The following is a 237,025-nucleotide window of genomic DNA, read 5'->3' on the forward strand; positions in this document are numbered from 1 at the left end:
TCAAGAGTTTTGGAATTATTGGATTATTTATTGGAAATTGGTTTTAAAACATGTTTGCGAATAAATTGAGTTTACATTTCCTGCACTTATCGTACTTAGCATATTTTGCTAATCCGTATTTTCTATTTGTTTTGGTTCGCCCTGTTTACCGTAATGGTAAGCAATGTTGACTATTTTCAGGTGGAGTCATGAATGAGCATATGGGAGTCTCGGGATCTGCTTCACCTAGTTTAGAAATGTTGGTCTTGTCTTTATTTAGAGTATTCATAACAATGTTACTATTTTTATAAGTATTAATAAAAGAAAGTTGAGTTTCCGCTGCAAAGTATTGGTTTATTTTAGTAAGTTTGAGTAGCCTTGCGTTATCACGCGGCGGTAATACGCCCAAGTCTATCTCTACGGTATAATTATACGTATTATACTGGTATTTCCGTAGAGGGAGAGTTGGGGGTGTTACAACAACCGCGGCCAATCATCGTCACCAAATTGCGGCCAATCGCAATAATCACCCTAAAACGGAGGGAAATCAGAGGAAAGAGAGGATCGTGAAGTCGTTTAGGGCGGTTTTAAGGGTGACAAATGTGGCCAATCGCAACCAACACCACCCAAAAAACGAAACCCTAAAACGCGTGAAGGGCGATTTTAAGGGTGGTGTTTAGGTGGGAGGGAGGGCCATGGAGTCGTCGTCAGCGCCGAGGGAACAGCCGACACAGAGCTAGGTGGGTGGGGGAGCGGTGGCTGACGGGCTACAGGCAACCGACGACGGAGGTGGGAGTGGTGGCTTAAGAGCTGTTTTGGTGGGATTTTAATTTTTTTAAAATAAATTAAAATATTATTTAATTAAATATTAGGACCCACTTAACGAATTCTGTTAAGTGGTAGCAATTTTTAACAAACTGTGATTTAGGTAGTAGCAAAGTTATAAAAAAAATAATAATAAAAATAAAAAATATAATAATAATAATAATAATAATAATAATAATAATAATAATAATAATAATAATAATAATAATAATAATAATAATAATAATAATTAAACATGTAGCAAATGTGAAGAGTGGTGTTTTTACTGGTAGGAAAGGTCAAAATTTTCTTTTGCTAAGTTAAATCCATTTTCACCAGAGTAATAGTACTATGAGAGAACGGTCTAGTACAAACAAGTTCATCACAAAAATTCGATATCCCACCTAGCAATATGGTGGGCCATATTACATGTTTGTCTAACATGAGAAAAAAAAAACACAAACCTTAAAGAAAAAAGAAGACATTATCACGCATGATATCCTCATAATATAAACTAGGTGAATCATGGTCAGACCACTATTCTTGCCATGGTGTTAGAATCCACTTCCTTTTGATGTATTAGATGCCTTTTAGATGCTTTTTTAGGGTTTACTTTATGTTTTTCAGGCTTTCGGTCCCATTATTGTGTTACTGTCAGTTTAGTGTTCACTAGGGATTTTTATGCATGTAAAGCTCGTTAGAGGGCGAATGATTAATGAAATCAAGATCGAAGCCTTCTACCAAGTGTTGCCTTGCTTATATGCTTGTTTGTTGATATGCCTTTATAGATATTGTGTCTTACTTGCATAATAGCTTCCCTCCACACCATCTTGATGCACTAAGAAATCGTGGTTCGGACCCGCTTGTGCCCGCCTTAAAGTATCGGTCGTCACAAGCCCCAACCACCCGCACTCCGTCACCCAACTAGACGTGAGTAATCCTGTGATTTAATTGCTCGTTTGTGTTGCTTCGTGCTCACAAGCTCCACTTCCGCATAAGGCTAGCGTTCTTGTATCCCGGATCATGACACACGAGCACCTTGTATCACGCTAGTAGCATCACTCTCTGCATGAATTATGCTGAAGCCGAACCTTCTTGCGAGCAGCAGCCCATACTGAGAAACTAGTCCTTCGACAATTGCAAGGCTCATATAAGGGATGCACTTAGTACCATCCACCAAGAGCTTCCACCATCCTACCCACATGCACATATGCATCCACATTAATCTTCACCACACACCCCCCCTCCCAATTAGACAAGCCTACACTAGTAGAATAAACGTAATGGCAAGCGGTTCAAACCCCCTAATGGCAAGCGGTTTTAAACCGCATGGGCTTAGGGGGCTTGCCATTTGCCATTACTAGAGAAAGGGCAGCAGTTTTGGCGCCAAACCGCTGCCCATTATGGGTATAAAAATTAAAATTTATTTTTTTTTGGATTTTTTCACATAAATTGATACATAAACCAAACATATGTAAAAACATTTATATTTTTTAATAATTATTTGTTGTGATATTACATTTACATAAAAAAAATACAAGTAATAAAAGTAATACAAATAATATATTAAAATTAAAAAAAAAAAAGCTCATGTTGCTTCGTACCACCATCCACGACCACCAACACCACCGACCCACCACGACCACCAACACCACCGACCCACCAATACCAGTACACCCACCAGCCACGACCCCCACCGATACTAGAACACCTGTCAACCACGACCCCCACCAATACACGACCACCCACCAGCCACGACCACCCACTACCACCCGTCCACCCACGACCCCCACCAACACTAGAACACCAGCCAACACCACCACCCACCACGACCCCCACCAACAACAAATCGACCTGAAAGAAACCAATTCAACCACTCATCACAATAAAATTAAAAAAAAAAACTGAAAAAACAAAATAAAAGATAATTAAAAAAAGGAAATACCTTGAATACCACCAAAAAATCGAAATTGGCTTTAAATTTGGGTTTTGTGGGTCAAATTCGACCATAAAAACTCTAGATCTAGAGTTTTTATTGTCGAATTCGACCATAAAAACCCACACGCACCACCACCGGACTACCACCATTTAAACCCACACGAATTGGCCTCGAATTCGCTCGAAAACCCACCGGAATTCGCTCGAAAACCCACAAGCACCAATGAGGTTCTTTGCGTGAGAAATGAAAGAAAGAGATGAGAGAGAAAGCTAAGAGAATGAGATGGAGAAAGGAGAGTTGAGAAGAAAGAGAAGATGCGTGACAATGGAGGGGAGAGAGGAGAGAGAAGTGAGGGAGTTAATGAGAGGAGAGAGAGAGAACTGGTAATAGGGGCGAAAGGGGAGAGAGGAGAGAGAGAGGCCGTGTGAATGTGAGATGGAGATTTATTGGGCTTAGGGTTTGTGATCCCACTTTTTTTTTTTTTTTTTATAATAAATGGCAAGCGGTTTGGGGTTGAACTGCTTGCCAATATATCTAGTGGCAAGCGGTTCAACCCCAAACCGCTTGTCATTATATCTATTGGCAAGCGGTTCGCGCCAAAACCGCTTGCCATTTAATATTACAGGTTTATTTTTAAAAAATTGGGTAAATGGCAAGCGGATTTTTAAAACCGCTTGCCATTTGGGGCTTCCCATTACTTATTTTCTACTAGTGCCATATAGAGAACTTCGATCCCAAACAACAAAAACGCCATGAAATTGAAATTCAGAGGAAAAAATTGATTGAATTTCATATGGATTTTTTTTTAATAAGAATTTCAGATGAAATTAATTTAATGGCGAACAATGAAATATCGATTGAGGATTTCACTTATTTCGACGATATCGACTAGTAGGACCCCAATTAACTATGGTTAACGCCCTACAACCTAACATCTTTATGTGCGAGTTACATGGTATCTGGAAATTACCTGAACACTCCTAGATAAACATCCCTATTTAATCGAGTTAAATGGAGGTCTGCTCCATTATCATTGACCCCATTTCCATATTTTAGTGTCAACCAAATAAGAAATCTAAAACTAAATTCTCAAGAATTTTAAATGCCCATAAAAAAATTTAGCCAATAAAATACAGTACTTCTTAATACCTAAAACTTTGACATTTTATTACTAGTATCAGAATTTCAATGTGTGGATTGTTAGAGAAAGTGGGATATAAAGGTTGGATTTTTAAGCAGAGAAGGTATTGTGTCAGTCCAGACTGACGAAATGTTTCATCAGTTCGAACTGACAAAATGCGGATTTTTGATATCCTCAATCGGCGGAATGATATCCTCTATTGGCTGGATGATATCCTCTACTAACTGGATGATATCATTTATTGGCTGGATGATATTTCTACTAGCTGGATGATATCCTCTATTGGTTGGATGATCCCCTCTACTAACTGGATGATATCATTTATTGGCTATATGATATCCTTCATTGGCCGAATGATATCCTTTATTGCCTATATGATATCATTTATTGGCTGAATGATATTTCTACTAGCTAGATGATATCCTCTATTGGCTGGATGATCACATATAGCCAATAGAGGATATCATCCAGCCATTATATCATATAACCAGTAGAGGATATCATCCATCCAATAAATGATATCATAGACACAATCATAAATGATATCATATAGCAAATAGAGATATCATCTAACCATGATATCATATAGCCAATAGAGGATATCATCCATCCAATAAAGGATATGTATAACTTGTATGGGGATATGTATAATTTGTTTGATAATATGTATAGCAATGGTGGAACCTCCATTGAAGATCTCATACTAAGGTCATGGGTATAGCATAACTTGCTCATTTCTCAACCAAAACACATGCATATGTTATCAAAATGCTCACTATTCAACATACAATCATATGGGACAATCAATTTCAACAATTATACATCATATAAGAAAGCCCTAATTCGATTTTTTGGGCATTTTTCTCTCTCTTCCACCATGAATGGCCCCGCTTCACTCCTTCACCATTGATGTCGTCATCGTCATCATCACTTGCAGGGGGAGAAGGAGATCCACCATTGTTGTCATCATCGATCATCGTTGTCTTTATCGTCATCGTCATCTCCTCCGCCGCACAAACTATTGGATCAGTCAAGCCTGATCAAATAGTTTGATCCAATATCTTGTGTTTTAAGTAATACTGCGTAGTAAATGGTGAAAAGTTCTCCAACGACCCAAATATTGAAATTCTGGTATTAGATGACCAAACAAATCCGACATGGCGCTTCACAATTGGGTGGTGATCCGTTAATACCACACATCACCGTCATTCCAACAAACAAACAATCACGCGGTTTTCAGTCTCACAATTTCAGCGTTGATTTCTTTCTTCAATCTTCATACATAGATCCGTCACAATTCCAACTCGGTGCGCGCCAAAATCCCCCTTTTCTTTTCTCTCTCCTCTTTATTCGTTAACTATGGCGGATTACATGCATTAACGAAGCTCTTCTGCAACAACAATGGCGTCAATGGCTTCTTCTTCGCTGTTAAACGGCGAGCGAGCCGTCGTTTTACTTGTCCTCACTCGTATCCTTTACTCCGCCCCTTTCTCTCTTTTCCTCCTTGAAGCTATTTCTCTCGCCTTCCTCGCTTTTGCCGCCTTCTTTGTCGAGATCTCCGTCGAAAATTCTACATGTAAACCTAAATTCAGCTCCAGGTCATTTTCTCAATTCAATTTTGATTTTTGGTGGATTTTTTTTAGGGTTTTGATTTTGATTAAAAATTCATGATTATTGAAATCTAACTTTGTTACTGTAATTGATTGAATAATGTAGGCCAGGTGCCTCGTCGGGGATTCTGCTGGGAGCTGTTACGTTGCCAGCTGTCGTGTTCTCGAAATTGATTCAGCTATCTAGAGGATTGCCATTGCAGGAAGTTACACTTGCAGGTAATTTTGTAATTCATGTAATCATGTTCGAGTTTTGGTAAATTTTGCATATGTAAATTTGGTTGCTTTATACAATACTAAATGTTTGTGACTTGTATGATTATTGAGTATGTATGATGACTGTATGGATACAAGTAGAATGATAGAAAACATATAATTATGAGCTGTGTTATGTTCATTTTTGCCCGGGCCGGGTAGAGTTCTAATTATACCTATAGCTTGGGTTGATTAGGATGGAAATTAAGTAGATGGATAATATTTAGTAACTCTTGCCAATTTCCTGAACAAACAATTACACCAATGTCAAATTTTATATTTCGGTCGATCCTTCATTGGTTTGAAGGGAGAAGACACAAAAGTGTAGTTCAATCTCTCCTTTGGATGTTAAAGGGGGATAATTAGCAAATGATTAAGTTTCCATGATGAATTGTGAGCCTATTCTTTTTGTGATTTAGTGATCTACTATAAGCAATTGTAGTTTTATTTGTGATTAATTTATTTATTTTTATTTTGATATACTTGTTTGTGCATCCGATTTTTTAGCTGTCAATCTTCTCATGCTGTGCAGAATTTCAGTACCAGAAGTTTCTATTTTGGACTACATATATTAGCTGCTTCAGTGTACTTCTCTTTCTTGGTGTGGTCATTCAGCATTCAAGCAGCAGCAGAGTTGCATTGAAGTGCACCTTCACATTTGTAATATTGGGTGCATTAGTGTACTTAATTCTCCCATTTGATGCATCTAATTATGGTATGTCTTAAATGTGACTAATAATTTGTTTTTCGTGCAAATGGAAGGTCATTAAATCGTTTGTGGTTAATAGGACAGTGTTTCCTTTCTTACATTGTATTTTTTTATATTTTATGGTTGTCTAGTTGTATTTCCTTATTGGCTTGTATATGATTGTATGACTTGATTTCCTTCTATTCCAGGGTTGCATTTCACACTTATACTTATGTGGATGTTGAGTCATGGAGTAGCCGCAGTGAAGTTGATTCAACACATTCTTTGTACTTTCCCCTCATGTGCCTCCATAGGTATGTGCTTGTCTGATCTTGTTCATGTCACTTCCCCACCTTTGCTTGGAACAAGGAAAGACACTTGTTTGGCCATTCAACTAGTGTATTTCTTATTAAGTTATTAAACTGTCTGTATTTTGGAATATCTATAATTGTTTTAGAAATATCGGTTGGGACTTTACATTTTGCTGTGGCACACTGGTGTCCGCCGGGAGTTTGATTGGTTCGGTTTAGCTACTACCATACTTCCTTTGTTCTCTATTCATCACAACATATGGGTTGGCCACATAAATTAAGGAAAGGGATAAATGGTGAGAAATGGGCCATGCGGCCAAGGGCCACTAGACCCATGTGATTATGTAAAAGGAAGTGAGAGAACAACCGTAACAAGTGGGTGTTAAGGGCAAGAAAGTCTGTTTGGGTGTCAAATATCCAAAATTAAAAATGTTGCTATCAATAGATACTTTTGAAAAAGATATATGTTGCAGTAGAAAAAGAACTGAGGAAGTATTGGAGAATTTTTCTCGGTCCATGGTACACAATTGTATCAAACTGTACAAGTTAGTAAGTTACAAATCTTACAAGCCCCTTTGAGCTGAATCCTCATGTCTCCTAATTGTACTTTTCAAGGTCTACTTAGCTTCAGATTGATCACCACATAACTTGCACTTTTGAAGAAGTGAGATAACAACTGTTGAGTCCCCCCCCCCCCTCCTCTTTCCGTAAGGATTCAGCTACTGCTTTTGTGCAGTATTAGTTGGAGAATTAATGCTTAATTCTGCAGAATTTGTAGGTTTGAAATCTTGCACAATCGGCCAATCGTATACATCCCGTATCTTTATGTTGAATAAATATACTCAATCTCAACCACTTGGCTAACTCTGGACCACAGGATTGTTGATCCTAGATTGGGTTGTGCTTTTAATTTTTCAAATACCAGTGCACTTCTCCTGTGACAATTTGGCGAAAAAAGGAAGTTAGCAGTGCACAAATCCAATCAGTAATCATACAGTTAGAGAAGAAACCAACAAGTTCTTCAAGCAATCCCATTTCTATGAGGACCTTTACAAGAAGTAATTGGTAACTTTGATGTATTAGCTTAACTGAGGGTTTCAAAGGAGATTCTCTAATGCTTGAGTAATATTGCTCCATTCATAGCCCAACTGAAAATCAGTTAAACATCTTCTCATGATTGATTCCGTATGACTCTTTGAGAGAGGGGGGGTGGTGGTGGTGGGGGGGGGGGGGGGTGTGTATTTGATTCAAGATGGTAGCTAAGAGGGTTCTTTGGTAAATAGAGAAGTTGTGGCCACGTTATATATCATGTTGAAAACTTAAGAAGCTCTGATAATTGAAGATGTGTATTTATTTGTTAGTGTCTTGGTGAATTTAATATGCCCATTTATGGTTTCAAACAGTGTTCATTCATCAAGAAAATCAGATCAAGGTAGCAATGTTGCTGCTAAAGTTGTGCTACACCTGCGAAACATGAGCAAAGAATCATGAGCAAAGCCTCATAGCAGGGATTTGAATTGTGGTTGAATGTTGAGGATATATTGCTAGAGGTGTCCACACCTTGGTTAATTTCAAGAGTAGGGATGGGGTTGGGAAGGACACTAGCAGTGGGTGATAGGCACTCTGAAGCTGTAGATGTATATTCCCTCATTCCATATTATTTGTCCCCTTAACTAGCTTTTCTTTCCATATTGCCTATAATTTAAATTCATTATTAGTTTCTCGAGAAAATACAAGTTTCTCAACATGAGAAACTTGTATATTTCTCAATGGGGTATTTTCGTCCTATTGTTCTAACGGAAGCTTAACACCGTTAACACACATAACATACCCATCTCTCCTCAGCCATGGAGTTTGAGAATCCTTCACCAATGGAGGTCGAGGACTTCTACAACAATGAAGAAAACGCTCACAAACAATGACTAAATACCTACCATTAAGGGTTAACCATGCCCTTAATTTACATATTTTTCTTAGGGTTTTTCGTTAAATTCGGCGGCAAAGCCGCCAAAATTGGTTTGGGGTCGGGGTTGTTGCGTGTTAGTGGTGTTGAGGATGATGTTCGCTGTGGTGTCGGGCAGATTACACCATAGCCACCATTGTTGCAGAAAAATGAAGAAGGAAGAAGAAGAAAGGATGAAGGACAGACTGCTATTAACGGAGTAACGGCAGGAGATGGGAAATAAAAAACTATATTCAATGCTAATTATCTGAGTCAGCAAAAAAAATAAAAAATTAATAACTTTGTAAATATTTACATCCTAGAGAAACAAAAGTTGTTTCTCAATTTGAGAAACCGGGGCAGCCTCTTAGTTTCTCATTTAATATTTTTAGCTTTGGATTTAAATAATTATCACTTTTTATTCCTTTGTGAGCAGAAGTTTAATGTAGATTTTTTCTTTCTTTTTTTTTTTTTTTTTTTTTTTTTTTTTTTTTTTTGTCTATTACTATAAGTGGATATACATGCTACCCTTCTTTTTTTATATGTTGACCATTGTTGTTCATTCAATGTTGTAGGAGAAGCACTTTTGGTGACTGTTGGTCTTACTACATATTTTGGAGACATGCTTAGGTCTACTCTTGTGAAGGTTTCTACACTTGCTCTATAAGTAATATGAACCGTTTTGCCAAATTATTTGTTGTAAAGGCCGTTCCCTCTTTTGATCAGATCGTACAACACTTGATGCCTTCAGAGGCTGATGAGCGATATAGCATTAAAAGAAGTGAGATTAGCACCATTATTCAGGTATATTATCTTGTTCAGTTTTTTTTTATTTTATTTTATTTTATTATTATTTTTTTTTTAATATATATATATTTTTTTTTAAAGCTGACTTGGTATGTGGTTTAGGACTTGAGGTTGATGAGAAGACACTACTACTACATTAAATTTTTGTTACTTTTCCTTTTGTTGCAGGGTTATCTGCTTGGCTTCCTTCTGTTTCCTTTACTTTTTAAATTTTCTGCTCAAATTGGCGATCGCCTCGTCAGTTTTAGCTCATATAATGCAAGGATCTGGAATGAGAATGGGCGATCAGTTTTATTCTTTACTTTGCTGGCTGTTAGTTCAGCTGCAATTATTCCACTATGGGTGCAGTTCGTTCAGGATTTTCAAGTGCATCCTCTATGGTGGTATTAATGCATTCTTTTTCTCTTGTGTATGTCTGGTGTACAATAATTACTTCTAATATTTTTTTTTTCATAATCTCATATAAATTCTAGAGAAATATATTAGCTGAGGTCTTCAGCACAGATTGTAGTAGCTTTATTACATGCCTATCAGCCTAGTTGAATGGGAAAGGAAATTCTGATTGGAATGAGAATAATGGAATATAGAGAAGTAGAGGGAGAAGAAGTTTGGGATAAGCTGTGTTGAGTGAACCTAGTAGAATCAAAGAAGGAAAGATTAAATGATTTGTGCAGCATTTTTATTTTTATTGGTGCTCAGGGGAGCAGTAATGGGAACTGGGAAAGGAGCAATTTGCACCACATGATAAACTTTATAAAATTTCTCATTGAATTGAAGGATTATGTAAAAGTAGTCAGTTCAAATTTTAAGACCCCCCCCCCCCCCCCTCCCAAAAGACGACACTGAGTTTTTTCCTTCAGAATTTTCCTAATTGGAATAATGATGGCTTGAGGGTCCTTTAAAATACCTTCTTCTTAAGTGTTTGCTGTGGGGTGTCCAACCTAAATTGTTGGTTGTATTTACTGTTTAAATCTTTTTAATTAATCCATATCTGACAGTAATAATATGGCTCCTAGTGCATTTTAAAAGTTTTCATTCTGGAAATTATTTGGATTGACATATTAATTGTGCAAAGATTTCAAAATCTTCAGCTGATTCTTGACTTCAAATTTGCCTTGAAACAGGGTGTTCGAATTTGTTTTCTCTGAGCCTCTTAAGAGGTTATCATTGTGCATCTACTGGGTGGCTGTAATTTGTATCTCAGTGCATCGATTTTATAATATTTCAAGGAGTAGTAAGGTGGAGAGGATTCTTCTGCGAAAGTATTATCATCTAATGGCTGTTTCTATGTTTGTTCCTGCGCTTATTCTTCAGGTTGGTTCTGCTATGTTATGGCTGATTGGTTAATTTCTGTTTTTTCTTACAATGTCTGATGCTTATTTTGTCTTTATTTTTTTTCAGCCAAATTTTCTTAATCTTGCTTTTGGTGTGGCTTTGGCAGCTTTCTTAGTCCTGGAAATAGTTCGGGTAAGTTCAATTTGCAAATTTCCATTGTCCCTTCTAAATCCATTTCATCTTTCTAAGGAGGATGCTGCATTATTCTTGAAATATAAATAAAAATGGTTTTGAAGGTAAATTGGGGGAAGTTATTTATTGATTCACGAAGAATGAGAATATGAGATACAATAATAACAATGCTTCTAGTCATTAGACTATTCCTTATAGAAACTGGCTTAAGTGATAAAGTAAAATGGAGCCACATAGCATCATGGTTAACTTGAGACAATGACCAAAATTTTAAACTAAAAAATATATGGAAAATATATCTGAGGCCAGAGAAAGGTAAGGCCATGAAGTCTTGCCTTCAAACCTTTTTTTTTTTTTCCCCCCTTTTTGAAAAGGGTGCATTTCATTAATTAATAAGTTCTTATGGAATCTCCTAATGCTTTAAACAATTGATCAATTACAATTTATCAGTCTTCTTTTAATTCACATCAGGGCTACAGTGGAGCACAAACCTTCAGCTCAGAATGAGATGTTTTTGCCTCAGCTATATGTGGTCCATGTGGAATCACTGCTAGCTCTCAACTGACTTGCCACTTTCGCAGCCAGTTCCCATCATATTTTTCCTTGTTAGCAATCTCATACCCACTACACCATCATCCCTAACAGCCGCTTCACAATGATTTCTAGTAAAGTAATAAGCCCTCCTTTCATTGTTTCTCAAACTACATCTAGATGCTCCTGTGCTACTAATCTATCAGGTTAAGCTTGCAAAATGGCTTCAGAGTAGCTGGAAGCTGCCCTATCTACATTTTAAGGTTGCCTTACTTTTGAAACAGTCATAATCCCCAACAAATCATGCAAACCTACCTTTTTAACTCTAAGTAAGAAAAGAGGCCGCAGCCATTTATGCCACTACCCTGTCCTCTCATCTAAACAAAGTTATCTGTTATATGAGGTGAAAAATTATCCCGTACCCTACTAGCTTAAGGAATATTTTAGGAAGCTTGAAGTGTGTCTTCCCACTTATAATCACTGCAAATTACTCTTAATAGATAAGCTGTAGATACTTTTCTCCACCCCCCCTACACAAATAGGTAAGCATCACGACTTGCATGGCACTAGAAAATGCTGACTTTAGGAGGGCAGGAGCCGCGGGTGGGATGTTTAGCGAATATACTTCCACCAAAAGGGATAGCTACCTGAAGAAAAAGTTGCCTCATACTGACCAACCCTTTCTGAACAGATGAAACAATATCCCAACTTTAACAAATAACACCATCTATTAAGTGTGAATCAAATTTGAGGGCACTCACTTCATGGGACACAAAGAATAAGCTCAGCTATAAAATCTAAGGTTGCATACACCAGCTTTCAACAAATTAAGACATGCTCCATATCACTACTTGGTGTGAGTTCTAAAAGATGGTGATTTAGGTAGAGACTTTCACTACATTTCACCTCAACCTCTTGACCCTCCAGTAAGCATTAAATATACTTCTGTTATAGATGGGGTTACATCCTGTCACAGCTTCCGCACTCTAGGAATTTGGAAGTAATGACTTTAAGCACACGTCCAATTATACTAGGTTCCATAAAACCATAATTAGCCTCCACACTTGCCTCGCCATAAGTAAATTAATAAACACTTGAACTGTTAGTCTAACGACTCTAACCCCTTTGCCTCCCAAAGCCTCGAATTTACATAAAATCCCACACTACCAGGTGAAATATCAATCTTGTCGGCCTTGTAAATGTGCCAGATATGAGCTACATTGACCGGAGATCACCAAAAATTGGCAAAAATTTAAAGATGCTAATTATATAGGATGCTTTGAACAGCTAGGCATTATATATATGTTAATTTGTTCACCATCGTTAAACTATGGATGAATTGACCTTTAATTTTTTCTGGCCCCTTGCTCAACAATTGTTCGATCAAATTTTCAGAGTTCTGCATGGTAAATGCATCCCATGGTAGACTGCTAGCTAATTATATCATGCAACCTTTTTTTCCCTCTGTGGGGTATTTGTAGTGTTTCTGGGTCTTTTAAATATGCTTTTTTTTTTTTTTTTTCATTGTATTGGCAGCTTATTGGTATCAAAGTTCTGCTGTATTGGCTGTCATTATTGTAAAAACTATGTTTTTGCACTAGAGATAGTTTCATTTAACATAATTGTTTAACTTTCAAGCACTTAATCACCTAATCTTAGCTGTCTTAATCATCAGTTTACTTGTCTAATTATAATCTTTATAGGCAGGTATGGAGAATTTGGCCTTTGGGGGAGATGATTCATCATTTCATGAATGCTTTTACAGACCATCGTGATTCTGAACTTCTTGTTGTGAGGTATGTGTCTATTTTGCGTATGATCACTTAATACTTGTGCCTTTGTTGAAATTCTGAAATTCTTGTTGTGAGGTGTGCCTGTAAACCAATTAGTAATTACTTGTGCCTTTTTTGTTCATTCTTTTAGCCACTTTTCTCTCTTATTGGGATGTGCGCTGCCTATATGGATATCTTCTGGATTTAATGATCGTCCACTTGCACCCTTTGCTGGCATTTTGAGCCTTGGAATTGGTGATACCATGGTAAGTTATATATTTATGAAGATATGTCAAAACTGCTAATCGTCTTCTTTATGTGCTATTGAACCTGAAAAGACAGTTTGAGGAAAAGAAAGCCTGCAAAATGAATTTTAAGTGAATTGGTTGGGTATGATTTAGCTTGAAATATCTGCATTTTGCCTACGTAGATGTCTGATGTTCTTTCTTTCGTATAGGCATCAATGGTTGGTTATAAATATGGTGTTCTGAGGTGGAGCAAGTCTGGCAGTAAGTTGTTATGCTCAGTTGCATTTGTCCATTGGTTGAACCTCAGTTTTCTTTTCTGAACGTTTGATTTTCTAATGGTCTTCGGATGTGTCTTTTCAGAGAAAACTATTGAAGGGACCGCTGCTGGTATAACATCAGTCATGGCAGCATGCTCTTTTCTCCTCCCACTTCTTGCATCTGCTGGATATATACAGGTTTGTATTGTTAACATGCTTACAAGATAAGCTGTTATTCAGTCATTCTCTGACAATGCATGGATTTACTAATAATCATATCAGATTGGCTAATCGGGCGATTAAAAATTGTGCAGAATTGGAGCTCACTTCTCTTGGCAGTGATAGCAAGCGGCTTGCTGGAGGCTTATACAGCACAACTCGACAATGCATTTATTCCATTAGTGTTCTACTCCCTTTTGTGTCTGTAATACAACACTAAGTGGACAAAACATACATTTAGGCATTTCCTTGGATCTTTAACAATACACTTAGGTACCCCCTTTCATGTACATAGAGTAAATTCCGAGCTTCACTAATTATTGACAATGAAGTTAACTGCAGTTGCCACACCATGTTCAGGGATCTATTTCTGAAAATAAATGAGTATACAGAAACTATACTTCGTTGTTGACCATAGAGCTCCACATAAGGTTTTTGTTAATATCGCCTAGCTCGAAAATGCAGAAGGCTGTTCTGCTTGTATTAGATGAGCCTTTTATGTATGTAGTGTATATTACTCATAATTAGTTGTAAAATTCTTTTTTTTCTTTGTACGGTTTTCAATGTGCAATGAAGTTTCCAGGTTCTACGTATTGGTTCTATTTTGCCATTTTGGATTCTTATTCATAAATTAAATTGTTCTTCATAGATGTTCGTTCATAAAAAATAATAGCTGAAAATGATATTGCTGATTTAGCATGAACAATGTAATGCTGTGAAAAATGTTGGGCAAAATTACATTCATTGACAAGCTCCGAGGTATTCCCTGAGCTTTAGGATGGGGCAAAGAATTTTCTAACAATGTCCAATCCTTGCTGATGGACAAATAGGGTTTGTTCAAATACGGAGTTGGCAAGCTTTATGATGCGTGTAGAATTCAATTTTTTTTTTTTTTTTTTTTTTTTATTCATCGACGTACCAAAATATTTCTACCATGGTAGGTTTAAGCCTGCTAGCTGAATTTCAAAGAAATTCATGAAATTATCAATCAAGAAGCTTAAGTAGTCATTTCTCATTAGTGTAGTCAGCTACTCAGCTTGTTTAGCTTAAGTGACAAGTGATCAATTCATGACTGCTAAATTAAACTTTATTTTTGAGCTATTCTTGATTCGAAAAAAAATTTGGGCACCAATTCATATAGCTAGCATAATACTATGAGCAACACGCTAGGGAAACCTTTACGAGCAACACTCTCATCTCATAGAGTCATAGGTTGCTATATCTTATTCATATAGCTAGTAAAATACTACATGATGCTGGGATTATACATCAGAGTGAATGAGTGATAAGACAAGCAAAATTTACAAGCTACTTGGAAACAAAACTATGAAAAAACCTGATACTATGCAAACTCTTTCATATTTAATTTTCTCTTTCACTGTAAGTCCAAAAATTTATATTGAAGAGCAAATGAGATTTTAAAGCTCACACGATGCAAAACACTAGGGAAAACTCTATGAGCAATACTCTCGTCTCATAGGGTGCTATCTTATTCATATAGCTAGCAATATATTACATGAATAACATGATATAATACTGGATAATACACACGATACACATACATTAGCAAAAAAAATACAAGCTACTGGGAAACAAAACTATACAACAACGGAGGAAGAAGCCTAGATAAACTGAAGTAATAATACATGGTTCATAGACTAGATATGAAGCCCCTGCATCTATAGCTTTTTCAATTTCTCCTAAGTCTTTGTGTTGATCTCTTCACTCTTGTTTTCGACCTCCCTTTCCTTCCAAAAGTCTCCATAAACCAATCATGATGTCGATCAGTCACGTATATCTTCCCAATGACATAGCCGATTACAAATCCACTTACACACCCTAAAGATCTGATGATCCAATCAATCAGCTTAGTATCCTCTTCAACCATCTCATCATTTGTTGATTTTTGTGGTGGTGAGGATGGCATGGAGTCTTTCTTGCACTTTGTAGACAATGGAGCTCCGCATAATGCCAAATTCCCAGCAAAAGAGCTATTGTCAAAAGTATTGAATTGTTCTCCTTCAGGTATTGGTCCAACAAGACGATTTTGTGAAACATTAAAGACCTCAAGAAAGGTTAGCCTTGTCAGTTCCTGAGGGATCAGTCCTGAAAGCATGTTTTCAGAAAGGTCTAAGGACTCGAGGTCAGTAATGTTGGCTAGAGAAGATGGGATACCACCAACAAGATTGTTGTTGGATAGATTAAGAGCCTGAAGACCCCTAAGATTTCCAATGTCCTTAGGGATCCTACCCGTGAACATATTGCTTGAAAGATCAATGACTCGCAATACAGTCAATATCTTTGGGTAAACTCTTTCACTCCCCTTATTTGTTATGGTGACAACATAATTGTATCTCTCATCGATAAACCACATTTGACTGTAATCATATAAAAAATACATTTGAAAAAAAGAACCGGATGAGTTTGATGAGTTTTCAGTTGAAAGCGTCATTGCAACCCAACTTTGAAAACACCCAGATGGCAAGTTACCAGTAAGATAATTATAAGACAGATCAATTATACGCAGCTCACGAAAATCACTACCAACTGAACCAGGAAATGGGGTTGGTATCTTCCCATAGATGTTGTTATGCCTCATAATAAGAACTTGCAACGTGGGAATACTTCCTAACCATGATGGAAAAGTGTCATTAATACGATTTCTTCCGACATCAAGTACCTCAAGCAAAGTACAATTGATTAATGACTTTGGGAGATTGCCCTCAAATTGATTTTGGCTTAAATTAATCATCTTCAATTTACATGATTTTGAGAAGGTTGAGGGAATGGCACCACCAAATGCATTGCCTTGTGCATTTAAAACTTGCAAAGAACCACTAAGTTGATGACCAATGCAGCTTGGAATCTCGCCTACAAGACTGTTTTCAGATAAGTCAAGGTAGACTAAAGAAGTTGCACGACATATATGATTGGGAAGAACTCCATAGAATTGATTATATGAGACTTGGTAAACTAGCATGGACCTCGGAGGCATTGGAAGTGGCCCTCGCAACATGTTATAACTGAGATCTAACGCTTTCAAATTATTCCATGGGAGAAAAATCAAAGGTTGTTCAAAACCTGTTAAAAGGTTATTAGAAAGGTATAAGAACAATAGATTTTCCCTAGTTGTGTTCACAAACCATTGTGGGATATTTCCTGTGATGTTGTTTCCTCGGAGAAATAGTCCTCTTAAGTCATCTTGATAACGTAAGAGTTTTGGGAACTCAGTCAAGTTGCACGATTCAAGACCCAAAGTGCGCAACTTCAAAATAGATGATGAATTGGTGCTTATATTTTGAGGGAATGTGAGGCTAACACCACTTAATTGTAAAACACGAAGATTTGGGAGCGTGAAAAATGGATCAAGCTTACCAACTGTGCCCCTGAAATTCAAAGTCAATAAGTGAAGACTAATAAGGTTAGAAATCCAAGGTGGGATTGGACCTTGCAACTGATTACCTGCTAGGTCTAAGGCTTCTAATTGCGTTAGATTCATGAACCAACTTGGAATTGGTCCTGTTAACAAGTTGTTTCGAAGACTCAAAAAATCGAGTCTAGTTAAGTTAGAAAGAGTAGGCAGAATGTCATTTCCTAAATGCATTTGGGGAAGGAATAGTGTAGTAAGTGAATTTAGCTTAGGCAGCCAAGATTTCAGTATTCCAACAGTCCTAACATCCATCATGTCTGAAAGAGATATATTAGTAAGTCGCGTTAGGTTCATGATGGAGTGAGGGAGTTCGCTAAAATAATTGTACGCAAGGCCTAGTACAGTGAGGTCTGTCAAGTTACCTATAGAGGATGGAATTTTTCCGGAGAATTCACAATCATATAGATTCAGAACACTCAAGGATGCAAGATTTCCAAGTGAATCTGGCAACTCTCCTGAAAATTTCATACCCTCTAGAACTAGAACACGAAGAGGACTATTAGAATGAAATTCAGGAAGATATCCTTTTAAATTGGGATTGTTAATTAATGAAATTTCTTCAAGTTCTGGTAGCCGGAAAACACTTGTTGGAAATTCACCCAGTAGATTACAAAAACCGAGAGAGATAGCTTTTAGGGAAGTTCGGTTGCTTAAGATAGGAGGTACCTCAGACGATATGTCAACAAAGTCAAGATAAAAATGGGTTAAGCAACTTAAATTATTTACTAACTTCTCTAGACTCAAATCATTAAGTTTCAGATTTAAATTCTCATTGAAACCTATAGAATCTCCATTGTATGAAAGATCAAGAAGAGATAGGCTAGACAGTTTTGAAATTTCTGATGGAATTTCGCCACTGAAAACTGAATCGGAGAGGATGAGATGTGTGAGCTTGTGTAGACGACCAATGTCAGAGGGAATTTGAGAATAATTAAAGTTGTTATAAGAAAGATCAAGCTCACGGAGATGACTAAGGCTGAAAAGGGTGCTGTTTTGAGGGAAGGTGCCGTAAAGGCAGCTGCTACTGAGGTCGAGACCAATCACATGACCTGTCTCCTCGTTGCACTTGACACCATCCCACCTACAGCAATCACCAGTTGTTACAGTGGCATTTTTCAAACGATGAATGTCTGACTCATCGTGCCATGATTTCACCAAGGTAGGATTTGATACAGAGCAATCAAGACGAAAGCTTTGCTTAAAATGAAGCAATGCAATCTTCTCTTGATCATGGCACAATGGTTTCGATTGCTGCAAGGAAGGGAGGTTAAGATTAGCAAGTACTAGAAAATTGATAAAAAGTAATTGAAAATATACGATAAATAGAAGCATGAATGTAAAGCATCCCAAACCCATTGTGATATAAGTGTATATCTGATTTTGTGAGTGAGGAATTTTTTTACTGGCACATAACAAAAGAGATGAGAGTGGCTTTTATAACCACAGACGACGGTCACTTGGTTGAATGTACATACTTGAAGCTAAGGATCACAATCGACAAGTCTACTAACGGGGAAGACGGGGCATAGCATTTGTCACAAAACATTGAAATGAAACCATCCAAAGAAAGAAAAGGAAAGAACAAAACAGAGACTTGATGACTTCTCTTTGAAGATGATAATAGTACAAGTTGGAGCAACACAAACCAGACGTTTATTTACAAAGAATCTAGAAATGTACATCCTTTAATCTTATTTATATTCCCACTAATATATGCAAAGAAAATATAGGCTTTATCATTAGCTACTTTTATAAAACATGCTTGTTCTTCCCTCATATTTAAAGATATGAATACCTTAATCTAATCACTTAAAAGTTATGGGGTCGAACCTCAATGAGCCTCGATGTAGATCATCCCCTGCTACTCTGCTAGCTACTTAGCTAGAGAGCAAAGATGATAGATACTGAGATATTGGTTATCTTTTGCTCTGAACTAGTCAACATTGTGTCCTTTTCGGAACCAACGATAATAGATTTCCTAAGGCCAAAAATTTCACAATCCAAATTAGCTAGTAATGAGTAATGACAGCTTCTGAATCATCAAAGGAGACAAACGTTTCGAATGGGGCAAAGAATTTTCTAGCAATGTATGAATCCTTCTTGATGTACTACTAGTGTCTGAGCAGATAGGCAAAGTTGTATGATGCGTGTGGAATTCATGCTTTCAATCATTTACGTACCAAATATTTCTAACAATGAAGGTTTAAGCATGTTAGCTGATTTTCAATGAACTAAATGATAAGCAAAATATTTAGCAAAATATTTATATTACTATGTACTCCCTCCGTCCCTTTATGTAGTGTTGTAATGGAAAGAGGAAGTACAAAAATAGATTAAGCAATCATTTGCAGAAGTTAGAGACAAAAAGGGAATTTTATTCACGAATTTTCAAAGGAAACCATATGAATAAATTGAGGGATATCTAACTCACAAGGCAAAAGATACAAACATACTTGGCTCATGCCATTGATAATTACAAGTTTATAACTAGTGACAATAACTCCGCATGGCTCTTGTTGACCATGCACTTTGAAAGAGAGCCTAGAAAAGTAGCAAGTTTTACAGTTCCTTACTACAATTTGTTAATTGAACCCACATTTAACTGCTTATAATTCTACAACTAATTTTAGGTCCAGATGATGTCCTGGGTTACCGCAATATTTCCATGATATAAATTATTATAAATATTTAAATTTTATTGAATGACATGTTGATAATAGCTTAGTGGGTAACACGTTAGAGATTAATCTTGAGGTCATAGGAACAAATCTTGTAGGAGCCATATTTTTAAACAAACCGAAATAACTTTGAAAAAGCAGGCCATGTAAGATACCCAAACTCAGGGCCTGTTCTCATTGATTGAACTGAAATGAATATTTTATAAGAGAAGAAAATTAAGAACTGAGCTGAATTGAACTGAATTTCAAACAGGCTAAGTACTTGTTTTGCTTGAGGAAGTATCAGCCATACGCACACTCATTAGCCAAAAAGGAACAATTGCATATCTCTAGTTATCTTCTTTCACTTGGTTTTTTGTATAAAAAATCAGTGATTGTCTGCTCTGTTTTAAATAATATTCTGCTGAGTGAAAAGAACATCGACTATTCGATTGTCAAACGTTTGATTGCTCAGTCATCTACATGGCACCATGTAGAACACTGTTCAGGAGCAAATACGTGAGAACTTTAATTAAAATCTACAAAGTATATAAGAATACGAAGAACTTTGTAAGACTGCCAATGATAAAACAAAATTGCCACAAAAAATAATTAGTATTAGACTGTTTGGGGTGTATTTGTTACCAAAGTGTAGCTGACTGGCTAACATCCCATTACCATTTCCAGGTACAACAGCCAGCAACTAATTAGTCGATGAACAAGAGGATACATAGAAAAATGTTCAGTAGTAATTTAGAATCTCAAACATGCAGGTTCACAAATAATCTCGTTTACAAGGCATAGTCTCGTTGGTCAACTACAGAGTTTGTTTTATAAAGGGTTTTTTAAAGGGGGTAAAGAAGCAAAAACAAAAAATTACCTCAACTCAGGCCACAGTAATGCTCAACTCGCCAAGCTTAGGACTATAGCCGAAACCTTCAAGGCTCAACTGCAATTTTCTATCCAAACATCGAGAAGGAGCTATGCTCATTGAGGCAAAACTGAAGGTCGAGGTGAGGTGCATAGTACTAATAAACGTTTGACAAAATTCCAACCAACTCACACCCATAATAATCATCAGCTTATTCGAATCCAGCTTTCTTCTTGAGATGATTCTTGAAGGCAATGATATCCCCTCCCCATCGAGTGACGGCTTGATTCTCACACACCCATATCTCATGGGCCACTTGGTTGATGAGCCTGAAATCGTGGCTAACAAGAACCATACCACCATCCCACTCGTTCAATGCCTCGGCCAATGAATCAATAGTCTCAATATCCAAGTGATTAGTAGGCTCATCCAGCAACAGCATGTGAGGCTGCCGATAAGCCAGCCAAGCAAAGATAACTCGACTACGCTGTCCATCAGACAAATTTTTCATAGGCATAGTCTGTGCTTTGCCAGATAGCCCAAACCTCCCTATTGCTGACCTCATTTTCTCTTCTTCGGTACCTGGATATTCTCGCAACATATATAGTAGGGCAGAAATTTCTAAGTCGAGCTTTTCTGCAAGATGTTGATGGTACTGGGCAATCCTCAAGTGATTGTGGCGCTTCACCGTGCCTTCAAGAGGAACCAAATCCCCTGTCATCAGCTTCAGAAGCGTACTCTTTCCAGCACCATTGGGACCCACCAGGGCAATCCTGGAGTCAAGGTCCACACCAAACTCAAGGTTTTTGTATAGAATATTCTCTGGTGTATAGCCAAATGACACTTCCACAAACTGCAACACTGGAGGGGGAAGCTTTCCAACATCTGTAAAACGGAAAACAAGAACTTTGTCTCTGGAAACTTTCTCTGTCAGTCCTCCCCTCTCCATCTTTGCAAGTGTTTTCTCCTTACTTTGTGCTTGACGGGCTAACTTAGCAGACCCGTGACCAAACCGAGCAATATACTCTTTCATGTTAGCAATTTGTTCCTGCTCCCATTTGTATTGTTTCATTTGATTCTCTTCAAGTTCAGAACGGGTCTGAACATACTGATCATAGTTTCCAGAGTAGATCGTCAACTTCTTGTTTTGCATGTGTATAATGTTAGTGCAGACACCATTCAGAAAATCTTGAGAGTGTGAAACCACAACCAGAATGCGATTGAAATTCTTCAGATTCTCCTCTAGCCAAACACAAGCTTCAAGATCTGCCATCAAAATGAATAAGCAAGGTAAATCAAACTTATTTCTCAAAAAAAGAAAAAAAAAACACAGACACAATACAAGTTCCCAAAGAGAAATATAATTCCATCAAGTTAAACATATCTTATCACACCACCACCATATTGTCTATATAGAGTAGGCTAAAGATGGCTGTAAGCCTGTGCCCTACAGGCAATTAACCACAACAATGTTGTAAGAGTGCCCCAGCACGATCCAAGTGCACTTACAACAGTGTTGTAATTAAGTGCTTAGGCCAAATTAAACTTATTTAAGCATGGTTGACTAACGTTGAGCCGTCCTAATACATTAAAACATGGCCTAGAGCCCAGCACAAAGTAACATTGTCATGTCACAATCTGAACAGGCCAGCCCAGCTCAGTGTTATCTTTATAGTTAATATCACAAGCTCAACGTAATATGTTGACCAAGTATGTTTACAGAGGATAAGATTATCTAAATTGTACCATCTGGCATATGAATCATCGTAAGATGTTCTCAAAGCATCATAACAAAAAAAAAAATGTTTGAGAAACATCTCTCCTTACTTTAAAGGGACGTGGATGTCCATGTCAGACAAGCTTGTGCATAAGAAAAATTAAGCACAAAAGAAGTATCATGAGATTAAGTGGTTCAACTTACCAAGGTGATTTGTAGGTTCATCCAGCAGTAAGATGGTTGGATTCATAAATAACGCCCGTGCCAATGCAATCCTCATTCTCCAACCACCAGAAAAATCTCTAGTCATTTTTTCCTGCATCATCTTGTCAAATCCAAGACCATGCAAGATTTCAGCAGCACGCTTTTCAGCAGTTGCTACATCAAGAGCTTCCAACCGCTCATAAATACGTTCAAGTGCTTCCCCACCTCCATCATCCTATAGACAAAAAAATTAATTCTGCAAGCCGATGATTATAATAATAAAAATATCAAGTAAACAATTAATATATGCAGAGTAAACACCTGTGCCACTAATCTTTCAACTTCTTGTTCTAACTTGATCCTTTCCTCATCACAGCTTATTACAGCCTTAAGGGCAGACATGTCAGATGCTTCTATCTCACTGCTTAGATGATAGATATCCATGTGCTCAGGAATTGGAAGCTCTCGGAGTCCTATTGCAGTAAGAAGGGTAGATTTTCCACAACCATTTAAACCCAGCAAACCATAACGTCTGCAGATGTAATTACCATGTATAACGCATTATGTTCAGAGTGAAACAAATTCAAATATAATGACAAAAACAAACTTAAGAATACAAGTACAGGATAGCAACAAACCTTCCATAGTTCAGCTCCAGCATCGAGTCAACTATCAGATCATGTCCATGAAAAGTAACTGACAAAGACTCTATCTGCAAGGTAGAGGAGTTCCATCATGACACATACCAGAGAACTACAGAGACTAGAAGCAGCCACATGCTCAAAATACAAAAGCATATTATACATAACTTTACCTCCTAAGTAAGAACGAATCACAAGGGATGACATTTCGGGAAAATTCACTAAATTATAAGTTCATTCAATTAATCCAGCATCATAGATGGCAGAACACCCAGCTGACAGACGATCTGCTCGCCTAGGCATTGGTCTAAGTGCGGCATAGCTAACAAGAATAAGCTAGAAGTGAGACCAGCTAACCACATGATTTGTGAACATGCATGAAAAAATATGTGAAAGAAAGGACTCCATTACCAACTTCATAAGAAACTCAAACGAATATAGACATGATTGCAAATACCATACATGATTGCAAATACCATAATATATGCAAAGACTAATATGCAAGAAATAAATCAATTCCATATTCTCTACACCGCATACTTCATGGCTAACATATTATTCAAACCTCACCATTCAATTTCAGATTAACAAACAGGAAATTCATTTATTTTTTTACATCAAAATTTCATGAATTATTCATTCTAATACAAACAATCCATAACATGACGATGACTTCCAGATAAATTTTTTAAAAAAAATAAAACCTTTAATTGATTAATTCAACCCCCTTATTCAGTTCAAGCAAATCCCAAAATAGACTTCAATTATCTAACATTAGTAAACTCAAAAACTACCTCTAAAGCTCCCTTTTTTATCCAACTTTTGTAATTATAATCAACAGGAACAACATAATTTCACATAATAAACAAAGGCATAAGAAATTCGGCACGAAACGGATCGAAAAAACTTACCCTAACATCTCTTGACAAAGGATGCGAGCAAAGAATACCGGTACAATTCCGATCAGAAATCACCATATCCCCAACTGCTTCAGTAACCTTATCAACACTTTGAGCTGCCGCCTTCGATGAGGCAGGCGCTTTACCTCCTCTTTTCGCCGCCGCAGCTGCCTTCTTCTGAGCAGCCTTCTTCTTGCTTGCGTCCGACACCATTTTCAAACTACAAAACCACACAAAATCAATCAAAACACCACAAAATCAATCAAAACTATAAAATCACATCAAAAAAAACAACAAATTCAACTAAATTAATGAGTAAAATACATGTACAAACATACCAATTAGGTTACGGAGAAGATAGAGAGATGAGATCGGCGACGAAAAATGGAGGAGAGAGAAGAAGAAAAAAAATTGGGATCTAGGGTTAGGGTTTCCGACGAAAGTGGAATTATATCGGACGATAGAGGGAGAAAATAGACTCCCAGGTGTGTGGATTATAAGGCTTGTTAAAAAAAGGGTTTACAAGTGAAGGTGCTCAATTTATAACTACCTAATCGGTGTCGTGACCGACTTTTGTTTTTAATTATTCTTCTAGCCTAGATTTTTACATCTTCTAGATATTTTATTTCCTAACCAAAGAATTGTGCTCTCTCGGGCGGGTCGGTTACTCGTCATACTTGGTTGGTTTAAATCCTAAGATGTTATTCGAGATCTGAGATTGGCGAGTGATTATGGAATTATGATTGAAAAACAAATATAAAGTGATTCATATATTAAAATTAAGTAGGTCGGATTCAAACAAACTCAAACTGATTCACTCGATTGATATATCTATATAATAAGTCAATGAGAACAGTATATGTATGTGTGTGTTTGTTCCTTCCTAATTTGCTAACCTTCTCAAATTCCAAAATTCTTGCTTTGTGAGTATCATAACTATTTGGCAATTCTCATCAAAAAAAAAAAAAAATTAAAAAAAAAAAAAACACTATTTGGCAGCTCTTTTACTTTAGCTTAAAAAAAATATAATCTCGATGTTTTACATTACTTGTTACATATTCCATTTATAGTATTCCTTTTTAGTTTGTTTTTTTTTTTTTTTTTTGAAGGGGCGAGATTAAAATTCATTAATAATAAGCTATACGGCACTTACATAAGAAATCGTAATCGAACAATACAAAGACAAAAAACCAATTACAAGTTTGAAATAAAGGAAACTACAATTGTACGCGCAAAATGACTTTCTGAAATACCCTTGGCTCATATAACGTTGTCCTATGCAGCCTCTTGCAAGGGGGTCTAGCAATATGTTGTAGTTTCTGACGTGAACCTTCATTGACTCAGAATCCCGTACTCCTCGACCCGAAATCAAACTTGGTGTCGTACACTTCACCATTGACAATACAATCTCTTATTCAAACATGGACCCTAGCTTGGAGGCATAACCCTTCAGCCCAAACCAACAGAAGATCAAACCAAAGCCCCATAGCCAAAAAACCCGGTTCAAATCCTGCACCAGAAGATCGGCACACCGATCTGTACACCCCATAGCACACAAACGCACCACACAAGAAGAAAAAATAACAAACCCTAAAGAAACACACACACAAAGACTAAAATAAGAAACAGACAGAAAAATAAAAACGAGAACTACAAACGAAACCCTAGCAAACGACCCCGCAACCAAACCGAGCACCACCATCCAAGCACCGAGGTTCACCAAACCAACCCACATACCACCGTACAGGAAAGCTCGACCTGCAGGGACCCACCCGAGAAGCCCAAACCCCACGCAACCCTGAACCGCGGCAACGACGGCTGGAAACACCAGACTGAGAGCAGCCCTACGCGAGGGACTCAGAGGGAGATAACTCTCCTTCCCCGTTCTCCTACAAAACACCGCGACGACGGCCAAGGCGGTAGAGCAGAGACACAGCGGGGAAGCGGAAAAAAGGAGCGGCGGCAAGCCGGCAACAAGGTCGGTGAGGAGTAGCGGCGGCCGGAAAAGGGGAGCGGCGCAAAAAGCTAGGTCGACCGGACAAGAAAACAGAGCGAAAAAAGAAAGGAACACCCTAAGGAGGTAGATCGGAGGCTCGCCGACGTTGTGGCATGGGCGGTGAGCCGCACACCCGCCGGCGAGCCTCATGGCCGGAGCTATTTGGGAGTGACGGTTGGGTTTTCTTTGGGGGAGAGAGAGAGAGAGCGTTAGGTTTCGTTTTTATCTCCCCTTTTTAGTTTTGTATTTGGAATCTTTCTACTTATATTATATATACGGGTAATATCTAGACATATTTGTCGTTATTTTAGCTTTGCTTCTTTTGATTCTATTATTGTTACACCAAGATCAATAAATGTGTCCTTTTTTTTATTCAATGTATGGATCATAAACTTGCTAACTTTGTAGATCAAAATCTCATTGTATATTACTCCGTAATGAATTTACATTACACTCTTCCTCATATCTCATTTAATTATTTTCATCCACTCAAACTCTCTTTCTCTCCATATGTTCTGATAATTCCTCTTAAAAACCCTAATACAATGATTCTTCACTCATCAAATTAACTTGATAATTTCTTTGGGTGATATACTCGGTTTTAGATTTTTGTTCATCAACTCTATTATAACTAGATTTCCAATATACTTTAATAACCCCAATTATTTTCATGTATGAATCAACATATTTTCTTCTCTAGGGTTTCTCATATGTATGATCTTTGCTTTTAACTTCAACAAATTTTGATTACATTTCAGATCCCAAATTTGTTCACTTGTCAAACCTACAAATTTCTTTGGTTTTTTTTAGGAAAATTTGTTAATTACTACCTTAAAAAAAGGGGTTTTTGTGAATTACTACCCCTTAAAAAAAAAAAAAAATTAATTTCTACCCCTAAAAGTGATTAATTCTAGCAACTACTACCTTTTTTACTAATCAGCCTACTTAAGCTCTTAATGATATCATAATTCATCTAAATTCTAATTGGTAGCTCTTAAACCTTAATTAATTAAATTTACCCTAGCACCACCTTCCCAGCACCATTGCACCACCTCCGACGACCCCCCTTTGACCCCTTACCACCTATGACAGCTCCTCCACCATAAAACCCACTCCCCGCGCTTAATCCCCCACAACGTAACCCACTCTCTTGTTCCCCCACCACAAAATCCACCCATTTCTTGTTCCCCACCATGATTTCCACCTCTATTCTGCTTCCCCGACACACAATTCCCACCCCCTCACCTTCCATCACCATAAGACCCATCCTCCTCCCATTCCCCACAACAAAACAAAGCCCTATCACGTGGCTGGACTATTTTCGGGGGCTAGAAGAAGGGAAGGGGTAGTAATAGATGTTGAGGAAAGGGGATGGGATGGGTTTTAAGGGTTGGGGCAAAGGGAGGGGCCGTATTTGCAGTGAGTTTCGCTGTGGGGGTGAGTTTCATGGTGGATGACTAAGAGGGGGTGGATTTCATGGTGGGGGAGCAGCCGTAGGAGGTAGGTAGGTGGTGCATATGGGTTTATCTGATTAATAAAGGTTTAAAAGCTATTAATTATAATTTAAAGGAATAATGATGTCATTAAGAGCTTAAGTAGGCTGATTAAGAAAAAAGATAGTAGTTACTAGAGTTAATTTGTTTTAGGGGTAGTAATTAACAACTTTTTTTAGGAATAGTAATTCACAAAGGCCCCCTTTTTGAGGTTGTAATTAACAAATTTCCCTTTTTTCATAAGGTTTTTTTTATCATTAACTATCTTTATTAACTAGATTCCCAATGTAAGTTAACAAACCAACTTTCCTTGCGAGAATTGACACATTTTCTCTCCTATGGTTTCTTCAATAAAATTTTGGTACAACGATCCTCTTACAAAGGGAGAAAAATGGGGAAGTTATTTGGAATTTGTTTATATAAAAATCTTTGCAATTCTGATTGGTTAAATAGGGTGTGTTGTACCACATGACATATACAACGAGTGTTATCTTTGCTTTTTACTTGAACAAAATCTTTGCAAACGTTGATTGCATTTGAGATCCCAAATTTGGGTTCATCCATTTCTTCCTTTTCATCTTGATCTCTATCGCAGGTTTTAAGCATGAGTTTAAACTCGTCAACTAAACTTTATACCTCCTTCATTTTTTGTAGCTATTCATGTTTAGACTACGTTCCCAAATTGTTAACAAGGAAGAATTATGATGGGTATCACAATTTTAGTGCCCAATATTCAAAGGCTCATTGCATTTGCTCTTTAGTTGCAACACCTAATTCAATCCTCAAAAAGAGGTGATTGTTAATGGTGAACCAAATGTGGAGGGAAATCCACAATATGAGATCAAGTTGGTAGTTAAATTACATACGTCTCATCAGGCGATGGTGATGATCAAAGTGATTACGATGATTAGTGGTGAATCCAAGATTGATTGATAGGTTTTCCCATCCTCGACCACATATAATATATCAAACAATAGTCAAAGCTTTAATAATGAACCAAAAAAAGTATACATAAAACAGGTTCATTTTATAAAGTAATACAAATTCATATTATAATCAAATAATACTTAGGTAATTGCTCTCGACGAGTTTTCATGTATTGATGATGATATCATTCATGCTAACATTATTTTTTGTAAAAAACTCTATCTCTAGATAAGTAATCAAGCAATCTTTGAACATTTGATGTCCCATGCTATTACACAGTTTATCTTTCACTTGCGTCATTCCAGAAAACAATCTTTCTACACTTGTCATTGCAACGAGAAAAATCAACACTAACTTTAGAAGTGAGTAGACTCGATCATACAAACTTTCCTATCTCAACAAGTTTCGTAAAAAGCTCACTTAGACTCTTCAAAATTCAAAATCTCTCATCATTTCGAACATCAACAATGAAATTTTCAAGCGAATGCTAAAAAAATACTAATTTCGAGCTAGAAAAATCATCGGTATAATTATATATAGTGCAAGTTAAACTAACTTCTTTTGTCAATAGAAGAAAACCAATTAAAGCAAGACATACATACACACAAGTAGATCCTTACTCACCTCAGTAATTCAATTTTCAAGTTCTTGTAATTGAAGTTCAATGACACTTAGAAAAACTTCAACTCGAAAATGATGAGGATATATGTCAGTTGTGGGCCTTTACCTCTAAACATTTTTCTCCTAGGAACAATATATTGCCCCTCCATTTTTAAAGCCTCAATATCATATTTAGCCATACAAGAATTGACTTTCTCCGTATGATAATCCCATGCATCCTCCATCTCTCATGCATCTTTTGCAATTTAGTCTTGGTAACATCAACCATGACCATTTGCATTTACAATTCCTTGATCATGTTTTAGCAATGTCACATTTAACTCATTTGTAATTCCAAATATAACAATCATCAAGTGTGCCACAAAACACAAAATCAAATGACATCAACAAGTGTGCCACAAAACACAAAATCAAATGACATCAACAAGTGTGTAATGGATTGTTCTTTATTTGAATCAAGTACGTGTATTAGATACTTCTACAATGGCAACAAGTGATCACAAAAAGTATTGTAGAATATAAATCAATTAAGCACATTCAAAATAGTTTTAAAATGAGATCCCGAGTATCATAAGGTTTACATAAGCCACGTTCTTGATTTAAACCACTTTCTAATTCAATTTCATCCATGGAATATGCTTCCGTAATCCATTGACGTTATTTTCTCGAATAAACTATTTCCTCTTAGGTGAACCTCTCACAAAATTCAAGAGAGATGCAAGTACATTAACAAAAAGCCAAAACAATCTAAGTTTTTTCTTAGCAAGAGCAACTTGTGTTAATTGAAGTTGATGAGCAAAGCAGTGAACAAATTATGCTTGAGGACATTCATTCAAAATTAAAGTTAAGGCCATTAATTGAACTTTGCATATTACTTGTCGCCCCCATCATAACCCTAACCTCAAATTTAAGAAAAAGTCAATAAAGAGTATTCCATGAGTAATGACTCAACAACAACTTTGAGAGTTAAAGAACTAGTATCAAGAACATGCACAATACCAAGAAAACGCTCACGCTCCCCCCCCCCCTTTTATTAACAAATCTCAAACAAAATGCCATTTGTTCCTTAGCGGAAACATCAACATATTTATCAGCAAGAATAGCAAAAAAAAAAAAAAAAAAAAAAAAAAAACACACACACACACACAAAAACCACCATCAAGTTATCCAGTATTGCTTTAGTTGTTTCTTTTGCATAAGTATTATTATATATTTTTTGGTCACTTGGAGAACTAAGTTGACTATTACAAGGCTTTGTATTACTGAAAATCATGGTTTAAATTGAAAGAAAAGTCAATGACTTAAGAAATTTACCTCTAATTAATGAACTTTCTTTTTCATTATGACCATGAAAAGGTAACTAACTCTTGGAACAATAACATCTAATGGTTTCAATTGAAGCTTCAATCTCTTATAATAGTCACTCATGATATTTGACGTTTGTTTTGATAAAGCAGTGGTGATGCTACTCTTTTGATTCATGAAAAAATTCATAGCAATCACAAAATTATTATTGGTCATCTACGGGGTCAAGCGACACAACCTCAGCTCATTGACTACCAACAAGGACTCCTAACTCTGACAAGCCACCTGCATTCGCCCCTAAGATCTTAATGCCCCTTTGCCACCTAAGGTGAAGAGTGTCTTAGTCGAAGCCTTTGACGAAACCAACAACCTAGTGGAGAAAATAAAAGCATGTTGAAATCTAATTTACCTTCACGACTTAGATGATGCTACACCTGGCAATCCTGACCCGACTCGAATGACCCAACCCGTGACCGAAAAGTTGACCTGAAAATGACCCGAACCCGAACTAACCCGACCCGAAATGGAGTTGACCTGAAATGACCCGACCCGAATGACCTAACTCGAAATTGACCCGAAATCCGAACTTGACCCGACCCGAAACGACCCAAAACCCGAAGTGACCCGACCCGATTTTAACCCAAATTGATTGACCCGAATCGACCTGACCCGAATTAACCCGAATCCTAAGTGAATATGGTAAAATAGTGAATTTTTTAGTTTAGGGCTTCTTTATTTTCAACGTAATAGGTACTCATGATTTTTTTTTTAACGATTTTACCTTATTTTCCAACCATTTTTTTAAAAGTGAATTTATTTTGGTGACCCGACACAAACTTGACCCGAATAGACCCAACCCGAATTGACTCGATCCGAATTTGACCTGACCCGAAAATTGATCTTAAAAATTGACCAGACCCGAATTGACACGACCCGAATTGACCCGACCTGAACTTGACCCGAAGTGCTGACCGGATGATGTTGACCCGAAACCCGAATAAACCCGACTCGACCCGAACCCGATTCGAACATTTGCTGACCCGAACTTGACCCGACCTAATTGACCCGACCTGAATGACCTGTTTGCCGGGTCTAGATGATGCTACGTGATGAAAATACTTCCCATCAACTCTGAAAGGTGCGGCAAAAGACTGTTTTTGCAACCTATCTGCCGAATGCATAATCCTAACACATAGCTTGTTGTTTGTAGGCAAATTTTCCAAGACAATCCTTGCCAAGAAGATTAGCATGCACCTAGACAATATCCATCAAGAGGAAGATAGATTTAGGTCCTATGTTCATAGATTTAACATGGAGAAAATTCAGATTCGTGGGCTATAAGATGAATTTGCTTTGTATGAATTCGTCTGAGGATTGAAGCAGGGCATATGCAAGTTTGAATTGGTTTGGAAGGGTATTCAGACACTTGTCGAAGCTCTTAAGGAGGCCAAATCTTTTATTCATGCCTAAGAAGTTTGTTCGGCAATCAAGGCCAAGTAAAAAGGGAAGAAATAAAAAGAAACAAGGTGCCCTGAACTTTAAGTAGTAGTTGACACACCATCAACTACTGATTAAGGTGCAACGTGTGCCATTAATGGGTATTTTGGGTACTCAAACTGAGATAGTTATGGTAATTAAAGGGCAATTAATGACACGTGTTACACCCTAATCAATAGTTGGCGATGTTCTAGCTACCAGGCAAAGTTCAAGGTGTTAAGATTATTAAGTGCACCCATGCTATATTCAAAATGTTAAGGCCAACTTTGCCTATAAATTTGATCGAGTATAATTTATCATATTACGTGTACTTTCTAGCTTGTAGTTGCGTTTGTAAATTGTTTATCCCTAGTACGGACTACGGAGTACCAATGCACCATACGTCCATGGTCCATCAATCTAGGCACTAGCCAACCTCGGGAAGTCCTGCGCTTTGCTCTCTCTTATCCTAGGAATTGAATTCCTAAGAAGATAAGCACCTGTCATTTGATTCCAAACAGAGAATATCTCTGTAAGGTGAAACCCACCAAACAGAGAAACAATGGCTGCCATGAACCACCATTCATCTCCATTGTTGCTGAAAAACCCTCCTTATTCTCAAATTCCTCTTTTCAATCCTTCCTTTCCCATTCAATTCCATAAATACCCACTTCGAATTTCTTCTGAATTAGCCCCTAAAGCTCGAATTATCGCCCGCCGCAAGGAGACTGTTCCTGTTCACCAGCTTCAACGCCCTCTTTGTAATTTTACTACATTTTCTTTCCTTTTAATGCTTGCATTATTAATTTCTATTCTTGGGTATTTCTTATTTTGGGTTGTTGATTGTTTGCCTGATTTTATTTATGTCTTAATTTGGAATTTGATAATCATGTTTGTTTATGGTATTTCATGATTTTATTGATTTATTTATATGATTGTTTGTGGTTGAGTAGTGGAGTATATGAGCTTGCCGGCAAGTCAATACTCAGTGTTGGATGCAGAAAGGATAGAGAGAGTAGATGATAGTACATTTAGGTGCTATGTCTACAGGTTTAAATTCTTTTCTTTCGAGGTTTGCCCGGTTTTGCTTGTTCGTGTCGAAGAAGAGCCTAATGGATGCTGTATTAAGCTCTTATCCTGCAAGGTCTGACTTCTTCTTTGCCCTTTTGTTCCATTGTTAGCAATGTCCATTTTTTTGTAAGCATTGGTTGTGTGATTTGAGGCTGTATATGATTCAATTGTCTTGATTGATAGTCTTTGTTAGTGTGAAGCTGACTAGATTGTCGACCTTAATATAGACATTTTCAAAGAATAGAGGGGTTGCCACTTACAACTTTGATAAATTGTCATTTAATTCTCAGTATGTTAATAAGCTTAAAGTGTATCCTATGCCTAACACATTAGTTGCAATCTTTCAGAATTTTGTAAAATTATTATGACATTTAGTCATTTGCTTGTTAATGAATTATGTGTTTGTTTAGAGCTCTTTTGTCTATATACAAAGCTCATGCCGTCTGTAGTTTGGCCTTTTGACACTGGTGGACATGGAGGTTTTCCTTATCGTGTGATATTCTTCATGACAGTTGGAGGGATCACCGATCGTGGTTGCGCAGAACGACAAATTTGAGGGTAAGGATGTTCTGTTATAAAATTTCTTATAGCATTAGTTTTCATTTACAGCTCTAAGCCATCTCCCTCTTGTATATGAATTGCTTTGAAATGCTTGAATTCTTGTTTCTGTGACCATTAAGTTTTGTTTGTTATGTATATACCTGATCTCTACTCCAAGTGTTCCCTGATCTTTTGCTAGTTATTAATTTCGTAAAATTGAATGCTACCATGTCAATGCCATCTTATATATTCATTGAGGACCCCAATTGAAACCCAATCGAACTCTGTACTAAACATACCTGATCTCTATTCCAAATGTTCCCTGTTATTAAGTGTTCCTTGTTAAAGCAAGTGTTCCCATTAAGCACTCCTAAAAGGCTATCCATGTGGTACTGAGAAACATTACCTTGACAATAAAAAGATAATTTAGGCAAAATTTTGAAATTTTAAAACCATATCTTAACAATAACAGGTTTACCCTTATTAATATGAGGTCCAACACTTTATCCCCCGCTTAACACTAATGAGAGAGTTAAAGGCACAACATTTGTGAGACCTTAAAATGGAAAATTGGATGCACTATTCGGGGAACAAAGGGAGAATAGTTCAGTCTACCTTATAATTTTACATGATGTCTTTTGTCTCAATTATACAAGTTGCACATGTTATTAGTATTGTTGTACATTTGTAAATTGTTATTTGTGAAATCATATTGGCCTTTTGTCTCTACAATTGCTAGAATCCTGATCTCAATGGATCCCTTTTCTTCCTTTATCTTGTTATGTTCATCTTATCTCTAGTCTCTACTTCCTTAGAGTATTATCCTCCCCACTTTCTCTCACCTCAATTGAAAAAGAATAATAATTAAAAAAACCAATACATAAATTTGTATTCACCTTTACTTGATAAAATTCCTATCAACATTATCCTAAAATTATGTGCCCCAAGATAAATGAGAGAAGTTTTGTCGGACTGAGGCAGTACTGTATAAAATGTTTGTGATAAAAAGATGCAGAAGAGACAACTTCTAACCCAAATTTGATAGTTTTTTAGTTCAGATCTTTTACTTTGTATTATCAACATCAACGGGTATAAAAGGTTAGTAAAAGAAGGTTGTTACTCCATCATTCGAAGTGTCAAAGGTTTAGACATATATAGTGAGTATCTTAATACCAATATGGTAATTAGGGGAGAATGGCTACACAATTATTCAACCTAGTAAAACACCACTATAGTGTTTTGTTTGGTTCTTTCAAGAATCTAGCATCTATATTTTGGATAGCTAAGCTCTTTTTGTGGTCTTTTATGAATTATAGTTTTCTCAAAAAAAAAAAAAAAAAAAAAAAAAAAAAAAGGATTATAGTTGAACTAGGATTGAAGTAATTTTGGATTAGTGGCTCACAGCATTTGTGTACATTTATATTCAGTGAATCTTGTTGGTTAATTATCAGTTTAGTAATTTTTTTTTTTTTTATTGGATAAGTTTTAAGTCTTACTTTTGGTTATTACATTTCTTAGGTGTGTTGTTAGCCTTTATTTCAATTGTAATTTTATAATTCTAGATCAAAATTGGTAAACATCTAATTTATCCTTCTTTGCACGTAGATAAATTTTTAGGTTAGTAAAGCCTTAAAAATAATTTGAGATCCCTCATGTTTGGGCGTCAAAATAAAAACGAGTATTTCTGTAACTTTTTCATCAGTAATAACTGTGCTACCTCTATTTTGTAACATTTGCATTTGCATGGTTGATAAAACTCATTCGTGAAGAAATTAGTAAAAGAACTGAAGGGTACGTATAATTTTGGAAGGTCTATCTAATAGTCTAATACTGTATTTATTGGCTCCAGAAATGTAAACATGAGATGTTGCCACTACTACTCTGCTTCGACAGGTGAACACATTATCTAGTTTCCACCTTAAATAAAAATTGACATGAAAATGCTTATTTCATAATATGAATGTAGGAAAGATGTTGTTAAGGTACTGGATAAATCCGGAGGAGTAAAAGAAATTTATGGAAGGGTTACAAATTTAACTTTCCTAGTTTCCCTTGGAATTTTCTTGTATATGAAAGTATTATTTGGGCTCTGTAAATTATTAGTTGAACACTTAAACTGGTTATGGAACTGCCTTGTATATAAAGGTGACAAAGCATTCCATGAAAAAGTGGAGAACAGTTTTTGAACTGTCTTTGGCATGTTATACTCATTATATGCTAGTTTTGAGTCCTTGTGTCATGCTATTTCAGGAATGCGTTGACATTGATTTGGTATGGGAATGCAGCTTCCATGGTGAATCGTATATCTTGTGATGTGGAGCAAAGCAACTCAGAAATGCAGCAGCTCACTTCTGATGCAGTTATTGAGGTAATGCGCTCTTCGAGAATATGTTACAATTCTTACCCCACGGTCTAGGATTTGCTCTCATTTTCTCCTGGATTTTAGGTGAGCATTGATGTTCCTTTTCCATTTCGAGCAATTCCAGTACAAATGATTGAATCAAATGGAGCACGAGTTCTTGAACAAATTCTTGTGATTATGCTTCCTCGATTTATGGCACAGGTTTGTAGAGTTAATGCTGAATGTGCTTCCATGGTATTCTAGCTAAAGAGTCATATTGAGTCTACTTGTTCCATCTCACCTTACCCATATATCTATATTAGTTAATTATTATCTATTTCCTTGTGTGGAATAGGTCTGCCCAATGTTAGATCTAAGATTTTATGGATGGTGGGTCATAACCATCCACCGATCAATCAAAAAAAATGCTTAAAAAAAAAAAGAGATTCTTTATACCGAGTAGAGAGTCAGTCTAGGAGTGAATAATATTACTCCATCCATTGCTTTTATATTTTCTTTATATTTGCACAATGATTATAGAGACCATGGTACGAGCTCTCCAAGGCATCCTACAACAAGGACTTGCATTAGACTCGTGAGCATATGAAGGGAGATGCAAAATGGAAATGTGAGTATAAACCACTGAAAAATCAAGTACTTCTACAGAAAGCAACAAGAAAGAAACAAACTTAAGAGAATAAGCTAGAAGCACCAAGAATGGGGATAATATCACAAAAAAGGAACTAAATTAAGGGGATAATGAGGTATAAAAGTGGTCTAAAAGACCACTTATCATACACCCCCCAACTTACTTCTCATCGGGAGCAAGCAAATAAAACATAGAACGAAACTAGATGCAAAAATATACACCAACTCACTTTCATAAGAATTGTGGTTGTTTTTAATCCAAACAAGCCTTGTAACTCCCTACATCTCTCTAGAGGGAAGTATACTCTCACGAGGGTTTCCAAAGAGTTTAACGCATAACTCTTGAGTCAAGACAACCAAAGACAAGAAGAGGTGAAGAAAAAGAGAAGCAAACAAACATAACACAAAACATTTTTGAACTTTTTTAAGAGTTAGGCATAGATGTATGCCAACTTTTCTAAGCAATAAGAGTAAGCACGTTATCGAATGCCTAAGGTTGATTAAAGGATAAACAATGCTAAGTGTAGAGAACTCAAACAACCTCCACCACCCTCACATTCCAAACAATCAAACCACATTTTCTAATCTAGATTTAGTTCCACCCTCCAATGTAACTTTTCTTGACTCCACAAAAGAGCCGGAACAAAGATAGGAAATTACGAGCAAGAAGAACCTGAAATCTTACCGAGTCATGCTTTCTCCATATGCTTGAAATCTAGTTCCTTCCACCAATTATTGACTCAACCAATCTAAGGTCTAAAGGACATTATTGCGTTGAAACGTTGGCTAAGGAGAAAAGATGTACTCCCTCCGTGTTTTTTTAAGTGATATATATTCCATTTCCGGCCGTGTTTTTTTAAGTGATACATTTCCTTTTTTGGCAAAACAATACATTAAAATATTATATCTCTCTCCTCTCATGGTCCCCACCCAAACTCACTACTACTTTTTTATTATATCTTTCCTCTCACATTCATTACTTTTCAATAAACTATTAACCCCACTATCTTTCTTTAACAATTTTTTAATACTCCACTACCCCACTTACCTCTTATTTTATTTAAGTCAATTAAATTGCCTAAAACTATGTGCCGGTCAATATGTATCACTTAAAAAAATACGGAGGGAGTAGAAAATTTTGGAAATTGGAGTTAGCCTAATTATGAAGCAAAAAGTTATCAATCATCAAAAACAACATCAAGCTTTCTACCAACTTTTAAATAAAAATAACAAAAACAACAAAATCTTGGAAAAATTTGAATTTCCTTAACCGTATATGTCGAAAGATACTTTTGCTTCTTTTCCTTGTTTTTTTTTTTTTTCTTTCTTCTTTTGTTTCCTTCTTTTACTCCTTTTTATTGAATTTTCCTCGTCTCTTTTAACTTTGGATGACTTTTTCTTTCTTGTGCACTTACTTTTATTGAATTCATCATCACAAACTGGATTTCCATTTAATTCCTCTTTTTCAACATTCCATCACAAATTAGCTACACAAACCTTTATGACTGAATAACTTCACAAAAAACTAAGGGTGAAAGTAAAACAAATTACTACCCCTAGGGATTGAACTATTAAAGCTCACTTTGGGATCAATTACTACCCCTAGGGCTTCAAATCCACTAATGAGAGCGACTCCATCTAACCATAGACCCGTAAATTTAGGATTGATGGGCTCTTACAAGTTTGGGATACAAATTACCTTTGCATAGACATGTAGAGTTGACAACGACATTCCAAGAGCGTTCAAACTCTTAATACTTAACAAGAAAGGCATTCAAACATATATATCCCTCCATGTTCAAGGCAAATATGAAACAAAACAATATCTACAAGGCTATTCTTGAAAGGGAACTTTAGCATTTTCTATTTTTTTCCCATTCATTTTATCTTTATATATTAAAGATGGATCATGCAAATGCAAGCAAACAACCTATCTCTAAAAGCAAAGAAAAACGGAAGCTATAGTACATGAATCATGCAACATCAATTAATCCTCAATCTAAAAATAAGATCAAGAGAACATCACCAGTGATCGACCAATAATCTCAAATAGAATCAAAGTTAAACCATTTAACTTCCCTCAACTATCCTAGAACTAACAACCACAAGAATTATTAAAGGATCTCACCAAATGTGCTTCGAAATAAATTCCATCAATGTTTTTGCTTCTTTGAATTTTGATTAGACTCCAATGGAATTTTCTCATTGCACAAAAGGCTAGAGAATAACAAAACTCTAAACAAACCTAGGAAAGACTACTATATAAAAGGGACTCAAAGAGCCTTACACTGCTCTATAGGAAAAATAAAGCTACAAAACCAACCAACAAAAAGCTAAGAAAAACAGTTTGGATTAATGGGTTTGGATTTTGAAAATTGGGAGAAAAGATAGAGATAACATTCATCAAAATGCAAGTCTTTGATTAAAAAAAAAAATTAAAATATCATTGATTGAAATGGGAGAGAGAGAGCAAAAACACCAATAAGCTTAGCAAGCATGCCACACATGGGAAAAGGCTTCCCAAAAAGGTCCCCGATCACCCCAACAAAACATGCCCTTAGATAAAAACATTACAAGAACACCCCATAGCTAGTATAAGATTTTCTTTTCCACAATTTTTTTCAGATTGGCTTTATCCTATATCTCATCACATTATCAGTAGTTTGTATTTTCTAGCTCTCATATGGTTTGTGTGACTCCAAGTTTGTTGGTGAGCTACAGGATTATATCTTGTGTTAGTCGTAAATATTTATGTTTTTGCTCTTGTTGATGGTGGTTGCCCTTTTTGTAAAGTAATGATTTATAGCTTAAAAATAATTTAACAGTAAGTGTTCTTAGAAATATTACCTAAGAAATATCCTTATTAGGGGAATTGGTTTGACACTTCGTTGCATCTGTATCCCACCATATAATTAGTTCTGATGTTTGGCTTTCTTGTATTAGGTGTACAAGTTAGACTGATCACTTACCTTTTATGGTTTGTACAGCTTGTTAAGGACTATCAAGCATGGGCTTCAGGGGATACCTCAAGGCAACCTCTTGGAACTGGTCAAATTTAACACTGGAAGTCATAGTACTCTCGTTCATTCATCTCCTACCCCCAGTCGAAGTGTTACCAGACCTTTTCTCTATTGTCAGATAACTTCTTCAAGACAATGGAGGAAGAACATAAACAAAGTCGGAAATCATGTGTAGTATAGTTTTAGTAAAAAATATTAATAACAAATTAAGAGTTAAATCTCGTACACGTGTATATTGTTGAAAGTGTCTTGGAACTCTAGAGTAAAAGCCCTGTTATGTTGTATTTGTAACAGTCATTTTGCTTTGGCATTCGAGAGACAATGTAGGTGAGCATGATACGTTGTTGATGTAGTGAGTTGAGATGAATTTCGCATTTTATTACCTGGAACTGGTTGGCCTACTGCAATGCGCCTTTAATCATGTGATAGTAACCTGCTCCATTGTCTGCATTATGGTGCATCTAGTGGGTTGGACTTCAATCGAGTCTGGCAAGGTTGCAAATTTCATCTATGCAGCACAAGCTCATTAATAATTAGCAGTGAATCCTTTTATATGAACTGAGTACTACTGTACTAGTAACTAGAAAGAATCCTTTTATATGGAACCTAATGCTCAATTTCCTTCTCGCTTGAAATCCACACTCTGTTATACTTCCTCCGTTCTATAAATATTACAACAATGGATTTTTTGCACTATTATCACTCTTGTTTGACCATATAATATGATTAAACGTAAAGCAAAATATAATCATATGGGATCTTGTTGGATTCGTCTCATAAAATACTTTTACAATATCAACTTTTTATAATTTTTACTCTTACATAATTCTAGATACTTAGCATATAAAATGTGCTATGGGATGCGTAATTTCCTCATTACAATATTAATAGAACAGAGGAAGTACTAAGTAAATCATAATTATAGATTATAGGATTGTTGTAGTCTAGGGTAGGGTTATTTTCAACACTATGGCTACGTTTGTTTTGACAGAAAACAATTTTTAGGAAATAATTTTCCCATTTTCTAATGTTTTGTTTGTCAAAGGGTGGAAAATAAAAACCCCTTCTTTTTCTCTCTCTTAACATCTTCACTCGCTCAGTCTAAGGGTGGAAAATAATTTTTACAAAGGTGGAAGACAAATTTTTTAAGTGTAGAAAACATTTTCCTTCAAAAAGAAAGGAATACCACATTTTCCTTCCTTTAACACCCCTTTCCTCTCCTCCCATCCATCTCCCCCTTTCACTCTTGATTTCCTGTTCCTCTATAATTTTTCTTAAAATAAAGGAAAACTATTACGTAATATGTTTTCAGTCATAACAAATGGAACCTACATGCGCCTGCAGCTGAAAATATGAATTCACAAGCACGAACCAAAAATGGAGAGCTGTCAAGTCTCAAGAGCAAACAACTCAGGCCACAAACAAATGGCTAACTATAATGGACAAAATCTCATTAAACCTTTAAATTCATGTGATCCGCCATCTGCAATAGAGGGGGAAAGAAACAAATGAAATCAAATAAATATTTCTTTTATTCATTCATTCATTTCTCATTGTTATAAGATTACAACGGCAAACTTTGCTCCTAATTAATCCTGTCCCTACACGAATACTAAGCAAAATGAACACCATGAAGCGATAACCAACCGCCATTAAAAAGAGCACCAACAAATTATTCCATTTAGCGTTGATGTTGGAGGAGATATTATACGCACTGCTAACCGCCTGATATCCTGATATGGCCCTGACTTCTCCTACTGCAAAATTTGTGCCTACGTATTCATTCTCCAGAAGTCCCTGGAATAAGAAGTATATAGCAGGGTCATTCCACTGTCTAATTAAACCAAGAATTCTATTTCCAAGGAACTACCATTTGAAGCAACAGAGTAAACACAGACACACTTTCAGGCAGAGCCATGTTGTGGCTCATAGGGTCGATTGCCCCCGCTAAAATATATAAAAAAAAAAAAAAAAAAAAAAAAAAATTAATATTCATCTCCGAAATTTTTGGAATTTAGAGCTTTCTTTCAAATGAATGTAGCCAATTGCCCCCAGTACAATTTTTTAATCTTGGTTTTTCCCAATAGTCATCCACATTGGATACACTGACATGTACAGATCAACAAAAAAAAGTAGTCCATATAAATATATAGATACTAAACCCAAGAAAGGTACTGGATAATCAATACATCATACCAACCACATATAGTCAGCAATCCAACTCTGTTAGCTTACATTGGAAAAACATAAAGGAGAGAAGAAACTTGTACTTACCTGAATGGAGTACGTGTGAAAGGCAATGAAGGACAAAGGGTAAGTCCATATCGATACAGGCAAATCACTACGGATCCTGAAGTAGCCAGCTGAGAGCATCATCATGATCTGAATGCAGAAAGTACTCATTAGGTAAGCATATGACGTGAGCTACTGATCAAACTAAAATAGAGCAATTGCTGGCTGCCTGGCTTATCACAAATTCATTTTAACCAAGTCTCATGCAGTAATATACATGTACTTCACGAAACTTATAATACACCCTCAGTTCCTCAATTTGAGAGGAAAAAAGTGGGTGTGGGCCCAAGGAGAAGTACTGCAGAGGAAAAGTGGGTAAAAGTAGAATGTTATTAAGCACGGACATCCATTATTTATATGTTAACCTTGAGCAGAGATGAAGGGATAGTAGCCGTAAAAATTCTATACATGTATGTTACAATCCAACATAATACAGATGATTCTAAAGATGAACAATGATTTTGATTAACAAAGCTTATGAACTGGAAATTTTAAGCTGACATCCAAAGGAAGAAGAAGATAATCTTTGCATTAAAATCTGAAAATAAAAAAAGTAGTAGAGAGGCTTGTTCTTTCCCTAACCAATATTCGAGAGGTTGGAGCTCTCCAAAGTGGCTCTACTACTAATTAATTTCCGGCATGACTTCACCCCATCTGATGACTATTAGCAGAATAATATTAGATTTCCCATCATGCCCCTCACTTAGGTCGGTCAGTTAAAGTATTATCATATGAAATGAATGGTAATATGTTTTCAGATCATACTAGAAATTCATCAGCAAAAAAATATAGACTGAACATCACTTGAACCACCATGCCAGCAGAATTTTTTAAAAGTTCGGTCATTCCATGTTTTGAATACTTCCACTGGTGACTGTCATAGGCATGTGTTCATGTTAAAATGTAAGATCTAATCACAAGGGGGTTAGTTAGTCTAGACTACCATGAAAAATTGATTTTCTTAAAAAAAAATCGCACACAACAGTAGTGAATAAACTATCCACCACAAGGGCTAACTGTCAAAGCACACCCTCCCCATAGTGACTCCTGGAAAACTTGAGATTAAGCATTAATAAATAGATGAGAAACCAACAGGAATACTGCAGTGGAGAAAAGTTCAGATGTTTACACAGGCAATCAATCAGAAAAGGGATCAGTGAACACTTACATGTACAAGCACTAGTGTCAAGATGCTCCAGAAAACATCTAGCTGGAAGGCCGCAACAGTTAGCAGTAATCCCTCATTGACCAGAAGGCACATAAATTGATTCAATACGAAGTACATCAACAAGCTGAATTCATCTCGTAATCCAATCAAGAAATAGAAGGCAAGACTTGATGAAATAGAAATCAGGAACAGGAAAGGTATGCTAGATAAGAGCTGTCCAATAAGGAAAACAAAAGCTCCGGAATGCTTATTTGATTCTTCACAGCTATACATCTGCACAGCAAACATACTTGGATTAGAATTAATAACCAAAAGGACGAGGATGGAACTACAAACCAGAATATTTTCACCCTGAAGACTTAGAAGAATATGGCATGACTGAAAAGAATAAAACGAACCATTGGATGGTCACTTAGAAAGCTGAAAGATTGATAAATTCTGAATCTTAATCCATAAAAAAAAAAGGTGGAAGTCCTAACCTTTATTTCTTTTGTGTGCGCTCGCATCCCAGCAATGCTTAGAAGAGATGTAAATGATACAAATACAAATATAGCGGCAACTCTAGCCTGTAGATCAAAACAAGGAAAGCAATGGTAAGAAAAGTAAAAAAAGAAACAGCAATGAAATCTTTCAAGAAAAATAACTTTAAGCCTAGGAATGAGAGCATGTGCACAAACTGCTCAGAAGGATCAAATTGATAAAAAAACAAGCTTGTGTTAATGAGCAATTAATAGCTTGAGATTTTTTATTTTTCAAATTTTAAGCAACTCCAAAACCCCATAACAAAGGTTAAAATCAAATGGATTTTGCAAAAGGTTCCCAACCAAAGAGCATTAACGCAGAAAAAAGGAATGAATATGGTTGCCAATAACGATACAACATAAAGTCAGAGAAGATCCAAGACCCCCATATCCACTCATTTGGTTGCATCATATATTCAAATGTCTCCATTGTATCTGCCTATATGGTGCTTCAAAGATAAATCAAATGAAAAACTTCAATTGACTTTAGTTTTAATGATCTTTTCTTAAACACCAAATATGCAATTGGACTAAAGTTGTTGACTTAAGTCATCGCTTTGTCACTGCATCATTTGTGGCTCAGTTGTTACAAATCTAACAATCAACAACTAGGATATTGAGGGTGGGGTGGGGACATAAATTCCTAGCATAATACACTTGTGTTGAATGTCATCTGTGATTTAAAATTCCAGGGTTATAAAGGTTATAAATACGAGAGAAACGAAATGGAACAGAAACCGCTACTAAAGTTATGGTAGGGGGTGGAAATTGGAAATTAGCTCATATTATCATCAAAAAGTGCACATTTACAACCAATATCAACAAGGAAAGAAGGAATTATGGCCACAAAATGTAAAGCACAGCAACATCAGAATATAGAAATTTGTAGCAACTTACCACAACAGAAGACAAAGAATGCCCCAAGCCTGAAAACACAGTACCAATACAGAGAGCCAAAAGCATATTGAGAACCAAGCGAAGCCAGTAATATTTCCATTCTCTGGACATGATTAATAATGATCTCCAGGTCAAAACAGCAATCCGGGTAGCCCAGCCTGCCCTTCCTTTGCTTTTGAGAAGAGGACCTTCCTGAAGAGAAAAGTTCACAAAAGGCAGAATAGTAATGTTAGCAGTTCAAATCAAGTTACCCTTCAGGTCTACATAGAGTACACAAGAACGCAACTATCCCCAACTGAAATTTAAACTGGATGGAAGAAAAAATTTTAAATCACTATACTTGCATTAAAAAAAGAGTTAATGTAAAATTTATTTTGTTTTCTACTTTGTATCTGTAGAGTCACAGTCCTTCAAGGGAACAGCTCATGACAAATTTTCATTTAGCGCTTATGAATAGTCACTCTAAACAAACATGAGAAATTCACGTGAAGTGTGATAGTAACAGATTGTGTTGGTTTAGGTACATAGTAAAAATTATCACTGTAAATTATGTATGCCACATGAGGCAACAGCTTACTTGACTGTGTCAGTGTATACATATGAAATTCCTAAAAAAGTGATGTAGCATTTAAAGTTTTCCCCCTTTTTTTGGTCTTGTTTACGGAGGTAGGTGAAGTTTTACTTCCTCGGTTCCTCCTACCCAAAAGTTGGACCTTTTATTGAATATTGAGACTAATTTTTAGGATGGAAAGTGAATGACATATGACAAACAAAAGTGCAATATATACATGCCAGTGAATCAGCTCACAAATTAATACTTTACAAGTATGTCGTATATCAAAAGTTAAAAACAAAGCGACCAAACAAGGAAAGGAAAGGAAAGAGAAAAGAGAGATCTAGATAGACTAAAATATAGCAGCAACAAACCTTTTCAGTGAGCTTTATTATCATTGCCTCAACAGCAGCCGCATCTGCAGATGACTTGTAAGTTGCTTCAAGGGTACGAATAGCTACAGCAGTGTCCATATTCACTGATGACAAGTCACCATGGTCATCCTGATCAAGTTTATTAATATCTTTATGACTTTAGTTCAAACATGAGTAAGATAGCTACAAATCTACAATAGCATAGATGGCAATGGAATTAATCATGATAACCCAAAGATAAGTAAACTACATGTAGTTCTATACCTGTAAGTTTTTACACATTGCAATAATCCGGTCAAAGTCTGTATTGATTGCTCGCAAGAAATGATCAGAAGGACTTTGCATGATAGGGCACGGAAATCCAGCATTGGAGAAGTGCTGCACCAACAAAGAAAAATTATTTAGTTACACAGGAATATGTTCATTTAAGAGTTAGTAGCTACTGAAATAAAAGATAGAAATTTCCTACGAAAAAAAAAGGTATAATTGATCCCAGAAATGTTGTTCATAGAAAGAAGAATTAGAGTGCATGTGTCCACTTTTCAACAGTAACAAACAATAAATTTGCTACTCTTAAGTTTGGGAGAATTGCAGATTAGACTGCTTGTACAATGCAAACCAAAGAGTACCCACAAGGGAAATGGTAACAGAAACAAATTATTTGACAAACATCAATCAAATTTGAGATGTTTGAAGGCTGTACAAGACTGATTTGGGAATTTCAGATAAAGAAATGAGCTTCATAAAGGAGAAGACACAAAAATAAGTCACAAATTCAAGTATTTAGCATCTTTTTGAAATTTACCTGCAAACAAGACAGAGTTTCTCCAAAAAATAGGGTATTTCCATTTGAGAGTAGGCAGATTCGATCAAAGAGGCCAAAGACTTCTGTGCTGCTCTGGTTTAATGTGAATATAAGGGTGCACCCAGTGGTTGCAAGCTTCTTCAATGTAACCATCATAAGAAGTGCAGAAACACTGAAAGACAAGAATTCATTAACTTCTGGCAATCAAGCAATACATTAAGTTAGTGTTAATCATAGCAATCTCCAACATAACACTTCCAGATGAGGCAGCAGAAAATTGTTTATGGGTCTAAATGGAAAGAAAAAGCATAGCAAGCCACAACAACCCACTAGGCAATAAACCTCGAGCATTGTGTTATGAGTTATAATTGATATCAGGAGACCCTTAAAAGTTTCCAAACTCAAGCACCATTTTGGTTGACAGCTTGTCAAAAAAAAATGCCATTTCAAGCCATATCCCCGACTTTAAATTAACATAGCTTGCCAAGGACACAATAGTTTTAAAATGCATCTATGACTCTATTAATCATCAACAATGGAGTACCAATAACCAAAAAGACTTATGAAAATTTTAGTCTCAATAACACGCATGTGCTTCTTCAGATGCATGAAAAAAAAAAAAAAAAGTTCCGACATTAAAATCCAAATGGTAATGTAAATCTCATCGTATCATCTGACACTATTGGTAAAAGCTCAGGAGTTATTGAGACAGTGATATATTCAAGTATAGTACAAAAACACTTCCCAACCTTATTGCATAAATATAATTTAAGGGCAAAGAATTCATTTAGCTGAATCAATATGTTGTTAACTGGATACCATATTAGAGTTAAATGAGTTAAACAACAGTCTCTTGAAATCGGCCATTTCTGCATCAACATATTTATAAAGCTCAGACACCTGCTTATCACCTATTCTAGAACAACAGATCTATAGATAGCAGCACTCTATGACCGGAAAGAAGAATCTTTCAGAAGATAACAAGTGTGGAAAAGTCCTAAACTTTAGCACTTAAGGGAACCATTTATCTGTATATGACAGTATTTTATTGGAAAAGATCATTACAGAGCATTTCAGTTGGTTTGATCCAGAAAAGGACACGGTATTAGAGAGTTAAAGAGTGGAAAAGAAAAAAGAAAATCTAATGTACATCAGCAGCACCTGTCTAGATGATAGAGGGGCTCGTCTATAAAAAGGAGATGTGGTCTCATCACAAGCTCCCTGGCAATGCTAATTCGCCTTCTCTCACCACTACGAAGACCTTTCATGTAACAATGCCCACCTATTAGTTTGTTTGCATAATCACCTAAAGACATGGAAATGATTGCATCTTCTACTACATTCTTTTTCTGACAAATGAACCCAGGAAGCTGAAGCAGTGCTGAATAATAAAGGAACTCTCTAACAGTTAAGGATCCAATCAGTGTAGTTTCCCTTTCTACATATCCCTGCATATGGAAATTAAAAAGCAGATCAATATTTTAATGCATTGCAGGACATCCCAATAAACAAAGCAACATAAGATCCAAGAACAGCAACCGAAAAGACCAAACCACCAACCTAATACTTTAAAAGGTTAAAAAGGGAATCCTCAGTCCACCAAATGAGAGGAAGGACTACTAAGAAGAATTTTCATCCCCTCTACTGAGAGAATTGTATTTCTTCCAGGAAGTCATTCTTATTTTACAGTTTATTCTTTCTCTTGGTCAATTCAGTTCTAGCACAAAGCCATAAAACTTACAAGGAGCTATGTGGGTCCTGTAAAAAATTTCCCTTAACGCATGGAAAACAGACTTTTGGCACCAAAGATTTCATGGAAGATGCTCATTACTCTTTGATATTTTCCTTCAGACAAGAAATCACTTCTTTTTTTTTTCTTCTTACAATCAGGAGCAGTATTATATTCTAAGTCTTGCAAAAAGCCACAAACAATCCATGGAAGGGGCTATATAAGCACCAACCATGTGGCAAATCAATTTGTGGCACCAACTACTTCTATTTAAGAAACTAACGACTCTATAAAGTGAAGACAGAAGGTCACACACCTTTAAATGTAGAATTGACATCAAAATCTAAAAAACATCAATACATCTGAAAGTCAAAATAAAATCTAATCAAGTAGAAGGCTAGAAGCAAACATTCACATAATTAAACTTCATCCTTCTCCAGATTTGTAGTGTATTAAAAGTCATAGAACAGGATGCCCCAAAACACATCCCAAGTCAAACGTTCCCCAGATCAAGAACGACATCATCTAATAACAAGACAAACAAAGAAACACGGAAAGGTTTAAGGTCACCTTGTTATATACCAGAAAGTTTCTTTCACAAACATCAATATGTGCCAAATAAAAACGAAGATATTATAAGTCTTCTATTTCAATCAAGAATCCCATGTGTTCTTTAAATTATCAGCAGATACATACTGGCCAAGAGAAGTGGTGAGGGAGCCATTGTACACTGGACATCCTTATATTAATAACGTCCCTTGCTTCTATGAGTGTGTTAATTCTGTATAGAGATAAATCTTTACATAATGATTTTCCATAAGATCACAGTTATATATAATTCATTGTGTTAGAATATGAGAGCAGCCTAGATTAGCGTAGGGAAAACAATTTAGGTAAGTAAAAATAGAAAAATGTAGAAACATTGTAACCATGGCACATAATTATAACCAACATGAGCACACAAATAAGGAATTTATGAAAGCAGCAACCAAATATTTTACACAATTAGTTTATAGTCTATCATGATTTGGAACTCACGTAGGACCCATAAGGTAAGTCACATTTCATTCCATTTACAAATATATCACCATACATTCTAGCTGAATGAGGCAGTCTCCCTGAAAGATAAAAAAAAACAAGAAACATTACATTAGCACTAAACTCAAAAACCTCACAGAGAACTATTACAACGTGCTCAAATTCTACTTACAAGAAACTAAATATTCAAACCTGAAAGAGCCCTCAGTAGGGTAGACTTCCCAGACTTGGCAGGACCCATGATAACTGTCATTGTTCCAGGTAATGCATAGCCAATAGAACTCTTTATGACTTTGTCAGAGTACTTTCTTTTACCCTTTATCATTACAGTTAAATCTTTCCAAACAACCGAAGCTCCTGCCACCTTTCTCGTAACAGATACACCTTCATGAGCATAAGGAGAAGGCAGTGACCCACTATTGAGTTTTGACAAAGTTGGCGAACCAGGAGTGGTGGCGGCATTAATTGAGTCAACTCCCTCATCCACCCTTACATCAATATCCGTATCATCCCCCCAGTCCGGAGAATCCTCAAAGGAGATAGGTTGCCTCAGCGAACCAGGTTTCCTTAAGTAGAAGAAATTACTCGAAGGCACCCTACTGGTAGCAGGACTACTAGCTGAGGAAGATGAAGACCTATAATTATCTGATTGGGACTGTATTTCTTCCATTTTCAACTTAAATCAATCACTACTCTCTAATCCTTTAAACCAACCACTGCACTCTTCTCAATCAAAATTCATCCAATATTCTACAATACAACTAACTGTAAAAATCAGGAGACAACCTGTAACAAAGGAGCAAGTATTATAGGAGGAAAGCAGAAACAGCATGCGAACCCCAAAAAAACTTGTAATTTTCACTATTGTCTAATATGAATTTGAGCACCCAATTAACCATATGAGCAAAATAAGAAACACCCAAAAGCTGAAATACACTATACACCCAAAACACATTATATTACACATAGTATATATGTATATTAGCAAAACAATACTATAAAGATAATTAATTTGAATTTGAGACACCCAATTATCCACAAGTACAAAACAATAAATACCCAGAAGCTGAAACACACATTAAATTACACAAACATACTATATTAGAAGAACTATATTAAAAAGATAATAAACTTGAATTTGAGACACCCAAATAACCCAGAAGCTGAAATACACCAAAAACCCAACAAATTACAAAATGGGTTTTTAAAACTGCCCAAATAACATGCAAAAATGAAATACCAATAAAGATTACAAACTATTAATTCAAAAAATAGATGCATTTAACATGAGAAATAGCTTTAAAAAAACTAACCTTGTTGAAGATGGATCTGATAAGTAAACTAAAAAGAGTGAAGAAGGTATGAAAGTGAGAAGTGCAAGGCTAAAAATGGAAAGGGGAGTGAGAGACAGAGAGTGACTGCAGAAGGACAAAAAAATTCTTGACTTGCTTTAATTTTACAGCTAATTGTTGTTTGTAATGAAAGAAGTATGCTTTTTTGGTCTTTTTTGCTTGGGATTTTTTTATGTGTATAATACGAAGTATAATTCTTCTTTCTTTGGTTAGTGGGTTTCTTTTTTTTGAGAAGAAAATGGAATATAATCGTTGTTTTTTCATCATTTCATTCAAAATTTTACTTGAAGGTTTCTTGTAAGAGAAAGACACGAGGCATTATTACGGGCAATATTTGCGGAAGCAAGGCGCCTAATGTCGGTACTTCATGCTAGCTTAAGGCTTAAACAATCTATAATAGCATAATCCTTTTTGGGATTCAAAGGGTCTTTAATTTGAAAAGCGATACTCGGATTATGTCAAGAACATAGTAAAGTCGAGGTTCTAATTGTAGGTTTTGGTTTGAAGGGTACAACTTGTCTCAAGTTTAAATAGTTTTTGTTTTGTCGATATTATTTAATGAAATGATGTGAGTTATATTGCAATGTGAGTGGTTTGTAGTAGAAATGATAAGCTTCACTAAATCACTAGGCTAACCACGAGCTTATATCAAAAAGAGAGTATGACTATAGATAAAGCTTAGCAAGGTTCCATCCTAAAATCAATTGGTGATAGGTGGAGTAGCCCACTAATCTTATAAACGAAAATGAATTATTTTTCCTCCCAAATCACTTGTAAGAGTTGTAACTATTGTAAGCTACGTTTCCATCATTCCCCTTCACTTGTGAACAATTTTAGATATTACAATATGGACATATAACAAGCTTGCTCATTAACTATATCTAGACTTCTAACATAATGTCAACTGGTATCTACTTATGTCAATCCACCATTTTATTTGTTTATGTGCTCCATACGACCATAAAAATCTTCAAATCCTTACCATCATGCATTTTGTAAAGCTTTGGGTCCTCCTTCATTTGATGTTAATAATGAGCCAATATAGTTGGCTTTAATATCTTGACAATTTTCTATGAGTCTACACAAGTCCACAAGAAGGAGGGTATGTATAATTGTATGGCTATGTGTAAAGCTTAACAGAATTCCATCATAAAATCAATTGGTGATATGATGAGGAGGCCACTAATTTTATAGGTAAATCTATTGGTGATATGAGAAGAGAGGTGTGAGAAAAAATTTATTACTCGTAGTGAGTAGTAGAAAACCCATTAACATAAGACAAAAGGTACAATTGCACATGAAAAAGTAAGGAAATTGAGTATGGGCCTGTTCTCTGCAGCTTATTTTCAGTTCAGTTCTTATTTTAATTTCCTTCTCTCATAAAATATTCAGTTCAGTTCAGTAAATCAGAACAGGGCCTATTCAAATTGTAAAGCAAAGATAATTTTGTCCAAAATTTATGACTAAAAAAAGAAAGATAATAAATGCAAAGAACAAAAAAGAACACCTTAAATAATAACGTAAAAAAACAAAAGGGGACAGAGGGAATACAACAATAATATTATGATTAACAATAATAATACTAATTGACTAATTATTTAACTAATTGAGAAATGTGGAGATTATCCCAACATGCTAACAACACGTTTTTGTGTGCGGCTGGCCACACCATGTGACCGCTTGTAAAGAAACAAAGTAACCCTTATAACACTGACCAAGTAACCCCTCTGACCGACCCCTATAACATTGACTTAGTAACCCCTGTAACACTGACAAAGTGACCCCTATAACACTAACGAAGTAACCCCACCAATGCCCACGTATAAAAGTTGGTGTTTAAACATAGATGTTTAAATTAATAAAATAAATAATAATTTAAATAAAACCTTTGGCCGGTTCGCTATGAATAATCTCACCTTTATATTATTATTTAATAATTTTATCTTTATAGGGGATTTTCTTCTATTGGCTCCTTATGATCTGTAACTTGTACAATATGGGTAAATAGTTTTATAATGGGGCTAGGGTAATGGTTAGGGTTTCACGGTGGTTGACGAGTGGCTGATGAGTGGTGGATTTTTTTTTTTCAACAAAATATAAAATGACACATGACATGTTAACCTATCAAAACCAATTACCTAGGTTAAGGACCAATAGAAGAAGATCCCCATTCGTGGGATTATTATCGGCGAAATGTGGGATTATTAAAATCAAAATTTTCAAAATAAAAAGAGATTTACAACATGCCAATTATGCCCTTGTAAGATATACTTGGTACAACTCCCAAATTACAGCGACGAGAAAAGGGGATAAGGATTAAGGAATAAGGATCATAGCTTTGAGCACAAAGATGGTGGTTGCCTTTCATAACCATTCAATTTCGCTCTTCCCTTCCATCAGAGGTTAGCTTCATCCTTCAATTTCCTCTCTTTTTCTGTGTTACTTCTGCTTAATTTTGCTTTGTGTTTTGTTTAATTGTAATTAGTCGTATTTATGGTTCCTTTCAAGTTTGTGTGGTACACCAACTCATTTTTCTATGTTACTAATTCATTTACAAGATTGCAATTGCTAGTTTAAATTACACTATAAACGTGACAATTAAATACGGACGACGAGGGAGTATATAATCTTAGCTTTATTAACATGCCTATAATTATAATTATAGCTGTAATAATATATAATATGGGTCTCATAGATTATAGTTGAAATTAATCTAGTAAAGTGATTATATTTTTTGGTATAGTTCGATACCCATTTTATACATTAATGGTAAAGTTCGAGTTTTTGACAATCTGAGGTGATGGTATAATTGGTAACATAAAAGAGTAATTCAATATTTTTATCATTTTATGTCCATGATCAAGATTTGTGACCTTAGAAATCCTACACAAAACTTTTAAACAGATGATTCAACAACTCAAAACATAATGTAATCATGTAGATGACAAGTTGCTTACCAGATTACTTGGTAATAAATAAATAAATAAAGAAGTTAATTAAATCTCGTCTGTATCATTGCCCTTAGTGGCTCCCTATATATCGAAAAACTACTCAAAACATAAACTTACACATAAGTCCCTACTACATTGACTGATTGACGTCGTCATGTACATTGGAGAGATTGTAAAATATTGCTATCTCTGATCTGATCTTCTAGGTGACGTTGGTTTCTGCTTATTTCATCTTTGAAAGCAATATATAAAAACCCATTTAGTATGAGGTGATAGGTGAAACAAATGGTTCTCCATAATATGTGTGTTTAATGTTGTTAGGAATCAGAATACTGCCCAAGCAAAGGCACTTAACAATGTCCATGGTATTAGAAATGCATTTCCATTTCCAAATCGTAGATTTCTATTACCACTCATTTTCGTCTTCTCCTTCCAATATCACACAAACCCGTTACTTGAGCTTTTCAATGAGGTAGCTTATCACCAATTTTTTCAGCTGTGTGGCATGTTTCCCTGTGTATCAAGACTGAAAAAGTTAAATGTAGTGTCAATTGAGAGTTGGAATAAATTGACTGCCAAGCCAAAGGAATTATATATGTGCTTGAGCTTTTCTATGAGGCTAAGAAACTGCCTTTTTATATCAATATTTTGCAGTTTTCTTATTGGTTTGGGTTCACTATTCCTCTCCTATCGCACATGGTATCAGTTTAGCATGGTTTTGTCTGTTCAATGTTTGAGTTGAGAACTCGAGTTATTAGACAATAATTGAGAATAGTAACGATCTTGAGGGGGTAATGAGGTAGCTAAGCAAGGTAGACTGGGAGTTATATGTCTCATTCTTTAAATTTTGCACCATTTATTTGAGTTACTTTGGGAAGAAAACTAATTATCATTAAAAATTGATTAATCTTTATACATTCGATGTCAAGTTCTAGCTTAGGCCTTAAAATGATGTACTACATGAAGTGATGAAAAAAATTTGGTTTTTCCCCATTCAAGAGGACTACACTGATTAAATAGTTATTTTAAAATATAGCATGTAAACAGGCATATTTTAAACTGTTTCACAGTGTAGTTGTGTAGTGAGGCTTGATGTCTTTGTAGTTATGCTGTTTTTCCTTTTAAAATAAAATTTCTTGCTTACTTACCCAAAAAAAAAAAAAATTAAATAAAATAAAATAAAATTGTTTTGCCCTGAACATGGTCATTTAGTAAGTTGTCTTGTGATTTTCATTATGTTAATGTAATGAAGTGGCTAGGATCCCAGGGCTTAAAGTTGCAAGATCACAGAAGGAAATTCTTCAGAATATCTTCTGCATTGCCAGAAACAGTTGTGTCTGTGACAATAGCAACTGCAGTTGTTGGTGCTGCGACCACAATCCTCATTAAAAGAACCCAACAATCTGAAAAAAGGTGTGTGCTAGTGTGCTACTTCTTTCTGTTTTAAAAGTAGATATTATTTTATCTGGTAATCAAGTTAATCAACCTGTAGTTGAGGATTTGTACTGATCTTCTGTGCTTCAGGAGAGGTCCTTTTCATATTTATTATTTTCCAGCTTCTGGCCAGGATCTTTAAATATTGAATATATATCATTAACTGTGTGTGTGTGGTAGTGACTGTTAGATTCCAAATGTTAACACGGCGTATTTACCTGTGACTCGGGTGCATTGGATTAGTGCCTAAAAGTAGTGTACCATTACTATATGTGATAGTTTACTGTCAACTTTGTCAATATTCTGATGGTTCCCCTGACTGAAGTCAGAAGAGACTAGTACTCTAAAAGAAGCAAGAGCTTCATTGCATCAAGTCTAGCCTATGCAAATTTATCTGCTTTGCTGCTGCCTAGATTTTGATATCAGCAACTTTGAAAATGAACTCAGCTTTCAATATCCACGAATTTTAGCAATGCATGCTAGAGGCCAGCATACAAAATTTGTTGGTTTTGATTTTGATGTTATAGAGTTATGAATGTTGACCATCCAATCTGTACCTAAATCAGCTCCAATAGATCAATACAATAATATGCTGTGGAACTGTTAATTGTCTGCAAATGTGTGAGATCTGTATGCTTATATGCTTGAATATTATGGATTAAACTTTAGATGTATATTTTTATTCCACCTCTTAATGCTGTGTGATTATTGACCTCTGTTTTCTGCTGAAATGGGATTTAATCGAATTATGTTTTTCTGTTGATGACTAAGAGTTAACTGAATTATGTTTTTGTTACTTAATGAAGTCAGACTCCAGTGAAAATCTGTGAAGATTGTAGTGGATCTGGTATATGCCCTGAGTGCAACGGAGAGGGTTTTGTGCTTCAGAAACTGTCAGAAGAAAGGGCTGCAAGGGCTAGGATGATATCTAAAGATGCAGCTACTCGCTATACATCCGGGTAATGATCTCCGTGTAAAAATTAAAAGTAGATCTTCTGATATGTATTATCTTCTTGGTACTCCCTTTTCTATCCTCACAGTGAAGTCACTGATCTGAAACAGGCTTCCTAGGAAATGGAGCTATTGCACAAAGTGTTCAGCTGCTCGATCTTGTAGAACCTGCGATGGCAGTGGAAAGCTGAGTTTGTAATTATCATATCGGTGACATCTCTAGACTCTTAGCTTAATTTTACCTGGATCTTGGCCATTCAGTTCTATCTATCTTCTTATTTTTCTTCCAGCCATATACTTGTACTCCCTCAGTCTGACATTAAAATTTCACAACCTATCCTGCTAAAGTTGTTTTTTCTGGTAAAAAAGAGCAATTTGATAGGAACAAATTTTGTGTCAGATGTACCAGTAATGAACAGGTAAAGTCTAAAGGATAAGAAAGCCTGCTTCATGCCTTCACGCATCACTTCTGTTATTTAATGTATGTGTAGCACTACCCGTAAATCTCAGCATGTTTCAAGGCAAACAATAATCAATAATGCCTACAATAGATCTTCTACAGCACTGTGGATTCTGTGTAAGTTGATGTTGCAGAAGCCAATTTCTAATTTGTAGTTATAATTATCGTGTTTAGAAGAATGTTTCCGTGGTATGATAATGTTTAAGTGGCTGCTCTTCCAAAACAGAAAGACCATCTGGTGCGTACAATTAAGATTTAAGAGATGTAATTGCGTCCCATCACAAGCCAGTGAGAAATTAGCTGGAAATTTTGTAAAAACTGTGATTACTTGAATCAAATGTTTGCTTTGAATCATAAGACTTAAGACATGATCATGGCTATAATAGCTGGAGCAAGACAGTAGTTCATATCTGAAGTTTATTACACATACTATGCATATAGATGAGCTCTTGCTCAACGATTAACCTTTAGGTTGAGAAATAAACAACTGGGCAAACAACCCAAATCACGAATCAAATCGACAACTTTGACTTGTGACTTTGTGAAGCAGAAGAGGATCAGTCTGTAACTAGAAGTAAGAGTCGAAGGAAAAGGTCCTGAAGGTAGCCTCACAAAGTTTTGGTTGCCATTGTCATGATTATGGCAAACTGGTGATTCCTTCTTCTGGAGGTGCCATCCATGATGGTCTTCACTCCACTGATCCCACAATCTAGTTTTTATGCACCATCACAAATATGTCTCAGATATCTCCTAGACAAACTGCAACATGTGGATGTTCAGCAGCTTCAGCTTAATTAGCGGTCATTCACCTGTAGCCTCTGCTCTGGGCCTCTCTGATTGTTAAGATTGGCGGCCAAGGATAAGATCTTGATCAACGCCTTCATCTTGCACGGCCACAATGATAAGAGACCACTGCGGTTGACTCCATCCTGCCTCCTCTGCTGCATCGTGCCATTTTCTGCCTCTCCTTAAGATATAAAAATGTCATGTGCAGCATGTGGCTAGCTCCTCTTTCAATTATCACACATTCACATGTTACAACACTTATTGACTTTATTCTACACATTTGTACTATCATAATTCCTGCATTTATTTGCATATTAGATGGCGTACTAGGTTTAAATAGATGTATATTCACCTAATAATTATAATTTATAATTTGAATAAAGTATTAAATGTGCATTAAAAATAAGAGAACATGATGCAAGGATTGTAGGATACCGTACTGTCACAAGAAAATGAAAATGCCGTACACCCATTTTCATTGACCATTCTTTTATAAAGTCAAACTACTAATCCATCATACTATTGTGCATTTGTGCACTGTAAGCCTGTAATTACTTTTTTCCTACCAAAAAATAAACTTCAACATGTTATTAAGACTAATATTGTAAAGAGCTTGTCACTTGGAGAAAAATACAGGCAAGGTTGGCCTCTTTGATAACTAGTCCCACAACCAGTTTTGCCCTATATTGGTCCAGGAGTTTTCCAAGGTGACAATGTCCAAGATCTTCTCCCTGGCAAACCATCACATGCGGGCGTTCATCCTAGCCTACGCTCACGTCGCTAGCCTTCCTTCTTTACTTGCTTGTAGCCTACTAGCCTCCGCTCCGGATGTGGGGGTTGGCCAAGGAGAAGATCTTGATCAACACTGTCATTTGACTTGTAGATCACAATGATAGGGAGACCTTGGTGTGGGATTGGCAAAGACCACCGGAGTTCACTCTATATTGTGAGAGCATTTATGCATTAAAAGAGACGGAATTAGAAAATGAGATAAAATTTTCATTTTACCAAATTTTTTTTATAAACTATTTACAAAATTTAAAACACTTGTACCTTAAATTTCATATATTATTCAAATTGAGGTTGTCGAGGCTCCCGCCAGTTCCCCTATGTAACCCCCTCTACTTAGAATTTTTCAAGCTATAAGGAATGGTTTGAAAGTAAAGCACTTGAAAAAACACAATCACATTTTCATTGTTTTTTCTTTCATTCATTCCTTATCCTTCCAACTCACTCACATTCGAGTTTAAAGAATGTAATCCTAGTACCTTGCTTTATATGTTTTGGTTGTTTTTGGGAGGTTTAATTTGGTGAAGGTGTATAATTTTGAGAGGATATAAGTAGGACTCTTGGAGTTGACATTGTCATTAGTAAAGTTAATGATTCTTTTCCTTAATCACACTAGTTGTTAATTAAACAAAGTATAATGGAATCCGTTTGGCCGCATCTTTAGTTTTTGGCTTATGGAGTTGTATTAAATACATAATTAAGGACTAATCGTACATATTAAGAGATCAAAGTTTGATGATCCCATGTATTTAAGGAGGGATATTCATTCAACTATGCTCAAGTCAATTGGGAATATTCATTCACTAATTCGTAATCCTTACAAAAAATGCATCTTTGTTGTACTAATATTCATATAAAATTAATAGAGATAGTTAATAGGAGAATATTAAGTTAATTATTCTTTATATATAGTTGACATTTAATATTCTTTACTTGTTATACATAACTTTGTCATTATGCCAAGTTCTTGCGTGTTTGATTCTTTCTCAATACCAAAACTTTTAGGTTTGTATAGTCTTGATGATACATTGACAACTAGAATGTATTCTCGTGACATTTTTAAATTACATTGATACCCTTATATATAAATATCACGATTGATGTTGAGAAATATGAGAGAAAGAGAGAGATTTATTGTCAGAAATAGCATAGATAATTAGATACATAATATATTTATATGAACTTTTTTTTTTTTTTAACAACGGTTGCATTGGTATATGTTGGAGTTGTAATATGCAAATCGGTGTGTTGCTAAGTGAGTGTTCTTACCCTCTAGCGACGTTGTGTGTAAGGAGCTAGCGAAAGAGCTATTGATCACAAGACAAGTAAGTTGCACAAGCCCGAGTTAGCGAGAGAGCTATAGCTCACAAGGCAAATGAGTTGTGTCAAGGCTGAGCTATTATTCGAATGATATACCTGATGCTCGCTTGGCTTTGCTCGCGTTGCTTGCGGCAAGCCAAGCGATAGCTTGCTTGTCCGATCGTGGGCTTAGTGTGGAGGGTTGTTTTGCTTCATTTATTTCCTTTCTTTCTACACACATATATATATACCCTCCTTAGCCCCCATATCGAGAAAGACAATTTGTTATCTCTGAAACCCTAAACTCATAACTACCCTTTGAGATGTGACCAGTTCCTGTAGCACTTCCATCTTTTGGATTAGGATGTATCGGTGGGGGCATATTTCGCTTCTAATGCAGTAGATATTGTTCCGCGATACAATTGTATTATTGAGAGAGAAAATCAAGTATTTGCTCTTTTTCATCCTATTTTATTTATTGGAATTAATATGTTTTTTTTCCAACAGTATATATAGTTATCATTAAACTTACCAGCAATTAATTATCTGTACATGACCTTAGTTGAATATTGAATATAAATTGTGAGAGATCTCGTTTGCGTATGCTGAGGTAGCTACAAACTAATTCATGATATATTAATAATATCCATATCGTGTGTGTTTTTTTAATTTCCCAAAAAAACTCAAACAACCACCCTAAATAAGAGATTTAAACCTAGTTCACGATTATCATGAAAAGAAAATTCATTAAAATTTCATAATTACAAGAATTCATCTTCTTGTTTATAGAAAACACATCATTAGTGCTAAAATTTCATTTCTAATATCCAAATCAGGAGATAAATAATAAAAAGTCAGGATTAAATCAAGCATGTTGTCCCATATCAAACTTTCACCCAATAGCTCATGCATTCATCCCATGTGTCAAGTTATGTTAGTGGATTCCCCTAAGTAAACTTTTTAGATATTTTGTTAATCGATTAAAAAAGCAAGTTGACACGTAGGTTAGCCCGTCATACTTGTACCAAATTTTAAAAATGATGTTTATCCACAGTTCATGACACACCATTGTGTCTTTTGGATCATGTTGGGTTTTAAATGATCACGTGACAAGTTGAGCCAATGTTGTCCTAGACTTAAACAAGCCGCTTGCCAACCTTTGCCCAATTTTAGTTATGGAGCAATTTAATATTTAACTATTTAAGAAAATGAAAACCCCACTATTTGGGTTTAATGAAACAAACTTTCATCTCATAGCTCCAAGTTAGGTGATGAATATACAAGTATAACTAAGTAACTAACTTACTTTTCCATTTCACACCCATTTTTTTATGGTGATCCAAAATCAAACCACATGTGCATCATTTTGCTCTACTTTGATCTTAGTTCATCAAATCTCAATTCATCAATTTCTCATTTCCAAATTGCAACATAGTTAATAGTATAATGACACAATGTTTTTAGCTTATGTCGTTAGTTGATGAATTGTTTAGTGATTTCATTATAAATCATGCTTCCTTCTATATTCTAAAACAAATAATAATAAACTATTCAACGCCTTAACAGATAATTACCGCACCAAATATAATGTAGGATCAATTGAAGTCAATCGACAATAATTATACTTAGTATTAAGCAAAAACATTAATAAATGACATAATTCAAATAAAAATAAGGCGAGAAGAACATAACAACATGGGGCCACTAGTTCTATTACGGAATTAGGTACGAAAACTTTAGAAACTTGAATAGAGTGGGTTGGTAGGAGAAGAAGCCCAAGTGCACACAAACTGAAATTAGAGGGGACCCATGTCACATAAAACTGACGTACCAAAAATGAAATACCTGAACTTTACCTATCAAACACGAATCATATTATAGGAATTAATTATTGGGGAAAATTAAAGTACAAAAAACCAAAAATATATAATAAAATTAAAAAAAATTAGAGAGAGTGTGAAGACTGAAGAATCGTACGATCAACTTCAGTTCTCAGAACTCCGCCATTAAAGCATCTCTGACAAAGCTTTAGATTATTCGAACCTCGGTATATATTCATCCACGATTTTCACATTTCGGTAATTCCTACTTTGCTTTTTAAATTTCATTTTTGAATTGGATTTGTGTTGTTTTTGGGTTTATTTTTCGTTTATTATGTGGGTTAGTTCTGATTTTAGAAATGTTTGAAATTAGGGGAATTTGGCGATTAGGGTTTATCTTTGTTGTTTAATTTGTGCCAGTGGCGTATCCAGGAATTCCGAACTGTGGGTTCGGAATTTTAAAAAAAAAATGATGATCATATATTAACTAAATATTCAATACATAAGTTCATTTTTTTTTTAATTACAAATGGATGGATTTTACAAAAAAAAAAAAAAAAAAAAAAAAAAAAAAAAAAAAAAAAACCTACAAAAGCATTTTTCGAGTTTTCATAGTTTGAAAGCGTGCTAATACATTACTACTTCTATAAATCTATATGTCTATTGCAAAAAATCAATATTACACATAAAAATAAAAAATCTCAAACCCCCAATAAACACAAATTTAACAATGTAAACTTCTTCTAATTATCAATTAAAAGACCAAGTAAAAATTTTAAATTCTAAGTTTCTACAATTCAATTTGTCAGCAATTCAAGTATTCAACAATATATCAAAACCAATTAAAAAATAAGTATGTAATTAACTAATTATCACTAATTTTAATAAAATCAACCATTAAATAAAGATTTAAGAATTAAGAGGAGTAGAGGAATAAGAGGTCTCACAAACTCACGAAGAACGGAAGAACTCGAAAAAAAATTACAAAAAAAAAAATAAAAACATAAAATGAGATTAACCATTAAATAAAGATTTAAGAATTAAGAGGAGTAGAGGAATAAGAGGTCTCACAAACTCACAAAGAACGGAAGAACTCGGAAAAAAATTACAAAAAAAAAATAAAAACATAAAATGAGATTAACCATTAAATAAAGATTTAAGAATTTAGAGGAGTAGAGGAATAAGAGGTCTCACAAACTCACAAAGAACGGAAGAACTCGGAAAAAAATATCAAAAAAAAAAAAAACATAAAATGAGGGCAGCAAGAATCGAACCCAAGACCTAAGGAGGAGGGTTCAATGCTCTAACAATCACTCCCTTACCAATGTGCCAAGCTTTAACATTTGATAATTTAACTCACATAAATTAGTTTTAACCCTTTTTTACTTTTTTTTTTAAAAAAAAAAAAAAATTAAAACTTATAATTTTTTTCCGAAAAATCTGTGGGTTCAATGAACCCCCTTGAACCCCCCCTAGATCCGCCCCTGATTTGTGCAAATGGGTGGTATTTTTTTTGTTGGATTTGTGAGATTTTTGTTTAGGTTTATTTGGGTATTTTTCTATTTTTGACATGCAATGATTTTGTTGGAATTTAAATGTTTTATATAATTGAATTTGTGGGTATGTATAATTTGATGCGATTATTGACATTTTTTAAGGTGCATTGTGATGGCAATTGCATGTTAGGGTATTGTAGAAATGTGACTTTCGAGAAGAGAGGTAGCTGAGTTTGGGTAAATTTAATCCTCTTTTAATTTATTAGTAAAGGGGATTTAGCATTTTTCATAAGAAAACTCATTTAGTGCTTTAGAGGAACAATTTTAATGGATTTTTTGACACTAATTGTTTGAACTTGTATAATAGAACAACAATTACTGAATATGGTTGTATTCTGAATGGAGGAACAATGTATTGATTGCGCTGTACTCGATGGAAAAGCTTCTAGCATTGTCTAATTTTCTTAAATATTAGTCTATATGTGAATATGGGTGCTATCTTGAATGGCTAAACGTGGGCAGACTTTGCTCAGTGAGCTTCTAGATTTATCTAAATTCGTCAAAGAATACAGGCCACTGTCGCATAGGTCAGGCCAGTAAATTGAGAAATTGAGGTGTCAATTTGATAGCTGTTATTTCATCGCACCGTCGTATGTCTGAGAAATCTGTATTAGGTCTAGCAGCACATCAACTGGTTTAGGGTGAGAGCGTCTTAAAGCTCGCTCTCCTGTTTGCAATATTAGCCTTGAGTTTAATGAGTTTCTTGGTCTTGGAAGTTCTGGCTGACAGTCCTAGTCTTCCTTGGGAATTATTAGAGGATCTAAAGATATTTGGAATTCTGGAGTATTTTACAATGAGCACTTTGTTTCGAAAGGATATATCTCACTGTCTCCTTTATGGTACATGTGCTAAGAGATTTGTTTTCTTTTTATTTTTGGGGAAGGGTTGGTTTGTTTTTCTTATTTTCTTTGACATATGTGCTGTTGATCTCTGCTTGGAGCTCCTACACCGATTTATATCCAATTCCCCTGATTAGCTGATCTACCTTTTGCTTTTCTTGCTAGAGGGAAAGAATTTATAAGTTATATACATAGATCAGTGAGCGAATGACATGTAGGGGTAAACGGTAAAGAGGCAAATAGGATAGTTTTTTTTTGGGTATCCATGCATGGCTATGCCCATGCCACTAGAATTTATGGTCATTAACATTATCTTAGCGCCTTGTAAGTGGCTTTGTGAATTGTGATAGTGTGACCGTGTGAGGGTTGGTTATGTTTTATATGGATTGTTTTTTGTAGAGTAATGAAAAGATTTTTTGTGTAATTGACTTTTGATTATATGTGCAATGATATTATGCTTCTTCTCAAATAAGAAGTACAAATAGTTTAATGAGCCATATGGATTATTTGCATTGTTTCCAGAATGCAAAAGTAGCAAAGTATTTTTTCATGGCTTGCATGGTATTAGTACAATACGATTTCTGGGATGGGTTCAGAAGTGCGGAGTGCTACCCGTGGCCCCGTGGGTGAATTGGAACACTCGGGAATGCAAGTGTAGTGAATCTTTTATGTCTTGCATGGTACACTGTACAATACAATTCGTGGTAAAGGAATAGGTATGAGGAGTGCTACCCATAGTGAATTGGGTGTGCTCTTAACCAAAAAAGCCTGAAATGATATGGGTCATAGGCTTGTTGAACTAGGTCAAAGTTTTCACCGTTTTGGGTTGCTTTTTGGAATGGAGGTCTGTAGTCTCCGTACTGCGTTTCTGGTAACACTGATACTAGGTTGTTTTCAAAGAGTGAGGGAGTGATTTAAATCCCAACTATTCTCTAAGATATTTTGTGAAATATTCCAAGTTCTCATGTCATGGTCTTTGTTTCTATTAACTAGTAGTTGCAATAGAATGGATTGATAATGACGAAAAACATCTTTAAAAGTCATAAAACACCATCCTCTTTCCCATAGTGAGTTAACTTATTGTATATCCTTTTATGCTGAAGTCAATTCAAAGGTCTTTCCATTTTTACAGTTTTGATTTTTGAACCTTTTCATATTTTTACTAGCTTGAGACAAAGTTGTTTGCATGTATGTTCTCTGTGCTTGGATTTCTTTTTCACCCCATTCCCCCAACAACCAAATAAAGGGACATTAAATAAAGTTTTGAAAGAGAAACAGAATCAGAAAAAAGGAAAAACTTGCAAAGTTGCACCAGGTATCTGTATTATTATTTGTGCTGCTTGCAGCTGTTTGCTAACTATTTTTTTTAACCATCAATTCCCCTAGCAATCAAACTTAACACTAGGTGATTAGAACTCCTATTTTACTAGTAGTTTGGGGGAATAGCCTTTCTGTAACAACCATAAGCGGGGAAATGTTAAACAATGATAGTAAAACAAAATAAGAAAACAGAAAAATCTTGCACCAGAGAGAGTTTTCATCTTGTGGACTGTCTAGGGCTACATTTTTATCTTTTTGATATAATTTATTTAAGTCTTCCATCTTTTCAAGGGGTGATGTGTAGATTTTGGGTGATGCACTAGTAGCTTTGTAATATTTTAGGCCTTCTGGTGACTTTGACTAGTTCCCCTGCCTGAAAGGGGGTAATTTCCTTTATCATAAAGGCATGGATGGTCCTCTGTGTCACCTTTGGTGGGTAAGGATATGGATTGCTTGGGGTAAGCTAATGATTGACCATTTTCATCTATGTAGTAGCCCTTTGGGCTCTCTGCCCGTGCCCTTTACCTACCACTAGTCCACTATTCACTTGCTACACTGTTCACTTGCTGTGCCTTTTACTGCAATGGCTTCCTATTATTGGAGAACCTAATCTAGTCACTCTAGTGTGATCAATACAGTTGCAGCTATGTATTAACAATAGATAATAGCACCACTAGTTATATTTATGTTGTAAAGATCTATTGACTGAGGGAGTGTTAAAAATTTGATGGAATCTGGTGGATTTTTATATTTGATTGTCAGTCAAACATTCTAGCAATAAATTAGAAAACCAAGCTTCCCTTTTTCTTACATTATTTAATTTATTTCCGTCTTTTGTCTTTCCATCACCTTTTATGGTTTTCTCTTCTAGGTTATTATATATTAATCTAATGCCCATAGCATGATCAATGATGCATTGATAACTATTACAATTTGTTAGGTGACAAATTATTAATAATGATATTGCATATATGCAATAATCTCTATTTACTAAAACATAACTAGACTAACTACAGAGCTGGCAAATTTATTGGTATGATTAGGAAGGGTGTTCTTTGACCCTAGTGAAAATGACTCATCTCCTTTACTTTGGCAGATATTGCTTCGTTAGTCTTCCAAATGCCCGACATATATTGATTTGTGCCACAAGTTGGAAGAGCAATCTAATAATATAATATTTTCTCGAAGGAAGAGGCTTGGGTAGGAGTTAGGGTGGGAATGTTCTGCTTGTTTGTTTAGGTTTGCCTTTTATCTTGTGATTTCTAGATCTTCGTCAACAAAGTTGAAAGAGCATATAACAGGTAGTTTTTTTTCACTTAGGATCATGATAAATTGAATCAAGTGCCCGGAAAGTATGTAGCTTACTTTGTATCTGTTTGTACGTAGGATATTGAGTTGCATTTGTAATTTTAGGGGTAACAAACTAACAACAGAGATTCTTGAAATAACATGCTTAAGATTGTGTACACATGACTCCCTTCTTGTCACACCCCACCTTAGGTGTAATGTTCAGGGTCTTAGGATGATTTGATATTTAGCAATTTGGTTTGATATGGTAGGATACATAATTCCTAGAATTGCATATGTTGCTTTTGTAACTTTTAGATGGTATAGTGCTCCTTTAAAGTTCTGGAGGCTCTTAGTCTTCTGAACATAATTTGAGGTTATCAGATGATACATATGCCTTTTGCCATGTATTTGGATACTCTTGGTTCTCATTACCAATTGTTTTAGGTCCTTTTTCTATATATGAATCTATTGTTCTGTTCCTCTAGGCCTGAGCAAGGTCAAACACCATGTAAGGTGTTGAGGAATTGATAGGAGAGTTGGAATTAATGTTGATGAAATGTTGATTGTTAGGGGCTTTGGTGGTCTAAGGAATGAGTAGAGAATGTAATTTCTGTCAGCTAACTTTATCGCTTCTTTCTGTTCTTCTGCCTTTCTGCCTAATAAATTTTTCTTGTGGTCTCCTAATTGTTGTCCACCCTCTATTTCTTCCTTTGCTCTCTCTTTTGAGAGCGTGTAGGATCATGGCTCTGTCAGGTTTTTTGCTATGAATTTTTGTCCTGATTATTTTATGGTTCAATGTGTCTAGGATAGCATTTTAAGTCTATCACTTTCTGAGTATTGAGTTCAAGGGATAAATTATGGGGAACACAAGTTGTCCTAAGCTACACTTACCCTGGACCTTTCAATGCTATACCACTTTCCTGTGTTTCGTTTTGAAGTGGATAAACCTTTGTCAGCTTTTGAGATTTGCTTCTTTTAGACAGATGGTTTGATAATACAAATGTTCTTTTTCCCAAATCATCTTTGTACTCTAGACGATGTTAGGTTCATTTGATGGACGTGGAACTAGCAACTAATATGGAGTAGCTTTTATAACTCATTTCTACCAATCTTTTCACACCTGGTTTGGTGGCCAATCAGATTGAGATGGTAGAGATGAGATCTATAATTAAGCTCAATTCAGAGTATTTTGGGGGTGGGAGGGCTGGAGGGGGGTGGGTAGGGAGACTATGTCACGGATTTATATGGGATGTGTAGGAAAAGGACAAGCCAGAGGAAGAAACCTTCTATGAAATGATGTGTTAGGCCATTTTATTTTATTTTTTATTATTTTTTTTTAATTATTATTATTTTGCAAGTTTCTTCTCCTATCACCTTTTTTTTGCTCATGTTGCTGACTAAAATGAGTTTCAAAAACCATGGGAGGGTTAGGTATCAGAAACCTGTGGATATCGGGGTTCTAAAACATAATGTGTGGTTCAGAAAATGCAAACTTAAAACATGGAATGAGCAAGTTTATCATTTATGGGTGAACCCATAACCTTTTTAGTACTCTGAAGATGAATTTAAAATGATAATTTTGAAATTGTGTTGGTTTTCTTATTCACTCTGTCTACTTTAGCTTGTTATGCTGAGCACCAACCTGCTTTGTTTCTTGTCCAAGAATTTATTGGAGTTTAACTGTTAAATTATCAAAATTATCGATCCTTTTCCTATGCTATTTTGAATTGCTTCAGCTTTGTTTGCGCATCAATTTAATTTTGTTTGATTTGTACTGCATTTTTAGTGCTGTAATCTGTTAAACTTTTTACTGAAAATCTAGTATTTTCTTTCAGGTTCTTCACCAAAAGAATTTTCTGTTTATGTGACCTTGTCTCTCTCAGTAACTTCGTCAACATGAGTACCACATGCACTGATGAGCGAGTAAGCATGAGCCTATGGTTTACCTTGTTAGAATTGTAATTTATTTAGATTATAACCTGAAAAATTGGTTGTGCAGGAAGAAGGTACTGTAGTAGGATTTGAAACTCCTGATTCGCCTAGCTCAAGTTATAGCAGTGTATACCCTGGAAATGAAGATGAAGCGCGTGAACCACCTGTTGTCCCTCCCCACTTGCAGCATACCCTGTTAAGCTGTCCTCCAAGTAGAGAAACCTCTGGTACACTTCCCCTGCCTCAAAATGTGATTGTAAATCATCTTTACATCGAAAACAGGGAGGCTCCAAGATCTGTTGTGGCGCTCGGTTTTACTCATCGCTTCCGGTCAAAGTTTGTCACTGTTGTTCTTTACAAGCCTGTCCCGAGAAGGGGGAGCAATGCTTGATGTATAGCCAGAAATTAGTTATTCAATTAGGTATTGCCCATTTTGCCTATATTTAATGTGGACTATTCTGAAATTTTCTTCAGGGAAATTACCGTTGTGGTTTATTGCCTGGTAATCAAAAACTTCCATATCTAGGATTGTTCCGCCACACCGCCTCAGCATTGCCTAAGATTATTGGTTAGCATCATATACAATGTTCTAGTAGAAGAAGAATTTATTGGCAGCTTTTGATGTTGTACCTATTAAAGGGAGCTGACCACTTGTTTATATGTTTCCCGATGTCATGATACCGTTTCATGATTGACATTGAGATTGTGTTTGGTTCTTCTTTGGTTGATGATGGGATTTGGAATGACTTCACCAATCCACAGATAAATATTTTTGAACAAATCAACTTGACTAATTTACTATTGTCTGAGGTGATCAAATAGCTAGATCTTTCTGAGTAAATTGTACCTCTCATAATGTTGTAATTATTGTTTTATGCATTCTCTCAACGTTCTAAAATACTTCCACCGTTCATATTTGCTTGCTTCATTTGGAGTTTTGCATATCAATGCCTAATTTTGACCATAGCTATATTTGATAATCTTCTAGTTAAAATTTGAATACGTTGATTTTTTAGATGTATAGTCGAGAAAAATCAAACAAAATTTAATGAGTATATGGTAAAGGAGAATGTATGAATGATGTAAGATTCTAAATGCTGCAAAAATTAATTTTTTTGGTTGGATATCTTTGGGTTTGAAGTATTTTAATTTGGAGGACTTGCTAAGTAATGAGCAACTTGAGCTCACACTAGTTAAGCAAAGTAATGAGATGTGAAGCTACACTCTTGATTTCTTGAATTATTTTTAATCAATAAATAAGACAGAAACATAGTATGTAAAATGACTCACTTGTAAAAGATTATCTTGTTCATTATTCGCAGCAACAAGCAACAAATAAGCTACATGCCTACATCACATACATAGTATTATTTATTGGTAAAATTAACCTTAACACCTTGAACTATAGCTTGGGTGTAAGTGAGTAACTATAACTAATACCCCGTACTTTGATTAGTAGCTAGAATACCACCAACTATTAGGCCTATTCTAATTTACTGAGCTGAACTGAACTGATTAGAGCTGAACTGAATATTTTATGAAAGGAGGATAAGAACTGAATTGAACTTAAGCTGAAGAGAACAGACCCTTATTTGTAAAAAAGTGTCTCGACAAATTTACACATAAGTCTCCTTGATTGAAGAAAATGCAAGGTTTTTTCATGTGAGATGATATCGGTTTCATATACAACAAATTTATTACGAGTATGTATTTATATGAGCTTTAATGATTAAGAATTTTTCAAAAGTTTGACTTTTATGTGATTTGAGGTGACTAACTATATTAGATTTATTTATTTCGATAACTGAACTTACCATTATCGAGAAAACTTAACACCCTACGCAGTTATACCAACCGAATCTCAATCCAAATCCAAATACAATAACCCGAAATCGATCCGATTTGGTGACATTCAATGACCCAAATTCAGTAGACTTGGCCCTCTATGCGAGTAATGCTACCAAAGAAGTGAACCACTGAGGCGCTCACTAAAATTCGCCATTAACGAACTCTCATTTTAGCATTCCATCCCCACAAAATCACCATTTCTAAACATCAAAATGACAACCCAAGATTTCCTGAAAACCCTGAAAACTGCAAAAAGAGCAATTCCATCCTTACACCATGAACAAACCCCCATTAAAACCCTCATCAATTCATCTTTTAACACCATTTCTTCTGCTTCTGAAACAACCCCATCTCCTCAAACCACCATTTCTTCTTTCCTTTCTTCTCTATCCTCTCATCAACTCCACTCTTTTCTCTCAGACCCATCTGTAAAAACTATTGATTGCTTGAGAATCTTCAACATTGTACTCCATAATCAATCAGAGCTTTCATTCAAGCCTGATATTCATGCCCATTTTACCATAATTTGCAGGTTGATTAAATCCAGGTTGTATTCGGATGCTGAAGTTTTGTTGCAGAAATTCATTATTGGTGAGAAATACAGGTACCCTTTTAGTGATTTTACAAATTGGGTTGAGAATTATTGCAAGGAATCTAGAATTATAACGAAATTGCTGAATATGTTGCTTAAATTGTATTCTGATCATCATATGTTTGATATGGCTGTTACTGCTTTTGAGTACATGGTGGAGAGGGAAGTTGAGAGGGATGAGAGAACTTGTTCTGTTCATTTGTATGCTTTGGTTAAGGCTGATAAGGTTGATTTAGGTTTGGAGTTTTTTCGTCGAATGGTGGATTCAGGCATGGAGGTTTCTGTGTTTTCATTGACAATTGTTGTGAGTGGGTTGTGTGTAATTGGGGAGTTGAAGATGGGTAGAGAATTGGTGGAAGAAATGATTGAGAAGGGGGTTAAACCTAATGTTATAACATTCAATACCTTAGTGGATGCATGTTCAAGAAGGTGGGAATTCGCGGAGTTGGATTTAGTGTTGTGTTTGATGGAAAGAGAAGGAATTCTGTTTAATGATGCAACTTATAAGCTTTTGATTGATGGGTATTCGGGTTATGGTAAGGTTGATGAAGCAAAGAAGTTGCTTTTGGAGATGCAAGACAAAGGTTTTGAGATGGAGACTTATTTGTACTATATGGTTATTAGAGGCTATTGTAGATTGGGAGATACAAGCAATGGTTTTTCATTACTTAGAACAATGCAAGAGAAGGAGATTGCCCCCAGTGATGGTATTTATCGGTGTTTGATCAGTGGTATGTGCAAGATTGGAGAGATGGGTCAGGTAAAGGAGTTGGTGAATGAGGTTCTAAACAAGGGAAGTGAGGTTAATGGTGCTATGTGGAATGATTTAGTGGATGGATACAAAAAATCTGGGATGATGGAAGAACTTGAAGAACTGAAGTGTCTACTAAAATAATGAAGTTCCATCCTGACGAAGATTAATCATGTCAGAGCTCCATTCCGAACCCCAAGCTTAGTCAATATGATGATGATGATGATAATTAAGAAGTCTTTTATGTGAAGAGCTGGAAATGAGGAGAACAAGGAAAGGATGGGTGCAGATTTTGTACTTATAGCATGATCAACAATGCAGAAGGCAGAGCCTTAGAGCAATGATCCAATACTCATGTCTGAACTGTATAGGTCTAAAGAGGGGTAGTTTATCAGAGCCGTCAGACTATAGCAACATCCAGAAATAGTCGAATTTCTTGTAGCTCATTCGGTCCTGCTAAAGTTTTGATTTGGGACATCTCAGTAACGGTCAATGTAAGACTGGGTATTTCAGGAGAACCGCTGGTTGTGTTGACAAAATGGGTTGATACTTTAATGAATCAAGTTGTGATAAACAAATAGGATTTGGGCCGCAGCTTTTGAGAGGATGTGCATAGATGGATGATCAATGTGTATGGTTGTGCATCCCAGTCAAATTCCAGTGGACCTATTACACCATTAATCTCCATCATTGTTAAACTTTCAGCCCCTTGGTTAAAGGAAAATTTTGTGTAGCTGTCGATGCTGTTGTAAACATTTATGAGCCTTTCAAACTAATGAAGCCTGGCTGAAGATATAAAACAATAAGCATAGCTCCCTTGTGCAGTCTTGTGGTTATTATGCAAAATGTCATGTGGTGTAGGGTCTTGTGTGCAAAGAATACACAGGCATTACATACCACTTTATCCAAGATTTGATGCTTGTGATGAGCCATATATCCATATATAATGGAGCTGTTCATTTAGACTTCAATCAAGACCTTTGCTGTGCTTGTGGGGAAGTCGATTACAAACCCTGGTATCTGTCCTGATTGCATGTTTTATACAACACCGTAATTTTTGCTGATAGTGTTGTTTCTTGATACCTCACAAGGATGGCAGCAATGATAAACTCAGCATTGCACTCGGAGATCAAGGTTGAAATTGCACAAGTAACTAGTGAGGTGCACAAATAGGCTTTATATCTGTCAACCCAGTCTGTTATCATCCGGGCCTTTGGGATACACAGGTATCATAGAAGCACCATAATTTTCTAGTTTTTTTCCCCTGTTCTAATTCTTAAGCTTAGGTTTGTTAGAAGTACTCAAGTACCATCAAGTCTTGTATATTATGCAAGTTTAATTCATATGAGAGAATTTGTTGATAAATTTTATCCCAAACTCTATATTTCTCCCTTGTGTTACTTTGGCTAATAAAATTGTATTTTGATCTTTCTTTCATTCAAAATCTAAGTTGATTCAATCCCTATTAAAGAATCAGTAGAATCAAGTCCATAGCAAGATAGAAATTATTTACAGGTAAATGTAAGCAAGCAGATATATTGCAGAAATGAAACTTTATTATTCAGATACAGCAATTTCAGAAAACTAACATCTAATAGAGTTACACCTACAGACCTAAAGTTATTGACAGCCAAAAAAGGGCAAATTAAGTAGTCTCAGGTTACAACAGCCCAAAGTCTCAGGTTACAACAGCCCAAAGTCTCAGGTTACAACAGCCCTCACTATACAAGCGAGGGAGGACAACAACATATAAAATACAGATCTACATAACCCTAGTGAAAAAAAAAAAAAAAAAAAAAAAAAAAAGGGATAGAAAACCTGTCATTTGAGAAAACAACATGCATTCATCCTGAAAAAGAAAGGAGGTTTCTAAAAGAGGATAAGTAAAATAGCAAGGTTAGACGGTTATGCGTCATTGTTGCACTATGAGTCCACTGCTCCAGAAATTATGGCATCTGCAGCATTCTCATGCTTTCCAAAACCCGGAATACTGAGGGAGCGTTTCTTCAGCCTACTACTGCTTGGAAGAATCTTCTTATCACTCTTAGCAAACCCAGGAGAATATGGGCAGAATGCATCAGACAGCGGTTCACTTTTAGTCCTCAAGAACATGTCAAGAGTTGGTGGGTACTTGTAGGTGTCCCTCATCTTGTTATTATTTACCACATCTGACAGATTGCTCAACACAGAGCCATATTCTTGGTCATCCTGCATTGCTAGATCATCATACTCTTCATCTGACTTGGTGGATTCCTCATCAACTGAACCTTCCATCTGAAAAAGAAACAAATACTGCCGTTAGGTTTGCATTCCTTCAAGCACAATGGTATTTAATTGACCAAACAGTAGGAAATCCACATTTCCATTTAACACCAACGGCATAATTATTTTCCAGAACTTGAAGACGAGACATCAACACAGATTTACAAGGTAATAGAGTTTTAGTCAATAGGGGTCAGAGTCTCTACACTGATAACTTTGGTGGTCAAACAGAAATAAAACGTATAAATAGCTACTACATCAGAAAAACAACAATCATTTGTTCCTAATAACATTACAAAATATATTACCTCTTCTTGAGTATGTTTGTCACCATCACTCAGGTCCTCATCGCTATCCATCTCAGGTGGATCATCAACCTCTTCATCACTGCCAGATACTGAGAGCTCTTCCTTCAGCTGTAAAATAATTAAGTTTCAACAACGCTTGGTGCACAAAAATGGAACGTAAGGCTTGCATACTAATGAAACCAAAAGGATAAAGACTTACCTCCTTAGCAGGCCCATCAGACATACGAGGTGAGCTGCAGCAGGAAGAGTAATATTTACTCCCAGTATCAGTACCATTCCACTCAGCCTTCGACTCATCAACACTGCTGGCATGGCTTGTGCAGCCAGTATCATTGGGCCAAGCACTTAAACCAAAATGACCAAACTGAAGATTTACTGGTTCTGCCTTACCAATTCGCAGCGGACCATACATAGGTGTTCCTATCTCAGTGTCAGCACCATGCCCCTTACTTGGATTGCCATTGCTGTCAACAGAATTTACAGGCCAAGCCTTTGCTACAGAACCATCATCGTTTAGAAGAGCCATCAGATGTCTTGATGATCCCTGCCTCTGAATAAGTTGAAACATCCCTTTAGAGCTCAGCGAATCTGCCGCACATTGATTCCTAAATTCCTCAAAAACAGCATTTACAGTGTTAGTTGTAGGGTCATATAGCTGCTCTCCACCCTCACGTCTTCGTAAACAGCTGAAAACTGTGGCATGGATCGCTGCTACACTTTTGTCTACGTTAGTATTGTTTATCTTCGGGACAAGATGTTTGTCAGCTCGATTGCATAGGTATTCTTGTATCGTTCTAATATTTCTAATATATTTGACGTATTTATTTTTTGTAGGATCCAAGGTCATGTACTTTGCACGCACCGCAAACCTTTCCAAATGTTTATCTTCATTAGTAATGTATATCATGAACGGTATAATTGAAGGATGCTTTTTCATAAGCCCCATCTGCCAAACAAGGCAAGACAATATCAGAAACTTAAAGTTGAACAAGGTAAGCATTCATTTTGAGAACAAAAAATACATCTACTCACCACAAAGTTAAGACTCAAGTGCACCCCTTCAACAATAACTGATTCTTTCCGTTCTTCCCAAGCAGTGACCAGCCGATCAAGACTCTCTATGACCATTTCACTCTGAGCCTTAAATCCCTCAACTGCCATTTGTTTTGGACTGATCAGCTCAGTATTATTTGCACCCACCTCTGGCGTTTGATGATCAGTTGTTCCATTTTGAACATCATCATTCAAACCATCTTTTGAAAGTGATTGAGTACTCCCATCCTTTTTCTTGGCCTTCCTTTTATCTTTTGCTTCTGCAACAGCAACAGGATCCAAACACTCTCCTGCATGATAGGTTGATGCCCACAGCAAAGGATTTTGTTTTTCATCAACGAAACTCCTCATCATATGTCGTATGGAATCTGTTGATATAACAGTAGTGATTCCCAATCTGCTTCCCTATAAATAAGAGAAGAAATAATTTGAGGTTGATTTTTAACAGAGATCAATAGCTTCTGAAGGAACCCAAAATGAGCTTCAACAGCAAAAATGACATAAAATTCATAACAAGTAGTACATATAAAAAGATACCCATCATAATAAATTTATTCCACACTTTTCGCTTTAAAAGGAAGCCATGTATACAGGCATATCAGGTCAGGACAGCATGGTGAAAGAACATGCAGAAAGAGATGACATAGTAGATACCCAATGCCATAAAATCTTCACATGATTGCATGAAAGCTCCAGAAAATCACAAAAGAGAACTCAACAAACCAGTAATTTTACAGCAAACAAATTGATCTATCAAACTAAATTAGCAACTCATAAGTGAACCAAGAGAGAAGACAAGAAGCTAGATAAATACACCCAAACTAGTAAAGGAATATAGCATTGTTGTAGCTGCTATAAATTAAATAATGTGTACATACCAGCAAGGATGAAAGTGTAGATTTTCCACAGCCACTAGTTCCACACAACAAGATGGTCATGGATTCCTTCCTCTCACGGATTCTGCAATCAACACATATCATTTTCAGCAATGTGATTCAAATAAATGAAAAGGGTGAATCAATTAGACAGGTCACAGGTAATAATGCAAACATGATGCAGCTTGCATCTCAAGAAGCAGAAATAAACAAAAACTTCCAAAAAAAGTATAAAAAACAAAAACAAAAACAAAAACAGAAATTCTTGTCTATAAGCAAAAGATGCATCCCAAGGCTTACATACACTCATACGTAACAATCTTCCAAGTGAACCATACTTGAATCTTGTTTGTAACTCACCACAAAATGTATAGCTTACAGCTACAAGATATAAGGTTTAAGAGCAAAATTAAACTAGTAAAGTTGCATACATGTGTCTCACTAGTGGATAAAGAATATTGAATCAATAACACTATGTAAAAGGTTCCACAATAGTATAGAACCGTACATGTTAAAAGAACCTTTTTTTTTATTTTTTTTTATTTTTATAAATCCAACACTCTTCAGGGCTGAAAGCCTGGGAGCCTTGAGATGGAACACATTATTCCTATTCATACAAGCCTTTTAAAGTTCACATACACTAATAAGAGTTTGACATTTGAATCCCTAATGTTGGCTGCCTTGAAGTCTCCTTTTGGTTCTATTTTCTAAACACTCGGCAATAAACATAATTGCTAAAGTATTGGAAGTTAGAGATAAAGGGAAGCATTCTTATATAGAGATAGTTTCTGTATGACAGTTCATCATCATGCTATCCCCAACTAAATCTCAAAATAGCTATACTATCAACGTTTTAGTATAAAAACAATGTTACATGGAGCTATGGATAGTATGGAAGTATTAGACAATACAATCAAAGACACCATCATTGGATGACAGTAACTTGATGCATAAATAAATCATAATGGTTAGTATTTTTCACACCGTACACACATTGGCCCTTATGCCAATCAGGTGCACTGGTTTTCTACAGATTCGATATTTCATGATGCTGAACTATCCTACCAGAACAACAAAAAAAAAAAAAGGAAAACAATCTTTTCCAACTTACATAAAAACATACGTTTTACAGCTTTAATTATTAAGACTCAAGTGAGATTCAAGTGTTTTCCCCCAAGGAGCCATGTGAGACACAGGTTCAAGTCTGGTGAGGGGGTGCCCCCCTCAGTGAATCTCCTAGTGATTTCATCTGACCAAAGAGAAGTTTAAGAAGCAGCCACAACAGATATATCAAACATGAAAACCAAGCATTAAGACAAATCATAATACGTATAAAAACTACATCCAGCTACTGATTAACTCATCCATAAGAGACAGACCAGCCCAGTAAAGCAGAAAACATCACAAGTAGCAAAGCACTATGGAATAATAAAATTTGTGACACTTGCTCAGTTTGCAAAAAGAAATATCAAAATCTTGCTTGGTAACAAATGATACTTGAACGTCACCCAACTTCCACAAAATCCAGATGTAATAAAGGCTATTGCAACTTTATGACGAAAAACATATTGTAAACAAAATAGCTTCTTTTTAAAAAAAAAAAAAAAAAAATTACGCATACCTGCAAGCCAAAATCAAATCTTCACGTTGATTGGGACCCACATATTTATACTCGGATAGGCCATCACAAACAATATCCAAGAATTTGTCTCTACCAATGAAAACTGTCGTGCGCCGTTTGTACAACTCTGATGACAAACTTTTAGGTCCACCATCCTTCTCCATAACTAAGTTGTTCTTCACCTGAGCTTCAACCAAACGATTGCCAAGGGATGGAGGTTCTTGAAACCTTGATCTTATATAAGGTGTATCAGCTCCAAATCGACCCATGCCAGCTGATGTGTCACTTGAGCTTTGACTTTTCACCATTTCAAAAACCCTTTTGCTAATCTAAACGATAGGCAAATTTTTTAGCAATTTAAGTGACATTCTGACATATGACCAAGAAAAAATAAACAGAGATCTATGATACATTAAAAAAGATTGGTGTAGTTCATGCTAACAAAACATTCACCTACATGGGTTCAGCAAGATAATTTTACTACAATCAACATCAGTCTAAACTGTTAGCAGTGATGCAAACCCTGTCATACCCAAACAAAGATAGAGATAGCATCACAAGTTACAGGATATGTCAAGATTCAAGAAACTGTGAACAGTGGGTCAGTTTATATTTAAAAAAAAAAAAAAAACATTGCGGAGGATGTGGACAAGTTATATTTGTATGAAAGAGATATTCATTAACTCTAGGAAGTAGGAACCACCCATATATGATTCATTCCGAAACTAATCTACGCTAACATGACAAAGAAATTGCATTCCAGAATTGGCTGATCATGATCAGTATTACCCTAATTCGCCTTATGAATTCGCAATTTGCCCATACATATAGCCCAAAACAGACCATAATTAGTTCATCTCAATTCACAATTCGCGGGGAGTTTAACTAGTTAGATAACAGTGATTATGATTATGAAGTAATTTTACAACAAGTCCCTTCTAAGATTCCTCTCAATAACACAAAAAAACAAATAATTATGCTACAAATTTCATGATCAGTTTCAATATCATGCAATGATACAAGTGCCAGCAGTTGCTAAGGTGAATTTTGAAGCATGTACTCTGTCATCCGTACAGTACTTGCTAAGTAGCAAGTTGAAACTCCACAAAAAAAAACGCATCACCAACTACAAATGTCAGCTGAAAAGTAAAGAAACTACAAAAATTCAACCAATCAAAGGAACTTTGATTTCCAGCCAAGCAATATAAAAGCAACTCCAGCTTATAATTCAAAAGTCAAAAGTTCGAATCTTTCCCGCACATTCTTTTTTCAGCCACTCCCTTGCAAATTTCTAAATGCAGTACAGTTCCACAAAATTCATCCAGAATCAGATACTCACATATCAGCCAATCAATTACTTTCCCTACACGAAACAACTGCGAAAACCCAACCTAACAACATTCTCGTACACGAAATCATACACTTCCAAAAACAACCAACAATCAAAATCCAAAAATTAAATCAAACTTCACTTTGTTACCTTAACAAAAACTAAAAGTAAAGTACCAAGAAACAAAAGTAATTAAGCAAAAAATCGACAAAAATCGAAAGAAAACAATAAACTAAAACTACCTTAAAAGCATGGCGAGCTTTGCATCCCATGAGCTGCAAAGTACTCTGCAATACAGATCGAGTATATCGAAATGACTCCTTCTCCATTTCCCCTTTCTCAGCTTTATTGTGATCTCCGTCCATAACTACTATATACAGTACTTTATTCATTTCCGCCATTTTCTACACCAAATTGAAAAAAAGAATTACTAACAAAAATTTCTCAAATCCAATTAATTAAGAAAAAAATTAAAAACAATGAGATCAAATTCATAACCTCTCTATATCAAGTGTAAAAAATTCAACAAAATTCCAAAAAAAATCAAATAAATTCTTATGAAAATCAGAAGAGCTCGAAATATTGAAACAACAATCATATGCTTGATTCAGGATCATCAAAATTGAAAAATATACACAAAAAACTGAAGAAAAATACGGAAAAAATATGTAATTAAACAATGTATATATAAAATGCAATAAATGTATGTAAGAACACAACAAAGATGGAAGATCATACCTGAAAAAGCAATGTAAGATTGAATAAAAGATTGTTGAAGTATGGAAATTAGGGTTTTAATTGGGGATTAAAATAAAAAAAGAATAAAGAATTTGTGTAATTGTTAAAGTTATAGTGTAAGATGTCCATTTTAGGACAAAAATCTGTAAAGAAAGAGAAGACGAGTGTTGAATGTTGTCGCCATTTTTGGTGTCAATAGAAGCCACGCATCGTGTGCGTTAAGCCTACACGAGTCCTCTGCTCTATTCTCTCAGTTTTCGCGCCTGCCCGCCCACCCACCTTCGCAATCTTGCTTCGTATGGTTTTGTTTTTGTTTAGGTCGTGTTTGTCCAAATGACGGGATTCCCTCCGTGTAGTACGAGTACGACCGCGGACCGAAAGGGAGACCGGTTAAAAATTGACCCAACTTGAGATCGTTTTTTATTATTATCTACACCGTCTTAATCAAGTGGGAGTTTTTATGAAATATTGTGGGGTTTGATTCTCATCCGTCTTGGACTTTATAAGTTGGTTAGGGCCTGTTCTCTTACGTTGAAATTCAGTTCAGTTCAGTTCAGTTCAGCTCAATTTAGTTCACTTCAGTTCAGCTCCTAATTTCCTTCTCTTATAAAATATTCATTTCAGTTCAGTTCAGTTCAGTTCAGTTCAGCTGAGTTCAGTTCAATTCAGTTCAGTTCAGTTCAATTCAGTTCAGCTGAGTTCAGTTCAGTTCAGTTCAGCTCAGCTGAATTCAGTCAATGAGAACAGGCCCTTATTGTGATGATTGGAATTTTTTTATTGGAATCGGGATTCTACTTTATATCGACTATAATATTTGGAATTATATTGTATATAATGGTGAGATTCTATATACTATGTACTTGTTAAATATGTGATTATGCTGTATTAATGTGGTGATGGAAGATTTAGAGTTAGTCGAATCGAGATTCTACTTTGGATCAATAGTGATGTTATATATTATGTTGTGGAATCTAAAGATTCTACGTACTCTGAAACTGCCAAAAATATGATTATGTCGTCGTTAGTTAATTTTAGACATTTCGAACCAATAATTTTGTTGCATGCAGTAGTGTGCCAAGATCATTTGTTGATAAAGCTTGTCTGTATCTATTTTCTCATTAGCAAAAGTAAAAAGGAATTCTATATGGTAGCAAGCTGAAATCAATAATTCTATGTGGAAGACAAACTTTTTTCCAATTCTATCAAGTGGCAGTCTAGTTTTGAAAATTTTAGTATAGTGCTTTTTTTTTTGGTTTTATGGCTTGCCTTAATTATACCTCTGTTTCTTATTACTCACAACATTTATTAAAACTGGTTGTTTCACATCACTTGCAACAAAGTGATTTCTTCCCTTTTTTATAGTAAGTTTTTTTGTGCAAAGTGACGAAATTACCCTTACTTTTTTTAAACATCCTAATTAAACTACAAATCTTAACTCATTACATTAAACCCCGAGGTTAATTAATTTCACCCTACCCACAAAATTCATTCCCCATCGTCAACATTCAACATCTTCATTCATAATCTCTCTCTCTCTCTCTCTTCATTCATAATTTTCCGTGGGTTCAGTAGTTTAGTGAGTTCGCTGGTTTCGCTGAGTTGGTGGGGTCAGTGCGTGGGTTGGTGGGTTTGCTGGGTTCGGTGCTAGGTTTATGGGTTGGTGGATTCGTGGGTTCTGTGGGTTGGTGGGTTTGATAATGCTTAGTGGTGGTGGGTTCGTGAGTTCGGTTCACTAGGTTCGTGGGTTCAGTTTAGGTGGTAGTGGGTTCGGTGTTTTGTGGTGCTGGGTGGTGGTGCTAGGTGGTTTTAGTGATGTTGGGTTATTTAGTTTAAATATGGTTGAAATTTGTATTTTTTTCTTTGGTTGGATTAATACTTAAATATATGCCTTTATTTTTCGGTAATTATACTTAAGATCTTTTGCCTGGGAATTCACAAAACTCCTCTTATTGCAGTAATAAAAAAACGGAAGTAGTACTCCCTCCGTGTTTTAAATTGTGTTACGCTTACCAAATCCGGTCGTGTTTTAATAAGTGTTACACTTTCTTTTTTGAGAAATAACTACATTTAAATATTACTCCCTCCGTCCCCTTTTGATAGTCCCTTATGGGCAAATTTTAGTCCCAAAATGTTCATCCCATTTGCTTTTTCCAACAACCATTAATATTAATTTTTCACCAAAATTTCCTCCAATTTGCAACAATACTTGTGTAAATTTAAATTTCCCATGTAAATTTTGTTTTCCCATGTACTTTTATCACTTTCTCTCTCTACTTTTTTGCATACCCGATGTCAATTTACTTTTTCAATGTAATTTTACTATTCTTATTTATGTTTATTAATTCTCGTGAAAAATGCCCATAAGGGACTATCAAAAGGGGATGGAGGTAGTATATCTTTCTCCTCCTATGGTCCCCACCCAAACCCACTACTACTTTTTTTTTATTATATTTTTCCTCTCACATTCATTACTTTTCAATAAATTATTAACCCCACTATTTTTTTTTTACAATTTTTTAATACTTCAACTTTCCACTTAACTCTTATTTTATTTAAGTCAATTAAATTGCCTAAAATTATGCGACAGTCAAATTGTAACACTTATTAATACACGTATGGAGTAAACAATGATTAAGTTTAGGTTTATAAATTAATAAAATAAATAAATTATTTTATAAGCAATAAAATATTAGAGATTTTGTGAGAGGGAGACCCTTATATTTTTAGGGCCCGCATGTGTACACCCGCGGCACCGCCCGCCCCAATCTAGTGGAGACCCGGTCTATTATTATGCTCAATTGCTCATATTGTGTTTTGTGGGTCAACAATACATAACATTATTTCCAAAGATGATGTTTATTGTTTAAAATATTGCCTTCATCACCTAAACTTAGTAAGATGAGATGGAGACATACAATCATCTAATCTTGTCTTAGTGACAGCGATTAAGTGAGGATGGTTTCAATAGTTTTTACCCGTTCGCCTAGTCCTCTTGTTATTTTTAATTTATTTAATTTAATATTTTTATTTTAATTAATTTGGGTTATTTTAAGAGAGCATGTGGCCGCCGTGAATAATACATAAAGAATCTATACTATATATTAAAAGGCGTTCCTAATCAAGGATACACGCCACGTGTCACCCCTCTCTTCCACCAAGAGCATGCCACATCACCCAATTAGAAATGTGAATGCCACGTGTCATTTGAAAAAAGTGTTTTTGTCAAGAATCGAACTTGAGTCTATTGAAAAATAAATAAGAAGTCATACCAACTTTGTTATCTAATAATATGGTTAACTTATTCTTCTTAAATATATTTAATGTAAACCATGAGAGTGTTTTTATTTGTACTTTTACATGTCAAATTTTTTTTAGACTAAAATCTAAAATAAAAATATTCAACACTATTATGTACATACAAAATATTAAAAGTAAAGTTTTATCTACATAAAATATAATATATAAAAACTATAATATATTAATTATTAACGTATCTTTCCTCAAAAAAAAAAAAAAAATTATTAACGTATCGACTCGGGACATCGCCCGGGCTAAACACTAGTGATATTTTGATAAAGTGGGATTAATGGGGTGTTTCTAATAGTTTGATAGCAAGATAAACAATAAAAAAATATGTAGTGAAAGTAGGATTAATGGGAAAGAATATTATAATAATAATAATAATAATAATAATAATAATAATAATAATAATATCTCTTTGACTCCTCGTGAATCAGCATTGTGGATATCGCAGCAAGAAGATCACACCTCTGCTTGGCTTCGGGCAGTTCCTATTTCAGGTTGGGTCAGACGATGAACGCAAAGACTTATCAGTGTGTGTTGTGCTACCGCTTAGGTGTTCCATTATTCCGTGTCTCAACGCCGTGCTATGCTTGTTCACAGGAGATTTCGGTGATTACGCTGTGTCGTGTGCTGGTGTCACAGTCACTTTTGGGTCGACCTAGGCAAGGCCGTCGACCACCTGCATAGGCGCACAAGGCCTTCGGGTTTTCACTTGCTCACACAAGCAAGTGTGCGCTCGATTCGGGAAGAACGAGCCAAGTGAGGCTAGAGTAGCTCACTACCATGTCTAAGGCATGTGAGGTTATCATGGATGACCTCCGAGTGCTTAGGCCATGATGCTAGCAAAGCCTTGGTCAGCTAGGCCTTGGGCCTAAGGCTAGCACACGCATCGCACGCGCGCACTAAAAAGATCCTCGGAGTGTTTGGATGAACAAAACTCCATAACAACCTTTGATACTAATTGAGGGGACTTATTAGGACCCTAATAGATCATACATGGCCTTAGGGTCAAGTTTGGGTTCAAAGATCAGGCTTGAGAGCCCATTATTGTGTTACTGTCAGTTGGGTGCTCACTAGTATTACAAGGCTATATATAGCAATATAAAACTCTATAGGGGGCGAGTGCTCACTCAAGGGGTCAGTGGTTGATCTAAGGGTGGCCTTAAGGCTAGGGGCCTTGGGCATGGTCTTGGACAAAGGATAACATATGGGGACTATAGTACACTTGGATGGCTATGGTGGACACTTGATAGGACAAACCGACTCGGTAGTCCCGATTGGGAGGGATGCGGGCTGACTAACGAAGGATGAGGGCTTAGTACGGTGCACGCTTTCTAGGTGGTGCATGGTTTGACTAAGGGATGCTCTTGGGATCATGCTAGGGTGTCTCTATGGTGGTAACCGTAGTGGCTCCGGCATGAAGGAACAAGTGCAGCCCAAGTTAACGATGTCTTTGACTCTTTGGTGCCTTCGACGAAACCATGGACTTACGTGGCCATATGCTTGATGCTAAGTAACGACCTTGGCTTGTAGATTGTCTACCCAAAGCTTTTCTTGGTGGACTACTTATAGTAGGGACTCCTTGACGGTTATACTTAGTCATCGTAGTTGCATGCGATTGTCTTAAATCTAGGGATTGGCTAAACTAGTGGGGATGGTGGGCGGTTATATAAGGTAACCACCTACGTTGCACCACTCTCCCTAAATTCTTGGGACGGTTATGCTGAGGTGGCACGTGGCTAAGTATGGTTCCTAAAATATAGGACCATGATGTTAGTGGGTTGACTGACGGTTATCTTGACTATGCCTTGTACGTGGTCAAACGGGAACGCGGTTAAGCCACTACGGAGGCAATACCTATAAAATAGGAGCACCAGAGTAGTGGGGGTGTAATTATGAACGTAAGTAGTTATTCTGAGGAGATAAGGCCACGTCATGTGGAAGTTACTCTACTCACTTAGTGGCCCTAGAAAATAGGAACACTAAGGGAGTGGGCAGTTACACAGATCAGGCGGTTGAGCGCCACTTAAGCACACTGATGCATGTCTCCTAAAATGTAGGAACATGGCATAGTGGGGTGTGACGGTTACCAGGCGGTTACAAGGCTGATGCGGCTCATCGGAAGCAAATTAAGTACGAATCAAGTTGTCAGTCAATTGGATATGGCTTCCTTCCTTTCTCTTTCTTTTCACTTAGGGAATTAGAAAAGGAGGCGGTTGCATTGCTAAAGCGGATCCAGCTGTTCTCGAAGACTCAAGATATTGGGACATGTGCTGCTGCTCATATCTTCACTAGGATAGGATTTGTTATAGCTCGAGGAGTTGGGGCCCAGATTGTATCTCGGCTTCCCACCAATTTATTTGTAGGTTATATAACTTTGTCTGTTTTTATGAGCCACGTAGGATATAATTTTCTTAGTGTGCCATGTAAGATTATAAATTTTGTTGTAACCAATTAAATAAGAGATTATTAAAATCTTGTATAATTAAATAATTCAAATGCCACGTAAGCAAAATTGGCGAATGAGATTTTTAAATTTAAATTATATATTAAATATTATCTTTTAATATTAGGAATTTTATCTAAATATATAACCAGTTTTAGCACATAGATACAAAAAGAATCGTATTTTAAAAAATTCAAACAAACCGGCATCGTACGAGCTTCATCTAGTTAGGATGATTTATTTGATAATTTCGTACCAAAAACTGAAGTCAGGCCATAGTTGATAATTTCGTACGAGCTTCATAGTCTGGGACTGCTGGAGGAAAACTGACCTAATAGTTGAGATTATTGTAGAATAATCGATAGTTGGGATTATTGTAGGTAAATTCCCCATAGGTGGGATTATTAAAGTGTATTTTTCCTAAAATATAAGTACAACATCCTCACAAGAAATTGTTGGCTTGAACACCTAAGGCCTTGTTCTTTTGAGCTTCTGGGCAGAGTAGAGCAGATTTCAGCAGAGCAGAACAAAGCAGAGCAGATTTCAGCAGAGCAGATTGAAGCAGAGCAGAGCAGAGCCAAACAGATATTATTATTATTATTATTATTATTATTATTATTATTATTATTATTATTATTATTATTATTATTATTATTATTATTATTACAATTAATATTATTAGTTATAAGTATTATTATTACTATTATTATCATTATTATAATTACTATTATTATTAAATATTAATTATTATAATATTATTATTAATTATTAATTATTATTATTAAATATTAATTTTTAATAATATTATTTTTATTAAATATTATATATTATTATTATTATTAAATATTAATTATTATTATTAAATATTAATTATTTATTATTATCATTAAATGTTAATTATTTTTATTATTATTATTAAATATTAAATATTAATTATTATTATTATTAAATATTAATCATTATTATTAAATATTAATTATTTATTATTATTAAATATTAATTATTATTATTATTAAAAATTAATTATTATTGTTAAATATTAATCATTTAATATTATTATTAAATATTAATTATTATTAAAAATAATTATTATCAAATATTAAATATTAATTATTATTATTATTAAATATTAATTATTATTATTATTATTATTAAATATTATTATTATTATTAAATATTTATTATTATTATTATTATTAAATATTTATTATTATTATTATTAAATATTAATTAATTATTATTATTAAATATTATTTATTTATTATTATTATTATTAAATATTAATTACTATTATTATAGTAATTTAATATTAAGTATTAATTTTAAGCAAAGCAGAGCAGAGCAGAGCAAAGCAGAGCAGAGCAAAGCCGAGTAGCTCTAAAGAACGGGGCCTAAGTATTGTCTTTTTTTGAGTTGCCATAAAAACTCTACATTTCCAACAATATTCGTGTCGATGATAATGTTATAGTTAAGTAAATATTTATGTATACATAAAATTGTTGCTGAAAATTGTAGATATAATTGAGTTTGCTAAGTAATCCTAGCAAGTGATGATGACTTTAGGTTAAAAATTCGAAATGGTTCTCCTTTATAAACCACTTCAATAAGGCAACCATGCGTATGCCTTGACATCAGATCGCAATTTTCTAGCTAGTTTAGTGTGCCTCCTTGACTTTTTGTCATTTTAATTATTTTTATAGAAGTGGAAAACATTTGACTTATAGAAATGGAGCTAAATGACTTATTTTATATAGCCAACTACTACAATTGTACGATAATAACAATAAATTACAACAATAATAACGGCAATGAGAAAAGCCTTTAGACAATTTAATTTGTTATATTATGTACTACTACCTCTGTTAATTGTAATCTACAAGTTTGGAATATTTTATATCTCACAAATAATATTCCAAAGCTGCAGAAAACAATTAACAGAGGTAAATACTATCTGTTATAAATTTGGTTTCTTTTGAAATTGTTGTATGACTTTGTTTATTAATAAATGGAAATTTTGTGTAAAACTACCCTAAAGATAGGGTCATTTGTGAACAACTACCCATTTTTTTTATTTGTTTAGAACTACCCGCAAGTTTGGAAACGTTTGGGTAGCACTACCCATTAACGTTTTCCGTCCAATTAAAATGTTATGTTGGCCCAATTTTTCACTTTTATCAATTACAATGGCCAAATAATGCTAAAATAAGCAAAAACCCCAATTCAATTAAACCCCCAAACCTTAGAAATCAAAATCCCCAAATAATTTTAAACTCATGAACCCTAAAATGAATTCTAATTAAAACCCTAATTAGGTTAATTAAGGTGAATTAAAACCTTAATTTAAACAAATTCGGAGAGTTAATTGGGTGACAAAAGTGAAAAAAGTGGGCACCGATAACGTCTTAATTGGACGGAAAATGTTCATGGGTAGTGCTACCCAAACGTTTTCAAACTTGTGAGTAGTTCTAAACAAATTAAAAAAAAGGTAGTTGTTCACAAATGACCCTATCTTTAGGGTAGTTCTACACAAAATTTCCTTAATAAATCAATGTTTTTAATAATAATAAAAAAAAAAAAAAAACCCATAGTAAATGGTCAAATGATTTTATGTGAATAGACCTAGTAGAGTAAAAATAACTTTAATTGCTTCAATAATAAAGGAGCATAGGAAGTATTATATTACATAAAATCATTTGCCAATTTGTTTTCATTTAATTGCATCACTTAGACTAACCAATTTGTAGAGAAACATTAATTTACATTGTCTTTAATTGTCTATTAGTGAAAGTTTACAAATTTTATTTTATGAAAATAGACATTTTACCTAATCCCGCAACCAATTACATGCACTCTTAGGCCCTGTTTGATTCACCTTAATTTTGCTAAACTGAAATTATTTTTACTGAACTGAACTTATTTTTACTGAACTGAACTGAATTTTACTGAACTGAAATTATTTTTACTGAACTTAAATTATTTTTACTGAACTGAAATTATTTTTACTGATTTTCTATTATAATTCTTCTTTAAGAAAACTGAATTTTACTGAACTGAACTTATTTTTACTGAACTGAAATTATTTTTACTGAACTGAACTTAATTTTACTGACTGAACTTATTTTTACTGAACTGAAATTATTTTTACTTAATATTATTTTTTTAAGGTGAAGAGAACAGGGCCTTATTTGATTAGTACAAAAAATTACATGAAAATTGATCTTTCTGATGTTAGTATAAAAAATTAAGTCAAAGTTAGTATATAAATAGTGTAGGTCACAGTGAAGTTTTTAAAAGAAAATTGAGCTTTCTCACGTTAAGTGGAGGATGTTCACGCAGTTCACATTTTCGAATATAGCCATATACTTGCTCCATCCATTATATTTTGGCCTATTTAACTTTTTGTGGTTTCTAAGATACATCTTAGAACAGATTTATCTCCATTTTCATACGTGCAAAAAATGTAAAAACTACTCTCTCCGTTTTTAATACTTGCTCTACTTTCCTTCTGCGGCCGTTTTTAAATACTTGCTCCATTTCCTTATTTGGAAGCTTTTTCATTTTTCTCAACTAGTGGACCCAATTTTATTACTTTTAGGTTATCTCTCATCCAATTTACGGCCTATTCTCGTTTACTGAACTCGGCTGAACTGAACTGAACTGAAATGAATATTTTATAAGAGAAGGAAATTAGGAGCTGAACTGAACTGAACTGAGCTGAACTGAATTGAACTGAATTTCAACGTAAGATAACAGACCCTACCTTCCAACAACCCCACTATCTCCATATTTTAATATTTTCTCCAATTTCTCCTAAAACTCCGCGCATGGAGAAATGGAGCAAGTATTTAAAAACGAAGAGAGTAGATAATAACAAATAATACAATGAGACAAATCAACAAGATTTTACATAATTAAAATTTCTCTTATAGATTAAGAATATTTTCCTGTAAAATTTTTTAAAGTTTGACCCAAGTTTTTGCTACTAGGCAAATAATTAGGGGCATAGGAAGGCCTTTTTCTTTTGAGCTTCTGGGTAGGACAGAGTTGAGCAGAGCAAAGAAGATTTCAGTAGAGTAGAGCAGATTGAAGCAGAGCAGAGCAGAGCATATTTCATTATTATTATTATTATTATTGTTATTATTATTATTATTATTATAATTATTATTTATTATTATTATTATTATTATTATTATTATTATTATTATCATCATCATCATCATCATTGTCATTATTATTATTATTACTACAACTACTACTACTACTACTATTAAAACTATTATTAATATTATCGCATTATTATTATAATCATTAAATTTTATTATTAAATATTAATTATTGTTATTATATTAATTTGAATTATTATTATTAAATTTCATTTAATTATTATTATTACTATTATTATTAAAATTAATAAATATTATTTTTATTATTATTAATAAAAATTATAATTATAATTATTACCTTTAAATATTAATTATTATCTTAATATTAATTTTTATTATAAAAAATCAATTATTATTATATTAATTATAAGTATTATTATTATTATTATTATCATTATTATAATTACTACTCCGTATTATTATTACTATTATTATTATTAAATATTAATTATTCTTATGATTAATTATTATTATTAAATATTAATTATTAATAATAATATTATTAAATATTATATTATTATTATTAAATATTAATTATTATTACTATTATTACTACTTATTAAATATTAATTAATTATTATTATCAAATATTAATTATTATTATTATTATCAATTCAATATTAAGTATTAATTTTAAACAGAGCAAAGCAGAGCAGGGCAGAGCAGATATCAGCAGAGAAGAGCAGAGCAAAGCAGAGCAGAGTGGCTCTAAAGAACGGGGCCGAAGTAGGACATATAAATCAAGCAAGTTGCAAAAATACGGCTAGACATTTTTCCAAAACATACGGCTAGACATTTTTCCATAACAATACGGCTAGACAATAAGTCTTGTTTATTGATAAGTTCCAAAAATACGGCTAGACATTTTTTATTATATAAAAGCCTTGTTTGGCAATTAGATGTTGGCTATTGGCTGCTAACTGTTTAACTTGGCTTGTTTGACTGGTTGTTAGTATTGGCTGTTTAACTATGCAAAATGACCTTAAAGGACATTATTATGTGTTCTTATTAATTTATTATTAGTATTATTATTAATTACTTATTACTTGTTACTATGAGTAATTTTTAATTTTTTATTATAATTACAAAACACTAACTATTAATTATTAATTATTAATCAAGGATAAAAAGGTAATTTGTTTAATGAAAAGCCAAAAGCCAAAACCAAAAAGCTAGTAAGACTAGCTTTTTGTTTTTGGCAGAAAAGTTGGTTTTTCAACTAGCTGAAAAGCCGTTTACCAAACATATATTTTGGTTGTTTGACCAAAAGAAAAAGCCAAAAGCCAACCAAAAGCCATTTACCAAACAAGGCCATACTCTGCATACACATCAATAATAAAAGGAAAATGTTGAGATAATAATTTCATTAATTAAGAAACAAAATGCTCAAGACTTTATTGATTAAAAAGATGCATTTGAGATACAATTAAAAAAAAAATAGTTACCCTAAAAAAATCACTCTACATACCCGTAAAAAAAAACACTCTATATGAAAAACAAACTATACCAAAAATCAACAACGTAATTCCATTACAGGGACCAAGCAAAGTTTGGTGGAGTTGGTAGGGAACTCACCTTGTGACTTTGAGGTCACGAGTTTGAGCTCCACCAACTACAAAATGATTTGGAGTAGGGGGATTCCTTACCTCCCCCTTTACTCTCAAGCGATGACTAGGGAGACTGAAATTGCGTGCATCTACATTACTTGTACATATTTTTTAAACTCAATTAGCCAAAAAGTATGACATAGCAACTTAGCAACTAGTGTTATAGAGGAGAGTAATCCAATTATATCAAATCTTCATTTTAAACCACATATCAAATTAATTATTAAAAAAATCATTTGAATTTAGGCCGCACTCTAAATTAACCCTTATTTTTGGATTCTATTTGAACCTATCTACACTAAACTCAACCGTTTAATATATAGGTGAAAATTATTTCATCATTTTAACCTTAGATAAAGATCATTTTGTGATATGTAGGTCCACAACTTATGACTAATTTCTTATTGCAATGCACCAACATCCAATATTATTGTCTCCTCCAATGAGAATTGAGAAAGCATGCTAATTCTAGTAACAGAAAAACGCATATATGCCTACTACTCCCATCATTCTTCACATTTTCAACAAGTGGCTACAAATCACTTAATGTTCCCGATTTGGTGGGTGACCCCATCATTAATTATCACTAATTAATTAATTTAATTTCTTATTACCACATTATTTTGTCATATACCTTATATTATTCCTCTATAAATTTGTTCAACTATGTAGTATTTCTCAGCTAAACATACACTTAAATAAATCTCTAGCTTCATTCTACATATAATTAAAATAAAATTGTTTGCTAAAATTTTATATCTTTGGCTCTTGGTTAATTTTCTTGTGTTAGCTATAATGAGGTTTCAAGGGGTGGTTATGATCATCTTAATAATCTCAAGTTTCTTGTTGTTAGCCGCAGAAGGGAGAACTTTGATGGTGCAAACTCAAGAGAACAGCCAGAGGAGGCCAAGAATGTTGTCCGAAGGCGGTGTTGACAACCCGAAATTTGGTTACTACTCGGAAAGTAATCCAAATAATCACCATGAGATCCCACGGCAAGACTTTAACAACAATCCTCCCAAAGAGTGAAAGTGAAGAATATAACATGATATATGAGTGTATGTATGTGTTTATTTTTAAATAAGTTGTGAAATTGTGGTGAGTGTAATATACTAATATGAAGTTTCTAGCCTACGTATGTATGTAATTTTATTTAGTATGAACATTAGTCTAATGTATGAGCTAATAGTTGTAAGGTTTGTTGATCTATATGCACTTTGAATAGCTTTCTCTCACAAAAAAAAAAAAAAAAGGTAAATAAATGTAAGTTTAGTTTGTGCAAGGGTGATAAAAAGAACTAGTACTACTATACTAATCAACTATGTGTCTATGTGATGTTTTTCAATGAGAATTTCGTTTCGTTTTTTGTTTTATAATACGCGGCCAGGTAGGCTAATGATGTAGGGATCAAACCCCCAAAGTCTGGCTCTAAGTGAATAGGGGTGAGTATTGGATATCCCTTGATATGATCATGGTGTAAGTGTGTGAATGTGAATATGAATGCAATTTTTATTACGGCCGCACCTTGTAGGCGTCGCTCGAAGTGCGCCTACGTAAAAGCATGTTGTGAATATGCTTGGTACTCATAGGAAGTGGGAATTGACACATACGATTAGGGACACGATTAGGGACAAGGAAAGTAGGGAGCTGCCAACAAGTTTTTAAGGAACTTGTTGTTAGAGATAATTGATATCCCAAATATCACGCCTTCAATCAGTGAGCAATTATCAAGCATATTGCCATTAATATATATTGCCTTCTATATGTAAATATTTTCTCAATTAATTAGGCTTTATTCTCTCCTAGGATAGTGCTAGAATATAATATTATGTTGAACATATATTTGTATAAATACCCTTGTAATTATCCTTGTAAAAGTAATTTACTCAATCAAATATTATTCTCTACATGGTATTCAGAGCCTAGATCCATTTCTTCTTCTCTGTTTCCCTTCCACGTTTCCCCTCCAATCAATTCATATGGCATCCACTAACTCCCAAGTCTCTATTCCTAATAATGATGATCCCTCTAAGCCCTTTATTCTCATCTCTCTACAGCATATCATTAAGCTTACTCCAACCAATTATATATCATGGAAAACTCAATTAGAAGCCACAATGCTTGGGTATGACTTATACAAATTCATTGATGGCTCTTTCCCTGCTCCTCCTCAAACCATCACTGAAGGTGATTCTACTAACTCCAATCCTGCTTATACATATTGGTTTCGTCAAGATAAATTAATTCTTGGAGCACTTGTTGGAACTCTTTCTTCATCCCTTGTCCCTCTTATTTCCCAATGTGCTACCACTTATGATGCTTGGCAAACTCTTGCAAAAACGTATGCTAATCCATCCAAGGGGCATATCAAACAAATCAAAGATCGTCTTCGTAGTATCACCAAAGGCAATCACTCTATCAGTGAGTATATGTAAGAGATGAAAAATTGTGCCGATCAACTCGCTTCTCTTGGACGTCCCCTTGAAGCAGATGATTTTGTTGAAAAAATTCTTGAACAACTCAATGATCCAGATTATGATAGTATCGCTACCGCTGTCAATAGCCGAGAATCATCTATTTCATTTGATGAGTTGCATGAAAAACTCATCACTAAAGAGCTCTCACTAAAACATAAGGCTGCTTCTACCACTCCCTTTTCGGCTACCGTAAACTATGCTGCCAAAAATACTCACAAAACCAATCGTTCTAACTCCTTTAGTCATCAATCTCCACCTTCCAATGGTATTCTTCCTACTCCAAATCATCTATCTTCCATATCTCAACCTCGCTCCTCTCGTCCTTACCAAGGACGTTGCCAATGGTGTCGTGTTCAAGGGCATTATGTTACTAAATGTCCAATTTTTCAGCAGCAATTTCCTAATGCAATCCAACCCAAAAATCCTTCTCATGCCACAATACCACCACCCTCACAAAACCGATTTGAAGCAAAAGGTAATCAACCATCTGCCCATCCTCGTGCATATGCTGCAACTGCCTCAAATACTACTCAAAATGGATGGTTACTTGATAGTGGAGCAACACATCATGTCACAAATGATCTTGACAATCTCGCTCTTCACTCCCCGTATGAAGGAACGGATGAACTCATCATCGGAGATGGCTCGGGTCTATCCATAGCCAACACTGGTTCTACATCTTTTTTAACTCCCTTTACTCGCTTTTCTCTTCGAAATATCCTTCATGTTCCTTCAGTATCTCGTAATATAATCTCTATATCAAAGTTTTGTCGTGATAATAATTCATCTATCACCTTCTCACCTAACTCTTTTCATGTGAAGGATCTTCGTACGGGGGCATTACTTCTCCAAGGACCAACTAAATCTGGCATCTATGAATGGAGTCCTACACCACCCACTGTCCAAACTGCCACAAGTGCTCTCTTCACCACTAATTGGCATCATCGTTTAGGCCATCCCTCATATTCTATCTTACAACTTATTAGTTCCAATTTCAATCTTTCTATTCCTAAGACTAATGCTTTTCAATGTAACTCTTGTGATTGCAATAAAAGCCATAAGATGTCATTCTATCAAAATACAATCTCCTCTAATGGTCCTTTAGATGTTATTTATAGTGATGTTTGGTCATCCCCCACTCTATCATATGATGGCTACAAGTATTACATTCTTTTTGTTGACCACTATACAAAATATATGTGGTATTATCCCCTCAAAAAAAAATCAGACTCTAAGGATGTCTTTCTTCTTTTCAAATTAAAAGTAGAAAAATATTTTCAAAGGTCAATTATAACTATTTTCAGTGATAATGGAGGAGAATATGAAGGTCTTGATCCTTTTCTTGCAGCTCATGGCATTACACATCTTACTTCTCCTCCGCATACCCCAGAACACAATGGATATTCTGAAAGACGCCATCGTCACATTGTCGAGACGGGACTCTCTCTCCTATCTCATGCTTCTATGCCTCGAAAATATTGGACTTTAGCCTTCAACACTGCAGTATATCTTATAAATAGAATGCCTACTTCAACTCTCAACTACAATTCCCCCTTCTACAAAATATATGGTACAACTCCCAACTATAAAAAATTACGAAGTTTTGGGTGTCTTTGTTACCCATGGCTACGTCCTTATGCCTCTAATAAACTTGATCCTCGTTCCACTCCTTGTGTATTTGTTGGGTATTCTACTACCCAAAGTGCTTATTTTTGTCTTGATCTCAACACAAATAAAATATATGTGTCAAGGCATGTAAAATTTGTGGAGGAAACTTTTCCCTTTGTCTCATCATCATTGTGTACAGCACCGCACACAAAAGAAGATAATGATCAATGGTGTACTCTCTCACTACCAATATTACAAACAGCCAACAACACTCTACCTAACAATGAGTCCACTAATGCTACCAATACTCCTATATCATCTTCAAATAATATTACTCCTACCCCACCTTCTCCTAATGCTACACAAAATAATAATATTACCCCACCTCCTCCCCCTCCTCCAACTCACATTACTAGACTACAAAATGGGATTCGTAAGCCCATAGATAAACTCAATCTCACTGCCACTATTCAAGACACTTCCCAAGAGCCCACTACCATCACTAAAGCCCTTCGAAATCCTTTGTGGCGAGCCGCAATGCAAGATGAATTCGATGCTCTTAAAAAAAACCATACTTGGGATTTAGTTCCTCCTTCTTCTAATCAGAATCTAATTGGATGCAAGTGGGTTTATCGTACGAAATATAAACCTGATGGCACCATTGATCGATATAAAGCTCGTCTAGTAGCCAAGGGCTTTCACCAACGCCCGGGCTTTGACTACACCGAAACTTTTAGTCCGGTTGTCAAACCCGCAACCATACGAACTGTCCTATCCGTTGCTGTGACACATAGTTGGTCTCTCCGACAAATTGATATTAATAATGCCTTTCTCCAAGGCACCCTTAAGGAAGATGTCTATATGACCCAACCACCCGGTTTTGTTGATACCACTCATCCAACTCATGTATGCAAATTACGTCAAGCTCTTTATGGTCTCAAACAAGCTCCTCAAACTTGGTATAATGAACTCAAAACATATCTTCTAAGTCTCGGCTTCCGTAACTCAATTTCAGATTCTTCATTATTTATTCTCCGTCATCGACAAGACACATTTTACATTCTCGTGTATGTGGATGACATAATTGTTACCGGGTCAAATACCTCACTCCTTAATTCTATTATAACCCAACTCTCTCAACGTTTCTCTCTAAAAGATCTTGGTAATCTTTCTTATTTTTTGGGTGTTGAAGTTCAACCTCATTCTAGTGGTCTATTCCTTAGTCAACAAAAATATATCCAAGATATCCTCCATAAAGCTAATATGACCAATGCTAAGTCTACTTCAACTCCTATGATCTTTCATCCCCCTCTTTCTCTTGACTATGACTCTCCAGTGGTTAATCCTACAGAATTTCGAGGTCTTGTGGGAAGCTTACAATATTTGTCACTAACCTGTCCTGATGTTGCTTTTGCTGTAAACAGATTGTCTCAGTTCATGCACAAGCCCACTCATCAACATTGGGTTGCTCTAAAACGATTGTTAAGATATCTTGTAGGAACTCTTCATCATGGCCTACTTATACACAATAACTCATCAAGTTGCTTACATGCTTTCACAGATGCTGATTGGGCCGGTGATAAAGATGATTATATCTCTACTACCGGCTATATTGTGTATCTTGGTCGTAATCCTATCTCATGGAGCTCTCGTAAAAAAAAGACATGTGCTCGCTCAACAACGGAAGCGGAATATCGAGCCATTGCTAATACAACTGCAGAAGTCTTATGGGCGATTAATCTTTTAAAAGAACTTGGTTATAAACCTACTACCCCACCTGCTATTTATTGTGACAATATGGGAGCTACATATGTTGCTGCAAATCCAAAATTCCACTAAAAAATGAAGCACTTAGCTCTAAACTACCACTTTGTACGAGAACATGTTCAAAGTGGCGATATTCGTGTCTCATACATTTCTGGTAATGATCAGTTAGCCGATGCATTGACAAAGCCTCTTGCTAGCACAAGATTTCAAACATTATCTTCCAAGATTGGCCTTACTAAGAGATCGTCCATCTTGCGGGGGCATGTTAGAGATAATTGATATCCCAAATATCACGCCTTCAATCAGTGAGCAATTATCAAGCATATTGCCATTAATATATATTGCCTTCTATATGTAAATATTTTCTCAATTAATTAGGCTTTATTCTCTCCTAGGATAGTGCTAGAATATAATATTATGTTGAACATATATTTGTATAAATACCCTTGTAATTATCCTTGTAAAAGTAATTTACTCAATCAAATATTATTCTCTACACTTGTAAACCGTTCACGGATCATAAAAGGCAACCACGAAAAGGGACAACGAAAGGCAACAACGATTAACCCGTGAAGGTTACACCCCATTCATAATCCATGAGATTACTAACTCCATATGGTTCGGAACCACGAAAGGAGGATCGGGGATGATGGTACGAAGTGAGTCATGGAGTCACATTCGCCCGTATTGGCCTCTACCCGATTCTTATAGTGAAAAGTATTCCTGCGATCTCAAAGGCATGCAAACAAAGATTCAATTTGCTCCAAACTATTATTAAGCTAAATTGGTTGAATATTAATGCACACATTATTCTAAAATACTGTGATCACTTTAATTAATAATAAGATTAAAGGAACCTAAACCGGTTTTCCAAATTATCTTATTAGTCGTGATTTTCAATTACATATTCCCTTTAAACATGCAATATGGTGATCATAAATAATAGAATAAACATTAATATTGAAGCAATATAGCAATAAATCCAACAATATAAAAATCGTTAGAAAAATAATAGAAATAAAAGGAACATGATTCCTTACTTTGATTTTGTTTGCTTGCTACTATAAAAACAATAAACGCGTTAGTAACTTCAAGGAAAATTAATTAAAATATAATTAAATTAAATTAAAATGGAATTGATTTGGGGCCAAACCCTCAAACAGTTCTACCTTTCACGTCGTAGTTTAAGGATAGAACCTCGGGTAAAGTACGGACTCCTTGGAGTGCTTAAGGAAGGTATTTTGAGAGAGAAGGGTAGGCTAGTGTTTAGGCTAAAGCATAGAAGAGAAAATGAGAGAGCTCCTTGATGCCCCGTACATCAGAAATGAGGGGGTATTTATAGAAAAAAAATGCTGAGGGAACACACGGAACCCTAAAATGATAAAAACCCTAAAAAAGTATCCCGCGACATGGTAAACTGTACCGTGACACGGGAAGCTCCACCGTCAGACGGGAACCATTCCCGTGACACGGTGCAGTTATTGTGTGACGCGGGGTATTTTTAGCAAACGGGGAAGAAAACGCGTTAAGTTTTACGCGGAAAGGACACGTAATGCCCTCGTGTCACAGCAGGTATCCCGTGACACAGGAAATCCCACCGTCAGACGGGAGATTTTCCCGTGTCACGGTGAACTGTTGCCGTGACGCGGGAAATTTTTGTCCGTTTTTCCATCTAAATACATTTTTTAACCCTAATTTCACTCAACATTTTAAGTGCCGATTGATAATTTTGGGCCTTTTCCTGATTTATTATTATTTGGGCTAAAATAAGAAAATAAGTAAAAAGAAATAAATAAAAGGTTAGGGCCAAAAATAAATAATAAAACAATAAAATAAAAAAGAGGTTTGGGCTAAAATTAAAACTATGCTTTTCTCTTCAAAAAAAAAAAAAAAACTATGCTTTGACCAAACATCAAGACTGATCCATGGACTATTCAAAAAATGAATTTAATCAAATATGATTTTTTAAGCACTCTCGGGATTAAATACTGAACCCGACCAATAGTGGCGGTGAAAGGTTGTTCATCATCGGGTTTGGTTTTGGGGAGACATTTTTAGGTGTCTACACACCTCAATGTGAGGTTGCCTAGGCCGAACGTAGCTCTAGCTGAACCTCGCACAAGTGTGTGTATACCTCAAAGAGGTCTTTGAAGGGTTGTAACGTGGTTAGGCTAAAGGTTAGAGAAGAAGGGGATGAAAACTCAAGACCCTAGACAAGCCCCCATGGTGTGCAACCTTGCTTTTGAATTTATATATTTGTATGCTTGAGGTTTTCTCACTTTTGAGCTCTCTTTCATTTTTGTTTTTTGCATTTTTCATAATTGAATCTTTTTCGATAAGTGTGGGCAATCCCGATCATACGGTCTATCACTCACTTGGCATTTATGTTTCTCAGGCACGGTACCGAGCACTCGAATAAGAAACGCAATTCGAGACGTTTTCTTATCAAAGATATTTTCATATCATAGACATTGGAACACTTGCCCTTCTGCACATTTTTGTTATTTCTATGTTTTTATTTTATTCTTTTGAGATTACTCAAGATTTTGTAAAATTGCATAAGTTACACACCATCCCATCCCAAGGTTAAGTAGATCAGATATGGGTTGAAAAATGAAAGGTCCATCGTTAGACGAGGCTCAAAGCAGTTTATCAAGAAAGGGGTTATATATTTGAAGGGTGAAAGGTATGATATGGCTATAAGAGGTGCCTCTAATCATGGGTATAGCTTGTGCTTAGTCCGACAATGATTTTTTTTTTTTTTTTTTTTTTTTTTTTGCATGTAGATATCGTATGACTTTTAATTAATGATTTTTTTTTTGCTATTAAAAAAAAAATAAAAAAAAAAAAAATTTATAAAAAACTATTGTATCTATAATATAACTATAATATATTTCTAATGTCATATCTCTAGACTATAATGTATTTCTGATGTATCTATAGTGTATCTATTGTACACTTCTGAAATTTTTTATGTATCTCTACTTCTCACATTCTCACACAATAAGCATGCTTCTCACCAGATTCTAACCCTATCCCAATATTCAAAATAGATCAATCAATATGCAACATGAATATAACTTTTGATTCCAACAGAAAAAGGGGCAAATCAATATTTTTTTGTGTTTAGCAAGCACATATACTTGTTTAATCACATCAAAATTCATGCCGTAATTATATTAAGTAAAAAAAATTTAGTTTAGTAAAAATACTTTCAATTCGGTAAAATTCAATGACGTGAAAGAAGAAATATTATTGATAATCACTAAAAATAATTTAAGTTCAGCACAAATAATTTCAGTTATGTAAAACTAATTTTAGTTCAATAAAAATAATTTAAGTTCAGCAAAAAAATAATTTCAGCTCAGTAAATATAATTTCCATTCAGCAAAAATAAGGTGAAGTGAACGGGGGCCTAATTGATTTCATGACTAGGTTAGCCCCGTGCGAGGCACGGTTTTATAATAAGAAATGAAAATACAATTTCCAAATATCCATTAAATTATATTATTAATTATTTTTAACAACTACTCGTAAATAACTAGATAGCACAATGTATGTAAAAAATCTAATATTTAAAATTCAATTTGAATTTAATTTTCAAAGCAATGTTAAATAGGGTAGCTCAAAAAGAAAAAAATTATATATATGTGACATCATCCTTGCATTTTGGCGGGAAAAAATTAAATAAGAGAGTGACACGTAAGCAGTGATGACATCAGCGGTTATTACTTTGGTAATATTTATAGATAGACAGATTTGTAATTATTCTACTGTTTTTTTAGTTGCATCATTCCATTATACTCCGTGGTTACACATATTTGACAATTTTGGCCTTGTTTGGTAGACAACATAAAATGGAGGAAGTGAAAAATTATGAAATTTGATAAATTAAAATGATCAAATTTTTGTATGCGGCTGGCCACATGGTGCGGCAGGGGTTACTTGTATGGTGTTATTGTAGGTGTTACTTGTATTTCGGGGTTACTTGTATGGGTATTACTGGTTTTGTCAGAGGTTACTTGTAGGTGTTACCTGTATTGTAGGGTTATTTGTATGGGTGTTACTGGTCTTGAGCAGGGGTTACTTGTAGGTGTTACTTGTATTATGGGGTTACTTGTATGAGTGTTACTGGGTTTTAATTTGGTCAGTGGTTACTTCTAGGGTGTTATTGGTTTGGTACGAGCACTACTACAAAAAACCCCTAATAAGTCGGACTTTTAGAGTCACCTGTACATAAGGTGCGACTTATAAACCTATCGAGTCGCCTCATATTTATTAGACGACTTGTTAAGTTGGGGTTAAAATCAACAAAACACCTAACGAGTCGCCTAATATATATGAGGTGACTTGACAAGTTAACAAGTCGCCCCATATATGCATGCGACTCTATATTCGACTTATTTGGTGGTTTAAATTAGATTTTCAAAGTCACATGTACATAAGGTGCGACTCGAAAGCTTGTCGAGTCGCCTTATACATATTAGGCGACTCAATAGGTGAGTTTTCTTATCTATGACTTTCACCTAATGAGTCGCCTAATATTTATAAGGCGACTCGATAGGTTAAAAAGTCGCACCTTATATACAGGTGAATTTAAAAATCTAATTTAAGCCACCTAATAAGTCGGGTTATAGAGTCACATGCATATATGGTGCGACTTGTAAACCTATCAAGTCACCTCATGTATATTAGGCGACTCATTAGGTGCTTTGTTGATTTTAACCCCAACATAACAAGTCGCCTAATAATTATGAGGTGACTCGATATGTTTACAAGTCGCACCTTATATATAGGTGACTCTAAAAGTCCGACTTGTTAGGTGTTTTATTATATGACAATTATCTAATAAGTCGCCTAATACGTAAGACGCGACTCGATAGGTTAATTCTAAAAATGTATATAAAATAGTTACAATATCATATATATATATATATATATATATATATATATATATATATATATATATATATGAAAAGTAACTTTGGTATAGAGGCAAGAACTTCAACCTTCCAGGCAAAGAACCAGAGATCAAGCATGCTGAGTGTCATAAATACTGACATTATATGAGCTAATAAAAATAGTTGGAAAAAATGTTGATTTTATACGTGTCGCCTCTTTCAACACAAGCGACATCAGAGGCGACTTCTAAAGGTGGAAGCTATTGTGTCGGTGGCTGTGGAGTCGCCTTTAAAGCGACTCGTAAGGTCATTTACAGGCGACTCGATAGGGGTATTTTGTAGTAGTGGAGGTTTTGGTCTGGGGTTACTTATAGGTGTTACTCAACCCATTCAAGTAATCCATACAAGTAACCCCAGAATACAAGTAACCCATACAAGTAACCTCATAATACAAGTAACTCCAGAAACAGGTAACCCAAAATACAAATAACCCTGTCGTACCATGTGGCTTGCCACACTGAAAAAACTCTGATTAAAATGTTGTTTGATTGACACATAATAGCATAAATGGGGGAAGTAGAACTCTCCTAAAAAATTTCAATTCCCACAATATGTAAAAATTTACTTACCTAGTCTCCCCTAGGTAAGTTGTCCCTCATTACTACTCAAATACTAGTAACTTTTAGACATTCCCATGAATTTGATTATGAAATTTAATTTCCATATTTTAGAAGTTCATGGGAATTTTGAATTTTTACTTCCTATGTTAACCAAACGACCCCTTTTTTGTGATTCTTAAGTGACAAAATATACAGTCATGTGAATACCTATCAGACTCCTCCCAAGTCCCAGCGTATAGATTCAACTTTCAAAGATATCAACTTTTAATACAAGTACTTTCTATTTTTTTTTTTTTCCTCTTGAAAATATGCAAGGCCTAAATATAGAAAGGTTGCAACTAAGAAATTCAATGTAGCACCTTAGAGAGTGAAAAATAAAATTCTAACCATCAAGCAACCATCTAATGTTCCAGAAATTAGACTAAATTACAATTTTCAATCTGCTGACTACAACAAAATTTGCTGATTCCAAAAGACATTTCATTTCCAGGGATACAATTACTCATCTGCTGATTACAGCAAAATTTGAGTAACCTCCTTTACTTTTTACCTTAATAACTAGAGATATTTTTGTGTGCAATTAACATTCCACTTTTATACCTTTGCAGTTTTTACAACAGAATTTGACTAAGCAGGAGCATCTATTTTCATCCTGAAAACCTAAGGATTTCTTCACAAGCTAATTTTTAAGCTTGGAAAGTGACTACCTCAAGTGTGCAACTACCTTCGAGTCGTTGTACTACCCATTGCTTTACTGAAACTTGGTGGGTGGACAACTACCATATTCGGAACTTGATTTATCTTTCCGAAAATCTTCTGATCCTACTTTTATACACAAACATGGCCTATATAGGCCAGGCCAGGCCATACACTATCTTCTGAGATGGCTTAGCCAGAAAAGTCATGAATAACGTGACCTCCGAAAGGCATCCCTTGTGGTATGAACTGATGCTGCAGCTGCTGCTGAGTAGTCTCTGAACCATGCCGCAGACCTAGAGTAAGTGATACTGCACCTATCCCTCCTAGTTCAATCCCCCGCCTTTGGTAAGGCAAAAACCCGATGAATGAACTATCAATGCTTGTAGGAACTTGGTGACTTTCAAGCCTTGAGCACTTTTGATTTTGAAAAAGCTGTTCTGTGTTAATTGGCTCACCTCTAGATCGCTCAAGGGAGCTTGACGGTCCTAAGCATTCAAGCTGCTTATCACATGCTGAATTTAAAGGCGACGGTTTGCAGCCTGATTGATTAGCTGCTGTTGCCTGTCTATTTTTCTCAATGATTGACATTACGCTGTTGTTTGAGTTGGGCTCAGAACGTGACGAACCTTTGGTTTCAAGCATGTGTATTTCCTCCACCATAGGCTTCCACAGCCGTACTCGAGCATTGATGAACCAATTGGATACCTGCACACATTTTTTGCATTATTAAACACTAACTAATGCAAGCCACGCAACAAGAAAACCACACAGCTATATATATCTATTTGAGTCTTTTCAAAATTCAGCCGATATTATAGCGATTTTCTCACTAAGTCTACAATCTTCAGGTGCAAAAGGTACATATCAGAGCGGCAATTGTATCATGCAATGAAACCCGAAACTATATAATCTTCAAGGAAACTCCCTCTGTCCCATTTTCACAATTAAGGTTGGAATATAGATGGGGTATGAGCCATTATGGCCTTACAGGATCTTAGCGTGGAAAAAATTATGGGAGATTGTCAGAGTAATTGCAAATTTACTTCACCAAGTCAAAATATAGACAAATCATATAACACTTGTGAGATAAAATAAGTCGAAACCAGATAATGAAGAGCTAAACTTGAAAATCAAGTTGATCAATATTTCAAACATTAGATTACAATCACATGTGAGTTTAGAATCTTTTGCTTGGGCCTCTCAAGAGTTTCTACAACTAGCAAGAGTTTGCTTTAGCTTTCAATGCGGGAATTAGGCATACGTCTAAAAGGTTATACATACATATGGAAGAGAGACGAGTTGGGATCAAAGTTTAGACAACACATCACATTTGCAATGTAATTCTAAACAATTGGTGATTTGATAATATAAAGTATTAAAGAATTACCAAGAAGAGATATGCATTCACTAGGGTGCAAAAACTCTTCCACATCCCACCTTAACAGCACTCTAAGTTTAGGATATGTCAAATGAATTTGTTGTGTAAAATTACACTATCTTCATCGTCGTGCTTATATACCTTGTAAGCAACCAGCCATCGAGTCTTCATTTTATGGAATGGTCAATTTTTCATGGGAATGAAAGAATTTTGAGTAGAACAAAAAAAAATGAGGTGTGAAGAGACAGATAAAGGAGGATAGCCAAAATAACTATCTATTTAAATGAGGGAGTCATAAGTTCAACTAAGTTATTAAGGCTCTACAATTCATATCATTTTGGACCAAAACATACGTATATATTAAATTTGAGTAACATAGAATTATATTGCTAAAACACTGTTCAACTAATAAACACTAATTGTAAGAGACCTCCTCACCTGGTTTCGAGTCAAACCGGTTTGGGTAGCTAGCATTTGTTTGTCATTGTCGGTTGGATACCTGCAAACATGAATGTTAAGGCCCTTTGATTTCAATACTTAACAAATGCAAGCTATAAAGATGATAAGAGATGAGGCATAAACTCACGGGTGAAGAAAATGGTCAAAGAGCCATGCTCTAAGAATAGAAACTGCACGCTCTGGAAGGCCTCTCTGTGGTCTCCAGACATGGCTTTGGTGACCGACATGACCTGTTCCACCTATAGCACCAGATCTAATCTTCGCAAAATTCTGATCATACCTCAAACTACTACTACTGTCACCCTTGAGAAAGCTGGTAGGAGATGTTAGGTCCTCACCCAAAGCTCTCTTTATGTGCTTGAGTTGGTCTGCAATTGCATTCTTGAGACACCTAAAATGCCTAGAGATAGTCTTAATTGAACGTGAAATGTAGGGTGTCGCATTGCTGAGCCCTGGTACCGAATCAAATGCTGAGATCACCATCTGCATTTGTTGATGATATTGCTTGTGTCGTTTGCAAACCTTTAAACATTGCAAGAACAAAAGGTTAACCAAAGATGTTACAAAATCCCAAAAAACACTTTAGCATTCGCCAAAAGAACATTCATAATATAGATGTTTACATTTTTGTTTAAATCTTATTGAGATTGGAAGAAAAGACAGTATAGACTATAGAGTTGCTATCGTGTTTGAAACGAGTTGCTATCATGCCACAAACAACGTTGTAAGTCTTACCAATAGAAATTCTACTTTTTATTTTTAAGGGAATGTCAATAGAAAAACTTAAACATGATTAATAGGATGGAAATCAAAGGGGCAAGAGTTTCATTTTATTATTTAAAATCCCAAAATGCAGCATAAACTCATAAGTAAGCATGTATTATGGATCATCAATTTCGCTTATGCTACATAGGTAAGCTAAAAACTTCTAGTGTGATCTATACCCTTAAACGGTGTATCATCAACCAGTTTAAGTGAACTAGAAAGATATCTAAACCCATCAGAAATTCGAACAACGTAGAGATTGATGACCCTGAGATAATGTTAAGCACACAGTAATATTTTTATGGGCCAGCAAACCCCTCAACAATTATTGACTTAACAATTATTAATTTTTAGATCTCCACAACTCTTTTAAGTTTAAAGCATGCAAAAGAAACACTATTAAATAAAATCATTTCGCTAAAATGATGAGGTCTTGCTTTAAGCAAAACTGTTGCCAAAATAGGGAGCTAAGCAACAGCTACAAACTTGAATGTGTAACATATGTAACAAACAAGTTAAAAAGGAGACTTTCGAAATAAAATTGATTGTCATATATCATTGAGCCAATAACACAGCACGACTACAACATTGCAAATTCAACAAAACATTGAGATATGAACTAAAATTACATAAAAACTCAAGCATACAATATAGATATGCCAACCAATACTCAGATTTAGACTTGAAGACCATACAACTGGTCAAGTAATCAAATATAAGAATCTTTAGAAGAGGTACACAAGTCAAAAAAAAAAGAAAAAAAAAGTTTGGATATGAAATGTCCAGTCAAAAACTTTTGTAAAAGTAACAACTACAAGACAACCAAACAAAAGGTTCAACAAATTAAAACGTTGCCATCAAATCCTTCACAAAACATATTACTAACCAACAACCAATTTACATAGAACAGTCTAGATGAGTACGTAAACAACCAAATGACGTAGGGTTGGAATGCCCTCAGGGCCAGGAAACAAAGCCCGCTCACTACACGCAATTTTTATTTATTGCTGTTGCTTAGTTGACATTGTTGAACACTACTTCGTATTAAAAACTTTTCGCTAAAATGATGAGGTCTTGCTTTAAGCAAAACTGTTGCCAATATAGGGAGCTAAGCAACAGCTACAAACTTGAATGTGTAACATATGTAACAAACAAGTTAAAAAAGGGACTTTCGAAATAAAATTGATTGTCATATATCATTGAGCCAATAACACAGCACGACTACAACATTGCAAATTCAACAAAACATTGAGATATTATGAACTAAAATTACATAAAAACTCAAGCATACAATATAGATATGCCAACCAATACTCAGATTTAGACTTGAAGACCATACAACTGGTCAAGTAATCAAATATAAGAATCTTTAGAAGAGGTACACAAGTCAAAAACTTTTGTAAAAGTAACAACTACAAGACAACCAAACAAAAGGTTCAACAAATTAAAACGTTGCCATCAAATCCTTCACAAAACATATTACTAACCAACAACCAATTTACATAGAACAGTCTAGATGAGTACGTAAACAACCAAATGACGTAGGGTTGGAATGCCCTCAGGGCCAGGAAACAAAGCCCGCTCACTACACGCAATTTTTATTTATTGCTGTTGCTTAGTTGACATTGTTGAACACTACTTCGTATTAAAAACTTTTCGCTAAAATGATGAGGTCTTGCTTTAAGCAAAACTGTTGCCAATATAGGGAGCTAAGCAACAGCTACAAACTTGAATGTGTAACATATGTAACAAACAAGTTAAAAAGGGGACTTTCGAAATAAAATTGATTGTCATATATCATTGAGCCAATAACACAGCACGACTACAACATTGCAAATTCAACAAAACATTGAGATATTATGAACTAAAATTACATAAAAACTCAAGCATACAATATAGATATGCCAACCAATACTCAGATTTAGACTTGAAGACCATACAACTGGTCAAGTAATCAAATATAAGAATCTTTAGAAGAGGTACACAAGTCAAAAAAAAGAAAAAAAAAGTTTGGATATGAAATGTCCAGTCAAAAACTTTTGTAAAAGTAACAACTACAAGACAATTGTTAAATTTCGAAACAATATGAAATGGGCCTGGGCAACCCGAACAAGGAGGAGGAGAGTTAGGTCCACAAACAAGGCTTTGGAGCTTCCATACTAAAAACCAATTGGCAATAGTAGGAGGTACTCCTCTACCTTATAAAGTGAAACCTTCTCTCCTCTTTCTCCAATGTGGGACACTCACAAGTGATACACATTGGGTTCCAACAACAATTAAACAAAAGGTTCAACAAATTAAAACATTGCCATCAAATCCTTCACAAAACATATTACTAACCAACAACCAATTTACATAGAACAGTCTAGATGAGTACGTAAACAACCAAATGACATAGGGTTGGAATGCCCTCATGGCCAGGAAACAAAGCCCGCTCACTACACGCAATTTTTATTTATTGCTGTTGCTTAGTTGACATTGTTGAATACTACTTCGTATTACATATGACTATTTGGAAAACCCTTGTATATTACACAAAAAATCACCTAGCTTCTAGACATAAACAAATTAGAACATTGTTCCAAAACAAGCAACTTTTAAAAATATTATTGGTTTTTTTTAATAGAAAAAAAAAAAAAAAAAAAAAAATTATTGGTTAAGCAAGCCATAACAGAGCATAATAGATTAATGGTACGGCTAAAATATAATCCTTTCTTCCATGTAGGTGGAATTATTGGTTTTACATGGCTTGGTTAAGTTTAACACTTGACATACACCTAATGTCACAACCTTCATTGTGATTCTTAAGATATAGGCTGGCTTGTCGGCTAATTAATAATGAATTGAACATCATATATTCAAAATCCAACACCAAAACTGCCAATGATACCTCTTTCCTGACATGATGCCAACGTACAAATATCTCCAAGTCCACCATCTTCATAGACTAATGTTTAAGGATAAGAATAAGTAGAAAGAGGTAAAAGCTACGAAAGTGACCAACAACTGTAAAACCATCAAGCCTAAAGCTTTTACAGTAGTACAGTACGTTTCTCCACTATATTGCATGCATTAAGAAAATCAATTTGGGAACTCATGAGTAAGTAATTCACTAATTCGCCCAATAACCCAAATAATAAAACTCAACTACATCCCACATCTCTGCCCTCTATGTTTGTTGTCCTTTCAACCTTCACTGCCAACAAAAACCTAAAAGAAAGCAATAACACCCTCAAAATTTTCAGTGTTTCGCCACATTTTAATGTTAATTAAACCCTTACAAGCCACGTAATTTCAGAAGTTTATCCTCGAGTTGCAAGCAGACCACAAAATATATCAAAATCTCTATATTCTATTGACTTTATCCTACATTCCTACAGCTGACATACAGCACAATACCATAGATTTCAAGAATTCAACAAAAAGCCTGAGGGGTTGAAGGGAAAATTCTTTGCTGTCTCCATAGTTATAATAAGTACTAATAACTCTTGTACCTAGTCAAAGATATAATTTTTCGAAGCACTTGGCCAAAACGACTAAGGTCAATCACATAGCTTAGTTTTGAATCTTTTGATAACAGTCACCAGAGGTTAAAAGCATTTTATGAAATTCCAACAATAGCAAAACAAATGGCAAAATGTTAAAACACCTATCCTAAGCAAGCAAAGCCACCTCATGCACTAGTCGAGGTCCTTAAGACATTAACCATTATGTTAGGTTTTCTTTCAGCCACATCTAAATATATGCTCTCAAATCATTACAAATTCATAATACTTCACTTTGAACCCAAAATCACTGTACATATTAGGCAATCACAAGTTTGAGCACAATTTATTTTCTCCCTTAAGAGCATAAAAAATGAGATAAAATTGTATTGAAAATTCAGCAACAGTAGAAAACATTTTCAAGATAGTGTTAACAAGTTTTTTATTAGTGCTGAATATATTCTATCAATCATTAAAGGAGTAGAAATTCTTCTCCTTTCAAATATTCTTATTGGAATAAACACTTCAAATGTTTAATACGTATACAAATGATATAAATTTAAGACAAAAAAAAGACCAAAAGGAGGCTGGGACAAGAAACAAAAGCGATTTAGCTTCGATAAACAAATATAACAAGTTTCAACTTCCTCCAGCCAAAACAAAAAGGAATTGTTTGAGTTATTATAAGAATTGTAACTTGTAAGTTATAATCATAATCTATTTTAGGAACCTGATTCTATCAGATTATAAAATTTGTAAATAACCAGTTGCAAATTGTAAATCATACCTAAATGCAGTCTGGGCAGATTAACCTTTTAAACGATTGCATACACCGAATATAACTTTTCAATCCACTACCAAACTGAGTAAGATAACATTCCATGATAACCATATCGGATGCATTTTAATAATTGTGACAACTTGATAGTCATAGTAGCGATCTAATAAGAAAACAGCAACACGATATTCCTATACTTAACACCATCTACAGGTTATAGATACTAGAAAAAACATCAAATGTCGTTTATTAGTATATGTCTGATTCTTGATCCTAAAAATGACAAGATAATTCCACTCACGAAACACTTGAAGGAAAGCATTACTGTAGACTCATGACCAAACCACAAAAGGCAAAAAGTAGTACAACAGGAATAGATGAGAAAATTTGGAAGCAAACCTCCAAAAATATAAAAAGTTCTAGCATATATTTTGCGTACTTTCGTTGCATATCATATTTTTCCTTTCAAAACTTTATGCAACAACAGACATGATGTATGTCACCTTTAGATTCCAAACATAAGCAGAAACAAAATTAATTTTGTCACAATCATGTTTTAAATTTACATATAATCAAGCAAAATTTAATGACAAAGCAATGCATTTACAAGACTATTATTACACCCTAGCTAGCATATCTAAATAAAAGCACACATGGGAGAGAGGGATCTTGATTAGATTGAAGGAAACTATTTAAATCATGTAAACACAAAAATCATAATTTAATTAAGCAAAAGACAATTATCCTGTATGAACTATTGCATAAAATAATTTGCACCTCAGATGTGAACAAAGATTATCTGGACAAGGAAATTTTTAATTTTTTTTAACATGATTCTTTAAAAGGAAGAACAATGAAGTTTATTCAAAGGAAAGAATAAGTTAATAGCCTATGAAGTACTTCCAATTCTGGATAATATGCAAGCATTATACTCTAAACTCAAGCAAATGAGACCATAACATACATATTTTGAGGCATAAAAACTACTTTCATTGAGCAAAAATATAGATAGACGGACATAAAACATGTTATATAAGTTGGGAAACTCATGGTAAAAACTCGCTCAAGGAATACATCTTCAATGCAATATATACAAAAAAGTGTTTTCTAATTAAACATGACATTAAATTCTATGGCCAACAATCACTACTGTACTAATTTTACAAGTGGGAGCCGAGATAGGCATCAGTTTGAAACAAAGACAAAATCAGTAGGGAAGAAACATAGATTTGAATTATCACAACCAGTTTTTAATTGATTCATCCAACTCCCATTGGTTTAAAACTGTTTAAAATTATATTTTTATATTTTCAATTACATTTTTTTTTTTTACTTCAAGATGCTAAACAAAGATTGATTTGTACCGACCAAGGAACCAACAATTAACCCACCAATAGTTCATACAAAATAATATCAACCCATCAAATAGCAAAATCTTTAGTCTCATTTCATAATTGTAGTCCGGATGTAATAACTATATTTGAGGCCAACTACTTTAACATAACAAAACATGTTGCAAGTTATTAAGAAATAAAAAATTTTAAATTTATTCCCAGTAACGCTAATTACACTATATTGTACTGCAGTAACTTTGATTGTTACATTTGGACTTTTAGAGTATATAATTTGTATTTGTATTGTGTACCTTATATTATGACAAAATTTAATGGTCAAATCTGACAAAATTTTAACTAAATTACTCCTAAAATGTAGACTATTACTCTAAAAGAAACCATCTAAATGGAAAAACATCGACAAACATGATCATCAATTCATATGACTTGTGTACAAGCCCAAAAATTGAAATAATAAATTGTGTACTATTTATTTAATTTCACATACACTCACATTTTACATGGAGATAATCATACATTTTCTTGAAAAAACAAGAACAATAAACCAATTAATTATATAGGCAAGAAAAAAGGGAACAAACCTCTTCTTGCATGTGAAGAAGTTTAGCTTTCCTTTCATGGCAATCCGGCCTGTAAGACTCACAAGAGGGACTCCTACAACTCGATTCATTCGATCCATCCATCCTCGAGGCCACAACAGTAGAACAATCACCCACATTACGACTCCTCGAAATCGTTAAACTCTGATCATTCTCCACTTCTTCACCCCCTCTCCATAAACCAGCACCACTAAAGAACTCATCCAACATCAGTTGAGCCGGCTTTAAGAACTTAGAACTCTTCAAAATCGCTGCATACCCCGTAAATGGCCCGAGTGGACCGACATTTCGATGCACCTGAATAGAGCTTCCAGCTACATCCTGAACCTCAGATTCTAGCTTGGCAGTACCACTGCTCATAGACTGCTTAACAACAGACGATATGGTACCGGACTCGAACGGCTTCAACTCCCGTGGATCACCACCCCCTAGATGACGATATTCATATAATTGATTCGACGACAATGATAGAGACAACCCTTGGCCGTGAGGAGGATGAGAAACAGTATCATTAGAATGATTAACGAAATTCGACGGAAGTAAAGGGAGTTCATTACTCACACCATTATTATTATCATTATTCCCCCAACTTTGATGAACATTACAATTACCCTGATGATAATCATGAATTTCGTGAGTATGATTTTGAGTTTGAACCATAAACTGCGGTACAGCAGGCGAAACATGCCTCTGTACCCAATTATCATCACAACTCGGCGGCGGCTGCAACTGCTGAGGGTCACACGAATCGGAACTCGAAGGAGTTACGAATCGAGTTGGGTGGATGTTAGGGAACGAGTTAGAGGCCGAGGCGAAACTCAACATCTCCGGTGGCGGCAAAAGCATCATCATCGAAGAAGTAGTAGTTGTGTTAGTGTTGGTATTATGAAGGTGATCAAAACTACTCAAATGTTGAAGTTCGTCAAGATGTTGAACTCTAAGCTTATCTCGCCGTCGTTGTTGCGCCACGTGTAACTCCGGCATGAAATTGTTGCTCATTTCCATATTTTCAGTCAATTATAACAAGTGATCTTCTCAAATGTTTAATTTCAAACCTTCACAAAAAATGCAACAATAATAATAATAAGAATAAAAATCAAGAATTTTTTTTTTTTTTTTTTTTTGAAAAAAAAACTATAGGAAAGAAAATATCATATCATCCAGAGCTATATCATCCACATAGTACAGCTTTGCTGTCGGCAAGCTAATACTCCTAAAACCACAAAAATAAAATCATACTACCCATTTATTTTCTTAAAAATAAAAGGAAAAAAAAATAAAAAAAGCTAAAACAAAGGTAATAGTGTAAACAAAAAAAAGAGTCAATATTTCAGAAAGCATACTAATTAACCCATCATCATCATGTCAAAAACCCTAAATTTTTTTCATGCTCTTTTTTTTTTATTTAGTTAAAAAAAAATATCAAAAGTAGATCTAGTTTTAAGTTCTAACGTTATAAAGCTTAATAACAAATTAAGATAACAACAGTAGCTAGAAGAAAGAAAACCTGATGATGGCGAGACACTCTCACAATAACTTATTATTACGAAAGTAATGAAACTCGATAATAATAAATTAGTATGAGACGATCTCAACCAAAATCCGAAAAGGGAGTAGAAGAAAAGGATAACGTACCATGGATAAGGAAAAAAAGAGCAACAGTAAAAGAAATGATAGTGTATGTAATCTGAGTTAAGCTTGTAACAGTGACAATGGAGAAAGATAGATAAGAAAATAAAAAAAAGGGTTTATTTTAAATAGTTCGTTGGTGAAAATGGAGATGTCACCCACACGTTTCCTAAAACAGGAAAGACTGAAAGAGAAAGAGAGAGAGAGAGAGAGAGTGAGAGTTAGGCAGCAGAGGAGAGAGAAAGAGTGAAAGTGAGAGACAGCACGGAAATGTTCTTACGCTAACTTTGCGTTTTAAAGTTGAGGCCGACACCCTTTCATTTTTCTCTTTTTTTTTTTTTTTTTTTTATTTCTGAATTTATTTTCACCCTCTTTTTTTTGTTCTTTGTTTACCAAATTCTTATTATTGTGTAAAAAAAAAAAAAAAACAAAAAAAAAGAAAGAAAGAAAAACTATTACAACTTTTTTTTCTTTCAGATTTATGTACTTTCTCCCGCTATGATGTTGTGTGGGTGGTCAGGTGGATCCATTATTTATTGCTCTTTAAAAATTTGAATTTAAACTTTTTTCTTCAATTCCTAATATTGGTTTAAATTTAAAGATGGGCATCTATTCAAAAAAAATTGAGTTGGGTCAAGATGCTTGGAAAACACAAGCATATCACAAGTACAGTATGACACATTGTTACAAAGTGCATTAAGGTACACCGATAGATATTGTGTCGTGCATGAGCATAATTTTCAAATTTTGACATGAACTTGACATGAGCATGATAAGAGATATTTTTTATTTTTTTTTTCCAATTTAACAAAATTATAAAGGGGAATCGCTACCTAGCACAGCACATGCGTCAATTTGTGTTTGGGCTGCAATGTGAGAAATTGAGACAATACAATTATTTTTTGGCTCATTTTAGACATAATTCATTTGGACACAAGATACATAGGCACAACATAATTGCCTATCAAATTTAATTGAATCACTATTCAAATAAAATTTTAGGCACAACATAATATAAACTCATTTGAAGTATGTGTTTATTCCCTTTTACTCGTGGATAACGGCAATAATAATGTAACAATTGTTCTAGTTGTATTACTCCCTCGTTTGTGAGTATAACACACCTTTAAAAGATATGGTCCTTTAATATATTCTCTTACTTGTTATAGGTTTCACTTTTTATCACAAACTTGGTTCTATAGAATCAATTTAAAGTCTTAATTATTCACTCCTACCAATAAAAGGACTTGCACACAAAAAGTTGAAAATTCATGTGAATTTAGATATATAAGGGGCTTAGCTTGTTTAGTACTTCGTATACCATAAATATTAAGTAGTGAGAATGTAAGAAGTGTAATAAATTTACAAGAATTCTCATATCTTCACAAAATATGGGAAACAAATTACCAAGTTCCCCGTCATAACTCAAAATTTTCATAATTTGTAAATACCTACTTCACATAACAATTTCAAGAAAGTTTAAAGTGGAATTTCAATTTCCATGAAATACAATTATCTATAAAAAAAATTAAAAAAAAAAATCTATTGTGAACCAAATAATAACGGGAAATTCCTTATTCCTCATATTGAGAAACGAAATATGTTTCTCATGGTGGTAAAACAATATTTTTCATGCCTTTTAGTGGTCACGTGTATTGTGATGTGTCAGAGTTGCTTATCCAGCATTCACACGTGATAAATACATGATCAAGTTGTCCCACTATGCCCAGTCAGCAGCACAACAAAGATAAAAACCTGTCAATAATTTCCAAAATGCCATTAGTGAAACAAAAGTTGTTTCTCATAAGAGCATGAGCAATGGTCGATGGTAGCTCATAACCATTACAAGTCACCTTATTTATTTCTCTCTCTTCCCAATCATCTTCATCCACCTCACTTTCCACTATCTTAAAGTTATTATTATGAGTCACTTTTTTTTAAAAAAAAAAAAAAAAAAAAAAAAAAAAAAAAAAAAATGGATAATAGCAAAATAAAAATAAAAAAAATTAATATCTCCGTGTTTTAATAAGTGTGACACTTTGAGTGGCACATAGTTTTAGGCAATATAATTGACTTAAATAAAATAAGAGGTAAGTGGAGTAGTTAGAGTATTAAAAAATTGTAAAAGAAAGATAGTGGGGTTAATAGTTTATTGAAAAATAATGAATATGAGAAGATAGAAATAATGAAATAAGTAGTAGTGAGTTTGGGTGGAGACCATGAAAAAACAAAGATATATTTAAATGTAGTTTTTTGTCAAAAATAGAAGTGTAACACTTATTGAAACACGACTACATTTAGTAAGTGTAACACGTATTAAAACATGGAGAGTACGAGCATGTCAGTTACTCACCGGTTACTCAGCAGTGAGGAGTACTCCTTACCATGAGTAACTTGTGGGTCACTTTCCACAATGGTGAGTTAAGTCACAAAGAGTAAAGAGAGTGTTGTGAGTTACTACTAACTCACCATTGTTCATGCTTTAATGAGTGATTAGAATGTCCTCAATAATATCTACTACAGTAAGACAATTAAAAATAGACACAAATAATACTTCTTCCGTTTCTTTATAGTTGCAACACTTTCCTAAAATAGAAATGTCACAATAGTTGCAACACACTATAAAAGAAAGGTTTTTATGGTGAAATTGTACTATTACCTTTGATTAAAGCACACGTCCCACTTGGTTATACTCCTAACAACCTTTTAACCCCATTTCAAATGTATTATAACATGTGAGGTCCATTTTTCTTAAATACCATGATAAAGTGTACTGTGTGTTGTAACTATAAAGAAACGGAAGAAATATGTAATTAAGTTAAATCTTAAAGACGAAAATGGAGTACTACAATAAAATTATACCCTAAACCTAATTTAATTTTGGTACTCCTTATTAACAAAAAAACCCTTTCACCATTACCAAAAAAGAAAATCAGAAAGAGAGTCACCGAAGACAATCAATTTAATAAATAAAAAAATACATATATTTAAAAAAAATAAATAAATAAAAAAAAAATTGTGAAGTTGGGCAGAGTGGAAATAGTACGGATAGGAGGAAGAGTGGAAAAGTGAGTGTTAACGTCACACTTACAGCGTACTTACTTCACTGTAAACATGCCCACAAATCTAGGCATTAAGTAAATTTTATTTAACTGTGGATCGTATCTTTTGCTTACTATTTTAGCAATTATCTTCTGATTTTAACAAAAGCTGCTCTTTTTGCCAGACTTAACTCTAGCTACACCTGCACTCTACTAAATTTTTACTGTACTACTCTACTGTTTGTAACTTTGGGGTTAAATTTTCCATAAACTACGTGCTCTGTTTGTGTTACAGAGTAAATAAATGTTTCATTTATCTTCTTTTTTCGAGCAAAAAGAATAAAATCAATTGTAAAGTGAATAGAGACTTTATATACTTCTTCCGTTTCTTTTTAGTTGACACGTTTCTTTAATCACGTTTGCCAATGTACTTATTCAATTATTAATATCTTTAATTACCGATATATAAAAATTATGAAAAGTTGATATTTTAAAAGTATATAACGTGACGAATCTAACAAGATCCCACATGACTATATTTTTCATTACGTATAAAACACAAAACACGGTCAAAGGGAGGTGTGTGAATAGTGCAAAAGTCAAAACGTGTCAACTAAATAAAAACGGAGGTAGTATTTAAGAACACCATGAATTTTTTATTAGAGGAATAGAGCACAACCGTAGTCTTATGAACTTCTAAGCAGATTGGAACAGATTTCAGCAGAGCAGGTGTCAACAGATTATTAACACTCGCAAAGCAAGTGTCAGCAAATTATTAACACTCTGCAGAACAAAGTAGATTTAAGTAGGGGCTAGTAAAGCAAAGCAAGTAGATTTTAGCAGGATTCAGTAGAGAAGAGCAGACCACAACAGCTCAAAAGAACAGGCCCATAATTCAATTTGAGAGGATATTTGCCACCTACCTGTTTCAATGCATAATACAATTGATTTTTTAAATTTATATGTGTTGACCCAATTAAGTTTAAATGATTATTTAAACCGCAATTTTGGTGTCATGGTAAGTGTGGGATGACCCAAATTTAATAGGCCCAATTATTTTTCTCGAAAATACTAACATGTAGGTGAAAAAGTGTGAAAGATGTTAAAATTGGTATTTTCATGAAATTTAGGATTAGGGCTTGTTCTCTTCATTATTTCCAGTTCAGTTCAGTTCAGATTCAATAAGTTCAGTTCAGTTTAATTCAGTTCTTAATTTCTTTCTTTTATAAAATATTCAGTTCAGTTCAGCTCAGTTCAATCAATCAGAATAGTTCCTTAGTTTGTCATCAATGTGATTTTCTGTTTTTTGTTTCTCAAAATCATATAATATATGTCATATAATGAATAAAAAAATCGTCAAAATGATGATCAAATTCATGGTAATTTTGAAAACTGACAGCAGAATAGTGGAAATATCTTTTTATAGCTTGTTTCCTATTTATGGTTCTTTGTTTTAAAAAAACAAAAAACTAAAAACAAAAAGCAATGTAAAACAAGCCCTTAATTTTATATACATGTTGAGAATTTAATTTGAAGAGCATGCATGAGTGCATATGCTTTTACAAACTTCCTCCACCTTTATACACCAACTATAAATTTGTGATGCTGAACATTATTTGGGATCATGCAATCCATTTGCATCCTCCAATGTTCCCCTAAGATCGATCTTGACCATCCTCTTATACACTCTTTGTGTTCCTAACTCTCTAAGAAATTGAATGATTGCATATTCTACATGCACACAATCTCCCTATTTCTGCCTAAAAAATCTGATGAGGGAAAGTGAGGGTTGGGGAGGGGGGGGGGGTGCTCATTAGGGCAAACCGAGTTTGGTAAAATGAGCAAAGTTAATTGTCTCGATGTGTTCTTGAGAATACTCCTCCGATGGTCAAGTAAGAAAATGACGTTTGTTGAAAAAGAATCTAGAGAAAGTGATTAATTGCCCCTTTGTATAATGTGACGAATCAACATTTATAAGGATGGGTGAGATCATCACCTACATATGTACTTGAGCCTGTGTGCTGTACAAACACGGATTAGGGTGTCTCAAAATTTGGGCCTGGTCAATTTTTGAAAGTCTAATTGAGGATTTGCATTGGGGGTATTTTGGTAATTTCATTGTTCAAGAGAGTTGGGCTCACCTGATGATTCAAACACTCCCTAATCCACTTTTCCCTTGTATTACTCCCTCTGTCCCCTATTGTTTGCTCTACTTGCCTTTTTTAGGTGTCCCCAAAAAATTGTCTCATATTACTTTTGACATGTTTTCCCACTTGCACTCTCTCTGTCTCTCTTCTCATTGATAATTGTATCAACCCATATACTGATATGCACCATTTTTTACCCAAAGCCTTAATAAAGTGAATTTATAGTTTGGGGCAAACAATGAAACAATTGCAGACAATAAGTATAGTAAGATAGTATTCTTATAACTTGCCTCCAGTATTCTAGGAAACTTGTACTCTTCTATATTTTCGTACAATGGAATTTATAGGTGCTTGTCATTCATGGGTTTTTTGCTTCTAGTTAAGGATTTTTCCCACATTAAATATTGTGCGTCTCTTTCGTAATTAGTTTTATTGTCTGTATCCTTCCGTATAAATAATTCTCAATTTCTATATCTTTAAATAGTTTCTGGTACACACTCATAACCCGGCCTCCAACATTTCTTGTGGAAGAAAATACAGGTTTTATTTGCACTAATGGTAAACTTGTAATTAAATGAGGGCATAGTTGCACGTAATAATCATAGGTGAAATGGGATTCCACATTTATCAAAGCACATTATATAACATCATTATTTGTGTTTATTAATTCCGGTGAAAAATGCCCATAAGGAACTATCAAAATGGGACGGAGGGAGTATTGAGTAAAAACTCATAAACTTTTGATATATCTGGAGATGAATACATTAATATTCCACATTACATACTAGAAATTAAGATTTGCAATGTACAATGATCGGTTGAGTTGATTGGCTTCCACAAATTGAAGTATCAACTTTTTCATTAACTAATTGTTTTGAATACTTCCCTGGTCTCATTATAATTGCTCCTTTAATCGATATAGTAATACTACACGTTATATGTAGAATTTTTTTTATAAGGTGAAACAAGTAAAATAAGGGTCTGTTTTCATTGACTGAACTCAGCTGAACTGAACTGAGCTGAGTTGAACTGAACTGAAATGAATATTTTTTAAGAGAAGGAAATTAGGAGTTGAACTAAACTGAACTGAATTGAATTTCAACGTATGAGAACAGGTCCTAGGATGGAAGAGTTATAGAATTAATGAATTATAGATATTAATGATTAAATTACACATTAATAAATGTAAAAGTAACCCTGTAAGGTATTACAATCAATAAAAGATGGGTGAAATTACTGAAATATTATTTTACCTACAATTAACCTCAAAATTAAAATTTTATAAACATGGATTAAATAATATGAGTGGTTCTTATTTTTTTTTTTAACGGACTTTTACGAAAAATAATTACTCGTACCGAGTCTATAATGATAAAAGAACATACTGTAATTAAATGCAAGATTGGGCTGCTGCACCCACAAACCAAGAGAGAGAGTCCATTTAACAAATTCAAAGGAGGTTTTCATCCAAACCCATATGCCAATAGGAGGAGTGGTCCCCTTTAATTTTATAAAGTGATTAACTCTCTCTTCTTCAACCAATGTAGAACACTTACATGTGGTGAAAGTCTATTTATCAACACTATCCCTCAACTCACATGTAAGGTCCCTTTTACTTTGTCCTAATGAACTTCAGTCATTTAGGGTCACATATCGTGAGGCAAGCTCTTATACCAAATTTATCTTTAAAATTAAAACAAGTACTCCTTCCGTCCTTTTATTAGAGTCTCTTTTCTCATTTTCACAGGAATTAAGGTTTTTATAGATTCCTTAAACCATGTGATTGGAAGTACCAAAGTACATTAAGGCCTTGTATGGTAAATGGCTTTTGGCTGGCTTTTTTTATTAGCTTTTGGCTTTTTCTTTTGGTCAAACAGCTAAAATACATGTTTAGTGAATGACTTTTTAGCTAGCCGAAGCCAGTTTTCCCACAAAAACAAAATGCTAGTCTTATGAGCTTTTTGGTTTTGCCTTTTGGCATTTCATTAAACAAATTACTTTTTTTATCCTTGATTAATAATTAAAAAATAATAGTTAATAATTAATAATTAGTTATTAGTAATTAGTGACTAGTGATTAATAATTAGTAATAAGTAATTAGTAATTAATAACTTATAATTAATCATTAATAATTAGCAATTAAAAATTAATACTCCCTCCTTTTCATAATGTTAGTCCCATATGGAATCAATCACATAAAATAAGAAAAAAAATATATTTGGAATCTAACATTAAAGTACAACATGATTCATAATTAGTTTACCTTATTTAATTTTTTAAATTTTTTATTAGGAAATCACAAGTCATAATTGCATAATTTAAAGCAAAAATTCCTTACTTAGAGTCATGTCATCAATCCACAACTTATTAATTCCAAAATAAATCAAGTTATCAATGAAATATATTCAATATGGGTATATCTTTTTGAAACACCCAAAATAGTATATGGGACTACTATTATGAAACGGAGGGAGTAGTTATTAATAATAGTTAATTATCAATAATTAATAATTAGTAGTACTTAGTAATTAGTATTAATAGTTAGTAATTAATAATAAAAATTAGTAATATATAATTAATAATTAGTAATTAATGATTAGTTTTTTTATACTTAATAACTACTCCCTCCGTCCCCTATTGATGGTCACTTTTGTCATTTTTGGTGACTCAAAATGTTAGTCACATTTGCTTTTTTCAAATACCATTAATATTATTTTTTTACCAAAATTCTCTAACATTTGCAAAAATATTTGTGTAAATTTAACTTTTCCATGTAAATTTTACTTTCCCATGTACTTTAATTACTTTCTCTCTCTACTTTTTTGCATACCCGATGTAAATTTACTTTTTCAATGTACTTTCTTTATTTCTCCTTAATTCCCGTGATTTTTTAGCAAAAATGACCATCAATAGGGGACGGAGGGAGTAGTAGTTAGTAGGAGTGATAAATTAATACTTAAGTAATTAATAATAAATAGTTACTAGTATTTTGTATTAGTAATTAATAATTAGAAATTAGTAACTAGTAATTAGTAATTAATAATACTTATAATAAATGAATAAGAACACTTAATAATGTCTTTTAACAATTGATTTTACCAAACATATGTACATACAACAAATGGTCAAACGACCAATACTAACAGTTAGTCAAACAAGCCAAGTTAAATAGCCAGCAGCCAACAGCCAATTGTCAAACAACGTCTAAGCGCATTAAATAACAAGTGAGAGAAAAAGAAAAAAAAAAGTAATAAATGCCAAAAAGAAGAAGAAGAATGAGGAGAGAGAACATATGTTGGTGGATTAATAAATGCCTAAAATATTTGGCACACAAAATTAGTAAAAGTTGAGGAAAATTTGGAGATTAAGTTAGAAGAATGAAGTTAAAAAAAATAAAAATAATAAAAAAAAACCACTTACTAAATAGGAAAAGATTCTAACAATGAGCTTTAGGGCCTGTTCACATTTACTTAATTTCAGTTTAGTTCAGTTCAGCTCTAATCAGTTCAGTTCAGTTCAGCTCCAATCAGTTCAGTTCAGCTCTTAATTTCTCTCTCTCATAAAATTTCATTTCAGCTTAGTTCAATTCAGTTCAGCTCCAATTAGTTCAGTTCAGCTCAATTCAGTAAATGTGAACAGACCCTTAATTTTGATTTGCCAAAAAAGAAATAATGGATTTTAATAAAAGGATGGAGGGAGTATTACTTTTCGGCTTTATCGACACAAATTATACACTCATACTCTATTATTTTACGACATTATTGTTTCCTATTATATATCGGCACAACTCATCATACTCCATCTACTCCCTCCGTTCCTGAAAGAACGACCCATTTGGCCTAATTTTAGTCCAAAAAAGAATGACCCATTTGCATTAAACACCCACCAATTTGCAACAATATTTGTGCAAAATTAGCTTTTCAATATATAATTTTGATTTTCCATGTAATTTTATTACTTTATCTCTCTATTTTTTTACAAACCCCATGTAAATTTATCTTTCCAATTGTAACACCCCAATAATTCTCCCTTTTTCAAACCACTTATTTTAAATAAAATAGTGGAGAATCATTGACGTGCTACCGCGCACGTGTTAAAACGTTAAGGCTTTATCAAAGTATCGCAGCGGAAAAATCAAACTTAAGTCTTTAAAATAACATAGTTTAGAAAACGAATAAGCCAAAGCTTACAAAGTGGAACCATAAAGGCTCTTATTTAAAACCAAACCAATAATCAAAGTCAAAAACATAAATGAAATAGCAAAATATAAATAAGTTCGACACAAAGAACGAATACGCTCAATCACACCATCCCTTGACAATGCGATTGTCAAACCCATGAACTTCACATCATCAAGCTAACCTGTGCAATACTGCTCCCCAATAATACAAGTGTAATAATTGGATCATCACAGGGTCATTGAAAGGCGAAGGCCATGACCAAAAGAAAACATACATAAAAGCACGCAATCAGCAAAGCTGAGTACATACAAGCTACAACTTACAAAACTTAGCATGCTCAACTAATTAAAGTAAATAAACATATAACACAAATTTATTTAATCAAGACTCCACACTTAAACAATTCAACTGACTCAACATACTTACTAACTAATTCCAAATACTTGACTCTTTATATTCAATTCATTAATTTAATTTGGAGTAAGCAATAGACGAGGTTGTCCAATCCACCAAATCATTTTGGTCCCAAATGACCATTTGAAATAAAAGTTTAGCGCGATGCAAGAATGGGCGCGACTCCATTCTCACAAAGTTAGTCTAGGATCCCATCTAACTTTCATTATAAAATAAAATGTAAATACCAAAAGAGAAGAGGACATGTTGATCAAACAAGCCTCGAAAAGCCACGGGCTACCACCGTGTACCCCAACCCATAATTGTCAATACTCTAGAAGTGCACGCTTTCCAGAGTTTTATTGCTCATCCATGTTTCACTTTACGTGATTACAACTTTAATTAATAGCCGACTCAATCAAGAAGACCATACATAACAATCATACATCAATTCATTTTTAATCTTATTTAGGACAATGGTGTTCACATCACAAATTGACCTTTAATTCCATTAAACTTCTAAATTATCCAAAATTGTTGAACATAGTAAACCCACCTAGCCATTTCGGCTTAATAAACCACCTTTACTCAACATACTAACAAGTCATGATTGAGTAATAAATAAATAAATAATAACATTGTGGAATAATTAATAAATTCATTCCACTTAAACCATTCAATTCCAATCCTTTAATAATCCAAATGTGGTTAACAAACCAATCCAATAAAATATGTTTGTATCAACATTCCATACAAACAATTAATCCAATATAATTCCACATACTTACATCCATAATTCCATACAAGCATAATTAATTCACCAAAACATGCCTCATAACATAAATACATGAATTAATTAAATATATAACCAAACAATTTCCATCCAAGTGTTCTCTAATCATGAAACTAAGTTCTTTCCTTTTGGTACCTAAACATGATACTACTTGCAACGAAGTAGACATGTACGTACCCCGTACAAACAATCCTTTGAGCCACTTTTAATCACTTAAAATTCTCCTAGGGAATAATCACTTCCTAGAAAACAATCAACAATTAATATTACTAACCCAAGTAATTTCCAACAATATAATATGATGAAAAACTTATTAAAATAAAAAAAAAAACATATTTATATGCTTAATTAACTTTAAACATAATTAATTTTATTAATCAAACTCAAGGATAAAATTTTAAGCATAAAAAAAAACTTCGTTAAAAATGAAAAACTGCCCGAAAATCATATTTAGAGGCAGAATTTGGCCACGAGAGGGTGAGTTCTTTCTTAAAACATCGTTTCCACATGGAAAACACTACTTTTTTGTCAAAATCGGATGAGTTCAGAACCTGATCGGGATTAAAACGGGATTAATATTAACGAACCGAAATCTAAACATTAAAACACAAATTTACGAGTTCAAAATAATCTGGAATTAAGTTAAACTAATTAGTAGTTATAATCACCAAAATTTCAAAACATCATTACTATAAAAGCCCTAAATCAATTGTTCATAAAAAACCCTAAAATCATGATTTTCAATAATTAAAAACCCTAGGTTATAAAATTTACAAAATCTGAAAATTATAACATTTATAAAATCTGAAATTATAAAGTTTAATCATCAAAATACAATTTGATACTAATTAAATTAATTTCAAACAATAAAATCAAAACCCATAATCAATAATTATAATTACACAAATTAATAAAACAAAAGAGAAAGAAAATAAGACTAACCTTTTGTGTGGGGAAATTTTGGGGATGTATGGGGTATTTATAGGAGAGAGAGTGGTGTAGGGTTAGTTTTAAGATTGGGCCTCATAAAATTAATGGGTCAATTAAGAAAGTAAAGTGGGTTTGGTTTGTTTGTTGGACATAAATTATTGAAGAAAGGTTCATAAAAAGTTCTTTGTAATAAAATCGTTCATCAAACCCAAAAATAATTTGAAACTTTTGAAATTAAATCCGAAAAAATACAAATAAATATTATGAATAAAATATAATTTCATTAATAATATATTTAAAAATACGGGGGGTTACACCAATATACTTTTACTTCTTTTTATTTAACTTTCTTAATTTCGCGTAATCAACCCAAATGGGTCGTTCTTTCGGGGACGGAGGGAGTAGTTATTATAAGGAGAATTTATGAACTTAAAACGTCATTATTAAAACTTTAATACAAGTATCTAAGCAGGCATTCATTAAATTATGTTAATTAATTTAAGGAAAATGTTATACATAGCTCTAAGGGCTACATATAAGCATTAAATTTACATTTGAAAATCGTAAAAAGTTAAGAAATCATCAAAATATAAACACTAATAACACTGATTTACGCGTGTTTTTATCATAAATTCGCAATTTTATATAATTTCCATGAGTATATTTAATACTTATATATAGTCCTAAGGGCTACATATAATGATATAACGTTACCCTTAATTTAAAGAAGAAAGAGAAAACAAGAATGATTAATTAGAGAAACGATAGCCGTCAGAAGAAAAGGATGTCATGCAATCACGTCAGTTAAATAAAACTTAATTGATAGCCTACCCTCTCTGTCATCTGTCATGTAAGGATAGGCTGATACCCTAATTAACTATCTTAATTAATTATCAACGACCCATTTAATTGAACTTTAATTTCTCTTCACAACTTTGCCATTCAACATCAATCTAATAACGACTATACCATTTTAATTTTCAACTCCAATTCTTTCGTAGCATTTTGCTACCAAAATTAGAACACCACTAATTCATTCAACTTTTTTTTTTTTTTTTTTTGAAAAATGCAGAAATAATTTATTAATCAAGGGCTAGAGTTTTTGAGAGTACATAAAGGGGTCATCTCCCTATGACACTGATTAACCCACACTTGTTTTATACCAAACAAAATTAATTTAGCGAGATGATGCGTAATAAAATGACTTCCTGCTTTACATGAGACCACAAAAATGAATTAAAAGAAATACTAAGGGAGAATGTCATCCAAACTCCATCAAAATTAGAGAAGTACACGGCTGCCTTTGATAAATGATTGATCAAGACTTGGCAATCTGATTTCAAAATCACATCATCATACATTCATACTCATACCGTCGTGCAAGTTTATTAGCCATGGGGCAAAACAATTACACCTTGTAGGTTGTAGTTGTAACTTTCATTTCAAAACAATTGTATTACACACGTACGAGTACATTTCAAATCTAGTGCTATTTATACACTTTATTCGTTTTGGGTTGATGGGTACACTCCAAAGTTTACATAAAAACTAGTCCCTTCGTCTTAGAATAATTGACACATTTTTTTTTATTATTATTTTTTATTTTATTTTTTAGCTTTGAGCATCTTTTATTGCTATTATTTAAAATAAAATTTTAGCTAAAACTTGATATTCTAATAATGTACATTAAGGGCATGTTCTCTTCAGCTTATTTGTAGTCCAGTTCAGTTCAGCTTCAATAAGTTCAGTTCAATTCAGTTCAGTTCTTATCTTAATTTCCTTCTCTCAATAAAGTATTCAGTTCAATTCAGCTCCAATAAGTTCAATTTAGTTCAATCAATCAGAATAGGTCCTGAGATGAATCCAACAACAACTTACCTATTAACATTTAGATTCAAATTCTTATTTTTATCTTATTTTCAAATACTACTTTGTATTTTTTTACTTTTTTTTTTAATAAATTTGTTCTAATTTTGTCCTTTGTCCGTAATGTATTAGGTTAATGAAATCTAATCTATCTAATATATATATATATATATATATATATATATATATATATATATATATATATATATATATATATATATATATATATATATATATAAAGGGGAGTTTTTTCCCAAGATTTTAGAGCGCCACGTAGGATTTTTATTTTTAAAAAATTATTAGAGCGCCACATAGGATTAATATTTTTAAAACGCTCCCATAGGATTATGCCACCTAATATAAGATTAATTAACGTGCCATGTAGGATTATAAATTATAGTTTATCCAATAAATAATTCAAGTGCCACATAAGCATGATTGACTAATGAGATTTTAATGGTTACATTAATTAAATACTAAATATAATCTTTTGAGATTAGGAATTTTATCTAATATTTTAAAACCAATACGGAGAAAATGGTATATTACGTACAACTAATCTAATATATATATACATATATAGGGGAGTTTTTTCCCGAGATTTTAGAGCGCCACGTAGGATTTTTATTTTTAGAAAATTATTAGAGCGCCACATAGGATTAATATTTTTAAAACGCTACAATAGGATATTATCTTTTGAGATTAGGAATTTTATCTAATATTTTAAAACAAATACGGAGAAAATGATATATTACGTACAACTAATAAAATAACAAATGTAATCACATAAATATGAAAAATATTTTTTTTAAAAAATAGATCGATCCGTGCATCGCACGGGCTTATATCTAGTATATATATAAAAAGGGGAGTTTTTTCCAAGTTTTTGAAGAACCACGTAGGATATAATTTTCTTAGCGCGTCATGTAGGATTATAAATTTTTGTTGTAGCCAATTAAATAAGATATTATTAGTTTCTTTTAGAATAAAATAATTCAAATGCCACGTAAGCAAAATTAGCGAATGAAATTTTTAAGGTTAAATTAATTAAATATTATATATTATCTTTTAATATTAGGAATTTTATCTACTATATAACAAATTTTAGCACATTAATACAAAAAAAATTATTTTAAAAAAATCAAACAAATCGTGCATCGCACGGGGTTCATCTAGTATGAATTATATTAGAACTTGTAAAAATCTATTGAGAAATTCATGGACCAAATAGTTTTGGTTGAATTGTTATTGCACTGAAAAAAGTTATGAACATTTGTTGGGCTGGAAGCCCTGAGAAAATATGAGGCTTAGGCTATGGTTCAGCCCATTGCTAGATAACTTGGATTTTGGTAATTTGGATTCACACTTGAATATGGTGTGAGCTTCTATGAACACTTATTGGGCTGTTATTGGATTCACCTTTTTCTTTTTTGAACCAAGCTTAGTCTAAGACCTCCAAGTAATGGAAATTGGCTCTATTTTAATTCTAGTAATTTTTTTTTCAAATAAATTAATGTAGTAGATTATATGATCAATTAACCATACTATACAAGTTGATATTAGCTTATTTTAAAAATAATCAGATCTTATCTTTTAATTTGCTTTTGTTGAATATTTTCATTTTTGTTTTTAATATAATATGAAAATTTTATATTTGAAAAGTGCATATAAACATGAATATTTGTTATTGCTTAAATAAATAAGGTCAAATTTTTGTTAAATCTGAAATTTCAAATCAAATTTTACGATTTTTTATTAGTGCATAAATAAATAAGGTTAAGTTTTTGTCAAATCTAAAATTTCAAATCAGATTTGTTCATAAGAACTAAACATTATAGTAATACATATCATATATGTTACAAGTTTCATCTTTGCTTTGACTAACTTTTGTAACAAATAGATTAGGGGAAAAAAAAGAGTTCTTGTTACTTCTTTTTTTGAACAAAGAGTTCTCGTTTCTTTACATTTCTCTCATTGTTTCATAACTTTAATCAATTGTTAAGTAGAGATGTTTATGGTTGAATTTATACATTGACAAATATGATAAAAATAAAATAAACAAAACTTCAATAATTCTATTATAGATAATATAAAGTATGTAAAAACCATATGACTTATATGATTTAATATTTACATTTTTCACATCTTTAAAATACTTTTATGATCTTAATTATAAAGATTTTGTAATTTAAAATTCATTATTAATCTATAACGATTTTTTTCCTTCATTTTTTAAAATATTGCAATCTAGTGTTCTTATAATTATATATTCACAAAATCACAATCAAATCGTAATGACACAACCACAAAGTATAAATACTAATGAATGTAGCTACACAAAATGTATAAAAAATTGGTGGTGTGCCGCCTCCATAAGTAGGCAGGTCCACTTTCCTTTTTAATCATTTAAAAAAATAAAATAAAAATCAAGTTTGACTTATTGCCACTTTTCCTCTTAGTTTATACAGTCTTCTGTTTTCTTGTCTTTCTTCCCACCATTTTTTCCCTACAATTTTATTTCCTTTCTAATTTTAAATTAATTTGACCCCATTTTTCCTCAAAAAAAAAAAAAAAAAAAAAAAAAAAAAAAAAAAAAACATTTTTCCTCAACAATAATTTTATCCAATCATTTTAATTTATGTTTTTTTGAACAACTTCACAACATCACAACCAACCCAAATCAATTACTTTAAATAAAATAATATTTAATTCAAATCAAAGAAAATGAAATGAAATACCCCCAAAATTTCACATTACTTGTATTAAAATAAAAAATAAACGTCTCCAAAAAAATTCACCACAAAAATCCGAAATATTATGTGCAGAAGAAAAATGGCAGTAGACGCCATACCCCCCACATCACCACACCCAAAAAACCCATCTCCCCGCCACCGCAACAACCACCGTAAACCACCGTCAAACTCCGGCAAATCAACCCCAACTCCGGTTTCCTCCGCCGCATCTTCCGACCCATCAACCACCTTAAACAAACCCACTTCCAATTTCACCTCTTCTTCAACCTCCCACTCTAGCCGCCATTCTCTATCCAGCCTCCGCAACTCGCTTCCCGAGAACCCCCACCTCTACGACATCTCCGAGATTCGGTCCGCCACCAACAACTTCCTCGCCAAAACATACTCTGTGTCCCGGTGTTGGCGATGTCATTTGCTCGGAAAGGACGTGTTGATATTCCAGAGGAAGGTGAATAATCATCATAGTATCGATTTACGCCCACCAAGTGTTCGACAGAAGTTGTCATCCATCTGTAGGTCGCATCATGTTGCAATTGTTAATCTAATCGGAGCTTCGATTTCTGGGGATTATGTTTATTTGGTTTATGACTTCATTGAAGGTGCGAATTTGTATGATTTGTTGCATAATAAGAGTAATCCGGGGTTTACTGTTCTTGATTCGTGGATGTCGAGGATGCAGATTGCGTCTGATCTAGCAAATGGGATTGATTACATTCATAATAATAATACTGGGTTAGATGTGAAATCTGTTCATAATCATATTAAATCGAGCAGTGTTATTGTTACTGAGCCCTCGTTTAATGCGAAGCTTTGCCATTTTGGGACCGCCGAGCTTTGCGGCGAGCCGACGGAGGAGAGGGAATTGGATGATTTGGGTGTTAGTTATAAGGTTGAAGAGATTGTTGATGAGGAGGAAAGTTTGTGTTCTTCTCCGAAGAAATTGAACCGATCTAACAGTATCAAGTTCAACGGCACTACAGGGTATGTAACTTTTTTTTAATTTAGTCGTACTTCCTTTGTTCGAAATTAGTCGTTCTATCTCTATCGGAATTAGTCGTCATGTTAATAATAAATTCATTATGTTTGATGTCCTTTATTCGAAATTAGTAATCACGTTAATACAAGTAATAAGTTAATCTGGGTAATATTGTTTGACGTTCTCTGTTTGAAATTAGTCGTGACATTAATAATAAGTTAATAAAGTTATTTGAAGTTGGACATAAGTTCATGATGACTAAATCTAGATAAAGGTAGATGTGAAATTATAGTTTTTATTATCCATCTGTCCGGAATAAATAATCATGTTAATTATGTGCTAGATAATATCGAGTAATGTTTTTTGAATTTGGACATGAAGATGATTAAATTACATGATAGTTTCGTCTGTGTTTTGTAAGAGAAGAAGTTAATTGTTGTTACATTTTGAGGGAATTAAGGATTTAGACAAAAAAAATTTGGTAGAAAGTAGAATTAAGAAGATAGCCGAGTAATATAAAGAATTTCGTGTTATCCTTTTATCCTAAAAAGTTTGGTCAAAATTTAGCTCGTCATAATCGTGGTTCCCACTTCCTAGTTATCAATTCTCACACGCTGCATTTTTGCATCAAATTAAGGTATGGAGTACCAAACTTAAGTTGAATGTGATGTTATTGTGATTAATATATGATAAAAAGACGGCTCAATTTTATTTTATTCTTATTAAAATGACAAACTACTAATTTAGATAACGATATGTATGTCATATGTGGATACGAGTATTTTATGTAATTTAGATAGTCCGTGTTGTCTTATAAGAACATATAGCTATTTTATAAAGAACATCCAGTTTTATATGTTTTTTTTGTAAATCTAAAGAACATAATGATATTAAAGAACATTATTCATATAGTAAATGTACATTTGGTATAAATGATCATGTATGTATATGAAAATATACATTTTACTGTATTATAATTTACATTGTATTATATTCTAATGAACATATATGTTATAATGTTGGTTACATGTTTTAGGTACATTGTATTATTGCATCATATAAGAATATGAAAAAGAACATTTTATTGTATTTTAATGTACATTGTATTATTTGGATCTACAATTTTTTCTAAATTTGTCTATTTGTTTGCTTTCTTCTTCCAAAATATATTAATCGGTTGATCTTCTTCAAGAATTTCATTTTATTTCTCATTGCAACAACAAAATTATATCAAAATCGCAATTAATTTTCAATAAAATCAAATATTACAATTTTCAATCAAATTTATAAAAAACAAACACTCAAACTCAAAATAAACAAGTATGAATGTCAAATAAACAAGTATAAATGTCGAATTTAGTCTTACCTTTCTTTTTTATTTGTCATCTTGAGCAATTTTGGGCTCAAAATTTCGAATTTCTTGAAATTTTGTTTGAGGTTTGAAGAATTTAAATGGGTTTGAAGTTTTGTTTGGAGAGAGAAAGTGAACTTTTGGTAAAAAAAAAAAAAATGATTTGTAATTAATGTATGGTAAAAAAAATAATTATAGTACTATTTATCTATTTCATTGTACAAAATTTCTTTAAAAAAAAATATATATACAAAATTGTTGCATAAAAAACTGATGTACATTATAATGAATACTATGTTCTTTTATGTATATGTCTATGTACATTATAAATGACTACTATGTTCTTTTATATGACCATGTTCATTAGTATATAATTGAATGTTCATTCCGCATTTTTGTATTTTGGAGCGGATGCACCATGTGGATCGTGCATCCGCCTCCACGAACCAACTGCTGTATAATAATAATCTTTCCCAATGTTATATAGGTATATGTCGCCGGAGTTTCAATTGACCGGGGTAGGGACTCGAAAATCCGATGTGTATGCATTCGGAGTAGTGTTGGTGGAGTTGTTGTCAGGGGAGGAACCGGTAAAGTATAAATATAACAAAGCGACGAAGGAGTACATAAAAACATCGGCGGTGGAAGCCGCCCGAGCAGTGGTGGAGGAAGGTGGAGTAGAGAGGGAAGGGAGGCTAAGGAAATGGATTGACATAAGGCTAAAAGATTCGTACCCGGTTGAGGTGGCTGGTAAAATGACGCGATTGGCCGTTGATTGTTTACAAGTGGACCCAAATAAACGGCCGGATATGCGACGCGTGGCAGGTAAAATATCCAAGCTTTATTTGGAATCTCAAGTTTGGTGTGACAAAATGAAAATTCCTACTGATTTTACGGTGTCGTTTGCTGCCCGGTAGTATAGTATATGTATTGTTGACTTTGATATAACTCATATAAGTCAACCTTATATTTAAGATTGTTTTCTCACTTTAGATTTTGTATTTTATAATTGGATATTCTTGTGTACAATAACCTGTAATGTACAGAGTATTAACAAAAGAAATGATTTAGAATGATTATTGTTTCTGGGTTTTCTATATTATGACTGTATATTTAAATTTAATTGTGTCAATTATTATTTTAAAATGAAAAGAGTATTCATTATCTCATAATAGATAATATGTATATATTTTTACTCATTATTTCTACTCGTACTATATAAGCCTTTTTTCTATTGCTCCTTAGTACTGGTAGAAGCTCAATCAAATAAGCTACTCCACTTGAATTTTGATGATGCCGACATCAAAAGATCAAGGCAATTTATATCTAAAATAAATCAATAAAAAATATAAAACAACTTTATTAACACGGTTTAATTATAGTAGGATGAGTTGTTAGTTGACTAGAGATCAACGCATTCATATTTTTCTTAGATTCTCGTACAATCGTACTAAGTTAGTTGCTGGAGTGCAAAACAAAAATATTGACTTAATGACTTGTGTTCGTTGCATGGGATCTCCATATTTTGGATGCTGTCTTTGCCTGTCTGTATTCATATCATATGAATTAGTTGAAAATAACAACACTCGCAAAAGAGACCTAGTTGAATATAACAACACTCGCAAAAGAGATCTAAATTGTCCTTTCAAATGACCCAAGTTGTTGCAATAAGCCAAATAGCTAGAAATTCACTATCAACACTACTCCGTACCATTTAGACTTCGATTTAGACTTTAGACTAATCAAGTACGCGTATTAATTTTACACAACATTTTTCATGAGGTGGACAATGATACTTCGACCCAGTTTTTTAATTTTTAATTTTTAATTTTTTAACAATTATCTATTCCTCTCCCCACGCTAGTCCCTCTTTCTCCAAGTTTTTCTCTCTTTTATATGCTCTCTTTCCCTCTCAATTCTCTATCTTTCTCTTTTTTCTTTGTAGTATCCCATGCGAGTTAACAATTCCACGTCAATCAGTCCATGTATGTACATTACATTTCAAAAATTGGATATGAACCTAACATGCATGTCTCATCCACTTTTTATACAAGTTATGAATCCTATAATTTATAAGATTTATCAGCCGCAGTGTTCTCAATAATTTAAGATAGTAACCTTTAGAGTGCATGTATACTAATGCAATTTGGAATTTAGGCAATACAAGATTACAAGTGCATACATGTGTATTTTGGGAAAAAAAACCATAAAATGTGTATTATTATATGTTAGTGAATGATAGATTATGTTTCGTAATTTAACAGCCAAGTTTAATTGAGTAATCAATGATTAATTTAAGCTCATAATTGTTCGAGTGTTGGGGCATGCTGGCGTTGATCTTGATCTACAATTGAAAAATACTCACATTGAGTCGTTGACTTTTAAAAGTACAAAGTGTACAACTACAAACGTAACACATGTTGCATATCCTAAATAGATTACTTTTTTCTGAGTTATGACCATTTAAAAGAATGTTTAGCATACCTTTATTAATAGAGATGGTTTAACGATCATTAATTATTATTAGGAAAATTTTGTTGCCTATAGAAGAGTCAATTGTTCAGAAAAAAAAAGGCAGGGAATTTTCTCTAGCATTTTGACTTAATTAATCTATACTTATATATTAAAAAGCGTTTCAAAAACAGAATATGTTCCACGTGTCACCTTTTGTAACTTCGACATGTCAGTAATATGTGTCACATGTCACTACAAACATAACATGTCACCTTCTCAACATGTATTAGGTTTGCATCTAAAAATGCTTATAACAAGACTTGAATAAGTCTTAAGTTATAAGTCTTACCGTCTTAGCCATTTGTTAATTGTGTTTTTTTGAAACCAACAAAATTATAGTTAACTTAGATAAGTTAATTGGTGTTTTATTATACTATTTGTTTTCATTATGCAATGATTGAGTTTGACAACTAAAAAATGTTTATAGCAAGACTTAAACTCAAAAGCAACAAGTAAAAACTAGCAACCCGGGGAATCGCCCGGGCCACACACTAGTTTATATATTAAAAAACGTTCCTAAAACAGAATATGTTCCACGTGTCACCTTTTTTATGTTCAACATGTCACCTTCACAACATGTATTAAGTTCGCATGTGAAAAATGCTTATAACAAGACTTGAACTCAAGACCAACAAGTCTTACCATCTTAGCCATTCATTACTTGTATTTTTTATCCAACAAAATTATAGTTAACTTAGATAAGTTAATAAGTATTTTATTATACTATTTGTTTCCATTATGTAATGATTGTGTTTGGCAACTAAAAAATGTTTAGCAATCCAGGGCATCGCTCAAGCGACACACTAGTTCAATAACTTAATTTCATGAATTAGGACATTTGACTAGGAAATTCCTCCACTCATCTACGACAAATTTTCTTCTTTTTGACAATTTAAGTCACTGTCTTAATTTTTTTTTGACGGGTAATCATGGTCTTGAAAGAATACATTTTCATGTATGTGTCAAATATGTGTATGTAATTATATACCATATATATATATATATATATATATACACACACACACTTCATGTACTACTATTAAGTTGGCCGTTTAATAAGATGAATCGAACATGATAGAACAAACCAAATGGTTCAGACTTATTGATAACCTATACCCAATCTAAACGATCTGTGATTTCGGTGCACCCATCATGTTTCAACTTTTTGATTTTTTTGTGCAACAGACTACACCTTATTATTAGGTGACCACAAGAATTTTTAGAAATGATTTGCCTACAATAATTCTTGATTAATTTGTCTAATTGATTGCTGTATGCGTGCTGTGATTATGTACAATAAACATATATCCCCTAAATCCAACCAAAAAAAAAAAAAAACGAAAAAATAATTGTAAACAAGGAATAATCAATCTATGATTAGCTTCAACACCCAATGACCAATAGAATAGAAGAAACAAAGATTGATACTAAAAAGAGTAAAAACCCTTCATTTGATGTATACAAAATCCAATTGATCGAGCTAAACTTAGTTAACTATACTTGTAACAAATATTGACAGTCAAAATCATATGGCATTTTCTCAATATTAATACCATTATTAGTTACTCTACCACTATTGCTGGTACCCTTGTAACAGTCCACAATTGATTTTCTGAGTGAAATTGACGTAGGCAGCTGATGACAAACCCACTCTACTAAGGAATCCATGTCCGTTGCAAAATCATACATGTTTTGTATTAGTAGCTCCGGTAACCATATCGTTTTCGAGTTTGTCACCGATATTGATGCTTGTAGGTACTCTTGTTTCGACTTCTCTAGCTCCGATGCCACTCCTTCAGCTGTGTAGATCCTCACCTGCACATTCCATACTAATTAAATTAGGCACGGATCATTCCAATGCTATCTAGGCGGGCACACACGTAAATGTCTGATGTAGTATAAACATATTCTTAGGCCTCAACCATCAGTTTAAGCTTTTTGATTAGGATGATCCTTTAACATGGTGGCAGAGCCAAAGTGACATAGAGGTTACGGGTTTGAATTTTATCCACCCCTCACCTTTAAGTGGAATATTAAGTGTTGGGTATGAGAGGGGCCCATGCTACATCCACACTTCAAGCCCAACGAGCTTTCGTGTGTTCGTGTGAGGAGCGTGATAGAGTATAAAACATATAATCTTGACTTCAACCGTCAGCTTAAGCTTTTGGTTGAGATGGTCCTATAACAATGTCACCCGCTAGTCTAATGTGACACACGTGTGCTCAACACTTTATCTAGAGTACAATATATTATATGTTTGAGACGCGTCACAATAAAAAGTTTACTTTATAATTTAGTTAACTAAGGACCATGTATTAAGGATTGTTTAAGGTCGTGTTAAGAGAAGTCGATGGACTAATTAAACTTACAGCGGGAGAAGATCGAGTTCCACAACATAGCGTGAAAATGACATTAGGATTCACGGTGTTGAGACCGTATAGTTCATGGATAATAGCTTCCTTCCCATCTTTAGAAGACATGAGTGTTGGTTTCCTTAGAATACAACGTTCTATAGCTTGTGCATTCACAACTTTTCCTCCTACATTCAATGTTGCCTGTAATTTAATCAAAGTTAACTCAACTTTTAATTCATAAGAAATTAACTTAGAGAATGTCATGTAATACATAGACAAATTAAGGTTTAATTTCCACTACTCTTTCTAATATTAGTACCTTATTCAATAAGTTGAGCAACTTTTCTGCGCTAGAAGGCACACTAAACTTGAGAAACCCCTGCAGAAAATGTCGAAAATGTTATTACTTGTAGGCTTGTAGCTAGAAGCCTAAGTCGGATTGATCGATGCAAGAAAAAATTTGATACAATAATGATTATAATTTAGTATTGATGTCAAATAATGTAAAAAGTCGGTACAAAAGTCAAAGGTTAGATCTATTAGAAGACCAACTCAACCAAAAGCTTAAGCTGATGGTTGAGGTCCAGAAATATGTTTTATACTCTATCAAGATCCGTTAGATTATTCCTAGTGATTTTTCCTTGTATAGTTTAAGAAGACATGATAGATAACGAACTCAAATTTAGAAATTTGCATATAGTTTAGGAGAAGCTTACATGCATTATACAAGCATTGTATATGTTGATCCAAAATGCAAGCTTTTGTTGATCTGACAAGGATTTGAGGTCCACCTTCTGAAGGCTGTTGAATAATCCCCTGTTCCCAAACAAACATTTAAGGATAATTTTATAACTCACTTTATTCACTTCAAATTTAGTTGTCGCATAACTAGTTTAAAGTACGTATATCTTCAACACGACAACTAAATTTGGACATATAGTGTACATAATTTTGACTTACTTGAGCTTTTGGAACAATGGAATGGAGCTTGAATTAGAGACAAATTTCGGGTCTAAGCAACTTGAAGAGACAACAACCAAGTTCTTGTAAGGACCAATGTCTCTTGGTATAGCCCCTTCGATATCGAAAATGCCGTATGGATCTTGTTGTTTCGACTCCTTAATGAGACTTGTTGATAAGTTCACCCCTGGCTCAGTCCTAAAGCTTAATGAAGAGTACATGGATCTAGATATAGGGCCAGATTTCTCTAGCTCACTTTGCCTTGATATCCTAATTAATCTAACATAAATGAGGATTAAGCATTTCATTATGTTTTCGGACAACTTGTTGGGTTGCCATTTTGTTCCATTGCTTTCTTCCAATTGTGTTGACCCTATTGATTTTTGAGGAGGATCAACTCGAACTTCTACACTCCTTTCTTTTGGCTGCATCAACAAGTGTAAATTATAAGCATACAATGAATTGCCGACTTAATATTGATATTCGAGCAATAGAGCATCCTAAGCTTATAGTATAAAGATTGAATTTAGACATGTCAACACATTGACCCAACCTGAATCTGACCCGACCTAAAAATCTTAAAATCAGTCATAAACTAAGAATCCAAACAAACAAAATTAAGTGAAAATCTTAATAGCCCACCCAAAACTAGTACAAAAAAGACTTGAAGACCAAAAAAAAAAAAAAAATTGACCCATTTAACACAAGAATAGAATTTTACATACCTAAAGGCAACCAACCAACCAACCCCCAACATTCATGAACCAAAAGTATGCAATTTTTGCCTATGGATTAGTCTAACCAGATAGGTAATTAGGTACTAGGGAGATCATATCTGAAATATGGATGCATCTATCATTCTATGGTAGTCATCCTAACCATTATACTAAATTTTTACTTGCTGATTTTGATTCATTTTTTAAAGTCAAAATTAATTAAAAAACATTTATCTAAATTTTAAAATTTATTTATTAACTTTGAAATAATTTATGAATTTTCCCCTCAAAAATAATTTATGAATTTTTATTTTTATAATTTTCATAATTAATTTACATAATTTAGTTTTTATTATTACCAAATTACAAAAATAATTCATAAAATAATTTTGAAAAAATAAAAATATAATTAATAAACTAAAATAAAAGATTAAACTTTATAATTAATTTGACATAAATAATAAATAAAAATCAACCAATAAAAATTAGTATAATGATAGTCATTTTAAGGATGACTATCATAGAATTTTCATTGAATTATGGCACTACCTCCGGCCCAAATTAATCGGTCACATTTCTATTTAAGTTTATCACGAAACTGTACAATCACTTCTAATTCTCAAAAATAGAACAAGTGATCTAATCATATGTGAACCTCACTTCACCTATAAACTCAAAAATTACATAACTATAACTTCAAAGAAAAAATTTGCATAATCTTAGACGTAGGAAGTAGGGTTTAAGTTGAATGTTACCTTAAAAGGTGTTGGATCTCTGAAGTTTCGCAAAGGTGAAGCAGTAGGCTTTTGAACACCACTTCTCTTTGTCATTCTTTGATCCTGCAGTCCGCTTTGCTTGGAAGTTGGTTGAATGTATGGTGATAAATTCCCTCCTCCTATCGGGCTTCCGATATCCTTCTCATTGATGGTAAAGTCAGTAAGACTATAACTTCCATTAATGGCCTTACTTATGAAATGTAAAGCCCTAGTTTCGTAACCAATCCGCTGATCATTGTTGTTGTTATAGTTGTTGTTGTTGTTGATGTTGTTGGATCTTTGTTGCGTGTGTTGTTGATTGTATTTTGCCATGCTTGTGTTGTTATTTCGCAACTGCGATGAATGCTGCTTTGGTTTTACTTGTTTAGATGCTTCTTGCTCGGCTTTAACATCCTTTCGAAGATGCTCGATTTGAGTTTGAAGTCCAACGATTTCATCCTCGACCATCACCAACTCAGATAAAAGCTCTTTCATCTTGTGAAACAAGGAAACAACACCTACTCATGAGTGCTACTTCAACCTTCTACCCCAAATAATGTATAAAACTTGCAATTCAAGCATTTGAACTTAAGACTTTGTTTAAACTTTTTCTTTAACTATTAATCCATCTTTTTGAAAACGAGAATATTAGGTAACACTTTCCATTTTCTTTTAATCGCAACATTGAAATTTTACACCATTCACAAAAATCATTATCCCTTTGACTGTTTTTTTGTGATTCGTACGTCAGGAAAAATATAAATAATTTTACTAAGCTAAAGTAAATTTAAAGATATTAATAATATGAGATGTGCATAAGCAAGCATGAATTCCCCAACATTGTAATTAAAAAAGAACTTTGTAGAAAAAAAAAGGTAATTAAAAAAGAACAACAATATGTACCGTAGTAATTTTCGGAAGTATTAGGGTAAAGGTGTAAATGGCATTGGCATGGCGTTACTACGCTAGTATTAATGTAACAAATATGCATAACTTAATGAACCAAAGACTTGATCATAGCTAGATTTTATATTGTAGGTGGGGATTTTACTTTTTTCACCAACAATTAGTGGATTAAGAGTCTAAATTACGCCTAAATGTAATGTGGAAAATTATGTTACCTTAGGAGGAAGATGATCGGGGACGTGCAATGGCATGCCAGCTTTTCGATTATAAACTTGTTGCAAAATCTCACGAACTTGCTCCTCGTGGTTTAACAAGTTTTGGAGAACCGTCACCTATAATATGCAAGCAAAGCAATTACTCAATTACATACAAACTCATCGTATAACTCACATGTTCACAACACATTTAAGCATCATATATACTCTAAACTAGTTCATCAATTGAGCTTTTATAGTTATGATGACAAATAATATAATTATGGAGCTCCAGCACCTATAATATGCTAGCAATTACGATCCGATCATACAACACATGTTCACAACACATTTAAGTATCATATTTACTCTAAACTAGTTCATCAATTGAATTCTACTTTATTGACAATATATATGTAGCTAGGACATGTAATATATGAGTGTTTTTTTTTTTTCATAATACAAAAGGTTCATAGGTTGGATTGTGTGTAGATAGGCATACTAAAAATAGCAAAGTATATATGTTTTCAAAATGCAAAAGTATTTTATAATTTGCTTAAAGAAAGATCTATCCAATAGATTTAATAGAAAAATATAGTAAACAATTCAATTCAATTTAATATAATGGTAAATTTTTCATGCAAAAAATAAAACAAAAGTGAAATGCTCTTATGATTAGAAATTATAGATTCCTTTGTTTGAAACTAATTATTGCCCACAAAATAATTTTAAATGCATCGATTTCATGGATGATGTGATGCTAAAAGATTGCACGAGTACATGCATTGTCAACCAATGTAAAATTTTACCTCTTGTTGTAACTCTTGTAATTTGCGTTGTCCACCAACATTTTTCTTTACCTAAGCAACAAGACATTTAGCAAACAATCATTTAATACACACCGGATTAACTATATATGAGGCTTGAAAAAGATATATTTATAAAATTCACAAAAGAGTGCAACAACGTAACATTGATCAACATAAAATCAAAAAAGAAAACTTACTCCATTTTCTGGTATAACAGGAAGTAAATGCATACGGGTAGCAGTGGCCAAGGAAGACATGCTATCCGAGTCGAATGAATGCTAGAAACACCGCAAGAGAAATCAAGAAACTTAAGGTGGATCGATTCGATCCGAGCGTGTAAGGGAAAAAAGAGGGAGTATTGGTGTGAGGATGCTTATGTATAAAGTGAGTAAAAGGATTAATATGAAGTAAGGTTCGTTGTAGTTGGAAATGATGTAGTAGTTGAGAAATGATAATGTAATTTGTTTATAATCATAAGATAGAATAGAAGAAGTAATGATACTAATACTTGAGAAGATGAAGAGGAGCTTTCAAAAATACTTGATGACTTATAAATTGGTGTTAACCGTCTAATTAGTTGGTGGGGGTACGGTGACATTGTGCGTAAGATGGATGGATAGATAGTGAAGAGTGGTGTATGGTTTCTTTTTTACATTTCTTGGCTTGCACTTGCAGTTTGGCAGTTATACCTAGGCTTCTTTTTACTTTTTTTTTTTAAAAAAAATTTAATTTAAAATTTTCTCATGCTTTATAGATTAATGTTTTTTTTTTTTTTTTTTTTTGGTGTTTAGAGAGCCACAAGAGCGGGGTGAGAATCAATCTCGTAATCTCCTGAAATCGGGAGAGAAGTTTTAACCACTGCTGGAGTTATCCCTCACTCTCTTATAGATTAATGATTACTCCGTATTTTATTTAATTGAGTTTATAAACAAACTCTTTTTGTTACACAAGTTCTTCTCATAATGAAAATCTAAAAAATGAAACATAAACATAGAATTATAATCAGAAATATACAATTAATTACTCCTATAAATTAAGAGGTTCAAGTCTAGCATATACTTGTTATCCATTTAATAATTTAATTGGACAAATTGTATATTTTGCTATCCATTCTATTATATGTTCAATTAAAAAGCTATAGATTGATTAATTAATGTCATGACAGCTAAAGTAATAACAAACTTTGGTAAATATAGAAATAATTTATGAGTTCATGTTCATGAACAAAATTGTTTATTAAACGAGTTTCAAAACTTGTTCAAACTCAACTCGTTTACCAAATAAACAAGATAAAACGAGTTGTTTTGGCTTATATACACCTCCATTTCTAATGTGCTGATAAATTTATTTGTAAGAAAAATCTATACATAACCAACTCTTGAATTGGCCAACTTTTTTTTTTTCTAACAACAAAATGAATTCATTATCTTAACGAATAAGCTAGAGTTGAAGAATAAATAAGTACCTAGAACGGAGTAATAGCTAAAAGTTTTTGGCTATGATTTTTGATCATTAGGTGGCTAATACTCCCTTTGACCCTTATTGTTTACAACGTTTGACCCAAAAATCTTTCACAAAAGTTGTTCTAGGTTACAAACAACAAGGGACTGAGGAATTAGTTAGACTGATAGTGTTGCTCTTCTCAAAATGAATGAAAATAGAGTTTACAAATATGATAATGAGTGCTGATTAAGATTTATGTATAACAGTTGAAATTTTTATCAATAGAATTAAATGCATATCTATACACATATATACACAAATCCTATGATAACATTGATAAGACATGATGTCTAAATTCATAGTGTGCACATGCTTCTTACATAAACACTGTTACCATGGTTGTCAAGCTAGGTAGTCTTTCCATTTGTTTAGGAGTTGAGACAACAAAACAGAAACTGATAAACATAATTCAATCTTTTAGTCAGCTTGTTTGGTGCTGCTGATTCTTTCTGTATGTGTCCTCGTCGAAACAGACTTACCACCAGTAAACCATACCTTTTTTCGCCCTTCCCATGAAACTTTGTTATTGCATAAAATCAATCATGATGTAACTTCAAGGATTAAACAGAAACATTTTTCATGGGCAGGGGAAATGTATATATCATGAGGAATTGACTGCATTATTTCCTTTGAAGGAGTATCATGAAATTGAACGCAACAATTCTGCTTATTATACCAGTAGCAATGAGGACACATAGGGCGAGTCCCCAATCATTAACATCATAGCCTTTTTGGTAAAGAGCGCCACAACGTGTTACCAGCCAAACTCCCGAATACCTGAAACTCAAAGAAGTGTGCAAGTTACATTAAGATAATAATGGCAGGCTAGAAAATTTGTCATAGACACTTCTTTATGGAAATCGTTACGAAAAAATAGAGGTACGGTAGATGCTGTCGTATATGAGATTGCAAATAGATCAAGCTCTTTTTTGTCTCAAAATTACATGCCATCTACATCAAGTCTCTTGTATTTTGACAGCAACGAATGAATAAAAATGGAAAAAAAAAAAAATATATATATATATATATATATATATATATCTCCGAGTCAGTATGAATAGGGAAAATAGTTAAATATCTATGATTCTATATTTCTATGGTTATGACTAATTTTCTCAGCCTTTCGAAAATAGCTAAGATCATGTATGGTGCAAATAGACTTCTTATCAAAACTACTTATGTTTGGATGTTGCTTAAATTATGTTCTTTAAAAAAAAAAAGTTGAGTTTTAAAAAAAATGAGTTACGAGTACTCATTTTTTAAAATTCATATTTAAAAAAATAATAAAAAAGGAAAAGAAATTTTGGATTGAAACTATTATTTAGAAACAGGATTTTTGGGTAAAATGAGATTTTTTTTTTTAAAGAGACATGGATTTATCAAGAACACCCTTACTCTAATTGCCTACGTCCCAACTGCGCCGTCCCCTAGAAAAAAATTTGAGTCATTGACATTAGGAGGCATAATTTTCAAGACTAAAATTTGAAAACACAAGCCAAATTAGAAAATATTAAGAGAAATTCAGAGGGTAATATAGAAATAGCATCTCGAACCTTTGCGCATTTGCAATTACAAATGCCTCCAGGGCCCACTTTGTATAGCACAAATTTTGTAGCTTCTTAAGAAACCCACTTCCATTTTCTTGACTTGCAATCAGAGTCAAGACAACCGGCAGCAGGACTGACCACTGCAACAAAAGAGAACCACCTTAATTGCACAGACTGATCTTTAAAAACCACCAAATTAAAATTTTTAATCTACAAATCCACAAATAAACATGTAAATGGTTTCAAGGAAATGTAAATCAACAATAAAAAATAAAAAAATAATAAAAAAGTGTTTAAAAGTCCCATATAAAATTAAAACTATCAATTAATTATTTTAACACTTAGAAAAGTAAGAAAAGACATACCAGTTGAGCTTGAGCAGGTGCAAAGAAGATAGCAAGTACGTATGCTATTCCAGTTACACAATACACGAGACAAAGCAAAACAACATAATTTTCAAGAACGGAGGATCGAGGGTTGTTGAAGAAGTAAAACATTGATAAATAAACCAAAGGCTTGACAATCGTATTGAAATGGTCGATAGTGTCCTTAGCAAGAAAGAAAGCCAGGCTGCTCATGCCAGAAGCGCTCTCCCTCCAATAATGCAACTTATCTAGAGAAAATGATCTCAGGGCTGCAATTTTACATAGTAGAGCTGAAAACAGCAGTTCAAAGTGATTAGATTCTATATGACTGAAGGAAGGTTATCATATGAAAAGTAAAATCATAAAATCAAATGGAAAACTTCAAAGCAACAGAAGCAAAAAGACACAACAAGATAGAATAAGATGGCTATGTAGTCATTAGCTTGAGATAAAGAAGAACAGCTAAGAATTTTACTCAGCACAGAAAAATGTCAGGGATGCATCACTTAAGGTGAGCTTTGAGATAACACAGCTTTTCCCATTAAATTTTATTTTATACCTATTAATTTTAGATTCGTTTACCACATAACTTTGTCATGGTACAAGTAAGGCCAGTTAAAAAGCTCAGATAGATTAATACAAGTCATGTGAATACAAAATGTTAAAAAGAACGGTGAAAAAAGCAGCTGAAAATAAGTCCATAACCTTGGATTCATTTTTCACAGTACAACCAGTTAAAAGTCTAGTTAAAAGGAACAATGGATTGCACCAAAAAAAAAAAAAAAAAAAAAAAAAAAAAAAAAAAAAAAAAAAGGAACAATGGAAAAAAGCTATTGAATTAGTCTACCAAATGATAACCAGATAGACTTTAATGTGTCCACAGATTTGGATCACATTCCACAAAAAAAAATCAAATCAAATTTTTTTTTACCCCTACAGTAGTCAGAAAAAAGAGTTTGGGATCAGTAAACTTACACACAGCAATAACAGTGTATGTATAACCAACCACGCCAAATGTCTCATCACTCACTTTCGCAAGGGTTCCCAAGCAAGCTCCAGCTAGAAGCAGAATAAGGTAGTCCACAGCTTGGATCCTAGCTTCTCTTAACCGCTGCTTGCCACCTCTGAAAATTACAATAAATTATACTTCGTATGAGGCTATGAGCTAAATCACTTTATCTTAGCACAGCACAAGATTCTAGCACTTGATGGCCATAAGCTAATCATTCCAGGGCATGGAAACCCAAACTGGTTTGTATGTCTATCAATAAAATCTTAAATGCAAAATACATACACAATGCCACTGATTACTGTCACTTATTGTTATTTTCTTTTCTTTTCTTTTCTTTTTTTTTTTTTTTTTTTGAACGGACTGTCACTTATTGTTTTGTTAGCTTAAAAAGTTGGATTTTAATCATATACTGAAAAAATATCCAAAATAGCATCATTTAAGAAATCCTTGATAACCCATGATTACAGAGTTGATCAAGCCTCTGAAACTGGACTCTTTCTTCCCTATAAATTCAACCTATGTCCATGTGAACAAAATACTTTGCTTTAATTAATATTTTTTTTCTTGTACTTTGGTATTACCATAACTTTTGTGTTCCCGAAGATAGATAGCTGTGTACTTACTAATTATACATTTATACTCCAATTTCTGCAATAATACATATTGAATAGGAAGCAGGAAATAACAGCAAAGGGATGACCTTTACACTAGAGACTAGACCAATACAGGAAAAACAGTGAAAGTGGATGGTTACTTACCGTCCAAGGAAGTATCTATATTGCTGGAAAATACCAGGAGTTTTTCTATTTGATTGGTCATTCAATTTTAGAAAATTATGCAGCATGTAGTCTTTTTTTAACTGAACATTACACTTCATGTCCTGCCAAAGGTCTCTAGCAAAAGACTTTCTTTCAGCAGCAGGCTTTTCATTGTCACCAGAACTTTCCCCTTGTGAAGATCCGGGAAGACCAACCTCACTCAGCAAATCAAGGGGAACTGGATATCCATTATGAAGCATCCACCTAATAGGAATTTCTCTATAATTTACATCTGAGTTTGGCTTCACAACTCCTTCTAAGATGTCAATATAATGGTCTGGAGGATTGACACGTTCAGGGACAGTGATTCCAATGCTGGAAAAATACTCTTCTACCTTCTTTGCTGGTCCAAGATAAGCAACAAGACCACCTTTTGCCAGAAGTATCAACACATCAAACATCTTGAACAAAGCATAGCTGTCAAAAAAAAAGTGATGCTATAAATCATGTAGCAAAACAGAATTTGCAATCCTATTTACCCAATATGGTAACATAAAATTAAAATATAAAAAACCGGCAAATATCAACTATACAGTCTTTGTAAATGTGAGAAGTATCACAAATCTTTTAATTACCTTGGTTGGTGAACCACCATACATATATTTACACCTTCAAGTGCTTCACGACGAAGCGCTCTAAGCAACAGCAGCGATGAGGAACTGTCCAATCCTGATGTAGGTTCATCCAAGATCAACAGTGAAGGCTCCATAACCATCTCCAGCCCTACATTAACCCTTTTCCTCTGCCCTCCTGAGATTCCTCGTTTCTCAACAGTGCCAACAAGGGAATCCCGTACAGTCTGCAACCCCAATGACTCAATTACCCTCTCCAAAACTAAGACCTTTTCCGCTTTTGACAGATCTGCCGATAGCCTACATAAAATTAATACAAGAAATTTTCATAAACACCCATTTTGGGTTTTAAAATCTACACAGATTTTAAAATTCCAACAGTTGTACACAAATAAGCATATCCTTTGTATCATTCCTAGAATTCAAATTTCCACTTTTCATGAAAATTGAAGGTCAAATTTTTTTTAATCAAGAAAAATGAAATAGTACGAGCAATTAACTCTATTTTTTTTTACTGCCTCCTGTCCCTAAATAAAATCCCTATTTCACCTGAGCACATAGATTAAAGATATGAGTTGTAGTGGGGTATATTGTTGATTAAAGTCAACTACAAAAGGAAGACAGAAGGAATAATTTTAATCTTTAGAGAAAGTAAGAGAAAATATGGAGGGGTTTCAGAGGTTTACTTGATTATAAGTGAATGAAAAAAGAAGCTAGAGGATGATGAACCCCGCCTAATTGAGAGATGGAGCTTTTATTAGAGACGTGATTCTGGAAGAAATGGGGCTTTTACTTAATGTCAAAGGGACAATGAGTATTAATTATCCAAAATTCGATACTCTAACATAAAACACTTTAAACTCAAATCCAAAAACAAGAAACAAGAATTCCTACCTAGCATGACATATATGTTACTTATTTACATTGCCAAAGTTACAGTAACCATTCACTTAGCATTGAAGACAAACGAAAAATAAACAGATACTCCCTCCGTCCCTAAATTACATTCCTGTTTGGAAATTTACACGGGAATTAAGGAGGGAAGAATAAGACAAATAACAATAATTAGATAATGCAATGGGAAGTACAAAGATAGATTAGTTATTACTCATTGTCATCAATCCTTTGCAAAAAAAAAAGGACCAATCACATGCTTCTAATTGAAAATTTTTAACCAATCAGAGCAAATCCAATGGTTGGGAAAAGGGACTAGCTTGCAAATATTAAAATTCTTAAGCTAGTAGCTACACCATTGTTGCACATCTTGTTGATTAGCTTTGGCAAGCAAATTAGCTTTGTAGAGCTAATTAGCTTGGCAAATATTTATTAGATAAAAAATATTATTATTTCAAAAATAAGTTAATTTACAACTAGCTTAACCATTAGAGCAACAAATAGCTTGAATTGTTGTAGCTTAAGAAGGTGAAGTGGCATGCCAAGCTATTAAATAAATTAGCCAACCATTGTAGTTGCTCTCATATTCATTGCAATTTGGCACAAGGATTATGAGTGAGATTAGGTAAGGATGAGTGAGAAAGCATTAAATATAAAACAGAAAAAGAGAGTTGATTTACTAAAAAAAAAAAAAAATTACCAAAAATAGAAAGGAGGAATGTAATTTTGGAATACCAAAAATAGAAAGGAGGAATGTAATTTAGGGACGGAGGGAGTATTTTGAAAAATTATCATTTTTATCAATCTCAACAAGCAAAAATCAAACTTTGACAACTCAATTCCAATATTGACTCCTAGTCTGTAGATAAGAAGACATGAATATTTATTTTAATCAAAGATTACTTTTTACAAAAAGCTCATATTGGGTACTACAAGAGGATACGGTATTCACACACACACACACACACATGCACCCACACCCACAATTTAAAAAAAGCTTATAAAGAAGCAATGAATATAAACCATAGGCAATAGTTCATCACATAGGTATGAAGAGCATTTTTTGGTATCGTAAATAAAAGCCACTCAAGATTATTATATATGATGCTTACCTACATCTTGCACTGAACCATAAATTCTCTTCAACTGTTAAATTTCCATGCACTATATCATCTTGAGGAACAAATCCAATAATTCTTTTGTATGAGTGGGTCGAATCAGCTTTTCCATTAATAAGAATCATGCCAGTCCTTTTGCAGCCAGTAGCCTTCCCAGCCAAAGCAGAAAGAAATGTTGTTTTCCCAGCTCCTGATGGTCCCATGACAGCTGACACCTTTCCGGGAGAGATTTTCCCTGTTACACATCGCAACAGATGCTTCTTTTTTCCCTTTAAGGTAAGGGTTAAATCTTTGAAAGCCACCTCAAGCGTAGGTCTCTTCATGATTTCAATATTATTGGCAGCTGAAAGTATTCCAGAGAAAGTGAGATTATTATTCTGCTCCTGCAGAGCCTTTTCCTTCTCAATTTGACCATATGCATATTTAAAGATCTGGCTATGAGTATGAAATTGATTAGCCTTCACATTCTTCAGATTCTTATCTCCAATCTCAAAGTTGAAACCTTTATGGCCATCACGATCCTCCTCAGATTCAGTCATCATATCTGCACGGGTACTGCACTCATGTTTTTTCCCTTTTCCAGCTTTTGACAATTCTTGAGATGAATTTGGTGTGTTTAAAGTAGTAGGCAAAGATGCATCTGTTTCAGGATTAGTTTGAGGAAGAGCTCTAGGCTGGTTTTCCATCTTTGCAGATTTTTTCCTGGAAAATGTATGCGACAATTGTCTCTGTAGTCCAACTGCATGTTTTTTAGCAGCATCTTTAGCAGATTTCCATCGATCTCGTGCTTGAGCTGTTTCTCGTGCACTTTTTGCAGCAGCTTCCCTAGATTTTGCTAGTCTTCTATCTCGAGTAGCAAGAACTTGATCAGAGCAATTATAAATAAGCAGAAGTAAAGAGGTTATTCCAACCTGTAAGCACATACAGACTATGTATCAGGGAGTTGGATAAAAAATTTCCTAGAAGATAAATGTCTTAACTTTGTTGTTTTAGAAGCATAAAACTATTCATATCTTGAAGCGTACATAAAATATGTGGAAGACAAGGTCTGCTCTGGAAAGAAGAAATCAACACAACAAAAACTACCATTAAGTTTAATACATAAAGAACCAAGTGAAGTTAAGTGTATCTCATTAACTAGGAAATAAGTAGGATTGAGTGTATCTTATGCAACAGCCTTTGGCTCTGAAGAAAAGAGCCAAATCAGATTGCCAGCAACGACTTCAGTTCACCTTTGCATGTCAAAAACAAAATCATTTGAAAAAATCACAAGGGAAAATAAAATGCTCCCAAACATATAATCATAATCTGCCACATCAACAATAAGCATGAAAACTAGTTCCCCCATGACTACATGCCTTATAAAGGAGATTCCAATTCTTTCCCATGATCCCTTAAATTCATCATTGTTTCTAGCGCTGCAAAGAAGAAAATAAGGTTCTTCCCAAAACACATTATCAACTAGCTCATGAACTTTGTAACAATCAGGTGTTGGTTAGATCTGTAAATTGAGTAAACTTACAAAAAGCAAGACCCCATAAGCAGTGATATTTTGGTTTGAGCTTCCAGCATCACATTTAGTCATAAGCAAACATCCTGCATATATTCAAAGGAACTTTATTACCATTAATAAGCAATAAAAAGTTATATTATTACTACGAACAGATGTAACTCCAGAAATTCATCTAAGTGAACTTTTATTTTTTGGGTCAAAATATAAGATGTAACAATGAAAATTACTAATTTGGGGGCTTTTTTAATTTTTTAAATGCGAAGAAAGACCTCTCTCACAAGACTACTAGCAAGAGTCGCAACCACTGTAACAAAAAGGGAATCTTTTCATTTAAAATACTTTATAATTACTAAAATGGTGCACATGCACCCATACCGCAAGGTTAGATGGACTGGCCAAGTGACCAGTGACCATCACCCAATTTTTAAGTGGAATATAGTGAGTCTGATATATTTGTTCATAAAGCACAGAAAATCACCTATGATTCTAAGTATCTACAACTAACACCACAAAAAGGAATTTTTGCATCTCACATCCCAACAAATCAAGACAGAATATCGTCACAAAATAGACTTATACAAAAAGCCACTCAAAGCAAATAAGCAATATTTGCTTCCGTAAAGATGTAACTCTAAAGTGCAATAAGAATCTTCCCAACCAACTTTCAGTAAACTTCTAACATAGGAAGCCTCAACAAATATAGTCTCAGATTTCTTAACCAACTAATGTCTCTCAACAATGCTGATACCGCAATATAATGCCCATCATTTTTATAAACATCTTAAAGAAGAATTTACAAGTTTTATCTCCCTCTACAACCCATTTAATTATCACATTTGCCTTATACAGAAATACTCTTTTTCTCTTTAGATGATTCCGCTGTATAAATTATCACCTTTAGTTCATAAGACCAAGGACAATTGCTCTTAAATTAACATTTTAAGATGTATTAGCGTTTCTTTGTGCTACTGTAGTCATTTATGGCACATAATAGAATCTGCAAACAATTTGAGCCACCCAATAATCTATTCTCATTAATTGAATATGCTGTATGGTACAGGAACTTCCAAGGCCTAAGGAATTAGAAGGTGGTTAATACAGCTAAACATAGCAAACGAAGATTAAAATAACATGCCTATGTATATTAATACTTGGTAAGTTGGTATACATAAAAAAATAAAATACCTCGAACTACTTTGGTCAGCTGAAGCCACCAACAGCACAAATAGTAATTACTGAATAAGACTTTCAATCAATGATTTCTAAAGAGCACCTTATAGGAAAACAATAAACAAGGCACTGATATTCTTAGAAATATCCCGATGACGCAGATTGAAGAACAGCCTAACTAGTATGTAAATTATCATCCTCCATGCGCTAACCAATAACTGGAAATTTAAACATATGAGTAGCGAATAAATTCTACCAGTTTCTCATTCAACGAATAAAACAAGGAACAGAGCTTACGTGATTGAGATGTAGAGCCTGTTCGGCAGTAATGCCTGCCACAAGATGATCAAACAGAAAGATCAGCATCCCACAACCTAAGGAAATCAGAAATCAAATGTTGAAGTCAATCTATGTGAGAAATGCTACAGGTGCTAAGCCTAGGAGCTAGGCACACAAGTGAAAATCCTATTGCCCCAAAAGTTTCAAAGAAATAAAGTAATGATCAATACCCACGACTGCATGGTACTTTCTCAGCAGTAGTTGAACAGTATGATCCTGCTGGACAGAAAACCTCTCCACTGCTGCTTATATCGGCCCAGATATCAGCTCCACCACAAGTGTGGTTAGGTTGCCCCTGGGGAAGTTGGTATTGATACCTACAATTGATATCCATGAAGATGTCAGAATCTATTACATAAAGGCAAAAAAGGTATTGATGACAATTTAGGCTTTGATCTGAACTCACGGGTCACAAACACCTGTAGTCTTGTTGAACGATCCTATTGGACAATACGAACCGAGTGGACAAGCTTCAAGTACAAAATCACAGGTTAGGATGCAAGCAAGATTTTTTTTTTTTTTTTTTTTTTTGAGGAACCTCCTTCGTGGAAGCAGATGAAGAAAAGAAATGAGAACAGTCAAATCACACAGCATAATATCACTAATTTTCCAATTCTTTAGCTAAAATAATCAGTAAATTCTAAAGATTAGACACTTTGAATGATATACTCACACTCCTATAGAGTAGGTTCCGGGGGAACTTAATATAAAAATCGTGAGAGCCACATACGATACATGTTACAAAATTCTAAGGAACAAATACAAAATTAAAAAATATAATCCATGAATAAAAAGTCAAAACCAAAATCAACTTCAAATTCGTGAATTTTGAAGGTAAGTTTCTAGCACCTTAATGTACCTAACCTTCTCACATTAAGCAAGCTTCTCACCGGATCCAACTACACCACAAGGAGGAGTAGCTTATTGGTAAATGGAAGAAATCCAACTAGTTGATATAGGTGTAAAGATGGAAGACATGTGGAGAGCCTATTGGCTGAGATAGAACTACATGTTTGTAGAAACTTATCATAACTTTAATGTCGGGCTATTCATCAGTTGGACAAGACCATACTGAAGATCAGAAATTTAAAATTCAAGACTTGGAGACTGGACCCAGTCAAAAACCCAGACCAGATCAGTTTTAGAATTTTTTTCTATGTTTTTATTTTATAAATAATAGGGAACAAAATAAATAAAAGAAAATTAATTGGTTAATGCCTTTTTTGAATGCCAAATATAGAATAGCGATACTACTTTCCTACAATAAAGCTAAAAATATGACATTCTAGAGGTTTATATGCATAATTCAAAACAAAATACTAGTCATTCCAAGGTCAAATTTTATAGGGTTTTGGACCGGACCGAAGAGCCGGAAGTTAAACTTCTCAACTCAGAGTCGAGTCCGGTAAAGTCCGGTCCAATCCAATCCATTTTTCTGTCCGGAGACCAGATCGGTTTATGAATACCCCTAGTTTAATGCATTAGCAATACAGACAAGAAATGAGAACATAGTTGAGATAATTAAAAAGAGGATATAAATTGTAACTTGACACAGGCAATAAACAAAAGGCAAAACAGGTATAGCACACATTCCAAAATAAATAAAGGAGTAAAGAAACTCACGTATCATGCAAGTTAAGCCATGAGGGCAGAAGAACCCTTCGCAACAAGGCTGGCAATTATCTGTTCTATCTGGAATATCCTTTGAATTTCTAAGATTGACTCTCTGCTCATGACCAACACTACAGGCCCATCCTGGCTGACACCCAGAAAGCCATGTGGTCAAGTTACAGTTGCAGTTTAACTTCATGGGAAGAATGCCCGTGGAAACACTGTCGCGGAAACTGGAGAAATAATACTTTATTTCTGCTGCTGTGCACAAGCGCTGAACCAAGTCCCCTATCATTTAACCATTTTCAGCATTAGTAATTTGTAAATTATTACATGGTCAAATCTGAACAAAGACATAGGCTTTGGTATAGAAGGATCACACTTTATCAAAATAATACTTTTTGTCAACCCTTAATGATACTAATGTGTAATAATCTTCCAGAAAACATCATAACATAACCCCAATACCTATAACAAAGCATACAATTTTGTAGAGGCTCTTTTAGCCTGACCTTTACAGTTGCAACATACCAAGAATCAATTATGGTTGCATCGGAAATTTAACTTTTATCAACTTGTATGTCCATCCTCGAAGAAGTGCTACGCTAAGATCAACATATCATATCTAATGACTACTTAAATGTATATTGAGCCTTGTAATAGCCCGTAACTCCTCTCTAACTCTTACTAGTGACTCATTAGGTGTAGCCCTCGAGAGGAGGGCAACCTAATGTATATTCTAACCTATCAAAAAATAAAAAAGCCAACACTGGTGGTGTATTGGTTTGGTATTATACTTATATCATCCAAAGGAATATTATATAATAATATTATTATCATAGTAAAGTAAATATATTCTTTATTACATTAGTTGCAGAAGGTTCCACATGATGATTCATGTTAGCCGACGCCAAATCATATTGGGACTAAAAATGTCAACATGACTTCTTAAATATTCACTAAAAAATACAAATAAATATTTCCCATGTCCAAAATTCAGTTAGAGTTCCCATGTCCTGAAATTTCGAGTTTGATGTATTGAATACTAGGACCCAAAGCCATATCGGATCCTCCTACTTGAGTCCTGCTAACATGGTGTTTGTGTATAAATCTTTAGGAGTAATAAAAATAAAAAAATATATTTTTTTAAAAAAAAAAAAAAAAAAAAAGATGAAGCAAAATTTACCAAACTGCAGTAGTGGTTCCTTCATTTAATTAACCATCCATCTTTAAATATAAGTTTAAAAGAAAAATGCCCGCACAATTTTTGCAGGTTAAGCATATTTTCAAGAAAGCTAGAAAGTAAGACTAATTAAGTTTGACTCTATGACAGAAAACTACTTTCTGCAAATCTCTTCCCTCTCTTCAAGAACAAACATCAATTTCAACGAATCAATAGCTTACTCATTGGAATAATTTAGATGACCTATCTATACCCCACCCCACCCAAAGCAGACGTAAAATATGCTTGTTGTTTCAGCTGGTGACACAAACAACTACATATTGTCCAGAATGGATTATATACACCAATTATTGTTTGGTTCCTATGAAATGAAATATATAGAGTGAGATGTTGAGAACTATCAATTTGTAATCCCACACCAATGAAAGTAATACAAACAAATTTTCTTTTTACCACAAACTTTCCAACACACCAACAAACTCTTAGGGTTCTCAATAATCAACATAGAGAATATATGCTGAAAGCTGAAACAGTGAAGTAAATCAAGTAATGAACTTTCCATCCACTTTCACTAACCCACAAATCAGTAAGCTAGGTGACTTTAACCACCAGGGATGGAGGGAAGAAGCTACAATCATGCCAGGATTAATTTCAAACATAAATTTTACCATACAAAAAAAACTCTCTAGATGAGAAATTGCCTACAAAATATAAACAAGCCTTAATTACTTAGAAAGTTAGACAACCCGAAGCCCTTCCCTAGTTACTCAAATGTGACTAAAAGCCGGGATTCCCTTAAATGTGTAATCATCCAAAAACTTATATCAGTAAGTTATCATGCTTAGGCACTCAGTCTTCAACCAAGCACGCAGGTTCTAACAAAAATCTCATATATTTCTGATACTCCTCCGTAATGATACAATGTAGCCAATTTAAATCAGTGCCTAGAATCGAATTTTCAAAGTTACTCTTTGAAATGAACACTCATGATAGAACTGCAACAAAGAGCTATATGGAACTTCAATACTTAATACCTCAACTTTATAGCTAACGCACTTCAAGAACCGTAATTAACTTCTACAAACAACAATATTTAAACTACTAAGTCACATTCAACCACCTACTGTACTGGACTACTTCATATATTAGTCTCCCATGAAAGTGAATTAATCAGACAATGTACCTTTGGTTTTAATAATGCAATTGGACAAAAAACTCAAATTCCTCGAAAAATCGAACGCGGAATTCCATTCAGCCTCCCTACAACCAAAATTAAACTTACATTAGTAAACAAAATCACAATTCACAACACATGATGACATGAATATGATCAACATAACAAATTGCAAATCAACTTACATATCTTTGATGCAAAATCTAAATGTTTTCGTAATCTCAGGGGTCAAAAACTCACTGCTATTAGCAAATCGATCATAAATAATCTGCGTAACATAATCAACAGCAGCAGGATTATCAATATTATCATCAGTAGAATTAGTACTACCACCATTATCTCCTTGGCAATTTATGGCGCGAAACAATGTCGTCAATATTAATGGCAACAACACGAAGTAGCGAATCAAGAAACCCAAATTGCCTTTCGATTTCATGATTATCATGATTATTATTAACCCAAATTTGAAAAAATGAGGTTGTAGAATTCAGAATTCGATTGGCTGAGGGTTTCAGTTTCACATTCTTCGAGTTGCGTAAATTAGGGTTTGTGATGAGAGTGAGGATTATTGAGATTTTGGCAGCCATTGTTGATTTGTTGGAAGGAAATGGTTTAGGGATGATTGGGGAAACCTGAATTTTAGGGGGAGATGAGGTTGGGAGATGAAGGTGGCGAAGAAGCAGTGCTTTGTTGTTTTTTTATAAAAAAAATAAAATTGAAATTTTAAAAAAATTAAGAAGTCGATACAAGTTTCTCAACCTAACAAACATGTCACGTGTATTAAATGAGCAAATTTGTCATTTTAAGTCAATAAATTTGTAAAAAGATTTGTATTTTCAAGTAAACTAGGGTAGCTAACGCGCGCGATACATAGCTAGCCATATCTTGAAGGTTTTTTTGGTTTGGCTTTTAAATCACAAAATTAGTTAAATTAACAATAAGAGAAATTTTTTCTAAAAAAAAACAATAAGAGAAAATATGTAATCAACTATGCCCTCAAAAAAAAAAATATGTAATCAACTATATTTAGGTGGTATAAATTTTCAAGACAACTAACATTTATGAAAGCATAAAAGTACATAAAAATTTTAGAGGGTATAGTTGTTTAAACACTATTCATTAAAAATAGCATCTACATATTAATGAGGGTATGTATGTAAATACACATTTTGAAGGATATAATTGGCATTACACTATTCATAAGAGTATGTTTCTACTTTTATAAGTTATTATTATTAGGGAAACAGAAGAGCTAGAGCCTGATAATTAGACACAAACAAGTACTTCGTACATAACAATGACAATTTTATAAATAATGACATTTTGAGAGTACTACTGAGAGGTAAACATTGTCAATAGTACTGCATATGATTTTAGTAGTACAAAAGACACTTCTAAGCAGTACTGAAAAAAAACATCTCAATAGTACTAATAGGACTTTCAGTAGTACAAAAGGTTGTTATGCAATTTTGCTTGTGTCTAACGGCTATGTTACATGGACTTGGATACGTGTGTCCAATTCGTCAATTTTTCAAAATTTTAGGACACGGCCACACGAGGACTCTATCCTATATTTGGACACGGGTGTGGGGACACGACACTTCAATTTTTGCAAAAAAATTGTAGTTTTATAATTTTATATGTTTTTATCAATAGTGAACAAAAAATGAAATACTTCGTAGTGTAATCCGACACAAGGAATACATTAAATATAAAATTAAAATGAGATAGTGATTAAAAAAAAAAGTTATTTAGGGTCTATTGTCGGTCAAACATTTAATTTCAGCCATAAATTTCTGATTTCTCTCCTCTCTCCTATACCCTCTCTCTTCTCTTAAATGGAGTAAATTTGAACGGTATTTATCCTCGAGCTTGCTGCCATTTTTGAAGCTTCAAGAACATGAAGCTCAAGCTGTCAACTGAAACTCGTGTCTGAGTCGGATCCAGATTTCGCACCGTGTCCGTGTCGTGTCGACACTGTTACGTGACGATTTTTGTCGAGTCCATGTAACAGAGTCTAATAGCGATGTATTAGAACTTCCTCAAAACAAAAGCCTTCAATGAGAGTAATATTCTATATTTGGAGTATGTTTCCCAAGAGGCCAAGAGCACCTTTAATGAAAGTACTTTACCCCCATTTTTCTTCAATTTGGGAGGGTCCTTCCATTGTAGGCCATTTGCCAAAGTACTCCATACTTGATTATTTAGAAACATACTCCAAATATGGAGCAGTACTCTCACACAACTCTTCCTAGTTGGCCTCCCTTCTCTTCCTCACCCATTTGCCACTTGTCACCCTTCCCAACTGGTCCCCTGTCTATTTCATTCCCCATATGCATGTATCTAGCTTGTTCCCCTTCCACCTTTTTTTTTTTTTTTGGAAAGATGAGCTAGCAATTTATTAAAGATCAAGGTCCACTAAAGTTGTGATACTTAGGGGAAAAGAGTTCACAAATATTAATTCGGAATTACCGTTTGACTCCATCTAGCTACCAAGTGGGCACGGTATTGCCGGCTCTCTTAACATGAGTAATATGAATAAAATTAAAGAAATCAGACAACATTCTAATATCATCGTAAACTAGGAAGACAAGAGCACGACCATAGCTTGCATTGTTGACAACTTGAACCACTCCAAGAGCATCACTTTCAGCCCACACACTTGCATACCCAAACCTTCTCATAACCTGAAACCATACCGCAATGTAGCAGCTTTAGCATAAGCAACGTCCAGCACCCCCTGAAACCATACCGCAATGTAGACAATAATTGTGTCACGTTATTTTTTTTTTTTTTTGAATAGCAAAAATATTTCATTGATTAAAAGTCATACGATATCTACAATAGAGATTCGACGTAAACAAATACATAAGATATTGAATCAAATAAAATTTCCCTTCATAAAAACTACGATCTTTGAGTAGATCTTGCACTGTGGAACATCTCTTGCTTATATCGCTGAAAAATAAAGTCTTGTTGGAGAGACAATCTAGCGATCCTTTGTAGCCGTGAGTATGTTTTCCTTCTGATTCATCTGTTTGTATTCGAAAACTTGATAACTTTTTCATCAACGAAATAATTTCACAACAATCCGTTAGATCTAATATCATGGATTCAAAACTAAAAAACTTTAAAGAAATAAGGATTGGGGCTTTCAACCGGTTAAAACCGATGGAAGCCCCTTCAAAATCCAACAATGGAGGCTAGGGTTTTGGAGAGAGGAAATAGGAGAGAATTATATAACGAAATCTAATATATATATATAAAGGGGAGTTTTTTCCCGAGTTTATAGAGAGCCACGAAGGATCTAATTTTCTCAGCGCGCCATGTAGGATTATAAATCTTAGTAGTAACCAATTAAATAAGAGATTATTAATTTAGAATTAAATAATTCAAATGCCACATAAGCAAAATTGGCAATTGAGATTTTTAAGTTTAAATTAATTAAATATTAAATATTATCTTTTAATAATATGAATTTTATCTAAATATATAACAAATTTTAGCTCATAAAAAAAATATAAAAAAAAAACAAACCGTGCATCGCACGGACTTCATCTAGTATATGTGTATAATTGTATCACATAAGATCAATGTAAATTGTAACTTTTGGCAAATACATCCCATATATATGATCAATTGTTTTCCATAAAATATTTATTTTACCAAAATCTTCTAACAACAAGTATAATCCCATATTCATAAGATAATAAATTAAAATGCACCTTTATTTTGCTTCAAAAATAAAATAAAACTGGAATGTATCTTACCTATAATCTACTATTACATACTTTGTAATATTCTAAAATATTTTTCCTGATCATTTATAATAAAGGAAAAATTGATAGGAATTATCCCACCTTTTGAGCGTCGGAGATTAATAATTCCACCTTTGGGGTTCTTTTTAATAATCCCACCTTTATACCTTATCCACTCCTAATGGTCCCAATCGGTCATGTAACTTGTTATAACAAGTTTCCAAGCACGTGTCGGCTTGAAAATGGTAATAAAAAAAATAAAAAGATAAAAAAAAAGGTTTAATTTTTTTAAGAAAAAATAATTCAAAATAAACCACCCACTAGCCTCAGCCACCCTCCCTGCCTCGGCAATCGCCGTCATTGCCGCCTATGTCCCCTGCCCCACAACGCCGACCACCCAGATTGACTCCCCTAGCGCCGACGCCCCCTCTGTGCCTCCCCCAAACCACCAACCTCCCTTCCACCGCCACAAAAACCCTCGAAAACCAACCATCCCACAACTCTCGAAAACCCTTTCTCCGCCCCAATCCCGAGCCCTCCCCTTCCCCCGTTTCGATCATGAAAACTCTCCCCTTCCTCCGTCTGGATCTCGGCCTCCCTCCCTTTTCCCCAGCTTCGATTCAGGTCGATTGGTGGGTGGATTTTCGATTATTGAAGGTGGTTTTGGGTTTGGTGGATTTTTGATTTTTGAAGGTGGTTTTGGGGTTGGGTTGGCTGGGATGGATTGCGGTACAGTGGTTTCGGGTCCGGCTAGTGGTGGCGGTGCTTTTGGTTCTGGGTGGTGGTTCTGATGTCTGGGTTTGGTTGGTGGTAGGGATGGTGGTGGCTGTGGTGTAGCTTAGGTGGTGGTGTGTTTATTTATTTATTTATTTTTTATTATTATTTTTAATTTTGGACAAATCAAATTGTGACACATGTAAAATAAACTTAATTTAAAAAATACCTCTTCAACCGATTATTAGTCACCCGGGACCATTTTGAGCGGATTGATATCAAAGGTGGGATTATTAAAAAAAATCCCAAAGGTGGGATTATTAATCTCTGACGCTCAAAAGGTGGGATTATTCCCATCAATTTTGAGAATTCATTAGATATTTATATATTATACGTATCCATTAATAAAATAACAATGTTATCATAAATATATTAAAAAAAAGAGACTTGAAGGAATTATGTCTTCATTAAGTGCAATTACCGATATATTATTGGATCAAATTATGGAGATAATTAGTTCATTTTTTTGGGTTGTCATTATCTGTTGTTAGACGTGATCAATGATCCCTGGGTTAGTCAAATAATTCAAAACTCAATAGAATAGATCTTACAAGGTCACATTTTATGGTGATGGATTGAACAAAAGAGAAAGACCCATTAGTGGGCCCTTCGAAGGGTGGCCATCCATATATGGAGTATAGAGGGAGGTTTTGGGCTTGATATTGGACTCTACTTTTATTTATATATGGAGTATATATATGATATATTATTAGAGTTGCCTAGGTTAATTAGTTTGGTTGTCAGGAGAAAAAAAAAAAGAAAAAGAAGCAACCAAAAACCGTAACCCTGATATCTCTCTCTCTCTCTCTTTCACCCTTCCATGCGTTTGACGTGTGTATGGTGTTCGTAGTTGGCGGTTTCTCACTCCATCTTCTTCGTAGAAGGTGGTTCGAAGATTGTTCGTGCCCGACTATCTATAAGTAGTGGAGGTTCAATCCTAGCCCGTTGACCGAGTAAATGAGCAACACTTAGGGCTCTTATTCTCCCTTCATTACAGTCAATCATTCGAGGAAATCACGTGTCAAAGGTATGAATTACGTGATTTTTAATTTATGTATTATGCTTGTAGATCCTGATTAGTTGCGAACGACTATGATTCGTGAAATTCCATGTGATTCTTTAATTTATTTGTTATGCTTTTAGAACCTGAATAGTTGCAAACGAATATGATTTTTGAAATTTCATAATATAATACTTAATTCCTTATCAAACTAACATAAAGTTGTTTAATATATTTGTTTACCAAGTGAATCAATTAAGATTGATAAAAATTTTGTTCTGCGAAAAGTATATCTTATAATATCTTTTTCATTTATTTATTTTTTATAAGATGTAAAGTATATTACCATAATCTTTTGAAATTAGTAATATATTTTTTCTAATCATTTAAAGATAACAAATGAACACTTAGATTTCATTAGATATTAAATTTATATAGAATAAAAAAATTAGATAAATCTTTTAATTAGGGAAAGGGATAAGATTAGTTTTTATTTTATTTTTTAAAGTACTTAATTCCCTATCAAACTAACATAAAGTTGTTTAGTATATTTGTTTACCAAGTGAATCAATTAAGATTGATAAAAATTTTGTTCTGCAAAAATAATATCTTATAACATCCTTTTTTTTTTTTTTTTTTTTTTTGTATAAGATATAAAGTATATTACTCCCTCCGTGTTTTTTTAAGTGATACATTTTCTATTTCCGGCCGTGTTTTTTTAAGTGATACATTTCCTTTTTTGGCAAATCAATACATTAAAATATTATATCTCTCTCCTCTCATGGTCCCCACCCAAACCCACTACTGCTTTTTTATTATATCTTTCCTCTCACATATATTACTTTTCAATAAACTATTAACCTCACTATCTTTCTTTAACAATTTTTTAATACTCCACTACCCCACTTACCTCTTATTTTATTTAGGTCAATTAAATTGCCTAAAACTATGTGCCGGTCAATATGTATCACTTAAAAAAACACGGAGGGAGTACCATAATCTTTTGAAATTAGTAATATATTTTTGCTAATCATTTTTTTTTGAATAGTTTTTGCTAATCATTTAAAGTAACGAAAGAACATTTAGATTTCATTAGATATTAATTTATATAGAATAAAAACAAAATTAGATAATATAATGTCAAATTTTTATAAAACATAATTTAATTTAATGTTGTAAGTTGCTACTTTTACTAGATCTCCTTCCGTAACCCACTTCTTTAACATTGATCGTGTCACGTGTGCATCTCATGTGATTTTTAATATTCGTAACCCATTTCCCACCTTTTTCCCTCTTTTGGAGCATAAACTTTCTTCTTATTCTTTTTTCTTTCGTTCTTCTTCCCCTATCTCATCAACTCCTCCCCCATTGTTGAAAAATCCATTTCTGAAAATGTCATTCTGTCTCCTCCAATCACATCCACCAAATCACTTGTCATTTGAGCGATTCTTCAACAACCTTGAATCTCGTCGAGCATCTCGCTTTAGGGCCGCAATTCTCCTTGCTGAGATGCTAATCTGCTTTGAGTCCGCTTCTTTTAAATTAGGTTGGGAAAAGAAGCTCTTGAACCTCGTAACGGTTGTAAAGAGTTTTTTTTTTTTTTTTTTTTTTAGAAAGAATTGGGTGTTTCTTTAATAGTAAATTTGCGATGCTTCCCAAAAAAAAAACATTTATTAATTTCCTGAAATTCCACTTACATAATAGTTTACTCATAACAAATCACTCAAACCGCATAAAATTTTGAGATTAATCGAGGCAAGTCGTACTATTAATCCGTATATACGAAGTAGATTAATACGAAAGTATTATTATAGGAATTCTTTCAAAAAAAAAGTACTCGTATTATTATAGGAAAAAAAAAAATAAAATAAAAATAAAAAATACGTAAGTAGTCTAGTAGATTAACTGTTTACATTATATGCGTGTCATTAATCTTCCTCTTTCTATTATGTTTTCACTTTGTTTCGCTCAATGGAAGTTTTCACTCTAACGCTGCACCCTTCTGTGTTTTTCCCTCTCTTCTCCATTGAAGCACACTTTGAATTCTCCATTGAAGCGCACTTCTGAGCTTTTTCTCCATTGAAGAATCTTTCGAGGTTAGATTTTCTTTTTATTTTTGGAATCATCAATTATCAATTTCACAATCTAGGGTTTAGATTCATGCAATTGCTATGAACTATTGGTTGTATAATTACTTTTAGTTTGATAAATTGTAATCATCGATTTTGTTGCTCGTGTTATTCTATGTGCAATTTACGTTGATTTTCATGAGTGTGAAGAATTTTATGCGATCTTTTGAGCGTAATTTGATAATTGAGTCGAATTTGGTTGCTGTTGTGTTGCAGGATTTTGTTTATATTCCGTTAGTAATGTCAGGGCAGAACAATGATAATGTAGCTTCTCTCCCTGGGCCGAGGGCGGCCGCCTCGGCTCAGGGACGGGCTTCGAGTAGTGGTAAAAGTGATTCACAAGCCTCAGTCTCAGGTTCAGATGCTTCTGCGCTGAGGAGGTCAACTAGGGGTCAGAATAATTCGAGTCCGGTTAGTCGGGGTCAGAATAATTCGAGTCCGGTTAGTCTGAGGAAGTCTCAGAGATTACAAAGGCAGTCCCCACCTGCCACCCCACCCTCTTCTAAGAAGAAGAAAGCTGGGAATCCGAGCCCGTTGCGAAGGTCAGGGAGGGAGAATAAGTCTCACTCTTTAAGCTCCAAGGAGACGGTGGAGAAGGGTTCACCGTCTTCTAAAGGTTCGAAGCAGCAGGCTAAGGGTTCAACTATGTTGGATTCTTCAAAAGAGAAGAACCAGAAGCAAGATAAGACTTTAAAGCAGATTGCACAGGAAGTCAAAGATAAGGGTAAGCAGAATTGCAGTTCTGAAGTTAGTAATAAGAGGAAAAAGAGGCTAGATGCTCGGCGTTACAGAGACATGTTTAAGCCCCTGAAGAAGAGCAAGGTATCAGGTGAGCTGTTAATTACTCATTTACTCGTGGTCTCCTCATTTACATTTTTTTTTCTTTTTAATTTTCTGTGTGCTATATTTCACAAATATGTTGTATTGCTGTTGAGCTTGTTATGCTATATTCACTATTACTTAAATGCTGTTGCATGATCCTTTTGTAAAATCCTGTAGATTCAGAATCTGATAGAAAGAGCAGGCTGGAAAATTGTGATGACAGTGGAGGTAGTGGTCATGAGAAAATTGATGAAGAGGATCAAGGGCGTAGTGATGGAGAAGAAATGAATGGAGATTGTGCAAAGGACATAGATGATGATGCTGGAGACTCCAATTCTTGTGAAATTGAAGATGGAGATATTCTGCTGGCGTCTAGGGGTCATGATGTTGGCTCTCCATCCTCTCCCAGGATTGAGGCTGTGCAAAAACCCGACAAATCTAAAGAAGTTCCAGTTAATGGCGCTGCAATGGAAAATCTTTCCAACCAGGAAATGCAGTTGACTCTGGACAAGCTATCTGACAATGGTGATGGATCTGGATGTAGTGAGAGAGGGATAAGTCTAGGGGTTTCTGCTGTTAGAAGTGAAGGTACAAGCAAATGTGCCATGGATGTTGCTTCCTCAGTATCATCTTCATGCAATTTAAGTATTTTTGCCGAGGAGTGTGCCAAATGCTTAAGAAAGCGAAGGTAATGATTTTTTCATTTCGTAGTTGTTGTAAGTCATTAATTCTCACTAAAACTTAGGGAATGCATATTGAACCAAACATATATTCAACAGTTACCATGTCTTGCTTCCAGTTAATTGTTGTAATCATTATTATATTGTAAATGCCCAGAAAAAATAACCTAATAGCTGATTTGAATCAAATGTTTTGTTTGGTGGATTGAATAACTTGATGTACAAATGGCAAGAAGTTGAAAGTTTGCTCGTTGACACCACTTTAAATCCTCTGAATTCTTGTCTTTGTTCTTTGCAAGGGTGGTCATTATCAAAACAATTTCTTTGTTTGGATAGCTTCCCCTTCCTTTTTTTTTTAATAAAAAAAATTATTATCTTTTCCATTTTTTTTATTATTATCTGTTGTTGTTCATGCATAGTGGGTTCGACTTCGTTTAATTTCATATTTCGTTTTCTACTCCCTCTCTCTTCATCATCTATATATTGCTGTGAGATTTAGACATAAAGATCTCATTTTTTTCTTTCTACACTTCAAACTTATGATTCTGTTTGGCTTGCTTTGTTTTAGTGTCTTTTGAAGGTAAACTTTTGTTTAGAGAGTATGTGGTATCAGGTATGTGATTTGATTTGTGGTATGGGAACAATGTTGTAAAATTCTACCCGTGTGAGTCAGTGAGTGTTTCTACAACCCACAAAGTAATTGTTCTCTTTGTTTGAAAGTAAGTAATTGTTCTCTTTGCATAAAAAGTAAATGTTCCATGTGTCTCTCTCTGTGCAACTCAACTTGCCATGCAATAAGCTCTTGCAAGTGAAGGTGGACTTGGATAATTTAAGTAGTCAAAACTCCTATGCGTTAATAGTTGTCTAGAACCTATTGAACAAGAATGCAACCCTTGGCCACCTGGTGCAAGATTTTGGGCACCGTCAAGCTTAAGTTGCTCAAAGTACATAGATATGTGTTCAGAAATTTCAAAATATGCTTTACACTCCTATCATAACAGAAATTTTCCCTCACATGCTAGCGCTCCCATTCTTTTGTCAATCTGTGGACCTGTCATTCCTAGTTTGTTTAAATACCTTTTTGTCGCAGGCTGGACTATGATTCTCCGGAGGAAGAGCTTTGCTGCTGTCTTTTAAACACTATAAATGACATCGATAATTCTAAGGTTGGTTTTTATGTTTTACTATATTTTTAGTTTATGTGCTGTTGGCTTTTTTGATTTACTCTTTCAACCCCTGTGGCTCTTCTTCAAAAAGTATTATGTACAATTTACCAACATTTGATACTTCGTATATATATTATATGAGGTTCAATTAAGATATCTTCACTGTAATCATTTTGATCGGCCATCAATGCTACTTCCACTCTTCATTTTCTCTTCCATACTTGTGTCTGGATGCTCGAAATTTTGGCAAGTGTATGGTTATATGATACTTTAATGAAAAATCAAATACTTTAATAATTTTCTTATACCACACGTCCACACAACTGTAGTAGAATATGTAAATATATATGGAAAATAATGATTAAAAATATGGGTTTGTTTGCGGTTGTGGGAATGGTCACATTGTCTCGGTAATGGAAATGATTAGTTGATTGATTCTTGTTGTGGTTGTTGTGAAGCGAATTTTATTTCAAAAGCTATAACAGTTGAGTAGACTATTAGGGGCTTCAAGCCTTTATTGGGAGACACGAGTAGTCTGTAATGTCTCTCTAAATAGCAAGCAACTTTTGAGTGAAACTTGACGTGTAACATTCAATGTGGGGGTGGTTTGGGGTTGGAATGTTTGATTCGGACACTGTCATGGGTTTTTGTAGAACATAGTTGTAATCAATCAATTGAAAATCTTAAAAGTTATGCTTAATTGAAATGATTCGATGGTTTAGACGGAGACACGAAGAGTGGGATCACGGAGAGCTTAAATGAGGTAGAGGGAGACCGAATCTGACTTGGTTGGAAGGAGTTAGGAAGGATATGAAGCAAATGGATTTGCATGAGAATGAGGTATTTGATCGTAAGGGTTAGAGGAGGAAGATTTTTTATGGATGACTCTACCGATCAATCACTTTTGGTTCATGTACCCGGACCCCACTTATGGGATTAAGGTTTTGATTAAAATAAGAATGCGTGCGATATGTGCTCACAATAGGCTTAATAAAGCTTTTTAATATATTTAACCATGATATCAGCCTAAAATGTGTGTGTACTTCATCTGTTTCATAGTACATGCACTGTTTTGATGCTAACCCTTGTTAGCGAAGCAACTTCGACTATTAACAAATTTAATTTTTATAATGAAATTATTCTAATAGTTTATATTTTGAAAATATACTATGAGATTAATCTGACAACAACAGTAGTAATCGATCAATTGAAAGTGTTATAAGTTATGCTCCAATTGAAATGATGCAGTCATATGTTCGCACCATGAGATGGCAATAAGAACGTGTGCAATATGTGCTCACAAAGTCACAATAGGCTTAAAAAAGCATTTCAATAGATTTAACAATGATGTCAGTCTAAAATGTGTGTATACTGCATCTGTTTAATAATACATGCACTGTTTTGTCTTTTACTCTTGTCAGCAAAAAACTTTGACCATTAATAAATTAATAGTTGATATCTTGAAAATTTACTATGAGACTAACCTTACAGCAATAAAAATGACATTTTTCTTACAAATTTTTAAAAAAGTCCAAGTTAGTAAAAAAATAGCGCAAAAAGTAAATTGGGTTTATTGAGAAGGAGGAAGTATGCATTTGTATGGTAAATTTCATGCATAAAGTCTTTTAAAAAGGATTTTTTTCAGTTTATGTTGTAATTCTACACCCATGTGTATTTTTTTTTTATTGATAACAATGATCCCAACTATGTTCATTCATCTGTTTCCAGTCCATACTTTTGAATAAATAAGAACAGTCCTTTCTATATTCAGTCTTTTATGGGAATGGACCCTGGCAATTTGATTTAAACCTATGGAAGATGACACCGATGACACTCAAATGACCTTTATAATTATGTTCCGTTTTCTTTTTCTTATTTGACTTTCATAATCACCATAAACAATGAACAATAACAACCTCTTCCCTTTGGTTCATCACCCTGTCAGCTACCTCCTGCTACTCCCTCGCCCCTGCTCACTATTTATCGAAACCACCACTAAGATCCCAACCCACCACCCGCCTTACCCATTCCCAGCGTTCAACCTGATTGGAACCTCCATTGTTCCATCACCTTCTTTCTACTGCCAACTCCCCCCCCCCCCCCCCCCCCCCAAACCCAAAAAAAAAAAAAAAAAAAATTGCCCTTTGCAACTGCCTAGAAAACCCCAGCATTACCCAAAATCAATGACCCATGTACTCCACCAGTCCACCTCCAGATAATCAAGTCGCTAAACAAATTAAGGGATGCTGAAAGGCCTGAGACTGTTGATTTAATTAAATGATGTCTGATGGGCTTATTTTTGAGCCAAAAGGGCTCTAGTATAATTAATTATTCAGTTAATGAAAATTTTTGTACTAGTATACTGTAAATTATAATGTCAATACTATACTAGTGTAATAATTTAATTCATTGAAATTTTGATGTATGAATCAAATTTTCAATACAAGTGTACTGTAAAAATTTGGGATACACATGAACAAGGACTTATATTGCAACTAATTGATGATGGCCCTACTGTTTCTTCCCAAGGCTGCTTGTTTTTCTCCTCAACTGCCCTATTGCTACTAAATCAGGGATTCACAATTGTGTCTTCTGAATTTTGCAAGAATCTGGGAATATAGTTGATTTATTGCTTTAGGTGAAGTTTAATTGTTACTAAAGTAGTTGAATGTGTTTTATTTATTGAAAAAAATAATTGTTGGTGCCGACTATTGTCTTCGTTGCTGGTTTCTAGTTCATAAAAGGTTGAAGAAGGATGCAAAGAAGTGGAAGAGGTGAAGAAAGGGAGTCAATTGTTTGGTTATGTATTAGAATGGGGTAGGTTTAAATGGTAGTTAATTAGTTAAATAATTACAACAATAAAATCAAAACTGTTGAGTCAAAAAGGGGCTCATTAAAATCATGCGACTATGACATGACCCTTTTTTACCTGCTGGAGCAGGCCACTTTTTAGTAAGGTCCATTCTTTATTAGTGCACATATAGTTTTACCTCTTGGGACTGTTTAAAGAAGAGTGATCATAGTTTGGACTGTTGGCATCAATTTCCTTTTTTCCGCCACTTATTTAGTATAATGAACCTTGGGATTATAGTCTGTACTTAGTAATTTTTTAAAACATAGGGGTACATTGCCTACATGGTGGAAATTCTACTTCTGTAATGATCAGCTCACACATTGCTTTAATTGCATTTATATGTACTCTGTTTTTCTTTGGCATCTAAAGGTATTATTTGGGTTTTGTATTGATCCCTAATTATATGTTATAATGAATTAGGATAGAGGGCAATGCTGGACTGTTGTTACTACAGAATTTGCTGAGGACCTTGGTTGCGGTGTCAAGCAAAGCGCTTCTAAGCTTGATGTTCAGCAGATTACTTGTGTTACTTGCAAACTTGCAGGAAAACTCTTGTGGGTAACTTTGTCCTGCTTTTTCTCTGTCTTCTTTGTCTATTCCACTATGCAATTCTTCTAATGGATCCTGTTGTGGGTTATTGTAGACTTCAACCTACAATCTTATACTCTAGATTAAAATCGAGGCAATGGCTAATTTGTCCTTTATGTAGTTAGGATCTTTTATACTAAGGGTTTACTTAAGGTTGCTGCTTCAAATTTAAGTTCTTTCATACATGCACTTTTTGATTTGTACTCTTTGGTTCATGTTGTGAATATTTGTTTATTAGGAAGTATTCTCCATTAGTCCATTTCTTAGCTTAAGTGTTGAAGATGTTTACTAAGTTTTCTGCTAGCAGCTCACCTCCCATCTAAGTTGCACTGATACGGATACGGGGACAAAAACGGGTACGGGGACTTGATACGGCAAAATCAAATTTTCAAAAAAAGGGTACGGCTCGGATACGGCAAAATATAAATCCATAAAAAAAAAAATTAATCCACTCAACACAACTTAGAAGAAATACAAAAAAAAAAAAAAAAACTTAGAAGAAATACTACGGAATTTAATGTCTTAAAAACATAAATAAAAGAGGTAAATTCAATCTCCAACGATCAAATTTCTTTCCAGATCCGGCTCATCAAGAGAGAGGTCCATTCAATTGCCACTACTACTATCAATATTATGAGACTCCATTCAACTGCAAAATAAAACAAAAAAAAAAGTCACCTACTGACATTCTCAATTAATGTTATCACTACAGTCCACTAAAATATCAACAACCACATGCAAATAAAAAAATTTTAAAAAAAGGAAACAAAACACCAACAGCCGAAGGTCACAGATCGAACATGAAGAAAGGGGAAAAGAAGAGAGAAACACTTACATGGCGTAGAAGGGTCGCTGCCTCGCCGGTGCCGGTGACGACTGTCGCGGATGGGTCTCCGGTCGCTGCCTTCAATTAAATCGGACAGTTGGAAGAGAAAGCTCAGAGTTCGAACAATTTAGGGTTTGTGAGAATTGGGGGAAATCGTAAGTTTTGTACTGATTTTTTTTTTTTTTGTAAGAAAAATGGGCTGGGCTTCATGGAAACGGCAAAGATAGGGTTTTTCCGTACCCGAAACGTTTCCGCTCATCACCCTAACCATCCCCAAAATGACTTGGTGTACCACTTTTGATGGGGACGTATCCCAGGCGTACCCGTACTGTACCCGTCCCCGATACGTTTCGGGTACGGGATACGGCACTCAACTGGCGTACCCGTGCATCATTGCCTCCCATTCTCTTCAACTAAAAATATTTCTGTAAAAAGCAATTCTAATTAGTAAAATTTAGTAACATTATTGAATTATATACTCCATCCATTTTATAAAGCTATTCCCTCAGCTTCACATGCCAATAGAAGTGATAAAAGTGAGGTCAATGGGCCCTTTGTTTACATGAGAGAGAAGCTGCTTATAAACAATGTGGGGATTGGGTCCCTTGAGAGAGAAGCTGCCTATAAACAATGTGGGGAAGTGGGGCCCATGGGGTGGCCTAAGCTGTATTCAACTCTTTGGTGATCAAAAGAATGTTATATGTTTAGGTAAATACTGTCTTGGCAAGCTGAGCAGAATAGTGCGTTGTGCATATGCTTGAACATCTGGGCTTGATTTCTTGTGTGTTCTATTCCAATATTTTTTCAAGCTTGGGAAATCCTCAGTTGTAGCTCTATATTTTTTCAAGCTTGGGAAATCCTCTTCGGAGCTTCTCTCTCCTGCATTTTAATTCACTGGATACTATTCTATTTAGGGAAATCCTCATTTGTAGCTCTATGTTTTCTGCATTTATATCTGATAGGCCATAAATTGTATGAAAACCTAATAACAATTGGGTGTGCTTATATTATATACAAAGTGACGTTAAAGATGAATTTTTGGCTAATAAATGGTACGAATAATAAATTATGCTTCCCTTTGTACTGTTTAAGAACAAATAATACCGTACCTTGACCAACACCATGACCATATGAATAACAAACGACTCCCTCCTACCCTACTAGCAAGAAAACCGATTTGCAACCACAAATGGCCACCATTTGCGGCCTTCACACACGTTACCCTTGACCAACATTGATCATCACCCTAAACATTCTCACCAACATCATTAATAACCATCTGCATAATTCACTTCCCATCCCATCAACTGCCACACCTAAACTCATTTATTGAAACTTAACATCACTGGCCTCTTAAGCCCAAGCACTGTGATTCAGAATAAATTCACTGGAAACCACCCAACGTGCCTTCACTACCTCATCATTTATCATTTTTACAGACAAATCATCATTATTGTTGTTTTATTTAATCATCAGTAGCATTGCATGTTTCTTAATTAAATTTCCTTGATTTTATGGCTACCATATGAAAAGTGCAAAAACATTGAACTTCCTATTAGAATTTTCCATAATTTTAATTTGCAATATCCAGTTTATATAACCATAAATGTTGTAAAATGCTGTGTTATCTATGATATATGTTATAATTATTGATTTTTTTTAAAAATTTTAAAATTTAGGCACTGTAGTGGAAAAGGATGCGGAAGAAGTTATCATCCTCCATGTTCATTGAACCCCGAGGAAAATATATATCTTTCAAATTGGTACTGTTCTGACTGCACTAAGAAACAGTTGACCCTTGGTGTTCATTCTGTGTCTGAAGGCATAGAATCAATTTTGGATGTTAGAGAAGTGGATATGTCAAACACTGAAGGTACTGATAAATTGATCTCATTTTAGGTCAAACTAAGGGTAATGGGGACCATATTGTATTCATAGTGTTAGCATTACATCAAAAGTGAACAAATGACTATAAGTATTGTTCCGTTGGGCTTCAGTCTTGCACTGCTTATTTTGAAATTTTTAAAAAGGAACAAGCGACTATTATATGTACCTGCTACTTTTTTATTATTGCATATATTATGAAGATGACAGATGCTTCACATGATAGTGTGTTGTTCCAGGTAGACTGAAGCAAAAGCAGTGCTTTGTCAAATTTAAAGGTCTTGCTCATATTCATAATCGCTGGGTACCAGAAATACTGTTGGTTCATGAAGCCTCAGAACTTCACGCAAAGCTTGGCAAACAGAAAGAGGTATACCAAACATCTCTTAGCTGTTTGCAGCCAATGTTGGTGCCTTATGAAGTTGGCTGTGCATATGCATAGAAGCTTCTCCTTATGAGTCATCCTCTGGTTTAATGTAACATGCTTCTTTCTTTCTAGGACTCACAGTGGAATCCAGCTTTGGCTGTACCTCATCGCTTACTGCAGAGAAGATCAGTAACTGTCGATGATAAGCCAGTCGATCAGGAAATTAGTCTTGAATCAAAGAGCCAGCACGAATGGCTTGTGAAATGGTGTGGTCTTGATTATGATCAAGCGACATGGGAACCTGAGGATTTGTCTTTTTTTAAGAAAGCTGAAACTCAACGATTGATTGAAGAATATGAAACGCGTCATAACAAATCCCGGAATCCACCATTATCTGGAAATAATGAGGTTTGTTATTTATGCAGCTTCATATTCAGATGTGTCTCTACCAATTTGTACGTTGTTGAAGACCTATGAACAATTAGTAGTTTTATCCATATACAGTATTGTATTGGTTCCTCTAAATAAAGTGAAGTGCCATTTTTAGAGGAGGGGGAGGTAGAGTGAGTTTGAAAGAATGCATAAATCTTTATGGCACTTATCTAATTTTAATAATCTTAATATATGTTTTCTTATCCCTCTTTTATATTTTACAATTTTATTTCTAGTTATGCATGACTGTTGTTATATGATTTACAGCATACTCAATATTCTCATCTACTGTTTTTTCTTGTGTGCTTTGGGAGTTGGGACATGTTCTATCCATCTCTGGTTTCAATTTTCTTGATTTCGTGACCAGTTGTTTCTCTTGCTAATGGGACATCAGTTTTCATATTTGGTTTTGTCTATTCATGCCTTGTAGGCTCAGGAAAAGAGAAAGGATTCGCATGTCAATAAGCTTCGTGAGTATCACCATAAGGGGCATAATGCTGTTCTACTAGATGAACAGGTATGCCTTTATTTCTATGATGTCTGCTTCTTGATTTCTTACATTTCCGTTGCGTTGGTTGGTGATTGATATGATAATGTCGTTGATGCGTTGCACCTTGTTTTGTTGTACTCTTACTAACCATGCCAATCTTTCTGTTATGTTTGGGCACACATAATAAGTTTTATAGTTGGGTAAGGTTTTTGGCAAGTAGTGGAGGAATTAGTATACAAAAATAATGATTGGAAGATAGCTACTGAGTTGGAGGGCCTACATCACATGGCATAGAGAAAGAGAGCTGGTAGGAAGGTCCATCACACATATGTTGAGTGTGTTAGGTTTCCATTTTAAGTAACTGAAAGATTTTTTGTGGACTTTTAAAAAGGGAATATAGGAAGATATTTTTTGTTGATGGAAGAAATATATATATAACAGTGTGTTTGGATAAAGAAAGGGGAAGGAAAAGAAGGGGAGGGAGGAGAAGAGGAGGGGAGGGAAGAATGGTGAGTTTTCCTTCCAAACCTCTCCATCTTTGCAGGGATCAATTTCTTACAATTTAACCCCTCTATTTCTCTCCCCTCCAATTCCCTTCCTTCATTATTTGTTATTCAAATGAAGGATACTCCATCTCCCCATTTGATAATGTCAAGAAAATTAGAAGGACAAAGTTGCTGATAATGTCCACAGCTGATTTTGTAATTCAATCTTTTCCCTCAGTCTGACGTGTCCTTTCCCTCTATTTTCTTCAATCCAAGCACACTGTAAATGTCGAGGCCTTGAGGGGTAATTTATTAAATAGATATTTATACTAGGACAAAGTTGCTTTGTAAGCTCCCCCCTCCTTTTAGCCTATCTATATTTTTTCTTCTAGTTTAATGGCTCCCGGCTTAGATCTAAAGGGCACAACATGGCGCAAAAGTCCTTGAAGCCTAGGCCCAATGTGAAAGGCTAGGCACACTTTGCTCGTATATTATTATATTTGATTTTTGTAAAATAAGTCATAAAAAAAGTGTTCTGAGAAAAAGAGTTCTTCAAATGGAAGTAGGAGATATGAGGTTTCTCTCTTCGTTAGTACTCCATTCGTTTCGTAATAATTGCAACACTAGGAGGGCATAGAGTTTTAAAAATTTATTGGGTGGGGACCAAAAGGAGTATTTTAAACTATAAAGTATAGTTAGTGGAGATTTATTTATTTAATTTTTTAATTGTTAGTAGGAGAGAGAGAATAAAAAAATAGTGCAAGTGGGGTTGGTTGGATAGAGAAATAATAGAATATTGGTGGGTCCTTACCAAATAGGGAAGTGTTACAATTACTATGAAACAATCAAAAAGTAAAGTATTGCGATTATTATGAAGAGGGAGCACAGAAGTAATTCTTATTGTTGCAAAGTTGAGTGATTTTTCCTTTATAAAAAAGCTATGTTACACATTAGCTAATGATGCAACATAAGGTGCAGAGCCTCAAGTGGTCGCCTAGAAAAAAGCACATAGGCACCTTTTGTAGGTCTTTGTGTCTCGCAGAGCTAAGGCGCCAGCTCTCCTGCCTAAGTGTGCTTTGCGCGGGTGCGTATAACGATCACTGTGTAAAATTAAGGTACCTGGTCTTCCAAACATACTTTGATAATGGTTTAATTTTCTTGATAACGTCGGTTGATGTGATCAGACTCCCGACACGTCAGACTGGCAAAACTATGTTGAATTATCGACATGTCTGAGTATTGTTGGAGATGGACTGAAATACATAATAAATGTCAGCATACTTTCTTCTTCTTCTTCTTCTTTTTTTTTTTTTTTTTTTTTTTTTTTTTTTTTTTTTGTGTGTGTGTGTGTGTGTGTGTGTGTGTGTGTGTGGCTGTTTGCTCCATACCTCAATTGCTTTTTATTTTAAATTTTTTTGGGTTTTCTGACAAAACAGTGTTTGTTTAATCTTTTGAATTAGACCCTGTTGTTAGTGGTAACTGTTGGTTAATATTGCTGGGATAATTGGAGAAGCATCCAAGCCAAGTGGGCATTTAATTTCTTAACGTGCCTATTTGAGTTTTTTATTACGTTTGTGGTACTTATCATAGAATTTAGGGAGTTGCAAGCAACTAAATGGAAACATTTTTTTTTTTAAAATTTTAAAATTTACTAATTATACTTGGTTTTATTCATTTTTTCTTTCAGACTAGGGTTTGTATTAACAAAGTCTGTATCTTAAAATTATCCCTCTATTGCATGGAATTGAAATGGACATTTGGGCTTTTCCTTGTTTGATGGTCTCTGGTATGCAAATCAATTTTCCATGTTTGACTCTTGGAAGTTGTTTCTGTATACGAGTGTTTAGCTGAAATGAATATGTTGATTTTGCTAGCAAAATTTGGAGGATTGCTAGTCCTTGTACTATGTGTTTTAATGGTTTTCAAATTGAAGGATATTAATGAGTAGGATTGAGCTCTTTTTAAATTGTGGATGCCAAATTGAATTCGTGTCAATTTAAAACTACAGCTACCTGAATGTAATGTATAAGCTAGTATCAAAGTTGCTTTGCTTAATTATCATAAAGATTGTTAGGTTTTGGATGAAGAACCTTCCATGACTCATGATATATTAGAGGTTAGAATGAAAAAACTTGACTGCCGTGATAATTGATTAGTCCTATTTGATCAGGACAAAGTTAGGAATACCTGAGAGATTGCCGCATTTGAGCACATATTCTCTTTAAGATAGTTGTCTTCCGTGACTAGGCATTTGCGTACTCACCTTTTGTGCACAATTTATCATTTGCATTTTGAACCTTACTATTCTTTTAATTTTTTTGTCATCTTTTGAACTGGTTTTTTTGTGCAACAACTCATTTTACAGGGTGCTGAATATTGAATCTCTCTTTGCATGGATAATGTGTCATTATTTGGCTAATTTGTTTATCTTGAATATTCTTGTATTTAATTTGGTCCTTAGATTATTTCCCTTTAGGACCCACCAGGGCGGGATGGGGATGAACTTTGGACCCGCCGCGGGGATGGGGATGAAATGTTAGGTGGAGGTGGGGATGGGGATGGGGATGGGAAGGCCAACATACACCATGCCCGCCCCGCCCCGCCCCATTGATATCCCTATTTAGGAGAGTGTTATCTTTGCTTGCAAAAGATTAGTTATCAGTAGTTTAATTTTTCTTTATTTTTATTTTTTTTATTTAACAATCTTAATTAAATATGGGGAGAACAAGAAACATTGGCTGTAATGAAACATTATATCTTTCTTTAGTTGTTTGGTAAACAATTCGATTGCCCTCCTTTGGTAATTATTAATCTTACCTATTGTGCTTCACTACTATTAATAAATTTATTCTTTTTTTTTTAGTTGGGGAAGGGGAGGGGGTGCGTGTTTGAGGCCTTTGAGCTATCCATAGAGCATTTTAATTGATATATGTTCGAACTTGGATCCATGAATTTAGATTCTGAAAAACACTTATGATATGCAACTTCTTTGAACCTGAACCTGTGATTTTTTGGCCAATTGCTATTTGCCTAATTGCATTCTTTTTCAAGATCTTAAACTTTTCGCTGTTTCTGTTTTCATCTTACCATGTGAAGGGTCTGTTTCTTACTTTTATGGTTTGGTTGAATGGGTTTTTGCAGGATAGATTTGTGAAAGTAATCCATTTTGTTTCATCCTTAGTGACTCAAGGGTCTCGGCCATTTCTCATCATTTGTCCGAATGCATCTCTGCCATCCTGGGAAGCTGAGTTTTTGCACTTAGCAGCATCTATCAATGTTGTGGTTTATGGTGGAAATGCAGATTCACGTCATATTATAAGAAGTCTGGAGCTTTATGTAGATGGTGGTCAAGTATTGCTCCAAGTACTTCTATCTAGTGCTGAAGCTATTGCTGAGGTATGTGCATTTGAATAATAAGATAAAATTGTTTGTATACCACCAGGAGTTCAAGACTGATCCAAGAAGGAATTTGTAGGTCTAGTTTTTTTTTAAAATAATTGGTCTTTTTTATTTTATTTTACATATTTTTGTTACAGGGAAACATCATGTATTTTTTTTTTTTTTTTTTTTTTTTTTTTACTTTCTGGATCTCATGATTATATTTGTCATTCTTGCTATGGCCCTCTTTTATCATTATACTTACCTCTGTTTTTTTTAGTTGACACATTCTTTTTTAGGAAGTTTTTTTAGTTGACATTTTTCCTTTTTTGGTAAGTTTTATACCTTGTTTTTTTAGTATACCCACTTGCTTTATAATTCTCTTTCACTCTCTCTCCTCTCCTTAATATATGTGCCTAAATTGAATGTGTCAACTAAATAGAAACGGAGGAAGTATATTTTTTTAAATTTTTTAAAAAAATTTATGGCTCCTTGGCGTAATGTTTTATCATTATACTTACCTCCGTTTTTTTAGTTGACACGTATTCCTTTTTAGGAAGTTTTATTAGTTGACATGTTTCCTTTTTTGGTAAGTTTTATACCTTGCTTTTTTAGTATACCCCACTTGCTTTATTATTCTCTTTCACTCTCTCTCCTCTCCTTAATATATGTGCATAAATTGAATGTGTCAACTTAATAGAAACGGAGGAAGTATATTTTTATAGTTTTTATAAAAATTTATGGCTCATTGGCGTAATGTCTTGTTTGGATTCTAACAGATATCTTTGACTTGTTTATAATTTCTTGTATCATGATAATTGATTTTCAGTCTCTTTCCTAGAACACCTTATCCTCTTGTTGTACTTAGATTTTGGGCTGTGCAGTTATATTGATTTAGTTTCCTTATAAAAAGATGGGAATACCCTTTTTTGCTATGTAGCTTTTAGGCATTGGCTTCTGTGCAGATTGATAATGCTTGTTGTGTTTATGTGCCTATTCCCATTTAAAATGTAAAATCTGGATGAGTTCAAGCTACTTTCAGTTTTGGTGCGATTCACTTAATGTGTTCTGCCTTCAATTTTGCCTTCTGATTTAAGCAAATTGCAGTAATTGCAATACACTTTTAAGTAGGGGTGTGATTCTCACCACCTTGTTTTAATTCTGTCTACGAGGCATTAATTCTATGGGAAACCTACCCTTAACTTTAATGTTTTATTTGCTTAACTGTGTAATTTCAGTGGGCAGGTATGTCCATTATCTATAATATTTAAAATGCACATGTATTGTTATGCTATGTTGTTTTTTTATTCGATTAATTTACTGTATTAGCTGCTTGATTGACGCTGTTTTATGGGTCTTTGAAAATTCTTGCTATTGGTGCTGTATCGTGAAAGCAGGCGAGTTATGTAATTTAGAATCTTTGGATAAAGGTTTAACATAGAGATTTGAATTTTGTACAAAGTCAAACAGGTAGTTTTTGGGCAAAAGGGTGGGTAGTAAGTATGAATACACAAATGACTTCAAATGTCAGATCAAATAATTGTTTGCCTGTTTGGAGCACTTCATAATTGTTCTTGTTGTAAAATCTTTTGCATTAATATCTATTCTTGTGTATTTGTAAAAGTTTTATAAAGTTGATGTGTATATAATTGAATGTATAGTTTTGTAATGGAGGGAGTAAAAGAGTGGTAGTTTTGGTGGATGATAAACATCATTGTTCTGCTTGGATGAACAAATTTTTGTTTTTTTTTCCATTGATGTTGGTCGGCAAACCTAATGAACTGTTGACTTTCTTGGGGGCTCCTGATCTCTGTTGTTTTGGGTTTGCATTATGCCGTTTGCTCCTGTACTTTAGTAGTCTAGTGGGATTAGTTGCATATTTCGAATCATTTGAAGATGAATCTGGGAATACTACAGTAGGGGTGAGGAAGAAGATGATGGAAGGCATGGATTATTTTTCCTGAAATATACGACCAACAGAAATTATTATGGCTTTATTACGTTTGATCCTCTTGAACTTTTTTTTGGTTTCAAATTAACATGATTTGATGCAATGGTGCTTCTATTATTATGTGCTTTTCCTCTGTCTCCACTTCATCTGTACTTTGTAGGTTTGAATTGTTGTTATGTTCTATCATGTAGCTTAATGGGGTTTGTTCTTAACATACTGATGATGTGCAGGATGTTGAAGAACTGAAAGGCATTCATTGGGAAGCTGTTATTATCGATGACTCCCAACAGTCCTGTATTTTGACTCATTCTGGTTGTATCAAGAATTTGGATACTGGATGGAGATTACTTCTTATGAATGCCCAGTTAAGGGTAAGATTACTTCTTCATAGAATGTTGTTAATCTTATCAAACATGTCCTGATAGCAGTGTTGAATGTGCAGGATAACATAATTGATTATTTAAACATCCTGTCCTTGCTGGACCCTGTTGGTATCAATCAAGATCCCAAACTACTTTCTAACTCCAATGCTGACATTAAAGCATTGAAAGATAGATTGTCCTCTTTCATTATTTGTGCAAGATTTATTGAATATTGGGTACCAGTGGAGATCTCAAATATTCAGCTTGAACGTTATTGCTATTCTATGCTGTCAGAATTCTCTGCCCTTCGCACATTTTGGAAGAGTGATCCTGTGGGCTCCCTCCGTGATATTATAATTTCGTTACGAAAGGTATTTTCTTTTAAGAATTCATAAATAGGTGAAGGATGTTAATATACACTTTTACCTTCTCACTTCTGATGCTCTTTATGTTTTTATAGTGCTGTGACCATCCTTATATAGTGGATTGGCAATTGCAAGAATCCCTAACCAAAGATCTTCCCCCGGATGCTAGGATGAATGTGGATATCCAAGCTAGTGGCAAGCTACATTTTCTTGAAAATCTTCTCTTTGAGTTAAAGGAGCGAAAATTGAAAGTTCTTATCCTTTTCCAGGTACTTAGTTTTTATTATTAAATGAAGTTCTCCTTAGCTACAAATTACACTGTTGAAAATTGGATTCGTTGTCCCTTTATGTATACCTTTGACATCCTTTTTAGGGTCAAAGGTAATCTTGATATGGATTTTTTCATAATACAGACAAGACTCAAAACTAGTATCTTAAAACATGCTTTGCTAGTCTTGCTTTAATACACTGAACAAAATACTTGTCTTAGTGTATTCTCAGCTGACCTGATTTTATACATAATTTTCTGATCTGATTTTATTAAATTCATATGTTTACTTTTGCAAATATATATATATATTTTTTTAATCTTTTTTTTTTTTTTTGTCATGGATATAAAGATATTTAGAGAGAAGCTAACGCAAATAAAACTATATGGTAAGATATGATCTAATCTCGTCTCTAATATGATCTAATCCCGTCTCAAAGTTGCAGATAACAATTAACGCAAGTAGGAAAATGGATAAAGTAAGTAAAAATGTGCTTAATTAAAATGAATTGAATATAGTCTCACTAGTCACTAGTAATATATGAAGTAGTGCTCTTATGAAGTTACCCATGGATAAGTTGTGTTTTTCTCCTCTGTCCTATGGGACAATTTGTAAATGATGGAAAATTTAACCACTTGATACTTGTATGTAATTTTTCCTATAAAATTGTCTTGTATATAGTATGCTGTATCTTTAATTTTTTTGTTTCTTTTCTGGTAAGAAAATTCGATGCATATATGTCTTGTATGCTTACGTGTTTTACATGCTTTAATTTTTAATTTATCTATTCGTTCCTCGATTTGCCTTTATTGATGTATTCTGTCTTCTTATCTATGTGGTTTGATTTGACAATTGACAGTCAACTGGTGGTACTGCAAGGGATGCTACCTCAGTTGTTCTTGAAGATTTTCTTGGGAGATTTGGTTCAGATTCTTATGAAGCTGTTACAAGTTGCGTTATCCCTTCCAAGAAGCTTGCCGCTTGCAACCAGTTCAACAGATTAAGAGAGAGATCCTTCTTTTTACTGGAGACACGAGTTTGTAGTCCAGCCATTAAACTTTCGACAGTAGATGCTGTTATTTTATTTGACAGTGACTGGAATCTTCATAATGACCTAAAGGCACTTCAAAAAATCACAATAGATTCAAAGCTTGAACTGATTAAAGTCTTTCGATTGTATTGCCCATTTACTGTTGAAGAGAAAGTTCTTATCCTTGCTAAGAATGATATGATCCTTGATAGCACTCTGCATGGTACTAGTCCAAGTACTAGGCATATGCTTCTGATGTGGGGTTCCTCAAATATGTTTTCAAGGCTAGATGAGTTTCACCGGGAAAAAATTCTGGACTACAAAGACAATATTGTTTTCAGATCTTCATTTATGATTGATGTTAGTAAAGAGATCGTTTCTCTAATTCAAGATTGTAATAATATTTACTCAAGTAAATATATATCAGTAGCACGACAGAATGGTGGATGTTATGTCAAGTGTATACCCTTGGTTGGAGAGCAGAAAATTCAGCAAGAAGAAGTTCCACCACCTGATTTTTGGACTAAGTTATTGGAAGGAAAGCAGCCTCAGTGGAAGTATCTTACAGGCTCATCTCAGAGACACAGGAAGCGTGTCCATTATTCTGACGAGTCTCCTTCTGAAGTACATAGTGATGAAGCAGCAAAGAGGCGTAAGAAAATGGATAGTACTAAGATTGATTCTCCTTCCCAGCAAACTGAACCAAGGCTAGAGAAACAAGTTTCTGGGAGCAAGGAGCATCAAGGTATAGTTCAGTTATTTCTATGGTGGCCTTTGTTTGTTTTATTACTTGCGCTTAATCTATATTATTGATTCATAATGCATCAAAGTTTGGATCACCCTAGTAACTAATTTAGCATCCAGTGTAAACAATGTCCCAAGCTTTTGTTTATTTATTTTTATATAAATGCTGATACAACCTTGTTTGTCGTTTATAATTGTAACCTTGAAACTATATCTATTGCAGAGTCTGGTGATGTAGAGAATCTGCATAACCAGCTGGGGGATCTTTTTGAAATGTTGAAGCCAACTCTATTAGACCTTTGTGAAGCTCTGCTACTTGAGGTATGCTTTTAGTATGGAGTCGAGAAAATGGTGCATGTGTTGTGGGTATTTTTTATAAGCTTTGATATTATGTGTGGGTATTTGATGGGAAGTATTCTCTTGCATAATTTTATGGGTTATCTTGATTAGATATTGCAAAACATGTTTTCTTTTCTTATGCCTTTTGTTAATGCTCAGCACTACTAATTATTATGTAATACTTCCTCTGTTCCCCAATTATTGCAACATGGGGATGGGACACGTATTTTAAGAAAGGAGGGAAATAGAGAGGAATAAAGATAGAGACCCATGTGATGAGGAGAGAGAAAGAGAGAAAGCATGTGCAAATAGAGAAATGTTGCAATATTTGTGAAACCTTCTAAAATGGTAATTGTTGCAACATTTGTGAAACAGATAAAATAGGTGATTTGGGTGTGCTGTATCATTTTGTTAAGGGTATAAGGGATCTTAGTCGGGATCACTTATGGAATGAGATAATCAGGAAGAAAGTAGGGGTTACCAGTTGAGACTAAGATGGAGAAGAATTGTTTAAGATGGTTTGGACATTTTGTAGTCTTTGGGGCTAATGACTGAGATAAAAATTTGAGAGACCAAGAGAGATACCTTAGTATTTTCTCTGAGAGGGGTTTGATTACTAGTTGTAGCCTGTGCTGCCTTTTCCTTCTCTACTGTGTCAGTAAACATTTCCATGTGATGAGTTGTAGTACAAAAGTTGGTATTTTTTACCAATTGGTCCAGCTTATTGTTTTTGAAGAATATGTTAAGTGGATATAATTTGAGTGATATATAATCGTGATTTGCCTTTATGTCAGTATAAGCTCATCACGGACATCAGTGCTTTGTCGAGTTGGTCATTCTTGCTTCTGTTGTCATAGTCCACAACCGCAAGCTAAACTAATAACAGTTCTTATACCTCAAAATATGCCTTATGACGAGGTGGTGTGTTTGGCTAGGTAACATAATGGAAATGCGCTTTGGGAGGTGGGGGGTCTGGTTAGTGTAGATCTTTGAATTAAACGTTGAATGAAATCGCTTTTTTATGTCTTTCGTTCCATATTAGTTGATACATTTCTTTTATCATGTTTGCCAATGCATAAACTAAATCGAATATATCTTTAATTATACTATTGTAAAATATACTAAAACTTGAATTTTAATTCACATGACTATTTTTACATATCTATAATTCACAAATGATTTTCAAAATAGATAATATGAATAGTGTCAAAAGTCAAAACATTCAACTAGTTTGGAACGAAGGATAGATATCAAACTTTAAATTGGGTAGAATAGACAAAAAGGATTTCAATTATTCAGAAGTCAAATGTCTATGTGCAGTGACTCTACAATTATGTTTACTTTTAAATGATATACAGATTGTGAGACTTAACCTAGTAATTATAGTGTGATTGAAATTTGGACTTTGTGCAGGATAATGTGAAAAGATTGGCTGAGGAATTTCTAGAGTATCTGGTGAAAAATTATCGAGTCACAAGAGAGCCTGTGACTACATTACAAGCTTTCTTACTCTCAGTGGTATGTATTGCTTCCTTGTTCTTTTTTTTTATTTATTTTTATTTTTTTATTATTTTTTTTTATAATATATTATTTTAAAGGTATGGAGAACCCTAATGAATTAGCACCTCTCACAAGTCAATCTGGTCCAGCTTTGCATGTCAGACTCATGGGGAGGGAGAGGGGGGGGGGGGTTGTATAAGGGAATCCTCATCCCTAAAGAGTCCAAGTTGGTTGTAATCCTCCTTGTCTATATGCTGTGGGATTTTTCTTCTGATTCCATCCCTATCCTTAGATTATACAAAGTATTTTATATTCTTTATTATCCTTGAATTGGGTGGCCAAAATAGAATGAGATTATTTATGCCATGTTTGACAATTTATATTTGGAAAATTTGTTATTATTAATCCCAACTTTGTGCCATTTACTTTCTTTAATCCCAACTATCGATTTTTCCTGAATAATCCCAACTTTGGGGGGCATTTTCTTCCATCAGGTGACCTGATAAAAAGGTAACTAATTTATTTTTTTCTTAAATGCCACGTGTTGCAATTTTATTAGTAAAATATTAAAAAAAATAAATACCAAAAAAGATATACAAAAACCAAAAAACAAAAAACAAACCCACTGGCCACCTCCATCCCACCGCAGCCCCACCTCCCTTCCTCCCCAACTCTCATCGGTAAATCACCATCTCCCTTGCCACGACAACTTTTGCTGGATTTTCGCCTCCCTTGCACCGAATGTGGAATGTGGAGTTGTTGGTTGTGTTGTTGTTGCGTGGGTTGGGTGTGGAGTTGTTTGTTGTGCGGCGCAAATTGTGGTTGCAAGGTGGGAATGCAGGGAGGTGGATGTGCTCTGGAGGAGGGGGTTGCGCTGGGGTTTGGAAGGATTTTCCGGTAGGGGGCTGGCCGGCCGGGCTAGGAAGGGGAGAGGGTAGTTTCAATTTGTTTTCCGACAGGGGGATACGGGGGCGTTTTACGGGATGGGGGTAGGGAGTGGGAACGCCAGTCGGCGGTTCTGGGGTCAGGGGGACGATGTGGCTGGGTTTCAGCATGCAGGGAAGGGGAGAGGTGTTCCCGTGGAAGTATATCCGGCTAGGGAAAGGGGAGGAGGGTGGGGGTGCGGGTGGTGGTTTTTTTTTTTTTTTTAGACAAATCACGTGTTGACATGTGTCCAATAACTTGGTATAATAGGTCATTGACTTTTGTTGACCGGTTTGGGCCAGATGGAAGAAAATGCCCCCCAAAGTTTGGGATTAATGAAAGTAAATGACCCAAAGTTGGGATTAATAATACTTGTTCATTTATGTATTGAATGAATAGGAATTATCTTGGCTTTGCCTTGCCATTTGATTAAATTCCAAATTATTCAAGTTAATATATTTCCTTATCTTCCCAAATAGCACCAGGGGAACTTTTTAGTGTTGCATTATTTTTGGTGGAGTATTGTTTGGTTGTGTTATGTATATGCATCCTTCATGAAAATATACTGAAATCTTTGCCAAGGAAATAGCAATACAAGATCAATTTAAATGTATGATTATAGGGTGCAACAATAAAAAGCAAAAAGCTTCATATACTTAGAATAATTTATTTATTTAGAGAATCTGTAGTCATGTGTTGCTCTCTGTATTTCAAGAGAGGTTTGGTGTAGTCTCATCTATAGATATGTGGTCCTTCAATATTATTAAGCTTTAGTAAATTTTCTTGTGTTGTTTTTATTTTCTTAGAATGATTCTGTTTTCTTTTGCTCACTTCGATTTGCTGTCTTTAATAGTGTTGGACTGCAGCTGAGGAACTGAAGAACAAAATTGATCACCAAAAGTCGCTTACCATTGCCAGAGAGAGATTGGGCTTTAATTGCTTAGAACGTGACACTGAGAAAATAATTTCAAGGTTGAAGCCAATAATGGATAATTTTATTTGTTTGAGAACGAAAATCCCTAATTCAGAAGGAAATTTTATTGAATCACCACTTGGCAACCTGAATAATGTAACTGTAGAGCTTGAGGAACATATGAAGACGCTTGAAATGAAATGTGGCAGGCAAATGGAGAAGCTAAAAAATAATCACTATGAAGAACTTGAGAAATTTGAAAAATCCTGGGAGGATTTGACGATGAAGCTAGAAAAGTGGTGTAAAGCAGAGTCAGCCACTATTCGTTATACTCACGCTAATTCTGCAATTAGAATTGATAAGTTGAAGGCCTTGGATAATGATTATGCTAAGAAAAGGGAAGAACTAGAAAAGCAAAAATCCATCAAACGTAAAGAGCTTGAAGCTAGGCAAAAGGTTGAAAAAGATTCAGAAGAGAATAAGCTAGCTGGGTATATGAAACGAATTAACTCCTTGTGGTGCCATAAGGTTTCGGAAGAACCTCATGGTAAAAGTGGAGTAAATTCTGAAGTTGTTGAACCTATTGGACCAAATGAAGAATCAAATGGAACTGTGGGTATCAATGGGAACCTCTCAAAGCAGCTAAGTTTCAAGACGAAAGCAATAGCGTCTGTACTTGCTGAAAATCCGGAGAATACAGATGAGCAGAGAGTGAGTTGCTCAAATGATGATTTGGTAGCATCCATAGAGAATATACCAGCATCTAAGGGACCTATTGGACTAGATAAAGAATCAAATGGAGCTGGAGGTAACAATAAAAATCTCCCAAAGCAGAAAAATTCTGAGAAAGAAGCAATAGTTTCTGTGCTAGCTGAAAATCTGGAGAATACAGATGAGCAGATAGAAAACTGTGGGAATGATGATGCTATAACTGGTATAGAGAGTGTACCAGCATGTAATGGGCCTGATACTAGTACATGTTCACCTGAACAGCCTTCTGCTCCTATTGGATTGATTGAGAACGATACCAATCAAATAGATGACATGATAGTAAGTAGATTGACTGCTGTAAAAAACAACCAATATAATGAAGCCAGTTCAACAGGGCCATTGCTCTCTCCAATTGGTTCATTCACGGTGCACCCAAATGCTGTTACGAGTCAGGTTTGCTTTATCTTCTGTCCGTATTCTTTTGTTTTTTTTTTTTTTTTTTTTTTTGGAGGGGGTTAGGGGTAGGAGGGGACTGGGTGGTGTGTTGATTTCAGTCATTTATGTTGTGTATTTTGGACTTGGGAGTGAGAGTGAGTTGCTCATTTCTACTCCAATCTTTTGCTATTCTACTTTCTGTTCCCTTTGATGTTTTTAATTATCTGAGCTCTGTCACAAGGTGTTCTGCCTAGGTCTCTATAATACATAGGTGCCTTGGTCAGTCATTTATGTTGTGTATTTTGGACTTGGGTTTCACCTAGCAGGCTAGCACACAGGGCTGCATTTCTCGGATTATTTAGGGACCACTTCATAAGTATAAATGATTTAAGAAGAATTTAATTGGTAAGTAACAATTAAGAAGGGAACAAAAAAAAAAAAAAGAAAAAAAAGAAACATTCCATCCCTCTTCTTTGTGGGGTAGAAGGGAGGCTGAAAATACATTACATTTCGGTCTTGTGAGAGATCACTGGTTATCCCCAGAATGTGATTGTGTGGGCTCTTGGCTACTATCTATTCTCCTTTCCTTTATTTTATCTCATATTCACTTCTTTTACTGCTGTTACCTGGTTAGGGGATTGGAGATGTATCTCATATTGGAGTGGGAGAGCAAGTAGGACCTGCAACCCGGACACATACTGCGCCTTTCGGTGATATATCATCTGTAAATCCTCCTAATCATGTGCCATCTGACCTTTTGCATAATGAAGAAGCACGCTCTTCTACCGAGGCTTCGTTCAATGATTGGGTTACACATTACAATGATCAGTTGGGAGTTGCTCCTAGTAGGCTTGATAGTCAGCCAATTGGAAATCATACATCTGTTGTGAGTACCACAACCCCAATGCATCAAGATCAAGTGGGAGTGGCTCCAAATGGTAGGCTTGATATTCAGCCAATAGTAAATCATGGATCTATTGTGGATACTACAACCCCAAGGCAACAAGATCAAAATAGGGGCCGCATCTTAGGTGAAGCTGTTTCACAGCCTTTTTCACAGATGCCTGTTCATGTAGTTCCTGCAAATTTTTTCATCCCGAATGAAACTAATGCACCAGTAGCAAGAGGAGCTGTCCCTGCACATTCCAGCCATGCAAATCGAATGCAAATGCCTACTAACTCTTTGGTTACAACACCCAATCATTTTGATCCACTTCAATTTGAAATAGATAGAATGCGTAGAGAGCTGGGTAATTTGATGACCATTCATGAGCAAAAGGTTAGTGAATGCATTGCCTTCGCCTTCTTTACCATTTTTACTATGTCTGCCTTTCTTAATTTTTTTTCCCCACCGGACCGACCTTGCAGAAGTCACAGTTGAAATCAGAATGTGATAAAGAAATTGAGGAACTTGTTGCTCAAATTAAGAGAAACTATGACAAGAAAATTGATGAAGCTGAGGCATCATTTTCACTTAAAAGGAAGGAAATTGAAACATGTCAGAACAAGGTCGTAATGCATAAGATGCTGGCTGACGCCTTTCGATCTAAATGCACCGACTATAAGGCAGCTACAAGGATGCCACAGCTAGGTATTTAATTTTTGGCTTTACAAATGACATTTGTTTAATTTAGGGTCAAATGAGAAGCCCCTCCCCTTACAAAAAAATTAATAGAAATAAGAAAAATAAAGAGAGAGTAAATGAAAGGCTCGATGAGAGGACGCCTTAAAACAAGGAGAAATGTCAGCTTAGCTATTGATTTCTGAGCTGAGATCAAATATTACAGCAATATTTCTGACATTGCTGTTTACTGGCCAATTTGATACTCTAACCACTATCCTCATCCATTAATGCCCATAAGAAGTCATCATTTTTTATATCAAGCTTAAATGTAAGTCTGTCTTAAAATCAACTGCACAATTCATTTTCATGGTAATGGTGTCCTTGATACAATTTTTGACTATTAATATTTATAATTAGGTGGTAATAGAAGTTGTAAAATTTGAAAGTACACATGATAACAAATCTACTAAGATCCCTTTATAATCTTGTATTTTTTTTTTGTTTTTCTTTTGTTTTTCTTTTTACCTTGTTTTTGCCGTCAATGTTTGAAGAATTTGACCTTGAAATCAAATTTATGAAACTTTGACGTTGAAGTCAAAAATAAAGATGATATTGAGGCGGCAGTATTACTTTTTAGTTATACTTGCCTGATTTTACTATTGGTGCTGCTTCATAGTTGATTTTATTGTTGTCTGCTTCTCACAATAATTGATATTGCAGGTAACTCTTCTAGTTCTGTAGAGATTGCCTCGCAATTGCATTCTACAAGACCATTCTCTCCTGCTACATCACCTTCCAGTGGTCCACCTAATGCTACACCACCTTTACGGGCTATTCGTCCCTCTATGTCTTTAAGTGCTCAAGCCAGAAGTTCTCATGTTGACCCTGTAGCACTAACGGCAGGACAACTGCAACAAATAAGGCGTGAAGCACGTGCCCCAGCCCCTCATATACAGCCCTTCAGATCTGCTTCATCTGCTATTTCTTCCAGCTGTATGCCTTCTGATGCGTTGGTGCCACAGCCACCTAACAATCCAACTTCTAACTTAGCACTGCAGCTCCCACCACAGCCACCTCCACCGTCAGTACCAGTACAGCTAAACTCGCGTGGTCAGTCTCACCAAGAAGAATCAATGGGAAGGGGTTCCCCACTTAGCTTAACCTTGACTGCAACACAGTTGCTAATGGATATTACAAGGCGACATGATGCAAATCTTCATTTTAACAACGTACCCTCTTTGCCAGGTAATGTGCGAAGTTCTGACACATCCCAATTTGAGGAAGCAACAAATGTGCAACTGTCTTCGTCTAGTTTACAAAATGGAGACGTGGTCTGTTTATCTGATGACGATTAATTATCGTGACATTCTTGGTTCCCTAACCTGTAATTTGTTGCAACTCTTAGATCCTATTTTCAGCTTGGGATTAAGAATTAAAGTAGTCTGGGTCTGCAAGCTGTATACAGTCCACTGTTATTGTAGCCATAGATTAGCAGCTAATGTAACTAATTGTGATTAATTTGAAATGAAATAGGTGCACTCATATTGTGCAAGATTCTCCCGGTATTCCGTTTTCGTGCAAATGTTCTAGCTTTTGGTGTAAATATACTTTGTGTGTGGTTAATTTGGGTTTCGGGACTTGGGAGTGCACTCATTAGAGATATGCCAAAAATGTATACAACCTTAAAACGACCCAAAACTGAATTAATGGGGCTGAACATGAATTTGCAACTATAATATCTAAATTGATCCAATATGAACTACATGTAAAATTATGTTTCATCTGTGAACGAATTGCAATTGTTAAATGTTAAATATCATTTTGAAAATGAAATACGTAGTATACTTATATGAAGTGGTACTACTTGAATTTCACAATTATTTACTAAAATTGTATTTTGTTTCTCATAAAACTCTTACCTTATTATTTGTTTGGTGTGAATACTAAAAATATGGTGGAAAGAAAACATATAAGAAAGAGGAAAAGAATCATTTAACTTACTTTTTATTTATTTTTTTTTTGAGTTAAATATGAGGTAAGTCTTATAAATAGTGTTTGGACAATTTTAACCTTTAAAATGTTTATTTACTTGATTGCTCCCATTAATGATAATTAGCTCTTTTTTTAAGCTCTTAAGAATAGTATACGCACATTTATGTCCCTAAAAAAATTTGTTTACATACTTTTCCTCATTAATGCTACTAAGTACTAACAAATAAAGTTGTTACGTAAAACTAAACTATGAGAGCTTCACAAATGTTGCTAGCTATGGCGCGCGCATCGTGCGCATTAGCCGACCTAGTCATAGAAAAGTAAAACTTAAACTAGATTTCATTTTACCCCTGGGTAATGGTAACTGTTATAAACCTTTTTAACCAAACATTTGGTAACGGTGATGCTTTATCTATAACTAATACTAAAATAATTACCACTTACATCATCATTGTCCATGTGCCGCCTTCACTAATGTTTGGAAATGATTGACTAATTTTACATTATTTTAAAATCCTGTGAATAAATTGACTAATTACACAATTTCCTATGAAGTAAAAATAATTAACGATTAGTCTCTCTCACAATTTTTTTTCCTCCTACTATTTAGGGTAAAAATACCCCATATATATGTGGTCCAATCCCGTAGTGACACGTGGCCCAGTCAAAGGGCGACACGTGTCCCTATGGGAAGATGACGTATGTCTATACTCAAGTGAGCACCTGAAATCAGCAAAAAAGAGGCCTTTATTACATCAGGGCCCAAATCCTGAGAGATATTGTTGAAAGCCGCAAAAGCGGTGCCCCCATGCAATACGTGGCATCACCTGATTGCGCAACTAATCAGGTCACGGAATTTTAGGGTACAAACCCTAAAGGGGCACGAACTCCCACCCCTATAAATACCCCAATCATTTATGATAAGAGGGGGGGATTGTGACATTACATTAAAAAAAAGAGCACTAAGCTCCAACTTCTCTCTACTTTCTCTCTCTAGCCTTTCCGTTTCAGATCTCTAACTTCGTTGGAGGCGAATATTCCAATAAGGAATATTCGTTCATTTATCAGGTGTCCGAGTCTCATTGTCCGAAGAGCACGACCAGTATCCGAGGAAATCCAAAAATCTCCCGTAACACCTACAATTTTTTTTTTTTTAAAAGCGATCTCCTACATCCCTTAAGCTTGTTTAGTTCACCTTATTTTTGCTTATCTGAACTTATATGATCTGATCTGATTTGAATATCTGATATGGTTTGATCAGATCTATTCTGATTCTCATATTTGACCAAACTTTGACCTTAAGTGTACGATAATCTACAAGGGAAAAAAATATATCAAGTGGAGCCTTGTTAAATTCATAATAATGTGTATTTTATAATATATAATTTTCACAAAAATTTATCTTAGTGATAAAAAAATGCACATAAAACGTTGAACTGATCAATCTGAACTTACTTTTGCAAATCTGATCTAATATGAACTTTTTTTCAGACCAGATCTAACCTGAACTTATTTTTAATAGAAATAAGTAAAAATAAGTTGAATTAAACAAGACTTAGTGGTTATAGAGTTTGGGTTTTCCACTCTTTATCAATTCTTGAAATTTTTAAAAATTAATCAAAAACGAATGCTTAGACTTTTAAAATTTTAGACATCTATGAACTAGTATAATATGTTAGGAAATTTGTGTTTAAACAAGGGTCACAAAAATAGCAAACAAATTAGACCGGAAAATCTTCGAGGCGTGAACGAAATCACTTTCCCAAATTATAATTCCGACCCTATAGTACAATCGGCTTTTCACGAAAATTTACTTAGGAGATACAACGAAGAACAATTGTAATTACAAGTAGGATAATTACAATCCAATTTATAAAAGCTTTTGGAATTATGATGATGATAATTAAGTTTGCAAAAGGTTTTCAAAAAAAAATAAGTAAAGAAACTGATACTTTTCTTGATGAATACATCATATGTTTCATCAAACATATATATAGCAGCAACAAAATACTCCCAAAAGCCACGAAGAAAAATGACAAAAAAACGTCAGATTACAAACTGAACACCACGCGCCCGATCATCGGGCGGTTGTGACAGGCTAAAGTCGTATCACCTAATCAAAAGTATTACCTAAATCCTCTAACTAATGCAGATAGGGAAGTAGGGTCGAATCCACAGGGAAACAAGTCTTTCTATCCCTAATTAATTATTATAATCTAAATTATTAAGGGCTTGTTTGGCACCATTTTTGGTTTTCAGTTTCCTAGTTTTTTGAAAACTAAAAACCAAAAACTGGAAACAAGAAAAAGGTGTTTCCACTTTTTTGTTGTCAGTTTTCAAAATTATTATGATTTTAATAAGTTTAAATAATTTTTTATTTATTATGTGACATATATCATATACTTATAATAAACAAAAAACCAAAAAACAGAAAACCACAGCAATGCCAAACGAGCCCTAAAGTAACTAATTTGTTATTTGTAATGTGAAGTTATACTACGAAGATTAAGTTTAGGGAGAAAGTCGATAATAAGAAGGCCTAGGGTCATAGATTCACCAATAATTAATATTCCGGGATAAAAATAACAATCAATTAATCAACATTGCACAGATAACATGATTAACAGGCTCTCGCAATTTATTAATCAACATAGATCTAACAGACTCTCGCAATTAACTAGATCTAAGTTCCTATTGAAAATAGCCTTTAATATCAAATTAACATCTGCTCGATTCATCAATTCAATATTGCTAAACATTCACAATCAAATTACATCTGCTCGATTCATAATCTAATTGCAAAGAATTAAAACAATTCAATAAGAAATTATCATGCAACATCAATAATCAACAATAACAAATTATCCCTTCACATTGATTATGGATCCCCATAAACCCTAGAATTAAACTACTCGGACATAATTAAATCTAAAGCATGCAAAGTAATAAAAAAAGTCATAAGGAATTGAAAGGAAGAAATTACTGAAATTAATTAAAATAGAAATCGTACCGAGACGACGGAATTACAAAGTAGTCAAGAACAAGGGAAAAGTAGAGAGAAAAGTCTAGAGAGAGAAAATATTAAGTAGAGAGAGAAAGTAAAAGGGAAAGAGTCAGTAAAAATAATTATCTTCAAACGTACTTAAACGAAAACTAACAACTCCTAATTAGAAACTAAGTGCCTCGACAAACAAGGCCTTCCAGAAACACGCGCCCGATCGGGCTAAGGGCTGCCCGATCGGGCGCGCCTTTTTGCTCGATCTCTCTACGCAGCAGATCCGCCCGATCGTGCTAGGTGCTCGCATGATCGGGCGCGCCATAGCAACGCACTAGGCCCTTGGATGCTGCCTCGCCCGATCGGGACTATGCTTGCCCGATTGGGCCCTTGTGGCTCCTCGAGGCTTGGACTTCGATTGGGCTCGACTCCTCGGCCCAATCCGGATCTCCTCTTCGGGTCTTGAATACTCGGTCCAAACCTCGATATTCCAAATACCGAGCCCTTAATCACCGGCTCGATGATTCTAGTCGGCCTTGGGTTACAATGATGGTCGTGCTCCCCCAATGCTCGCAGTTGCTTCATAAAAATCCCGGGAAAAATGCTCCAAAGGTGCAATTCCCTACAAAACTCAACCAAAACTACGAAAACACTAGAAAACACATATTAGTAATAAAAGTGGCTCTAAAGAGCCAAAAACACTACTAATTATGACCAAGGGACGGGGGTAAAATACAATATAAAATAGACATATCAGGTTGTGAGTGTCAATTCCAGCAGCGTCTCGCGCCTGATCGGGCGGTGGTGGCCCGATCGAGCGGCAAACCTCAAATTCCGTGAAATCGTTTCCCTTCTCGCGCCCTATCGGGCGGTGGCTGCCCGATCGGGTGGCAAAGAAGATGAAATCTAGCGTCGCTCTCGCGCCCGATCGAGCGAGCACCACCCTGATCGGGCAGCAGATCGGGCGGAGAATGACGCTGCTTGCTTTCTTCAACGTGAGCCTTTCTTTCTTTTTAACCAAAGTTGTTTGCCTTGATTCCTTATTAATTAAATTAATAGTTACAACACCTTAACCTAAGTAAATTAATTTAATAACATGAATTTGTCTCCAATTCTCAAAATTTATCAACAATCCCCCCCCCCCCCCCCCATTTTGAGAATTAAACTAGACACATTGCAAAAACATCATCATCAAAAACAATCTTATGCATAAATGAAAGTGTACTCAGACTTGAACTCCCACTTAGTGCAACGTACAATTCAAGAATCCGTATCTAATTGGTATCGTAAAACGTTTGAACCAAAAGCAACACATATTGGAAACTTGAAGATATTACACACACAAGATACATTACTTAAATACATATTAGCTTGACACTATAAGCCATGTGTCCATATCTATTCATAAGTACATCAAAGCTAAGCTCCTATTAGCTTTTTGAAGCGGCTAAACCTCTTACTCTCGTACTTATATAGGTAGACTTCCAACATGCTCCTGTGACCAAAGCACTTTATCAGGAATTCTATTAAGTTTAAAACAACCTCTTTACATCACAGTAAACTGGAACTTTACCTTGGATGAATAAATAAGTTCCCAATCATCAAAGAAGAGAATTAATCTCATTGAACTTAAGACCCAACGTCTTATTGGGCGTTAAGTTGAGATTCTCCTAATTGTGATTATTTAGGGCTCCAATCCTAAACCGATTGCCATCCTATTGTTAACATCTCTAGCCAATGCCTTGGTAAAACAATCGGCGATATTAAGATCCGTTCGAACATAATCAATAGTGATCACACTATTTTTGATAAGTCCTTAGATGTAGCTATGCGGTACTCCAACGTGCCTTGACTTACCATTATAAACTTGACTATAAGCCCTTGCCAAGGTAGCATTGTTACAACAATGTATCACTATTGGTGATATCGGTTTTGGCAACAAAGGAATCTCAAACATGAGATCCTTTAACCATTTGGCTTCTTTACCAGCCGAATGCAAAGCAATAAACTCCGATGTCATTGTGGATTCCGCAATGCAAGTTTGCTTCTTAGAAGCCCATGAAATGGCACCTCCCCCATATCGGAAAACCCATCCACTTGTGGAGGAATGATCTTTGTTAGAGATCCAACTTGCATCCGAATACCCTTCTACAACCGAAGGATATCCACTATAAGACAAACCATACTCCTTGGTTTTCTTCAAGTACTTCAACAAGTGTCGAACTGCTTGCCAATGTAGCATACTAGGCTTGCTAGTGTACCTGCTCAGTTGACCAACTGCATAAGCAACATCCGGTTTAGTACTTGTCATGGCATACATCAAACAACCTATTACTCTAGCATATTCAAGTTGTGAAACCGCATAACCTTCATTAGGTATCAACTTTATGCTAGGATCCATAGGTTTTGAATAAAGAGAAGTAGTGTCTTCACTAACATTGAATTTCTTGAGCACTTTCTCAATGTAGTGAGATTGTGACAAGATCAACTTTTCGTTTTCCTTCTTTATCCTTATGCCGAAGATGACATTCGCTTCTCCCATGTCTTTCATGGAAAACTTTGAACTAAGGAACGACTTTGTCTTTTCTAATTGTGACAAATCCGTTCCAAAGATCAACATGTCATCTACATATAGACAAATTATGACACCTTGATCGTTGTCATCAAATTTGCTATAAATACACTTGTCTGAATTGTTCAGCTTAAAACCATTAGACAACATAACCTCATCAAACTTTTGATGTCATTGCTTAGGTGCTTGCTTTAGCCCATACAAAGATTTAATCAACTTGCAAACCTTTTCTTCTTGATCTTCCACGACAAACCCTTCCGGTTGTCGCATGTAAACTTCTTCCTCTAGATCTCCAGTCAAGAATGCTGTCTTGACATCCATTTGATGGATCACAAGCTTGTGGATAGCCGCAAGTGCTATCAACAACCTTATAGTTGAGATTCTAGCAACGGGTGCATATGTATCGAAATAATCGATACCAGGTTTTTCTGTAAAACCTTGTGCCACTAACCGGGCTTTGAACTTTTCAACCGTTCCATCAATCCTCAATTTCTTCTTAAAGATCCATTTGCACCAATTGGTTTACATTTTGGTGGTAATTTAGCTAATTTCAAGTATTGTTTCCCATGATGGATTCCATCTCATCATTAATAGCTTCCTTCCAAAATGGAGCACCACGAGACCTCATAGCCTCATCATAGGTCAAAGGATCATCTTCCACATTAAAAATGCATGGAAATTGTGTTGAAACAGATTTCCTTGATCCTTCAACTAAGTACACATGAAAGTCCGGGACAAAAGATTTTTGTTTCCTTGCCCTCTTACTTCTTCTAGGTTGTGATGATGATGTAGATGCCTCCTCTAAATGAGTTTGGTCATCCACCTCTTGATCAATGACAACTTGATCAAAACTTTGAGCATTGGTACTTGGGGTTATATCCTTTGGTCTAGGAATTGAACAAAATCGATTTTCATCAAACAGTGCATCCCTTGACTCTATGGCGGTGTGAACCGACCAAAAGTCATTTTGTTCTATTACATAGAACCTATAGGATTTGCTATGATCCGCATATCCTATAAAAATGCATTCAACTCCTCTTTCACCTAACTTTTTACGTTTAGGTTCCGGCACTTTTACAATTGCCCTACAACCCCAAACTTTGAGATGACTCAAGTTTGGTTTCCTTTTATAACATAGCTCATATGGGGTAACATCTTTCCCTTTCATGGGAACACGATTTAACACGTAACAAGCCGTTAAAACGGCTTCACCCCAAAATCCATCACTTAAACCTGAACACGACAACATAGAATTTATCATTTCTTCTAGTGTCCTATTCTTCCTTTCCGCTACATCATTAAAGAAATACAAAGTACAAACTAGCAATCCGGGGCATCGTCCGGGACACACCCTAGTTAAATTTTTTATTATCCGCAAAATCAACCCAAATGGGTTAATCTTTCGGGGACGGAAGGAGTAATAAACAATTTCATGACCAAATTTGTTGGGTCATCCAATGGCACACCGTTAACAACAACATTTTCCATCCAACTCTCTCTCTCCTTCCTCACTCTTCTCTGTCTCTCAAGTCTCAACAATGAAGGCAACTTCCAAGAGAAGAGCTTTAATGGAGGACATGGTCACCCCTACCCTTAAGGGTTGACCATGCCATTAATGGAGCAAGAAGGAGGAAGCTAGGTTTAATGGTGTGGTGGAGGTTGATTGATGAAGCTTTTGAATGGTTAATTTCAAGTAACCCAATTGCGGTTACGGCGTCAAACAAAATGTTGCTGATTCATCAAGTGGGGTCACAAAATCTGAGGTGGAGTATAACATTGACAAATTATGTTGATCATCAAGATTTACCAACATTGATTGATTGACATAATTTGTTGGTAAACATTAATAATCACTTCACATTGCTTTAATTGCATTTGCATTTATATGTATTATTTGGGCTTTCGTATTGATCCCTAATTATGTGTTATAATGAATTAGGATTCAGAGGTGTCTAAGCTAGATGTTACTTGCAAATTTGCAGGAAAACTCTTGAGGGTAACTTTGTCCTGCTTTTTCTGTTCTGGGTTATTGTAGATTTCAACCTACAATCATATACTCTTAGATTAATTTCGATTTAATGCCCAATTTCTCCTTTTATGTAGTTAGGATCTTTTATACTAAGGGTTTACTTAAGATTGCTGCTTCAAATTTTAGTTCTTTCATCCATGCACTATTTGATTTGCACTCTGGTAATAGTTTCAGTTTTTTCTATGGTGGCCTTTCTAGGTTTTATTACTTGTAATCTTTATTATTGATTCATAATGCATCAAACTTTGGATCACCCTAGTAAATAATTTAGCATCCAGTGTAAAATTTCCTAAGCTTTTGTTTATTTATTTTTATGTAAATGCTGATACAACTTGTTTGTCAAAATTAATTGTAACCTTGAGACAACATCTATTGCAGAGTCTGGTGATGTAGAGATTCTATTAAACCTTTGTTAAGCTCTGCTACTTGAGGTATGCTTTTAGTACGGAGTCGAAAAATTGTTGCATGTGTTGTGGGAATTTTTTTTATAATGCTTTGACATTATGTGTGGCTGTTTGATGGGAAGTATTCTCTTGCATAAGTTTCTGGGATATCTTGCAAAACATGTTTTGTTTTCTTAGGCCTTATTTTCTATGATCTGCCCTTCTAATTATTATGTAATACTTCCTTTGTTTCCCAATTAATGCTACATGGGGATGGGACACGGGTTTTAAGAAGAGGAGGGAGATAGAGAAGAATATAGATAGAGATTCATGTGATGAGGAGAGAGAAAGCATGTGTAAGTAGGGAATGTTGCAATATTTGTGAAACCTCCCAAATTGGTAATTGTTGCAATATTTGTGAAACAGAGGAAGTAGGTGATTTGGGTGTGCTGTATCATCTTGTTAAGGGTATCTAGGGATGTTATGTTGGGATCAGTTACAGAATGAGATAATCAGGAAGAAAGTAGGGGGTTACAATTTGAAAATAACATGTAGAAGAATTGTCTAAGGTGGTTCGGACATTTTAAGATTGAGATGGGGTGATGCACTAGTTAGTTAGGAGGTTGGAAGGGTGGCAAAGTGATGGTCTGATGGGATTGTTAAGGGTAAGGGTGGAGCCTTGAGAAAATTTTTTATATGGTAGTCCCAGATCATATTTGTGTCAAAACTTAACTCTAATACTCTAGTCTAGGTTTAAATTTAACCATTGAATCTTAATCTACTATAAACAATTTTTTTTTTTTTAATTTTTTATAGACCCTTGTTCTGGGCGGCATACAAGAAATGTAACTGTTAAAGTTTACCGTCAGTTGGGATTTGCAGTTTTGGCAGTGAGGAAAAATTTGAGAGACCAAGAGAGATACCTGAAAAGTGGAGTATCTTCTCTGAGAGGGGTTTGATTACTCGTTGTAGTCTTTAGGGCTAATCACTGGGAACTTGGCAACTTGACCTTTTTATATTGTTTTGAAAGCCTGTGCTGCCTTTTTCCTTTTCTACTGTGTTCGTAAAACATTTCCATGGGATGAGTTGTAGTGCAATAGTTGGTATCTTATACCAATTGGTCCAGCTTATTGTTTTTGAAGAATATGTAAATTGGATAAAATTTGAGAGAGATATAATCATGATTTGCCTTCATGTCAGAATAAGACTGTAAGCTCGTCACTGACATCAGTGATTTCTTGAGTTAGTCCAGCCATTCTTGATCCCGATGTCATAGTCCACAGTCGGAAGCTACACTAATAAGAGTACTTGTACCTCAAAATATGCCTTATGCCCAGGTGGTGTGTTTTGCTAGGTAACATAATGGAAATGCACTTTGGGAAGAGGGGGGGGGGGGGGGGGGGGAAGGGGGGTTGGTGGTCTGGTCAGCGTAAATCTTTTATTCAAACATTGAATGAAATCACTTATTTTACATGTCTTTCATTCCAAATTAGTTGATACGTTTATTTTATTATGTTTGCCAATGCTTAAACTCGATCGAAAATATCTTTGATTATACTATTGTAAAAAATACTAAAACTAGAATTTTAATTCACCTGACTTTTTTTACGTATTTATAATTCACAAATGTTATTCAAAGTAAATTATATGGATAGTGTCAAAAGTCAACACGTTTCAACTAATTTGGAAAGAAGGATAGATATCAAACTTGAAATTGGATAGAATAGACAAAAAGGATTTCAATTATCTAGGGGTTAAATGTCTATCTGCAGTGACTACACAATTATGTTTACTTTTAAATGATATACAGATTGTGAGACTTAATCTAGTAATGATAATGTGATTGAAATTTGAATTTTGTGCAGGATGATGTGAAAAGATTGGCCGAGCAATTTCTCGAGTATCTGGTGAAAAATTATCGAGTCTCAAGAGAGCCCGAGACTACATTACAAGCTTTCTTACTCTCAGTGGTATGTATTGTCTCCTTGTTCTTTTTTTATAATATATATTATTTTTAAAGGTATGGAGGACCCTAATGAATCGGCACCTCTCACAAGTCAATCTGGTTCAGTTTTGTAGGTAAGACTAATTGGGGAGGGAGAGGGGGGGGGGGGCTGTTGTTGTATAAGGGCATTCTCATTCCCAAAGAGTCCCTAGTGGGATGTAATCCTACTTGTCTGCTGTGGAATTTTACTTCTATTTCCATCCCTCTCCTTAGATTATCTGAGAACACTTTGTAATTTTTTTTTATTTTTTATTTTCCTTGAATTGGGTGGCCAAAATAGAATGAGATTATTTTGTGTCATATTGCCATGTTTGAAAATTTTTATTTTTAAAACCTTTGTTCATTAGAAAAAGATTTACCTGGGCTTTGCCTTGCCATTTGATTAATTTTCAAGTTATTCAAGTGATCGAATTTCTTTATCTTCCCAAATAGCACCAGGGGAACTTTTTAGTGTTGCTTTATCTTTGGTGGAGTATTGTTTGGTTGTGTGATGTATATTTACAAAGAGCATTTATGCTTCATGGAATTTTACATCAAAATCTTTGCCAAGGATATAGCAATGCAAGATCAATTCTAATGTATGATTACAGGGTGCAACAATCAAAAAGCAAAAGCTTCAAATTTTAAAATAATTATTTATTTAGAGAATCTGTAGTCATGTGTTGCTCTCTGTAATTCAAAAGAGGTTTGGTGTAGTCTCATCTAAAGATATGTGGTCCTCCAAAGTTGTTAAGCTGCTTTAGTAAATTCAAAAGAGGTTTGGTGCAGTCTCTTGTGTTGTTTTTGTATGTCTTAGAATGATTCTGTTTTCTTTTGTTCTCTTTGATTTGCTGTCTTTAATAGTGTTGGACTGCAGCTGAGGAACTGAAGAACAAAATTGATCACAAAAAGTCGCTTACCATTGCCAGAGAAAGGTTGGGCTTTAATTGCTTAGAACGTGCACTGAGAAAATCATTTCAAGGTTGAAGCCAATAATGGATAATTTTATATGTTTGAGAACGAAAAATCCAGATTCGGAAGGAAATTTTATAGAATCGCCATTAGGCAACCTGAAAAATATAGCTGTAGAGCTTGAGGAACATATGAAGAAGGTTGAAATGAAATGTGGCAGGCAAATGGAGAAGTTAAAAAATAAACACTATGAAGAATTTGAGAAATTTGAGAACTCTTGGGAGGAGTTGACAATGAAGCTAGAAAAGCGGTGTAAAGCAGAGTCAACCATTATTCGTTATACTTACGCTAATTCTTTAATTAAAAATGATAAGTTGAAGGCCTTGGATAATGATCATGCCAAGAAAAGGGAAGAGCTAGAAAATCAAAAATCCATCAAACGTAAAGATCTTGAAGCTAGGCAAAAGGTTGAAAAGGATTTAGAAGAGAAGAAGCTAGATGGGTATATGATAAGAATTAACTCCTTGGGATGCCATAAGCTTTCGGAAGAACCTCATGGTAAGAGTGGAGTAAATTCTGAAGTTGCTGAACCTATTGGACCAAATGAAGAGTCAAATGGAGCTGAGGGTATCAATGGGAACCTCTCAAAGCAGCAAAGTTTCAAGACAAAAGCAATAGCGTCTGTACTTGCTGAAAATCCGGAGAATACAGATGAGCAGAGAGTGAGTTGCTCTAATGATGATTTTGTAGCATCCGTAGAGAGTATACCAGCATCTAAGGGACCTATTGGACTAGATAAAGAATCAAATGGAACTGGAGGTATCAATGGAAACCTTTCAAAGCAGAAAAATTCTGAGGGAGAAGCAATAGTTTCTATGCTAGCTGAAAATCTGGAGAATACAGATGAACAGATAGAAAACTGTGGGAATGATGATGCTATAACTGGTATAGAGAGTGGACCAGCATCTAATGGGCCTGATACTAGTACATGCTCGCCTGAACTGCCTTCTGTTCCTACTGGACAGATTGAGAAAGATACCAATCAAATAGATGACGTGATAATAGATAGGTTGACTGCTGTAGAACGCAACCAAATTAATGGAGCCAGTACAACAGGGCCATTGCTCTCTCCAATTGGTTCATTCACGGAGCACCCAAATGCTGTTATGAGTCAGGTTTGCTTTATCCTCTGTCCTTATATTTCTTTTCTTTCCTTTTTTTTTTCTTTCTTGTTTTTTTTTTTTTTTTTTTTGGGAGGGGGTTAGGGGTAGGGGTGGACCGGGTGGTGTGTTAATTTCAGCATCTTCATATTTCTACTCTAATCTTTTGCTGTTCTACTTTCTGTTCCCTTCTTCGGTAGTTTTAGTTATCTGAGCTCTGTCACTACTCACTAGATGTTCTGCCTAGGTCTCTATAATGCATAGGTTCCTTGGTCAGTCATTTATGTTGTGTATTTTGGGACTTGGGTTTCACCTAGCACAAAGGGCTGCATTTCTGAGTAATTATAGCCTTGCACTTTTGACAAAATGGCAATGGTGTTTTCAACTTTTCATCTCTCTTCTTTGTGGGGTAGAAGGGAGACTGAAAATACATTCCATTTGCTGTTGTGAGTTTCTTGTTTATTCTTGATTTTGGTTTTGTGAGAGATCACTGGTTTGTCCCAGAATGTGATTGTGTGGGCTATTGGCTGCTATCTATTCTCTTTTCCTTTATATAAATCTTCTCTTCACTTCTTTTACTGCTGTTACCTGGTTAGGAGCTTGGAGATGGATCCCATATTGGACTGGGAGAGCAAATAGGACCTGCTACCTGGACACATAATACGCCTTTAGGTGATACATCATCTTTAAATCGTCCCAATCATGTGCCATCTGACCTTTTCCATAATGAAGAAGCACGCTCTTCTACGGAGGCTTCGTGCAATGAGTGGGTTACACATTACAATGATCAATTGGGAGTTGATCCTAATGGTAGGCTTGATATTCAGCCAATTGGAAATCATACATCTATTGTGGGTACCACAACCCCAAGGCAACAAGATCAAAATAGGGGCCGCGTCTTAGGTGAAGCTATTTCACAGCCTTTTTCACGGATTCCTGCAAATTTTTTCATCCCGAATGAAACTAATGCACCACTAGCAAGAGGAGCTGTCCCTGCACATTCCAGCCATGCAAATCGAATGCAAATGCCTACTAACTTTTTCGTTACAACACCCAATCATTTTGATCCACTTCAAACTGAAGTAGATAGAATACGTAGAGAGATGGGTGATTTGATGACCATTCATGAGCAAAAGGTTAGTGCATGCATTGCCTTCAGTTTATTTACCATTTTTTTTTATTATGTCTGCCTTTCTTAATTACTTTTCCCCACCGGGCCTTGCAGAAGTCACAGTTGAAATCAGAATGTGATAAAGAAATTGAGGAACGTGTTGCTCAAATTAAGAGACACTATGACAAGAAGATTGATGAAGCTGAGTCATCATTTTCACTTAAAAGGAAGGAAATTGAAACATTTCAGAACAAGGTCATGATGCATAAGATGCTTGCTGAGGCCTTTCGATCGAAATGCATCGACTATAAGGCAGCTACAAGGATGCCACAGCTCGGTATTTAATTTTTTGGCTTTCAAATGACATTTGTTTAATTTAGGGTCAAATGAGAAGCCTCTCTTAAAAAAATTAATAAAAAAAGAAGAAGAAAAAGAGAGACAGATTAATTGAAAGGCTCGAATGAGAGGACACCTTAGCTGAGATCAAATAATACAGCCATATTTCTGACATTGCTGCTTACTGACCAATTTGATACTCTAACCACTATCCTCATCCATTAACCCCCTCTAAGATTTTATCTTGCATCCATAGTTATATCCCCTTCCTTGCAGCATTCTCCCCAACACTAGCCTTAGCATCTATAATCCACTTTAATGATTGAAGAAAACAATATAGCCGTTATGTTCATCCTATGGAGTAAACATTAGTTGATTTCTAAATTTGTGCTGCTATAAACTTTATATAATGGCATATATGGTACGAATTAATGAAAATAAGATGATGTAAATTTCCTCTGCCATGTAAGCCTCCATTTTCCCTATGTGCTGTGGAGATGCTAGTTCTAATGAGCTGTGACCCATAGGATAATGGTTTCACACTGTCACGTGTCGGCAGGCTAACTGAAAGTTCCTGATTCATTCAAACTCTTTATGTTTTGTAGATATGCAAAATGAGCACCATCAATCGTATCTCTTTCAAAGTTTTACCCATTTCATTCTATGTGGCTCACAATATGCCTACTTTTCAACTATTTCTTGTGCGTTTGATGAAATTTCCTTGATTGCTCCAAGTATATTGCTTGTCTTTGTAAAGGCCACTGGTTACTGTTTGGAACTTTTATTGTCTATACACTGTCAATGCGTGGGTTGATTTTCCTACTGTATTGGCCCTTTAAGCATGATCATGCATCATGGCCTCTCTTGGTGCACTGCTGAATTAAAACTGAGAACTTGGGGTGAGAATTGAGAAGTCATCATTTTTTATCAATCAAAGCCTTTATATTTAATATCAAGCTTTAATATAACTCCGTCTTAAAATCAACTGTACCATTCATTTTCATGGTAATGGTGTCCTTGATACAATCTTGACTATCAGTATTATTAATTAGGTGGTATTAGAAGTTGTAAAAATTGAAAATACACATGATAAAAAATATACTAAGATCCCCTTTTCCCTTGTTTTTGCCATCAATGTTTGAAGAATTTTGACCTTGAAATCAAATTTACTTATAAAACTTTGACATTGAAGTCAAAAGTACGGATGATATGAGGCGGCAGTATTACTTTTTAGTTACACTTGCCTGATTTTATTATTGGTGCTGCTTCATAGTTGATTTCATTGTTGTCTGCTTCTCACAATATTTGATATTACAGGTAACTCTTCTAGTTCTGTAGAGATTGCCTCGCAATTACATTCTTCAAGACCTTTCTCTCCTGCTACGTCACCTTCCAGTGGTCCACCTAGTGCTACACCACCTTTACGGGATGTTCCTCCCTCTATGACCTTGAGTGCTCAAGATAGAATTTCTCATGTCGACCCTGTAACACCAATGGCAGGACAACAGCAACAAATTAGGTGTGAAGCACGTGCTCCAGCCCCTCATATACAGCCCTTCAGATCTGCTTCATCTGCTATTTCTTCCAGCTGTATGCCTTCTGATGCATTGTTGCCACAGCCACCTAACAATCCAACTTCTAACCTGGGACTGCAGCTCCCTCCACAGCCACCTCCACTGTCAGCACCAGTACAGCTAAACTCTCGTGGTCAGTCTCGCCAAGAAGAATCAATGGCAAGGGGTACACCACTTGGCTTATCCTTGAGTGAAACGCAGTTGCTAATGGATATTACAAGGCGACATGATACAAATCTTCATTCTAACAACGTACCCTCTTTGCCAGATAATGTGCAAAGTTCTGACACATCCCGATTTGAGGAAGCAACGAATGTGCAACTGTCTTCGTCTAATTTACAAAATGGAGACGTGGTTTGTTTATCTGATGACGATTAATTATTGTGACATTCTTGGTTCCCTAACCTTCAATTTGTTGTAACTCTTAGATCCTATTTTCAGCTTGGGATTAAGAATTATAGTAGTCTCTGGGTCTGCAAGCTGTATACAGTCCACTGCTATTGTAGGCTTGTAGCTATAGGTTCGCAGCTAATGTAACTAATTGTGATTAATTTGAAATGAAATAGATGCACTCATATTTTGCAAGATTCTTCCGGTATTCGGTGTTCGTGCAAGTGTTCTAACTTTTGGTGTATATATACTTTGTATTTGGTTAATTTGGGTTTTGGGACTTGGGACTTGGGAGTGCAACTCATTAGAAATATGTCAAAAAAAATGGGTCTGAACTCTGAATAAGAACTTACAACTATGTATCCAATATGAACTACATGTAAAACTATGTTTCATCTGAGAATGAAATGTACTTATATGTAGTATACTTATATGAAATAGGAATACTAAAATTTCTCAACTATGTATTTGGTATCAAAATTGAATTTTGTTTCTCAGAAAACTCTTATTACATTTTTTTTTTGTTTGGTATGAATGTAAAAAATAAGGTGCAAAAGAAACATATAAGAGGGAGGAAAAGAATTATTTAACTCTTATCTTTTATTGTATTTGTTTGGGTTAATCATAGAAAAGTATCACATCTATACTATTTGCTTTGAGCTAGACTCGAACCCAAAACCTCCTATACATAATATGGTAGTAATGCATTTACCATCTCAACCAACTTTTATTTATGTTTCAAATTTCACATACAATGTTGTATATTCCTTTCACTTATTACGTAATATTATTCATCTATTTTTCACAAGAATAGAATATAAATACATATGAGGGAAAAAAAGTAACACTTGATGCAATGCCCGAACCACACACTAGCTATACAAATACATAATTTTAAAATTAAAAATAAGTACACAAACTATCAATCTAGGTTCAGGGGCATCGCCCGGGACACACACTAGTTATTTTTTGAAACCAAAAAAGTATCACATCTATAATAATCTATAGTAATATATAAAGTGAAAGGGGGTTTTGGGTGATAAATTTTTCTTTCCCAAAATACCCCTCTCATCTTTTATTTTCTTTTAAAAGAAAACTACCTTCATTTTTTTTGAAAATAACTACCATCAATATAAATAATAAAAAAAAAACTACCATTCTTTATTAAAAGTTAAAAGCTAACTATTTTTTTTATTTTTTTAACTTTTTTTTTAAAAGGAAGTCATATCCATGATTTCATCAATTTATAAAATCACTAATATATTTAGAATTTGCAAGATAATATTTCGGAAAATAAAAATAAAAATCGAGCCATATAGTTTTCTTATCTTGCACACACAATTTTGCGTGTGTCTCCTACCTTGTACTATTAAAACTCAATGGGACAACATGATATTGCCATGTGTAACCTTTCCTTCCATATGACTTGGCACCACACATAAGCAATATGTGTCACCTTATGTTGTGTCATCACTTATTATCCTAAAACTCTTCATATGTACACTTAGACAATAATTGCATTCTAATGGTTCTTGATTCCTTGATGCTACTAATTTTCTACAGATTCAATACCAGATACAAAATACTCCGTAACTTTTACATAAATTATTATTTTATATTTATTATTATATTTTTATTCATTTAAAAAGATTGTTGAACACTAACCTTTTAAATTTAAACTAGTTTGTGGGCCCGGGTGATGCCCCGGATTATTATATGAAACTAATTGATCATTAATATACATTGTAATTTATGATTTAATTTTCTTTAAATGAATATGTGCTTTTTAAAAAAATAATTAAACCATGTGGCTTATATATATATATATATATATATATATATATATATATATATATATATATATATATATATATTTCTTTTTCATATTTATAACATGTTTGATAATTAGCTTAGATGGCTAAATAGTTAATTTTGATGTAAGTGGTTTGGGGTTCGAATCCTCTTATCTTCATATTTTTTTTATATTTAGTGATGATGTGACATGTTGTGATCGATGTTGGGTAGGTGACGTGGCGTCATCAAGTGCTTGTGTACTGACTTGGCGTCATGAATTGTTAGTGAAGTGACGTGGCGTAATTTGGAAGAGTCTACATGGCGCATGTTCATTTTTATAAACGCCTTTTAATATATTAGTATAGATTAGTTTTTATCAAAAATACAAATTTATAATGACTCGGGGCATCGCCCGAGCCAATAACTAGTTATCATTTAAATTCAACTCTATCCCTAAGGTAATGGTCATTGTTATTAAAACCTTTTATCCAAACACTTGGTAACGTTAATGCTTTAATTGAATATGTTTTTAACTCAAAAAACACTAATACTCATCATGCACTTATGTAGTTTGAAATATTCTTATTGTGGGAAAAAAAAAAAAAATAAATTCCACTTGATACATATATACATGAGCGAGCCCCAATTTTTCAATTGAGAAACATGGGATGTTTCACTAATGGTGTAAATGTAAATAAGAGTACAGCTCCGTTCTTTAGAGCTGCTCTGCTCTGCTTCAATCTGCTTTGCTTAAAAATAATACTTGATATTAAATTATTATATTAATAAATAACTATTATTTAATAATAATAATAATTAATATTTAATTATAATAAATAATTACTATTTAACAATAATAATAATAAATATCTTATTTAATAATAATAATATTAATTAAAAATTAATATTCAATAATAATAATAATTAATATTTAACGATAATAGTATTAATCATAATCAATATTTAATAATTATAATGTTAATAATAATAATTAATATTTAATAATATTAATAATAGTAATAATAATAATATTAATTATATAATGATAATAATAGTATTAATAATACTTATAATTAATTATTAATTCTAATAATAATAATAATAATTGATTTTTTAGAATAAAAATTAATATTTAAAGATAATAATTAATATTTAAATGTAATACTAATTATTAATTTTTAATAATAATAATATAAATAATATTTATTAATTTTTAATAATAATAATAAAAATATTAATTAAATAATATTTAATAATAATAATTATTATAATTAATAAAATAAAAATTAATTTTTAATAATAAAATTTAATGATTATAATAATAATGCGATAATATTAATAATAGTAACAATAGTAGTAGTAGTAGTAGTAGTAGTAGTAGTAGTAGTAGTAGTAGTAAAATAATAATAATAATAATAATAATAGTTATAATAATAATAATAATAATTAATAAAATAATAATTAATATTTAATAATAAAATTTAATGATTATAATAATAATGCGATAATATTAATTATAGTAACAATAATAGTAGTAGTAGTAATTAAATAATAATAATAATAATAGTATTAATAATAATAATAATAATAATAATAATAATAATAATAAAATCTGCTCTGTTCTGCCCAGAAGCTCAAAAGAACAAGGCCGACATTTATCAATATTTTGTATTTTTTGCTCAATTTACATCGTTAACTTCCCATCCACCTTTACTCTTCTTCTTCCTCTTTCTGCAATAAACTCCGGGTTAGGAGCTTGAGTTTTTGTCCACCAACACCACCGTTTCCAACATCTCTGACATCTTTCATCTCAACCAACATGTCCATCACATTTATGCCTGCTTCGCTACGGAAGTAAACAAAGAGATAAATCAATGACATGGTCAACCCTAAAACGTTAAGACTTAAGGGTGTTTTGTTCCTCCATCAAAGCAGGCCTTAAGCTTTTGAAGTCTCCATTGAAGCTTTTGAAATCTTCATTGAACAGCTCTTCAAATTTCTGTCAAATTCACGAAATTAGGAAATGGTTAACTTGTGTTATGGCTGAAAATTCAAAATACCCCACATACCTACTCAAAATGATAAGAATGCGGCCTTGAGATATACATTTTGTTTCTCATGTTGAAAAACCTTTATTTTTTTCATTTCTACACGCCTACAATTTTATTGTGTGATCATGTTAAAACTAGATTTATTTTAGTATTTAAATTATATACCAGTTGTATGATATGGTATTGAATTAAAAAATTATCTTAAACAATTAACATTCTCACATTTTAATTACTAAAGTAATTATCCAATAATTATGGATTAGCTTGTGACTTTTCTCATTCTTTGCTTGGGTTGTAATATTGTTGTCAGAAATCAAATATACATTTATACGCGGATTGCTGGATTATAAATATTCCTTGTCTGTTTTTTAATTAGCAATTATTTGAAATTCTACTAATGGTGATTATTATGCTTGACCTTTTTTTTTTATCAATTCAATTATCTTTAATTTTAATTGTCTCTGTTGCCTTTTGTTTGATGTATTGTTCTTGTACGTATAAATCGCAACAAAAAACCAAGATTTTTATATAATTTTTTTTCAAATTGCATATAAATTGTGAATTAATTTGATATTTCACTCAAATTGTGGTGTGATTTGGAACCCCTGGCCTATATTATAAAACCTATCCAAACTTGAAAGGTAGTTATTTTTACTCGTATATTCGACTTCCAACCTTTCTCATTTAATTTAATATTGTACCCGCTTTGAGAGGTGTAGCGTATTACGTGTCATTCAACAACTAAGTATTAAAACATGTCGATCAAATGACGATAACATTTAAAAAGATGAAGGAAGTATTAAATTAAATTACACATGATTAAGGTCATGTTCTCTTCAATTAAAAAAAAACATATCCAGTAAATTTAATTTTAGATTAGTAAAAATAAGTTCATTTTAGTAATATTTATTTCAGTTCAGTAGAAATTATTTCAATTCAATAAAATTGATTTCAATTCAGTAATATCTAATTCTAATTTTGTGAAAAATACAGGTTTTTCACCATATACTCCTGAGTTATTCATTTGTTCACCATATACCCATAAAAATTTTCAAATTCACCATATATCCCCGATTTTAATAAAAATGTTGCCAAATGCTCAAATAACTAACACACGTCAACTTCATTAGGCATTAAGGGGTAATTGTGTCACATGACATCATGTGGTTGGTTCCTTTTTAAATTTATTAAATTAATTATTGAAAATTAAAAAATATAAAAAATTGCCCAAACCTAGCCACCATCCCTAGCCACCACCCCCCCAAGCCAAGCGCCCCTTGTCCGGCAGTCGAAGCCCCCCTTACTTGACATCGGTTGCGCCTCTCCCCTCCCCCTATCCCCTTTTGTTGAATTTCCCCTTAAGCCACCATCCCAATTTTTCTCTCCTCTTTGGCTAGTGCCCAACCCCTTCCCATCTTTGGCGTCGACCCCAACCTAGCCCATCCACTTCCCATGCGATCGGCGTTGCATGTCATCCCCTCCTCCTTCCCCCTTAAACCACCTCGAAACCCTAAAACTAAAATCTAGGGTTTCGATTTTGGGGTTTTAGGGTTTCGGGGGGAGTGGGTGGATATGGTGGGGGAGGGGATTGGGCGCTGGTGAGAGGGTAATGATGTGTTTTTCGAGTTAGGGAGGAGGTTTTAGAGTGGTGGTTATGGGAAGGGGGGGGGGGGGGGACGATGACGACATGAGATAAGAAGATGGAGGGGCGATGTCGGCAGGGTGGGGTGGAGAGGGCTGGCGTGTGTGTGGGTGTGGTGGTAGGGTGGGAGCCTGGGAGGGTTGGATTTCTTTTTTTTTTTTTAATTTTTTTGTTTAATTCAAATAATAATAATAACAAAAATTAATCAATTAGAATATACCACGTGGCATAATTAACCTTAACGATTAACGACTAACGAAGTTGACGACTATTTGTCATTTGAGCATCTGAATAACTTTTTATATGATGAATTTGAAAATTTTCATATGTATATGATGAATAAACAAATTACTCATAATATACGGTAAAAATGTCAAAAAAAAAAAACAAGATGAAATGAGAGATACCTAACACTTAAAAAAAACGGAGAGAGTGGTAATTCTAATGAAAAGGTTATCAAGACTCTCAACGGTTCTGGAAGTAGTGGAAAGTTCTCGAACAACTCTCTATCTTTGTTTCTCTCTCACTTAAGAATTAAAGCCCTAACCTACCCAAACCCTCACTCATTCACTCTATCAGTTTTCAGCCTTTGCTCCTTATCCTTACTTCACTACCCCATTTCATTCACCATCTTCTCTCTTTCTCTCTCCTCGATAATCTGCCTATCAACAATGGCTTCTGCTAATGCTATCTCTACCACTTCCATTCTTTCTACACCCGGAAAGGTATTCATCTTTTTCAATCCCCTCATTTTGTTAACTTCATTTTGACTCTTTTATTTGATTAATAATTGGGTTTTATTGTATTGTTTTGGATTATTGATTAATACCCATTTTCATGTTTTTAGATTGGGTTTTGAAGTTTTTTTATATGTGGGAATTGGATTAGTCTTTTTGTTAGGTTGTTTTCTTAGTCTTTCATTTTCAACAAACATGTGGGGGTTTTATATTATGCTAATTTAGCTTTGTAGCTGGTATAGATTGGTTAATATTGCTTGAATTTGTTTATATTATGTGGGGTTTTCTGGGTAGAATTTTGGTGTAATTCTAGCTGTCTGCAATGAGAGTAATGTGACTGGATTGAATTTTTGAATTGGTGAATTGGGTTGCTTATTCTGTTAATGGTTTGTGGGTTTAAATTGTTGTTTTGCTGCCACTGTTTAGATTTGTGCATTCGTTAGTTTCCATATTAGTAAATGATTGCGAATTTGACATGTATTCGAATGTGATAAGAAAGCATTTCTTGGGTTATGCATAAGTTTGAGGGATAAGGAATGATGGGTTTTTTGTTTGTGTTGTTGCCTCTTAGTGAAGTACTATATTTGCTTTAATGTGTTTTTTATATGACCTGTTGTGCCATGGATTCAGGGAAGCTTGAGGAAAGCAATTCCTCAGCGGTCGCAGAAGGTGCATTACAAACCATCGAGCAGGCGGCTTGTCGTGAGAGCTTCTGCAAAGCAAATCGCCTTTGACCAGGATTCCAGGGCAGCCCTTCAGGCTGGCATTGATAAACTTGCTGATGCTGTTGGTCTTACCCTTGGTCCAAGAGGTATCTTATGTTCCCCGGAAGACAAAAATGTTTAAATTTGACACGTGTTTGCCTAGGACAAGCTTTACCATTATTACTTGCTTGGAATTTTTAATTAAACATGACTCTCTTTATACGAAGTATTAATTAAGCATGTTTGTTATGTGTAACTCCTGATACTAAATGTTGATGCTTTCTTTTTACTGGATTTTTTTTTTGCTGTGTTGCTGTTTCTAATGCCGTATAATGGCATATGATTGAATTTCTTTTTGCAGGGAGAAATGTTGTTTTGGATGAGTTCGGTAACCCAAGGGTAGTTAATGATGGAGTTACTATTGCTCGAGCTATTGAGCTGGCTGATCCTATGGAAAATGCTGGTGCTGCTTTGATTAGGGAGGTATGGATTTTCCATGTATATAAGTGTATGACTGTTGTTTCCTTTAAGGCTCAGTACTATTGTCTTGGAGAATAAGAATTTAGAGTTGTAGACTTTGTTGTTACGGTTTATAGTTTGTAGATGTGATATCATAGTGTTGGTGATATAGGTTGCCAGTAAAACAAATGACTCAGCTGGTGATGGAACTACCACTGCTTCAGTTCTTGCACGCGAGTTTATCAGACAAGGTCTGCTCAGTGTTACCTCAGGTGCTAACCCTGTGTCTTTGAAAAGAGGAATTGATAAAACTATTCAAGGATTAATAGAGGAACTTGAAAAGAGAGCCAGGCCAGTCAATGGCCGTGAGGATATCAAAGGTACTACTTTTTTTTTTCTGACAACTTCTAGATACTGTTGAGGCGTTGAGTTAATATGAAGTGTAATAGCATTTTAACATTATTTAATCATGCATCTGTTTTCAGCTATTGCCACTATTTCTGCTGGAAATGATGAATTGATCGGAACCATGATTGCTGACGCTATTGACAAAGTTGGCCCAGATGGTGTTTTATCCATTGAGTCGTCATCTTCCTTTGAGACAACTGTCGAAGTGGAAGAAGGAATGGAGGTTTGTGGCTTATATACTAGCAATCAATTTGCTTGTACTGTTAGTTTGTACTAAATGGTCCTTATATAATTTGGGCTGTTTCCTGTATTGCAGATTGATAGAGGGTATATATCTCCACAATTTGTTACCAATCCTGAAAAATCAATTGTTGAATTTGAAAATGCTAGAGTCTTGATAACTGACCAGAAGATATCTGCAATTAAAGATATAATCCCATTATTGGAAAAGACCACTCAAATGAGAGCACCTTTGCTTATTATTGCTGAGGATATTACTGGAGAAGCATTGGCCACTCTAGTTGTAAACAAGCTTCGAGGCATTATCAATGTTGCTGCCATCAAGGCACCAGGATTTGGAGAGAGGAGAAAGGCTATGCTTCAAGATATTGCTATCTTGACAGGTATTGGATTGTTTTCTGTGCATTATACTGTGGAAAATGTGTGATTTTGCAATTGTAAATGGTAAACTTAAAGGCAAAAAATGAAGTTTTGAGCCATTTGATGAATCAATCAGATAACTAGCTATAATCATGACTATATCTTCTAGAAGTAGTTTGATTTTTGCGGGGAACATCATCACAGCTATATGGTTTGTATGCTCAGTTGCTCACTATGGGTATATTTATATGCTTTTCCTATGCATAGTACATTATGTGAAAATGAAATTTATAATTTCTCATGTTGAAGAACTGGTCATATTGTTTTTTTGGGTTGGGAATCCCTTGGAAAAACATCTTATATTTTCCCTTAATTTGTAAAGAAAACACTCTTTTTAACCCAAAGCTCTGGCCTAAACCATTGTACAGTTAGACTGGAAACGAACTAGAGTTACAGTTTTAAAGGACCTATTCTCAATAAATCTAGATAATTCTTGCCTTGTGAAGTTTATAACTACTTCCATTGCTTGTCCAGCTATAGTCGTGTGGGTAATAATTTGTAACTTGTGTAATTCAGGTGCGGAGTTCATGGCTAGTGATTTGGGATTGGCGGTTGAGAGTACATCTGTTGAGCAGCTTGGATTGGCAAGGAAGGTGACAATAACCAAGGATTCCACCACCCTCATTGCTGATGCTGCATCTAAAGATGAACTTCAGGCTAGGATTGCACAGCTTAAGAAAGAATTGTTTGAGACTGATTCTGTTTATGATTCGGAGAAGCTAGCTGAGAGAATCGCAAAACTGTCTGGAGGTGTTGCTGTTATAAAAGTTGGTGCAGCCACAGAAACTGAGCTTGAAGACCGTAAGTTGCGAATTGAGGATGCAAAGAATGCAACGTTTGCTGCTATAGAGGAAGGCATTGTTCCTGGTGGCGGTGCTGCTCTTGTTCATCTATCAACATGTGTGCCTGCTATTAAGGAGAGTCTGGAGGACCCCGATGAGCGTTTGGGTGCTGACATTGTGCAGAAGGTAAAATTTACAGTATTTCTTTTAATATCTGATGCCCTTTAATCTGAAATCAATTTATAGAATAAGGAGTAAAGGCCTTGTTCTTTTCATCTTGTAAAATTAGTAAAGTTGCAGTAATATGAGTTTATACAAAAGATAACTTAAGATAAGTTCCACACAGTATTATATAATATTTTGAGGTAAATAAATTGTGGTTGAAAGAATAAAGCTTAAGTCTCTATGTTGATATGTGTATCTGCACATATCTCGGAGTTCCATCCAAGTAGTGCTAAGATTCTCGCACTTATGAGTAAAAAATTGTCAGATTGGGAACTTCCTCATTGCATAATGACTCAATTGTTTATTGCTATGACATACTACTACAAAAGATCATAAGAAACTCTCAATTTGCTTTGTAGCTAAGCTACTCTCTATGGAGCATTTCTGTTAATCTTATGTGGTTGCTAATTGATGCAGGCACTTGTGTCACCGGCATCTCTAATTGCCTACAATGCCGGGGTTGAAGGTGAAGTGGTTGTAGAGAAGGTGATGGCAAGTGAATGGGAGGTTGGTTACAACGCAATGACAGACACATATGAGAACTTAGTAGAGGCTGGTGTAATTGACCCAGCTAAGGTGACAAGATGTGGTTTGCAAAATGCTGCCTCTGTTGCAGGAATGGTATTGACTACTCAGGCTATTGTTGTGGAGAAGCCTAAGGCTAAAGCTGCAGCTGCAGCCCAACCCGGTTTGACCATATAAACTAGGGTACGATAGGCTACTAAAGGTAGGACTTTAATAATCCAGATCTTGTTTTGGTAGTGAAGTGTATCAAAGTTTTGTATTGAGTAAAAATTATTGATGGAAAGAGTAAATTGATCGTTGATTTTGAAGTAGTATTGCACGTCGAACCTACCCTGTGTTCATTCTTCAGTTACTATAATGGGAAATGAATTTTGCAGTACATAAATCTCTCTTTTTTTTAACTTTTGTCAAAGTTATGTTTCTCACCCTATGACTTTCTGAACTATTATTACTCGTATAAAATTTCGTATGAAATGAAAGATTTTACGCCGTAATTTAATATCCATGAGAGGATATATACTTCCTATAATTCTATATGTTTGTATTTGAAGAAAAAGCTCTAATTATGAAGGGCTTTTCTTTTTTTTTTTTTTTTTTTTTTTTTGTCCTTTTTCTTCTCAAGTGAGCTCTTGTTCGTATTTGCTTCTACAACAAAGCTTTAGTTACAAAATGATTTGGGGTTGGCTAACATGAATTGTCGTGTTTACTTTGTATTTTGTAATTTATAAGCTTTTACTTTACGATGAATGCCTTGTCTATTAGTGCTACTATATTATTATTGCCTTTTTAATTATTTTTTTGATTTAATCAGCATCTGTATTGCAAAGCATCCTAATATGCTATTCGCAACCATCAAGAGTATTTTAATCTTATTCTTTTGTTCCCTTTTTGGTCAATTGGTTCACAAGTCGTATATGTTTTTCTTTAATCAGAATGTGAATCTTTTATTGCAGTTGTATTTAATGTGCTTTCTTAATTAATTTGTATGACATTATTTAAGTATTATTTTAATGTTCTTCACTTTTTGACTCATCTTCTATGGTGTAAAACGCATGTAAAATCGTAATTTTAGGGACATATCATATACTTTTGTTTTAAAGCTTGGTCATATGGCCTTCATGCCTTCAAAGGATAAGGTTCTCATCAGTTGATATTTAACTATGATTTTCTTATTTCTAAATTTCTTTTTGTTTGTCTCATTTGTCTTTTTATACGGTTTTTAACACACATTTTAACATCAATGTTTTCAATTACACACTACAATAATATAAATCACTATTGAAATTAGATTTACATGGAATAGAATTGTTCCTTTGGCAATTAACATTAATTTTAACTAATTAAAAAATTGTTGATTATAAATAGTTGTAATTAGCACGACTACATGTTTTAAAAAATGGATAATATGGAACGAGAAAAAATTAGTTAAGTGATCCGATAACATGCACTTGTACTCCGTACTATAATGCATCATTGTCAAGTGGGGGAAGATGCCACTGCATCAAAAACGGGGAGTGCCGACCAATCTGGTGTAGTATTAAATGAAGTGCTCCCTCCAATAACTTGAGTTTCAATGACTCATTAATTACTTGCAAACTTAGCAACTTACTTTAAAGCATAACATCTCCATCTAACTCACCCCATCTCTTGTGATGTCAACCCTGTCCGTAGTACTTGTACCCATATATCATGCCTTCATTTTAAAATACAGCTATTTGCCAGTCAATGGCTCAATGCTATGCCCTCATCACCATATTTTTTTATTAAGGATTGTCTGTTCAACGTATCAGAAGTCCAAGTGATCAAATCCTCACACGGTTAATATACCAATAGATAACATCTTCGATAGTTTAATCAATTAAGTTAGTTGACATTTACTACTTCTAGTCTGTTTGAGCACACGAGAAAAAAATTTAGATCAGACAACATTTATTCTTAATACAAATTTGAAATTTAGTGCCTTGTGAATTTTTTATCAATACAAATATACCTTTGTGCACATGTAGTGTATGTATGGATTAGTAGTCCACACCAGATATAGTGTGGTGTATCATTCTTCTTGAAAGTCCAATAATTCTTGTACAACTTTCTTTCTAATACTTTTGTAACTAATTAAACTAATTGCTATATATAATTAATGGTAGAAAAGAATAATCAAGTGTTAATGAGAAGCAATGAATAATGTACAAACAGCTAAATAGATGTTTAGTCCTCATCAACAGAGAAATCAGGTTCAGCTGGCTTCTGCAATGCACCAATACTCGAATCCATACTCGAGTGCTTCTTACCAGCCTTCCTATTATTTGATGCTAGTCGCTTAGCATATAAAGAGTACCCTGATCCACTGACATCATAATCTTCACTACTTAACTGCTCTTGATCATGCTCATATGTCAACATGTCTTTGTGAGCTTTACACTCATAAGCATTATGTCGTCGTTTCTTCTGCCTTCGCCATGCTGCCTGTATAAAACAGGCAGCCCACAGTCTCCAGTGATGGGAGTAGAATCGGAATTTATGTCTTAGTTGCTTGCTGTGCAACTTTCTGAACTGTGCAGCCACAAACTTTAAGTCTTCTGCTTTCAGAGCGAAGGCTTCCACCTCTGAGATGGCCTTGACTGTTCGAGTTGATGATGGAAGGATCACACTAGGCCTTGGGTCTAGAGCCCATGTTAAGAGCTCCTCGCCACAGAAGTCACCTGGTCCAATCTTGCATGAGTTGAAGAAGCCTGTTCGGCCTCCATTCGTGGTGTATGAATCCAAATGACCTCGGATTATGAAGAGCATCTCGTTCACAGGGTCTCCCTCCCTTACAAGAAACGTGCCTTCCGTGCATAAGGCAGGCTTCAGCCTCTCACATATCGCGTCTAGCATCCTTTCTTCCATTTGATCAAATAATGGGACCTGTATTTTGGAAAAAAATAAAAAATACTTGTCAATCCTCTTTGCTGTGATTACTTTCTATTTCTGTATACTATGAATAATGTTCGTTGTAAACTTACTCGACGGACTAAATCAAGACAGAGATGACGTTTAATGTCCCTACGTAGATCCATGGGAAGGCCTTGGAGAAGAGCTTCCTCGTCGACCCCTCTTGTAGCCACCCATTTGTACTGATCATATCTCCTTACAGACTGCTTCAGCTCTGGAGGCAGCTGTCTGTGATGCATCCATTGTTCTGTATCAGTTCTCCTGATCCTCCACTCTTCCAATCGGACTGTAGTTGATTGCAAATATGTCTGCAATTACAGAACATGGGAACATTCACTCTTAAATTCTTTGGTACTAAATTCGTCTCTAAATACTAGGCCACTAAAGTCAAAACTTATACTTCGTATGTACTAAGCTGACACAGTGGCCTATTATGACAGGGTGCTAAGCTGCTAACCTGCATGTTACCAATAAGGAGGGCAAATAAGACCAATCCGAGGGTTGCAGCTATGATCGCAAAAACTATTTCACCAATAGAGGTGCTTGTTGAAAGATCCTGCCCAAGAGAACTGCACATAATGATTCGAAAACTGATCAGAACATTAACAATTGAGATTTGAAAAGGCAATATGCTATAAAAGCTTAAACAAGCATGTCAATTGTTTGGCCTTAACACATTATCTCCAATGTATTACCTCAAGTTTTTCAAACCCCACCAAAGACAGTAGAAGTATTTGTTGATGAAAGGTGAAGAGGTAACCCCAGTAGTCACGGCCTCACCATAAATTCCGAAAGTGTAACTGTTTTTATCAGGATCACATACTTTTGTTATATTGCTCATTTTAAACCAATTCTCTCTGCCTGCATCCTGAACTCTCCTACAATCAAAGAATTTGTATAGACACCTCTCGCTCTCGAGGCTGCAAGCATGCTTCCAGCATGCCTCTTCTCGCTCTATTGACAGCAGATACCAGCAAGCTCCTAAAACCTACAAATATCACGAAGATTGTACTTGCTCGCTTAATTTACATGTCTATCCGCCTTTTATGATATTGAAGAAAATCATTAATCATAAACTAAAGTATTTGTACATACATGAAAGTAATACAAGTAATAACAATGTAACACTTTCTTTATGAAATCTAACCATTGAAAACAAGATAACACAATTATTTCATGATCATGAGCATAATTTTGCTCTATATCATTTATGTTCTGTCAAATGATTGAAGTTCAGAGAATCCTAGTTAGACAATAGAAAATACAGTAAAATACAATCAGAAGCACCAATTATTATGCAACAAAAGTGATTTAATATTTAATTGCACCCTACTAAAATTAGATAATAAAATAAATACAGAGATCTGTCACTATGTCAGACACTTACATGGCTTGCCATAATGAAGAGCATGAGATTGTAAGCAGCACCAGCCCAAGCAGTCTCAGTAACCACACCAGTAGCCTTAACAATTTGAGACGAAAGTGGAAATATCAGGAACAATCGCGGTAAGTATTGAAAAATCAGGATAAACCGTAACACATTTTTCGTGTTCATCATCATCGATCCACTTAGGTTCGGAATCACTCCCCATATCAACACCTAAACAAAAAAAAAAAAAAAAGAAAATCAAAAACCATGTTTGTTAGAAATTTTGGGTATATATTTGCTATATTAAGTACTAAAAGGTTATGTTGTCACATACTATGTAAAGTATCGTTATATTGTCCAAGCTTTAAAATGCTCGAAAATTATTTAGGAAATTAGGGAGTGAACCTGAGGAAGAGGCAGAGCAGCAATGAGCTCAATGAAGAACCAATTCTTCAAATATCCAACAGCAATCTTCTTAGGATCAACAACAAGCTCACCCCTTCCAAAAACACGAGAAGAAGGGGCAATATATGCAGTCCGAAATCTAAAATAAATCTGAACAACATAAAAAACATCAGCCATTGTCCGTATTACAGTAAGAGCAATCTCCAACTTCATCTCAATCTCGATGCACATAATGTCTCCTTTTACAGCAGGCAAGAAGAAAAACAACGGGTCGACGAATAACGAAACCAAACACGCTATAAGAAACACTTTATTCCATCTGTTAATCGTTTTTCCTCTAGGATCATGTATCTTTCTCTTAACCCTTTCGTAGTCTTCAGAGAAGACTCTCGAAAGAACCTTAGTTCTCAACGATAACGGCGATGACAGTGATGATGATGATGATGATGGTATCTTAGTTCCATCAATAGTGTACTTCTGTTTCACTTGTAATAAGTTGGTTCTGTTTTCTCTGTTTCCTGCTGCTGCTGATGGTGTTGCTGTTGCTGTTGTTTCGAGTTCGTCGCGAAACCTTACAGATCTTGATTTGGTATACTCCATTTGTTTGTTTATCTGGCTTAATAGCCAGATGAAGAATAGTGTAAATGGAAGTTAGAAGATGTGGGATAGATATGAGTTGTTATATAAAGAGTTTCCATAAGTAAGGGAAAAAAGTGAGAGACGCAGGAAAAGAAAAGTGTGAATTTGATCAATATTATTAATAATTCATTGTATTTTTTTTCACGGGTTTATTAGTTTGACAACTGGAGTTGTAGAGGATGATTTAAAGAGGCAGACAAATATAATTGTATTTTATTATTATAAAATTTATTACATATATCATACTGAGTATAAAAAACTATGTATACGGATTGTAAATTCTATAATAGTTATCTTTAAAATTACTACGAGTACCATTTTACTTAATTTTTATTGGTCAATTTTTTTTTGTTGGTCAAATTTTTTTGAGGGTTGTTAAATAGCGCCCTCGAATATCTAACTAACGCCCGCAAAATAAAATTAAATTACATATTTATCCTTATAATAACGATTATAAAAATAATTAATTTTATCTCATTTACCGTTCTCTCTAGTGGTCAACGGCCACCAATGCTCATCGAACAACCACCCCTTCCACCATGAGTTTCAAAATTAAAGAAATTTTTTAAATTTTGCAAAATCAAATTCATTAGATCTTATGGACAACGACAAAATACAAGAAACACAACCTTAGACGCTCGCTGAAGGGTCATCGAACCGTACGAAATCAGTACGTTGCGATAATTTTTTTAAAAAAATTCAAAACCTAGGAAACGCCTAGTTTTTTAGAATACCCTAGGCTGAAATGCCTAGTTTTTTCGTTTCAACCTAGGGTATTCTAAAAAAACTAGGCGTTTTAGCCTAGGCTATTCTAAAAAACTAGGCGTTTCAGCCTAGGCTATTCTAAAAAACTAGGCGTTTCAGCCTAGGATATTCTAAAAAACTAAACGTTTCACCTCAAACGCCGAGATTTTTCATACAACCACACGGTTGATCACACGAACTAGGCGTTTTAGCCTAGGATGTGCGAAAAATTTAGGCGTTTGCCGCGAATTCAAAAAATTAAAAAAACACACATTTTTCTCCGCCGGCGACCGACTTCCCTTTGTCCTTACTTCTCATAACCGCGGGTGTGTAAATCGTGAAACCGGAGGTAAGGAGTTGTTGGTTAAAAGAGGAGGAGGAGGAGGTGGTGGTGGTGGGTAGTATGAAGAGGGGGGTAAATTGAGAGGGTAAATTTGTAATTTTAGTTTATTTTGCGGGCGTTAGTTAGATATTCGAGGGCGAAGTTTAGCTTTCCACTTTATTAAAAATGATTTTTCTTTCTTAAAAATTCACTTTTTTTGGAAATGGATTCTATGGATTTTTGAAAATTGTTTTTTTATTTTCATAATTTTTTTTTAAGAAAATCATTTTTTATTATCAACAATAAAATAAAGCAAAATCGACCAATGAAAATTAAATATACTGATTTATTTTTAATATATCCATTGTTACATGGAGAAGACACATAAAAATTAATAAGGATAAAAAGTGTGAGAGATCACAAAAACCATTCAGGACAGCGACAAAATTAGAACATAAACATGTATAGTAAAGATATATTGGATTTACATTGTAAAAACACAGAATGGGATGTTGGGATTTATAAAAAATAACATGCAATGTTTGTGAATTTTTCTTAAATTGTAATTATTGCAATGTATAAAAAAGGAGAAAATAAATGTTATAATACAGGCAAAGTAACCTTCTATAGGAGGGATTAATAAACTCATAAGGCACACAACTCTTACATGGTTACTTAAATACTGAGTAATAAAACAAAACTATTGTAACATAAATTAGTATAATATATAGGTGTAAAGTAAACCAATCCACACAATCCTAATTGAAATATAAAAAGTAGAGTTAGCAAGTATACAAAAGCAAGACAATGTGAGTTGAAGACTTTGTTACAACAAGGGTCATGTGAAGAACTGAAGCTCAAATAAACTAAAGTATTATGAAAAAGTTGTTTATTTTTTTCTACCAATGTGGAAATTTTTAGTTTAACGATTTCATAGGTTTGATTCTTGAGTAAGGAAAGTCTAAAGTCAAACAAAAGACTTTAAAAAGTAAACAGTATCAAAGTCTTACTAAGAACAAATTAGCATTATTAAGTTAATTAATTAGGGTAAAGATGGTGGGTTCTTATTATTTATTTATTTATTTCATACCAATGAAGTACAGTTTTGAGATGGGCATTGACTTAATGATGAACGTGCGCATTGAATCCACCAAGATGGGTGGATAATTTAGTGTTACGCTAGGAATCATTTCAATGTTTAACAAAGTTGTACAAAGGTTAGCTATTGGTTTAATCAAGTTCATGACATAACCCAACCTATTTAAAATAAGTACTCCTTAGTACTTGTATTATTCTATAAATGTTGGATAGAACACGGTTATCGAAATCTCATATGAATCTAATAATGTATTATACAAAGCTAAATGAGGACGAGCCTTGTAAATTTAAAGCATGAACTTCTAGGAGTTTTAGAGAGACCTATCATGCTTCATGCAATGTTTTTACACGTTGAGGGCATGCTTGGATTGAGGGAAATGTAATAAAAGTTAAAATTAAGCAAAGTGAATGTGAAAATAAGGAAGAAGGAGATAGTGATGGTGTGATTGTAACTTGTAAGGATATTATGTAGTGATGGTGTGGTATGAGGTGAAGAAAGAGGAATCAATATCCTCATTTTGGGGGTAATAGTTACACTAGGGGGAGGTTGGGTAAATATTACTCTCATTATGAGAGTAATACGTAGTAATTCCTCCATTTCTCTCTTTTCCTCATGTATATTACCCCTTTAATTTATTACCTCCAATCCAAGCATGCCTCGAGGCAAGAACTTTCTATAATCGTTGGATAAAATGCGGTTATCGAAATTTCATATGAATCTAATGAATGTATTATCCAAAGCTAAATGAGGACGAGCCTTGTAAATTTAAAGCAGGAACTTTTAGGAGTTTAAGAGAGACCTATCATGCATTCATGCTTCATGCAGGGTTTTTACACTTTGAGGGGTGTAGAAATCCGAGCTATTTACTCAAATTTCAGGTTTTGTGATGATTTGATTGAATGTTTGTCTCTCTCTCACTAGCAAAAATGAAGGATGTTCTTTATGTATTTACTACAAAAGAGACGCTCAAATCGCTTAGGGATTAGCAAACCTAAGAAGGTTACAATATATACAAGAGGCAAGCCACAAACAAGCTAACACCCAGGCTGCACAAAAGATAAAAAGAACAGCTGTACATGAAGACAGGGAAGTTGTTTCCCGTTTCTTAGTTTTCCATGAAATCAAACTTCCTCCCAAGAAAACACAATAACCTATTAGAGATCGGCTTGAGAAGACACAAGATCCGTTGTCTGCATCACTATATGCAATGACTCTTAGGGAGGAGTTGTTGGGATAAAACAGACCCCAATCTAAAGTACTTTACCACATGCAGGGCTGCTTACTAGTGAGGTTCTCATGGGCAGCTCATGAATTGACTTAATTGCTACACTAAGAATGAAATGTCTGGTCTGCTTAAGTTAAGATAGAGAAGTTTCACTATCAAGCTTCTATATCTCTTAGGATCAGTCATGATTTCTCCTTCATGAATAGATAATTTGACATGCTTTGGAAAAGGTGCTGTAACAGGTCTACAATCACTGAGACCAGTGTAATCAACCACATATTTCCTCTGATTCAACAGTGTTCCTTTGCAAGTGCTGGAAACTTCCAAACCAAGAAAATACCTCATCTCTCCCAGATCTTTGATGATGAATTGCTCATTTAGTTGCTCCTTTAGAACAGATATGTAACTCTAATCATCTCCTATGATGAGAAGGTCATCAACATAGACCAAGACTATGGCTTGTTTACCATCCTACATTCTTGAGAACATGCTATAGTCTCTAGTTGCTTGACTGGAATTTCTCTCCTTTAGAAACTTTGTAAGTTCCTTATTCCATTGTCGATAAGCTTGTTTGAGCCCATATAAACTCCTTTTGAGCTTATGAACCTTTCTAGTAGGAGCCTTTGTATAACCATGAGGTGGCTTCAAATAGATCTCTTCATCAATAAAGTCATGCAAAAAAGCATTATTGATGTCAAGTTGGTGTAGCTTTCAATTTGGGATTGTGGCAAGGGCAATCATAATTCTCACGGTAGCAAACTTTGCCACTAGTGACAAAGTGTGTTTGTAATAATCCTTTCCTTTCAATTGCTTGTCCCCTCGAGCTACTAATCTTGCTTTCAGTTTCACTACCTTCCCATTCCTGTCATATTTAACCTTATAGACCGTACCCATTTTGAGTCTAAGGCCTTTTTATTAGGTATGTCAACTCTGAAAATACCCAAGTTTTATTTCTTTTTACGGCATTGAGCTCCTCTTGCATTGCTTCTTTCCACTCTTTGCTCAAAGATGCTTGAGAATAACCATTTGGCTCTGAAATCTTCATTACTGTAGGGAATAATATCAAGCATCCCAAACTTGAACTCTACTGTGATCATACACTTAAGCATGGTGGCGTCCAAAGGGAAGGAAACGAGAGCAAAAGAATCACCAACAAGTTTTAATTAGGAACTTGTAAACCGTTCACAGGGTGAAGGTTACACTCCTTCACGATCCAAGAGATCGCTAACTCCATAGTGGTCTGGAACCATGACTGGATATTCGGGGATGAAGCCATGAAGGTACGAATCCAATCTAAAAGAGTGAAAACCCGAATATGAAGCAAAACACAGTTGCATTATCTATAACTGAAGCTGAATATGTGGCAGCAGCACCATGTTGTTCACAAGTCCTCTGGATAAAGCAATAGGTTAGAGATTTTGGTATTATATTTAAGTGCATACCTATTTATTGTGATAATACAAGTGTTATATGTATTTCTAAGGATCCAGTTCAACACTCAAAGATAAAACACATCCACATTAGGCATCACTTTCTAAAAGATAATGTGGAGCAAGGGAATATCAAGTTAGAATTTTGTCAAACTGAAAATTAAATTACAGATATTCTGACCAAGCCCTTGAACAGAGAAAGATTTGAGAAATTGAGACTGGAACTTAGGATGATCAAGCTGAATTGATTACTTCTGAAGTTCCAAGATATGGAAAAGTCGAAAATAATGTAAATAAAGCAAAAAGAGCATTTAGCACAATTATGATGTGCTAAACATAGCTAAAGTGCACCGTTGTTGATCACTGGAGGTTAGTTCACTATACACTTAATTTCGTAAGTAAGTATTAATGTACATTGCACATGTGTAGAAAGCGTGTTCCAATTGCATGTTTTATTTTCAGAAATTTTTTTTTGAAATTAAAATAATTTGCTGGAAAGAAAAGGATTTTGGTGAATTCATCCTGCAAAATTGGATTTGGAAAATTAATTGAATTTGTTCAATTAATGATTGAACAGTGAAAACCCCTTAAATCCAACACATCGCTTCATTTATTATAAAATTCATCTCCACCCACCTTACATCATCACTGTTAAATCAAAATTACTCACTGTGAAAAATTTCTACACCCTTCCTAAAACCCTCAAGAGATAACCATGGCCATCATTAATTCCATTAGCTTTTCCGAAAACTCTCAAAACACTCATCACACTGAATAGGAAAAGGTCTCCTCACTTCCTATAGTAACCTTCAACAAAACACAAACTGAACCCACCTCATCATCCAACATGCAAAACACTAAGCCCATTGAAACAGAGAACTTAACTTCCGAGTTGATTGTTCAAAAATTGCAAGAATGGAAGGAAAAGAGAGGACAAAAGAAGACTTTGGAAGAACACATAAAGGAAGTTGAGAATTTATCTCAAAAGTTGGAGGATTTCGAGAAAGAAGATTCTGAGAAGGAGGACGAGGAGGATATCGCTGATCAAGCTGATGAACTTGAATCACAAGCAGGGAGGTATGTTGTTGGTCATAGAATTGATGTAGCATGGTGTAGGAAGGCTAGGTTCCTAGAATTTCTTGATTTGATTAAGTTACAAGGATGGGAATACTTGTTGACTAAAGCATCTGACAATTTCATGTATCCAATTGCAATGACTGAGTTCTGTCAAAATTTTCAAGCGAAATTGGGGGTAATTTCGAGTGAAGTTGATGGTGTAAAAATTGTATTTAATGTTGAAACCCTAGGCAAAATTCTGAGCACTCCAATGGAGGGGTATGAGACTTACATTAAAGGGAAGTCGAGTGTTAAGGTTGGAAATTACTTGATTGGGGACATTGTTGAAGTCTTGGGAGGAAAAAGGGGGAAGAGCATAATGAGTCATAATGATCTTAGCCCTATGAACAAGCTGTTGTTCAACCTTGTCAAGAAAACCATCTTGCCTAGAACCTATAAGAAAGGTGAAGCATGTCTGATGGACATAGCTGTGATATTCTGTCTGTCTAGGAAGATGAAGGTCAATTTCCCCTGCCCTCATGTACCAACACTTAGCACATTGTGTCCCTGGGAAGACTAAGGTGGGATATGGAGCTATTCTGTCTACTGTCTTTTAGAGTCTTGGAGTTGTCTTGAAAGGGAAGTATGGGGGTTTGGATGAGAAGCCAGAGAATGTGATGAATGAAGAAACTCTGCAGGGAATCAGTTTGGAGGTGGTCAATGGGAAAATTCAAAAAATAGAGAAGGGAGAGGGAAAAAAAGAAAAAGGAACAGGAAAGAGAAAAGAGAAAGAGGTGGCTGAGCAGCCTGTGAGAAAAAGCAGGAGGCTGTCTGCAAGCTCTTTCCCTCAAACCAGTTTGGAGAAACCCTTGGAGCTGGATGCTGATGAGGGAGTGCTTAATGGACAAGTTGCAGAACTGACAGATAGGATGGAGAGAGCTGAGAGGCAGTTGAAGGAGTCAGTTGGAAAGGTTCAGGTTTTGAAGCCAGAGAAGCTTATGTAGCAGCAGGACAAGGCTCTGAAGGAACAGAAGGAGGAGTTCCAACAGAAGTTGTAGAGTCTCGAGGACAAACTGGAAGCTCTTGCTGCACAACAGAAGGAAGAAAGCAAACAGATTTTGGACCTACTTCAAAATTAGCCAGCCTACTTTGCAAGCTTTCCTATTTAGCCCACCCTATCTATATTTGCAGTCATGAACAATTTCAGTTTCCGTTTTGGTTTTTGAACAATTAATTTTGGTTTGTAATATTTTGAATTGTTCATCAGGATGATTAATCTTTTGGTTTTTAATGCATATTTGGAGCTGCCTATACATGTGTGTATTTGTATGTTATGAAAGCTTATGCAGGGAAGTGGAACTTGTAGGAGTTTATAGGTACTACGCAGCGGAAATAATATGAATCATATTCAATAAAGTACCTAATCCCAAGAATCACATGCATAACACACAAGACACATAATCATACCTTTGAAGCGTGAATTCCACGTAGCTATTCGGCAGGCAAATCAGGGAGAGAATAGAGCCCCAAGTGTTGCTCCTCTACTTAGTCCACGAGATTCGAACGAGTCGTTCACCAATACTAGATTGGTCGAGTGATTGAGGAAAACCGCGATCACCACCTTTTCGGACAACCAACCACCGCACAAACCACCACCACCACGAGACACCACCGGCGCCGAGGAGGAGGAGAGAGCCGTGAGAGAGAGGACTTTAAAAGGGGTTGGGTTTCGTGTTTGCTAATTCGGGTTTGATCAAAAGATCAGTAAATTGCATACATGCAAACCTAGGCACCTAGTCTATTTATAATCTCATTATAATTAGACTAGGGCACGAAACCCAAAAGCCTCTTAATCCTCCATATGGCCGGCCACCTAGAGTGATGAGGCCTAGATGGGCCTCGTTCTCTAATGCTCGATCTAGCCCCTTTGTGTGACCTTATAGGATCTGTCCAATTGGGCTTTGGCCTATTTTACTAGTCTAAAGATCGTAAGTACCTCTAGCTATGGCAAAACGACGACCCAAATGTCCGGACTTAATTATCTCCATAATTTGATCCATTTATATATCTAGTTTTTGCACACGACGAAGACATAACTCCTTCAATCTCCCACTTGTCTGAAACAAGGGTGCAATATTCAAATTCCTTAAGTCAATGTGTCGATTTGATAATATGATTGCATCACATGTCGAGATCATATTAATCTACAAATAATTACTTGAAATCTGAGTTAGAATTACAAAACCAAATGATTACCGAGAAATGCATTTGAACGCGGCCACATATTTTTTGAATTCTCCCTCTTCAAGCGGCCATGATACATTTCCTAATTTAATAGGTAGACTCTATCCAATCTTGTGACAACAAGACTCCCACTCAACTTCTGAAATAACCGGGAAACACCCTTTATAATCTCCAGTTACGGGTAGACGTTTGAGTGTACCACAGTTACAACATCCATTGAATGAAATCATGTTCCACTCATGTCAAAGGAATCCACTAATATATACGGAAGCTCTATACTTGAACTTCAAAGTAGGTCAATAGTTCGATCATGCATCATTCATGCATATCCAAGTGATTGATCGAGCATCACTATGCCCCTATAACCCATGAAACTGCGCTATCCAATATAATCAATCTTACATGCTAGTCCATTTGTTGAAACCATTTATGCCCACTTTAATGATCTCGAATTAGGAACTTAAATAATTTATGAATTTTGTTCACCTGTGGGGTTTCAATTCACCAGGTCTTTAACCTGATGAGCCCATCAATTCATAATTATTTTGGACATTTTATTTAATTTCCAAAACCATAATTAAATAAGAGAAATAATAATTTCTGTTTTAAACATAATTCTGCAAATTGATGCATTTCTCATGTGACATGCTTTCTCAAAACATACACAACTTAAAATACATAATTTGCTTCAATCTAAGACTTAAATATGACTTTCATACCTTTGTCTATGGAAGGGGTTTAGTGATGTCTCACTCATAATGTAACTTTGCAGAACATGACCTCCCGCTGGTCAATGATCTCATAACTGAGGCGATATCTCATATCCATTTGTTTGGATTTGTGATGTGACCCTAGCTCCTTTGTTCTTGGGCAAAGGTGACCCTTAAGTCATATGACATTTTAATCCGAACTTCCTCTAAAACTATCCGACTATAGCTTAATACACATATTCTGACATTGAGCATGCAATAGTGTTCTGCTTTGAACTCTTCAAGCTCACTGTACTTCTCCATACTGACAAAATTATGCATCTAGATCAACTTCTAGAATCATCTTGTCTGTTTGGAAAAACTTGCATCCGTAAAACCTTTTGACAACTTGTTTAACTTTAACACCATAAACTAGAAAAATTCCTTTAACGCTTCTCAAGTATTCAAGGATATGTTCTTGGTAACTCTCCGTATGCTTATTCTGTATTTTCTTGAAACTTGCTACACATGCACAAGTCATATGTAACAACTTGCTTTGTACATTTCATGGCATATGTAATGGACCCTTTTGCAGAAGCATTAGGTACACTACCTTTACAACTCAACTTTACTAGCTTTTAAGGCACTGAGTTTTACTGAGTGTAAAACCATGAGACATAGGAAGAGATCCTCTATTAGAGTCTTGCATCTTGAACTTATCAAGAACCTTATCAATATAAGTATCTTGATTAGGTCCAGTCATCCTTCAAGATTCACTTTGTGGATTTTGATTCCCAATATATACTCAACATCTCCTAAGTCTTTCATATAGAAACAATCTTCCTAATCACTGCTTGACTCATTCAAGCATTGATATATCATTTCATATGAATTATATGTCAACTACATACTAGACTAAGAAGATCAATTGCTCCCACTAAACTTTTTGTCTCTACAAGATTCCTTTTCATTCTTCCAAGGTAATCAAACTGTTTGAATTCTTTATCGAAATGAATGTTCCAACTCCATGATGCTTACTTCAATCCATAAATGAATTTCTGAAGTTTGCAAAACTTTCTAGGAATTTCTCAATTTTAAAACTCTAAAGTTGTATCATATACATACCATCCATCAAGAACATTTCATGAAGGTGATTTTCATTTCCATAACTAGAATAATATATAGGCTTATATTGCTTAACAGGTTTGACCCTATTTGTGAAACTATCATGGACTAACACATCTTTACAGACATGGAGTCCATTATGGATTTCTTGGCTTTAAGCCACTTTCTGAGTTGGTACTTGTCCAAAGCTTGCTTATAGGTATAGATTCCAACCATTCCAATAGGATTAGAATCCACCTTGTACTAGAATTCCAACAAACTGTTTGTTTTGATCCTAAGTTGTGTATACAAGGGTAATTAATATAATATTACTGTCCCTTTATGTAGGAGACTTGGTTTGAGAAGTATTGTAGTGTATTTGGCCACTTTAAAGGCTTAATTGAGGTACGTTTGCGTACTTAAAATATTTATGGGTGATGTATTAGCATGCTAGGCTTGGCTAATTAAATTACAAGTAGTATCATGCTAAGATTTATGTTTGGAATTGTGGATTATTGATGTTGATGATTGAATTATGAAGCATGATTTATTTGTGATGGATTATGGATTGAAAAATTATATTTTGGCTGTTTGTATGAACCACACTTTTATTTGCGGCATGTTGGAATGCATGTTTAATTAGACTACATGTTTAATTTGGTTTGGAATATTGAAATGGAATTTATTTATGGTTCATATAATATTTATTGATGCTTTAAGCATGAGGAAAGAGCTATTTAAGTGTCTTTGTACACGAGGATTAAATTACATTTTGGTGCCTTAATGCACTTAAGGTGTTTCCAACACCGAGGGATAGTATTTGTGGCGCTTTATGCGTTTAAGGTGTCATTGACACCGAGGTAGATTTTAAAAGGGTTCAACATTAAATATTATGTGGTCACTAATAATTCAAGAATTAAATTGTTGTGTTTGATTGATTGAATGATTATGGTTTGAGAGTCATCACCAAGTCTAATAATCTGTAAATAACGTAACGTGAAAGAGATTACGGACCAAAACTCTTGGAACGTATGTACCTTGAGTATGAACATATGGGGGGAGTTATGGGGTTTTATATTCAACCATAACTTCTATTGGAGTACAAGACATTGTACATTCCTTTTTTTTATTATTATTATTATGCGCAGGAATTCCCCACCTATGAGTGGTTTTTATGCTGAAACGATTAGCTCTCGTGTCAGTAACCTCATTTATTGAGGGAGGTTAAGTGGAAAACCCGTTCGATACGTAATCTACGCTAAAAAAGTATTCAGTGGTCTAGTTGAAAAGTCTTGTTGAATGTTGTGTGTGCTTGTAAACAGGTGCATTGAGGTAAGTGTGTGTGGATAGGTGAAAGCATGTTAGTGTGTTTAAATACGCTTATGTACTCAGCTTTGCTGATTGTGTGTGTTTGTGTGTTATTGGCCTTGTCTTTACCTTGGCCCTATGATGACCCATTTTTAATGGAGAGTAGTGGAAACAAGTAGAGATAAGCTTTTCAGGTATTGAAGCATATTCATGACGGGGCATAAGTGAAGAGCGAACCATGCTAGTTTCTATTAGTTTATGATGTGTTTAATGTTTTGATTATTTCATATTGTGGTTACTAATGAGACTAACACAAAGGTTTTACGTATTTAAATGGTTTTAATTATGGCCTACAATGGTTCCAAGTTGTAGGTTGATTTTATTTCACTTTTGTTGACTTTACTTTTGTTTGGTTAACTTCTTAAGTTGACTTGTTTTGAATGGTTTTGAAATTAATCTTCCGCCATGTGTCTTTGATTATTGCCTTAGCCGTATTCACGATGGCAGTAGTGTATAAGAAATTCCTATTTCGTATTTTAAAAAGAGTAAAACGGGTATTTTTAAGGAAAGGAATTTCTAGGGTGTTACAATAGCATTGTGATTAAAAAAGAGAGGAAGAATCTTTATTTTAAGAAAAAAGAAAAAAAAACTATTTGTAAAATTTATTATTGTACACTCATATTGATTTATTATTATTCAAATTAGTATAAGTCTCGTGCAATGCACGATTTTTACAACATTTTATTATGAACTACATTTGCATATTATTAGACAAAAAATAATATTTAAAGTCTTATAAAAAATTACTACCATATACTTTAATACCCAATAAAAATGATAAAAAATATGTGAAAATATAGTAAAGCATATATTGAAGAAGTGAAGGTATTGTGTCAGTCCGGACTGACAAAAAACGGATTTTTGATATCCTCATCAATTAGCGGAATAATATCCTCTATTGACTGGATGATATCCTCTAATGACTAGATGATATCCTCTATTGACTGGATGATATCTTTTATATATTGGCTATATAATATCCTTTATTGACAGGATGTTATTTTTACTGGCTGATATCCTCTATTAGGTGGATGATATCCTCTATTGGCTGGATGATATTCTTTTTTGGCTGGATGATATTCTTTATTGGCCATATGATATCCTTTGTTGGCTATATGATATCCTCTATTAGATGGATATCATCTAACAAACTAATAGAGGATATCATCTAGCCTACAAATGATAGCCATCAGAGGATATATATCATCCAGCCTATAAATGATATAATCTAGGTAATAGGTGATATCATCCAGCTTATAGATGATATCATAAAATTAATAGAGGATATTATCTAAACTATGGATAATATCATGAAACCTATATAATAGAAGATATCTTTGAACTAATAGAGGATATCATGGAACTAATAGAGGATATCATATGGACAATGGATGATATCATCCACTTATAGAGGATATCATCCAACTTATAAAAGGATAGCATCCACCATATTATAGATTATATAATCAAGAAAATAGAATTTATTTTATAAAAATAATTAAAAGGTCAACAATGGTGGAATCACCATTAAAGGTCCTGTACTAAGCTCATGAGTATAACATAAAATACTCATTTCTCAACCAAAATACATGCATTTGTTATTAAAACGCTCACAATTCAACATACAATCATATAAAACAATCAATTTTGACAATTATACATCACATAAGAAAGCCCAAATCAATTTTTTGGGCTAAATTCGAAAAATCCCAGAATCTCAATCAATTATCAAGCCAATTCAAGCATAAATCATGAACAAATATAATCAATAATATTTATTTTCACTATCCTTACCATCCTCTTCAAATCTTCAATTCAAGCATGAATTATAAATAACTAAAATGGAGTAATTTGGTAGGAAGTTGAGGAGAGAGAAAATAGGGGTGGGTTAAAGGTGAGGGAGGAGAGAGAGAAAGTGAAGTAGGATTGAGTGAGAGTATTGTTGGTGGTGGCAAGGAGAAATGGGGGTATGAGAAGTTTGTAATGACTTACAAAAAACAATAGATGGACTGACAAACTATTTGGTCAGACTGGACTGACCCAATAAAAAAAATACTCCCTCCGTTACGATTTACTCGCAACAAAGGGGTCAATTGCGGACTCCTAGGCAAAATATCCTAAGTGTGATTATTGAAAAATAAGGGATGTGCTTAATATTAATCCAATCAAAAAAAATTAAAAAAAAACTTAACACCAAGCACCACGAACGGAGCCCAACACCAACTAGCGCACCACCACCCAGCGTCCCACCAACGAGCCCAGCACCACCACCACCTGCGAACCCAGCCCATAACCCCGAAACCCACCACCACCCACCCCGAAACCCACCACCACGGACCCAGACCCAGAACCCACCAACCTCCATCCACCCCGAAACGCACCACCCACCCCTGAACCCCAGACCTTCAACCCCGAACCCACTACAACCCACCACCACCCACCCCGAAACCCATAACCAACCCCAGACCAACAACCTCGAAACCCACCACCACGAACCCAGACTGCAACCCACCCCACCCACCCCGAAACCCAATTCCCACGAACCCAGATCCACCCCGATTTCGACCCAAAACCATGAATTTGACCTAGCCCCACCCACGATTTAGCCCCCAACCCCGATTTCGACCCAGTTCCCAGCACGAACCACGAACCATATACATACGAACCACCACCCAGCACGAACTACGAACCAGCACCACCACCTATCACCAATCACCTACCACGAAGCCCACGAACCACCCAGCGAACCTCAACTAATCCATGGAACTTAGAAAACAATCAGATCTGGAAAGTTAGCAAGAAAAGGAAGAGAGAGAAGGAAGAGATCGACAGCCCTGATTTCTGGGTAAATAGAGTACCTTGACAACCTCTGATTTCTGGGTAAATAGAGCAAGCAAAGGAAGAGAGTGAAAACAGAGGTGACTAAAACCAAGAGGATATGGACAGCGAGTTCCGGCGACAATAGCGATCGCCATGGTTGCGGTGGAGATCGAGGGAGTTGAACAGAGAGAGAAATTTCTGGGTAAATGGAGTGGAGTTGCGGTGGTAGTAGTGGTGGTGGTGGTGGTTGTCAATTAAGGGGATGATGAATTTAGATGGAAGGAGAATGATTTTGGTAGAAATGTTTAAGTTAATTAATGTTAGAGTTTAAATTAATAAGATAAAATCAGAACTTTAATTAGGGTGTTTAAGAAAAAAAGTAAGGATAATGTTGTAAAATCACACAAAAAACCTTACCATAAAAGGAAATAAATAAGTTTGTTGCAAGTAATGTGTAACGGCCATTTTTAGTAATTGTTGCGAGTAATTCGTAACGGAGGGAGTAGGTGAATTCTTTTTTTATTATTTTATTTTTAACAAGGCGGAAATTTTTTTTAATTACTCCCTCCGTCCCAAAAAGAACGACCCATTTGGGTTGATTACGCGGGTATTAAGGAAGTTAAGTAAAAAGAAGTAAAAGTATATTGGAAAGATAAATTTACATGGGGTTTGTAAAAAAATAGAGAGAGAGAGAGAGAGATTAATAAAATAACATGGAAAATCAAATTTTTATATGGGGAAGTTAATTTTGCACAAATATTGTAGCAAATTGGCGGGTGTTTTAATGCAAATAGGTCATTCTTTTTGGGATAAAGTTTTGGCCAAATGGGTCGTTCTTTTTGGGATGGAGGGAGTAGAAGATAACAATTGTCATCTCAAAGTTCGCGTACAAAGTTATAGATTGTAGATTCCCACTACTACAATGTTGATGCAGATCATGGAATGACTTTTGCTTACTTTTAGATTAGATAAATATTCCAAATAAATAAGTCAAGATATTCGCTTATCAAATATCAGCAGTACGTTTAATTTTATACTTGTATGATAGAGATATATACTTGGTAAGTTGCTTTATGCAATAATAAATAATTATGCAAACATACGAAGTACTAGTAAGTGTAACAATTATTACATAGATATAAATGGCTGGTCTCGATGATCCTAGCGATGATCAGGAGTCGAAGCTGCAGCAGGTCATACAGGGTGGGTGGCAGCTGGATCAGAAAGTGCAGCAGAAGGTAAAACAGCTGCAGCAGCCGCAGCCGCAGCCGCTGCAGAAGCAGGAGTCGCTGCTGGACAAGTTTGTGCAGGAATGGTGGGAGGTGGATAAGAGGCAGGAGCAGATGTTGAAGAAGATGTCCCTGCCGCCGCCGCGGAAGTTAGATCATTGGTACTCGAGGAAGTTGGGTAGTGGTTTCTCTTATAATAGTTCCGGAGGCCTTAGCATTTTTGTCCAAGGTAATTTAAACTATAGTAATTCTGGCCATAACGTTAATGGATCCGGCACACAGACTAATGGTGATGTGAAATCAAGGCCGTAGATTAGCAAGGGTAAAG

General features: G+C 34.6%; 17 protein-coding genes across 20 annotated transcripts; 9 read left to right on the forward strand and 8 right to left on the reverse strand.

The window, feature by feature from the left end:
* The first annotated feature begins 4,656 nt into the window (after positions 1 to 4,656).
* On the forward strand, positions 4,657 to 14,563 carry LOC145619312 (dolichol kinase EVAN-like). Its single transcript, XM_081673981.1, has 14 exons — positions 4,657 to 5,461; positions 5,580 to 5,692; positions 6,261 to 6,443; positions 6,626 to 6,730; positions 9,245 to 9,315; positions 9,396 to 9,473; positions 9,645 to 9,859; positions 10,601 to 10,790; positions 10,878 to 10,943; positions 13,182 to 13,270; positions 13,398 to 13,512; positions 13,704 to 13,755; positions 13,855 to 13,949; positions 14,066 to 14,563. Exons 1-14 carry the CDS (start codon positions 5,265 to 5,267, stop codon positions 14,177 to 14,179), a joined length of 1,683 nt encoding a protein of 560 aa, XP_081530107.1. The 5' UTR covers positions 4,657 to 5,264; the 3' UTR covers positions 14,180 to 14,563.
* Positions 14,564 to 15,660: 1,097 nt separating this feature from the next.
* On the reverse strand, positions 15,661 to 18,756 carry LOC145619587 (receptor-like protein 7). Its single transcript, XM_081674300.1, has one exon. It carries the CDS (start codon positions 18,754 to 18,756, stop codon positions 15,661 to 15,663), a length of 3,096 nt encoding a protein of 1,031 aa, XP_081530426.1.
* Positions 18,757 to 20,653: 1,897 nt separating this feature from the next.
* Positions 20,654 to 24,884, reverse strand: LOC145619075 (ABC transporter F family member 1-like). The gene is made up of 6 exons (XM_081673673.1): positions 24,728 to 24,884; positions 24,402 to 24,609; positions 23,488 to 23,561; positions 23,171 to 23,381; positions 22,850 to 23,084; positions 20,654 to 22,194 (listed from the first exon to the last, which is right to left on the reverse strand). The coding sequence occupies exons 2-6, from the start codon at positions 24,600 to 24,602 to the stop codon at positions 21,140 to 21,142; spliced, it is 1,776 nt and encodes a 591-aa protein (XP_081529799.1). The 5' UTR covers positions 24,603 to 24,609; positions 24,728 to 24,884; the 3' UTR covers positions 20,654 to 21,139.
* Positions 24,885 to 32,625: 7,741 nt separating this feature from the next.
* Positions 32,626 to 40,277, forward strand: LOC145620670 (uncharacterized). Its single transcript, XM_081675373.1, has 6 exons — positions 32,626 to 32,968; positions 33,161 to 33,351; positions 33,791 to 33,836; positions 36,104 to 36,186; positions 36,265 to 36,381; positions 39,795 to 40,277. The coding sequence occupies exons 1-6, from the start codon at positions 32,770 to 32,772 to the stop codon at positions 39,864 to 39,866; spliced, it is 708 nt and encodes a 235-aa protein (XP_081531499.1). The 5' UTR covers positions 32,626 to 32,769; the 3' UTR covers positions 39,867 to 40,277.
* A 980-nt stretch (positions 40,278 to 41,257) lies between these two features.
* On the reverse strand, positions 41,258 to 50,732 carry LOC145619465 (ABC transporter G family member 3-like). The gene is made up of 12 exons (XM_081674159.1): positions 50,518 to 50,732; positions 49,397 to 49,990; positions 49,205 to 49,284; positions 47,599 to 47,885; positions 46,438 to 46,609; positions 45,897 to 46,010; positions 45,633 to 45,761; positions 44,706 to 44,897; positions 43,767 to 43,853; positions 43,288 to 43,560; positions 42,102 to 42,209; positions 41,258 to 41,624 (listed from the first exon to the last, which is right to left on the reverse strand). Exons 2-12 carry the CDS (start codon positions 49,872 to 49,874, stop codon positions 41,367 to 41,369), a joined length of 2,178 nt encoding a protein of 725 aa, XP_081530285.1. The 5' UTR covers positions 49,875 to 49,990; positions 50,518 to 50,732; the 3' UTR covers positions 41,258 to 41,366.
* Positions 50,733 to 52,815: 2,083 nt separating this feature from the next.
* On the forward strand, positions 52,816 to 56,358 carry LOC145621430 (uncharacterized). Its single transcript, XM_081676160.1, has 4 exons — positions 52,816 to 52,958; positions 54,767 to 54,920; positions 55,748 to 55,900; positions 56,004 to 56,358. The coding sequence occupies exons 1-4, from the start codon at positions 52,907 to 52,909 to the stop codon at positions 56,089 to 56,091; spliced, it is 447 nt and encodes a 148-aa protein (XP_081532286.1). The 5' UTR covers positions 52,816 to 52,906; the 3' UTR covers positions 56,092 to 56,358.
* A 4,741-nt stretch (positions 56,359 to 61,099) lies between these two features.
* LOC145620795 (SNF1-related protein kinase regulatory subunit beta-3-like) lies at positions 61,100 to 68,867 on the forward strand. 2 transcript variants are annotated; one of them, XM_081675508.1, is made up of 3 exons: positions 61,100 to 61,304; positions 67,887 to 67,974; positions 68,051 to 68,867. In XM_081675508.1, exons 2-3 carry the CDS (start codon positions 67,948 to 67,950, stop codon positions 68,372 to 68,374), a joined length of 351 nt encoding a protein of 116 aa, XP_081531634.1. In that variant the 5' UTR covers positions 61,100 to 61,304; positions 67,887 to 67,947; the 3' UTR covers positions 68,375 to 68,867. The 2 variants fall into 2 exon arrangements, with proteins under 2 accessions (XP_081531634.1, XP_081531635.1); XM_081675509.1 differs by having other exon boundaries at positions 61,100 to 61,273.
* A 1,045-nt stretch (positions 68,868 to 69,912) lies between these two features.
* On the forward strand, positions 69,913 to 72,567 carry LOC145620399 (uncharacterized). The gene has a single exon (XM_081675074.1). The coding sequence runs from the start codon at positions 70,044 to 70,046 to the stop codon at positions 71,316 to 71,318; it is 1,275 nt and encodes a 424-aa protein (XP_081531200.1). The 5' UTR covers positions 69,913 to 70,043; the 3' UTR covers positions 71,319 to 72,567.
* Positions 72,568 to 72,593: 26 nt separating this feature from the next.
* Positions 72,594 to 79,662, reverse strand: LOC145620398 (P-loop NTPase domain-containing protein LPA1 homolog 2-like). The gene is made up of 8 exons (XM_081675073.1): positions 79,362 to 79,662; positions 78,866 to 79,027; positions 77,294 to 77,622; positions 75,676 to 75,757; positions 74,777 to 75,202; positions 73,944 to 74,690; positions 73,745 to 73,852; positions 72,594 to 73,448 (listed from the first exon to the last, which is right to left on the reverse strand). Exons 2-8 carry the CDS (start codon positions 79,022 to 79,024, stop codon positions 73,098 to 73,100), a joined length of 2,202 nt encoding a protein of 733 aa, XP_081531199.1. The 5' UTR covers positions 79,025 to 79,027; positions 79,362 to 79,662; the 3' UTR covers positions 72,594 to 73,097.
* A 22,845-nt stretch (positions 79,663 to 102,507) lies between these two features.
* Positions 102,508 to 113,575, reverse strand: LOC145620228 (BEL1-like homeodomain protein 3). The gene is made up of 5 exons (XM_081674864.1): positions 113,407 to 113,575; positions 111,754 to 112,826; positions 104,917 to 105,311; positions 104,769 to 104,829; positions 102,508 to 103,657 (listed from the first exon to the last, which is right to left on the reverse strand). The coding sequence occupies exons 2-5, from the start codon at positions 112,774 to 112,776 to the stop codon at positions 103,142 to 103,144; spliced, it is 1,995 nt and encodes a 664-aa protein (XP_081530990.1). The 5' UTR covers positions 112,777 to 112,826; positions 113,407 to 113,575; the 3' UTR covers positions 102,508 to 103,141.
* Positions 113,576 to 129,358: 15,783 nt separating this feature from the next.
* On the forward strand, positions 129,359 to 132,896 carry LOC145620857 (protein CYTOSOLIC ABA RECEPTOR KINASE 9-like). Its single transcript, XM_081675578.1, has 2 exons — positions 129,359 to 130,485; positions 132,319 to 132,896. The coding sequence occupies exons 1-2, from the start codon at positions 129,569 to 129,571 to the stop codon at positions 132,746 to 132,748; spliced, it is 1,347 nt and encodes a 448-aa protein (XP_081531704.1). The 5' UTR covers positions 129,359 to 129,568; the 3' UTR covers positions 132,749 to 132,896.
* A 2,769-nt stretch (positions 132,897 to 135,665) lies between these two features.
* Positions 135,666 to 141,476, reverse strand: LOC145621132 (uncharacterized). The gene is made up of 9 exons (XM_081675864.1): positions 141,237 to 141,476; positions 141,040 to 141,090; positions 140,252 to 140,368; positions 139,131 to 139,625; positions 137,660 to 138,084; positions 137,416 to 137,515; positions 137,019 to 137,078; positions 136,715 to 136,900; positions 135,666 to 136,160 (listed from the first exon to the last, which is right to left on the reverse strand). The coding sequence occupies exons 1-9, from the start codon at positions 141,294 to 141,296 to the stop codon at positions 135,840 to 135,842; spliced, it is 1,815 nt and encodes a 604-aa protein (XP_081531990.1). The 5' UTR covers positions 141,297 to 141,476; the 3' UTR covers positions 135,666 to 135,839.
* Positions 141,477 to 142,728: 1,252 nt separating this feature from the next.
* Positions 142,729 to 156,511, reverse strand: LOC145619264 (ABC transporter G family member 28-like). Its single transcript, XM_081673921.1, has 14 exons — positions 156,044 to 156,511; positions 155,868 to 155,944; positions 153,514 to 153,789; positions 152,297 to 152,360; positions 152,061 to 152,207; positions 151,849 to 151,883; positions 150,391 to 150,464; positions 148,863 to 149,779; positions 146,860 to 147,156; positions 146,225 to 146,701; positions 145,430 to 145,578; positions 144,455 to 144,744; positions 144,096 to 144,229; positions 142,729 to 143,319 (listed from the first exon to the last, which is right to left on the reverse strand). Exons 1-14 carry the CDS (start codon positions 156,301 to 156,303, stop codon positions 143,163 to 143,165), a joined length of 3,354 nt encoding a protein of 1,117 aa, XP_081530047.1. The 5' UTR covers positions 156,304 to 156,511; the 3' UTR covers positions 142,729 to 143,162.
* A 6,794-nt stretch (positions 156,512 to 163,305) lies between these two features.
* On the forward strand, positions 163,306 to 190,162 carry LOC145619158 (uncharacterized). Its single transcript, XM_081673776.1, has 20 exons — positions 163,306 to 163,486; positions 163,736 to 164,348; positions 164,519 to 165,029; positions 166,112 to 166,187; positions 169,462 to 169,595; positions 172,135 to 172,328; positions 172,579 to 172,709; positions 172,839 to 173,114; positions 173,569 to 173,655; positions 177,255 to 177,509; positions 179,673 to 179,813; positions 179,885 to 180,175; positions 180,265 to 180,438; positions 181,298 to 182,213; positions 182,436 to 182,533; positions 183,965 to 184,069; positions 185,829 to 187,052; positions 187,669 to 188,313; positions 188,403 to 188,625; positions 189,319 to 190,162. The coding sequence occupies exons 2-20, from the start codon at positions 163,760 to 163,762 to the stop codon at positions 189,951 to 189,953; spliced, it is 6,705 nt and encodes a 2,234-aa protein (XP_081529902.1). The 5' UTR covers positions 163,306 to 163,486; positions 163,736 to 163,759; the 3' UTR covers positions 189,954 to 190,162.
* Positions 190,163 to 197,629: 7,467 nt separating this feature from the next.
* Positions 197,630 to 206,324, forward strand: LOC145621381 (uncharacterized). 3 transcript variants are annotated; one of them, XM_081676109.1, is made up of 7 exons: positions 197,630 to 197,920; positions 198,565 to 198,617; positions 200,435 to 200,539; positions 201,418 to 202,640; positions 203,222 to 203,761; positions 203,851 to 204,073; positions 205,390 to 206,324. In XM_081676109.1, exons 4-7 carry the CDS (start codon positions 201,549 to 201,551, stop codon positions 206,022 to 206,024), a joined length of 2,490 nt encoding a protein of 829 aa, XP_081532235.1. In that variant the 5' UTR covers positions 197,630 to 197,920; positions 198,565 to 198,617; positions 200,435 to 200,539; positions 201,418 to 201,548; the 3' UTR covers positions 206,025 to 206,324. The 3 variants fall into 3 exon arrangements, with proteins under 3 accessions (XP_081532235.1, XP_081532237.1, XP_081532236.1); XM_081676111.1 differs by having other exon boundaries at positions 201,431 to 202,640; XM_081676110.1 differs by lacking the exon at positions 197,630 to 197,920 and adding an exon at positions 198,064 to 198,153.
* A 5,756-nt stretch (positions 206,325 to 212,080) lies between these two features.
* Positions 212,081 to 216,334, forward strand: LOC145621636 (ruBisCO large subunit-binding protein subunit alpha). The gene is made up of 8 exons (XM_081676355.1): positions 212,081 to 212,248; positions 212,891 to 213,071; positions 213,326 to 213,447; positions 213,596 to 213,803; positions 213,909 to 214,054; positions 214,148 to 214,454; positions 215,008 to 215,459; positions 215,916 to 216,334. The coding sequence occupies exons 1-8, from the start codon at positions 212,195 to 212,197 to the stop codon at positions 216,198 to 216,200; spliced, it is 1,755 nt and encodes a 584-aa protein (XP_081532481.1). The 5' UTR covers positions 212,081 to 212,194; the 3' UTR covers positions 216,201 to 216,334.
* Positions 216,335 to 218,033: 1,699 nt separating this feature from the next.
* LOC145619130 (protein CNGC15b-like) lies at positions 218,034 to 221,436 on the reverse strand. Its single transcript, XM_081673733.1, has 6 exons — positions 220,729 to 221,436; positions 220,342 to 220,554; positions 219,650 to 219,942; positions 219,412 to 219,523; positions 219,026 to 219,262; positions 218,034 to 218,927 (listed from the first exon to the last, which is right to left on the reverse strand). Exons 1-6 carry the CDS (start codon positions 221,326 to 221,328, stop codon positions 218,229 to 218,231), a joined length of 2,154 nt encoding a protein of 717 aa, XP_081529859.1. The 5' UTR covers positions 221,329 to 221,436; the 3' UTR covers positions 218,034 to 218,228.
* Positions 221,437 to 237,025: the final 15,589 nt, after the last annotated feature.

This window comes from Chenopodium album, chromosome 27, assembly GCF_948465745.1.
Source record: "Chenopodium album chromosome 27, dcCheAlbu1.1, whole genome shotgun sequence".
NCBI lineage: Eukaryota > Viridiplantae > Streptophyta > Magnoliopsida > Caryophyllales > Amaranthaceae > Chenopodium > Chenopodium album.

Bases quoted from the DNA above. Each gene is read 5' to 3' on its own strand.
- LOC145619312 (XM_081673981.1), top strand. From the start codon at position 5,265: ATGGCGTCAATGGCTTCTTCTTCGCTGTTAAACGGCGAGCGAGCCGTC. The intron at 6,731-9,244 runs GTATGTGCTTGT...TCAATGTTGTAG, and splicing joins CCCCTCATGTGCCTCCATAG to GAGAAGCACTTTTGGTGACT. The intron at 10,944-13,181 runs GTAAGTTCAATT...CTTTATAGGCAG, and splicing joins TAGTCCTGGAAATAGTTCGG to GTATGGAGAATTTGGCCTTT.
- LOC145619587 (XM_081674300.1), bottom strand. From the start codon at position 18,756: ATGGGTTTGGGATGCTTTACATTCATGCTTCTATTTATCGTATATTTT.
- LOC145619075 (XM_081673673.1), bottom strand. From the start codon at position 24,602: ATGGTGTCGGACGCAAGCAAGAAGAAGGCTGCTCAGAAGAAGGCAGCT. The intron at 23,085-23,170 runs GTGTTTACTCTG...TTTTGTCTATAG, and splicing joins TTGAAAGATTAGTGGCACAG to GATGATGGAGGTGGGGAAGC. The intron at 22,195-22,849 runs GTAAGTTGAACC...TTTTGATGGCAG, and splicing joins TGAACCTACAAATCACCTTG to ATCTTGAAGCTTGTGTTTGG.
- LOC145620670 (XM_081675373.1), top strand. From the start codon at position 32,770: ATGGCTGCCATGAACCACCATTCATCTCCATTGTTGCTGAAAAACCCT. The intron at 33,352-33,790 runs GTCTGACTTCTT...TCTTCATGACAG, and splicing joins TTAAGCTCTTATCCTGCAAG to TTGGAGGGATCACCGATCGT. The intron at 36,382-39,794 runs GTTTGTAGAGTT...TGGTTTGTACAG, and splicing joins TTCCTCGATTTATGGCACAG to CTTGTTAAGGACTATCAAGC.
- LOC145619465 (XM_081674159.1), bottom strand. From the start codon at position 49,874: ATGGAAGAAATACAGTCCCAATCAGATAATTATAGGTCTTCATCTTCC. The intron at 49,285-49,396 runs GTTTGAATATTT...TTTATCTTTCAG, and splicing joins CCTACTGAGGGCTCTTTCAG to GGAGACTGCCTCATTCAGCT. The intron at 46,610-47,598 runs GTGCTGCTGATG...CTTGTCTTTCAG, and splicing joins CCCCTCTATCATCTAGACAG to TGTTTCTGCACTTCTTATGA.
- LOC145621430 (XM_081676160.1), top strand. From the start codon at position 52,907: ATGGTGGTTGCCTTTCATAACCATTCAATTTCGCTCTTCCCTTCCATC. The intron at 52,959-54,766 runs GTTAGCTTCATC...TGAAGTGGCTAG, and splicing joins GCTCTTCCCTTCCATCAGAG to GATCCCAGGGCTTAAAGTTG. The intron at 55,901-56,003 runs GTAATGATCTCC...GATCTGAAACAG, and splicing joins GCTACTCGCTATACATCCGG to GCTTCCTAGGAAATGGAGCT.
- LOC145620795 (XM_081675508.1), top strand. From the start codon at position 67,948: ATGAGTACCACATGCACTGATGAGCGA. The intron at 67,975-68,050 runs GTAAGCATGAGC...TTGGTTGTGCAG, and splicing joins CCACATGCACTGATGAGCGA to GAAGAAGGTACTGTAGTAGG.
- LOC145620399 (XM_081675074.1), top strand. From the start codon at position 70,044: ATGACAACCCAAGATTTCCTGAAAACCCTGAAAACTGCAAAAAGAGCA.
- LOC145620398 (XM_081675073.1), bottom strand. From the start codon at position 79,024: ATGGCGGAAATGAATAAAGTACTGTATATAGTAGTTATGGACGGAGAT. The intron at 77,623-78,865 runs GTAGTTTTAGTT...CCTATCGTTTAG, and splicing joins AAGCTCGCCATGCTTTTAAG to ATTAGCAAAAGGGTTTTTGA. The intron at 74,691-74,776 runs GTGAGTAGATGT...CTTGTTTGGCAG, and splicing joins ACTTGAGTCTTAACTTTGTG to ATGGGGCTTATGAAAAAGCA.
- LOC145620228 (XM_081674864.1), bottom strand. From the start codon at position 112,776: ATGGAAATGAGCAACAATTTCATGCCGGAGTTACACGTGGCGCAACAA. The intron at 104,830-104,916 runs GTGAGTTTATGC...TCATGTTTGCAG, and splicing joins TTTGACCATTTTCTTCACCC to GTATCCAACCGACAATGACA. The intron at 103,658-104,768 runs GTGAGGAGGTCT...AAATGTGTGCAG, and splicing joins CCGGTTTGACTCGAAACCAG to GTATCCAATTGGTTCATCAA.
- LOC145620857 (XM_081675578.1), top strand. From the start codon at position 129,569: ATGTGCAGAAGAAAAATGGCAGTAGACGCCATACCCCCCACATCACCA. The intron at 130,486-132,318 runs GTATGTAACTTT...AATGTTATATAG, and splicing joins AAGTTCAACGGCACTACAGG to GTATATGTCGCCGGAGTTTC.
- LOC145621132 (XM_081675864.1), bottom strand. From the start codon at position 141,296: ATGTCTTCCTTGGCCACTGCTACCCGTATGCATTTACTTCCTGTTATA. The intron at 137,079-137,415 runs GTAAGCTTCTCC...CATTTTCTGCAG, and splicing joins ACAATGCTTGTATAATGCAT to GGGTTTCTCAAGTTTAGTGT. The intron at 136,161-136,714 runs GTAAGTTTAATT...TGGAATGTGCAG, and splicing joins GAACTCGATCTTCTCCCGCT to GTGAGGATCTACACAGCTGA.
- LOC145619264 (XM_081673921.1), bottom strand. From the start codon at position 156,303: ATGATAATCATGAAATCGAAAGGCAATTTGGGTTTCTTGATTCGCTAC. The intron at 155,945-156,043 runs GTAAGTTGATTT...TTTTGGTTGTAG, and splicing joins AGATTTTGCATCAAAGATAT to GGAGGCTGAATGGAATTCCG. The intron at 151,884-152,060 runs GTATTGATCATT...ATCTTGTGGCAG, and splicing joins AAAGTACCATGCAGTCGTGG to GCATTACTGCCGAACAGGCT.
- LOC145619158 (XM_081673776.1), top strand. From the start codon at position 163,760: ATGTCAGGGCAGAACAATGATAATGTAGCTTCTCTCCCTGGGCCGAGG. The intron at 173,656-177,254 runs GTATGCCTTTAT...GGGTTTTTGCAG, and splicing joins CTGTTCTACTAGATGAACAG to GATAGATTTGTGAAAGTAAT. The intron at 182,534-183,964 runs GTATGCTTTTAG...GACTTTGTGCAG, and splicing joins GTGAAGCTCTGCTACTTGAG to GATAATGTGAAAAGATTGGC.
- LOC145621381 (XM_081676109.1), top strand. From the start codon at position 201,549: ATGGATAATTTTATATGTTTGAGAACGAAAAATCCAGATTCGGAAGGA. The intron at 202,641-203,221 runs GTTTGCTTTATC...TTACCTGGTTAG, and splicing joins CAAATGCTGTTATGAGTCAG to GAGCTTGGAGATGGATCCCA. The intron at 204,074-205,389 runs GTATTTAATTTT...TTGATATTACAG, and splicing joins TACAAGGATGCCACAGCTCG to GTAACTCTTCTAGTTCTGTA.
- LOC145621636 (XM_081676355.1), top strand. From the start codon at position 212,195: ATGGCTTCTGCTAATGCTATCTCTACCACTTCCATTCTTTCTACACCC. The intron at 213,072-213,325 runs GTATCTTATGTT...TTCTTTTTGCAG, and splicing joins TCTTACCCTTGGTCCAAGAG to GGAGAAATGTTGTTTTGGAT. The intron at 213,448-213,595 runs GTATGGATTTTC...TTGGTGATATAG, and splicing joins GTGCTGCTTTGATTAGGGAG to GTTGCCAGTAAAACAAATGA.
- LOC145619130 (XM_081673733.1), bottom strand. From the start codon at position 221,328: ATGGAGTATACCAAATCAAGATCTGTAAGGTTTCGCGACGAACTCGAA. The intron at 219,943-220,341 runs GTAAGTGTCTGA...TGATATTTGTAG, and splicing joins TCTTCATTATGGCAAGCCAT to GTTTTAGGAGCTTGCTGGTA. The intron at 219,263-219,411 runs GTTAGCAGCTTA...CTGTAATTGCAG, and splicing joins TCCTTATTGGTAACATGCAG to ACATATTTGCAATCAACTAC.